General features: G+C 42.8%; 14 protein-coding genes, 2 long non-coding RNA genes and 2 other non-coding genes across 41 annotated transcripts; 6 read left to right on the top strand and 12 right to left on the bottom strand.

Moving 5' to 3' along the window:
* Window positions 1-7,376: 7,376 nt before the first annotated feature.
* LOC115152151 (uncharacterized) lies at window positions 7,377-17,547 on the top strand. 2 transcript variants are annotated; one of them, XM_029696712.1, is made up of 14 exons: window positions 7,382-7,482; window positions 7,878-7,938; window positions 9,321-9,414; window positions 9,503-9,590; window positions 9,947-10,298; window positions 10,495-10,588; window positions 10,878-10,965; window positions 11,886-12,210; window positions 15,100-15,193; window positions 15,296-15,383; window positions 15,562-15,886; window positions 16,015-16,108; window positions 16,202-16,289; window positions 16,474-17,547. In XM_029696712.1, the coding sequence occupies exons 2-14, from the start codon at window positions 7,887-7,889 to the stop codon at window positions 17,080-17,082; spliced, it is 2,391 nt and encodes a 796-aa protein (XP_029552572.1). In that variant the 5' UTR covers window positions 7,382-7,482; window positions 7,878-7,886; the 3' UTR covers window positions 17,083-17,547. The 2 variants fall into 2 exon arrangements, with proteins under 2 accessions (XP_029552573.1, XP_029552572.1); XM_029696713.1 differs by lacking the exon at window positions 9,321-9,414 and having other exon boundaries at window positions 7,377-7,938.
* Window positions 17,548-23,929: 6,382 nt separating this feature from the next.
* Window positions 23,930-27,651, top strand: LOC115152150 (ADP-ribosylation factor-like protein 1). Its single transcript, XM_029696711.1, has 6 exons — window positions 23,930-24,035; window positions 25,581-25,718; window positions 25,920-26,001; window positions 26,153-26,264; window positions 26,458-26,636; window positions 26,912-27,651. Exons 1-6 carry the CDS (start codon window positions 24,032-24,034, stop codon window positions 26,940-26,942), a joined length of 546 nt encoding a protein of 181 aa, XP_029552571.1. The 5' UTR covers window positions 23,930-24,031; the 3' UTR covers window positions 26,943-27,651.
* Window positions 27,652-28,455: 804 nt separating this feature from the next.
* On the top strand, window positions 28,456-40,631 carry si:ch211-59o9.10 (uncharacterized). 3 transcript variants are annotated; one of them, XM_029696708.1, is made up of 11 exons: window positions 28,456-28,607; window positions 33,782-34,011; window positions 34,170-34,224; window positions 34,355-34,898; window positions 35,145-35,266; window positions 35,486-35,575; window positions 35,654-35,747; window positions 35,856-35,965; window positions 36,175-36,296; window positions 38,891-38,990; window positions 39,217-40,631. In XM_029696708.1, exons 2-11 carry the CDS (start codon window positions 33,833-33,835, stop codon window positions 39,271-39,273), a joined length of 1,473 nt encoding a protein of 490 aa, XP_029552568.1. In that variant the 5' UTR covers window positions 28,456-28,607; window positions 33,782-33,832; the 3' UTR covers window positions 39,274-40,631. The 3 variants fall into 3 exon arrangements, with proteins under 3 accessions (XP_029552568.1, XP_029552569.1, XP_029552570.1); XM_029696709.1 differs by having other exon boundaries at window positions 28,456-28,612; XM_029696710.1 differs by lacking the exon at window positions 28,456-28,607 and adding an exon at window positions 32,224-32,248.
* A 9,299-nt stretch (window positions 40,632-49,930) lies between these two features.
* On the bottom strand, window positions 49,931-64,903 carry LOC115152148 (protein NEDD1). 3 transcript variants are annotated; one of them, XM_029696704.1, is made up of 16 exons: window positions 64,738-64,903; window positions 63,695-63,838; window positions 63,372-63,466; window positions 63,144-63,260; window positions 62,805-62,945; window positions 62,366-62,595; window positions 61,892-62,096; window positions 61,090-61,264; window positions 60,802-60,912; window positions 60,644-60,697; window positions 60,195-60,296; window positions 59,662-59,894; window positions 54,669-54,852; window positions 52,574-52,709; window positions 52,397-52,463; window positions 49,931-50,889 (listed from the first exon to the last, which is right to left on the bottom strand). In XM_029696704.1, the coding sequence occupies exons 2-16, from the start codon at window positions 63,828-63,830 to the stop codon at window positions 50,785-50,787; spliced, it is 2,091 nt and encodes a 696-aa protein (XP_029552564.1). In that variant the 5' UTR covers window positions 63,831-63,838; window positions 64,738-64,903; the 3' UTR covers window positions 49,931-50,784. The 3 variants fall into 3 exon arrangements, with proteins under 3 accessions (XP_029552564.1, XP_029552566.1, XP_029552567.1); XM_029696706.1 differs by having other exon boundaries at window positions 54,693-54,852; XM_029696707.1 differs by lacking the exon at window positions 60,802-60,912.
* An 11,153-nt stretch (window positions 64,904-76,056) lies between these two features.
* Window positions 76,057-82,085, top strand: c17h15orf40 (chromosome 17 C15orf40 homolog). The gene is made up of 4 exons (XM_029696703.1): window positions 76,057-76,408; window positions 81,132-81,261; window positions 81,435-81,562; window positions 81,656-82,085. Exons 1-4 carry the CDS (start codon window positions 76,211-76,213, stop codon window positions 81,746-81,748), a joined length of 549 nt encoding a protein of 182 aa, XP_029552563.1. The 5' UTR covers window positions 76,057-76,210; the 3' UTR covers window positions 81,749-82,085.
* An 11,016-nt stretch (window positions 82,086-93,101) lies between these two features.
* On the bottom strand, window positions 93,102-95,482 carry LOC115152146 (uncharacterized). Its single transcript, XR_003867430.1, has 2 exons — window positions 95,262-95,482; window positions 93,102-93,265 (listed from the first exon to the last, which is right to left on the bottom strand). It is a non-coding gene; the product is annotated as an uncharacterized LOC115152146 (long non-coding RNA).
* Window positions 95,483-95,725: 243 nt separating this feature from the next.
* On the bottom strand, window positions 95,726-104,421 carry LOC115152145 (40S ribosomal protein S17). The gene is made up of 5 exons (XM_029696702.1): window positions 104,336-104,421; window positions 103,255-103,406; window positions 100,039-100,144; window positions 96,199-96,264; window positions 95,726-95,850 (listed from the first exon to the last, which is right to left on the bottom strand). The coding sequence occupies exons 1-5, from the start codon at window positions 104,336-104,338 to the stop codon at window positions 95,773-95,775; spliced, it is 405 nt and encodes a 134-aa protein (XP_029552562.1). The 5' UTR covers window positions 104,339-104,421; the 3' UTR covers window positions 95,726-95,772.
* LOC115152534 (small nucleolar RNA SNORA71) lies at window positions 96,439-96,567 on the bottom strand. Its single transcript, XR_003867534.1, has one exon. It is a non-coding gene; the product is annotated as a small nucleolar RNA SNORA71 (small nucleolar RNA).
* Window positions 100,299-100,428, bottom strand: LOC115152533 (small nucleolar RNA SNORA71). The gene has a single exon (XR_003867533.1). It is a non-coding gene; the product is annotated as a small nucleolar RNA SNORA71 (small nucleolar RNA).
* Window positions 104,422-108,401: 3,980 nt separating the features above from the next.
* Window positions 108,402-177,140, bottom strand: LOC115152144 (casein kinase I). Of its 5 annotated transcripts, XM_029696697.1 has the most exons (14): window positions 176,930-177,137; window positions 151,612-151,953; window positions 146,061-146,101; window positions 145,724-145,793; window positions 129,199-129,350; window positions 128,777-129,011; window positions 125,249-125,334; window positions 124,799-124,883; window positions 124,168-124,316; window positions 123,674-123,781; window positions 120,532-120,645; window positions 119,352-119,458; window positions 117,433-117,456; window positions 108,402-116,220 (listed from the first exon to the last, which is right to left on the bottom strand). In XM_029696697.1, the coding sequence occupies exons 2-14, from the start codon at window positions 151,781-151,783 to the stop codon at window positions 116,166-116,168; spliced, it is 1,398 nt and encodes a 465-aa protein (XP_029552557.1). In that variant the 5' UTR covers window positions 151,784-151,953; window positions 176,930-177,137; the 3' UTR covers window positions 108,402-116,165. The 5 variants fall into 5 exon arrangements, with proteins under 5 accessions (XP_029552557.1, XP_029552560.1, XP_029552558.1 ...); XM_029696700.1 differs by lacking the exon at window positions 120,532-120,645 and having other exon boundaries at window positions 176,930-177,140; XM_029696698.1 differs by lacking the exon at window positions 117,433-117,456 and having other exon boundaries at window positions 176,930-177,135.
* Window positions 177,141-178,139: 999 nt separating this feature from the next.
* pclaf (PCNA clamp associated factor) lies at window positions 178,140-180,097 on the bottom strand. The gene is made up of 4 exons (XM_029696695.1): window positions 179,873-180,097; window positions 179,169-179,252; window positions 178,784-178,958; window positions 178,140-178,314 (listed from the first exon to the last, which is right to left on the bottom strand). The coding sequence occupies exons 1-4, from the start codon at window positions 179,916-179,918 to the stop codon at window positions 178,272-178,274; spliced, it is 348 nt and encodes a 115-aa protein (XP_029552555.1). The 5' UTR covers window positions 179,919-180,097; the 3' UTR covers window positions 178,140-178,271.
* Window positions 180,098-181,902: 1,805 nt separating this feature from the next.
* On the bottom strand, window positions 181,903-183,751 carry LOC115152142 (uncharacterized). The gene is made up of 2 exons (XR_003867429.1): window positions 183,074-183,751; window positions 181,903-182,645 (listed from the first exon to the last, which is right to left on the bottom strand). It is a non-coding gene; the product is annotated as an uncharacterized LOC115152142 (long non-coding RNA).
* A 2,363-nt stretch (window positions 183,752-186,114) lies between these two features.
* Window positions 186,115-224,848, bottom strand: agbl2 (AGBL carboxypeptidase 2). 11 transcript variants are annotated; one of them, XR_003867428.1, is made up of 24 exons: window positions 206,651-207,417; window positions 206,427-206,467; window positions 205,176-205,242; window positions 204,647-204,793; window positions 198,942-199,121; window positions 198,643-198,750; window positions 198,370-198,520; window positions 197,564-198,230; window positions 197,277-197,419; window positions 196,961-197,120; window positions 196,679-196,805; window positions 196,492-196,592; window positions 196,268-196,386; window positions 196,125-196,191; window positions 195,923-196,036; window positions 195,592-195,678; window positions 195,364-195,480; window positions 195,072-195,129; window positions 193,991-194,218; window positions 193,696-193,720; window positions 193,159-193,542; window positions 192,880-193,020; window positions 191,997-192,398; window positions 186,115-186,136 (listed from the first exon to the last, which is right to left on the bottom strand). XR_003867428.1 is itself a non-coding variant. In XM_029696684.1 (24 exons), exons 3-24 carry the CDS (start codon window positions 206,454-206,456, stop codon window positions 192,131-192,133), a joined length of 3,489 nt encoding a protein of 1,162 aa, XP_029552544.1. In that variant the 5' UTR covers window positions 206,457-206,467; window positions 220,245-220,389; window positions 224,665-224,848; the 3' UTR covers window positions 188,853-192,130. The 11 variants fall into 11 exon arrangements, 9 of the variants coding, with proteins under 9 accessions (XP_029552544.1, XP_029552545.1, XP_029552546.1 ...); XR_003867427.1 differs by lacking the exon at window positions 186,115-186,136 and adding an exon at window positions 188,852-191,308; XM_029696684.1 differs by lacking the exons at window positions 186,115-186,136; window positions 206,651-207,417 and adding exons at window positions 220,245-220,389; window positions 224,665-224,848 and having other exon boundaries at window positions 188,853-192,398.
* On the bottom strand, window positions 215,139-216,777 carry gdpgp1 (GDP-D-glucose phosphorylase 1). The gene has a single exon (XM_029696693.1). The coding sequence runs from the start codon at window positions 216,354-216,356 to the stop codon at window positions 215,241-215,243; it is 1,116 nt and encodes a 371-aa protein (XP_029552553.1). The 5' UTR covers window positions 216,357-216,777; the 3' UTR covers window positions 215,139-215,240.
* cib1 (calcium and integrin binding 1 (calmyrin)) lies at window positions 216,922-219,457 on the top strand. The gene is made up of 7 exons (XM_029696694.1): window positions 216,922-217,082; window positions 217,459-217,493; window positions 217,810-217,909; window positions 218,396-218,549; window positions 218,657-218,775; window positions 219,019-219,107; window positions 219,194-219,457. Exons 1-7 carry the CDS (start codon window positions 217,032-217,034, stop codon window positions 219,213-219,215), a joined length of 570 nt encoding a protein of 189 aa, XP_029552554.1. The 5' UTR covers window positions 216,922-217,031; the 3' UTR covers window positions 219,216-219,457.
* Window positions 224,849-226,889: 2,041 nt separating the features above from the next.
* Window positions 226,890-236,562, bottom strand: LOC115152137 (protein unc-45 homolog A). Its single transcript, XM_029696682.1, has 17 exons — window positions 236,367-236,562; window positions 233,393-233,585; window positions 233,041-233,216; window positions 232,851-232,940; window positions 232,573-232,740; window positions 232,291-232,459; window positions 232,015-232,185; window positions 231,614-231,785; window positions 231,116-231,416; window positions 230,848-230,942; window positions 230,601-230,742; window positions 230,281-230,421; window positions 229,040-229,167; window positions 228,877-228,943; window positions 228,666-228,779; window positions 228,121-228,510; window positions 226,890-227,998 (listed from the first exon to the last, which is right to left on the bottom strand). The coding sequence occupies exons 1-17, from the start codon at window positions 236,388-236,390 to the stop codon at window positions 227,723-227,725; spliced, it is 2,817 nt and encodes a 938-aa protein (XP_029552542.1). The 5' UTR covers window positions 236,391-236,562; the 3' UTR covers window positions 226,890-227,722.
* Window positions 236,563-239,242: 2,680 nt separating this feature from the next.
* LOC115152136 (protein shisa-like-1a) lies at window positions 239,243-241,668 on the bottom strand. Of its 2 annotated transcripts, XM_029696681.1 has the most exons (3): window positions 241,043-241,668; window positions 240,546-240,782; window positions 239,243-240,047 (listed from the first exon to the last, which is right to left on the bottom strand). In XM_029696681.1, the coding sequence occupies exons 2-3, from the start codon at window positions 240,752-240,754 to the stop codon at window positions 239,780-239,782; spliced, it is 477 nt and encodes a 158-aa protein (XP_029552541.1). In that variant the 5' UTR covers window positions 240,755-240,782; window positions 241,043-241,668; the 3' UTR covers window positions 239,243-239,779. The 2 variants fall into 2 exon arrangements, with proteins under 2 accessions (XP_029552541.1, XP_029552540.1); XM_029696680.1 differs by having other exon boundaries at window positions 240,546-241,668.
* Window positions 241,669-242,967: 1,299 nt separating this feature from the next.
* On the top strand, window positions 242,968-265,221 carry LOC115152135 (alpha-mannosidase 2x). 4 transcript variants are annotated; one of them, XM_029696676.1, is made up of 23 exons: window positions 242,968-243,770; window positions 245,097-245,188; window positions 246,642-246,796; window positions 247,483-247,740; window positions 247,972-248,116; window positions 249,404-249,575; window positions 249,987-250,114; window positions 250,403-250,576; window positions 250,837-251,023; window positions 254,407-254,584; window positions 254,717-254,919; window positions 255,151-255,333; window positions 255,465-255,579; window positions 255,798-255,868; window positions 255,959-256,124; window positions 256,289-256,525; window positions 256,783-256,905; window positions 257,030-257,278; window positions 257,363-257,504; window positions 262,833-262,966; window positions 263,617-263,811; window positions 263,942-264,055; window positions 264,291-265,221. In XM_029696676.1, exons 3-23 carry the CDS (start codon window positions 246,662-246,664, stop codon window positions 264,441-264,443), a joined length of 3,462 nt encoding a protein of 1,153 aa, XP_029552536.1. In that variant the 5' UTR covers window positions 242,968-243,770; window positions 245,097-245,188; window positions 246,642-246,661; the 3' UTR covers window positions 264,444-265,221. The 4 variants fall into 4 exon arrangements, with proteins under 4 accessions (XP_029552536.1, XP_029552538.1, XP_029552537.1 ...); XM_029696678.1 differs by adding an exon at window positions 263,224-263,301 and having other exon boundaries at window positions 245,097-246,796; XM_029696677.1 differs by lacking the exon at window positions 245,097-245,188.
* Window positions 265,222-268,613: the final 3,392 nt, after the last annotated feature.

Raw genomic sequence — 268,613 nt, 5'->3', positions numbered from 1 at the left:
AATTCCAAGTTGGATGACCGTTCAAAGCGTATTTTGCCAGTTGAAGCTCATTTTTTTTGTGAGTTCCCAGTTGTCTTGAACTCACTTTAGTCAGATTTCCCAGTTCTGAGTTAAGTTGTTTTGAGTGTGGCAGAAATCATGCTGGATTGACAGCATGGCCAATGTTGAATGTTTATCATTTTAAGCTTGGAAAAGAGACTTTAAACCGAGAATTGGGACTTCACACCCACAACAAATGATTGTGGGGGCTGTCTTGTTAGACTTCAGTGCAGCTTTTGACATTATTGATCATAGTCTGCTGCTGGAAAAACGTATGTGTTATGGCTTTACACCCTCTGCTATAATGTGGATAAAGAGTTACTTGTCTAACAGAACACAGAGGGTGTTCTTTAATTGAAGCCTATAAAATATAATCCAGTTAGAATCAGGAATTCCCCAGGGTAGCTGTTTAGGGCCCTTGCTTTTTTCAATTTTTACTAACGACATGCCACTGACTTTGAGTAAAGCCAGAGTTTCTATGTATGCGGATGACTCAACACGTCAGCTACTACAGCAACTGAAATGACTGCAACACTCAACAAAGAGCTGCAGTGTCAGAGTGGGTGGCAAGGAATAAGTTAGCCCTAAATATTTCTAAAACTAAAAGCATTGTATTTGGAACAAAACACTCACTAAATCCTAAACCTGAACTAAATCCTGTAATAAATAGTGTGGAAATTGAGCAAGTTGAGATGACTAAACTGCTTGGAGTAACATTAGATTGTAAACTGTCATGGTCAAGACATATTGATGCAGTAGTAGCTAAGATGGGGAGAAGTCTGTCTTTAATAAAGCAAAGCGCTGCCTTCTTAAGAACACTATCAACAAGGCAGGTTCTACAGGTCCTAGTTTTGTCGCACCTGGACTACTCTTCAGTCGTGTGGTCAGGTGTCACAAAAAAGGACTTAGGAAAATTGCAATTGGCTCAGAACAGGGCAGCACGGCTGGTCCTTAGATGTACACAGAGAGCTAATATTAATAACATGCACGTCAATCTCTCCTGGCTGAAAGTGGAGGAGAGATTGACTTCATCACTGCTTGTACAGTCGTGGCCAAAAGTTGATTCAGCTGCGGGATCAGGGCACCATCAGTACAAAGCTTGCTCAGGAATGGCAGCAGGCAGGTGTGAGTGCATCTGCACGTACAGTGAGGCAAAGACTTTTGGAGGATGGCCTGGTGTCAAGAAGGGCAGCAAAGAAGCCACTCCGCTCCAGGAAAAACATCAGGGACAGACTGATATTCTGCAAAAGGTACAGGGATTGGACTGCTGAGGACTGGGGTCAAGTCATTTTCTCTGATGAATCCCCTTTCCGATTGTTTGGGGCATCCGGAAAAAAGCTTTCCGGAGAAGACAAGGTGAGCGCTACCATCAGTCCTGTGTCATGCCAACAGTAAAGCATCCTGAGACCATTCATGTGTGGAGTTGCTTCTCAGCCAAGGGAGTGGGCTCACTCACAATTTTGCCTAAGAACACAGTCATGAATAAAGAATGGTACCAACACATCCTCCGAGAGCAACTTCTCCCAACCATCCAGGAACAGTTTGGTGATGAACAATGCCTTTTCCAGCATGATGGAGCACATTGCCATAAGGCAAAAGTGATAACTAAGTGGCTCGGGGAACAAAACATCGATATTTTGGGTCCATGGCAAGGAAACTCCCCAGACCTTAATCCCATTGAGAACTTGTGGTCAATCCTCAAGAGGCAGGTGGACAAACAAAAACCCACAAATTCTTTCAAACTCCAAGCATTGATTATGCAAGAATGGGCTGGCATCAGTCAGGATGTGGCCCAGAAGTTAATTGACAGCATGCCAGGGCGAATTGCAGAGGTCTTGAAAAAGAAGGGTCAACACTGCAAATATTGACTCTTTGCATCAACTTCATGTAATTGTCAATAAAAGCCTTTGACACTTATGAAATGCTTGTAATTATACTTCAGTATTCCATAGTAACATCTGACTAAAATATTAAAGACACTGAAGCAGCAAACTTTGTCATTCTCATTCTCAAAACTTTTGGCCACGACTGTATTTATGAGAGGTATTGACATGTTTAATGCACCGAGCTGTCTGTTTTAGATACTGGCACACAGCTCGGACACCCATGCATATCCCACAAGACATGCCACAAGAGGTCTCTTCACAGTCCCCAAGTCACACAGAACTACATAGAGCTATGACTACATGGAACTCTATTCCATATCAAGTAACTGACACAAGCAGTAAAATTAGATTTAAAAAACAGATTAAAAACACCTTATGGAACAGTGGGGACTGTGAAGCAACACAAACATTGGCACAGACACTTGCATACACACACACACACATACGATAACATACACATTTAGTACTGTAGATATGGATTTAGTACTGTAGATATGTGGTAGTGGTGGAGTAAGGGCCTGAGGGCACACAGTGTGTTGTGAAATCTGTGAATGTATCGTAATGTTTTAAAATTGTATAAACTGCCTTCATTTTGCTGGACCCCAGGAAGAGTAGCTGCTGCTTTGGCAGCAGCTAATGGGGATCCATAATAAATACAAATACACTGAATAGCAGGCTAGTGATTGCTTTACAATGCTTGCAATATAACCACTGATTCCTTCCAAACCACTCTTTGTTGAATTTGCGATTTCCAACTTGTGTAATGTTTATGTCCAATGGCCGATGAGCACCTCTATAATTTCTCTTCATTATTTCTCTTCATATGACAAGGATTGAAAGGGATTTGCCAGTAAATTGTCAACTTGATTCATAATGATGATTGCTACCTTGCTAGCTAAGATTTTGAAGGTATGATGTTGACATGATCAGTCCAATCAAAGCTGCTGTAGATATAACGTGATTTGACGTCATTTTATCTGTGGCTAATGACCTTGAGCCTTCTTGGATGGGCACGTCTAATGTAACTCTATGGCAGCACCCAAGGGGCTTGAATTTTTTATCTCTACCCTTATATTTGGCGGTGACGTAGTGTCTCCATGAGTGACAGAACAATGAGCCAATCACAACGTAACTAGAGAACATTACCAACCCGTACGCTCTGTATTTTCCACTGGCAGCCCCACCACCACAGAAAGCACTGAGCTAGGCTGAAACACCGGCATTTTGGAGCTACCTTACTCAAGAAAGCAAAAAAGTATGAGGCTTTATTAACAAATTTTTGTTCTTTTTTTTTTTACATTGTTTGCAAACTGATATGTGACATGTATATGTGACAATGCCAAAATAACATGCAAAACATGTATTTATTTTTGCTCGAAAAGTGGGGTCGAAATGACGGGTCGCCACTGCTCTGTGGGTTAACTGAGACCTACCTTGCATGTAAGTCTATCTCTCGTGAGGTATTAGCTACAGTATCTGCTGTACAGAAACTATTCCACAATGGGTGGTACCATATACACATAGTTCTGCAGTAGAGTTATGCTATAAAAACACCTGCTGCCAGTCAACATGCATGAGGACCTATCTGCCTGTCCTCTGATCATGAAGATAGCATCAGTGGATCAATCCTCGATACATTGTCAAGGGGGAAGAATAATCACAATGAAAAAAAAACAGCATGTACAGAAATATAGAGATTACATTTTTTTTTTTTTTAAACATGAGTAAAAACACTGTCCAAGCTCTGTCCCAATCCCAAACTAATATCACCCAGGAATACACTGGGTACGTCACCTCTCCTTCAGCTCTCCACCTTTCCTTTCCTCTTTTCTTCTCTCCACTTTCATCCCAAGTGACCTTCTCTGTTCGCAATGGCATCAGTGGCGGAACTAGAGATTTCTACATGGGGGGGCCAAGGCTACTTCAGGGGGTCCATAGACCACGACAGAAAAGTCGTGTATAACCCTAATCTAAGGAGCATGAATGAATCCTATGATTGCTGATTAGAGGTAGAATTGATAATTCACTTAACCCAGAGTTTTTCAATGTCAGCCACATGAGGTCTAGCATTGTCTTGCATTAGGAGGAACCCAGGGCCAACCGCACCAGCATATGGTCTCACAAGGGGTCTGAGGATCTCATCTCGGTACCTAATGGCAGTCAGGCTACCTCTGGCGAGCACATGGAGGGCTGTGCAGCCCCAGAGCCAGAGGTCTCTGTCATCCCTTGATACATATATTACATTAAAATAACACAAGAACCATTAGTCTATTATCACAAAAATGCCACAGCCATCAAAACAAGAACACACATGAATCAACAACCAACATTTTAAAGTGAGACTTAATCTGACAAAATCATCTATTACAAATTGAAGCTAAACTTAAATTCTGAACTGGGCATGTGACTGACTGCCTGATTGATGCTCTGACCTGGTGGTGGTAGACTGGGTCCTTGTGAAGTCAACACACTGACTCTGACTAGCCTCAGGTTAGGGAGCTGCTCTGGGGTCCGGTGGTGATGCAAGGGCTGGGGTCTGTTTGCACTTGATCTGCCTGTTTGTGCTTCTTTAAAAATAAGTCTGATCTCTTTCTTTTCATGTTTAATTGACCCTATTCAAAAATAAGACAGTCTATGGTTACATCTAAGCATCCAATGACCCACATTTTAGTCCAATCTCAATCTTAATTACAAATCCCCATTGTCATAACTGTACCTTAAAATCAACTACCAGCCTAAATTACTAGTTAGATCATTGCTAGCCCTACTCTGCAGTAAGTCATTTAGCTAGCTATAATTTCTTAGTGTGCAGAGATTGACACAGAGATAGGGAGGTTTTAGTCCAACAACTGTACTAGGACATAAAATAAACATAACAAAGAAAATCACTTAAATTTGGCTCGGTCCTTCTTCTCTACTGTTGCTCGGTGTCAGCCTCTCCCCGTTCCTTTTCGCGGTGTGCCACAGTGCTCCTTTTATTTGGCCTCCACGGCTGGTTGGCACTTTCTCCTAATTACCTCCACTTGGAGCTGTCCGTTTTGGGGTGCCCAGCTCCCGTATTCCCAGCAGAGGGAGCCAACGTCGCCCTCACGTACCTCCCCTCTACTACCATCCCCCGGGGTAGACCTACTGGGATACCACATAATGATCAATTAGCCTTTTAAAATTAGAAACTTGGATTAGCTAATACACGTGCCATTGGAATACAGGAGTGATGGTTGCTGATAATGGGCCTCTGTACGCCTATATAGATATTCCATTACAAATCAGCCGTTTCCAGCTACAATAGTCATTTACAACGTTAACAATGTCTGCACTGTATTTCTGATCAATTTGATGTTATTTTAATGAACCAAAAAAATTGCTTTTCTTTTTAAAACAAGGACATTTCTAAGTGACCCCAAAAGTTTGAACGGTAGTGTATATGGAGATTGTTTCCAAAGTTTGATATCTTGGCATTTTGTTTATTTTCCCCTCTTGTTTTATATAGTAGGCCATGCACTCAAAAGAAGTGAGTCTTCAAACTGATAAGCCTATATGTTGTCATTGCAGGAAGAGAAAAGATTAACCCAATCACAGTGCATTTATATGACACTAACAGAGAGTGCACAGGTTCCTTGATATGTGTGCCAGAACCAGTGGGCCAAAGTGCAGCACAGCTGAAATTATCTACCGAAGATAGATGGGGCTTGCAGGAGAACAACATACCACAGGATAATGGTGTGTCCATTGATAATGCACCTGTTAAAAGGTGCTATGAATTCCATCAGTCAAGGTTAAAGGAAAGTCCAAACATCAATGTCCATCACATCATCCACAACACTGCCAAAAAGGCTGGACGGGGTTTTTCCTGAGGTGTATAGCGTACTAAGTAGATTAGATGTATGTATGCTTTGAATTACTTAAATTCAATCTAATTCCAAGCAAGAACATTTATTATGGTGATATTATCTATATGCATGCATCGGCAAACACATTAAAACCACTGGATGCTATTTACCATTGTGCACTCAGGTTTATCACGGGTGATAGTTACAAAACTCATCACTGTATCCTTTATCAACATGTGGGTTGGGCCTCTCTATCTGTGAGGCGAGAGCAACATGCTCTCTTGTTTATTTATAAAGCGCTTCTTTTAAAACTACCTCCATATATATCATCATTAATTTCCACTAGATATACAAATTTTAAAACCAGATCACAGATGTGGATTACATTAGAGACTCCTGCGGTCTCCACAGAGTTGGGTAGGACTGCCTTTAGTTCCTTTGCGCCTTATTTATGGAACAAACTGCAGATCCAACTTAAGTTAGACACTCTGGTGTCCCTTGCCCATTTTAAAAATGTTATGGAGGATCAATATGATGTTATCTGTGATTGTTTCTGTTGAATTGTGTCTTTAAAAAAAGGTATGTTTGAAATGTTCTTGTCTGTATGCCTAAAACTGTATATGTCAACATGTTTACACAGGGCACAGCCGTAAAAGAGATCCAGGTCTCAGTCTGTTTTCCCTGTTAAAATAAAGATTTTTAAAAAAATAAAAAATAATGGAATGATTGAATGAAATTTGTTTGATTACAAGTTTTTTTGTAGGTGTCCAAATTTGATGTTGAGGACCTAGTCGTAGAAGTTAAAAGTTACCTGACAGATAAACACTTTAACCAAAACCACCTGTTTTTGTAGGTGTTGAAATACCCAACAGAGTACATTTGAATGGTTTGAAATTAGCATGTTATCTTGTCACAGAGCATTAAATCATCTTCCCCCGAGCAGGAAATCTCACTCAAAGCCATCAGCCCTGGGATGTAGTTAGTTGCACACCCTGGGCCGAACGCGGTGAAACACCCTAAACTGTAAGAAATCTGTTTATTTTTTAACGGTAGATATTTTTCCCGTTTGCTCTCCATAAAAGCTAGGTAAGGAGGCAAATTATGCCTTTGCAGCCTGGATGGAGGATGCTTTATGTACGAGCCGGTCCACAAGTGGATTACCTCGAATGCACACCAAGTTCAGACGATACTGAGACTCCTGACCGGCTGCCTAGGCTACACATTGGCTTTTTCACCGACACCCGATAGTAAGGGCGAAATGTTTCGTGTCCCTATTTTAACAGGACGGTCCTTAACGTCGTTCAGATGGCTAGCTACTGTTAGTCGTTAGCTAGATTTTAAGATTGAGTTGAAAGAAGTATTGTAAACCGCATTGACAATTAGTACCGAAAATGTTTCCGTTAACACAAACTGTTGAAAAGATGTTATTATCCTCGGAATATGCTAGATTTGTTGTTTTAAAAGCTAGCTTGTTCTCAAACAACGATGAGGCGATGTGTCGACCTCACGGTTGTGGAAGTGGGAACAAACATTTGGTTCCTGATGCCGTTGTTCTTGTACCCCATGCTACAGGGTTACGCCACAGGAAAAAACCAATCATATTCGTTGAATACATGACACTCCTCCCCCTGATCGTAATAGGGTGCACCCTTCTCGGATCATGCACAACCCTAACTAGATAGATAGGAATACAGAAGAAAAACTGCATAACAACTTTTGTTAAAAATGTGAGTGTTTTTTGTGTAACCCTTTCACTTTGGTACCAACTCGAAATACTTATAACAGACGAATTTACTGGGTGTAGAAAATAGGAAATTGTTTTGACTATTATCCTGCTAGGGGGTTGGGTTGTCGTAACTAGCTACTTGATACCAAACGTTAGCTGCTAGCTAGCTAAACAACTAATCAAGGGCTGGCAAATCCTACATTCTTTGTTGACAAATTGCCCCGTACATTTGAGAAATAACCATTTCCCGAAGAGGAAAAATACCGACTATCAAACTTAAGGAGCTGGCGGATGCTGGATAGCTAACTACCACTGCCTACTAAGCTATTCTTATCCTCCTGGATGGCAAGCTTGTGTGCATGAGCACGCTTCCTTCCTGTACGTTCTATTCTCTAGCTGGTGCAAATGGAGTCAACGATGGACCCAACGCCTAATGTCACAGATAACTTGTATAAAAGTAAGTAGTAAATGTTATTAGCTATTTTCTTTCGTCTCATTTAGTTACCTACCATAAGGTAAATTGTCACATGCATGCAACTGCAGGCTGTTGTGCTAGTGAAGTAATTTATTGAATGGGTTGTTTTTATCCCCTCTGCTTCCGTTGTAGCGATACACAACATGGCCAAAAGTACGTGGACACCTCTTCAAATTAGTGGATTCGGCTATTTCATCCACACCCGTTGCTGACAGGTGTTTAAAATCGAGCACACAGCCATACAATCTCCATAGACAAACACTGGCAGTAGAATGGCCCGTACTGAAGAGCTCAGTGACTTTCAACGTGGCACCGTCATAGGATGCCACCTTTCCAACAAGTCAGTTTGTCAAATTCCTGCCCTGCAAATTTCTGCCCCGGTCAACTGTTACTGCTGTTATTGTGAAGTGGCTCAGCCGCAAAGTGGTAGGTCACACAACGGGGCCGCCGAGTGCTGAAGCACGTAGACACTCACTACCGAGTTCCAAACTGCCTCTGGAAGCAATGTCTGCACAAGAACTAGAGCTGTTCATTGGGAGCTTCATGAAATGGGTTTCCAGGGCCAAGCAGCCGCACACAAGCCTAAGATCGCCATATGCAATGCCAAGAATCGGCTGGAGTGGTGTAAAGCTTTCCGCCATTAGCCTGGAGTAGTGGAAATGCGTTCTCTGGATTGATGAATCACGCTTCACCATCTAGCAGACCAATGGACGAAACTGGGTTTGCGGATGCCAATAGAACCTACCTGCCCGAATGCATAGTGCCAACTGTAAAGTTTGGTGGAGGAGGAATAATGGTCTGGGGCTGTTTTTTATGGTTCCGGCTAAGCCCCATAGTTCCAGTGAAGGGAAATCTTAACGCTACAGCATAAATTACATTCTTGACGATTTTGTGCTTCAAAATTTGTGGCAACAGTTTGGGGAAGGTCCTTTCCTGTTTCAGCATGACAATGCCCCTGTGCACAAAGCAAGGTCCATACAGAAATGGTTTGTCAAAATCGGTGTGGAAAAACTTGACTGGCCTGCAGAGTCCTGACCTCAACCCCATCTTTGGGATGAATTGGAACGCCGACTGTGAGCCAGGCCTAATCGCCCAACATCAGTGCCCAACTTTACTTATGCTCTTGTGGCTGAATGGAAGCAAGTCCCTGTAGCAATGTTCCAACATCTAGTGGAACGCCGTCCCAGAAGAGTGGAGGCTGTTATAGCAGCAAAGGGGGGACCAGCTCCATATTAATGCCCATGATTTTGGAATGAGATGTTCGACTTTCAGGTGTCCACTTACTTTTGGCTGCAACTAGTGTATCTAGTTGCAGCAAGCTATGGACTATTAGGTGATTACAATCCAATGTGTTTTGTTTACAGTGACTGAAGAGGACGTCAAGAGGTTAATAGAACTGCGTTCCTCCAATGAGGCTCTTTTCACAGGAAAAAGAAATGCTGCCAAGGTTGCCTGGAAGTATGTGAGGGTTGTCATATGTATGAAATTGTATACACCAGTATACCACAATCAGGGTTGTAACTGTTTTCTATCTTTAACTGTGCAGTGCAATTCTAAAGGGATTAGGTCTTGAGGGAAAGCTGACAGCTGACCAGATTGCCAAAAAGTGGGAAAATCTGAAGACTAGATACAAGGTAAAGTGTGTGTGTGTGTGTGTGTGTGTGTGTGTGTGTGTGTGTGTGCGCACTTGGAAGAATGAAGTTGGGTGTTTACTGATATTGTAAATATTTACTGATCATGTCATCAAAACAAAAAAGCTTCATCCCAGCAGAGGAGGCTGGTGGGAGGAGCTATAGGAGGAAATGCTGATTGTAATGGCTGGAATGGAATTAATGGAACAGAATCAAATGTGTGGTTTCCATATGTTTGATACCGTTCCATGAATTCCATTCCAGCCATTACAATGAGCCTGTCCTCTTATAGCTCCTCCCACCAGCCTCCTCTGCATCCCAGTCATAGTCCCACTTCTGTATTTGTCTTTTTCAATTAGGATTTAAAATACCCTTTTCTTGGGAAGGACACTGTTTCTACTAGCATAGCCTCCTGGCCATGGTTCCAACTTATGGATGAGGCCATGGAAGGACGCCTCTTCAACAGCGCCCACGTTTTGGCGGTGGAATCTTTGTGTGGTGAGGATCCGGGTGCTCCCTCGCCATTAACCAACGAGAGAGAACAGGGGACCGAGGGTGCTGACATTTTGGAGTTCTTGATAAAAACGGAGATGGAGGACAGTGCAGGGACAGGGAACTTAGAAAACAATGCAACAGTTAACACTGATGCAACTCAGACTGGGGCCCCTACTACTATGGGCTGGCGAAGAATGTCAGAATGCTCATATAAAAGTAAGTGAGCTGCGCATACTCTGTGATTGTGTTGACAGTTAATGATTTATGCAACCTTTATTTGTCCAGGAGGTCTGTCTAGATTCTAGGTCTTTAGTAATTGTAGTTATTGATTGTTAGCAAGCTTGCTGCAAAAATAGTGTTACTTGATACAAGGTAATCATTCATATTACTGATATTGTTTCTTGCTCAACAGTGACAGAGCAGGAGACGGAGAGAATGATAAAGCTGCGTGCCGTGAATGAGGCCCTCTTCACAGGCAGAAAACATACCGCTAAGCCAGCCTGGAGGTGAATATGTCTTGGATGGGCAGATGCAGACCATATTTTTGCCCAGAACACTCTGTTATCGTCTGTCCCTAATCCACCCTAGCTCTTTCACACTTACATATGTCTAAAAGGACTGGATAGGCTAGCTAGGAAGACATTTTTACCTATCAGAAGGTAAAATGGAGATATTACCCTATTGCTTACACCTATTTGATCATTTCAGATTTCACTTAGTGTCCTAAGTGAGAATTGGTTTGCAAATGATTGTCTCAAGTTAACCATTGTTGTTTGTCTCCATGTTTTCCTGCAGAGCTATTTTGAATGTGTTGGGTCTTCAGGGAAAGGTGACTACTGACCAGCTAGCCAAAAAGTGGGATAATCTCAAGAGGCGATATAAGGTAGTGTGAGAGAGTGATGGCAGTACTCAACTAGTGCATTTGTGTACTGTAATTTCCGGACTATTAAGCGCACCTGAATATAAGCTGCACCCACTGAATTAAAAAATAAATAATATTTTGAACATAAATAAGCCGCACATGTCTATAAGCCGCAGGTGCCTACCGGTACATTGAAACAAATTAACTTTACACAGGCTTTAACGAAACACGGCTTGTAACAAAAATAAATAGGCTTTAACGAAACACGGCTTGTAACAAAAAATGTAAAATTAGCAGTAAGCTTTAGTTGTCTTTTTGCACTGAGTCAATTCCTCACGCTGCTGTTTCCAACGTCTTACCATCGACTCATTAAGACCAAGCTCCCGTGCAGCAGCTCTATTCCCTTTTCCAACAGCCAGATCAATCGCCTTCAACTTGAAAAAGCTGCATCATATGCATTTCTCCGTGTCTTTGCCATGATGAGGTTGACAAAATGACTACCGTAATCAGAATGATGGGACGTTTGAGAGCGCTCGATTTAATCTAAACAGTAAACAAAAAAGTTGTTTGACCGTAACCCGTTCGGCAATTTCATTGGTCTAATGAAAGCTTCATGCCGCCAAAAAACTGAGCACGTCACAAAATGTGTTTTTTTAATATATTTTTTTAAATAGAAAGCGGGAAAAATCCATATATTAGCCGCGTCATTGTTTAAGCCGCGAAGTTCAAAAGCCTGGGAAAAAAGTTGCGGCTTATAGTCCGGAATTTACGGTATGTAACTTGTATTAGTGAACTTTTAGTGTAGTCTATAAGAAACATTCTCCTAGTCTCCTGAAGTTATTATTGATTCACAATCTATCTCGCATCACCTCCTGCACAAATCTCCTCTCAATTCCACTCCACACTGCTCTGTCCACTGTGTTGTTCCTCTTTTGGTGCAGGAGTTGAAATGTCCAGCCCGCGGCATGGAGAGCAACCCAAATTCCTGGCCCTGGTTCTACCGCATGAATGATGCTGTCGAGGGGCGTTTCGCCGGCTGCGCCCCCATCCTGACGCCAGTAGTAGAGGAGGGTGATGAGGAGTTTGAGCCCTCTCCACCACCGAGGAAGAGGGCTCGTCGGACACCAGGGAGGGGGGGGATGTCGGAGTTCTTGACAGAGTCAGAAATGGATGAACTGGTAGAAACGGAGGATAGGAACGGTGCAGCCATGTTCCCAGGGGCCGCCATAGGGGAGTATCACAGGACCACGGAATTCTCATATAAGCGTGAGTGATGTTTTTCCTTTTTTAAAGGGACGATTTGCTCAAAATACAAAATGACTACAAAATCAATATGATTTCCCACATAGGCTGGTATTGGTTGACCCAGACAGTTTTTAAAGTGCATGTTTGAGCTATTTAGTTACGTTCACCATCTTGTGACCCTAAGCCTTATGAATTATTGGTAATATGCTAACTAGTAGCAACAATAACTGATTAACAGCTTCTATCTCCAGGCCATCACTGTTAAACAGTTACCACTAGCCGACATCCGCCCAGTACCCTGCCCTGAACCTTGGACACTGCCACTACCCGGCTACCACCCAGTACTCTACCCTGCACTCTAGAGACTGCTGCCCTATGTACATAGTCATTGAACACTGGTCACTTTAATAATGTTTACATACTGTTTTATCCACTTTATATGTATATACTGTTTTCTAGTAATGGCTCATCCTATATAACTACTGCTATATACACCTTTTCTATTCGCAGACAATCCATACCGTCTATACACACCATTCGCATACATATAGTACCTGTCAAAAGTTTGGACACACCTACTCATTCCAGGGTTTTGCTTTATTTCTACTATTTTCTACATTGTAGAATAATGGTGAAGACATCAACTCTATGAAAACATATGGAATCATGTAGTAACCAAAAAAGTGTTAAATCAAAATAATTTTTACATTTGAGATTCTTCAAAGTAGCCTTCCTTTGCCGTGATGACAGCTTTGCATATGCTTGGCATTCTCTCAACCATGAGGTAGTCACCTGGAAAGCATTTCAATTGACAGGTGTGCCTTTAAAAGTTAATTTGTGGAATTTCTTTCCTCAATGTGTTTGAGCCAATCAGTTGTGTTGTGACAAGGTAGGGGTGGTAAACAGAAAATAGCCCTACTTGGTAAAAGACCAAGTCCATATTATGGCAAGACCAGTTCAAATAAGCAAAGAGAAACGACAGTCTGTTACTTTAAGACATGAAGGTCAGTCAATGCGGAAAATGTCAAGAACTTTGAGTGTTTCTTCAAGTGCAGTCGCAAAAACCCCCAAGCCCTATGATGAAACTGGCTCTCATGAGGACCGCCACAGGAAAGGAAGACCCAGAGGTACCTCTGCTGTAGAGGATAAGTTCATTAGAGTTACCAGCCTCAGAAATTGCAGCCCAAATAAATGCTTCAGAGTTCAAGTAACTGACACATCTCAACATCAACTGTTCAGAGAAACCACTACTAAAGCACACCAATAAGAAGAGACTTGCTTGGGCCAAGAACGATGATCAATGGACATTAGACCGGTGGAAATCTGTCCTTTGGTCTGATGAGTCCAAATTTGAAATGTTTGGTTCCAAACACCGTGTCTTTGTGAGACGCAGAGTAGGTGAATGGATGATCTCTGCATGTGGGGTTCCCACCGTTAAGCATGGAGGAGGTGTGGGGGTGCTTTGCTAGTGACACTCAGTGATTTCTTTAGAATTCAAGGCGCGCTTAACCAGCATGGCTACCACCGCATTCTGCAGCGATACGCCTTCCCATCTGTTTTGGGCTTAGTGGGACTATCATTTGTTTTTCAACAGGACAATGACCCAACACACCTCCAGGCTGTGTAAGGGCTATTTGACCAAGAAGGAGAGTGATGGAGTACTGCATCAGTTGACCTGGCCTCCACAATCACCCGACCTCAACCACATTGAAATGATTTGGAATGAGTTGGACCACGGAGTGAAGGACAAGCAGGCAACAAGTGCCCAGATTATTGGTGAACTGCTTCTAGACTGTTGGAAAAGCATTCCAGGTGAAGCTGGTTGAGAGAATGCCAAGACTGCAAAGCTGTCAAGGCAAAGGGTGGCTACTTTGAAGAATCTCAAATATAGCACTTTCTTTGTTTACTACATGATTCCGTATGTGTTATTTCATAGTTTTGATGCCTTCACTATTATTCTACAATGTAGAAAATAGTATATATAAAAAATATTTTAAAAACTGGTACATTATACATTTACACTGAGTATACAAAACATTAAGAACACCTGCTCTTTCCATGACATAGACTGACCAGGTGAATGCTATGATCCCTTATTGATGCCACTTGTTAAATCCACTTAAATCAGTGTAGATGAAAGGAGGAGATGGGTTAATGGAGGATTTTTAAGCCTTGAGACAATTGAGACATGGATTGTATATGTGTGCCATTCAGAGCGTGAATGGGCAAGACAAAATAACTGTGAAGAACTGTAACACTGCTGGGTTTTTCACGCTCCACAGTTTCCTATATGTATCAAGAATGGTCCACCACCCAAAGGACATCCAGCTGACTTGACACAACTGTGGGAAGCATTGGAGTCAACATGGCCCATGGGGGGGAGTGCAACTCAAAATTAGGAAGGTTTTACTAATGTTTGGTATTCTCAGTGTATACTGTGGTCCTGAAGTTAATTTCCTGTAGTACTATCCATTTTGCCATGGGGGTTTTGTTCTGTGTATTTAAATACTGTATTCTCAAAAGCGCATTCTATTGCATTTTAGTTAGTTTAAACGCCGCATATTTATGTATATACTGGATTCTTGACAAGGCTCACTAATATATCTACTGTGTAAATTCATTGTGTGTGTGTGTGTGTATATATGCGTATAGATTGCATTTGGGTTACAGTGCTATTTGGGTGGTTAACTGGATTCATTCGGACATTTTCTTGTTTTTTATATGTATTTGTGTACTTGATTTACATTTTACTACATTGTTAGGAGCTATTATCATAAGCATTTCGCTGCACCCACTATAGCATCTGCTAAACCGTGTACGCGACTGATTTAACTTTGATTTGAACAAGTTACTTCGATAACACGTCTTTGTGAAGAATAACGCTAGTTGTTATATTTGCTTGCATTACAGTGACTGAGGAGGACACCAAGAGATTGATAGAGCTGCGTGCTTCTAATGAGGCTCTTTTCACAGGAAAGAGAAATACTGCCAAGCCTGCTTGGAGGTGAGTTGGCTTGTGTTGGAAGAAAGTATTTGGCTAAATAAAAATCTGCTATTTCCAGTCAATGTACTCGGTTTATTTTGTAAATCCCTTATTTCTCTGCAGGGCAATAGTAAAAGAGATGGGCCTCGCAGGCAAGTTGTCTGCTGATCAGGTCTCTAAAAAGTGGGACAACCTGAAGACAAAATTCAAGGTAACGTAACTAGTGTGTGTCTATGTACAATCTCACCCTATTTGTCAGAGCCTGTGTGTTTACTTGCACATGTATGTAAACATCCATGCTTATTTGTGGGACCGGAGGATGGGTACCAGAGAATGGGTAAGTCTAAGTTTTATCTCCCAATAAGTTTAGATCTTCTTTTGTCCTTTAGGACTTGAAGTACCCGCCACGTGGCATGGAGAACCAGAGCAGCCCTGCCTCCTGGCCTTGGTTCCAACTTATGAATGATGCCTTCGAGGGCCGACTGGCCGGGAGAGCCCCCAAAATAACGCCTGTATGGATGAGCGAGGAAGACTACTTGTTTGTATCCTCGCCGTTGCCTACAGAGAGAGACCCGTGTCCCATGCCAGAGAGTAGTGGGATTTCGGAGCTGGACGAGGCAATGGGACCAGGGGACACAGATGTGGATGGAACGGTTACGTTCATCGATGCCAGTGGAGAGGAGTGCCCCACACCTTTGGAATTCTCCTATAAAAGTCAGTACCATTTCTTCATGTCTCAGAATGTACTTTTTAAGGAGGATAAAATAGACTTTTTAAAATGTATGCATGTTGACAAGATATGAGGTAAACAAATATCCACTTTATTTTTGTTTTGATGACAGTGACAGAGCAGGATACGAGGAGGCTGATCAAGTTACGGGCTGCCAATGAGGTTCTCTTCACTGGGAGGCGAAATGCTGCCAAGACTGCATGGAAGTTAGTAGGATTTAGTATGAAAATAAATGTCAACGACAAAGCAATGAAGTCAGATATGCATTATCAAAACTCATTGATCATGTTTGTGTGCAGGGCCATTTTAAAAGAGTTGGGTCTCCTGGGAAAGGTGTCAACTTACCAGGTGGCCAAGAAGTGGGACAACTTAAAGAGGAGATATAAGGTAAACGATCAAGTGTTTGTTTGCTGCTAATGTGTGCAACATGAAATAAACCAAACTGTAAGTGGATAGAAATCTGTCTCTTTAGCGAAGGACCAATCCTTCCTAATGCACATGCATTGCTCAAACACTGTAGTCTGCTCTGTGTTTGTGTTCTATAATTTATCTCCTGTTGTTCTCTGAACAGGACCTGAAGTACCCTCCTGTGGGCATGGAGAGCATGGCAGACAATGCTGCTTCCTGGCCATGGTTCTACCTCATGAACGAGGCCATGGAGGGGCGCCTCGCTGCCAGCGGACCTGTCCTGACCCCTATAACGGAGGGCGACGACCCAAAGCCTTCCCCTTCGCAGCCCGTTCGAAGTAGAGGACGCCCGTTGCTGGACAGGGGCGACACCACACTGGAGTATGACCAAGAGATGTATGCGGACCCCGCCACAGAGGAGTGCCACCGGGCCACAGCGGAGTGTGAGAGGGCCCTGAGAGAAGAAAGGTTGGGTAGGGGGCCAGCTGGGGCCACTGCTGCTCACAAGGGAGTGACACTGGAGAGAGAGTGGGAGATGGTGGAGAGGGAGAGGGCAGCGATAGAGGGGGATAGAGCGGCAGTGGACAGAGAGCGGCAGTGGCTGGAGAGCGAGAGAGCCAACTTGGCAAGAGAGAGGATGCTGTTGGAACAGGACAGGATGGCCCTGGGGAGAGAGAGAGAGGTCTTTGAGAGCCAGAGGGCAGCAGTGGTGATGAACAGCGCTACAGTGGTTCACACTGGACACATCAACCACTGTGGGATGGGGATGTAGACTGATGTTGTAGACGGATTGGAAGCCAAGGACTGATCAAGAGCTTTCAAGTTACTTGGAGAACAGACTTTTCAGCATGTTTTCACCTTATTGGCTCGAGATTCATCTCTTTTTACACTATCTCTAAACTTAATGGTTTGTTCAACTAAACCAGTGAGAGATTTCAATCTGTGACACTGCTCACTTGTTTTGAATGATATTTGGAAATTTCTCTGTGTTGTATTTCTTTTGACAGAAAAGGCTAATGATATAAGCCTTAAAGTTTTTGTGATTTGACTCAGTTATTTCAATGACCTCATACCGTCTTTTCAGTCTTGGTAGCAATTACAGTATATTGTAATAAAAAAAAAATAAGCACCATAAGTGTGAGAACTGAACGCTTATAAAAGTACTAACTTTTCAAATGTCTCTGAAAGCTGTTTTCACTTTCAAACAATTAAAATGCTGTAAAGTACTGCTAAAAAAGTATGGAAGTGAATTATTGTTTGAAAAATCTAATCACGGTAGGGGACAGGGTTAAGTTGAGAATTTTTTTTTTTACATTTAGCATCACTCAAGGGAAATGTACAGTGCGTTCGGAAAGTATTCAGACCCCTTGACTTTCCACATTTTGTTACGTTACAGCCTTTTCTAAAAGGATGGAAAAACAATTTAATCAAATCTACACACAATACCCCATAATGACAAAGCAAAAACAGGTTTTACCCTTTTTTGCAAATTTATAAAAATTAAACTGATCACATTTACATAAATATTCAGACCCTTTGCGCAGTACTTTGTTGAAGCACCTTTGGCAGCGATTACATCCTCAAGTCTTCTTGGGTATGACGTTACAAGCTTGGCACACCTGTATTTGGGGAGTTTCTCCCATTCTTCTCTGCAGATCCTTTCAAGCTCTGTCAGGTTGGATGGGGAGTGTTGTTGCACAGCTATTTTCAGGTCTCTCCAGAGATGTTCAATCGGGTTCAAGTCTGGGCTCTGGCTGAGCCACTGATAAGGGAATTTATATGTTTAAGGTATTGACTAAAGAATTCCACCCTGAAGCATAATTGTTAGTTATAACATATATATAATGAATAATTAGAATGATAAACTTCAGTCCAATAAGGTTTGGTCGAGACAAGTAGAAATGTGTGTATGTGTGTGGTTTGGTCGAGACAAGTAGAAGTGTGTGTGTGTGTGTGTGTGTTTAAGAAAACACAGAACAATTAAACTATTCATGACCTGACCTGGTTAGAACTCTGGGAAACTTACGACAGGACAGGGAGTCCTGTCAAGGTTCGTCTAATCTCGGGAGGAGGGAACTGCCAGCTTGGAAGTGATAAACGAGTGTTGAGAACTATGAGGAAAGATACATCCCACCTACTGTTTGTGTGTGTGTGTGTGTGTGTGTGTGTAATCCTACTGTTTGTGTGTCGGTATGTGCGTGTATTAGGTAGGGAGGGAGTGAGTTATAAAATGACATGTCTTGTATTCTGGACTTTAGAACGTTCTCTGAATAAACTGTACGGACCTTTTGCATAAGCTGAGTCTTTGACGAATTATTATTAAACCCAGGGTCTTACAAACCTCGGGGATTGGTCAAAGCTTAAATAATTGTTAGTTATCATCATTGGGATTGAAAATTCTCGTGACAGCCACTCAAGGACTTTCAGAGTCTTGTCCCGAAGCCACTCCTGTGTTGTCTTGGCTGTGTGCTTACGGTCGTTGTCCTGTTGAATCTTCGCTCCAGTCGCAGGTCCTGAGCGCTCTGGAGCAGCTTTTCATCAAGGATCTCTCTGTACTTTGCGCCGTTCATCTTTCCCTCGATCCTGACTAGTCTCCCAGTCCCTGCCGCTGAAAAACATCCCCACAGCATGATCCTGCCACATTTTCCATGTACAGTGCCTTAAGAAAGTATTCATACCCCTTGACTTATTCCACATTTTGTGGAATACTAGTTTACATAGGTATTCAGACCCCTGAGTCAATACATGTTAAAATCACCTCTGACAGCGATTACAGCTGTGAGTCTTTCTGAGTACGTCTGTAAGAGCTTTGCACATATGGATTGTACAATATTTGCACATCATTTTTTTAGTTTCTTCAAGCTCTGTCAAGTTGGTTGTTGATCATTGGTAGACAGCCATTTCAAGTCTTGCCATAGATTTCCCAGACAATTTGAGTCAAAACTGTAACTACGCCACTCTGGTACATTCAATGTAGTCTTGGTAAGCAACTCCAGTGTATATTTGGCCTTGTGTTTTAGGTTATTGTCCTTATTCTAAAACTGATTAAATAGTATTTTTTCCCTCATTAATCGACACACAGTACCCCATAATGACAAAGCAAAAACTGTTTTTTAGAAATGTTAGCAAATAAATTAAAAACTGAAATATCACATTTACAAACCGTACCTACAGGGGTCTTAAAATTCTAAATCTAATGTCTAAATGATCCTTGGTATGACCATCTTAAAACAATTCAATATGTTAGCTTAGTAGAAATCCAACCCTGGGCTATAGGGCAGGAATATGACCCATTTGAAAAGATAAATGTTTCTTCCATAGTTCAGAGAGAAATTGACAATTCATTTTACAGCATCAGAACCTCAAAGTAACAGTATTTTAACATCTTCCAAGAATAGCTATTCATATACAATATGCAGCAGAAACAACATGTAATTAATATGACAACATCAGTTCATAATCTGTAAAAGTCCCACAAATCCTCCATTATGAAATGGGCCCCTGCCCATGGGGGAGTAGCAGCATAATGGGCCATGACAGACAGAGAGGGGACAGGGGAGACTTCACCTCATACCAGCGTGGATGAAATGATAACATTACTCAGACAAATCAAATCGAGCTTTATTTATACAGCACATTTAAGACATGGAATGCAACACAATGTGCTTCACAGGAAAAAATAAAAAACAATGAAAATAGAAACTCAAATATTTACTACACAACAAACATAAGAGGATAAAAACTAAAAAATAACAAACTGAACGACTAAAAAGCACCCTAAGGAAAAGAAAAGCTAAAAAGGTGTGTTTTAAGATCTCTTTTAAATTTGTCCACAGTTTCAGCTCCCTCAGGTTCTCTGGCAGGCTATTCCAGAGGCTGGGGGCATAATAACTGAAGGCATGCCTCTTGGTCCTAGGCTTTGAAGACCAGTGACAGTGGACCTGAGGGACCTACTGGGTACATAACTTAAAAGCATGTCTGACATGTATTGTGGTGCACAATTGGGAATTGATTTAAAAACCAATATAAGAATCTTAAAATGAATTCTTAAACTCACAAGCAGCCAGTGCAGAGACCTTAAAACGGGTGTAATGTGTGCTCTCCAACTCGTCTTGGTCAGTGCCTGTGCTGCAGCATTCTGTATGTTTTGCAGTTGACCAGACAGGTGAGCATTACAGTAGTCAACCCTACTTGTAATAGAAGCATGGATGAGTCTTTCTGTACCAGCCTGAGAGAGAAACGGCTGCACCTTGGCAATTTTTATTGCCCATGAATTAAAATGTGGGGCCATATTCTTAGATTCTCTCATTGTGCTTTAGCTCCAACAATAAGTACCTCGGTCTTTAGCTGGAGGAAATTTTGAGCCGTCCAAGTATTTCAATCACTAATACAGTCTAATAATGTTTCAGTGGAGCTAAAATCCTCTGGTGACACAGAAATGTAAAGTTGTGTATCGTCTGCGTAGCAGTGAAAATCAATGCTGTGCTTTCTGATAACTCTGTCAAGGGCTAACATAAAACTGAACAGTACCGGACCCAAAATCTAACTATGTGATATGTATTTTCTTTGAGTTATGTTCACCAAGGGTGACAAACTCTCGAAAGGTTCAATAGGTCCTAAACCAATTTAGGACCAACAGTGTCAAATGCAGCACTTAAATACAAGAGTAGGACAGAGAGCTGTTTGGCTTCTGTGTTGGCTCTAAGATAATTTACCACTTTAAGGCTGTCTCTATGCTGTGGTGGGCCCAAAAACAAGATTGGATTTTTTTTTAAATACAGTTTGCACTTAAATTATTTAGCGGTTTGTAAACCAATTTCTCCAGAATTTTGTTTCAAGCAGCACATAAGAACCATTAGTATAGCAAACATCATTAACAGTCCTCACATCAACCAAACAAACCAAATCCCATTATGCAGTGGCTTGCGAAAGTATTCACCCCCCTTGGCATTTTTCCTATTTTGTTGCCTTACCTGGAATTAAAATAGATTTTTTGGGGGGTTTGTATCATTTGATTTAGACAACATGCCTACCACTTTGAAGATGCAAAATATGTTTTATTGTGAAACAAACAAGAAATAAGACAAAAAAAACTGAACTTGAGCGTGCATAACTATTCACCCCCCCAAAGTCAATACTTTTTAGTGCCACCTTTTGCAACAATTCCAGCTGCAAGTCTCTTGGGGTATGCCTCTATAAGCTTGGCACATCTAGCCACTGGGATTTTTGCCCAATCTTCAAGAAAAAACTGCTCCAGCTCTTTTAAGTTGGATGGGTTTCACTGGTGTACAGCAATCTTTAAGTCATAGCACAGATTCTCAATTGGATTGAGGTTTGGACTTTGACTAGGCCATTCCAATTTAAATGTTTCCCCTTAAACCACTCAAGTGTTGCTTTAGCAGTATGCTTAGGGTCATTGTCTTGCTGGAAGGTGAACCTCTGTCCCAGTCTCAAATCTCTGGAAGACTAAAATAGGTTTCCCTCAAGAATTTCCCTGTATTTAGCTCCATCCATCCTTCCTTCAATTCTGACCAGTTTCCCAGTCCCTGCCGATGAAAAACATCCCCAAAGCATGATGCTGCTACCACCATGCTTCACTGTGGGGATGGTATTCTCGGGGTGATGAGAGGTGTTGGGTTTGTGCCAGACACAGTGTTTTCCTTGATGGCCAAAAAGCTCAATTGTAGTCTCATCTGACCAGAGTACCTTCTTTCATATGTTTGGGGAGTCTCCCACATGCCTTTTGGCGAACACCAAACGTGTTTGCTTATTTTTTTCTTTAGCAATTACTTTTTTTCTGGCTACTCTTCTGTAAAGCCCAACTCTGTGGAGTATATGGCTTAAAGTGGTCCTATGGACAGATACTCCAATCTCTGCTGTGGAGCTTTGCAGCTCCTTCAGGGTTATCTTTGGTCTCTTTGTTGCCTCTCTGATTAATGCCCTCCTTGCCTGGTCCGTGAGTTTTGGTGGGCAGCCCTCTCTTGGCAGGTTTGTTGTGGTGCCATATTCTTTCCAATTTATAATAATGGATTTAATGGTGCTCTGTGGGATGTTCAAAGTTTCGGATATTTTTTTATAACCCAACCCTGATCTGTACTTCTCCACAACTTTGTCCCTGACCTGTTTGGAGAGCTCCTTGGTCTTCATGGTGCCACTTGCTTGGCGGTGCCCCTTGCTTAGTGGTGTTGCAGACTCTGGGGCCTTTCAGAACAGGTGTTTATATACTGAGATCATGTGACAGATCATGATTGCTCACAGGTGGACTATATTTAACTAATTAGGTGACTTCTGAAGGTAATTGGTTGCACCAGATCTTATTTAGGGGCTTCATCGCAAATGGGGTGAATACATATGTACGCACCACTTTTCCATTTTTTTTTTTTTTATTTTTTTTTAAGCAAGTTATTTTTTTCATTTCACTTTGGATTATTTTGTGTATGTCCATGACATGAAATCCAAATTTAAAAAAAACATTTAAATGATAGGTTGTAATACAACAAAATAGGAAAAATGCCAAGGGGGATGAATACTTTTTCAAGGCACTGTAGATACTCTAGTCCAGTGGGCAGTAGTGAAAAAAGTACCCAATTGTCATACTTGAGTAAAAGTAAAGAAACCTAAGTAGAAAATGACAAAGTAAAAGTGAAAGTCACCCAGTATTTGGTGTTAGATATACTTAGTATCAAAAGTAAATGAAATTGTTAAATATATTTAAGTATCAAAAGTAAAAGTATGAATCATTTCACATTCCTTATATTAAGCAAACCAGACAGCACTATTTTCTTTTTTTATTTACGGATAGCCAGGGGCACACTCAGACATAATTTACAAACAAAGCATGTGTTTAGTGAGTCCGCTAGATCAGAGGCAGGGGATGACCAGGGATGTTCTCTTGATAAGTGTAAATTTGACAATTTTACTGTCCTGCTAAGCATTCAAAATGTAACGAGTGTTTTTGGGTGTGAGGGAAAATGTATGGAGTAAAAAGTACATTATTTTCTTTAGGATTGTTGTAAAGTAAAAGTTGTCAAAAATATAAATAGTAAAGTACAGATACCTCAAAAAACGACTTAAGTACTTTACTCCACTGACAGTTAGACACTGGAAATGAAAGCCAGAGATAGGTTTTTAAAGCTTTTGTTTGTATATTGTATGCTGTATTTATTCATTAACATGTTGCTTATTTGTATATTTGTTAGCCAATTTATCTGCTATTGAATATTAATCTGTCTATTTATCTGCTTTTTGAAGTGTAATTGTATTCAATATTCTATGTGACTATAAAACAATTTGCACTAAATAATAAAATGTCATGTTTTTTATTGAAACTATTATGAGTAGCAGTTATTTTTAAAACAGACAGGAGTATTTCACGATGTGTCAATGCAAGCAGCCATAACAAAACTTTGATCCACTCTGCCAGTATGGTCTTCAATTTGTGCTGCCAGTTATTTTCTCCAAACATTAATGTGTACTTTAAAAAATATATATTTACAATGTTGGGACTGTACCGTATAATGTATGATTGTAATGTAAAAGAGTAGACCATCAAATCACCAGTACATCCCTGAAAATAGGTGGCGATAATGTCCTAATAACTGCGCTGTCAATGTAAACAAACCCAAGAGAAAGAAGAAGAGACGCCACTCAATGTACAATAAATATTTTCCTACAAAAAGCTTTGCATACTGATTGATAGCAGGGACTGTTATTAGTCAAAAATGGGTAAGATTCGTTGCTACTTTACAGTTTACTTTTAGAGTTATCGACAAAATTTTACATGAAATCAATGTTTAGCCACTGATTAATGTCTGACCATCATCAGCCAACGTTTTATCTTAATATTTGGATGTATGCCTTAGTGTTAGCATTAGCTAGCTAGGTAGGCTGTTATGGTAAATGTACGATTTCCTATGAATAAATTGTGATTATTTGGTTATTCTTTGAGGTATGCCAGACGAACGTTTGCTGTCCAGTCAATGTCTAAAATACAGATATCGATATGTTGCTCTACTAGCTGGGTCGTTCCACTAGTAGAGTACATTTTGGGTAGTGTAACTTTGTCCAAGGAAACTATTAATTTCACCTAACATTCTGTCATAAAGAGCACATTTTCAACTTCATATTATTTTTTTCCCCATCTCAAGGGGTTAAGATGGGGAAAAATGTTTTCAGAATTTTCAGACTTCTAGGAATATTTGAACCCACTTAACCCCAACCTTTCCTAACATTTTAACCATCATTGCAAAACCCTAGTTATTTTGTTGACATTTTCTGTTGTTTTTTTTGGTGGAAAACTGAGCAGTCGAGCAACACGTTAACCCTCTTGCCCATAGATAGATTGACTAGAAATGTTTTAACAATTTCAATCTGCTGAAGCTTGCATTCAATTGCCCTCCCTGTTACACACAACACGCTGATATTCCCCCTGTCACGAGGGGATTTATGCGTGATTTAAGATGAAAACCTCAACCCTTTTACTTTAAAGGCACTTTATTGGCATTTAGTCTTTTTTGTTTTACTTGTAAAAAAATGTAATGTAAAAAAATACTTTTAACTGCCTTTGAAGTAACAGGGTTGACCATAACAGCGTTGAGCTTTTCATGTAAGCTTGTGTGCAACAGGGAGGGGCAATTGAATGCAAGCTTCACACAAATTGAAACTGTTAAAACATTTTTAGCCAATCTATCTATGGACAACCGGGTTAACGTGATGCTCGACGGGCTCCGTTTTCCACCACAAAAGAAACGACAGAAAATGGCAACAACATAAATAACTAGGGCTTTGCAATGATGGTGAAAGGTTGGGGTTAAGTGATCTTCCTAGAAGTCTGAAAAACATGACGAGGGACGTCAAAATGCAGATTCTTGCCACTTTAGCAAGTCTTTATTCATATAAAAATCTGATTCACAGAATTTTCCATGTGGTCTATATTAAATGGCACGCCAATAATGGTGAACAATTTCTACCTAAAATATCGAAGGGAAACAACCAGCTATCTACCTGAATTACTGGTTTGACCCTCGCTCTGCAGGCATCTCGTATTACATATTCAAGAAAAAAATAACTTGCTGACAAGTGAAAGTGAATGCATACCAGACAGTGCTATTATGTCTTTAGTGGAATTCCTTTCACAATGTGATGCATTTAGCAGACCTGACAGTTGACATTAGTGTTTGTCCTTTGAAGTTATCTGTATAGTTTGACAAATGTTATGAGTAAAGTATTACCACTTGAATCTTCTTTACCCTCCTGCCTTGTTAAATCTAGGTGGGTTCTTCTCCAGTCTTTTTTCTGGCCTGTTTGGCACCAGGGAAATGAGGATACTGATCCTGGGGTTGGATGGAGCTGGGAAAACCACAATCCTTTACAGACTTCAAGTTGGGGAGGTCGTCACCACTATTCCCAGTGAGTGAAAATACTGAACTTCTTCTCAGTGCTGGGGAACACTCACACTGATGGCCTAACTCCTGCATGCCCATACGATGGTATGTCTTGCAACAGATAAATTGGTCACTGAAATGACTCATGCAGTGAATGACATGCAAACAGTTACGATTAACCTACAATACTAGAAATTTGTTGACTTACCATTCTCTTTTTTTTCAGCCATTGGTTTCAACGTGGAAACGGTGACATACAAGAATCTGAAGTTCCAGGTGTGGGATCTTGGAGGGCAGACCAGTATTAGGTATTGACATTCCTGACTTCAACTTATTTATTGTAGCATATGTCTCACACATATCTGAATATTGCAACCATTAGCAGTCAGTTTGTCAAGAGTCAACCAACAAATGTATTGGTTACCCTAATGTTTCTTCTTGCATCTTTCTCTGTTTCAGGCCTTACTGGCGCTGCTACTACTCCAACACTGATGCTGTTATCTATGTAGTGGACAGCAGTGACAGGGACAGGATGGGAATCTCCAAGTCTGAACTGGTGGCTATGCTTGAGGTATAAGTAATGTGGCTTTAGTAGCTTGTATAAAAGCCTTTCATACTTGAATATGTTTACTGGTCCCATGGCTCACACTAGCTCCTTTTATCCATGTACTTGCTATATTTTGATGGAATTGTGAGCTAAACAGCATGTGCAGTCACAGACTATGTGTCCAGATATAGAGGATCTGTCTGTATTCTCTCTGCAGGAGGAGGAGTTGAAGAAGGCTATACTGGTGGTGTTTGCCAACAAGCAAGACATGGAGCAGGCCATGACTCCCACTGAGGTCGCCAATTCCCTCGGCCTGCCAGCACTCAAAGACAGAAAGTGGCAGATCTTCAAGACCTCCGCCACCAAGGGAACAGGGTTGGACGAGGCCATGGAATGGTAATGGAATAGGAACCAAATTAATGAGGCTGTTTAGTTACGAATAAGGCGGTTTTAGTGTGTGTGTGTGTGTGTGTGTGTGTGTGTGTGTGTGTGTGTGTGTGTGTGTGTGTGTGTGTGTGTCTTTCAGCTGTTAAGATGATGACAGTTTTAACTTATCATTAAATTAATAACATGGTTTGCATTAGGAACAAGAATATGAATGACAAGCTGAGGTGTCATTCAATATACAACAACAAAACTAAATAATTGTTCTGTTTCTGCTTACTCCTTAGGCTGGTGGAGTCTCTCAAGAGCGGACAGTAACCTCAGCCTAACACCATGCAAATAAATGTAACTTCCTGACGCATATTTATGCTCCTGGGCCTGTTTCCAAAAGCATCTTAAGGCTAAATTCATCGTTAGAATCTTCGTTGGAGCATTGTTAAATCTCTGAGCTGTTTCCCAAAACCATCGTTACTAAAGTTGCACTTGAAAACACTCAGTATTTACCAACTGCCTCACCACTCGTAGAACAGCTAAGTGCATCGTTATGTTTTTGACCTTCTGTGTCACTTTATTTACAGAAGATCTCTGCTAAATATAGAATCAAGATGTTCATCTCTCTGATTGTGACTGCCGATAACAGAACAAAGTTGACTACAAATACAAAGTTGCTAAAGTCTTTGCAGTTGTTACAAACAAGTGAAGGATAAAAATATGCTTCAAATTAAAACCAAGATGACAGCATTAAAAGATAAATAGGCTACATGGGTCTATATATTTCAACCATATTGAAATCAATGTCATGTTCAATCAATTTAATTCTATTTTGCCAATTATTGTCTGTATCTGTAATTTTTGCCTCAATATATTTTGATGTGTAACAACATGTGCGCAATGATGTGCTCAATATGTGATTTTGTGCATTATTGGGTAAGCATTATAAGTTGCCTCAATATTTGCAGCCAGCCATAGGTGGTAATATCTCTCTAGGAGCTGATCCATCATCAGGATTTTGGAGTAAGATTTGAAAGAAGAAAATTGATTTGAGAGCAGCGCTGCTTTTGTTTCGGTCCTATCTGTATCAACACATGGTCTAACAATGCTTTTAGCGAACGTTCATTCTGCATGTTGTTTTGAGAAACGGACGTTACATCTTAGGCCGTTGTAAGAATGAGGCATCATTAAAACACTCCTAAACCAAGTTCCGTGGCTATCAGGAAACCGGGCCCTTAACTGAATGGTTTGCCTTTTTGCAGGGGACATGCTAAAGATGGTATTTTTTTTATTGCTGTCCCTGAGTCTGATGTTTTACATCGGCTTCAATTTAGTTCCTATCAATTTCCCTTTTCTATTCCTAGTATATCTAGCTAGGTGGACTCGTTGTTGAGTGTATAGTGTGTGTATGTGTGTGTGTATATATATATATATATATATATATATATATATATTCTTTTTTTTTTAAGTTATGATATGTGGTTGTCTCTGGGTTTTTTTTGTGTGTGTGAAGTGACTCATTATTGGTGATGATAAGTTGGGTTAATTGATTTTTAATATTTATTTATGTACATTGATAATGGAGTTAATGATAATGTAAATACAAAATAATTAAATAAATCAACATCGTATTTGCAAGTGATGGCGGTTACTGGTATGTGAATTTACATATTAAGTGCGGGAGAATATAACCACAGTTTTCAAACATGTATGCTCTGATATTACCACAGAGTTGTCATTATCTTTGATATTATGGTCTCTTCAAAAACACTTCTGATAGTTAATTTTTTATGAAGTGATGTCGGAAGTGAACATGGGACATTACACGTCACAAACGGAAATAAAACAGCATGTTGTGGTTTTGGCGCTGGAAGAGAAAGGAAAGTAGTAGCTGGTTAGCTAACTGGCTAGAATGTTTAGTCGTTGTATTTTGTGAGATGGATTAACAAGAGAGTTCTCAAGAACAAGGACCAATTGAATCGTAATCACGAAGTAAGGTGTGATCTATGTGAACGTATTAGTTTTGTTGTATTTATATTAGATCAGTCAACAGTCGTTAGCTAGCATACCACCGGGTAGCCACAGGCACAGTTAGCTAGCCAACGCATACCAACAGAGTGCAGTACATACTTGCCAGTAAATTAGTTAACGTTTACAGGTTCACACCTCAAATAGGGAATAGCTAGCTAGGTACACTCATTGATATGTTTATGTTACGTTAAGACGTTACGTTCCCACAATATTTAAGGATATGACTCATTCGCTTCATGATTTATGCCGTCAAAATAGTCATTTCAGAGTCAAATAAATAGGAATCCTATAGAATTATTCGAATTCCTTGGTCAAATACAGGTAGTTATATTTTAAGCTAGCTGCCTAGTTAGTAGTCTGATTTAATCAGGCTGTAATACACAATTAATTGGTATATACAGTACAGTGACTTTAAAGTATTCCCACCCCTAGAGTTGATCAAAATGTTGTTACAAGGTGGGATTAAAATATATTTAATTGTCTTTTTTTTTTTTTTGTCCAATGATCTACACAAAGTACTCTGCAATGTCAAAGTGGAAGAAAAATTCTAACATTTGTATATAAAAAATAAATAAAAATAAAACACTAATATAGCTTAATTAGATAAGTATTCAACCCCCTGAGTCAATACATGTTAGAATCACCTTGGGCAGCGTTTACACCTGTGAGTTTTTCTGGGTAAGTCTAAGAGCTTTGCACACCTTTTCTAAGCAACTACAGTGTATATTTGGCCTTGTGTTTTTAGGTTATTGTCCTGCTGAAAGGTGAATTTGTCTCCCAGTGTCTGTTGGAACGCAGACTGAACCAGGTTTTCCTCTAGGATTTTGCGTGTGCTTAGTTCTATTCTGTTAATTTTTATCCTAAAAAAACTCCATAGTCCTTGCCGATGACAAGCATACACATAACATGATGAAGTCACCACCATGCTTGAAAATATGAAGGGTGGTACCCATATTTTTTACCCATCTACCAATAGGTGCCCTTTGCATTTCAAAACCATCCCTGGTCTTTGTGGTTGAATCTGTTTGAAATTCACTGCTCGACTGAGGGACCTTACAGATAATTGCATGTGTGGGGTACAGAGATGAGGTAGTCATTAAATTAATGTATGATTATTGAATGACTACCTCATCTCTGTACCCCACACATACAATGATCTGTACACAGTGAGTCTCTGCAACTTATGTCATTTGTTAAGCACATTTTTACTCAGTAACTTATTTAGGCTTGCCCTAACAAAGGGGTTGAATACGTGTTGACTGAAGACATTTCAGCTTTTCATTTTTAATTAATTTGTAAAAATGAAGAGGAAAAACATAATCCACTTTGACATTCTGGAGTATGCTAGTGACAACAAAAAATCTTGATTTAAAACATTTTTAATTCAGGCTGTAACAACAAAATGTGGAAAAAGTCAAGGGGTGTGAATACTTTCTGAAGGAACCGGTATATTTAAATTTTTTATCTAAAAGCATAATTTATCAAAGTTGGCATATTTATTCAATTTTGGCCTTACCCAGGCCTCCTTTAAGACTCCATATTGTTTAATCTGTAGGTGCTACACAGCAAACATTGGTGTCATATGAAGCTTTACAGCTTGCTCTGTAATACGTAGTATTTAGATTTCAGTAACTTTTTTTACATTAATTTAGGAATATTGAAGAATATAAAACATGAATATTGAAAACACACAATTTGATTTGGCAAATGTTTCAATGTATTGTTGAACATAATATATTAAACGGACATATCAAAGTTCCAGAGTGGGCTGTCTGCTACTTTTAGAGTTAAGATCCAATTTGTCCGCATTACCAACAGTGAATGTGGTAACCCATTTGTAGGATGTGCAGTGATACAAGTACAAGGAAGGCTGTGATTGGTTACATTGCCTAGTATTCCATTTTCTCTCTAAAAATTGGGCCATAACTTTAAATCTAGCATAGGTCCACTCTAGAACTTGAATATGCTTGTGGAGTGTATTATGTTCAACAATGTATAAAACAAAAATAGCAAAATCCCCAAAAATTTTTTTTTTTTTCAATATTAATTTATTTAAATTTTTATTGAAATCAAAATACTACTCATATTACAGAGCAAGCGGTAAAGCATCTACAGATGAAACATTATGGAGTCTTAAAGGTGGCTGTGGTAAGGCCAAAATGTCATAAGTACGTCAACTTAGATTAATTATTTCTCAATTATGCTTTTAGATTCAAATGTCAAAAATCCTTCCTCCAAAAATCATGGTCTTTTTTGTCTGGGTTTCATGAGGAATCACTGTTTCCCCATACCTTTTATTTATTTATATTTTATATATATATACACACACACACAGTTGAAGTCGGAAATCTATATACACCTTAGCCAAATACATTTAAACTCAGTTTTTCACAATTCCTGACATTTAATCCTAGTAAAAATTCCCTGTTTTAGGTCAGTTACAATCACCACTTTTATTTTAAGAATGTGAAATGTCAGAATAATTTGAGTGATTTATTTCAGCTTTTATTTCTTTCATCACATTCCCAGTGGGTCAGAAGTTTGCATACACTCAATTAGTATTTGGTATCATTGCCTTTAAATTGTTTAACTTGGGTCAAACATTTCGGGTAGCCTTCCACAAGCTTCCCACAATAAGTTGGATGAATTTTGGCCCATGTCTCCTGACAGAGCTGGTGTAACTGAGTCAGGTTTGTCCTTGCTCGCACATGCTTCTTCAGTTCTGCCCACACATTTTCTATAGGATTGAGGTCAGGGCTTTGTGATAGCCACTCCAATACCTTGATTTTGTTGTCCTTAAGCCATTTTGCCACAACTTTGGAAGTATGCTTGGTGTCATTGTCCATTTGGAAGACCCATTTGCGACCAAGTTTAAACTTCCTGACTGATGTCTTGAGATGTTGCTTCAATATATCCATATACTTTTCCTTCCTCATGATGTCATCTATTTTGTGAAGTGCACCAGTTCCTCCTGCAGCAAAGCACCCCCACAACATGCCGCTGCCACCCCCGTGCTTCACGGTGGGGATGGTGTTCTTCGGCTTGCAAGCCTCCCCGTTATTCCTCCAAACATAGCAATGGTCATTATGACCAACAGTTCTCTTTTTGTTTTATCAGACCAGAGGATATTTCTCCAAAAAGTACGATCGTTGTCCCCATGTGCAGTTGCAAACCGTAGTCTGGCTTTTTTATGGCGGTTTTGGAGCAGTGGCTTCTTCCTTGCTGAGCGGCCTTTCAGGTTATGTCGATATTGGACTCGTTTTACTGTGGATATAGATATTTTTGTACCTGTTTCCTCCAGCATCTTCACAAGGTCCTTTGCTGTTGTTCTGGGATTGATTTGCACTTTTTGCACCAAAGTACGTTCATCTCTAGGAGACAGAACGCGTCTCCTTCCTGAGTGGTATGACAGCTGCGTGGTCCCATGGTGTTTATACTTGCGTACTATTGTTTGTACAGATGAACGTGGTACCTTCAGGCATTTGGAAATTGCTCCCAGGGATGAACCAGACTTGTGGAGGTCTACAATCTTTTTCCTGAGGTCTTGGCTGATTTATTTTGATTTTCCATTGATGTCAAGCAAAGAGGCACTGAGTTTGAAGGTAGGCCTTGAAGTACATCCACAGGTACACCTCCAATTGACTCAAATTATGTCAATTAGCCAATCAGAAGCTTCTAAAGCCATGACAATTCGCAAGTTCTACAGCACAATGGCAGTCGTCTGAAGTGTAAAACTTCTATTGACTCAATAATTCATGCCTTCTGGGAATGTAAAAAAAAAAAGGTTATTACAATATGTTTTTTTTAAATTAGTCTGTCTGTATATTTGAAGGCATGACATGAGGTTGCGGTGTGTTACCCGAAGGGTTGAACAATACTCTTCTCATCAATTATAAAAAAAATACAAAAAAAAGTATTCTCAAACACTGGAAATCAGCCAATCCTCCGTCGTTCACGCAATGGAAAGATCAAAAGCTTTATTATCTGGGCGATGGAGACAAACAACTGTGCAGTTTGAGGCCATGTGGCAGAAAGTGATATGGCGATAGGGATGGGGGCTAGTGGGTCTGGGCAGGTGTGATGTAGTGATGTTTTCTAGGATGTAGTCGTGTGTATGTTTTGTATTGTTTATAAAATCTCATAAAAATAAAACATCTAAAAAAATGTGGAAAAAGTCAAGGGGTGTAAATACTTTCTAAAGGCAATGTAGCTTGAAACTAATGGCTGCAAAATTGTGTAAATGTTCCTTACAAGCCAGAATGTTGACTCAAATTACATTTAAATGTACTATACCTGTTGTCTATGCGGTTTGTCCTTCAGCCGCTTAAAATTTGAGACAAGATATCCACAGGAAAGTATTGCTTACCCAACTTTTTAGAGAACCATACTTATTTTTTCTCTCTTCGACAGCTGTTGAACCAAGCATGCAAAATGGTCATGAAAATGGTATATTCTAAACCAGGGGGGATGGAGAACAATCAACACCTTTTTTTGTGTGAATTTAATTTAATTTGGAGGGGATTTCTAAACCAGGGGGGATGGAGAACAATCAACACCTTTTTTTGTGTGAATTTAATTTAATTTGGGGGGGATTTCAGTCTTCCCAAAACAATTCCAACAAAAAGGTGTGGATTGTTCTCCTCCCTCCCCTAATTCAGAATATTCAATTGTCATGGCATACTTGGTTCAATAGCTATTGACGAGGGAACCAAATATCCAGTATACATTTTTATTTTATTTTATTTTTTACCTTTGTGCAGAACCAAACCATATACCTAACAATACTTTCCTGTGAATATTTTGTCTCATCTGAGCAGCTGAAGTACAAACTGCACAGACTATTGGTAGAGTAAGTTTAAATGCACATTTTTTTTCTCTCAACATTCTGGCTTGTAAAGAACAATTACATGATTTTGCGGCCATTAGTTTCAGGCTGTATATACCAATTAAGTGATTAACTGGACTACCTACCCAGCTAGTAACTTCTCCAGAGGCACCTTCTTATGTAATTTAGGATTAATGATATACAGTAGCAAACCTTGTTAAGACTGCATGATTATGAAAAAGTAGACTGCTCTAACTTTGTCATTAATCACATAAAATGGTGTGAATGTGTGTTGGTTTGCACATTGCAGCTTTGACAGTGTGTGGACCATACACAAGCTAGTAGCTCGATCTTCGTAGACATGGACAGTACACCGGAGAACTTGGAGCCCAGCAGTCCACTTCAGGACTTGGAGGAACTAGACACCATGGGACCCCTGAATCGGGCATGCCTACTGGATGAGCGAGACCTGCTCTTTGGTGATCTCAGCGATGTTGGCACCCTAAACGAGCCCCCTGTCGTCATCCTTGAGACGCCCAGGTACACTGCTGCTGAGCATATTATGGTCCTGTATTTACTAGGAACACTTACTACCATCAGTGCAATAAAGATACAGCTCCCATTTCTGTCCGTATACCTTACAAAGCAAGACTGTGTAGAGCTATATTCCTCAAAATGTTCTCATTTTGCTTGTGCAGCCCTCAGTGCCTCAGAAGGAGACGGCGGTACAATACGTTTGAAAACTTTGGATCGGTAAGTTGAATACATTCTGAAGGCAACAATTTACTATAAAATCCAAGTGTGACGTCTCAAGTCTTGCAACAGAAATGTAAAGTTGAGTCGCTGAATGTCGCCACAGCCTGACCTTGACCTTTTTTTGAAGGTTTCTCTCAGCCCACCTCCCAGTCGAGAGGACAAACCTCTCATGACCCCCACCTCTCATCAGATGTCAAAACGTAAAAAGCTGTCCGTGCCAGCCACCAGCATGAGAGGTGAAGCCAAACCGGGCACCTCGTGGGCAACCAGTGGTTTTGTTGCTGCTTCATCTCTCATGACAACAGACTCTTCTCTGGTTACCTGGCTGGAACCTCCTCTCCCTTTCTCTATGCCATGTTCTTATTCATCGTCACCACCCTCATCCTCCCTTGGTGCGCCCCCTGCCTCGCAGGAAGTGACAGCCGGGGAAGGATTTTGCAGAAACACATCGTCTCAGGCTCCTGTGGCAGTATCCACAGTGGAACCTGGGCTCCCTAGTTACAACAGAGTCAGGAAGAGGACCTGTAAAAGAGCAGCCTCTACCAAGTCCACCTCCAAGGCCTCCACATTTGCCCAAGCCCCAACAAACCCCACCACAGACTCTGTGTCATTCCTGCCAGGCACAGAGAAAGAGAGTCCTGTTGCTGGCTGGGAGGTTCCTTTCTCTACAGGTAAGAAGATGACACACATACTAAGGCGAAAAGAAGTTTAGCTCTTTGATAGGATGCTACTTCGAAATGTTGCGGGCCCAATATAGACCTACCTAAAAGTTAACTGCAGATTAGATTCTAGGTCACTTTTAAGTGACTCACTACACATTGACCAACCGGACTCAAACAGAATTCACAGACAACAGCAGAACCATAAGCTTACCCTTGGTGTGTCTCTGGACCCTCTGACTACTCTTCTCTCAACAGCCGAAGCAATGCCGCCCAAATATGATGAGGTGGTCATCAGTGATGATGATGATGTCATTGTAGAGGCTGTGGTTCGCGCAGTGCAGTTGAAGGAAGATGAGGCATTTGCGCGCAGTCTTCAGGTAGGGATACCTCAAAGGGTACCACTTATCTCTTTAAAACAAGCTTGCTTTAAGTCAACACTGGTCGACAACACACTGTTGGGTTCTCTACTTCAGGCTAATTCAATCATAATCAGTACATTCGGGATTGGAACTGAATTAATGACTTTCACATAAAACCATAAAAGCTTCAGTCTCCTGATTTGTCTGTGAGATGATGGATTATTTTTTTCTCTGTAGGAACAGTTTGACCGAGAGGAGCAACTGCAGCAGGAACAAAGGAGGCAGCAGGAAGCCATGCCGCCCAACAGACCCCACCACAACTACCCGGTGAGTATTATGTCCAAAAGCACGTACACACTCAATGTGACACTGAATGGGTCTGATTATTGTGCTGTCCCCCTCCAGTATGCTCCTCATTTAGGGATGAACTGGATGTCGCCCTGGCCCTCAGCAGTGAACTACGCAGCGTTTTCGCCTCTCGTTGCGGGATTAGAGGAAGGTATGTTACTGAACAACAACCACAGTAGTGTGAAATTTACTGGTATGCTTGATGTACTACTTGTTGCTGTGGTGTGTATGTGTGTTAAGTGTGTGTTGAATCATTCAGAGTTGATGGGAAGGCGCAGAGGAAGAGGCCGATCTCGCACTCCTCGTCGCAGAAACCCCCGTCATGCGGTCTCTTCCCTCTTTGATGACAGTCAGGGAGACAACTATGAGGTACAATCTGCCTGGGTCCATTTGTGAAACAAACAAAGCTTTTGTCCTCCCCATGTAGGCATCACACCTTCTGTTTTGCAGTCACTCTTACATAGGTTTTCCAGCATTGTTCTTGCATTGATTTATGTCTTGCATCCCTAGTAACCCCATTATTGTCTTAATAATGTGGGTTTTGGTTCATGTGTGTATGCTCTGTTTTGATCTCTCAGGCTCTACTGGCCTTTGAGGAGGGCCAGGGTGCTGTTGTGGCCAAGAAAACCCTGAGTGAGAGAGAGATCGAGAGGCTGCCTACGAAAACCTACGACCCAGCACATAGTGCAGGAAAGACACAGTAAGTCACAAACGAGTACCTTTTCCATAATGTAAGATGGGGCTGTCTGAGCACAGGATATTGTTCCAGCCAAAGCACATTGATTAAACTCATCATAGTTTCCAATAAAGATGAAGCAGTGCAGTTCACCAGTTCTAATTGAAATACATCAATTTACTTGCTCAGAATATCAGCACACTTCAGATTAGTGCAGCACTATATACTTCGGTACTTTTTCATTACTACATGAACAACGAGCGCAAAGTTCATGGCTTTTGCCTGCTCTACTTATTGCTAGAGCACTGGAAGTCTGGGCTGTAACATGTTAGCTCCCCACTCATGCTGCACAGAAGTTAAAGATTCACCCATTTTGAATGTTATATTGCTTTTGTGCATCTGAGCTCTATCGATTCCCAGGGTCATTTCATGTTTATCTGAGTTATTGCCGTTCAAGCAGGCAGTAAGTTGGCCGGTATGACTTAGCATTGCGATAAAGCCGCTCTCACTAAACTGGAAGTTAATAGGAATACAAATTACATTTTATTGGTCGCGTGGCGCTAGAAACAAGCATTTCTCTGCACCTGCAATAGCACATGCAAAATGTGTGTACACAGTGCATTTGGAAAGTATTCAGACCCCTTTACTTTTCCCACATTGTTACATTACAGCCTAATTCTAAAATTGATTAAATAAATCCTTTCTCATCATTCTACACACAATACCCCATAATGACGAAGAAAAAACTTTCTTTTTTTTTTTTTAGAAATGTTTGCAAATGTATTAAAATGAACAGATACCTTATTTACATAAGTATTAAGACCCTTTGCTATGAGACTCGAAATTAAGCTCAGGTGCATCTGGTTTCCATTGATCATCCTTGAGATGTTTCTACAACTTGATTGGAGTCCACCTGTGCGAAAAACAATTGTTTGGACATAATTTGGAAAGACACACACCTGTCTATATAAGGTCCCACAGTTGACAGGGCATGTCGGAGCAAAAACCAAAACATGAGGTCGAAGGAAGTGTCCGTAGAGCTCCGAGGCAGGATCGAGGCACAGATCTGGGGAAGGATACCAAAACATTTCTGCAGCATTGAAGGTCTCCAAGAACACAGTGGCCTCCATCATTCTTAAATGGAAGAAGTCTGGAACCACCAAGACTCTTCCCAGAGCTGGCCGCCTGGCCAATCGAGGGAGAAGGGCCTTGGTCAAGGAGGTGACCAAGAACCCGATGGTCACTCTGACAAAGCTCCAGAGTTCCTCTGTGGAGATGGGAGAACCTTTCAAAAGGACAACCATCTCAGCAGCACTCCACCAATCAGGCCTTTATGGTAGTGGCCAGACTGAAGCCACTCCTCAGTAAAAGGCACATGACAGCCTGCTTGGAGCGTCAACCCGCTTGGAGCGCCTGAATGCCAAGCATCACATCTGGAGGAAACCTGGCACCATCACTACGGTGAAGCATGGTGGTGGCAGCATCGTGCTGTGGGGATGTTTTTCAGCAGCAGAGACTAGTCAGGATTGAGGGAAAGATGAACGGAGCAAAGTACAGAGATCCTTGATGAAAACCTGCTCCGGAGCGCTCAGGACCTCAGACTGAGGTGAAGGTTCAACTTCCAACAGGACAACGACCCCAAGCACACAGCCAAGACAACGCAGGAGTGGTTTCGGGACAAATCTCAATGTCCTTGAGTGGCCCAGCCAGAGCTGGACTTGAACCTGACTGAACATCTCTGGAGAGACCTGAAAATAACTGTGCCGATATATTAGGATGATGTTGGTGTGGCATTGACTAAAATACAGTAGAATAAAATACAGTATACATAAGATGAGTAAAGCAGTGTGTAAACATTATTAAAGTGACTAGTGTTCCATTTTTAAAGTGGCCTGTGATTCAATGTTATGTATATAGGGCAGCAGCCTGTAAGGTGCAGGTTTGAGTAACCAGGTGGTAGCCGGCTAGTGGTGGCCATTTAACAGTCTGATGGCCTTGAGATAGAAGCTGCTTCAGTCTCTGAGTCCCAGCTTTGATGCACCTGCACTGACCTTGCCTTCTGTATTATAGCTGGGTGAACAGGATGTGGCTCGGGTGGTTGATGTCCTTGATGATCTTTTTGGCCTTCCTGTGGCCTTGTGTGTAGATTGATGTGGAAATAAAACAATTTCATACATTTTAGAATAAGGCTGTAATGTAAAAAAATATGGAAAAAGTTAAGGGGTCTGAATATTTTCCGAAGGCACTATATATTACATACAGTATATTTCACAGCGGTTTAGATGGTACACTGTCTACACTATGCTTGCTTTGTCATATAAACTGTAATTAGGTGAATGATTTGAATTTTAGCAACCAGGAAATGGCAGAACGATATCTGCATAGTGCACCTTTAATCGTATCTCCATCACGTCTATAGATACTGTCCCCCTTCGTCTGTCACATCTCTTCCTCACCTAACTCAACTGACTGTGAGCTTGTGCTGTCATAAATGTCATTAATGGGTTTAAAGATACAGTATCGAAGTCAAAATTCTGGTTTAGTGACAATACTACTACTACTACTACTACTGTATTCTCTTAGTGTTCTCCAGTGATAATGTTTTCCTCTGTGTACAGGTGTCAGATCTGTTTCTCAGACTATACAGAGGGGGAACTGCTGAGGATGCTCCCATGCCTCCATAACTACCATATGCAATGCATCGACCGCTGGTTAAAGGTACACACTTTTTCTGTGGTGCAATATAAGCAGGCCCCAACACACAAACAACAACATATTTAGACAGCACTGTGTTACAATGCAGTTACACAACAGTTGGTGTTCTCACCATTTAAAATGTCATTAAATTAACTATTGAACCTTGAGTTTGTACAAGGTAAATGGAAAACTATATGAACATCTATTAGAATTAGAAAAAATACACCTGGTTGTTTGCTATTGGCAGGAAAACTCCACGTGCCCTATCTGCCGAATTGACATATCCGAGTGCAGTGGTGACTGAGCCCGAGTGACCACGAAACATGACCTGGACCTCACCGGACGTGCAACGCGACAACCTCTCATGTGTTAAGGTGTTTACGAGACTTTAAGAATTAAGTTTAATTTTATACTCTGAAGATCGACATCCTACAATAACATTCATCACCAGATAAGAGTTGAAATGTTTTTGTTTTTTTATTAAAACCTCAGAATTATCCACCCACGTGAAGTTATTCTACTTGAATGAAGCAACTCAGGGTCGCTGCTATGTTTTAGTATTCTCATTCCACATTGAATGTTTTTTCAGAGCCCCAAAATATTTTTCCAGCATAGTTTCAAATAAATATTCTCAGGTGGTTTTATAGTGGTTTAGGCAAAGTTGGTCTGTTAAAAAAATATTGTATAAAAAGTAAAATGCAAGACTACAAAAGCCAATATACTGTTTCAAGTATGCATGGAACAAGGAAAGCATATTAAACAGCATATACTGTTGTACGTTGAATGCACTGTTATAGCTTCTATTGAACCTTAATATGGCCTTCAATCATTCTGGCGTTTGGACTAGTCAGGTGGCTTAGACCCTTCTTAATAAAACCTCTTCATAGAGGGCACCATAACTTTGATGTTATTGTCACATTTCAAGGCAGTGGTGTCAAGTGTGGCCAGTCATTCCTCAGGTTCGTAGTACTGCTTTTTCATGGCTCTGTACTTCCTCAGGTAGTAAAGTGCTTCCAACTCCATGATGACAAACTCCCCTCAGGCTATCATTTGTTTGATCATCTCTGGGTCTTTCACATCTTTGTTATTCAAAAATACAGACTTCAGTCTATCCCTAAAGTAGCCATTGCCTTTGGGATACTCCCGTCCAAGGTAGAGGAGCGGAACAGTGACAATTACCCATTGACCAAAAGTTAGATGCACTTACGAATGGCCAGAGAAGGGGGTAGAAACATGTATATTAAAAAAATAATTTAAATAAAAGTGCATTAGGGCAAGTAGCCTAGCGGTGAGAGAGGTGAGCCAGCAACCGGAAGGTTGCCAGTTCGAATCCCAGGTTCGACTGAAAATCTGTCAGGAAGTGAGCTGGCAACCGAAGGGTTGCTGGTATCAAATGCCTGACGATGTGCCCTTGAGCAAGGCACTTGCCCCCACCTCCCACAACACAGCTCCCCTGGAGCCCAGTCTGTATGTGTGCGTGTCTTTTGGAGGGGTTCAGTTAAAAGGTGATGTATTTCGGAAGGGTTCAGTTAAAAGGTGATGTCTTTCAGGGGGGGTTCAGTTAAAAGGTGATGTCTTTCAGGGGGGTTCAGTTAAAAGGTGAAGTTAAATTATGATTGGACCTTGTGTGCAATTTCCCAATAAAGTTATCTTAATCTTAAAGTAGTGGTCATTTGATTTCTGGACGTCCTGTTATACTTTAGACAAAAGGTCACGCGAACAAGAAATTGAAAGGGACAAAGTTATGCTTACATTTTTTATCCAGCCTGACCACTTCACTCCTTAATGGATAAGCCACGGTCCCAAAGGCTAGGGACAATTGGACAGCACACAGGTGACTTTCAGTGCTGAAACGCATAACTACGTTAACATAGTTGCCTAGAAGGTGAACTCAAAACAAAGTGTAAACAGAAGGTGCTTTATCACTGCATTAATTAGCCTAGTCGCACGGTTGCCATCATATACTGCGGTTGTCCTTACGTGCACATACTTATAAAACGCTAGCTAGTTGGCTAACTTGGCTATTAGTTTACTTTTTGGCTAGACACTGCTGCTGGTGTTGTGGCTAACAGCCAATGCTTTACTCTCTACTCTAATATACTGCTCAAAAAAATAAAGGCAACACTAAAATAACACATCCTAGATCTGAATGAATGAAATAATCTTATTAAATACTTTTCTTTACGTAGTTGAATGTGCTGACAACAAAATCACACAAAAATAATCAATGGAAATCCAATTTATCAACCCATGGAGGTCTGGATTTGGAGTCACACTCAAAATTAAAGTGGAAAACCACACTACAGGCTGATCCAACTTTGATGTAATGTCCTTAAAACAAGTCAAAATGAGGCTCAGTAGTGTGTGTGTGTGGCCTCCACGTGCCTGTATGACCTCCCTACAACGCCTGGGCATGCTCCTGATGAGGCTCCTGATGGTCTCCTGAGGGATCTCCTCCCAGACCTGGACTAAAGCATCCGCCAACTCCTGGACAGTCTGTGGTGCAACGTGTTGGTGGATGGAGCGAGACATGATGTGCTCAATTGGATTCAGGTCTGGGGAACGGGCGGGCCAGTCCATAGCATCAATGCCTTCCTCTTGCAGGAACTGCTGACACACTCCAGCCACATGAGGTCTAGCATTGTCTTGCATTAGGAGGAACCCAGGGCCAACCGCACCAGCATATGGTCTCACAAGGGGTCTGAGGATCTCATCTCGGTACCTAATGGCAGTCAGGCTACCTCTGGCGAGCACATGGAGGGCTGTGCGGCCCACCAAAGAAATGCCACCCTACACCATGACTGACCCACCGCCAAACCGGTCATGCTGGAGGATGTTACAGGCAGCAGAACGTTCTCCACGGCGTCTCCAAACTCTGTCACGTCAGTCACATGTGCTAAGTGTGAACCTGCTTTCATCTGTGAAGAGCACAGGGCGCCAGTGGTGAATTTGCCAATCTTGGTGTTCTCTGGCAAATGTCAAACGTCCTGCACGGTGTTGGGCTGTAAGCACAACCCCCACCTGTGGACGTCGGGCCCTCATACCACCCTCATGGAGTCTGTTCCTGACCGTTTGAGCAGACACATGCACATTTGTGGCCTGCTGGAGGTCATTTTGCAGGGCTCTGGCAGTGCTCCTCCTGCTCCTCCTTGCACAAAGGCGGAGGTAGCGGTCCTGCTGCTGGGTTGTTGGCCTCCTCCACGTCTCCTGATGTACTGGCCTGTCTCCTGGTAGCGCCTCCATGCTCTGGACACTACGCTGACAGACACAGCAAACCTTCTTGCCACAGCTCGCATTGATGTGCCATCCTGGATGAGCTGCACTACCTGAGCCACTTGTGTGGGTTGTAGACTCCGTCTCATGCTACCACTAGAGTGAAAGCACCGCCAGCATTCAAAAGTGACCAAAACATCAGCCAGGAAGCATAAGAACTGAGAAGTGGTCTGTGGTCACCACCTGCCGAACCACTCCTTTATTGGGGGTGTCTTGCTAATTGCCTATAATTTCAACCTGTTGTCTATTCCATTTGCACAACAGCATGTGGAATTTGTCAATCAGTGTTGCTTCCTAAGTGGACAGTTTGATTTCAGAAGTGTGATTGACTTGGAGTTACATTGTGTTGTTTAAGTGTTCCCTTTATTTTTTTGAGCAGTGTATATTATGTAGATCACAGCTGACAGCTAAACAATAACCTACAGTACAGTTCAAACAAACTGCAATACATAAACTAATTTTAACATACATTAGCAGGGTATAGGTGCTGTCTTGCACGCTTTGTACAAAATAATAAAATGCAGTATGACAGGATATTTCTAGCTCTTTATTAGCTAGCTACAACTGGCATGATCAACCGAAGATGACCTCAACACTGGGGTGGTCTTACCCAATCATAGCGCAGTATGATATGGCGGTAAAATGCATCCAATTACAATTCAGTATGTTTACACATATGAATATTACAGTTACCTTACAAACGGTGTCATTGGATCATCGTTGCATCGCCTGACTGTTGTAAACGTACACGCAATGCCGCAAAACAAAGTTTACCCAGCCTACTTTAATTTGTACCCGGATCAGGGTTTTCCGCTAGTTACCACCGCCTATATAGTAAAAATGAATGGAAACAAATATTTGGTGTTAGGTCTTAATTTAAGTTTAGGCGTGCTGTTTAAAATCTGATTTTAAACCTAACCTCAACCACACTGCTAACCTTATGCCTAATCTTAAAGATGCACTATGCAGAAATCACTGACATTTCCTGGTTGCAAAAATTCTAATAGTTTGCCTAATTTCAGTTTGTGATTAAACAAATAAGTATAGTGTAGAGAATTATTGTACCATCTAAACCGCTGTGAAATACCTTTTACATAACCAAAAATATTGTATTTTCAGCTGGTGTACAAAACGAAAAGTAAAAGATGAAAACAAAACTTAACGGGAAGCAGAAATAATGCACATGGACAGTATGTAACTTTCTGGGATACCTGACCAAATTCACATAAATGTGAGTTGTTGCTTTCAATGAGAATGACAGATCAATAACTCACATTTATATGTGAATTTGGTCAGGTAGCCCAAAAAGTTACATATTGCAGCTTTAAATTAAGACCAAAAAGCACATTTTTGTTCCTATTCATTTTTACGATGTAGCACATTTTGACTTTGTGGCTATCTAGTGGAAACCTGACCAGTGTCCTGTTGCTCCTCATCACTCAACGTCCGATTTTCTCAACCTTGCCAATGAGCAGCAGAGCGATATAGGACTCATCTTTATATCTGTGCCATTTAGTCTGCCACATTGGATGCTTCCTAATACCCATAAAATCTAGCGGTCAAACACGGAAATGGTTCCATTAGTCTTTCCACCATAAATTTTTCACATACTTAATTTGAAGTGCTCGTAAAATTCACAATGTGTACATTAGTAGGCTTACCTTGGTGTGAGGTTTTGATAACTGTGTAATTATCAATATATTAGCCTTAATTTCCCCCAAAAAATTAAATGCTAATTAGCAAGAGAGAAGACCTCAGCAAGACTACAAATTCTTGCAGGAAGCTCCTGCATGTCATCTCTAGCGACACTTCGCTACCGTTCACCAGCACGATCAGAGACCTGTGCCCAGTCCATGATGAATCCATGTGCTGTATTGAAATGACTTGAATAAAGTGTTGAACTTTTTCTGTCTTAGATGGCCACTGACTACACTTTAGCTAGCTGGTCAGCAAAGCAGTAGATCATTTTAAAAAACATTTTACTTATCCCAGGTAATTGTTTGTACAGTATGTCTATTTCAGACCTTATGGTATTTTTCAAGGATGAGCATGTCATGATGGAGACATCTCCCCTTTTCTGATCAGACGTCCTGGGCTTGCTCCTGTTGCGCGTGGCTCGGTAGCACATCAGTGCCATGTGTTGGTCTGGTTGTTTAAGAATTTGCTTAGCTGTCTGTACAGCTCTCCGCAGCTCCCGTTGCCTGCGGGTAATGGGGACTGGAGGTGGTATGAGCAAAACTATACTTCCTTCTGAACTCCTTGAACTCAGTGCAGACAAACTGAGTAGAGCTGTCGCTAACGATCTCGGTAGGTATCCCCCATCTTACAAACATACCTTTGAGGCGGGTGATGACCTGCTGGCTATTTTTCACTATATATTCTACCTCTTGGTGATGTCATTTGGAAACACAATGTCAACTTTCACTGCTATGCGGACGACACAGCTGTACACCATGTTTCATCGAAATGAAGCCCTAAAATTGCCTACCCTGGAAGCCTGTTTCCGACAGTGGATGGCAGCAAATGTTTTACTTTTAAACTCGGACAAAACAGAGATGCTAGTTCTAGGTCCGAAGAAACAGATCTGCTGTTGGATCTGACAATCTGGATGGTTGTACAGTCATCTCCATTCATCTTTCCCTCTTTCCCTCAAACCTGACTAGTCTCCCAGTCCCTGCTGCTGAAAAACACCCCCACAGCATGATGGTATTGGCATACTACGGCGCCAAGCAAACCAACTGTGGACTGTGCGGACGTGAGCAGCTGTGGCCTTAGAGCTACACTCAAGGATTAGGGCCTCTTGTGGGGTATGCATGGGTGTCCGAGCTGTGCACCAGTATTTAAAACAGACAGCTCGGTGCATTCAACATGTCAATACCTCTCATAAATACAAGCTGTGATGAAGTCACTCTCCACAGAGATTGACATGCATATCATTAATATTAGCGCTCTGTGTACATCCAAGGGCAAGCTGTGCTGCATTGTTTTGAACCAATTGCAATTTTCCTGAGTCCTTTTTTGTGGCACCTGACCACACGACTGAAGAGTAGTCCAGGTGCTACAAAACTAGGACCTGCCTTGTTGAAAGTGCTGTCAAGAAGGTAGAGCAGCACCTTATCATGGACATACTTCTCCCCATCTTAGCTACTGTTGTATCAATATGTTTTGACCATGACAGTTTACAATCCAGGGTAACTCCAAGCAGTTTAGTCACCTCAACCTGCTCAATTTCCACATTATTTATTGCAAGATTTAGTTGAAGTTTAGGGTTTAGTGAAGGATTTGTTCCAAATACAATACTTATAGTTTAAGAAATATTTAGGACTAATTTATTCCTTACCACCCACTCAAAGTAACTGCAAGTCATTTCAGTCGCTGTAGTAGCTGACATGTAGTGTTGAGTCATCCGCATACATAGACACACTGGCTTTACTCAAAGCCAGTGGCAATTCATTAGTAAAGATTGAAAAAAGTAATGGGCCTAGACAGCTGCCTTGGGGAATTCCTGATTCTACCTGGATTTTGTTGGAGAGGCTTCTGTTTAGATAGGTAACACTTTATCCACAATATAGCAGGGGGTGTAAAGCCATAACACACACGTTTTGCCAGCACCAGACTATGATCGATAATGTAAAAAGCCGCACTGAAGTCTAATAAAACAGACCCCCATTTTTTTATCATCAATTTCTCTCAGCCAATCATCAGTCATTTGTGTAAGTGCTGTGCTTGTTGAATGTCCTTCTCTATAAGCATGCTGAAAGTGTTGTCAAACACAATTTTTTCCAAAAGTTTACTAAGGTTTGGTAATGGGCTAATTGGTCGGCTATTTGAGCCAGTAAAGGGGGCTTTACTATTCTTAGGTAGCGGAATGACTTTTGCTTCCCTCCAAGCCTGAGGGCACACACTTTCTAGTAGGCTTAAATTGAAGATGTGGCAATATCATCCACTATTATCCTCAGTAATTTTCTATCCAAGTTGTCAGACCCCGGTGGCTTGTCATTGTTGATAGACAATTTTTTCACCTCTTCCAATCGCATTTTACGGAGTTTTAAATTGTTTGTCTTTCATAATTTGCTCAGATATACTTGGATGTGTAGTGTCAGCATTTGTTACTGGCATGTTCGGCAAGATTAGCAAATTTAGGCCTATGAAAAAATCATTAAATATCCGTTTGTTTTGTGATGAATGAGCCATCTGTTTCAATGAATGATGGAGCCGAGTTTGCCTTTCTTCCCAGAATTCCATTTAAGGTGCTCCAAAGCTTTTCACTATCCTTTATTTCATTTATTTGTTTCATAGTGTAGTTCTTTTTATTCAGTTTAGTCACATGATTTCTCAATTTGCAATAAATTTGCTAATCGGTTGTGCAGCCAGACTTATTTGCCATTCCTTTTGCCTCATCCCTCTCAACCATACAATTTTTCAATTCCTCATCAATCCATGGGGATTTAACAGTTTTTAGTCATTTTCTTAATGGGTGCATGCTTATTAGTAACTGGGATAAGCAATTTCATAAATGTGTCAAGTGCAGTGTCTGTTTGCTCCTCATTACGCAGCAACATATATTATTTACATTAACATAGGAATCACTATAAAACTTATTGTATGACCTTTATACACTATATTAGGCCCAGCCTTTGGAACTTTGGTTTTCCTAGATTTGGCTACTATATTGTGATTGCTACAACCAATGGATCTGGATAAAATGTAAAAATGTTATCAATAGATGATGATTTCATTCCTGTGCTGTTTAACTACCCTGGTAGGTTGACTGATAACCTGAACCAGGTTGCAGGCACTGGTTACAGTTTGAAGCTTTTTCTTGAGTGGGCAGCTTGATGAAAGCCAGTCAATATTTAAAATCACCCAGAAAATATACTTCTCTGTTAATATCACATACAGTATCAAGCATTTCACACGTTATCCAGATACTGACTGTTAGCACTTGGTTTATAGCAGCTTCCCACCAGAATGGGCTTTAGGTGAGGCAGATGAACCTGTAGCCATATTACTTCAACACTATTTGACATGAGATCCTCCACCATAGGCATTTATCTTTTCTATAACATTTTATAAACTTGTATTGCTACCACTGTATCTTCACTGACCTGATTGAGTCTGTAATACCAACATGTTTCAAGCAGACCACCATATTCCCTGTGCCCAAGAACATGAGGGCAACCTGCCTAAATGACTACAGACCCGTAGCACTCACGTCCGTAGCCATGAAGTGCTTTGAAAGGCTGGTAATGGCTCACATCAACACCATTATTCCAGAATCCCTAGACCCACTCCAACCGCCCCAACAGATGATGCAATCTCTATTGCACTCCACACTGCCCTTTCCCACCTGGACAAAAAGAACACCTATGTGAGAATGCTATTCATTGACTACAGCTTAGCGTTCAACACCATAGTACCCTCAAAGCTAATCCCTAAGCTAAGGATCCTAGGACTAAACACCTCCCTCTGAAATTGGATCCTGGACTTCCTGATGGGCTGTCCCCAGGTGTTGAGGGTAGGTAGCAACACATCTGCCACGCTGATCCTCAACACTGGAGCCCACCAGGCATGCGTGCTCCCTGTTCACCCACGACTTCATGGCCAGGCACAACTCCAACACCATCATTAAGTTTTCAGACGACACAACAGTGGTAGGCCTGATCACCGACAACAACGAGACAGCCTATAGGGAGGTCAGAGACCTGGCCGGGTGGTGCCAGAATAACAACCTATCCCTCAACGTAACCAAGACTAAGGAGATGATTGTGGACTACAGGAAAAGGAGAACCGAGCACGCCCCCATTCTCATCGACGGGGCTGTAGTGGAGCAGGTTGAGAGCTTCAAGTTCCTTGGTGTCCACATCACCAACAAACTAGAATGGTCCAAACACACCAAGACAGTCGTGAAGAGGGCACGACAAAGCCTATTCCCCCTCAGGAAACCTAAAAGATTTGGCATGGGTCCTGAGATCCTCAAAAGGTTCTACAGCTGCAACATCGAGAGCATCCTGACAGGTTGCATCACTGCCTGGTACGGCAATTGCTCGGCCTCCGACCGCAAGGCACTACAGAGGGTAGTGCATACGGCCCAGTACATCACTGGGGCTAAGCTGCCTGCCATCCAAGACCTCTACACCAGGCGGTGTCAGAGGAAGGCCCTAAACATGGTCAAAGACCCCAACCACCCCAGTCATAGACTGTTCTCTCTACTACCGCATGGCAAGCGGTACCAGAGTGCCAAGTCTAGGACAAAAAGGCTTCTCAACAGTTTTTCCCCCAAGCCATAAGACTCCTGAACAGGTAATCAAATGGCTACCCGGACTATTTGCACTGTGTGCCCCCCAACCCCTCTTTTACGCTGCTGCTACTGTTTATCATATATGCATAGTCACTTTAACTATACATTCTTGTACATACTACCTCAATTGGCCCGACCAACCAGTGTTCCCGCACATTGGCTAACCGGGCTATCTGCATTGTGTCCCACCCACCAACCCCTCTTTACGCTATTGCTACTCTTTGTTCATCAGATATGCAGTCACTTTAACCATATCTACATACTACCTCAATCAGCCCGACTAACCGGTGTCTGTACGCTACTGTTATCTTTCACTGTCTTTTTACTGTTGTTTTTATTTCTTTACTTACCTATTGTTCACCAAATACCTTTCTTGCACTATTGGTTAGAGCCTGTAACTAAGCATTTCACTAAGGTCTACACCCGTTGTATTCGGCACACGTGACAAATACACTTTGATTTGACAAGGACTTTGTTGCAGGTGGAGATGATTATAAGATCTACAAATATGACTACAGCACTGAGGAACTCTGTAAAACCAACCCCAAAGACCTACAAGGTTTCCTAAGATTGCTTCATTGTATTTTCCCATGTTCTTTAGTGTGTACATATTTATATATATCCCCATATTGGTGTCTAGCTGAAATGATCATATTAACCAATGATGTGTAAAAACCTCAATGGAATCTTCCATCTTTCTTTTTTGTAGAGTCATACAAGTGCCACTTTGGGCCGGTCCATCGTTCAAATCAGTATTTTTGAACTGTTCGTTTTTATTAGAGAAAAAAAAACGAGTCTCAACTTAGCTACTTCAAATTTCTAGAATAACATCCATTTGAAATGGACCACAGGGACAGGTATTAGTTGTCTGCCAGTCCTCACCTGGCAGCATGCCCTTCCACAGGCCGTATGTTTTACACACTGCTGTCTGCCACAGGCGGAGTGTTCCTTCCTCTGAGCTGCTGGCATAGAGCTCTTCTATGAGTGTTCATCCTATGGTCTGTACTAGATCTTTGGGACGTCCCTACCCTATGGAAGTTTACATTTTAAATGGGTAATGGTTAAGGTTAGGGACGTCCCAAGGACCCCAGATAGCACTGATCCTATGGTTGCTTTTACTCCATTTTGATGATGTGGCCATGCAGTCTGATCTAGTTTCTCATTTCCTCCATTAGGAAGTATTTGGGCTCTAAGCATCAGATTTGTTTTTATCAATACTACTACAGATGTTTAAGTATTATTTTGTAAGTGTTGCACCTGTATTTCATTGTTAAATTAAAGAATTAACATGCTGTCTCTTTATGGAACCATTCATGGTGCATTGTAACTGAAAACTTTCAACGGTGTCCTGCGTCACTCTGAAACCAGAATGAATTACGTTAAGAGATTGTATGCATATTGAGTATTTATTTTCCTCTTAGAAAAAAACATAACAAAAGAAACTCAACTATGAGGAACAGAAACTTGGCGATGCAAGCACCCTTCATGGAGGGAAGCTTGGCACCACTTTGCTTACAATAAGAGAAATTGATGACCGATATGGCCTTTTCTTATTTAGTCCACAACAAACACTATCATGATTGTGTCTTCCAACAAAGGCATGCCCTAATTTATCTTTGGTGTTCCAGTAAAAGCCAAAAGATACTATCAACTTCAACCATACTGAAGATAAGTATTTAAGCGCAATCCCAAGCTAATGCATCTTCCAATCCCTGGGTCCTTGTTGATCTCTCCTTCACAGAACTAAAAGGAATGAATAGGTATCAACAATATTGTAACGGTGTTTGCATCATTACTTACACTTGTCCATTATATTAGATCCACTGGTGGAGTCAACAAGGACCTGCGAGAGTAGACCGGTTTTGAATTGGGGCAAAATAGTGCCATGCCATCACGGGCCAGTCCAGCATGATAACCACTGTGACATACCTTGTGACTGATGACATACTGGTCAGCCCTTGGGTTACAACTAGTAAGGCACTTCTTAATTAATTAATTCCAAGGCCCTTGGCAAGTTTGACATGTACAAAATAAACAGATGAGAATACAAAAGGGTCCCTGCATGGAAAGAGATGGAGGGCATTAAACCAGGATACAAAAAAAGGCACCTTTGGCCTTCAGAGTTCTGTCTCTGGCACGATTATTCCACATAGACCTTATGCTCTGCGGAAGACTTTCTGTCCGAGTTGAGAAGGGACAACAACTGTATCCAGGGGTGATTAACTCCATCAAGTCAACCTCTCAGTAATTGTCTCGGAGTCGCTTGTTCTCCTCCCTCAGCTTCTCGATCTCTTCCACCAGCGAGTCGTTGACAGAGTACTTCTCGATCAGACCATGGATCTCGTTCTGAAAGGCAGTAAGGAACCAAGAGCAGGGTTTATACACATTTTGACAGAAGGAATAAAACTAAATATCGTTTAAATGATGATTTGTTAAAATTTAATTAACTTTGTATGGCCTTATTCACGAGTGTCATGATCATTCTTTTGGGGACATGACGAAAACATTAATACATGCTAATAATAGCTAAACAGGTAACTATAGGGTACAATATACAGTTGAAGTCAGAGGTTTACATACACCTTAGCCAAATACATTTAAACTCAGTTTCACAATTCCTGACATTTAATCCTATAAAAACTCCCTGTCTTAGATCAGTTAGGATCACCACTTTATTTTAAGAATGTGAAATTTCAGAATAATAGTAGAGAGAATGATTTATTTCAGTTTTTATTTCTTTCATCACATTCCCAGTGGGTCAGAAGTTTACATACACTCAATTAGTATTTGGTAGCATTTCCTTTAAATTGTTTAACTTGGGTCAAACTTTTCAGGTAGCCTTCCACAAGCTTACCACAATAAGTTGGGTGAATTTCGGCCCATTCCTCCTGACAGAGCTGGTGTAACTGAGTCAGGTTTGTAGGCCTCCTTGCTCACACACACTTTTTCAGTTCTGCCCACACATTTTCTATAGGATTGAGGTCAGGACTTTGTGATGGCCACTCCAATACCTTGACTTGGTTGTCCTTAAGCCATTTTGCCACAACTTTGGAAGTATGCTTGGGGTCATTGTCCATTTGGAAGCTTCTAAAGCCATGACATCATTTTCTGGAATTTTCAAAGCTGTTTAAAAGCACAGTCAACTTAGTGTATGTAAACTTCTGACCCACTGGAATTGTGATACAGTGAATTATCAGTGAAATAATCTGTCTCTAAACAATTGTTGGAAAAATGACTTGTGTCATGCACAAACTAGATGTCCTAACCGACTTGCCAAAACTATAGTTTGTTAACAAGAAATTTGTGGAGTTGTTGAAAAACTAGTTTTAATGACTCCAACCTAAGTGTATGTAAACTTCCAACTTCAACTGAATGCTGGTTGTTAGCTTACATAACTGATGTGTATAATTGTAAGGGATACTTTTATGGATAATATTAACATTTACAGAGTGGGTGAGCTCCATTCAAGTGTATGTAAACTTCCGACTTCAACTGTATGTTTTGAATTGGCTGCCTCGCACATATGCAGGTGATTCACGCAAACACAGATGCCCTAAAGTGTCATTTGGATCCTGGTTGATATGTTGATTTTTATTTGATTGATAAACTTAAAAATTACATTAACAGAAATTATGCAATTATTCTCTATGACTTTTCCAGGCCTGGAAAACCCCATTAACTTTTCCAGGATTTTCATCACAGTACGAACCCTGCAAGAGGTCGGTTAGGGAAATGGAACCACAATGCAGTCTGGTTTAGCGTGTGCTTTGTCAGGGACTCAAGTGTGGTGTGTAGTGGCCAATGTGTCACAGTGGACAAGTGTGGAGTTAGACCAGAGGGACATATCACATACCAGCTGAATGTAGAACTGTTTGACCATCTCCACCTGGAGGTTCACTATGTCTCGGTGGCAGGTGTCCCTGTGGAGGAAATGGGGTTAGCCAAAAATCAACAAAACTATTGAACAGAAAAACAGTGCACAAGACGGTTCGGCAACTGTAAGTGATATGCTGTGAGAAGGTGCACCCACCTGAAGTCTTCCAAGGTCTCATGGATCATGTTGCGGATGAACTGGATCTGCAGAGATGTGAGGGGAGCGCCTCCACCCTCTGCTCCAACAGCCTCCACTATTCTCTCTGATAGCGAGGATGCCACTGCCAAAGACACTGACAGGGTATTTTCCATTAGTTTTGTCAACTCACTACCTACCACACACTGTAATTGTAATGTTGTGCATACATAATTTCATATTTTACAATACTGAACAAAAATATGAACGCAACATACACCAATTTCAAATATTTACTGAGTTATAGTTCATAAGTAAATTCGTCAATTGAAATTAATTAATTAAGCCTTAATCTATGGATTTTACATGACTGGGAATACAGATATGCATCTGTTGGTCACAGAAACCTTTTAAAAAAAGGTAGAGGTGTGGATCAGAAAACCAGTCAGTATCTGGTGTGACCACCATTTGCGTCGGATAGAGTTGATCAGGCTGTTGATTGTGGTCTGTGGAATACAGTATATAGCCTCGCTACTGTTATTTTACTGTTGTTTTTTTATTTCTTTACGTATCTATTGTTCCCCTAATACCTGTTTTTTTGTAAAAAATTGTACTGTTGGTTAGGACCTGTAAGTAAGCATTTCACTGTAAGGTCTCCACCTGTTGTATTCAGTGCATGTGACAAATAAACTTCGATTTGATGTCCCACTCCGCTTCAATGGCTGTGCGAAGTTGCTAAAATTGGCAAGCACTGGAACACATTGCAGTACATATCAATACAGAGCATCCTAAACATGCTCAATGGGTAACATGTCTGGTGAGTATGCAGGAACATTTTCAGATTCCAGTTATTTTGTATAGATCCTTGCGACATAGGGCCGTGCATTATCATGCTGAAACATGAGGTGATGGCAGCAGATGAATGGCACGACAATGGACCTCAGGACCTCACCATTATCTCTGTGCATTAAAATTGCCATCAGTAAAATGCAATTGTGTTCGTTATCCGTAGTCTATGCCTGCCCATATCATATAACCCCACCGTCACCATGGGGCACTCTGTTCACAATGGTGACATCAGCAAACCGCTCGCCCACACAACATTATACACGTGGACTGCAGTTGTGAGGCCGGTTGGACATACTGCCAAATTCTGAAAAATGACAGAAGCAGCTTATGGTAGAGAAATTAACAATTAATTATCTGGAAACAGCTCTGGTGGATATTCCTGAATTGCTCTTTTTTTCTCTTCGTGGTATCCAATTGGTAGTTACAGTCTTGTCTCATCGCTGCAACTCCTGTACGGACTCGGGAGAGGCGAAGGTCGAGAGCCATGCGTCCCCCGAAACACGACCCAACCAAGCCGCACTGCTTCTTGACACAATGCCCACTTAACCCAGAAGCCAGCCGCACCAATGTGTCGTAGGAAACACCGTACACCTGGTGACAGTGTCAGCGTGCATGCACCCAGGCCCGCCACAGGAGTCACTAGAGCGCGATGGGACAAAGACATCCCTGCCGGCCAAACCCTCCCCTAAGCCGGACAGCGCAGGGCCAATTATGCGCCGCCCCATGGGTCTCCCGGTCGCGGCCGGCTGCGACAGAGCCTGGACTCGAACAAGGAACTCTAGTGGCACAGCTTGCACTGCGATGTAGTGCCTTAGACCACTGTGCCACTCGGGAGGCCTGGTGGACATTACTGCAGTCAGCATGCCAATTGCACACCCCCTCAAAAAGGAGACATCGGTGGCATAGTGTTGTGTGACAAAACTGCACTTTTTTTAGAGTGGTCTTTTATTTTCCTCAGCACAAGATGCACCTGTGTAATGATCATGCTGTTTAATCAGCTTCTTGATAATCCATCCACCTGACAGGTGTGGCATACCTTGGCAAAGGAGAAATGCTCACTAACAGGGATATAAAAACATTTTTGTACATATGGAAAAATAATGTTTTTTTTTATCTCATAAAACATGGGACCAACACTTAACATGTTACATTTATATTTTTGTTCGGTGTAGTTATGTATGCTATAATACATGTTCTGCTAAATTCATTGATATAGCATATTATCTACAGCTCTCACCCACACAGACAAATAACAACACAAACTCACCTGGTACAATAATGGGCAGCGTACCATTTAGGGGCGTGTTGTAGCTCAGCTGGGCCTGCACATCATTGGTCCTCAGGCCGGGTTCAGGGGTGAAGAACGGCGGTGCTGGTTGGCTGTGTGAGGTCTGGGCTGATGACGTGGTTGGGGCTTCACCCTCCAGACTGGAACCACTGCCCTTCTCATACTGTCAGTCGAACAGACAACAGGTGAAGAGCAGCTTGAACATTGTCTCCAGTTTCAGTACTGCCTAGACTACAACTTGCTTAGAAGCCATTAAATCCTGCATCCATAGTCCTATTTTGAGAAGCCTTACAGTAGAAGCCAGGCATAAAATAATGCCTATTTCAGAGGGGGTTTGCTTATGGGTGGGAAACAACTTTCATCTGTATAAGAGGTTGACTATTGTGTACAGTGCCTTCAGAAAGTATTCACACCCCTGGACTTTTTCCACATTTTGTTGTGCTACAGCCTGAATTTAAAAAGAGATTTTGTGACACTGGCCTACACACAATACCCCATAATGGCAAAGTGGAATTATGTTCTTAGATTATTTTAAACAAATTAATTCAAAATGAAAAGCTGAAATGTCTTCAATCAATAAGTATTCAACCCCTTTGTTATGGCAAGACTAAATCATTTCAGGAGTAAACATTTGCAGACATTGAATATCCCTTTGAGCATAGTGAAGTTATTAATTACACTTTGGATACATCCAGTCAATACAAAGATACAGGTGTTCTTCCTAACTCAGTTGCCAGAGAGGAGGGAAACCTCTCAGGGATTTCACCATGAGGCCAACAGTGACTTTAAACCGGTTACAGAGTTTAAAGCCTGTGATAGGAGAAAACTGAGGATGGATCAACATTGTAATTACTCCACAATACTAAGCTAATTAACAGAGTGAAAATGAAGCCTGTACAGAATAAAAAAGATTCCAAAACATGCATCATGTTTGCAACAAGGCACTAAATCTAATTTTAGGCACTAAAAGGCACTAAATCTAAAATAACAGCGAGACCATATACAGGGGGGTACCGATAGAGGTAGTATGTACATGTAGGCAAAGTTATTAAAGTGACTATGCATAGATGACAACAGAGAGTAGCAGTGGTGTAAAGGAGGGGGGGGGCAATGCAAATAGTCTGGGTAGCCATTTGACTAGATGTTCAGGAGTCTTATGGCTTGGGGGGTAAAAGCTGTTTAGAAGCCTCTTGGACCTAGACTTGGCGCTCCGGTACCGCTTGCAGAGAGAACAGTCTATGACTAGGGTGGCTGGAGTCTAACAATTTTTAGGGCATTCCTTTGACACCGACTGGTATAGAGGTCCTGGATGGAAGCTTGGCCCCAGTGATGTACTGGGCTGGTCGCACTACCCTCCTTAGTGCCTTGTGGTCGGAGGCCTAGCAGTTGCCATACCAGGCAGTGATGCAACCAGTCAGGATGCTCTCGATGGTGCAGCTGTAGAACCTGTTGAGGATCTGAGGACCCATGCCAAATCTTTTTAATCTCCTGAGGGGGAATAGGTTTTGTTGTGCCCTCTTGACAACTGTCTTGGTGTGCTTGGACCATGTTAGTTTGTTGGTGATGTGGACACCAAGAAACTTGAAGCTCTCAACCTGCTCCACTCCACTGAGAATGGGGGCGTGCTCGGTCCTCTTTTTCCTGTAGTCCATAATACTCTCCTTTGTCTAGGTCACGTTGAGAGAGAGGTTGTTGTCCTGGCACCACACAGCCTCCTTATAGGCTGTCTCGTTGTTGTCGGTGATCAGGCCTACCACTGTTGTGTCATCGGAAAATGTAATGATGGTGTTGGAGTCGTGCCTGGCTGTGCAGTCATGAGTGAACCAGGAGTACAGGAGGGGACTGAGCAGACACCCCTGAGGGGCCCCTGTGTTGAGGATCAGCGTGGCGGATGTGTTGTTACCTATCCTCAACACCTGGGGGCGGCCGTCAGGAAGTCCAGGATCCAGTTGCAGAGGGAGGTGTTTAGTCCCAGGGTCCTTAGCTTATTGATGAGCTTTGAGGGCACTATGGTGTTGAACGCTGAGCTGTAATCAATGAAAAGCATTCTCACATAGGTGTTCCTTTTTTACAGGTGGGAAAGGGTAGTGTGGAGTGCAATAGAGATTGCATCATCTGTAGATCTGTTGGGGCGGTATGCAAATTTGAGTGGGTCTAGGGTTTCTGGGATGATGGTGTTGATGTGAGCCATGACTCGCCTTTCAAAGCACTTCATGGCTACAGATGTGAGTGCTACGGGTCAATAGTCATTTAGTCAGGTTACTTTAGTGTTCTTGGGCACAGGCACTACGGTGGTCTGCTTAAAACATGTTGGTATTACGGACAAGGAGAGGTTGAAAATGTCAGTGAAGACACTTGCCAGTTGGTCAGCGCATGCTCGCAGTACACATCCTGGTAATCTGTCTGGTCATGTGGCCTTGTGAATGTTGACCTGTTTAAAGGTCTTACTCACATCGGCTGCGGAGAGTGTGATCACAGTCTTAACGGAACAGCTGGTGGTGTCATTCATGTTTCAGTGTTATTTGCCTCGAAGTGAGCATAGAAGTAGTTTAGTTCGTCTGGTAGATGAGCTAAAAAGCTCTCGGCTGTGCTTCCCTTTGTAGTCTAATGGTTTGCAAGCCCTGCCACATCTGACGAGCATCGGATCCGGTGTAGGACGATTCGATCTTAGTCCTATATTGATGCTTTGCCTGTTTGATGGTTCGTCGGAGGGCATAGCGGGATTTCTTAGAAGCTTCCGGGTTAGAGTCCCGCTCCTTGAAAGCGGCAGCTCTAGCCTGTAATCCATGGCTTCTAGTTGGGGTCACTGTGGGGACGACGTTATCAATGCACTTATTGATGAAGCCAGTAACTGATGCGGTGTACTCCCCAATGCCATCGGAGGAATCCCAGAACATATTTCAGTCTGTGCTAACAAAACAGTCCTGTAGCTTAGCAGCTGCTTCATCTGACCACTTTTTTAAATCGCTCTAGTCACTGTTGGTTCCTGCTTTAACTTTTGCTTGTACGCAGAAATCAGGAGGATAGAATTATGGTCAGATTTGCCAAATGGAGGGCGAGCTTTGTACGCGTCTCTGTGTGTGGAGTAAAGGTGGCCCAGAGTTCTTTTCCCTCTGGTTGCACGTGACATGCTGGTAGAAATTAGGTCAAACGGATTTAAGTTTCCCTGCATTAAAGTCCCCGGCCCCTAGGAGCGCCGCCTCTGGGTGAGCGTTTTCTTGTTTGCTTATGGCGGAATACAGCTCATTCAATGCTATCTAACAGCTACGAAGAATACAGATGAAAACTCTCTCGGTAGGTAGTGTGGTCAACAGCTTATCCTGAGATACTCTACCTCAGGCGAGTAATAGCTCGAGACTTCCTTAGATATCGTGCACCAGCTGTTATTTACAAAAATACATAGTCCGCTGCCCCTTGTCTTACCAGACGCTGCTGTTCTATCCTGCAGGTACATCGTATAACCAGCCAGCTATATGTTGATATTGTAGTCATTCAGCCACGACTCCGTGAAGCATAAGATGTTACAGTTTTTAATGTCCGTTGGTAGTTTAATCTTCCGCATAACTCATCGATTTTATTCTCCAAGGATTGCACGTTGCTTGCAGAATGGAGGGAAGTGGGGGTTTATTCGATCACCTACGAATTCTCAGAAGGCAGCCGCCCTTCGGCCCCTCTTTCTCCGCCTCCTCTTCACGCAGGTCACGTGGATTGGGGCCTGTTCCCGAGGAAGCAGTATATGCTTTGCGTCGGGCTCGTCAAAGTCGTGAAAGGAAAAAAAGGATTCTGCCAGTCCGTGTTGAGTAATCTCAGTCCTGATGTCTAGAAGTTATTTTAGGTCATAAGAGACAGAAGTAGCAACATTATGTACAAAATAAGTAACAAACAATGCAAATAAACACAATCGGCTGGGGGAACGTAAAACGTCTGCCGGCGTCATCTAACACTGCAAAAAAAAAAAAAAGAAAAAGAAATGGCACAGCAATTCACTTTTTGTTCTGAAAACAAAATGTTATGGTTGGGGCAAATCCAATACATTACTCAGTACCACTCTCTGTATTTGCAAGCACAGTGGTGGCTGCATCATGTTATGGGTTAACTTGTAATCATTAAGGACTGGGGAGTTTTTCCAGGACAAAAAAAGATACGGAATAGAGCTAAGTACAGGTAAAATCCTAGAAGAAAACCTGGTTCAGTCAGCTTTCCACCAGACACAGGGAGATGAATTCACCTTTCAGCCGGACAATAACCTAAAACACAAGGCCAAATCTACACTGGAGTTGCTTACCATGACAGAATGTTCCTGAGTGGCCGAGTAACAGTTGACTTAAATCTACGGCAAGACCTGAAAATGGTTGTCTAGCAATGATCAACAGCAAATGACAGAGCTTGAAGATTTCTCAAAATAATAAAATGGGCAAATGTTGCACAATCCAGGTGTGGAAAGCTCTTAGAGACTTGCACCATTGGCATTGATTACAGCTGTTTCTACAATGTATTGACTCGGATGTGAATACTTAGGTAAATTAGATATTTCTGTATTTCTGTATTGATTTCCAATAAATGTACAAACATTTCTACAAACATGTTGTTTTCACTGTCATTATTGAGTGTTGTGTGTATAAAATATAACCTTAATCCATTTTGAATTGAGGCTATAACACCAAAATGTGGAATAAGTCAAGGGGTATGAATACTTTCTGAAGGCACTGCACATTTTGACAGGAAAAACAGAGACTAAATCAGAGGTTTCATTTCTGGTTCTGGGGCCTTCCTGATCAACACATTTTTGTTCCAGCCCAACACAATCACATTTGATTCAAGTAATGAACGTCCTTAAGTATTTGTATCAGGTCTGATAGTGTTGGGCTGGGAAGACCCCAGGACAAGAATTGAATACTCCTGGTTCAAATGGTCCGTGTCAGCATTCCAAGTTGGTCAAGGTACAACAGCTGATTGAATAAGGTAGACTGACCCTTTTTGAGTCCTGTGTGTCTGTCTGCGCTGGAGCAGGAGGCATGGCTAGCTCCTCTTTGATTGGTGAAGGGGTCCGGAAGACAGGCAGGGGGCTGTAACAGCGCCCTCCTCCAAGGGTGCCCAGGGGATTCTTGTGGTGTGGGGGCCCACCAGAGTAGGTAGGGAGGAAGTCCAGATTGTTTCCTTTCTTCCCATTTGATGCATCTGCAGTCATTCCATGGGTTTTGTAATCTGCAAAGATAAAGTGAATCAATGGCGTTACCGTACCTACAGACTTCCAGTCATTACGCTAATGCTAGTTAAGTGTTGGCTCACGAAACTACCGATAACTTCCTCCATACTGCAGGCAGAGACATAAAAATTGTATCCTCAAGTTCATCTGACTCTGGGTAAATAGAACAAGGTAAACGCAATAATCTCTCAGTATCCCTCTATTAAAGTGGAAAGGGTTTGGAAACATTTGCAGGTTTGTGAAGCTGTGCAGAACAATGTGAACTTTGAATGTCAAGAGAAACACAAATGGAATCTCACCCTCTCGAACAGGAAAGAAAATGTCCAGACTGTTGCGTCCCACTTTGCTGAACTTCTCCATGCTTTGCTGCCCTTCTCTGGAGAACATATCCAAACTGATCGCTATGGTACATACAAACAACAGCCACAAATGTGGTCTCAATCATGTACACCAGTATATATGAGATGTACAGTGGACAGTGAACTTTATTGAATGTTTATAGCAGTGTTTCTCAATCCATTCCTGGATGAACCCCACATGGTGCACATTTTGTTCTAGCCCAGCACTAACACACCTGATTCAACTACTCGCCAAGCCCTTGATTAGTTGCATCAGGTTTATTACAGAGGGATAATTGAAAAAAGACACACGTCTTCAACTCATGGTTAGCGGTGCAGGGTCCTCATGACCATTCATTCAACGAGAGAACTACTTGAACTGTAAAAGACGACATGGCAAATACACCTACCATTCCCTTTGGTTCCACCAGGAGCATCACCACTCATCCCATGGGCTTTGTAATCTAAAGATAAAGAAAACAAGCTGTCAGTTTGAAAAGAAAACAGAGAGGAGAGAGAGAGAGACTGACAACTAAATTGAAGAGTCAAAGACAAGTGTGGAGCTCACCGTCTCTTACGGGGGAGAAGATGTCTAGGCTGTTTCTACCCACGCTGCTGAACTTGTCCAGACTAGGCAGGCAGTCAACACCCAGCTGGCCCTCTGCCTCTCTGTGTGTGCCTACACACACACACACACACACACACACACACACACACACACACACACAATCTGCTCTCTGGACCTCTAAGCTCAGGTTTGACTACCACTGGTCTAGACCATGAATTGGAAATCGGCTGGTGTTTCAGGTCAGGATGTTGGCCAGGAGTATATTTGAGGTACTAGAGCGAGTCTGACCTGTGCCCTGGGCTTGTCCATCCCCTCTTTCTACTGCATGGGGTGCATGTAGGCTAGAGGGGGGATTGGAGGTGGAGCTGGGGGTAGTTACTGGTAGGTAGGTACTACCCAGCCTGGTTGAGATCCTCTTGCTTGTCTGGGCGCTGGAAGACTTGCTGGACGCTATTTTACTGGACTAACAGGGGAATAACCAAGGGACATGGTTAGCTTGAAAGGGTCAAGTTTAATTGATCTCAGGTAACACATGCCAGTTAAATACCTACAAGCTACAATACTGTCTCTGTTGAGATCTGTATTTACGTTTTAGAAGCATTTTGGTCCTTAATTAGTCAGGAGCCCATAGCCATACAATGCAGGGCTTACAGTGCATGCTGTCAAGAGATACATACTGAACTGACAAAGTGCATTACTCTGGGCAAATGCTTTCTGTAAAAGCAAAAGGGCACAGCATTTCCCATCAAGTGAAATAGAACACTCAATTCAAAAGCATTTGTGTCACAATAAGTGTCAAACTATTTACATAAATTAAGGAATTAAAAAGACTTGGTTCCGTACAACATGCACAACAGACCAAAGAAAACCCACATGGTCTTGGCGTGTCCCCTTGCGCAAACAAATGTCATCCCAAAATCTCAAAACCAGTGTCTTAGTCACAGTACAGCTGCAGTCCCAAACAAAAATCTAATTTGAACTCAGTTTAGGAAATTCCAATTCAGGGATTGTAAAGATTGCTGTTTATTTTAAACTTTTCAAATCTTGAACCTGGAAATAATTGAAAAGTGCACTGTGGTGTGTAGCCTACCTTAAGGTGTCTGCTCTGGGAGCTCTGGAAGCGCAGGCTGGTGATGGAGGTCTTGTGTGCAGTGGCAGTCTTAGTAGGGGCGCTGAGGTTGCGCAGGTCGTACAGGTACAGTCTGCCCTGGGTGGAGCCCACTACCAGCCCTGCCCCATCTGGAGTGAAGTCAATGGCCGTCAACGGGGACTCCACACACATGTTGCGGAGAATACTGCGAGAGAGGGAGCGGAAACAAAGAAACGTCAACACTGTACTTGAAAGCACAAGAGCCAGTTTTAAAGTCCCCTTTGCGCTGTTGAAGAACTAATCACTAGTAAAGGACAGCTTCATTGACAAAATACAAAATAATGTGAACGTGTTTTGACCCCCCCAAAATTCGCAACAACAAAGCTTGTAAAAAAATACCAAGGTAACAGGCTTTCTCTCAGTCAAACAGTATCTCTAAACTTGTTTGGTCAATACTAAACCCCATGCTCTTACATCTTGCTGGAGGTGTCATAGCAGATGATCTTCTTGTCCAGGCCCACGGTGACAAAGAGTAGGTCGTTGGCAGGAGAGAAGGCCAGGCCCGAGGCGGGGGCCTTGTGGGCTCCATCAAACACGTGCAGCTCCTTCTGAGTGTTGGCGTCCCACAGGACCACAGAGCCGCTATCTGACACACTGCCCAGCAGGGAGCGCTTAACCACAGAGTACTTCAGGTCGTGGATGGGCTAAGGTGGGAGGAGCGTAATTTTAGACCTGAGGCATCTTAATTGTCCCCAATTTTGTCATTGTCTTCTATCCTTCAGCCTCATATTGATTTGATGACCAGTAACAACCCCTAGCCCCTACCACACAGGCACTGGGATAGAATTGGCTAAGTATAAGCAAAGGGTCATGGTTACAGTGTTAAGTGTGTCAGGTCCAACAGAACACTCACATGGTTGGTGCCATGTCCAAAGGCATTACTGGACAGGTTGGTGGTGATGCTGTGCAGGATGATGTCACCACTGGTGGAGCCCGAGGCGATGTAGCTGTCACTGCCGTTGAAGGACACGCACGTCACCTCCTCTTTATGGTCCTGGTGAGAGAGGGGAGGGACAGGTGAGGATGTAGATTGCACCTTGAGTCTGTGCTAGTAATACAGGTAACTCTAAAATACCTCAATATCTACACCGAAAGCTTGGACCAGGTGTTCAGGTGAGATGTGTTCAAAATATAAGTACTAGAACATAGTTCCCATGGGTAGGGTCACAGGTCCTGGTAAGACTGAGGGTACCTTGAGGGTGCGATGAAGCCTCTTGGCCTTCAGGTCCCAGATGTTAACAGAGTTATCAAGCCCCCCACTCACTAGGTATTGGGACGTTGAGTTCAGACTCACACGTGTCTGCTTTTTCTGAGGACAAAAAAATATTATAATAATGTGACAACATGCGGGAGGGTAATGAATTAGAATGGAACTGAAAGAGTATTTACTGGCCCTGGCTGTCATGCCGCATACACTCACCCCCTCTGCAAGCTCCACCACTGGGATAGGAGAGGACTTGAGACTGGATACCACCAGCTTGTCTCCTATACTGCTGGCACTTACAAGATACTGATCTGAGGAATCAAGTCAAGGCAACTGACTGCATATAGTCATTTATGTCACAGAACAGAACTGGGTGGATGAGAAAAATGACCTAAAAAATAAATAGTTCACATGAAGGTGTGGGGGCTGCTCACCACTATGGTTCAACTAGAATGTGACTAGAGCAAAGGGAAAATAAAAACAGAATCCATTATAACATAGGTACCTGGACATGCCCAGAGGGTTAGTAAGAAGGATACTGTTGCTGCTCCAGCACACTTGGGCCACAGGGTGTGTAGCGCTATGCGGGTTGAACTGTTCCAACACTGTCATGGAGGCTGAGTCCCAGATCTTAACACAGTCGCCCGACGACACAAGATGCGTCACCTCCTCCATAGCAACGGCTGCAGAGACACAAGGACCGCTGTGAGTGATGGCGCACACACTCCCCGTTGTCAGATGGATGCAAAATGAGATGCGTTTACTGAGAAATAACGCCGCTGCCAAGAAGCAAAGATGTTTTGAGCTTGCAGTGGGTGTCTTTTCTCTGCAGTGAGACTGATATGACAAAGACCCTGAGTGATCAATGATAGAGAACTACCTCCCATCTACAGAGTTTCTCTCTGCCCATGTTAAGAGAATTATTTCACAACAAATTTTCAGAGAAGCGAAAACAAATAACGTTAATGACGTAGCTAATAAATGAGCAAGCTATACAGAAGAAATGCATAATAAAACAAGTTCAAATGACATTTCAATTGGTAACAGGCTATTTAGGTTCGCTAGCCCAAATGGAGATTTGGGCAAAGCTGAGAAAAGTTCTTATCAAACATTGCTACATGCACTATCGGATAACTACTCCGCTTCTAGTTACGTTAGCTATGTTTATCAAGTCACAAGAACATTAGCTAGCTAACGTTAGCCAACTAAGCTAAAATGTAAACAGCTAGCTAAGTTACAGTAGATAAGTTAGTTAGCCTGAATTGGCAAGAGAGTTGGTGGTTCTTTTGACTATTCAAAATGATCAAAATGTGCAACAAAGCTGCTGTAAACACCTACGTTAAATGGATAACTAGTGAACCTACTAAAGTTAATTAACTAGTTAACCACAGGTAGCTAACGTTAGCTAGTTATTTGAGACTACTGCGAAGAAAACGTAGCTAGCATGTAAACGTTAGCCAGCGGCTAAATTTGAAAAAGTTGCTAGCTAGCAAACGTTAGATTAGCTAAATAAAGTTTAAAGTATAGGGGTTGGTTATACTATCTAGCTAACGTCATTAGTCAATTCATGGCACTCACTTACTTGTTACTGATTTCCTTGTGAAATTTTCCTATGAATTGTCACAAACAATTTCAATAGTGTGCAATTGCAACCCGCAATTGGCGGCGATCCTGCAAGTGGGCATTCCTGCATTTGCAGCCAGGACAGCGGCCCCCGAAGTCCCCAGTTCCAGGTGGGAAGCAAGCCATCTCATGTATACAGAGGACACTGGCGGTACTACAGTTTAACTGAGCCCAGAAAGACAACTCATAGACGCCCCCATAGAGAACTCTATTCCACATCAGGTAACTGATGGAAGCAGTAAAATTGTATTTAACAAACCCAGATAAAATACACCTTATGGAACAGCGGGGGACTGTGAAGCAACACAAACATAGGCAAAGACAGATGCATTACACACAGGTACACATGGATTTTGGAAGTGGTAGTGGTGGAGTAGGGGCCTGAGGGCACACAGTGTGTTGTGAAATCTGTAAATGTATTGTAATAAACTGCCTTAATTTCGCTGGACCCCAGGAAGAGTAGCTGCTGCCTTGGCAGCAGGTAATGGGGATCCATAATAAGTTAAGACGTATTTAGACTGTGTTGTTTGTAACTACCCTGGTAGGTTGACTGACAACCTGAATCAGGTTGCAGGCACTGGTTACAGTTTAAATGTTTTTCTTGAGTGGGCAGCTTGATGAAAGCCAGTCAATATTTAAATCACCCAGAAAATATACTTCTCTGTTGATATCACATACATTATCAAGCATTTCACACATATTATCCAGATACTGACTGTTAGCATTTGGTGGTCTGTAGCAGCTTCCCACCAGAATGGGCTATAGGTGAGGCAGATTAACCTATAGCCATATTACTTCAACAGTATTTAACATGAGATCCTCTCTAAGCTTAACAGGAATGTGGTTCTGAATATAGACTGCATCACAACCCTGTTGGCATTTCTGTCTTTTTGGTAGATGTTAAAACCATGTATTGCTACCACTGTATCATCAAAGGTATTATCTAAGTGAGTTTCAGAGATCAGAGTCAGAATATGAATGCCATCCGTTACAAGCAAGTTGTTGACTTCATTAACCTTATTTCTTACTAAGCTACATATGGGCTATTTTTTAGCACTTTTCTGGGTTACTTGATTGTTTTTAATGCTTTATTGGGAAGGTTATCAGAAGTAGACTTGCTCATGTTATTTATATTGGAGCTGATCGTGCACGGTGAGCTGCACACAGTGGACTTCCTACTAGGGGACACCACCTCAGTGCTAACAGTGTAACTCTGGTTCATTGGCACATGATTACTGCATACGATAGCTGTAGGATCAACAGAGTTATTCAGGGCAGTTAGGGGGACATAAATTAAATTACTTACATTGTGTCTGCCAACGCCCCTGGGATAATGTACATTTGATGCAGCATTATGACAACTCAGTGACACAATGGTAGGGATTAACTGAACTGGTCTTGAGTCCATTTTCTGAAGTTCTGAGCTAGCCCTCCTGATATTGTTTGACCCCACATGGACTACGACAGTGTCAGCTCCCGGCATCTGTCATAGAACAGTCGGAAGCAGCCTTGTAATGTCCTGTACTCGTGCTCCTGGGTAGCACAGGATTTTTGCACTGGGAACCAAGATGTTTCTCACCATCGAGCTGTCGATGATGACAGCTGGTGAAACAGCCAAGGAGGTCCGGCCGTTCTTTCGCCTCGAGTGATTTAGAAGACCCCTCAAGGACCGAAGGGCGGTGGGGCCCGATGGACCTGAGCCGGCTGTAGTATCCATTGTGGATGATGAATGGGCCGGGTCTCTTGGCAGCCTCACGGTCTGATGAGGGTGGGAGCTCTGAGGATCTGAACCCGAGGTAGAAGCCACCGGAGAAGGAGACAGAACAGAGGACCAAGGCTCAGGTACCTCCGGATCCGATCTCGAATCGGAAGCCCCTAAGGAAAAAGGCGCTCGAACCTCTGGATCCAGGGTGGCAAAGCCAGCTCTGGTCTGTGTCCAGTCCGAGCTTAACATCTCCAAGGAGGCACCCGATGCCAGAGGAAGCATTCTTCGACTTCCATGGCACGTGACATATATCCATGGCTGGTTGGTTGGGTCGAGAACAGAAACATCCCCTAAGTCCATTCTCCAGGGAAGGGGGAGACTCCTTCGGGGAGGGATCCCTGCAGAGTCCCGTCCATTCGGCTGTGGAGAGCCAACACAGCAGCAACACTTCCACCAGACCAGAGCGGCGTCCGGCTACTGGGGTGGAAGGAACGCCATAATATCCTATGTCATGTCTAAATAGAGTGTTGTGAACATTGGCTAATGCTGACCAAAAGCTCAGTTTTAATGGATGATGTCTGGTGAGAGTAGATATTCCTCAGTTCCACCATCCCACTCAGCTCCTTATTATAACACACTAAGGCAACACCCACAATAAAAAGCCCCATTGGCCAAAAATGCAGTCTACCACTCATGCCCTCCTCCTTGTTTGGCTCAAGTAATTTGTTTCCATCCAAACCTCCATACCTCTTCCTCCATTTGCGTCATAGAGAATGGGTTCTCTGGAAACTGGAAAAACAAAAGATTTTCAGTATATTACTTGGTATATTTTTGTCAATAAATATGATTGTTTATCTTGGTAACCAAATTACATTGTCTCTCAATAGATCGGGCAACAAAGTGTCACAACCAAATGAAACAAGCAAATTATTTCCTGTTTATAATTAATGGATCAAGTGAAGGAGAATGACAACACTTGAATAGCACAGTTCAAAAGTAGTAATGGCGCAGAAGGAGATGGCTGCCATCTTATGATCCAGTACCCAATTGTGCTAATGTGTATGTTTTTTCGCGTTATTTGTAACTTATTTTGTACATAATGTTTCTGACACCATATCTTATGACCGAAAAGAGCTTCTTGATATCAGGGCAGCGATTACTCACCCCGTACTGGAGGAATTCTTCTTCTTCAACGAGTCGGACAGGAAGGTTTTACTCCAGACACCTGACAAGGCCCTCATCCCCGTCATTCGCAGGAGGAAAAGATGGAGATATCGTGGACGAAGGTCCGGGTACCTTGTAAGGATCCATCGCCGAGAGGGTAATCTACCTTTACCATCAGTCCTATTAGCCAACGTACAATCAATCGATAATAAAATGGACTAACTACGAGCACATATATCCTACTAACGGGACATTAAAAACTCTAATATCTTATGTTTCACTGAGTCGTGGCTGAACGACGACATGATTAACATACAGCTGGCGGGTTGTAAGCTTTTCGGCAGGATAGAACAGCGGCCTCTGGTAAGACAAGGGGCGGCGGCCTATGCATATTTGTAAACAACAGCTGGTGCATGAAATCTAAGGAAGTCTCAAGGTTTTGCTCACCTGAGGTAGAGTATCTCATGATAAGCTGTAGACCACACTATTTACCAAGAAGGTTTACATCTATATTTTTCGTAGCTGTCTATATATCACAGCAGACCGATGCTGGCACTAAGACCGCACTCAATGAGCTCTATACGGCCAAAGGCAAACAGGAAAATGCTCATCCAGAGGCGGCACTCCTAGTGGCCGGGGACTTTAATGCAGGGAAACTCAAATCTGTTTTACCTAATTTCTATCAGCATGTTAAATGTGCAACCAGAGGGAAAACAACTCTAGACCACCTTTACTCGACACACAGAGATGCGTACAAATCTCTCCCTCGCCCTCCATTTGGCAAATCTGACTATAATTCTATCCTCCTGAAACTAAAGCAGGAAGCACCAGTGACTCGGTCAAGAAGAAAGTGGTCAGATGAAGCAGATGCTAAGCTACAGGACTGTTTGGCTAGCACAGACTGGAATATGTTCCAGGATTCTTCCGATGGCATTGAGGAGTACATCACATCAGTCACTGGCTTCATCAATAAGTGCATCGATGAAGCCGTCCCCACAGTGACCGTACGTGCATACCCCAACCAGAAGCCATGGATTACAGACAACATCCGCACTGAGCTAAAGGGTAGAGCTGCCGCTTTCAAGGAGTGGGACTCTAACCCAGAAGCTTATAAGAAATCCCGCTATACCCTCCGACAAACCATCAAACAGGCAAAGCATCAATACAGGATTAAGATTGAATCGTACTACAACGCTTGTTGGATGTGGCAGGGCTTTCAAACTATTACAGACTACAAAGGGAAGCACAGCCACGAGCTGCCCAGTGACACGAACCTACCAGATGAGCTAAATTATTTCTATGCTACCTTCGAGGCAAGAAACACTGAAACATGCATGAGAGCACCAGCTGTTCCAGACGACTGTGGGATCACGCTCTCCGTAGCCGATGTGAGTTAGAAATTTAAACAGGTCAACATTCACAATGCCGCAGGGCCATATGGATTACCAGGATGTGTACTCTGAGCATGCGATAACCAACTGGCAAGTGTCTTCACTGACATTTTCAACCTGTCCCTGACTGAGTCTGTAAAACCAACATGTCTCAAACAGACCACTTTAGTTCCTGTGCCCAAGAACACTAAGGTAACCTGCCTAAATAACTACCGACCTGAAGCACTCGACTGTAGCCATGAAGTGCTTTGAAAGGTTGGTAATGGCTCACATCAACACCATTATGCCAGGAGCCCTAGACCCAGTCCAATTTGAATACCACCCCAACAGATCCACAGATGATGCAATCTCGATTGCACTCAACACTGCCCTTTCTCACCTAGACAAAATGAACACCTATGTGAGAATGCTATTCATTGACTACAGCTCAGTGTTCAACACCATAGTGCCCTCAAAGCTCATCACTAAGCTAAGGACCCTGGGACTAAACACTTCTCTCTGCAACTGGATCCTCGACTTCCTGACGGGCCGCCCCCAGGTGGTTAGTGTAGGGAACAACACATCCGCCACGCTGATCCTCAACACGGGGGTCCCTCAGGGGTGCGTGCTCAGTCCCCTCCTGTACTCCCTGGTCACTCATGACTGCATGGCCAAGCACGACTCCAACACCTTCATCAAGTTTGCCGATGTCACAACAGTGTTAGGCCTGTTCACCGACAACGAGGAGACAGCCTATAGGGAGGAGGTCAGAAACCTGGTCATGTGGTGCCAGGACAACAACCTCTCCCTCAATGTGATCAAGACAAAGGAGATGATTGTGGACTACAGGAAAAGGAGGACCGAGCACGCCCCCATTCTCATCGTCGGGGCTGTAGGGGAACAGGTTGAGAGCTTCAAGTTCCTTGGCCAACAAACTATCATGGTCCAAACACACTAAGACAGTTGTGAAGAGGGCATGACAAAGCCTATTCCCCCTCAGGAGACTGAAAAGATTTGGCATGGGTCCTCAGATCCTCAAAAGGTTCTACAGCTGCACCATCGACAGCATCCTGACTGGTTGCATCACTTCCTGGTATGGCAACTGCTTGGCCTCCGACCGCAAGGCACTACAGAGGGTAGTGCATATGGCCCAGTACATCACTGGGGCCAAGCTTCCTGCCATCCAGGACCTCTATATCATGCGGTGTCAGAGGAAGGCCCTAAAAATTGTCAAATACTCCAGCCACCCTAGTCATAGACTGTTCTCTCTGCTACCGCATGGCAAGCGATACGGGAGCGTCAAGTCGAGGTCCAAAAGACTTCTTAACAGCTTCCACCCCCAAACCATAAGACTCCTGAACAGCTAATCAAAGGGCTACCCAGACCTCTCTTTTACAGTGCTGCTACTCTCTGTTTATAATCTATGAATAGTTACTTTAACTCTACCTACATGTACATATTACCTCAATTACCTCGACTAACCGGTGCCCCCCCCCCATTGACTCTGTACCGGTACCCCCTGTATATAGCCTCGCTTGTTATTTTACTGCTGCTTTTTAATTATTTGTAACTTTTATTTTCTATTTAAAAAAATGTAAATCTAGTTTTTACTTTTTTCTTAACTTCTTAAAGCATTGTTGGTTAAGGGTTTGTCAGTAAGCTTTTCACTGTAAGGTGTACACCTGTTGTATTCGGCGCATGTGACAAATACAATTTGCTTTGATTTTAATGGACACCAGCAAGAGTTGATGTTGTGATGGTAACAACTAATGGGGCTCCAAATAAACATTAAACCATTTACTTGGTTTTAAACAACGTTGTGCATAACTAACCATGTTCCAAATGCATTATGACCACTGAACTCCACTAAGACAAGTCTAGTCATGATGTGGGTGATAAGTAGTGTCCATCTCTAGGTGAGTTATGACATGTCAATCTATCATCAGCGTCTCCATATGAAGCAGCACCTGGGCTGCATGTTTCCTTTGGTATGGGCTGCATGTTTCCTTTGGTATGGGCTGCATGTTTCCTTTGGTATGGGCTGCATGTTTCCTTTGGTATGGGCTGCATGTTTCCTTTGGTATGGGCTGCATGTTTCCTTTGGTATGGGCTGCATGTTTCCTTTGGTATGGGCTGCATGTTTCCTTTGGTATGGGCTGCATGTTTCCTTTGGTATGGGCTGCATGTTTCCTTTGGCATGGGCTGCATGTTTCCTTTGGCATGGGCTGCATGTTTCCTTTGGTATGGGCTGCATGTTTCCTTTGGTAAGGGCTGCCTTGCCTTCAGTTAACGTCCATGCAATGTCACATTGCATTTACCTTTTTTTCTATGACTGGAAAATATGTAAGCTATTGCTTTTCCTAACATCTGACTATTATGATAAATATTAGTTATTCTTACCATAGATAAGGATTTCCCTCTGTGTCTTGGCTTGGACTGTTTTCCATTGAGGGATGAGTCGGTCACTGGATACTTGGTCCACGTGTGAGTGTGTGTGCTGTGTGTTTTGCTGCTTGCTCTGAAGATTCCGAAGAATGGGATGAACTTAAAGGGGACCCAGTGAGAAAGTGGGTGGGACATTATTTCAGAAGGAATGCTGAACTACTCAACTGCAAGGAAAGGCAGTCATAGGTGTTTTTCAGGGGTGTGGTAACGTTATAGAATGTGAACATTTAAAAATTATAGATTTTTATTTATTTCACCTTTATTTAACCAGGTAGGCTAGTTGAGAACAAGTTCTCATTTGCAACTGCGACCTGGCCAAGATAAAGCGTAGCAATTCGACACATACAACAACACAGAGTTACACATGGAATAAACAAAACATACAGTCGAAAATACAGTAGAACAAAAGAAAACAAAAAGTCTATATACAGTGAGTGCAAATGAGGTAAGTTAGGGCAATAAATAGGCCATGGTGGCAAAGGAATTACAATGTAGCAATTAAACACTGCAAATTTCTGTAAAAGCTGCAATATGTCACTTTTGGGGTGACCCGACCAAATTTACATTGAAATGTTAGTTATCGATCTGTCATTCTTATTGAAAGCAAGTCTAACAAGCGGTAGATCTGTTTTATGTGTGCAATTTCTATGCTTCCCGTTCTTAGGCTTCGTTTTTGCGTCTTTTACTTTTGGTTTTGTAAAATATAATATTTTAGTTTATGGAAAATATTTTTCACAGTGGTTTAGATGGTACAATGATTCTCTACACTATATTGCTTGTTTTGTCACATAAACTGAAATTAGGCAAACTATTTGAATTTTAGCAACCAGGAAATGGCGGAGCCATTTCTGCAAGTTATGTCACAGTATATCACTATACTGCAGTTGTTAACACTGTAGTTATTCAATTTCATACATATTTATGTTGTTTGTAACCTACTGCTGTGTGTTATATGGCTAATGAATGAAGTTCTTATGTAGCTGCCCCTCAACTAAAGTAATACAGAACATGTTGAAGTATACTAGACATAAAAAGTGAGCGAATTGTTATGTCGGCAAATTGTTATGAATTTAATTTTCTGAATGCCTTTACAAAAAAAACGTTTAGAAAACATGCGCAGATAACGCGCAGAGTTGACACCGATGGAGACACGCTGTTGCAACTTGCCATGCGCAGGCAGACCTGTGTGAAATTAGCCACAATAAGGATTAGCCACAAAACTGCCATTTGCAGTTCGTCTTCAAAATAAAGGTCCCCAATTGAAAATGATTAAAACGAATACAAATAGTGGAATCATGCCATATTTTGACAAGATAATGCTAAACAAGTTCGGAATGTTGTTATATAAATTCCACAAATGACAAAAATTTGTTAATTTTATCTGTTAATAAAAATATGTTGAAATCACACTGTGGATGTATTAGACTTTATAATTGCATTGGGGGCATACTTACAGTGCCTTCAGAAAGTATTCACACCCCTTGAGCCTTTACATATTTTGTTGTGTTACAGCTGGAATTGCTAAATGGATTACACTGAGATTTGTGTCACTGGCATACACACAATACCCCATAATCTCAAAATGGAATAATGTTTTTAGAATTCTTTACGAATTAATGAAATTGTGTCAATAAGTATTATTCCCCTTTGTTACAGCATGCCTAAATACATTCAGTTAAATAAAGGAAATATCCACTGCTCAAAAAAATAAAGGGAACACTTAAACAACACAATGTAACTCCAAGTCAATCACACTTCTGTGAAATCAAACTGTCCACTTAGGAAGCAACACTGATTGACAATAAATTTCACATGCTGTTGTGCAAATGGAATAGACAACAGGTGGACATTATAGGCAATAAGCAAGACACCCCCAATAAAGGAGTGGTTCTGCAGGTGGAGACCACAGACCACTTCTCAGTTCCTATGCTTCCTGGCTGATGTTTTGGTCACTTTTGAATGCTGGCGGTGCTTTCACTCTAGTGGTAGCATGAGACGGAGTCTACAACCCACACAAGTGGCTCAGGTAGTGCAGCTCATCCAGGATGGCACATCAATGCGAGCTGTGGCAAGAAGGTTTGCTGTGTCTGTCAGCGTAGTGTCCAGAGCATGGAGGCGCTACCAGGAGACAGGCCAGTACATCAGGAGATGTGGAGGAGGCCGTAGGAGGGCAACAACCCAGCAGCAGGACCGCTACCTCCATCTTTGTACAAGGAGGAGCAGGAGGAGCACCGACAGAGCCCTGCAAAATGACATCCAGCAGGCCACAAATGTGCATGTGTCTGCTCAAACGGTCAGAAACAGACTCCATGAGGGTGGTATGAGGGCCCGACGTCCACAGGTGGGGGTTGTGCTTACAGCCCAACACCATGCAGGACGTTTGGCATTTGCCAGAGAACACCAAGATTGGCAAATTCACCACTGTGCTCTTCACAGATGAAAGCAGGTTCACACTGAGCACGTGACAGACGTGACAGAGTCTGGAGACGCCGTGGAGAACGTTCTGCTGCCTGCAGCATCCTCCAGCATGACTGGTTTGGCGGTGGGTCAGTCATGGTGTGGGGTGGCATTTCTTTGGGGGGCCGCACAGCCCTCCATGTGCTCGCAAGAGGTAGCCTGACTGCCATTAGGTACCGAGATGAGATCCTCAGACCCCTTGTGAGACCATATGCTGGTGCGGTTGGCCCTGGGTTCCTCCTAATGCAAGACAATGCTAGACCTCATGTGGCTGGAGTGTGTCAGCAGTTCCTGCAAGAGGAAGGCATTGATGCTATGGACTGGCCCGCCCATTCCCCAGACCTGAATCCAATTGAGCACATCTGGGACATCATGTCTCGCTCCATCCACCAACACCACGTTGCACCACAGACTGTCCAGGAGTTGGCGGATGCTTTAGTCCAGGTCTGGGAGGAGATCCCTCAGGAGACCATCCGCCACCTCATCAGGAGCATGCCCAGGCGTTGTAGGGAGTTCATACAGGCACTGGAGGCCACACACACTACTGAGCCTCATTTTGACTTGTTTTAAGGACATTACATCAAAGTTGGATCAGCCTGTAGTGTGGTTTTCCACTTTAATTTTGAGTGTGACTCCAAATCCAGACCTCCATGGGTTAATAAATCGGATTTCCATTGATTATTTTTGTGTGAATTTGTTGTCAGCACATTCAACTATGTAAAGAAAAAAGTATTTAATAAGATTATTTCTTTCATTCAGATCTAGGATGTGTTGTTTAAGTGTTCCCTTTATTTTTTTAAGCAGTGTATATAACTGCCTTAATTTTGCTAGGCCCCAGGAAGAGTAGCTACTGCCTTGGAATAATAAATACAAATACAACTCAGTTGCCAGAGAGGAAAGAAACCGCTCAGGGACTTCACCATGAGGCCAATGGTGATTTTAAAACAGTTACAGTGTTTAATGGCTGTGCTATGAGAAAATTGATGATGGATCAACAACATTGTAGTTACTCAACAATACTAACTTAAATGACAGAGTGAAAAGAAGGAAGCCTTTACAGAACAAAAATATTCTAAAACATGCATCTTGTTTACAATAAGGCACTAAAGTAAAACTGCAAAAAAGGTGGCAAATAAATGTAATTTATGTCATGAATTTAAAGCATTATGTTTGGGGTAAATCCAACACAACACATCACTGAGTACAGCTCTTCATATGTTCAAGCATGGTGGTGGCTGCTTCATGTTATGGGTATGCTCGTCATCGGCTAGGAATAGAGAGTTTTGTAGGATAAAAAGAAACGGAATAGAGCTAAACACAAGTCCTAATAGAAAACCTAGTTCAGTCTGCTTTCCAACAGACAATGGGAAACAAATTCACCTTTCAGACAGGACAATAACCTAAACACAAGGCCAAATATACACTGGAGGTGTTTACCAAGAGGACATTGAATGTTTCTGAGTGGCCTAGTTACAGTTGACTTAAATCGTCTTGAGGATCTAATGCAAGACTTGAAAATAGCTGTCTAGCAATGATCAACAACCAACTTTTCAGAGCTTGAATAATTTTTTTAAAGAATATTGTGCAAATATTATACAATCCAGGTGTGCAAAGCTCTTGCTGTAATCGCTACCAAAGGGATGTGAATACTTATTGTAAATTAGGCATTTTATTTTCAATAAACTATCTAACATTTCTAAAAACATGTTTTCACTATCCTCATGTAACACAAAAATGTGGAATACGTTGAGGGTTTTGAATACTTTATGAAGGTACTGTACAGCCTAACCTATGGATTGTGCACCCATGAAATGCTAATATTTGTGTAAACTCTACACAGTTGTGTTCTGCGAGTGTCAGTGAGAAGGCTGATACCCCATTTCATGAGTGCACAACCAATAGGTTAGTCTGCACAGTGCATATAAGTATGCCCCCAATGCATTTCTAAAGTATAATACATCCACAGTGAGATTAACAGATTTTTACTTTTTTGTGTCAAATTAACTAATTATTGTATTTTATTGAATTTATATAACAACATTCCGACTTTGTTAAGTATTATCTAGTCCAAACATGGCATGATTCCACTAGTTCAATGGGGACTTTTATTTAGAAAGCAACCCGGAAATTACACTATTGTTGCTCATCTTTATTCTGGCTAGCTTCACATAGGTCCCAGGCAGCACTGTGTGCAGTAGCTTTGTTAACATTTTCTGACCGCTGTGCTTTGACGTTACTGGAGATTAATAAAACAAATGCACTGTAGTTTGAATAGTCACTGAGATTCCTTGATGTTCACCCAAACCCGTTCTTTTCGTTTAACCCGGACAACATTACTTCAGGTGTTACATTTGAGCAACTTTATCCAAAAGCATCTGTCTCTCTACTTCTGTCGGAGACTGTCCTCATCATCACACCGGCTTGAGGGACCTTTGGCAGCAAGAAGAAATTACTCTGGAAACCATAACATGCCCAAAAAGGACAAAACGGTAGGGCTGTGCTAAAACAATGTCCGTGTAGTACAACCTCCGCCCAGTACAGTACCCTGCCCAGAATTTAGTCACTGCTACTATCCGGCTACAACCTGCGGTACTCAACCCGGCACCTTAGAGACTGCTACACTATGTGCATAGTCATTGAACACTGGACACTTTAATAATGTCTACATACTGTTTTACCCACTTCACATGTATATACTGTATTGTAAAAGCCAATTTATGCTTGATCCGAAAATGTGGTCAGAGGCTTCCTATGGAGGTTGTGACGCAATTACGGAGCCTCTGGGGCATGCAGAGGCCAAATCAAACTCTGTTCCGTTCTAAAATGTTGTAATAATGCGGAGGGCTCTGTATAGCTCCGCATTGACATGCTTGGTCGACGATAGGTGGGGTGGTACGTGCTGTATAAACACAAATTAACTTCCTTATCAACTTCCTTCACAATAGCTCTGCTCCACTGAGCTATTGTAACAGTGTAGGTTCCGTCCCTCTCTTCGCCCCAACCAGGGACCCTTGCACACATCAACAACTGTTACCCATCGCGCCACAAAAGCCACGGATCTTGCAACGCAAGGGGAAACCCTACTTCTAGTCTCAGAGCGAGTGACGTCACTGATTGAAATGCTATTAGCGCGCACCACCGCTAACTAACTAGCCATTTCACATCGGTTACACTATGAAAGCCTTGAAGTCTGCGGAGGCTGCATTGCATATGCATATGTAAAAACATGCATATGTTTTTATTGATTGCTACACTAAGGGATGGTACATTTCATGGTACATTTCACATGTCTTATCAAACAGTATATACACTCTAAATAGGTCAGGAGCCAGACAGGGAGACTAATATGGAAAATTAATTACTTGGGCCATATTATTTCAATCATTTCAAGGCTATAGCCTACAAAGAAATACATTGTGAAGCATTTGTATTTCAAGGCTATAGCCTACAAACATTGTGAAGCATTTGTGAGTGTGACACACTAGGCTGACAGAGACATTAAGCACTCAACATTTAGTTGTATTAAATCATTATAGTCTATAAATTGTGCATATAGACGGTGACTTACTTAGAATGAAATACAAATTAAATGAAAAATGCCTTATTAGGATCAGTGTCTTTGAATTCATTTTTGGAAACACGAGTTTGGCCAAAATCTGTGGCTTCAGGCTCATGCGATGGTGCCTGGACAGCAGGCCAGCAGTGGAGAATATCCTCTCTGCGCTTGCAGAGCCACTGGGGATGCTAAACACCCTTCGGGCCACTCTTGCCAGGCTGGGCAGGGATGCGGAGTTGTAGGTAGGCTTAAAGGTTTTTCGGCTAAATAACCCTGTCAAAACGGAAAACTCGAAAGAAGTAATATGCCAGGCATATTGGGCCAAAATTAATTTTGGTCTATGTATAGATAATAGAACGAAAATGAACTAAACATTTAAGAGATCAGATTTTTTTTTTTTTTAATACTTTGACACACTTACCTAGCTACCCACTTTCTTCCTTTCTGTAAAAATGTGCACATAGTAAGTACACCATCATGCTTTCAGGATACATGTATTTTCAGATTCCACAATGATTATTTAGTTGTGGACACGACACCACTGCATCCCGTCTTGCTCTTGGTCCTCCTCATCTTTGTAAGTCACCTTGATTTTGCACCTGTGTGCTTTATCAGTTTCTTTATGAAAATATTTAGCGAACTCCATGACAGTAGCTAAAGCATGAGGCTATAGCAGCATACAGGTAGACGACAAATGCATGCTGGGCGGGGCATGCCCTGAGCTTGTGAAGTGAGCACTACTTGGAGTGCTACTGGAGCGGGCGAGAAGCCCAACACTCCAGCCTTTGGGAAACTCGCTCAAGTTAAATTGGACACGCTCTGCTCCTCGCTCCAGCTTTGCTCACATACTCTGCTTGGGGAATCTAAGCCCTGAATGATGCCTGACAGGCAGTCCTGTCTCCCAGACTGTGTGCCACCCCCAAGACTACAGCCAATCACATGCAAGCAACAACGCAGCTGACTTGGCTAGTCTTATGAGTGAGCGAGCAAGCTAGCTAGATAGTCTTGTTAGCTATCTAGCTATCTAGCTTGTTATCTATGCTGGTTGTTAGCTTACATAACCGATGTGTATAATTGTAAGGGATACGTTTATGGAAAATATTAACATTTACAGAGTGGGTGAGCTCCATTCCTGACAGGCTGATCAGATTCAATAGCAGCCTGAGAGGTTGATACAGTGCATTCGGAAAGTATTCAGACCCCATCCCTTTTCTACATTTTGTTACATTACAGTCTTATTCTAAAATGTATTAAATATTTTTTCCCCTCATCAATCTACACACAATACCCCATAATAATAAAGTGAAAACAGGTATTGATAAATGTTTGCAAATGTATTAAAAATAAGAAACAGAAATACCTAATTTACATACATATTCAGACCCTTTGCTATGTTTGAACAACTTGATTGGAGTCCACCTGTGGTAAATTCAATTGATTGGACATGATTTGGAAAGGCACACACCTGTCTATATAAGGTCTCACAGTTGACGGTACATGTCAGAGCAAAAACCAAGCCTTCAGGTCGAAGGAATTATCCATAGAGCTCTGAGACAGGATTGTGTTGAGGCACAGATCTGGGGAAGGGTACCAAAACATTTCTGTAGCATTGAAGGTCCCCAAGACCACAGTGGCCTCCATCATTCTTAAATGGAAGAAGTTTGGAACTACCAAGACTCTTCCTAGAGCTGAGCAATCGGGGAGAAGGGCCTTGGTCAGGGAGGTGACCAAGAACCTGATTGTCACTCAGACAGAGCTCCAGAGTTCCTCTTTGGAGATGGGAGAACCTTTCAGAAGGACAATCATGTCTGCAGCACTCCACCAATCAGGCATTTATAGTAGAGTGGCCAGACAGAAGCCACTCCTCAGTAAAATGCACATGACAGCCCACTTGGAGTTTGCCAAAAGGCACCTAAAGGACTCAGAACATGAGGAACAAGATTCTCTGGTCTGATGAAACCAAGACTGAACTCGTTGGCCTGAATGTCAAACGTCACATCTGGAGGAAACCTGGCACCATCCCTACGGTGAAGCATGGTGGTTGCAGAATCATGCTGTGTGGATGTTTTTCAGTGGCAGGGACTGGGAGACTAGTCAGGATCAAGGGAAAGATGAACGGAGGAAATTACAGAGAGATCCTTAATAAAAACCTGCTCCAGAGTGCTCAGGACCTCAGACTGGGGCAAAGGTTCACCTTCCAACAGGACAACGATCCTAAGCTGACAGCCAAGACAACACAGGAGTGGCTTCTGGAAAAGTCTCTGAATGTCCTTGAGTGGCTCAGTCAGAGTCCGGACTTGAACCCGATCAAACATCTCTGGAGAGACATGAAAATAGCTGTGCAGCGACACTCCCCTTCCAGCCTGACAGAGCGTGAGAGGATCTGCAGAGAAGAATGGGAGAAACTCCCCAAATACAGGTGTGCCAAGCTTGTTGCGTCATAACCAAGAAGAGTTGAGGCTGTAATCGCTGCCAAAGGTGCTTCAACAAAGTACTGAGTAAAGGGTCTGAATATTTACATAAATGTAATATCATTTTTTTTTGTATACATTTGCAAAAATGTCTAAAAACCTGTTTTTACTTGGTCATTATGGGGTATTGTGTGTAGATTGATGAGGGGGAAAAAATATTTAATCCATTTTAAAATAAGGCTGTAACGTAAAAATGTGGAAAAAGTCAATGGGTCTGAATACTTTCTGAATGCACTGTAAATCAGGATTCTACCTTGTTGGCTGTTTCATAGGTTAAGTTCCTTGCAGAAAGATTAGCAAACAGTGCATTATGTAAATGATCAAGAGTTAATTCCTGGCATGCTGATTAGATTCAACAGCAGCCTCAGAGGCTGGCAAGTCAGGATGCTGCCTTGTAGGCTGTCTGCATGGAGCCTTACAAATGAAACAGCCTACAAGGCAGCATCCTGATTGAATCTGATCAGCCTGCCAGGAATAGAGCTCACCCACTCTGGTTTATATGCATCAGCCTATAATTCGCTGACTGTTACTCTGCCTGCAAGGAGCTTTAGCTATAAAACAGCCTAAAGCATCTAGACATCAGCCTCTGAGGCTGAAATGTAATCTGATCAGCCTGTCAGGAATGAAGCTCACCCACTGTGAGTGTAAATATTATACACAAAACATGAAGTGTCACTTATAATTACACACATATCAGTTATGTAAGCTAACAACCATCATAGATAACAAGCTAGCTTGCTAGCTAGCTAACAAGACTACCTAGCTAGCTCACAAGACTGGCCAAGTTAGCTGCGTTGTTCCTTGCATGCAATTGGCTGTAGTCTTGGGGGCAGCAAGCAGACTGGGAAACAGGGTTGTCTGTCAGGCATCGTTCAGGGCTTAAATACCCTGCGTTGTAATCAACCTGTGGCTGCTTGATGAAGTGGTTATCATGCATCTGAAGAAATTAATAGATGATTCGTGGTACTTTTATTGTTTTGTGATCTCAACAAAACAACTTTTGTTATGTAGTGATCATGAGATAAATAAGTTGTGATCTTGACATAATGAGAACTATTTTTTATTTTATTCATATGTCCTCTCTGGAGAGGTTTGGTTAAGCTAATTGAGTCAAATGAACTTTCATGCAGACCAATGGCTACTTACTACTGTACTGTACAAATGTTGTACCTCTCTCTTCCTCAGAATAAAACTGTAGGCCTACAGAAGGCGTCGGAGGAACCTTCACCTTCTGGGCCAGTAGCTCGAAACAAGAACGGAGTGGTGACAATTTCAGTGCACGCGAAGCCTGGATCTAAACAGAACGCAATTACAGGTGCACTCTTTTTGTATGCCGAAACATTATGGCAATAGAAACTCAACTATGAGACTAATTGAGGGCTAGCCCCATATTTGTGTGCTCACATTATTTGTGTATTTTTTGTGTGTAATACATTTAACGTAGCAAGGCTATGTATTTTTTTTTAAAACAAAAATGATCTTTCCCAGATGTGTCTATAGAGGCAGTAGGTGTCGCTATTGCCGCACCGCCAACAGATGGGGAGGCCAATGCGGAGCTTGTGCGGTATCTCTCCAAGGTGCTGGAGTTGAAGAGAAGTGAAGTCGTTTTGGACAAGGTTTGTTTATATAGCCTACTGTGTTGCCCATAACAGAACAGTTTTTTACATTTAAACTAAAATGCTGCATCATGTCCTTATGTCTCTCTGCAGGGCTCCAGATCCAGAGAGAAGATTATCAAAGTGACTGGGTCACTTACCCCGGAGCAGGTGTTGGACAGGTTAAAGCAAGAGGCTTCTGGATGACATCATGGAGGACATTGTATTCCTGGTCCTATGCACCTTTACAGTATTGGTTGATTTTCAGACATCTATGGAAAACAGCTCAGATGAAACAAGATAGTAGCTATGTGTTTGCATCAGCTGATACATACACCAATAAATACACAATATGTGACATGCCCTATATGGAAGCATTCTACAATTATTTGAAATGTATAGGGGTCTGAAATGATTCCCAAAATGTTGAAAGAACCCTCGTTTACGGAGGCCATCCTCTCTCTTTTCTCAGAAATAATTAGCTGTCTTATCATCTTTTGCACTATGATAGTTAAAATAAAATAAAATATATGAATCACAATGAGTCTTGCCTCAGGTGTGGTTACTTATTTGATTGCTATTGATGTGTCATGTTCATACTGACAAAGTTATCTTAAGTTCCCACCTTTTCAGCCCATCTACCTTCAGCGCAAGAGATAGCTCACGGTATGTAGAAATGGCGCTGGAATGTATAGCGTCCGTTTTACAGGCTCCTGTCCAATTCTGCTATTTTGTGTGTTTTTTGCCGCTGATCTTAACTTTCTTTGTACATAATGTTTCTGCCATCGTTTCCTATGACCTAAAATATCTTCTGGACATCAGAACAGCGATCACTAACCTCGATTTGGATGAAGATTTCTACTTCAATCAGTCGGCGGCGCAGGACATACTACCCACCCCGGACCAGGCCCTAATCCTGACACTCGGAAGAGAAAGAGATATAGAGGCTGATGTGCAGGTACCCTGATGAAATTATGGCGGCGAGTTAATAATCCACCTCTACCCTCTGTTCTATTGGCGAATGTACAATCACTGGAGAACAAACTGGATGAGCTCCGTTCGAGAATATCCTATCAACAGGACATGAAGAACTGTAATATCCTATGTTTCTTGTAAACTTGGCTGAACAAGGACGTGGATAATATTCTAGCTTGTTTTTCTCTGCATCGGCAGACATACCTCATGATAAGCTGTATACCATATTATTTACCAAGAGATTTCATCTATATTTTTCGTAGCCGTCTATTTACCACCACAAACCGATGCTGGCACTAAGACCGCACTCAATGAGCTGTATAGGACCATAAGCAAACAGGAAAATGCTCATCCAGAGGCGGCGTAAGACTGCTAAATAGTTAACCAAATAGCTACCCGGACTATCTGCATTGACCCTTTTTGCACTAACTTTTTTTGACTCATCACATACTCTGCTGCTACTGTTTACTATCTGTCACTTTGTCTACCTCATTTACCTCTTACCCCTGCACATCCACTCTGTACTGGTACCCTTGTATATAACCAACTTGTCGTTTCTCATATGTATCTATTATTACTTTTATTTTTACTTTTCTGTTATTTCTTGTTATTTTCTTTCTCAGCGTTGTTGGGAAAGGCCCGTCAGTAAACATTTCACTGTTAGTTCACACTGTTCATGAAGCATGTGGCGAATAAAATTGGATAACATTTGATTTGATTAGTTATATCTTTTAGAAAATAGCTTAGATCCTTTTGCCAGTAAAATGTTTTCCCTGCATTCTATTTGTTGCACCTAAAACTTACATGAATATACCAAACATTAGGAACACCTTACTAATATTGAAGTGCGCCAAGTTGGCTGGATGTCCATTGGGTAGTGGTGGACCATTCTTGATACACACAGGAAACTGCTGCGCGTGAAAAACACAGCAGTGTTGCAGTTCTAAACCAAACCGGTGCACCTATTACCATACCCTGTTCAAAGGCACTTAAATATTTTGTCTTGCCCATTCACCCTCTGAATGGCACACATACAAAATCCTTGTCTCAATTGTCTCAAGACTTACAAATCCTTCTTTAAGCTGTCTCTTCCCCTTCATCTACACTGATGGAAGTGGATGTAGCAAGTGACATCAATATGGGATCATAGCTTTTACCTGGATTCACCTGGTCAGTCTGTGTCATGGAAAGAGCAGGTGTTCTTAATGCTTTGTTTACTCAGTGTATGTCTTGTTTATTTTCTTTGACCTCATGTAGGTTCCAGTATTTATTTCTGTATCTTTTTTTCTCTCATTATTTTCCCCCGTTTTCTCCCCAATTTTGTGGTATCCAATTAGTAGTTACAGTTTTATCTCATCGCTGCAGCTCCCATAGGGACTCGGGAGAGGCAAAGGTCGAGAGCCGTGCGTCCTCCAAAACATAACCCAACCAAGCCGCACTGCTTCTTGACACAATGCCCACTTAACCCAGAAGCCAGCCGCACCAATGTGTCGGAGGAAACACCGTCTACCTGGCAACCGTGTCAGAGTGCACTGCGCCCGGCCCGCCACAGGAGTCGCTAGGGGTCAAGGACGTCCCTGCCGACCAAACCCTCCCCTAACCCGGATGACGCTAGGCCAATTGTGTGCTGCCCCATGGGTCTCCGGGTCGAGGCCGGCTGCGACAGAGCCTGGCCCTAATCTCTAGTGGCACAGCTGCAGTGCCTTAGACCACTGCGCCACTCGGGAGGCCCTTTATTTCTGTATCTTATTGCTGTAGTTGTGGTAAATGAAATGGAAATGGCAGTGAATTCTCAGTGACTCCATCTCCCCTGTGGTGTGACAGCGGGACAAGGCAGTCAGCCTGAAAACTGTACTTTTAATCAGGCTGTGGGTTAATATTTGATTTACAGAAGGAATTAACCTTTATTTTGAATGTCCTTTTATTTACTTTCATGCAGCTGCTTACAAAAAAACGTGACAGGATGACTGCTATATTGTTGTTTTCCCCCTTACATTTTTAAATCTGATTACATAGTCCAGATAACATGTACAGTAATCCGTTACTATGCAACCTGCTCAGCTCCAGAGGACCCAAGTAAGGGCCTCCAGCCCTGTCGGAAACCGAGCAGCTTGCCACATGCAGGCGCTCCATTCCCTGGGTCTCCCTTATCATGCTGGGCTCCACTGTGTACAACAATTCCCCATCGATCTGGGCAGTACTGGCCCAGGTTGATCAGTCGCTGGCAGGAGTACACGTGTGCCACACTCATGTCCGGTAGAGAGAGAAATGAATTAGAGAGCACTCTACATTTACGTTATTTAGCAGACGCTCTTATCCAGAGCGACTTACAAATTGGTGCATTCACCTTAAGATATCCAGTGGAACAACCACTTTACAATAGTACATCTGTATATTTTTTTTGGGGGGGGGGGTTAGACGGATTACTATATCCTATCCCAGGTATTCCTTCTAATTAAGGAGCAGAAGAGTGGGTGCCATGAGCCGCCAGAGGAGGACTGGGAACTGGAGTTCTCCAATTAAGTTTGTGTCTAGTGATTTGTAAATATTGCTGCTTTTCTCTGTAAAGTAGGAGGCTCGATTGTCTCCAAATAAAGGTGTTGGTAGAGGTTGATTTCATCATCCTGCTTCTGAAGGCTCATGTCGATTGGCTTCACTCCATGTATCCATGACCAATGTTCCCTCAACATTTGTGCAGCACTGAGAAAATGTCAGGTCTGCTGAGCGCAAACTTGAACGTTGTGAAAATTCTGTGCAACTTCCAGTTCTTGTTTACTGTGAACATGGAGGGTGTACCTGCTTTAAGTTATAGTTTTAACAGCGGCCATGTAGGTTAATGTGGCTATTTGATCATAATGTAGGCTTACCAGACTGTCCTACCATCAAAAACAATGGAGAAAATGCATCCCATAACATTTTAACATGAAAATAGCTGTTCTATCATTCAGCCGACAGTAGCATCCGGTGTGTGGTGTTCAATGCAGGTCTACATTCCATGAGACTTTTGAAGAAAAAAACATGCAGGGCTCGACATTAACCTATTTATCCACTTGTCCTTCAGGCAACGTGACTGAAAATGTTGTGTTGTTTGATGCAAGAAACCACTTTAGAAAATATAATGCATTATTATTCCCATACCATTACTGCAGAGAATCACACAAATGATGCTACCCTCTGCCTATTGGCTACTTAGCATATTCAAGCCTGTCTCAAAATACAACACTGCCACTTTAAGGGAAAAAAAGCTCTTTACCTGACTCGCTTTTCAACAATGTCTGGAAATGTATATGTTTTGTGCTCTTGTAGGAAGCAATCCCCTATTGCTGACTCCTTTTTTAAGGATGGAGGCCAGGTACGTATTGCGGAGTGCAGGTGGGTATTGCACAAGAGACAGAGGCTATAAGTTAGAAGCTTACGCATAACCCATCGTTCTTTAGCTAAATATAGGCTAATACTGCATTTAATTTATTACCTAAAAGACGTAGGCTAGGACAGTTTCAAGAAAAAGTATGTGAACCCTTTGGAAATACCTGGATTTCATAAAATTTGATCCGATCTTCATCTAGGTCCATCTAGACCTTTAAACAGGTCAACATTCACAAGGCCGCTGGGCCAGACGGATTACCAGGACGTGTGCTCCGGGCATGTGCTGACCAACTGGCAGGTGTCTTCACTGACATTTTCAACATGTCCCTGATTGAGTCTGTAATACCAACATGCTTCAAGCAGACCACCATAGTCTCTGTGCCTAAGAGCACTAAGGTAACCTGCCTAAATGACTACAGACCCGTAGCACTCACATCCGTAGCCATGCAGTGCTTTGAAAGGCTGGTCATGGCTCACATCAACACCATTATCCCAGAAATCCTAGACCCACCCCAATTTGCATATCGCTCAAACAGATCCACAGATGACGCAATCTCTATTGCACTCCACACTACCCTTTCCCATCTGGACAAAAGGAAGACCTCCATGAGAATGCTGTTCATTGACTACAGCTCAGTGTTCAACACCATTGTGCCCACAAAGCTCAACACTAAGCTAAGAACCCTGGGACTAAACACCTCCCTCTGCAACTGGATCCTGGACTTCCTGACGGGCCGCCCCAAGGTGGTGAGGGTAGGTTGCAACACATCTGCCACGCTGATCCTCAACACTGGAGCCCCTCAGGGGTGCGTGCTCAGTCCATTCCTGTACTCCCTGTTCACCCACGACTGCATGGCCAGGCACGACTCCAACACCATCAACACGTTTTCAGACGACACAACAGTGGTAGGCCTGATCACCGACAACGACGAGACAGCCTATAGGGAGAAGGTCAAAGACCTGGCCGGGTGGTGCCAGAATAACAACCTATCCCTCAACGTGATCAAGACAAAGGAGATGATTGTGGACTACAGGAAAAGGAGGACCGGGCACACCCCCATTCTCAACGACAGGGCTGTAGTGGAGTAGGTTGAGAGCTTCAAGTTCCTTGGTGTCCACATCACCAACAAACTAGAATGGTCTAAACACACCAAGACAGTCATGAAGAGGGCACGACAAAGCCTATTCCCCCTCAGAAAACCCTATATTTGAGATTCTTGATGACAGCTTTGCACACTCTTGGCATTCTCTCATCCAGATTCACCTGGAATGCTTTTCCAAGAGTCTTGAAGGAGCTCCCACATATGTTGAGCACTTGTTGGCTGCTTTTCCTTCACTCCGCGGTCAAACTCATCCCAAACCATCTCAATTGGTTTGAGGTCAGTGTATGAAAGTAAGTGTGTGGGTGTAGAGGGCGTGGTGGAGGGGTCTGCATAATGAAAGGGGACTTGGAACATCTAACATGAAAACATATCTGAAAGAGCAAGCAGCAGCTAATGAATCAGTGAGAAAATAATGAGGCAAGAGTACCACTGTGTGGGTGTGTGGACCATGTTAATTCCTCAGTGATGTGGACACTGAGGACCTTGAAGCTCTCAACCCGCTCCACGTGTTCACCCCTCCATTTCCTGTAGTCCACAATCAGCTCCTTTGTCTTGCTGACGTTGAGAGATAGGTTGTTGTCCTGGCACTACACTGTCAGGTCTCTGTCCTCCGCCCTATAGGATGCCTCATCTTCATCGGTGATCAGTCCTAACACTGTCGTGTCGTCAGCAAACTTGATGGTGGTGTTGGAGTCGTGTGCGGCCATGCAGTCGTGGGTTGACAAGCCCCCCGCCATGTTCTAGCTGGTCAGTACGTCCCCTGGTATTCCGTCTAGCCCTACGGCCTTGCTAATGTTAACCTGTTTAAAGGTCTTACTCACATCGAGAGATAGATCACACAGTCGTCCGGAACAGCTGGTGTTCTCATGCATGGTTCAGTGTTGCTTGCCTCGACATGAGCATAGAAGGCATTTAGCTCATCGTCTGGGTTTCCCTTTGTAATCCTTGATAGTTTGCAAGCATGTCAACAGTTTCATTAAGATGAGGTGAGGTCAACTTTGTAGCAAACTCTATAGCAAACTAAATGTAACATTAAAGCACAGAAAAAAAGTAATTAGGAGACTTAACTGATAAGAGACCTTGTTTTGATCAATGGAGGAAGTCAATGGGATTGATTTAGGTTGTATGGAGGTGAATTGCTATTTCTGTTCCTGGGGATGCATTGAGATTGATTGGGTCAGTTGGTGTTATTTAAGTCCTCTATTCTGGCAGTGACATTAGTCCTCCTCAATCACTACTGCTTGATTCAGAATAGGTATGGCAAGAATTTTCTGTGAGATTTTCCTGGTAATCTGGCTCATTTTCTAAAAAGAATTCAACACAGAGGAGATTAAGGATGGAAGCTGTTGGAGGATGGTGTGTGTTGGGGAAATGAGGGTGGAGGGATGGGGTGTGAGCACAGTGAGTTTTGAAGACGGGCTACATAGGCAGCGCTAAACAGACCTCAAAAGGAGACAAGCGGGAACCAAATTGTGGCCAATAGCCAGGCGGAAATTGGCAGAGGAACAAGGGGAGGATTTTTAACCCTTTTACTTGCCCCTCTTTTGATGGATATTTATAGCAGGAGGTTTCACAGCACTGAATAGTGCAAAACCCATTTTTATTGTGCCCTGGGCACACAGAACTGGAAAATAAGATTTGGCTTTCATCCTTGATGCGCTTGGTTGAGACGAGATTACATGATGCCGAATCCTAACTTTAAATAACTCTGATTTTTTTTAATATCAATGCATGATTTTGTCAATATCAATGCATGATTTTACCAGTTTAAGTTATGTACTTATGACTCAAGTTGATAATCTGCCCTATGCAAGGATGAAAAATACATCAAACACTATATATCCTAATCATAGTACATTGTACTACTTTTTTTACCCCGTTTTCTCCCCAATTTCATGGTATCCAATTGGTAGTTACAGTCTTGTCTCATCACTGCAACTCCCGTAGAGACTCGGGAGAGGCGAAGGTCGAGAGCCGTGTGTCCTCTGAAACACAACCCAACCTTGACACAATGCCCACTTAGCCTGGAAGCCAGTCGCACCAATGTGTCGGAGGAAACCCCATGCACCTGGCGACCTGTGTCAGCGTGCACTGTACCCGGCCCGCCACAGGAGTCGCTCGAGCGATGGGACAAGGACATCCCTGCCGGCCAAACCCTCCCCTAAGCCGGTCAAGCCGGTCAACGCTGGGCCAATTGTGCGCCAGCCAGCTGCGACAGCGATCATAGTACATTGTTGAACAGTCCAATATCTATATCACTGCAGTTCTACCTGCTACCAGTGGTGCTTGTGTTATTGAATACCTAAAAATAAAGTATAAAATAGGTTACTTTAACTGTGTAATAACCATTTTACCATGTCATATCATATTCTTAGTGATTACCTGGTATTCGCCATACAATATAGTTCCACCAAAGTTTCAATAGAGTGCAGAAGGGTTTTGTGGTTTGTGTCTGCTATCATTTCAGATATGGTCTGATAACCCCCCCCCCCCCTATCTCAATCTCTACTGATTGGCCTGGTGCACCCCTTTCAAATCCACATCACTTAACCAGACCCATAACCTGCCAGGGGACACCAGGGTACGCTATTCATCACAGACCATGAAAAAATTTTAGCATGAAATGGGGCCTTTTATCTGTGAGCTTGAAGACTGTCATATAGACGCGTCTGGAAAAAATAAAAACCACAAAGAGACCAGAGGAAAGAGTCACCCATACTGGCCTTCTAACACCACTTCTATCTGATCTCTCATCCATGGATTGACCAAGTCCAAATCTGTTAAGCTTCAGAGGTAAGTCAGCAGTGGGATAGAAGGTGGTATAGCTACTAGTCTGTTGTCTTCCATCTTCTCAAGTAGTAGTAGACACATTTTTCTGAGTGATTGTCTCTAGATGGTTGACTGAAGTGTGCAGATGCCACCCTAGCTTCCCATCATGCTATGTTTGCTGAGTGTAATATGTTTACCTAGCCTTATTTTCAGGGGTCATTGAATTCTAGAGGGTTTACAATAGGTCTTCTTACTGAATCATTTCAGGGACCAAATCATTTTGTGGCCTGACCGATGCCACAACTCCTGAACTATCTTGTCTTCATGGCAGATATCACATTTTCATTGTGTAACCGATGTGAAATGGCTAGCTAGTTAGCGGTGTGCGCACTAATAGCGTTTCAATCGGTGACGTCACTCGCTCTGAGACCTTGAAGTAGTTGTTCCCCTTGCTCTGCAAGGGCCGTGGATTTTGTGGAGCGATGGGTAACGATGCTTCGAGGGTGACTGTTGTCTGTGTGCAGAGGGTCCCTGGTTCGAGCCCAGGTAGGGGCTCGAACCAATCGGAGCATTTTAAAGTCAATGAAAGGCTGTCCTTTTTGGTCAATGAGCTGGAGTGAGCTGGCTGGAGCCCATGTGGAGAGCTGACTTAACTTCTGCTAGCGAAAGCGCCTGCAACAATTATACCTCTATCTGTGTGGCGTGTGCTCCTGCCAAGCAGATTTGAATGAACTCCTTGTGTGCTACTTAAAGTGTGCTTCCCATTTGGCTCAGCTTAATAGCTTTTTCCGGGTTGGAAATTGAAAACCAAACTAACCCAGGCTGATGTGTATTTGTATGGATATTTTGTGATTGGCCTAGCACACTGCTCTCGCTGCCAAGAGGACACACTCTCTTGACCTCCATTTTGGTAAGGTTAAGAAGTGACAATCACATCCACATTTTACAATTTCAATGCAGAACATAATTTGCGTCAACATAATAATATGAACATATGTTGCAGACCTTATTCACTTCAACATACTGTATTATGTTAAACATGACTAAACATAATCCAACACCCATAATCCAACACTTTTCTGACAAGGACTATGGATTTACAGGACCAAGAAGAATAGCTCATGTAAAGAACAGTATTTATTCAATGACTGATTTGGGGGGCTTTAGCAAAAGCGGTGTCACTCTGCACAATTAACATAGCAACAGGAGTTTGCTCCTATTATGTACCTGCTGAGTCTGACGCACACAAACACGGTTTGTTTACAAGGCCCAGTTAACTTGACAGATTTTGAAATACAATACATGGCAGCAGTGACTTTCTGACACCCAAAATGATTAATAGATGAACCTCTTTTATACATTATATATTATGAAATATTATTCACATTAGTCATGTAATAAACTAAACAAACTTTAATTTGATGCAGAAAAATATATGTAGGTGTACAATAGTATATAGGCTATTCCACTAGAAAAAGGCATATGGTTTATCTAAACTGAAAACATGACGCCTTATCTTTGCATTGTTCCTCTGTGGATAGAAGTGCATTACAAAGAAATATCTATTAGCAAGCTAATCTCAGAGCTTCAGGGAGAGGGGATCATCATCTCATAAAGAGATGCATACACAAAGAAGCCAGTGAGAGCATGTTTTAAACTCTAAGGGGTGGTTTCCCACACACAGATTAAGCCTAGTCTTGGACTAAGAAACACTTTCAATGGAGAACATCAATTGAACAAGTGTCTAAGTGTAGGACTATGCTTAATCTGTGTCCGGGAAACCGGCCTTAAATGCCAAAGTTCCAAATTACTTACAAAATGTAGTCCAATGAATACACAAACTGTTCATGGTAGGCTATTCACTGAAGAAACTCTGAGAATACATTATATATACAAAATGGACACCCCTTCAAATTAGTGACTCGGCTATTTCAGCCACACCCGTTGCTGATAGGTGTATAAAATAGAGCACACAGCCATGCAATCTCCATAGACAAACATTGACAGTAGAATAGCATTACTGAAGTGCTCAGTGACTTTCAACGTGGCACCGTCATAGGATGCCACCTTTCCAACAAGTCAGTTTGTCAAATTTCTGCCCCGGTCAGCTGTTAGTGCTGTTATTGTGAAGTGGAAACGTCTAGGAGCAACAACGGCTCAGCCACGAAATGGCAGGCCACACAAGCTCACAGAATGGGACCGGCGAGTGCTGAAGCGCGTAGCACGTAAAAATCATCTGTCCTCAGTTGCAACACTAGTGAGTTCCAAACTGCCTCTGGAAGCAATGTCAGCACAAGAACTGTTCGTCGGGAGCTTCATGAAATGGGTTTCCATGGCCGAGCAGCCACACACAAGCCTAAGATTACCATGCACAATGCCAAGCGTCGGCTGGAGTGGTGTAAAGCTCATCGCCATTGGACTCTGGAGCAGTGGAAACACGTTCTCTGGAGTGAGGAATCACACTTCACCTGGTAGTCTGACGGACCAATCTGGGTTTGGAGGATACCAGGAGAACGCTACCTGCCCCAATGCATAGTGCCAACTGTAAAGTTTAGTGGAGGAGGAATAATGGTCTGGGGCTGTTTTTCATGGTTCGGGCTAGGCCCCTTAGTTTCAGTGAAGGAAAATCTTAATGCTACAGAAATACAATGACATCCTAGACGATTCTGTGCTTCCAACCTTGCGGTAACAGTTTGGGGAAGCCCTTTTCCTGTTTCAGCATGACAATGGCCCCATGCACAAAGTGAAGTCCATACAGAAATGCTTTGTCGAGATTGGTGTGGAAAAACTTGACTGGCCTGCACAGAACCCTGACCTCAACCCCATCAAACACCTTTGGGATGAATTGGAACGCCGACTGTGAACCAGGCCTAATCTCCCAACATCAGTGCCCGACCTCACTAATGCTCTTTTGGCTGAATGGAAGCAAGTCACCACAGCAATGTTCCAACATTTAGTGGAAAGCCTTCCTAGAAGAGTGGAGGCTGTTAAAGCAGCAAACGGGGGACTCCATATTAATGCCCATGATTTTGGAATGAGATGTTAGAGAGTAGGTGTCCACATACTTTTGATCATGTAGTGTATAACCAACTTTCCAGAACATTTTAACAAATTAATTCAGTTTTGTTTATTCCAATAAAAATGATCAGATAATATATTCAAATATTAAACTGCCCATGTCTGTATTCTATGCACTAGCAAAGACCAATAGAGCAAATATGATTCTGTAGGGCACTTGCTGGACATGGGCTTCCTACGTAGGTTAATTAGATCAAGGCAGAGCAATTCAATATCAAAAGTGAATAAAATCACCGAAGAGCAAACAAAAGGATGGAAAACTGCAAGGATTGGTCATTTGAATTTAATATCCCAAAGAGGAAATATAATTTAGGGCGCTTGGTTTGTGAAGCACTTTTCCCGATCAGGACCATGGTGAGCTTCATGCAGTTGACGAGAGCGGTAGCTTGCGCTTTGCTGATGTCTATAATGTGTGCTGCTGAAACGAGCGACTCTGAAATGGAAGTGGATTTGGAAACAATTAACAATCACGACTTCTATACACAAAAACCGAATCTACCGAACGAAAAACGTCTTGTAAATCTAGCTATATTGTTTCTCTAAATGATGCATTTGCTGATGTCGCCGGGCAGCTTTTGGCATTTACATTCTTCAGGACTACCTCGATAAATAGTGGCCTAAATTATTCTACATACAAAATGAAAAGCACACTGTTCCAGAGACCATAATTGGTGTAATTTACCTTTCCTCAAAATGTGAAATATATCGTTTAACGGACTATTACGTAAACTACACAATGAAAGACCAGTCAGAGCTTGAATTCTTGTAGTAGCTTGTGCATTTTATACTGTTTCGACAGCTTGGAGCTCTACATGAAGTTCTAGAAAAACTGCAGACCAAAATAATTAATCCATGGGAAAATACTTTTGGCCAAGGTACCACGGTAGGATTCAGTCTTTCTCTTCAGTTTAAATGCAATGTACTATTTTTGGTAAATGACCAACAATTACAAAATGCAGAATGACAACATGAATGCTTTATTATGGTAAAGTGTTCTGTAAGTAGTATTAACTAGGCTATTGTAAAGTCTACTCAAATATGTCGTTGGATTATTTCATAAATGCGAACTGCTTTACATGATAATATTGGAACCTACATTATCTTCATTGTTTTAATGTGGCGCTGTCTGCTGATGGTCAGTTGTTTTTTTGGGGGGGGGGGGGGGGCAGGTCGCCTTGTGGTTAGAGCCGTTGGGCCAGTAACCGGAAAGTTGCCAGAACTAATAAGGTATAAATCTGTCTTTCTGCCCCTGAACAATTTCAGTTAACCTACTGTTCTTTGGCCGTTACAGTAAATAAGAATGTATTCTTAACTGACTTGCCTGGTTAAATAAAATAAATGTAACGTTATCTTTTTCAGCACGACATGGGGGAGCATTGCGCGGTGAGTAAAGGAGCGCGTATCTGAAAAATTTGTGACTGTCCACGGGGAGCTTTCTGCAATTTATTTCTGTTGAAGTGCTTGTGAATGTAGATTACTGGATCTTTCACTGCCATTTAATGGACAGACAAATGTAACAAGCCATTATTTTATTTTTCATATACAGTTGGGACTATATTCAGTGTTATGGTGGGAAGGGACCACCAATGAGATAGCGACGCGCTTAGACGTAGTTGAGTTTAGAGAAACATTTTAGTGTCATCTAAACGTAGCCGAACTCTAAATATTGCGCATCAAAGTGTCATAACTTCTTTCGTCTCTTCTTGGTCTCTGAATTCTCAGTTTCTAGTGTTCCATTTCTCATTAAAACTTTATAGATTTTTACAAAATGTTATATGTATTTATAAATGCATCATGAAGCCTATGTTTTAAAGGCAAAGTAATATAGAAATAGGATGTCTTTACATTGTGCTGTTCTTGTGATAAGATCTTTTGGAGCATTTCAACAACCATACCTCAAACCACTGGGCCTTTAATTTATTGTCATGATATATAAAAAGTATATGTTAAAAATAAGGCTGATTAAAGCAAAGTCCTCAGCCTGGGTGCAAGCTGAATAACTATGTGAAAATGTGTCAGGTTCACAAACTTCATTGATCTAAAACTCTACTTATAGTCATGTTTTTCTATTAAAAATTATTGTAAATAATGGAATTTAATCATGTCTTACAACGTTCACACAAGTGGAAGTGCAAAATATAAAGATGCCATTTGATCATAGAGGGAACTGAGTTTTAAACTTCATGGGTCAAATGGAATGTTTGTTCTAATCCACTCAATCCAAAACCCTACAATGGTTTTAACAGTACTGTGCACAGTCCTAACTCAAGAGCTTGCGAATGTAAAGTTAAACTAATCTCACTTCACAATGCTGCTGTAGTAGTGAGTAATACAAGACGTATGTATAGGAACCCAACCTTATTGCACAAAGCCTGCAATGACAGGTCAGCCAATTGAAACAAGCACATGAACGAGGAATAAGCACTTACCAAATTCTCATTTTCCCACATAGCATGATTATTGCTTTCCCCATTCTGAAAATGGTTCAAATCCCAATTATCCTGCAGTGTGCACTCATGCGTTTCTACTTGTGCTTAACCAGGAATGGGCAACTCCAGTCCTCTGGGGCCAGAGTGGTGTGTCACTTTCTCATTTACATTTTAGTCATTTAGCAGACGCGCTTATCTTTTGTACTGGCCCCCCGTGGGAATCGAACCCACAACCCTGGCGTTGCACACACCATGCTGGCGTTGCAAACACCATGCTCTACCAACTGAGCCACAGGGAAGGCTCGTTTAACACAGCTGATTAAACAAATTGCATTCTAAACTGAAGATCATGATTAGTGGATTATTGGAGTCAGGTGCGTTAACTGGGGCAAAATTGTCACACCAATCCAGCCCTTCAGTTGCCCATCCATGTTCTAGACAGCAACACCACTAGGAAACACTGCTTTTTGTGTACTTTTTTTATTTCATTATTAAGCGATATTACAAATGCCTAGACTCCTCTTGGTGTCTTGAAATTCATTCCGACAGTTGGCTGGGTGACTTGCAGGTTCGACAAACTGCCAAAGTCCTGGAGGAAGGAGGAAGATAAAATCAAATTTCACCATCAAGTTACCACCAGAATACACCACAGGTTAATGCTAACAATGTTAATGGCAGAAGACTGGTCTTGTAACGCCGAGTAGTTTCACCCTGAAGTTAAGACTGGGGAGGACGTGGAAGATATTTGAAAGATGCAGGGTTTGACAGGTCCTGGTATTCCAACAAACACGGGAAAATCTCAGTCATGGTTCCTGTACTATCAATGACTATGGCAACAATCATGCCATTGTCACATTTTATACAGGGTTAAAACCAAGGTGTCATCTTCACGCTGAACATATATTCATCATTAAGACACCAAAGGTGAGGGACTTACCAGTAGCTTGAGCATCTCCTTGGTGTCTGGGTCGACCTCGATTATCTCCTGGTCGAGAGCAGACACCTGGAAACAAAAACAAAGATTTAGTTACTGCGCTAATGGCATGTCAGCGCTGTCCACCAAACAATGTATTAACAGTGTGCATATTAAACAGGCAACACTGCCACGTGACACCAATTCAACAGCGCATACAGCAGTTTACTTGTTGCCTGGGGCAAGATTTGCGGTCTTAACACATTTTAAAAAGATATAGGGTTTGACAGGAACAGGTATTCCAACAAACATGGGAAAAGCTTTCAAGATCACTATTCCTGAACTATTAATGACTATGGCAACAGTCATGCTATAGTCACTTTCGATACAGGGCAAATCAAAGAGAATTTCACATTGATTCCAAAGGTATAGACTGAAGATTCCCAATGGCAGCAACGCAAGGCGATTGTTGATGAAAAAAAGCAGTTTATGAGAATACATCTTATGCATCTAGGCAAAGTAGAAGCATGCATAGGTATTAGGGCTTGACATTAACGCAGCGCTCAAAATTGGTTAGGATTCTCCTCTATTCAATACTAGCCATGTAATTCTGACAAAGTTAAAAAAATATATTCTTAGAATAGCGTAATTGACAAGTAATTCCAATGCTGTCAAGAAGTGAATACAATATTTTAACCTTACAAATAGATTAACATCTTAGTTAGCTACCTCGCCCTCCTTAGCCATTTGATCCCTGGTTCATTGAATGAGGGAATTATTTTATGAAAACATAAAACGTATTTGGTTATAATTGTAATGTTTCAGGGTGGCCAACCCTCCTCCAGGAGATTCCAGAACTAAACAGAGCAGGCTGTTTTAAAATGGCCCTGCTCGAACACACATTGTTCAGCAGGAGATACTGTACAGGAGATACTGTACAATATATTGGATCAGAGACCAGCAGCCTTCCATTGTCAATACCAGTGATAATGAATGAATGTTACGCTGAACACAAATATAAACGCAACATGTAACGTGTTGGTCCCATGTTTCATAACCCAGAAATGTTTCATACGCACAAAAGCTTATTTCTCTCAAATTTTGTGCACAAATTGGTTACATCCCAGTTTGAGAGCATTTCCTTTGCCAAGACAATCCATCCACCTGACAGGTGTAGCATATCAAGAAGCTGATTAAACAGCATGATCATTACACAGGTGCACCTTCCCTGTGGCTCAGTTGGTAGAGCATGGTGTTTGCAACGCCAGGGTTGTGGGTTCGATTCCCACGGGGGGCAGTTAATTTTTTATTTTTTTTTAAATGCATGAAATGAAATGTATGCATTCACTACTGTAAGTCGCTCTGGATAAGAGCGTCTGCTAAATGACTAAAATGTAAATCGAAAAAATGGGATAATAAAAGGCCACTAAAATATGCAGTTTTGTCACAGCACAATGCCACAGATGTCTCAAGTTGAAGGAACGTGCAATTGGCATGCTGACTGCAGGAATGTCTACCAGAGCTGTTGCCAGAGAATTGAATGTTGACTTCTCTACCATAAGCCGCCTCCAACGTTGTTATAGAGTATTTGGTAGTATGTCCAACCTGCCTCAGAACCGCAGACCACATGCATGGCGTTGTGTGTGCGAGAGGTTTGCTGATAATGTTGTGAACAGAGTGCCCCATGGTGGCGTTGAGGTTATGGGCAGGCATAAGCTACGGACAACGAACACAATTGCATTTTAATTGATGGCAATTTGAATGCACAGAGGTACCGTGATAAGATCCTGAGGCCCATTGTTGTACCATTCATCCGCCGCCATTACCTCATGTTTCAGCATGATAATGCACAACACCATGTCGTAAGGATCGGTATACAATTCCTGGAAGCTGAAAATGTCCCAGTTCTTCCATGGCCTGCATACTCATCAGACATGTCACCCATTGCGCATGTTTGGGATGCTCTGGACCGACGTGTACGACAGTATGTTTCAGTTCCCGCCAATATCCAGCAACTTCACACAGCCATTAAAGAGGAGTGGGACAACATTCCACAGGCCACAATCAACAGCCTGATCGACTCTATGCGAAGGAGATGTCGCACTGCACAAGACAAATAGTGGTCACACCAGATACTGACTGGTTTTCTGATCCATGCACCTACCTTTTTTTTAAGGTATATGTGACCAACTGTATTACCAGTCATATGAAATCCATAGATTAGGGCCCAATTAATTTATTTCAATTGACTTACTTCCTTATATGAACTAACTCAGTAAAATCGTTGAAATTGTTGCATGTTTTGTTTATATTTTGGTTCAGTATATTGTGTAAAGTGGTTCCTTGCGTCGTACAGCACCTTTTTGGGCCATGGTGTTAGACCTTTTTTGGCCCATGGTGTTAGACCTTTTTTGGCCCATGGTGTTAGACCTTTTTTGGGGCGGGGAGACAAGCGACCAGAGCTTACAAAAATAATAATAACCCTACTTGGCAAAAAAAATAAAAAATATTTCGAGGCCTGGCTATAATAAAACTGCTCACAAGTACAGAAAGTAATACAACTCCCTACTGGACAGCAAATCAAACTCAGTACAAACATGCACACATCAGCAAGGCATGACTATAGAGTCTTTTCATTTGAGAGGGACACTTCCTAGCTATACGTCACAAGCACCAAAACAGATTTGGCTTGTCCATTGTCATTAAGACTCCCCTAGCCTGTTCCTACTAGGAGCGAGTAACTTAACATATGCCACTGAATACAATTAAGCAAACAAATTTATAGTACAGTTAGTGCATGCATTTTTTATATCTGTACTGTATGTGATGTGAATTTAACCTACAACCTGGGCATTGTCTAATGCTCAGAGGTGTGGGTGCAGGGCCTACAATTAATAACTGCCAAATACAGGTACATTTTGGTATCGGTGGGCAAGAATGTCGAATTCACCAGCCACATCAAACTCAGGGATCTACAGTGCGAGCATTAAATAAAAATTGTCAAAAGACAAGTTTGGAAACGGGAAAGTTGTGATATATAGCAAAATAAATGCGTCAGTAGCTATTTTCAAAGTATTTCAGCAGTTTTGCGTCTTACTCGCACTTCTGAGCCATCTTTGTTGCAGGTGCATGGTAACAATTGAATAAGATGAGAAAAAAGAACAAACCCGCTCTTGCTAGTATCACTGCTCTTTATTAAGCTTTACGTATCGGCCTCAAGGCCTTCGCCAGAGCTTGAAGGCCGATACGTAAAGCTTAATAAAGAGTAGTGATACAAGCAAGAGCAGTGTGCTGGCTTCTTATCTGGTAATGCACAAAGAAATATGAATCCTAACGTTATAGCTATTCCACCTCGCATAGCACCACTGCCTATCTGGGGGGCTGTGCGCACTGAGTGAATTGCTGAAAGATTTGTTTTCGACGCAATGGTCTAGTATACTCGAATGTCTAGTGAGACTGTCCTTGTGTTTCTTGGCTATTTACATTGTTTTGTTCACAAGCTAGGTTGCTTGTCAATGTTTGAGTTTGCTTCTACAGCTAGCAAAGAGACATTGTCGGCCTCTACTTGTGAGATTCTCACAGGCACACGACTGATGGCCCCATTACCATGGTAATCTTAAAGGGGCAGTTGAAAATATGTCTGATATTTTGGTTAAAAGGTCACAGAATATTAAATTCAGCAATATACCACATTACGTCTTACTAGTAATACATTTCTTGTTTTAGAAACATTGCTAAGCAATTTCATGTTTTTTGGGGGGGTGGTGGTGTAATATTGGCACAAAAATATATTTTGGTAGATTTTTGTAAATCTAAAGTTGAAAGTAATTTTTAGGCCCTGTGTGGGTGGGGCGGCACACTTACCTCTGGGACGTAGTTGTCCCTCCTCTCCCTCTCCTCCTCCTGGAGCTTGATGGAGATGCCTCTGACGGGGCCCCTCTGGATGCGCTTCATGAGATGGGTCACATACCTGAGTGCACAATCAAGAATCCAGTTCATTCACATTCAACTTCACAATTGTCACAGCATAGGTTCAAGCTTTAAAAAATTGCAAGATCACTAAAAACTAGCCTAACATGAGAATGAGGTTTCACACAAGTTTAGATTGTTGCGGACGTGGCAGATGTTTGAAAGATACAGGGTTTGACAGGAACAGGTATGCCAACAAACACGGGAAAAGCTTTCAAAAATCACTGTTCCTGTACTATCAATGACGATGGCAACAGTCATGCCATAATCACTTTCGATACAGGGTTTTAAGTGGCGAACTAGCAATAATTAGCTAGGTCAGGGATATGATAGAATGAATGAGTCTGTCCCTCCAAGCCAGTGCAGCAGACTGGCTGTGATTCACCCATGCTATTACAAGTAGTGTTGAACTCCAACCTGACTGAACTGCAGCATAGTCAATGTTAATTAAATGAACAAATGTAATGAATGAGCTACTTCAGGGTTGACCAATATGTTTTATGTTGACATAAACTCAAATTCAATCCATAGGCAACACCAGCCACAAAACACAGCATAGACTAGCTTCTTTTAGAATCCGAGAGTGAAATACTTACTCGTCTCCATCATGTAGGCTCAGCATTACCGAACAGTCCTATTACAAGTCCTATGAACAAACTTCATTTCAACTTCACCCGTCGTCTGCTGATTTTGTCCCCATGTCGGGGGTAATCAGACAAAATATCCACAGGGAATCATCATCAACCCAACCTTCAGTACACTGGTCTGTTTATCGGTTCTTCACATGCGACAAACACTTGCACAATATGGCCGAGACGAACCGAACGTTGTCCCACACAATCAGCTGGCAAATTTCACACAGTTCCAACAGATGGAGAGGAAACGTGCTTAGGTCAATTACGTTAAGCTTACTTTCGGCTATCATTTACATATTGTGCATCAAGTGCAATGCGTCAGGAGATTGAAAAAACAAGCCACAAAACCTACAGGCGTCGCAAAAAGTCAGATAAACACTTCTGTGGATACCCCATCTCCACCTCCTACCGTCAAAGACCAACAGCACAGACAACCGGTAAAGTAAGTGTAAAGATAATTGTATTCAACATGCTGGCTTGTAGAGACTCCTGCGTCTTTTTCAGGCAGACTTCTTCCAGACTGAATATCAATGGGGTAACCGTGGAAATGGTCTGACTTTCAAGCAATGTCTAAACATGAGTCATTCAGCGCAACAAATTGAAAGGGGAAGAGCAGTGTAAAATAATTTGATGACATGTTACGCAACTCAGTGGTGTTGGTGTCATGATGACAGTATGGGGTATATCTTGTCCAATGTGATAGTGCATAGTGCCTCATCCCATAGCATCCATAAAGATCTCAGTACAAAGGGGAAACCCCTAAACAATCCATCGCATACACAACCACCTTAACCTGTTAGGGATAGGGGGCAGTATTTTCACGCCCGGATAAAAAAACGTACCCGATTAATCTGGTTACTACTCCTGCCCAGAAACTAGAATATGCATATAATTAGTAGATTTGGATAGAAAACACTCTAAAGTTTCTAAAACTGTTTGAATGGTGTCTGTGAGTATAACAGAACTCATTTGGCAGGCCAAAACCTGAGAAGATTCTATATAGGAAGTGCCCTGTCTGACAATTTGTTCTCCTACTAGGGCATCTCTATCAAAAATACAGCATCTCTGCTGTAACGTGACATTTTCCTTCCATTGGCTCTAGGAAGGCGCCAGAAAGTGGAATCAGAGGTCTGCAGTCTCTGGGCGAAAAACAGCAGGGGTTTTTGTGAGTGGTCCTTCTGAGGACAATGACACTGGCGCGCGCGTCCACGAGACAACTCCATTTTTTTCTTTCAGTGTTTGAACGAATACAACGTCTCCCGGTTGGAATATTATCGCCATTTTACGAGAAAAATCGCATAAAAATTTATTTTAAACAGCGTTTGACATGCTTCGAAGTATGGTAATGGAATATTTTGATTTTTTTTGTCACGAAACGCGTCGGCGCGTCATCCTTCGGATAGTTACCTGAACGCATGAACAAAACGGAGCTATTTGAATATAACTACGGATTATTTCGAACCAAAACAACATTTGTTGTTGAAGTAGAAGTCCTGGGAGTGCATTCTGACGAAGAACAGCAAAGGTAATCCAATTTTTCTTATAGTAAATCTGAGTTTGGTGAGGGCCAAACTTGGTGGGTGTCAAATTAGCTAGCCGTGATGGCCGGGCTATGTACTCAGAATATTGCATAATGTGCTTTCGCCGAAAAGCTATTTTAAAATCTGACATAGCGATTGCATAAAGGAGTTCTGTATCTATAATTCTTAAAATAATTGTTATGTATTTTGTGAACGTTTATCGTGAGTAATGTAGTAAATTCACTGGAAGTTTGCGGTGGGTATGCTAGTTCTGAACATCACATGCTAATGTAAAAAGCTGGTTTTTGATATAAATATGAACTTGATTGAACAAAACATGCATGTATTGTATAACATAATGTCCTAGGAGTGTCATCTGATGAAGATCATCAAAGGTTAGTGCTGCATTTAGCTGTGGTTTTAGTTTTTGTGACATATGCTAGCTTTGAAAATGGCTGTGTGATTATTTTTGGGAGGGTACTCTCCTGACAATGTAATGTTTTGCTTTCGCTGTGAAGCCTTTTTGAAATTGGACAGTGTGGTTAGATCAACGAGAGTCTTATCTTTAAAATGGTGTAAAATAGTCATATGTTTGAGAAATTGAAGTTCTAGCATTTTTTAGGTGTTTGTATTTCGCGCCACGCTATACTATTGGATATTGGTGAGGCGTTCCGCTAACAGGTTAATCATCTTTATGTACATGCCACCCTATCTCATTCACATATACAAAATGCCCACTTACCCACAAACACTACCATGGTGTGATCAAATTACAAGTTATGGTCCTCCTTTTAAAAGACTGCATACAGCCAAATCTGAGTTCTTCAAAGTCACTGCTCTAAAGACTGAATCTGTTCAAAGGCCAGTGGTGCCACCAAGATAAATGGTTGAGAAACTGCTCACTTGGTCCCCTCCTATGCTCTACTCAGAGACCATATGTCTAAAGAAAGACTCACCCAGCTATCTTGTTGCGCAGCTTCTTGCTGGGGATGATTGCGATCTCCTCGCACACCCTCTTGTTGGTGTGGAAGTCATTTCCCAGCCTGGTGTAGTACTTCTCAATGATGACCCGGGCGGCCTTTTTCACCGTCTTAGTCCTGACTCGTCCCTGTTGTAAAGTTGTGCAAATTACTTTCAGTTTCCCGAATGATCAGAATGGCCCAAATTATCCACATTTAAAATGTCTGAGAACCAATGTTCAGTTGGGATTGAGGACCCATCAAACACAGGAAAGGCTCTCATTTCGTTTCCTGCACTATCAATGACCTGGCCACTTCCTATACAGGGTTTAATGTAAGAAATTAAAGTACAGAAGCTTTTGAAATTGTAGGTTTCAGTATTCCCACGGCTGACATGCAACCTACATTAGGCTCTACTAACCAGAATTGCACAAACGTAACTAGCTAGCCCAATACCGTTACTACTTGTGACGTTACTAGTTATCTGGGTTGCAACTTTGTGTAGACTGGCTAACTAGCGAGGTACCTGGCTAGTAAATGGAAGTCATGACTACTTACACCAGCGATTAATCATAACTAGCAAGCCAGTACTATACATGGGTAAATAACTACCGGCAGCTAGACCCCTAGTTAAGGTTAACTAGGATGATTTAGCAATAAGGTACCGTTAGTTAGCCAACTAGCCAGTTATGCTTATCAGTATCTCGAATGAAATTCAATTCCCTACACACAGTTTAAACAGAGGTGCAACACCACCAAACACACAGCGGGTGATTGTGCAACATTGAAGGCACTGCCAGTTCTCTCTACTGATTCTAATCAAATCAAGACATGGAGAACGAGGTTGTTCATGGACAGCCAAATGCCAGCGTACTGCTTCTTCTGTTAGACTCTCGGGGAACACTCTACATAAAATTGTTCATAAAAACTGCCAGGAACGGCATTCCAACTCAATATGTCAATGTGATTGAGTAATACATCCACCATTTTACTATTACAGACCTAAATATCATTACGGTTGGTTAAAAAGCACCGATTACGATAGATTTAGCGGGGTTGTAAATGTTTGAGTACCCACCATATTGAATCGGGTTAGTTGAAGAGGCCAAACAAATTCTTGAGCAGAAGTTTAATAAGAGGGCATGCGGAACTTGCAAACCAAGGCAAAAATGTTTTGCTGGCCCCTACTGGTGGAGGAATTCGTGAAACAATTATCAAATTTAGGAAGGATTACTGTTCCCAAACTTTTTACATATATAGGATTATGAATTCAAATGAAAAAAGTGAGCTGTGTCCAGCAGTGTACATAAAGGTATTGTCCAAAATAATAAAGTGAAGAGCTACAAAACACACTTAAGGCTACTTTATAATAATGCTTGAAAACAGATACATTTGGTTTCCCCTGTTGAGTGTCAGTCAGCCCGGTCCGTCTTCAAATAGTGCAAAAATATTGCACATCTCACATTGTACAGTCTGAGTATTAACATGACAACCAAATTCAAGTTTCATTGTTCCTTATGCTGATTCTGTCTGATATTGATTTTTATGGAATCATTCTGCTATGTTTGGTTCTCATTCAGGTGATGTCACACCATCATAAGTTCAGTGAAAAGCAAGAGCTGCACACGCCAACAAGTTAGTAGAGGTGCTGACTAACAGTGAGTAAACTGTAGGCTTTATGAATAAAGACAATCACACACTTTGTATATACATACACGTTTCAATGTCACATGCACAAGTTCAGTGAAAAGCCTTTCTGGCAAACTCCAAACACATGTAAGCTTCCAGTAATTTATTGGGTAAACCAATGTTTCGGCATCACACTGCTGGAGATGACGTGAAGATGGCACTGTGGTGATTTAGCCAATAAATTGCTGGGAGCTTATAGTGTGCAACTATTTCTTTTTTATATCCTACACATCATAAGTTAACACTATTCTATTGTATAGTGTATAGAAGTAAAATGTTCCCATGTTCATATTCAGTCACCTTTTTATACCTCCAGTTCATTAACATGTTTTGGAGATATGGTTACAAAGGGCTGCACATTTCACCAACCCTGGTCCTGGAGCACTATTTTTTTATTTTTATTTCCCCTTTATTTAACCAGGTAGGCAAGTTGAGAACAAGTTCTCATTTACAATTGTGACTTGGCCAAGATAAAGCAAAGCAGTTTGACACATACAACAACACAGAGTTATACATGGAGTAAAACAAACATACAGTCAATAATATAGTAGAAAAATAAGTCTATATACAAAGTGAGCAAATGAGGTGAGATAAGGGAGGTAAAGGCAAAAAAGGCCATGGTGGCGAAGTAAATACAATATAGCAAGTAAAACACCGGAATGGTAGATTTGCAGTGGAAGAAAGTGCAAAGTAGAAATAGAAATAATGGGGTGCAAAGGAGCAAAATAATAAATAAATACAGTAGGGGAAGAGGTAGTTGTTTGGGCTAAATTATAGATGGGCTATGTACAGGTGCAGTGATCTGTGAGCTGCTCTGACTGCTGGTGCTTAAAGCTAGTGATGGAGATAAGTGTTTCCAGTTTTAGAGATTTTTGTAGTTCGTTCCAGTCATTGGCAGCAGAGAACTGGAAGGAGAGGCGGCCAGAGGAGGAATTGGCTTTGGGGGTGACCAGAGAGATATACCTGCTGGAGCGCGTGCTACAGGTGGGTGCTGCTATGGTGACCAGCGAGCTGAGATAAGGGGGAACTTTACCTAGCAGGGTCTTGTAGATGACCTGGAGCCAGTGGTTTTGGCAACGAGTATGAAGCGAGGGCCAGCCAACGAGAGCGTACAGGTCGCAGTGGTGGGTAGTATATGGGGCTTTGGTGACAAAACAGATGGCACTGTGATAGACTGCATCCAATTTATTGAGTAGGGTATTGGAGGCTATTTTGTAAATGACGTCGCCGAAGTCGAGGATTGGTAGGATGGTCTGTTTTACGAGGGTATGTTTGGCAGCATGAGTGAAAGATGCTTTGTTGCGATATAGGAAGCCAATTCTAGATTTAACTTTGGATTGGAGATGTTTGATGCGAGTCTGGAAGGAGAGTTTACAGTCTAACCAGACACCTAGGTATTTGTAGTTGTCCACATATTCTAAGTCAGAACCTTCCAGAGTAGTGATGCTGGATGGGCGGGCAGGTGCAGGCAGCGATCGGTTGAATAGCATGCATTTAGTTTTACTTGTATTTAAGAGCAGTTGGAGGTCACGGAAGGAGAGTTGTACAGCATTGAAGCTCATCTGGAGGGTAGTTAACACAGTGTCCAAAGAAGGGCCAGAAGTATACAGAATGGTGTCGTCTGCGTAGAGGTGGATCAGAGACTCACCAGCAGCAAGAGCGACATCATTGATGTATAAAGAGAAGAGAGTTGGTCCAAGAATTGAACCCTGTGGCAGCCCCATAGAGACTGCCAGAGGCCAGAACAACAGGCCCTCCGATTTGACACACTGAACTCTATCAGAGAAGTAGTTGGTGAACCAGGCGGGGCAATCATTTGAGAAACCAAGGCTATTGAGTCTGTCGATGAGGGTGTGGTGATTGACAGAGTCGAAAGCCTTGGCCAGGTCAATGAATACGGCTGCACAGTATTGTTTCTTATCGATGGTGGTTAAGGTATCGTTTAGGACCTTGAGCGTGGCTGAGGTGCACCCATGACCAGCTCTGAAACCAGATTGCATAGCGGAGAAGGTGCGGTGGGATTCAAATGGTCGGTAATCTGTTTGTTGACTTGGCTTTCGAAGACTTTAGAAAGGCAGGGTAGGATAGATATAGGTCTGTAGCAGTTTGGGTCAAGAGTGTCCCCCCCTTTGAAGAGGGGGATGACCGCAGCTGCTTTCCAATCTTTGGGAATTTCAGACAACACGAAAGAGAGGTTGAACAGGCTAGTAATAGGGGTTGCAATAATTTTGGCAGATAATTTTAGAAAGGGTCCAGATTGTCTTGCCCGGCTGATTTGTAGGGGTCCAGATTTTGCAGCTCTTTCAGAACATCGGCTGACTGGATTTGGGAGAAGGAGAAATGGGGCAGGCTTGGGCGAGTTGCTGTGGGGGGTGCAGTGCTGTTGACCGGGTTAGGGGTAGCCAGGTGGAAAGCATGGCCAGCCGTAGAAAAATGCTTACTGAAATACTCAATTATAGTGGATTTAATCGGTGGTGACAGAGTTTCCTATCCTCAGTGCAGTGGACAGCTGGGAGGAGGTGCTCCTATTCTCCAAGGACTTTACAGTGTCCCAGAACTTTTTTGAGTTTGTGTTGCAGGAAGTACATTTCTGCTTGAAAAAGCTAGCCTTTGCTTTTCTAACTGCCGGTGTATATTAGTTTCTAACTTCCCTGAAAAGTTGCATATCACGGGGGCTGTTTGATGCTAATGCAGAACGCCACAGGATGTTTTTGTGTTGGTTAAGGGCAGTCAGGTCTGGAGAGAACCAAGGGCTATATCTGTTCCTGGTTCTACATTTTTTGAATGGGGCATGCTTATTTAAGATGGTGAGGAAGGCATTTAAAAAAAATAACCAGGCATCCTCTACTGAAGGGATGAGGTCAATATCCTTCCAGGATACCAGGGCGATTAGAAAGGCCTGCTCGCTGAAGTGTTTCAGGGAGCGTTTGACAGTGATGAGTGGAGGTTGTTTGACCCCTGACTATTACGGATGCAGGCAATGAGGCAGTGATCCCTGAGATCTTGGTTGAAAGCAGCAGAGGTGTATTTAGAGGGCAAGTTGGTTAGGATGATATCTATGAGGGTGCCCGTGTTTACGGCTTTGGGGTGGTACCTGGTAGGTTCATTGATAATTTGTGTGAGATTGAGGGCGTCAAGCTTAGATTGTAGGGCGGCTGGGGTGTTAAGCATGTCCCAGTTTAGGTCACCTAGCAGCACGAGCTCTGAAGATAGATGGGGGGCAATCAGAAAAATAAAAGATAAAAAAACTATAGGGTGCAGGCTTTAGCTCTAACCTACTGAAACAATTGATTCAACTAATGAACTGCTCATCAAATGAAACTTGAACAAAGTGCATTTGAGCATCCCAATAGAAAATGAAAAAGTGCATTAAAATGAATCAGACTACCCAATCTTGTGTATTTCTAGGACAGCATGAAGTCCACAGCACAAGGACAGAAACACAGGGCCAAGAGTAAAGGTTAAGAGAGATTTTTATTTTACATAAAAAATGGGTGCAAACTTGAGTTATTTTGAAGTAGTGTAGTGAAATTTGGAAAGGTCCCATGACACGTTTCACTTGAGGCCTCTGGGAAGTAGGCATAATAAGACAATCCAAACCCTTTTTTCTTTCTCCCCCCCAAAAAGGAATTCAAAAACCTGAAGAAAAAAAAAAACAAGAGGGGTTTTTTCAGGATAGGAGCCCTTAAATAGGTTGGTTAAAGCATTCAAATACATTTTGAAGTAACATTCATGTTTCAACACAATAATATTCACAATACAATTTTAAGACTTGATTCTTATATTCATAGCTTTGAAACCATTACCAGAGAACACGAGACATAAGCTCTCATAGCACTGTACAAGTTTGCGTTCCACAGCTTTGAAGAGGGTGAAAAGAAAACCAGGCTGAGAAAATAGACTCCAATTTGAACATAAAAACAAAATCAACTTCACATAATTTACTATTAAAAATAATCAGTACAATATTGCAGTCTTGTCTCTAACCACTGGAGGTCTACAGTATATAAGCAACTCTGAAAGTAATGTCAGGAAGTCTTCACTTGAGCAGTATTTGCAGCTTGCGCCCTACACAGTTCTGTAGACAAATGCAAGCAACCGTTGATAAATGGTCCCTCAAACACTGAGAAAGTGCAGAGATCATCTGGAATGACAGTAAAAATAATAAAAAAAAGGTCATTAAGGCCCTGGTGGGCCTTGCTCATTTAAGCAGGACAGTATTATTTAAAAGTACACAAAGTATACCAATACAATAACTTTGTGCTTAAAACCAACGAGAAGACCTCAGGTTGAATTAAATCTACCCCTTTATGCAGTATGCAGAAGGCATGAGGAGGATACAATCGGCCAAAGCCATCTGACTCAGTCTCATCTTGTGGTTGCTGATGGAGGGTAAAAAGCCATGCCCCCTCTGCATCATCTAGATAATTTAGAGGACTTTTCATATGTACATGTTACACAAAAAATGGCAAAACATATTGATAGTGGTTTCCTTAATAAAAAACAATAACAAGAAAACAGGGCTGATAAAACAATAACTTTGGTGGTTGGGATCAAGCAAAACAAGCAGGTCTAGAATACTTAATGAAAGAAGCAAATCATCTTTAATCATAAGCAATATTACTATAGTAGAAGCCTCATGTCACCTAAATGCGCCAAAGCAAAATAATAATATTTCACTATACAAATTCTGAGATGGTATGGTTGTCACACAAACATAACATGGCAAATTATTATTTTGAACGGTTTTTCAAAATCACTTGCAATGATCCAGCTAACCCACCGAATAGGTCTAAAATGACACCATCTTAAGAGCAGACAATAGGGCTCATGTCTACAACACGCTAACATTTCAGCGCCCTTGGCACCAGAGGAAGGCTAGAGGTCAACAAGCTGGCACTGGGGAGCAAAGACTGAGTGAGAGAGCAAAAAGGAGAAAGGGAATGAGAATGTGCATGTGTGTGGTGAGAGACAGAAATGGCTTTTCTCTGAGGTATAAATCTAATTCATAGATTATCCTGAAACAGTGAGTGACATCTCAAACAAACCCTGCCATTGGAGGGGGTTATGTTAACATGTCATGGAGCAATGGGAATGTAAGGCTTCAAAATGACCCACAGTGGGATCAGACGGCTGAATGGGCAAATACACAAATATATACTGCCACCAGGGGCGTGTGGAAGTCAGTGGAAGTCCTCTGTCCTTTCAAGAAACCCTAGAGTCAGCATCTCCATGCTGCACCAGCCTCATAGCAAGTCAACAGTCCTGGTACAAACACTGTCCTTTCTCCCTGTCCTTTAAGTTATCACTAATTACATATGACTGGACAGGTGAAAGCCATGAGGGAAAAGCCATCGCTTTCACCTGTCAAATCATTACTGATCTAGCCATAGGAGGCTGGTGGGAGGAGCTATAGGACAAGCTCATTGTAATGGCTGGAATGGAATACATGGAACGGAGTGAAACATGCTGTCTCCATATGTTTGATGCTGTTCCATATATTCCAGCCCTTAACAATGAGCCCATCCTCCTATAGGACCTCCCACAAGCCTCCTCTGGTTAGATCAGTAATTACTTCAAGGAAGGGAGGAAGTCCCAACAAAGAGTTGAATGAGGGAGAAAGGGCGAGAGATGCATGACAACAGCCTAAGCCTGGACTTTTACCCACTTTACAATTAGCCTGCTGTGGTCAGCATTGATGTCTAAAAGCCTAAATGACATGTGGGTGAATCAATCAATCAATTGACCAATCCATGTATAAAACATTGCTCATACGCACATAATTTAGTATGACAATGACATGAGTAAATCCTGACATTCCACTATTTGACTAAGACTCGTCCCATATCTTTCCATTCAAGTACTTTTGTAATAACTTAAATCCACACACAGCACACAAACTCTGCTTTGTTACTCAAAAATATACGGAGCATTTGTTTGTCCATCCCTAAAAAAGGCAGCTTGGGAGTGGACATGCCAAAGATAAATGCGTCATCATAGCAAAGACAAAAGTCCTCCTGCACACCAGGGGGCATCACTCAGTGTTAACTTGGGAGCCTGCCAAAAGACAATATAGTAAAAATAATTAACACTGTGCTTGGGTTTCACGCCTGTGTGTCTGTGTACAAGGGAGTTATTCAATAGAAGCATATAAGGAAATTGACAATTCCTCCAGCCTTGCCTCAAGGCCACGAGTTCTTTCCACCATTTCCATAACACACAAATAAAACAGTGGATAGTACCTAGATCACGTGTCAAACCCATTCCTCGGAGGGCCGAGCGTCTGCTGGTTTTTGCTCCTCCCTGTACTTGATTGATGAAATAAGGTTACTAATTAATAAGGAACTCCCCTCATCTGGTTGCCTAGGGCTTAATTGAAAGGAACAACTAAAAACCAGCAGACACTAGTCCCTCCATGGAATGAGTTTGACACCCCTGATCTAGATGGTAGAGAACGAGACCGGCATCCTAACTACATTCAACAGTAGGTGCAGAAGAAGTAGTGCACTCAATCACTGTTTAAATACCTTCCCCCACCAAAAAGCAAGGTCATTACATTTTGTAAAATTACAGTACATCATACATTTTTTGTTCACATTAACAAAACAATCAATCGAAACAGACAAGATAACCCTTCAGGAGTCAACACTGGCGTTTAACAAGTGGGTTGAATATCATTCTCAAGTTTAGCATTTCACAACCTCAAATGTTTTGACTGCAGAGGCCATTCACTTCCTTTCACTCCGATGACATTACATAGGACAAAAAGGAGGTTCCTATATTTTAAATATTGAAAATCTGCTTTCTCAATCATGTCTGCGATAATATTGATTTAAAGTGAGAGACACCACAGTATCATCTCCCAAAATGCGACCATTTCCACAGGCTAAATAGTGACCACGTTTACATGCGCACAGTATTCCGGACAGTAGATCATATCCTGCTTAAGGTCTTATTGGGGATAAGCTGTTGACATGCACCTTCAAAATCCTGTTCATGGGTATAAACAGAATATTAGTCATTTCAGTTAATATGGGTTAAATGGAAAAGTAACTGAAATATGGACACTGACTGTAGGCCTATAACCTCTCACATGTAGCATAATATAATATTAACTCCTGCAGAATTATGGATTTCTTGCAGTACAAATGATACAACAAATTATAATTGTCTCTCGGGAACAGGAGTGGAGAAATATGATTTCTTTCTATCAGCATCTCTTGAGAAAATGCTTCGGCAATTGTAATGTGTTTTCTTTGACACCATTATGCAAGCAGACAGTATTTCAACCACATAAAATATGCACCCAAGAAGAACTGAAGTCTTACCAGAAATGTTTCATAGTTCTGTTTTTCATTTCCTTAAAACCGGTCAAAATGATGACATTGGACATTTTGCTCAGGACCAATCTTTCCACAGTTTTGGAGTTATTGCGTTTTCTCCCGGTCCCTAAACGAAACAGACAACTTTACTGGTGTTAACTAGATTATGAATGCAGCAGTCAAAGCTGCTGAGGGGAGGACGGCTCATAATAATGGCTGAAACGGAGCGAATGGAATGGCATCAAACCATGTGTTTGACACCATTCCACTTATACCGCTCCAGTCATGACCACGAGCCCATCCTCCCCAATTAAGGTGCCACCAACCTACTGTGTAATGCATTCATTCTATCGATGTAAGACATTCTGGTGAGCACTACTTTAGTCTTCTGGGACAACAAGTTATGACAGAAGAAAATATGCATGTATTTAACTATAGTTGACAAAGAAATGGCCTACCAAATGTCCGAAATGATACGACCTACCAAATGTCAGAAATAAGCAGAAGTGTCTAAATTAGGGGTGAAAGTAGCCAGTATGCTATACAGTCCAGTACGGAGTATCAGCAAAATAATTTATTATGGAATTATGGTGGATCGAACAGCGCAGATAGCCTTCTCTTTGGAGTGATTTGTTTGACAGATGAAAACATCACAGCACCATAGACTGTACAACACCAATGATATGCGCAACTGAGCCTGTGCAGACTGCGAAAAACAACAGTAAACAGTGATGAGATGTTTACATGCCACAGTATCCCGTCTAAGATCAGCATATCTCAGGCATCTTATCCTGGTTTCACATAACCGGGACGCAAGACTTTTCGGGTTATTGTAAACGGAATCATGGCTGTGTATGTAAATATCTTCAAACGTATTTCCTAACGCCCACATGGCCAGACAGTATTTCAAGGGCCAAAGGAGGCTCAGGGAAATAAATGATCAAAAATATATTTTGTTAATTTCATGAAATAAACAGTGATTTATTAGACACAGTGATGATTTAAAAATGAAATTGTAAAGACTGCATGGGGGGCTTTAAGTCCAGGTCTTGAAGGTCCACACCGCAGCACTGCAGATTTTTTTGTTCTAGCCCCGCACTAACAGACATGATTCAAATACTTAAAGGCCCAGCACAGTCAAAAACATGATTCTCCTGTGTTTTTATATACATTTCCACACTATGAGGTTGGAATAATACTGTGAAACTATGAAAATGATAACGCCTGTTTTGGTGGGATGGAGTTCCAAACCACTCTGCCAATAACAGCTCGTTTACAGTTATCCCCTCCCCACTCAGATCACTCCCCGATAGTCCTAGCAAAAAAAAAAATTGCTTGAAAAATTGCTATTTGTTAAGAAAGTATTTCGTTTTGACCATTTAAATTTAAAACAATCACAGTAAGGTACTTAATTGTTACCCAGAACTAATTTGATATGGAGATAAAAAAAATAAAAATGCTGCATTGAAGCTTTAACTAATCACAAAAGCCTGTGATTGGTTGACTCGGGTGTGTTAGGGCAGGGCTAGAACATAAATGTGCAACACCAGATGGTACCCCAGGATTGGAGTTGAGAAAGAACGCTCTATAGGAATCAGACTAGTCAACATGCATGTCTTCTTATTGGCTGGTATGTTGTTGCAGTGACCAGACACCTATCCTGATAGGCTCTAATGAGAGGTGGTCTGATTAAGGCATTCCATGTTAAGGCCAGAAGAGGGAGCAGTAGCATCTAAATCAATGGGAGAGCTAAGTCTGTTCTCCTTATCCAAGATTCTGTATAGACAGACTGGCGGTAGAAGCTGCCCCGAAGTACACATCTGGGATCAGTTCATTCTATCCCAATCCTAGTCTTAAATATTAGGAGGTAAAAAAGCTAAACTGACCTTAGATCAGCATTTGGAAGCAACTTTTCCTTCATCCACACAGACAAATCTAAGTGTTTGTGGATAACAGGGACCCATTTATGGGTACGTGCAATGTTAACTAAAGCAATGCAAAATGCAACTCGTAACTGATCTATTGTCGATATATTGTCTCCCCCGAAAATGAACAATAGACCAAGACCTAAAGTTGAAAAGGAGCGAGTGGGTTACAAGCAATGATGTGCATTTGCTATAATGAACAGTGCATCAAACACAGGGATCTAGAATTCAAATCATTTTCAGAAATAAATCCCAACCTGGTAACATACTTGGTCCTCGTTCCACACACATCCCTTTGGTCACTCACCAACTGCTGTCTTACATTTTTCTTGCTTATCGTTCTAATTAGCACTTCTAGCAGTTTTTAATACAAATATGGAGGCACCAGGCAAATGTAGTAACTGACTTGTGAGGTGAATAGTACAAGCAGGTTTTTTTCCCCTGGCAGCGATGCATTAGGAACGTGCTTGTCTTTTGCTGTTCCCTCCTTCTCTTTCTGCTTTGACTACTTATGGCCAATCCCAAATAAACCCTTAGATGTAAAAGAACTGGATGTGTATTGAGCAATGTGGTGGACACTTCACCTAGCCAAACAGAAGCAAAAGTGGAACTATTAACATATTGCTTACACCTGTCACATCTTTGCAGATCTATGAGGGGACATGAAGCAGTGTCTAAGCTTGGAGCAAGAGGTTACTTTAGGACTTTGTAGTATTTTTTATAAATGGGCGATTCTATGCCAGGAAAATATTTTGGGTAACTCGGATTGTTATGGAAATTCTCATATAGAAACTTCATTGCTTTTTTCATTTTAGATAATCATGATGTAAGTAGCAATTTTAGGCCCTTTTTAGACCTATACATGTACGTGAACCGTACATGACACAGACAACATCTTGGTGTCATTATACTCCTTATAGTGTGCTCTAACATAATGGAGTATGTCTAGATTCTGAAATACAATTTTCGATTTTGCTCATTTTAGGACATTGTATGAATCTTGCAGGACATTGTATGAAACAATATACTCTACAAGTAAATCACATTTCCAGAGTAGGCTCTCCGCAAATGTTTAAGTTATGATACATTTTATACGCACCACCAACAGTGAATGGGAAAATGGATTCAAAAGGGAACTCCCTCTGCTGGTGATTTGCTAAATGTGCAATTCTAAAGGAGGGATGTGATTGGTTAATGACCTATGTCAACTTCTATATATAAAATGAGTCATACTGTATCTTCCAAAGTACCAGAAAACCACTTTCATTATGATAAAAAAAAAAAGTGATACAAATGTAAAAAGCATGTCAAACATTCTTCCTTCCAATGAACTTTCTATGTGAGAATTGCAAGAACAATTTGATACTCCCAAAATATTTTCAGGCTGTCCTGATGTGGAATTGCCCTAATATCTCCTACACTTCCAAGACAGTCAAACAGGGCTAAGTGGGAGGGGCTGGGTGGCATATGAATCAATGAACCATTAGGACACATTCATACATCCACACCCATGTACAGACATAAATATGCATGAACAAAAAGCAAACAATTTGGGACAGCTTAAGACCTGCTTTTACTGGGGATGTGAGAGGGTTTGGTGAATGGGGAGAGAGAAAGCACGAGAGAGAGACATGAGACAGAAAAAATATGGGGTCTATAGACGGCAAGACTGGTCTCCTCACTCCCTCAAAGAGAGGGGGGATATTTGACTTTGATCTCCACTTGAGCAAAAGAAAATAAAAAAAAACTGAGGAAGATTAAGAGATGTTCTCCGGTATCCAGAGGGAGGGTCAGTGGTCAAATTATCAAAGAAAGGTCTCTGTGGCGAAGGTCATTCAGTAGGTCCGGGTCATTAAGAATCGCATATCTCTCGTAATAAAAAGTCTCTCTCCCAACTACAACTGGAAATGTCCCTTAATTAGTTTCCTTAAAACCAAACCCGCTCAGTGACATCGGACAGAGTAGCAGGAGCTCATTTCTGCCGTGGAGTGTTCTTCTTCCGTTTTCGCTTGAAGAAGCAACAGCACCTGAGGAGAAAGGAATGAGAAGAGGGAGAAAAGGACAGACAGTTACTTGGCAATCTATACTGAGTATACCAAACAGTAGGAACACCTAAGGAATTGAGGCTGTGCCCTCAGAACATCCTCAATTCGTCAGGGCACAGACTACAGGTGTCGAAAGCGTTCCACAGTGATGCTGGCCCATGTTGACACTGTTTCCCACAGTTGTCAAGTTGGCTGGATGTCCTTTGGGTGGTGGACCATTCGTGATACACACGGGAAACTGTTGAGCATGAAAAACCCAGCAGCGTTGCAGTTCTTGACAAAAACCAGTGCGCTTGGCACCTTCTACCATACCCCGTTCAAAGGCACTTACTGTAAATATTTTGTCTTGCCCATTCACCCTCTGAATGGCACACATACACAATCCATGTCTCAAGGCTTAAAAATAATTATTTAACATGTCTCCTCCCAATCATCTACACTGATTGAAGTGGATTTAACAAGTGACTACCATCGCTTTCACCTGGATTCACCTGGTCAGTCAGTCATGGAAAGAACAGGTGTTCTTAATGTTCGGTATACTCCATGTGTATCTCTCACTATTATCCCTTAAGACTCATGTTGCACTCAACTCAAAATATTCAAAATGTCAGCTTGTAAACAAACCCAACAGTGACACGTACGGGTTAAAGGGGTAATAAAGAACAAACGTTGAACATTTAACAGGTATAAGAATGAGTGTGAGAGTGTGACGGTGAAGAAGAAAGCAAACATTCAATGGGGAGGGAATACACCCAGACTCTGTATGCTACCCAGCTGGCCCAAAAACATTTGTCATTTTCTGCAATTAGATTGTACAAGGACGCAGGTTAATAACTGTAGAACCAACGTTCTAGTTCTTTGCGTGCCCTGTACGAACGCCACTCGCAAATCCGTTCTTGACAGAAAACAAAATCTTTGTGTGGCCCAGGCGTTAGTCTTTCCAGTTCACTCAACAAACTCTCAAAAGCTTCACATTTGAGCTACATAACCATCCTTCAGCTCCTCTCAGTAGTGTGAAAAGGATATTAAATCACATCATGTGAGAGGTCTAAAACCCAATATGAAAGTAACATAGTTATTTGTTTAATGGAAGGGGTGAAGCCAAGAAAGCAACACAGTGCTGGATATGTTGTCTGGTGCTAGTCTGGTCCACTCCCTGTTGAATGGCTGATGTGCATGGGAGCGGAGACTCACCACAGGTTGAGCAATTTCACGCAGCTACAGAGAGTGTGAGGAGAAAAGACATATTAATACTGTACAGAGAGAGAAAGAGAGGGACAACAACTCAAGATAGTCCTTCTGAAATGTAGAACTGCATGCACATACATACACACACACAGGCAAGAGACAAAACTGTGTCTGGGCAATGGAGGAAAGGACAATCATAGGGAATAATCAGAATAGGGATATCATCTGTAAATCTACTAGATGACATTGAATGTGAAGTTAGGTATACGATACTTATTAACTATTTTGAAATGATGATTGAACAGGTAGAACAGATTCTTACTAAACAAAAGGATTTTTATTTTGATATTTTTTGTTTTAGCTAGTTGGTATATTTTCAGAACATTTTAAGAAAATAATTCAGATAATCTTAACTTTTCCCCTCATATTGTAATTGAAACTGTAACGGAAACAAATGTGGATTTGTTGCAGATGATCAGTTTATCAGGAGATCCCCCATCCGGTCCCAACAGGTTCCAGCCACAAGAGACAACTTGTTAGGACTTTATCCTGGCTCAAGCAGTTTGACTTCTTGGATCCAATCCTCTTTGACTGAGCTTCAAACTGGTTGGGATTGGACAGTCAGTCAATCTCATGGATTGAGCAAAAGTCATAGTAAAGAAATGACCCCAATGACCACTTGCTGTTGTAAATTGTCTTCCAACACAAATAATAATAAAAGTGCTACTGAAAGAGACAGAGAGAGCGAGCCAGCTACGACAGAGCGACAGAGAGAGCGAGCCAGCTACGACAGAGCGACAGAGAGAGCCAGCCAGCTACGACAGAGCGACAGAGAGAGCCAGCCAGCTACGACAGAGCGACAGAGAGAGCCAGCCAGCTACGACAGAGCGACAGAGAGAGCCAGCCAGCTACGACAGAGCGACAGAGAGAGCGAGCCAGCTACGACAGAGCGACAGAGAGAGCCAGCCAGCTACGACAGAGCGACAGAGAGAGCCAGCCAGCTACGACAGAGCGACAGAGAGAGCCAGCCAGCTACGACAGAGCGACAGAGAGAGCCAGCCAGCTACGACAGAGCGACAGAGAGAGCCAGCCAGCTACGACAGAGCGACAGAGAGAGCCAGCCAGCTACGACAGAGCGAGAGAGCCAGCCAGCTACGACAGAGCGAGAGAGCCAGCCAGCTACGACAGAGCGAGAGAGCCAGCCAGCTACGACAGAGCGAGAGAGCCAGCCAGCTACGACAGAGCGAGAGAGCCAGCCAGCTACGACAGAGCGAGAGAGCCAGCCAGCTACGACAGAGCGAGAGAGCCAGCTACGACAGAGCGACAGAGAGAGAGAGCCAGCTGCGACAGAGCGACAGAGAGAGAGAGCCAGCTGCGACAGAGCGACAGAGAGAGAGAGCCAGCTGCGACAGAGCGACAGAGAGAGAGCCAGCTGCGACAGAGCGACAGAGAGAGAGCCAGCTGCGACAGAGCGACAGAGAGAGAGAGCCAGCTGCGACAGAGCGACAGAGAGAGAGAGCCAGCTGCGACAGAGCGACAGAGAGAGAGAGCCAGCTGCGACAGAGCGACAGAGAGAGAGAGCCAGCTACGACAGAGCGACAGAGAGAGAGAGCCAGCTACGACAGAGCGACAGAGAGAGAGAGCCAGCTACGACAGAGCGACAGAGAGAGAGAGCCAGCTACGACAGAGCGACAGAGAGAGAGAGCCAGCTACGACAGAGCGACAGAGAGAGAGAGCCAGCTACGACAGAGCGACAGAGAGAGAGAGCCAGCTACGACAGAGCGACAGAGAGAGAGAGCCAGCTACGACAGAGCGACAGAGAGAGAGAGCCAGCTACGACAGAGCGACAGAGAGAGAGAGCCAGCTACGACAGAGCGACAGAGAGAGAGCCAGCTACGACAGAAGACGAAGCACCAGATACATACTTGGCCTCTTCCACCACCTCCACCTCGGCCTGCGCTGTGATAGGTGCGTTGGAATGGGCCGTCATTGGGTCGTCTGCATTCAGGTCCCCATTGGTGGAGGTTACCACCTGAGGCACATGGGGGGGAGAAAAAGGTCATATCAGTTAAACCAAAATAAGGATTATTCTGCTAGGAGGAATAAAAACAGAAAAATACAACATTGACATGTCCATCATAAGGTCAACCAAACACTGACATGATCATAATATAGCCCAAAGTGTCATGATTACATTAAGTGCCTTGCTCAAGGGCACATAGACAAATGTTTCACTTAGTCGGCTAGGGGATTCGAACCAGCGACCTTTGGATTACTGGCCAAACGCTCTTAACCGTTAGGCTACTTGCCGCATTTTGTGACAACTTAACACTGTCACAACATAAAACTGTTTCTCACATATGTACACTAGCTTGCAGTAGGCCTAGCCAACTATCTCAACAACAACGTGTCAAGTTAGCGTAAAGCGGGTTGTCATAAGCTGTTACGATGACATCAGCTGTAATAAATGCTTATGGTATCTCTCCCGCTCGGTCACGCCCATGACAGTAGTATGTAGGCCCTCACCACAGAAACATCAACTAAAGTGAAGTTACCAATCTCCCTCCATACAGTTTAGCCATTGCCAGACATCCATGTGTGGCGCCATTTACCCATCTTATTAGCCTTTACCTCTACCCCTTTACTACCGGTCTCCCTTAATGGGAAAGGTTCTTGTTCGAGTGTGACTGAACGTGTTTGTCTGATGGGCCTTGTGAACCTGTCTCTCCCTGTCTGCCTCCTCCTCAGACAGAGTGTCTGCTTGCTGCTGTGTATGAGGCCGTCTCTCCTCTCTTGCTGCTAAACAGAAACACAACACGGACAGCCTCCTCTGTTGATCATCATAACAGCGTCACATACACATATACAGTACAACATTTTATCTTAAGCGTAAAGAGTAGGAGGTGCAAGCAATGCGGCGAGGGCCCCACCTAGCGATTCAATAAGAAGTTTCTGCCATACTGCTTTCATCTACTATGTCCCTTCTGATGTGTGGGTTAGAGGGTTATCAAGGACATAGGGAATGAAGCAGGTTGTTTGGTTTGACAGGCTGCCAGTGTACAGGTAGTTAACATTCGGGTCTCTCCGTTGTTGGTTGGTGTATACCTGCACAGAGCCCCCATGCCTGTCTGCAGCCAGGTGGGAGCTGCTCAGGTAGGAGGAATTTGTCTGCCGGTGGGGCTGTGCATCCCATGCTCCTCTGCGGTCTGATGCTGCCATCTGGTTGGTTGATTAGGGAGGCGGATGTGGACGTGGGTGGGCCGAGAGTGAGTGAGAGAGGAAGGCGCCGACAGGCCATGCAGCACAGAAAAAAAGCAAAAAAAAGCAAAGGTGAGACGTATTCATGGCTTTGCCACGCGTGTAAGTCATTGAGAACAACCAGGTCAAAACAAAAAGCTAAGCGTGAAAAGGCAAAAACAATAGCTTTAAAATGAGATACATTTGAGTATTTAAAGAAAAACGTTTTTAGCCAGTTAAGAGAATGCATGTTAGACAGTCATCTTTTTTTATTTCCTTATTTTATAACCCTGGTGTCTTCTCTAAGAGACTTGCGTTGTTTTTTTGACCTGAATCCTGGCTATATTGATTGAGAAGTCTGGACCAGGCAGGCTCTGCTTTGTCCCCCTGTAATTCTTTCATCACCGTTCCCTTGGACAGGACAGGTTGTACGTGACAGAACATTGAGGGATTAGCTGCTAATGGAGTTGTTGCAGGAGTTTTGGCAGGTGACTTACGCAGTCTGGGAGCTTTCAACTGGAAAACACTGTGTTCATTTCAGACTGGCATCTCCTGTCTCACAGGGCTGAAGCCCTGGCTCAGTAAAATGACTCACCTGATGGGGTGATCTAGGTCGACCTCCTCAAAACCAAGGACGTTCCCTTTCTCTCCCTCTCTCATTCAAGTCCACTCTGCCTTCTTCACCTTCCATCTCTTTCCGCTTTCTCCCTCCACCTAAATCCCCCCTCCATATCAATTCCTTCTCACCCTCCCTCTGTCTCTCCATCTCACAATCTCTGTCTGGCACATACTGTAGCACGAATGGTGGCACAGGTGGAGCACTGATTAGAGATTAGTCTGGGCCTCCTGGGCGCAACGCAGTCATAGGACAATCAAGTAGCACCACTCAAGCTGCAGCCAATCAGATTTGAGACAAGCTTCCCTGCCTGTCGGGAGCAAAGTTGGAGGACTTCCAGCGGAGAAATTCATTTTGCGGCTCTCCATGCCTCTCCGGTCGAACAGTCAGGCAGAGGCGGATATGGACAAGGTATTTTGGTGCCAACATTTGAAATATCATATGCTAGGATCCCAATATGCTAGGATCCCAATATGTTAGGATCCCTATTTTGACCTGAAAGCTGCTTTGCTTCTGTATTTTTCCAAAAGCGAATATGCAGAAAAATATAATTTTCACTAAAACAAGCCAAATAGGACAAACCCAAAACAAAAGATGATTGAAAGCAAGGCATGAACTCCGTGGAGCAGAGGCATCAAGTTGGAACAAACTATATGGTCTACTACTTGCACTAATTTAAATGATGTTGGATGTATTGTAGTGTAAACTATAAAAGCTTGTTGAGATCAAATTTAGACAATCCCAAAACCATAATCATAAGTCATTCAACTCAATAGCATTGACATGAACCTTCAACAGCTTTGCAGCTCACTCTAGGTCAATTATACAATTACACTCCCCTCTTAAACTCCCCTTTACTTGGACAGTATTGCTTGCTTGAACACCATATGCACTCCCTTCCATATTATTTGGACAGTGAAGCCAAAACTTTCAATTTGGCTCTACACGCCAGCATTACGGATTTGAGATCAAATGTTTTTTGAGGCGACAGTACAGAATGTAACCTTTTAAAAAGTTAAAACAGATGTATGAAAATACCGTAAAATAAAAAGGTGACATTCTGTGCTTGCTGCCTCATATGAAACATTTGATCTAAAATCCAAAATGCTTCAGCATAAAGTTCAAATTTAAAGTTTAGGCTTCACTCTACAAATAATAGGGAGGGAGTGTATATGGTGTTCAAACAAGCAATGCTTATCGATTGTCCGTGTGTGGCTGGCAGGGTTGTGCTAAATACGGCCGCTACAATCTAGAACCAAAACATTTGATCATATTACTCCAGTGCTAGTGGCTTCCTGATAAGTCTAGGGCTGATTTTGAGATTATACTGCTAAACAACAAAGCATTACATGGACTTGCTCCTACCCATCTTGTCGATTTCATCCTGCCGTACATACCTACACATACACTACGGTCACAAGACACAGGCGTCATTATTGTCCCTAGAATTTCTAAGCAAACAGCTGGAGGCAGGGCTTTCTCACATACAGCTACATTTTTTATGGAATGGTCTGCTGATCCATGTGAGAGATGCAGACTCGGTTTCAACCTTTAAGTCTTTAGTGAAGACTCATCTCTTCAGTAGGTCCTATGATTGCGTGTAGTCTGGCCAAGGGTTGTGAAGGTGAACGGAAAGGCACTGGAGTTACGAACCACCCTTGCGGTCTCTGCCTGGCCGGCTCCCCTCTCTCCACTGGGATTCTCTGCCTCTGACCCTATTATGGAGGCTAAGTCACTGGCTTGCTCCCATCGTGTGGTGGGGGAGAACTTCGTGGGCTATACTCGGCCTTGTCTCAGTGTAGTAAGTTAATGGTCTTTGATATCCCTTCAGATGTGCTTTGGCAATGTAGGTGAGGTTATATCCTGTCTGGTTGGCCCTGTTCAGGGGGTAAACTTTGGACGGGGCCACATTGTTGTTCCCCCCGTCTCAGTCTCCAGTATCTATGCTGCAATAGTCTATGTGCCAGGGGGCTAGGGTCAACCTGTCCCATCTGGTGTAATTCCCCTGTCTTAACTGGTGTCTTCTAGGGAGTTTTTCCGAGCCACTGCGCTTCTACATCTGCATTGCTTGCTCTCTGGGGTTTTAGGCTCGGTTTCTGTATAAGCACTTTGTGACAACTGTCCATTTCAAATCTCTGTCAATTTTGGAATTGGATTCCATGTCCAATTCAACTGACAGGAGTGGAAATGGAATTGAGTAGAACCATTGGGGTTGATGACATAGGAAACAAACTGAAATTGCATTCATGAAGTGGCTCCAAAACAAATCTCATTATGTTCTATGAGGATTTGTTGATTTATGAAATGGATTTTAGTATATTTTCGTGAAATTATTGGCATTTTCAGATACAGGCAGAGCTGAAGTGAACTGCTAAGTGAGACTACTGTGTTTACCTGGTTCCGGAGGGGTTGTTGCTGAGAGGGCCTGTCTCTGTTAGCATGGCTCTCTCTCGTGATGGCAGACGCACCCGAGTCCACGTTGACAGACCCCACTGGAGTAGGCTGAGAGAGCGAGAGAGCCCATTGGAGCAGAAACAACAAAGTAAATATAACGCAGAGAGCGAGACAGCAAGAGACCGAGACAGAGAGACAAAAAGACTCAAGTGGAGAACTGCCCAAAGAAAGTATGTCGTCTTCTTTGAAAAACTAGTTTTACAGTATTGTATGGCTTTCACTTGTTTTAAATGTCTATTGTACTTTTGATTTCACAGCTTTCCAGGTATGAACACAAATAACGTTTTTACTAGACCAAAACATACAGGACTGAACAGTTAACAAGCTGCTGCTAAATCAGCACATTTTCTCTAGTCTCTTTCAATAGCCTCAGTATGACTATTGTACGTGAGACTACACTTATGCTATTTAGCACGTGAATGCTAGCTACTCACAATCGGTCTGCCATCCCAGTCGTAGGTGTAGTCAAAAGTGTATCCTTTGCGCTCAAGCAGCTCGGTGAACAGAGTCCTCAAATACTCGTAGTCGGGCTTCTCGAAGAAGTCCAACCGCCGCACGTAGCGCAGGTACGTGGCCATCTCTTCTACAAGGGGTTGATACAGTCAGTCAACATGATTCAGGCAAAACAAGAGCTCCATCTAGTCACACAGTACCGGACAATAGACTGCATGGAGTTGCAGCACCTTATGTAACGAAGTAGAATAATTTTTTTGGTGGAACATAATTGATCCATTCCAACAGATGTACTTGAGAGACAAGGCCAATATCTTCTGAGAGAAGATAGAGGAGAAAAATGTGGTCAATGAGCATTCAAAGGTCAAGGAAACATTTGCAAACAGTGTCTTGCAAGTGCATATTCTTCTAATCCCTCCCCAATGCGCCTTTCCTTCAAGAATCATCTTCTGCTCACTTAAGCCCATTTCTCAGTCCAGCTCGCTCTTATACATTCTATTGCGATTATTAACTGCCACTTTACTACGTATGCCGTGCGGAGCGTGTTTTAGGAAATGTAACCACTTCACAAAGGCATCAAGTGTCAAGGTCAGAGTGGAAGATTGGCAATACCTGGAAAGCTTTCACAGAGGACCTCGATGGGAGTGTTGCGCTTGGTGTCGCCAATCTTCTGGTATCGCTCCTTCAGGGTGTCAGCCTGTAGGTAGAAGGCACACTGAGTTCAACACACTTTTGCCATCTCATCTCCTTCCCTTCACACTAATGTTAAACTTCCTCAGCAGTCTTTCAATTGCCCTCTTTTTTGCTCTTCTGCTTCGTTTAGGCTAGCATTCCCTCTACCCCTCTCTGAATCACTAGTAGTAGTAGTAGTAGTAGTGCATCACACTCTCCTAATATCTGGGTTGTGATTATTATTGGAGTACATTGTAGTAAAATGCCATGCAACAGAAAACAAAAATGAGCGTTTCCAAATTGGACAAATTCAGATAGTGCGATCCGTTTTTCTATCCATTTTGTGCCTACTGAAAACAACCCAGCTGACATCATGCCTAGCTCTCCTACCTTGAGTCCTTGCCACGGCAGACTCCCTCGTAGGAAATACATAAACATGTGGCCCAGGGCTTCCAGGTCATCCCGTCGACTTTGCTCTGAAACAAAAAGGGAGGGTTATCCGCTTTATGCTGCAACCGACGTCCAACCTACCTAACATATCCATGGGTTGGGGCTTATGTAGGACTTTCAATGCACTGAGCTCCAAATTAGGAACAAAATAGAACCTTTCTGATTTTGAATTACCTGTGGCTTACAGGCATGAAAGGCTATGTATGTACACATACACTACCGGTCAAAAGTTTTAGAACACCTACTCATTCAAGGGTTTCTCGTTATTTTTACTATTTTCAACATTGTAGAATAATAGTGAAGACATCAAAACTATGAAATAACACATATGGAATCATGTAGTAAGCAAAAAAAGTGTTAAACAAATCATAATATATTTTATATTTGAGATTCTTCAAAGTAGACACCCTTTGCCTTGATGACAGCTTTGCACACTTGGCCTTCTCTCAATCAGCTTCATGAGGTAGTCACCTGGAATGCATTTCAATTAACAGGTATGCCTTGTTTAAAGTAAATTTGTGGAATTTCTTTCCTTCTTAATGTGTTTGAGCCAATCAGTTGTGTTGTGACAAGGTAGGGGTGGTAAACAGAAGATAGTCCTATTTGGTAAAAGACCAAGTCCATATTATGGCAAGAACAGTTCAAATAAGCAAAGAGAAACGACAGTCCGTTACTTTAAGACATGAAGGTCAGTCAATGCGGAAAATGTCAACAACTTTGAAAGTGCAGTTGCAAAACCATCAAGCGCTATGATGAAACTGGCTCTCATGAGGACCGCCACAGGAAAGGAAGACCCAGAGTTACCTCTGCTGTAGAGGATAAGTTCATTAGAGTTACCAGCCTCAGATTGCAGCCCAAATAAATGTTTCAGAGTTCGAGTAACAGACACATCTCAACATCAACTGTTCAGAGGAGACTGTGAATCAGGCCTTCATGGTCGAATTGCTGCAAAGAAACCACTACTAAAGGACACCAATAAGAAGAAGAGACTTGCTTGGGCCAAGAAACACAAGCAATGGACATTAGACCATTGGAAAGTTGTCCTTTGGTCTGATGAGTCCAAATTGGACATTTTTGGTTCCTACCGCCATGTCTTTGTGAGATGCAGTGTGGGTGAACGGATGATCTCCGCATGTGTATTTCCCACAGTAAAGCATGGAGGTGGTGTGATGGTGTGGGGGAGCTTTGCTGGTGACACTGTCAGGGATTTATTTAGAATTCAAGGCACACTTAACCAGCATGGCTACCACAGCATTCTGCAGCGATAGTCCCACTAAGCCCAAACCAGATGGGATGTCGTACCATTTGTTTTTCAACAGGATAATGACGCAACACACCTCCAGGATGTGTAAGGGCTATTTGACCAAGAAGGAGAGTGATGGAGTGCTGCATCAGATGACCTGGCCTCCACAAATTGAGTAGGTTTGGGATGAGTCGGACTGCAGAGTGAAGGAAAAGCAGCCAACAAGTGCTCAGTTGGAAAAAGAGTTTGCAAAGCTGTCATCAAGGCAATGGGTGGCTATTTGAAGAATCTCAAATATAAAATATGTTTTGATTTGTTTAACACTTTTTTGGTTACTACATGATTCCATGCGTGTTATTTCATAGTTTTGATGTCTTCACTAATTATTCTACAATGTAGAAAATAGTAAAAATAAAGAAAAACCCTTGAATGAGTAGGTGTTCTAAAACTTTTGACCGGTAGCGTATAGCCGCGGGAAGTAAAAAAATCTACAAAAGTAGTAGTTCACTGGGCCTTTACTAGTCCTGTGTTAGCAGACCAATACAGCCTTCTGTAGTGCAGCCCCCCAAAAATTACAGCGCCGCAATATACAGTATATCAGTTTATTGCATAAATCGTGCATGCATTGGATTACAATGCTGGTGTGGTAAAATAATCCAGTACAGTTTAATGAATTACAATGTAGGCTAATCCAAGTGTAGGCTATGACACAATGTCAATGGAGAAGGCTAAAACATGGTCAGCGGCAGATCAAAGTAGCGGCACCAAGTCTCTGGGTGGGACGAGTTGTCCATGGTGCTGTCATTCAAGGTCCTTTATTTACCCTGTTCGCAAGAGCACAGGAAGGTTGCATTTTGGCTTCTGCTCAGCTGGATGAAGCCAGCGGGGACACATGTAGTTTACAGACACCATCGGCTACAGACCTACCACAGATCTGACTTGCAGTGGTGAAAATGACGTCATCATTTCCTCAATCAAGATTTGTACCGACAGATAACAGCCTATATTACAGGGCTCTCCAACCCTGCTCTCTTGGAGCGCTACCGTCCTGTAGGGTTTCACTCCAACCCTGCTCTTGGAGCGCTACCGTCCTGTAGGGTTTCACTCCAACCCTGCTCTTGGAGCGCTACCGTCCTGTAGGGTTTCACTCCAACCCTGCTCTTGGAGCGCTACCGTCCTGTAGGGTTTCACTCCAACCCTGCTCTTGGAGCGCTACCGTCCTGTAGGGTTTCACTCCAACCCTGCTCTTGGAGCGCTACCGTCCTGTAGGGTTTCACTCCAACCCTGCTCTTGGAGCGCTACCGTCCTGTAGGGTTTCACTCCAACCCTGCTCTTGGAGCGCTACCGTCCTGTAGGGTTTCACTCCAACCCTGCTCTTGGAGCGCTACCGTCCTGTAGGGTTTCACTCCAACCCTGCTCTTGGAGCGCTACCGTCCTGTAGGGTTTCACTCCAACCCTGCTCTTGGAGCGCTACCGTCCTGTAGGGTTTCACTCCAACCCCAGTTGAAACTAACCTGATTCATCTTATAAACCAGCTACTTATTAGAATCAGGTGCGCTAGATTAGGGTTGGAATGAAAACCTACAGGATGGTAGCTCTCCAGGAACAGGGTTGGAGATCCCTGTTATAAAATATGCATAAAATGCATCCTCCAATAGCAATGTCTGCTTATGTCCACACATATTGTCTCAAGAAAATGTTATATTTTTAATACCCTCAAACACCAAGTTAGACATACCTATAGGCCATCATCACTGTCAATCATGAATGATAATTATTCATGTTTTACCAGTGAAACTGCATCAGTGCACACATGTAGCCTACGGTTCTTCATTATTCTTCATTATTCGCCAGAGAGAAGACGGGGAAGAAACCACAATTAACCTAGACTGCTGTAGCTTACATATTTATTTGGTTTGTAATTGTATTGTTTTTCATGGAATTTTTGTGGTGATTAAATATATTTATTTAGAATAGATCAGAATAAAAGTGAGGTCCCTCGGGCTCCCCCAGCATTACTCATTTGCAGCACCCCCACACTACTTCCCGTGGCCATGTGTAAACAGGACAGACTAGAAAAAAATTGCAAAGGCAATGCGCTTCAAATTGCAGAGTTCAGCCAATCAAATATGAGAGTAGCCTATACTGTATCCATGTAAGTACCACACAGGGAAGTTGAGACAAGTTATGTTGTCTGGTAGAGGGGAGAAGTACTGTAGCCCTACCTTTTCCCAAGTGGGTGTTGATAGACATGTAGCGGGCGGTCCCTGTGAGACTCTTGTGCTCCCTGTACGGAATGTGTTTTTTGGTCTCGGGATCGATGTACTCTTTAGCCAGGCCAAAGTCGATGATGTGGATGATGTGCTCCTGCTTGTGCCCCTGCCGCCCGATGAGGAAGTTCTCGGGCTTCACGTCTCGGTAGATGAGGTTCTTGGAGTGGACGTACTCCATCCGTGAAAGCTGGGGAGCGTAGTGTGTGTGACGGTCAACCGCATGCACTCAACAAAAAGGTGTACACACACACACACAACTCCATGCACACCGAAAAACTGAATGGACATCCACACTGGGACATACAATCAGAACAGACACATGGGCATAATTCACCAAAACAAGCTTTTGTCATTTGGATGTAAACTTTACTTACCAGCTGAATAGCCATCATTAAGACTGTCTTGAGAGAGAAGGTCCTGTCACAGAGGTCAAAGAGGTCTTCTAGACTGGGGCCCAGCAGCTCTAACACCATGGCATTGTATTTCCCACACGGCCCAAAGTAGAAGACCTGAGGAAGACCCTCCGCTGAGATAGAGAGGGCGAGAGAGAGGGATGGATAGTGGGAGAGGAAAATAAAAAAAATATAGAAAGAAGTCCATTTAAACTGAAATTTGAAAAGACCATCAGTAGAACAAATCATATGACAAACAATTTAGAGTTTGGATTATGCAGTGTTCAATTAATTTCTTTCGAATATGCATGAGGGTGTGGCAGCGCAGTTTACATGCCCATTTAACGGCTCTACCTGTGAGACCACATACCTGGGTATTGTTTCATCATTAGCCTTTTTGGAACTAGTTTGTACTCCAGTCACATGCAGGACTTGAGACGAGCAGTAGTTATGCTGTACATAACACTTCACAAGTGGCATCTAAAGATGGCCCAAGTGGTTTGGTTGGGGTTTGTTATGAGTGTTGTTCTGAATTGTCTGTTGCAGCTGTTAGAAGCCATCTTCTAATACCCATCTCAGGAGGGAACAGAGAGGAATGGTGCCCAGAGGAACCTGGGCAAGCTAATAACGACGGTCATGAAACCCACAACTAGAACCGCCCCCATTTTCTAAAGCCAAGTAGCCATTAGCGCAAAACTACAACAGTGATGGGACTGCAAAAATATCCTGAATTATCTCTGCTGTGTTACAACTCGAGGAGAATTGCTGCTAAAAAAACGATTAATAACAGAGGGAAGGATACATTTTGGGAATTTTAGAGTGGCTCAATCCATTGGGATTGCAACCTGCTCCGTACTCCGCTCCAATAACATCCCCGGTGTGATGTTTCTTGTATGAGCTGAGCTCAGCGAGAAAGTGAGCTTTTTCCCCCCTCTCAAAGAGTGCTCTGGACGAGTACGGCGGATGAGTTTGTGCATTTATCAACAATACAGGAGTGAGTGGATTTCAGATATTTTTTCCTGACTGAGCATATTTTAGTCACAAATTGTTGTGTATAGGCATCATTTTACTTAAATGTAACTTAAGAGTGCTTCAGAGAATATCATTGAAATTCAAAAACGCCATGAAAATGACGTGGACGACAGAGGCTAACTACAGAGGTTGAGAGCTCCAAAACGATCCAATAGCAAACTCCCATCTGTACAGCAAAACAACGTTATTCTGGAGTAGTGCAGAAGTATCCTAGACATTATTTGAGGCTCCGGGAATGACAGTTGCCCGGTGCATCAATGCCCAAGTTACCTTTTACAATGATCTGAACAATGGGGATTTCATTCCCAGCACCATAAACAAGACGAGAGAGAGCATGGTGGAGTCGAAGAAGAGTTAATAATATTCCCCTTGGACAAAAGAAAGTGAGAAAGAAGATGAGCCAAGGAAAAAAATATAGTTGTGGAAAGTGTGTGTCTCTATGACAAGAGGGGCCCAGACAAGCAGCAGCGGAGTAGGTCAACAATTAGCCAACGTGTACAAGCTTGGAGGCTCACAAACAGAGTAATGTGACAGAGGTAAGTGAGCAAGCAGAATGTGGGAGTGGGCAGGTGTTTCCAAGCTTGACGGAGGGAGGGAGCGAGGGAGGGCGCCAGAGAAATACGAGCTCCTAAGAAAAGCCCAGTGGTCCTGAAGGCCCGCTCTGTGTGTAATGTGAGAAAGGACAACGTCGACGACAGCAAACGGCCACGTTCTCATGTCTTCTATATGCTGCCTAACTGTCGAGGCATTACAGGAGTTCCACTCTACAAGCTATTAACACAAATGTGATTTTACCTTACCCCTTCGCCTCCCTAAACCAATTCGTATTTGCACCATGTTTTTACCAAGTTTCGGAATGATGAAAATGGCAACTGGTCTCAGATCCCATTAAATTTAAGCAGAGGCGGGATAAAAGCCTGTTAATGCCATGAGAGTGCATCTTTTGAAATGCTTTGGGGGAAAAAATGAATTCAGTCACACAGGAGCAAATGTCGGCTTATCCTGAGACACGCAACCAATCAAACCATTAATCCACCCCCACACTCAAAGAACAGTCAGGCCTGAGTCACCTAGCTAGTCATCAATAATGGCAGCTCTGTCTGTATGCATCTCATGTAATTTATACCTGAATAAAAAAAAACTCAATTTAGCTCTCCAGCAAAGGTAGGCACATCAAACATACTCCACACCCACACTGTTCCAAAACGACAACAAACTATGGATCAATGCATGTCAGAGATGTGGAATCTCTCCTGGCTTGACAGCATGTTCATGAGTTTGGGATTATTTCAACACCGTCATTTACGAGTTTGGTCCATTTTTCTTTTTCATTGTCTTTTGTTTGGAGTGCTCCGTGTGAGCAATGAGTGTGTGACTGGTTTCTCTGCCCTGATAACGTGTGTGACTGGTTTCTCTGTCCTGATAACGTTGAAGGACCGTGCCTGAGCACGCACAGAAGTAGGCCTACCTGGCCTGCTGTGCGCCAACGTAGGGAAGTCCGATTTCTGATCGTCTTAACTCACTACATCCACCACTAATAAGCTGGTGCTCTCGCATTCGTAGAATTTTAGTAGAATTTTTACTTTATCATTTAAATTCTGATCTTTATGATTTTTATTTATTTAACCAGGTAGGCAAGTTGAGAACAAGTTCTCATTTACAATTGCGACCTGGCCAAGATAAAGCAAAGCAGTTCGACAACATACAAAAACAGAGTAACACATGGAGTAAAACAACATATAATCAATGATACAGTAGAGAAAATAAGACTATATACAATGTGAGCAAATGATGTGAGATAAGGGAGGTAATGGCAAAAAAGGCCATGGTGGCAAAGTAAATACAGTATAGCAAGTAAAACACTGGAATGGTAGATTTGTAGTTTGAAGAAAGTTGAAAGTTAAAATATAAATAATATGGTGCAAAGGAGCAAAAATAAATAAAATAAATAAATAAATAAATACAGTAGGGGAAGAGGTAGTAGTTTGGGCTAAATTATAGATGGGCTGTGTACAGGTGCAGTGATCTGTGAGCTGCTCTGACAGCTGGTGCTTAAAGCTAGTGAGGGAGATAACCATGTGTTAACCATGTGACAATGATTGAGGAACAAAAACATTATTGAATTGAAACTCTTCCACAAAAATGCACATAGAAAATATTAATAAATGACACGCAGGTAGGTAGAAATGGAAGGTTAAAATTGTAAGCTTCCCCAAACTTGAAACTCATGAGGCACCTATGGTCTTTACTATAACACCCAATTATATAATGCGGAAGTTGTTGCACACATAGGAGGTCCTGTGAAAAAACACACCCACTGACAGAAATCATTCACTAGGCCTAATTTAGCTCTCCCTACCACTAGTGTCTCCGTTTTCAACTTCTTCTACCCCACTGACGGGGAAGGCTAAGGGGGGGGGGGGGGGGGGGTATAAGGATTGAGGCTAGACAGAGAGGAAGAGGCTAAACAAGAGGGATAACTGGGTCAAAAATCGGTTTTCTCCAGCAGGTGGCAAAAATAAAAATTATAACGGCGTGACTGTCAAATTTGGTTAACAAAATGTAATGGATTATTTGCTACGTGTGGCTTATTTGATCTAATAGAAGTTTCGTAATGATTAGGTTGAGTGTACTGACATAAGTAGGACACGTGACATCCGGGAAACTTGGAGAAAAAAAAACACTTGGTATATCGGAGTTGTGCCTGGTCATCTGCTAAACTCTGTGTCAAACAACTAGTTAAGTCCTCTCAGCCATGATCATACCCAGATGGCATGGTGGTTGGCACACCATGGACCCATTCCACTGACTACTCATTCATCTCATAAAGAAAGGCCTTTGAGCTGAGCCAATGAACTGTGCAGGGCATCTGGTGTCACACACGCACCATTGTGGACTGTCTGTAGTGACGGGTACATTTTCAGAAATGTTTTTGTTACATGGACCACATCAAAACATCAAAACACGAGACAAGTCATTAAAAGTGCCTTGGGTCGTGCATGTGATGCTGTACTACCTCACAGGCTGACATTTATGCAACTCCGCCCATTCTTTCCCCTCAGCCAATCAAATTCAAATTGCAGATGGAGGAACAGCAAGAATAATTTTGAAATATTTCATAACTGATGCAGCTTTAAAAAAAAGCACATTGCATCCAAAAACACAAATAAAAGACTATTTGCAAAGACTACTTCAAATGTATACAGGCTGATATACACTGAGTGTACAAAACATTAGGAACAACTTCCTAATATTGAGCTGCATCCCCCCCCCCTTCCCTCAGAACAGCCTCAATTGATCGGCGCATGGACTCCACAATGTGTTGAAAGCGTTTCACAGGGATACTGGCACAAGTTTCACACAGTTGTTTCAAGTTGGCTAGATGTTCTTTGTGTGGTGGACCATTCTTGGTACACACAGGAAACTTCATCCTAAAAAAACAGCAGCGTTGCAGTTCTTGACACACTAAAACCAGTGCACCTGGCACCGACTCCGCTTAAAGGCATTTAAATATTTTGCCTTGCCATTCACCCTCAATGACAAGCCATGTCTCAATTGTCTCAAGGCTTAAAAGTCCTTCTTTAAAACCTGTCTTCCCCCCTTCATCTACACTGATTGAAGTGGATTTAACAGAACGCATCAAATAAGGTATAATAGCTTTAACCTGGATTCACCTGGTCAGTCTATGTCATGTAATGTTTTCTACACTCACTGTAGATTAGCTAGCTGCTTTGCTGGTTAGTTATATATCTTTTCAAATGAGCCAACTTAGCTTGCTAGCTAGCTGCATATGGCTGCTATTTGGATGTTTTTTCATCTAACTAGATGATGCAGCAAGAACAGCTACAACTGTTATAAACTTCTTGCCTACCTATTTTCTCTGAAGCAATATTCTAAATCGCAAGCTGAAATTTACCAGGCTGGTTACATAGTAGGGTTGGGCGGTATCCAGATTTTCACACAGTCCTTCTCTCACTCCAGGATTTGCAGTATTACCGGCTTAGTACACAAGAGGGTGCCAAAAACGCAAAAAGAAAGCCCATTGGGCTTCCATTACCAGAATGTTAACTAAATTAGCACAAGTAATAGCGAACTTCCATGGAACCTGCTAGCTAAATATGCTAACGAGTGCAAAGACAGGCAATCCAGCACATAAAGGTATACATATATATGTAGGAGCTATCGAATGTCATTTTTGGTGATTTTGGACAAGAGACATTGTGCAAATGAACAGTACTGGCTCTGGAGGAGCATGTGTACAAGCTGTCTCTGTGTGGAGTCTAGAGTCGATAGAGCAACGGGCCTGTCTGCTCTGCTCGGAGAAGATGGGGAAGGAGCAGAGAGCAGATGGGCCGAGAACGGAGAGGAGAAAAAAACGCAAGGAAATCAAAAGATAGCAGTGGCATCTGTACAGATAACTCATCCAAAGGGCTTTGGAAAACTGCTTCTTATTGTAATTTCTACTCGGCATCACACTAATTTTGTGCTTCAACTGCATTTCTCCACTCAGATGAGAATTCACGGACGGGTATTTTATCAGTAGACAGCGCTCTAATTAATGTGTAGCTACTTTTCTCTGGTAAAATGCAAGATTAACTTGAAGAAACACATTAGGATATGTAGCTGGCTACATTCTTTCTATGATGAACAGAAATATGATGGCCATGCATAGGTTTAGCAAATAAATACCTTGATTTTTCATTATAAGCTCATTTAGCCTACTCGTGTGGCTTTCAGTGAAATAGCATTGCACTTCTGTTGTCATTTGATGAAAATTAAGCTACTTTCTGCCGAATGTGTTGCACTAATGTACTTTGTGAAGGAAAACTATAGTTGCACGTCCCTGATCCCTCTATTGAAGCAAAAAAAAAACAAACACTTGACTGTCAATACCCAGCTGGACTAACTTGTTCCCTCAAGTTGTGCTATTTACAGAAACACGTGGTTGGCTCAACTTTCCTGGGGAACTACTGTAAGCTTCATAATGTAAAATAATGTGACAGGTGAAATGAAGAACGTGATCTGCTTAATCTAACATATTGAACAAGTCGACTGCAGGTATTTACTTAAGTAGCTACAAATATTAATATCAAATAAATAGTTTCAATGGTATTCACGGTATTGAAAAACCAATCCGTGGCTATTTCTAAATACCACGGTATACAGTATATACCCCAAGCCTATTTGATAGATATAATTGCATTTAATTAAAAATGCAGGCTCCTCCCAGGCTGGTCAGTCTACTTAGAGACCTTACCAAGGCTGGTGGGCCTCAAAGCTAGCAGTTTCACCTGAAACTCTGAGGCTGGTCTATGTGCAAGGCTCCTCGGAAGCTGATCTGAGTAAATCGGCATAATAAAAAGGTTCCTTGCAGGCTGGTCAGTGTAAATAGCAGCCTCGGCGGCTAGTCTATATTAAGCTTCCTCCAGGGCTGGTCAGTGCAAATAGGGGCTTCGTGGGTGGTCTATAATAAAGCGTTCTCGCAAGCTCGTCAGTGTTAATAGGAGCTTTTCTGGCTATGAATAACGATGGCTCGTATTTTTTAAAAGCAATGATTGTTCTATAAATGAACAAAAAAGTAAATGCAACAATTTCAAAGATTTTACTGAATTACAGTTCATAAGGAAATCAGTCGATTTGAATTTAAATAAATTAATTAGGCTCTAATGGATTTCAGATCACTGGGCAGGTGGGTGAGCCTGGAAGGGAATAGGCCCACCTCACTGGGGAGCCATGCCCAGCCAATCAATGCGTCCCCCCCCAGAACGATCCCGCAGAGGCCAGATGTGGAGGTCCTGGGCTGGCATGGTTACACTTGGTCAGTGGTTGTGAGGCCGATTGGATGTACTGCCAAATTCTCTAAAGCAAAATTGGAGGCGGCTTATGGTAAAGAAATGTACATTCAAGTCTCTGGCAACAGCTCTGTTAGACATTCCTGCAGTCAGCATGCCAGTTACATGCTCCCTCACTTGAGACATCTGTGGCATTGTGTTGTGTGACAAAACTGCACATTTGAGTGTGGCCTTCATTGTCCCCAGCACAAAGTGCACCTGTGTAACGACCATGAGGAAACCTGGCACCATCCCTACAGTGAAGCAGGGTGGTTGCAGCTTCATGCTATGTGGATGTTTTTCAGCGGTAGGGACTGGGAGACTAGTCAGGATCGAGGGAAAGATGAACAGAGCAAAGTGCAGAGACTCTTGATGAAAACCTGCTTCAGCGTGTTCAGGACCACAGACTGGGGCAAAGGTTAACCTTCCAACAGGACAACGACCCTAAGTACATGGCCAAGACAACGCAGCTGTGGCTTCGGGAAAAGTCTCTGAATGTCCTTGAGTGGCCCAGCCAGAGCACGGACTTGATCCTGATCATACATCTCTGGAGAGACCTGAAAATAGCTGTGCGGCGACGCTCCCCTTCTAACCTGACGCCGCGTGAAAGGAGCTGCAGAGAAGAATTGGAGAAACTCCCCAAATACAGGTGTGCCAAGCTTGTAGCGTCATACCCAAGAAGTCTCAAGGCTGTAATCGCTGCCAAAGGTGCTTCAACAAAGTACTGAGTAAAGGGTCTGAATACTTATGTAAATGTAATAATTCCGTTTTTTTCCTCAAAACTTCTTCCATTTAAAATTGGAGGCCACTGTGTTCTTGGGGACCTTCCATGCTGCAGTATTTTTTTTTTGGTACCCTTCTCCAGATCTGTGCTTTGACAAAATCCTGTCGTCTCGGAGCTCCACAGTTAATTCCTTCAACCTCATGGCATGGTTTTTGCTCTGAATACGTACAACTTTCAGAAGCTGTTTATACCTGCCGTTAACATGCATCCTTCGTCCTGATCTTGACCTGATTTGCAAAATTTAAAAAAAAAAAAAAAGTTTTTTCTTTGTCATTATGGGGTATTATGTGTAGATTGATGAGGGGGGAAAAAACAATGTAATCCATGTTAGAATAAGGGGTCTGAATACTTCTTGAATGCTAGTCAGCAATGAGTCAAGTATCATTGGTATACGCGCATCAGGGTTAGGGTCACAAATTCAATTCTCTCTCCCTGTAAATTCAACATATTCAATTCCTCTGAATTCCAACGTTAGGTCAATTCCAAGAATTCAATTCCCAATTCAATATTATCCCCAACAAAACCACTATTTCCAATTTGAATTCAATCTCAGGCGGATCATGTCACTGTTTAGACAGAAAGTCTAGTTCAGGCCTGATGAGTTTAAAAAAACGTAGACAATGAATGTAGGGTGTTCCAGAAAGAGTGGACATAGAAATATTTCTTTATTGAGGTATCAGGGAAAGCTGTGTGCAAAGAGAGCATCGCTATCTTGAAAGACTACAACTTGGCCCCGACACTTCCAGACAAGGCATGCAGAGAAATATAGGAATGTCTACTGAGCAGAGTGCAAGTGCATCGAACAAGTTGCTTTCTCAGTTGCAAAAGCAGCAAGGACTTTTCACAAAACTGCATTCAGCAAATCGACGGAATTGCGAGAGCTAGCTAAGTACTGTCCCACAAAATTGCCAAACATAATCAAGCCCTTCGCTGAGGGAGAATTTATTAAAGAATTTTTAAATCAACTCTGCAGCAATACTTTGCCCCGACAAGAAAGAGCTGTTTGAAAATGTTTCCCTGTCAAGACGAACAGTGACACGGCGTATTGAGGACATCGCAGAGAATATGGAACAACAGTTGAAAGACAAGGTAAAGGATTTCACATATTTCTCCCTGGCCCTGGATGAGAGCAGTGATGCACGTGACACAGCACAGTTGTTGATATTCTTACGAGGCATAACCCCAGACTTTTAAATTACAGAGGAGCTTGCTTCAGTGGAGTCAATGTAGAGCACAACCACAAGGAAAGATTTATAGGAGGATGTTAATAAGTGTGTGGCAAAGCTGGGACTGAGTTTTATAAAGTTATCCAGTGTGACCACTGATGGGTGCCCAAACTTGACTGGAAAAAAACATTGGCCTTTTGAAAAGGACACAAGATCTGAGCTGAAACCAGATCAGAAAATGTTTTTCCTGCATTGCATTATTCATCAGGAGGTGCTCTGTAAATGGGCCTTGAAAATGAGCCATGTTGTGGACACAGTCACTAAAGTCGTAAATTTCATAAGAGCAAAAGCTTTAAAACCACAGGCAGTTTGTCTCACTGTTGGAAGAGAGAGTCAGGTCATGCAAATCTCCCCTACCACACAAACGTGAGATGGCTTTGAGGAAGGTGCTTAAAAGGGTCTGGGACCTGATGTTGGAGATTGCTGAGTTTTTGCAAATGAAAGGAAAATGTGGATTTCCCTCAAATGCAAGATAAAGAGTGGTTGGCTGATTTTTCCTTCACCGTGGACGTCATGGCCCTCATGAATGAACTGAATTTCAAACTACAAGGGAAGGGCCTTTTTGCACATCAGATGTACAGCCTTGTCAAAGCCTTCAAGGGAAAATGAATCCTCCTGACCCGCTAAGTAGAAGCCAACAATCACCCACCTTTCAACACCACTAGTCTGTTCTCTATCAGATGACCAGCGGGAGAAGTATACGTCGCTGCTGCGTGCTTTGAACGGTGAGTTCTCATCGTTTTGAGGATTTTAAAGTGTTGGAAAATGACATGCTGTTGGTTTCCTCTCCTTTCACCTTCAATGTGGATAACGCTCCCACTGACCTGCAACTTGATCTTATCGATCTTCAGTCTGATGCAGTGATTGGAGAACTATTCAAAACAATGTCACTGATGAGGTTCTATGCATCTCTCGATGAACAAGACTTTCCGAAGATTAGGAGTCATGCTCAGAAGATGTTTGTACTGTTTGGGTCAACCTACATATGTGAACAGACATTTTTCAGTGATGAAATATAACAAGTCAAGGCACAGATCATCTCTTACTGACTCTCACCTTTCAGCAATCCTGTGCATAGCGACGTCAGAAACTATCCCTGACTTCACTGCTCTAGTCAATACCCATCAGAGACTTCACTCCTCACACTGATTGAGTAGTTTAAATGTAATGTACAGCTCTCTCTTTGTGTTTTTGTGCATACCCATTAACAAGAGTTTTGTCCTTCGTGCAGAACGCACAGTGTACTTGTCCCTCAGTGTAGTTCATGGCATTTAATAATGAAAATACCTACCAAAAGGAGAACACGGATGTGGTTTATTTCTGTGCATGTTAAAACAGTTAAATAAGTAGCATATCTGGACGGATTTACAGTAGGTATACAGTTGAAGTCGGAAGTTTACATTACACCTTAGCCAAAGACATTTTCACTTAGTTATTCACAATTTCTGACATTTAATCCTCGTAAAGATTCCCTGTCTAAGGATCACCACTTTACTTTAAGAATGAGAAATGTCAGAATAATAGTAGAGAGAATGATTTATTTCAGCTTTTATTTCTTTCATCACATTCCCAGGTCAGAAGATTACATACACTCAATTAGTATTTGGTAGCATTGCCTTTCAAATGTTAAACTTGGGTCAAACATTTCAGGTAGCCTTCCACAAGCTTCCCACAATAAGTTGGGTGAATTTTGGCCCATTTCTCCTGACAGAGCTGGTGTAACTGAGTCAGGTTTGTAGGCCTCCTTGCTCGCACACGCTTTTTCAGTTCTGCCAACAAATTGTCTATAGGATTGAGGTCAGGGCTTTGTGGTGGCCACTCCAATAACTTGACTTTGTTGTCCTTAAGCCATTTTGCCACAACTTTGGAAGTATGCTTGTGGTCATTGTCCATTTGGAAGACCCATTTGCAACCAAGCTTTAATTAACTTCCTGACTGATGTCTTGAGATGTTGCTTCAATATATCCACAGTTTTCCTACCTCATGATGCCATCTATTTTGTTAAGTGCACCAGCCCCTCCTGCAGCATAGCACCCCCACAACATGCTGCTGGCACCCCTGTGCTTCACATTTGGGATGGTGTTCTTCGCCTTGCAAGCATCCCCCTTTTTCCTCCAAACATAACAATGGTGATCATACCCAAACAGTAATATTTTGTTTCATTAGACCAGAGGGCATTTCTCCAAAAAGTACAATCTTTGTCCCCATGTGCAGTTGCAAACCGTAGTCTGGCTTTTTTATGGCGGTTTTGGAGCAGTGGCTTCTTCCTTGCTGAGTGGCCTTTCAGGTTATGTCGATATAGGACTCATTTTACTGTGGATATAGATACTTTGTACCCGTTTCCTCCAGCATCTTCACAAGGTCCTTTGCTGTTGTTCTGGGATTGATTTGCACTTTTTGCACCTAAGTACATTCATCTCTAGGAGACAGAACACGTCTCCTTCCTGAGCTTTATGACGGCTACGTGGTCCCATGGTGTTTATACTTGCGTACTATTGTTTGTACAGGTGAACGTGGTACCTTTAGGCGTTTGGAAATTGCTCCCAAGGATGAACCAGACTTGTGGAGGTCTACAATCTTTTTCCTGAGGTCTTGGCTGATTTCTTTTGATTTTCCCATGATGTCAAGCAAAGAGGCACTGAGTTTGAAGGTAGGCCTTGAAATACATCCACAGGTACACCTCCAATTGACTCAAATGATGTCAGAAGCTTCTAAAGCCATGACATCATTTTCTGGAATTTTCCAAGCTGTTTAAAGGCACAGTCAACTTAGTGTATGTAAACTTCTGACCCACTGGAATTGTGATACAGTGAATTATAAGTGAAATAATCTGTAAACAATTGTTGGAAAAATTACTTGTGTCATGCACAAAGTAGATGTCCTAACCGACTTGCCAAAACTATAGTTTGTTAGCAAGAAATTTGTGGAGTGGTTGAAAAACGAGTTAATGACTCCAACCTAAGTGTATGTAAACTTCCGACATCAACTGTATCTGTCAACACAGTCATACACATGATGTATAATCCTGTAATATGATTCTGGCCCGCAATGGCAAAAATATATTCTAATGTTGCCCTCCATGGAAAAGAATTGCCCAGTCCTGGTCTAGCTTTACAAATAAATATAGGAATACAGTTTGGAATAATTAAAAACAAACCCTAGAGTCAATTTGATACTATGTGGATTAATTCCTTTAACTGGGAAATATAACAAATATTTTATTCCAATTAAAATAAAATTCCAAAGGTTAAAACATTTAATAATTCCAATCCAAAAAGTCTAAACAGTCTAATTCAAAATTAATTCCAATTCCATAACTTGATAATTTGAAATCAAATTTAATTCAACTTAAATTCTCCACTTCATGAGTGAATTCAAAAATGGACATTTCTAATTAAATTGGAAATGGCACAAACTATAAATATAATAAAATAAAAACATTGAGCAAATACAATTGGAGTCTAACGGTTGATAAATGCATATCCATTTTTATTTCACAAATACATTTTGAAAATGGACTACAATTTCAGAACATATTGCAATACACTGTACATAAAAATATGACTACTTTTGTTGGGAACCCCCCTGAACATATGAAGAGTTTGACCACTTATGTCCTCTTCTACATATTCTATCACAGTGGTTCTTAACCTTGTTGGAGGTACTGACCCCCACCAGTTTCATATGCGCATTCACCGAACCCTTCTTAATTGGAAAAACAAAATTCAAAACATAGGTATATATTTTACTGGTGCACAAAATGAACCGTGCATCAACATCAGTGTTCAAAGAACAAAACCATTAAAACATGATTTTCACACAAAAACAAAAACATAATAATGAATATTTACTGCAAATCAGTGTGACTTCTGCTGTTGCCTTTCAGAGACCAGTTCAGAAATGCGCGGCTTCACCTTGGCAAGTGCCACTCTCATGTCATTTTCGCAACAAAGTCTGTTCCTTTTCTTCGTTTTTATGTCCAGCATCCTCGAAAAGGATTGCTCGCAAAGATATGTTGTAACAAACGGTATGAAAATCTCCAGAGCTTTCTTAGCAATAACAGGGTACATTACCATTTGTTGACACCAAAACGTTGAGAGCGTTGTTGTTCTGAAGAGTTGCTGTTGAACCTGGCTCTGCTGAATTTCAATGATTTCATCGAGGTATTCATCATTGACATCTGTTGTCTCAACACTAAACGTGAACGGCTGTCTCACCCATGCTGGATATGACTCTCTTGTAGGGAAGTATCCGTCGAGAGACTTTGCAAGCTCATCTAAGTGCGTGGCAATTGCTTGCTTCAGTTCCGCGGGTACAGAAATGTCTCCGATTCCAGATACATCTTCGATCTTACTTACACAGTCGTCCAGCAGGGGAAAGTTTGCGAAGTTATCGTTCTCTGTTCGTCGTTTCCATAACGGTAGCTTTTTTTGAAAAGCCTTCAGGTTTTCTTCCGCTTCGATGATGTTGACTCCACCGCCCTGCATCTGTTGATTGAGATGATTGAGAGCAGATATCAGCCATGTACGCTAAAATGAGAATGAACTCAGAATTTTTTAAGCAATCTGCATGACGATGTTGGTGCTATTGGAAAAACAGGGCTAATTCCACACGCACGGCAAAAACACGATTCAGCACCTGTCCCCGGGATAACCACCGAACGTTAGAATGGTACAGAAGTACCTCGAATTCAGAGCCCATTTCTTTACACAGCTCACTGAAGATGCGGTGCCTCAGAGCACTATTTCGCACATAGTTCACGCATTCCACTACAATTTTTAATACTTCTGCCAGTTTTGGAGGCAAGGTTTTTGTTGCCAACGCATGCCTGTGCAGAATACAATGCATAACAATGATGTGTGGTGCATCGGCTTTCACTAGCGCACCAAAACCAGACTTTCTTCCCAGCATGACTGGAGCTCCGTCCGAACAAATTGCAGAAACCATATCCCACGAAAGATTGTTGTCTTTGAAGAAGTCATCCACAAGTTTCTTCACATCGGCTGCCTTAGTTGTTGTCGTAAGAGGCTTACAAAATAAAAAAATCTTCCTTTATCACGTCGTCTTTCACATAGCACACAAATACAGCAAGCTGGCTTAGATTGGAAACGTCTGTGGTCTCGTCGAGTTGAAGGCTGAATTTTGCCGGGCTTGAAATCAGATCTGCAACTACTTGAGCCAAGATGTCTTTGCTCATGTCCTCTATTCTGTCGCTAATGGTGTCATTTGAAAGAGGAATTTGGGATAACTTAACTTCAGCCGCTTTTCCCAGCATGATATTCGCCATCTTCAACACAGCTGGTTTTATGAGTGCTTCACCAATGGTGTGTGGTTTGCCCTGCTTTGCGATCAGGTAAGCAACTTCGTACGATGCTGTGAGGATCGGTTTGTTGATGGGTACAAAGCCGAGAACAGGCAGAGTAGCCTTTTCATCGAATCTGGCTCTCTTCACCTTGAATTCAGCGAGCGTTGTGTTCTTGTATTGTCCATCTCCATGCAGCTTAAGGAAGTGTTCTCTTAGTTTTGCCGGTGCTAGACTAGAATTGCTCAACTTGGCATTGCAAATCATGCAGTTAGGACGCTGACTCTCATCACGTTCCGTTATACATGTGAATCCATATTGTACATATTCGTCCGACCACTTTCTTTTTTTGCTCGACATAGTATGAAGGGATTAAAATATTAAGAAAGAAATCACACGACGTACCATCACGACAGTCACAATTCGACTACTGAGCGCGCCAAATTCCCTGCAGCACAGATAGGCCAAGCGATGTTGCGTGATCACCTGCAGCCAATGATGGCCAAGCGGGGCGTGTCATCACGAATCATATGAGTCGGGTGTGTGTCTTGACCTCCGCCGAACCCCTGAGACTGACTCACCGAACCCCTGGGGTTCGATCGAACCCAGGTTAAGAACCACTGTTCTATCACTTGATGGTTTCATTCCAGAGACAAAAACAAAATTGTCTTTAAGATGCTATATATTCGCCTCACTCACAGAGAAATAAGTAGTACTGCTCGGTTTTACAGTCAAATGCAACAAATAACTCAATTTTTAATAAACTGTACAAATTATACATTTGTGACATCTATATGATAATTGTTTTAATAAATACATTCAATACAGTAATACGAGATATGTACGCAAAACATTAACATTTGACATTTCAGTCATTTATCAGTTGTGCTTATCCAGAGCGACATACAGTGATTGCATTTATCTTAAGATAGCTAGGTGAGTCAACCACATATCACCGTCAAATATACAGCATACGGATATTATCCGCTCGTGTCTTTTTACTTTCGGTTTTGTACACTAACTTCAAAACTACTGGGGGGGGAAAAAACTATATTTCCGGTTATTGCAAAGCCACTTCACAGCTGTTTAGATCATACAATGATTCTCGTTTGGTCACAAACTGAAATTAGGTGAACATGATCGAATTTTAGCAACCAGGTAATGACAGAGGGATTTCTACATATTGCGCCTTTTCTATTCTCCATCTGCTTAGCTAACTTTTGTTTCAACCCTGACTTTGTATTAAAAATGTGACTGATACAACTCTGATGTACCCATTGATGGATTTATTAGTTCATTGATTAATGACACTTGCTTAGCCAACACCGCCCAAGAGGAAATGCAAGACCTTATATTTGAGATTTACATCTGCCTTCCCCCAACACTGACATTAATTATCTCTACACACTGGTCCTGTCAATGACCCACATGCAAAGGTAACACAGGAAGCTGTGTCACAACAGCTGTGCAAGTGTGAACAGACTGCACTTCCTGTGATTCTCTTCAGTGAATGGGGGGTTTCAACAGAAAGCAGTCATCCCATATAGAACTGGACTACTGTTCAGAAAAATAGTAAAGGTGATTACCATCACATCAGACTTATCAAAAGATAATATAAAAAAGACAACTACAGCCAAATTTGTCAAACTTATAAAAAAAACAAAAAAACAAATTGGGTGTGATTGGTAAAATAGCTTAACTGTTAAAGGGAAGCGACAGCACACTCTCAGCAGCCTATTCAGGGAGACACCATGGCAACGTGTTGCCTCCCACAGAGGTTCTGCAGGTGTCTCATCAACACCACAGGACTAGTGCTACTTTCTGTACCTGAGCAAGGAGACTGACAAGTGTGTAGGAAGTTCACTGACTGAAGTGTGACTGGTTGTGTATGTGAGGGAGAGGTAATGTAAGAGAAAGATATCTCAAGCTCTTCCCCAGGCAACCGTTCCAATCATTAAACCACAACACGGAGAACCACAAAAAGACCGTACACCTGCACAACATTACCATGTCCTTGCAAGCCTAAATATTCTGGAGCAAAGTAATGCCTGAGATTCAGGTATTCTGCGTGAGCAACCGACAAGAGGAACCACACACACCCACATGCAGTCATTTATTAATATTGAGGGCCTTCACCCTATCAGACATGGAGGCACAGTGAAATTGATATAACAGGAGAGCTTGATAATTCTTCTTTTGTGTGACAGTTAAGAACGGGCACAGTCTTTCTTCATACAAAACATCACCAATCTGAGGTGACCTCAAGTCAGTAGGAGTGATTAGTGAGCCGAGGATGGAGCTAAATATGTGGCAAACAGAGTGAAGGTCTTACCTGTGCTGCCTAATGTTTTGTAAAACCGGTACTCCAAATGCAGCTGTGGTGCCCTTGACTTTATTGGTTCCTGGAGGGAGAATACAGAAGGAAACACTTCAGTTGAAGGGGGGGGCTTTTCATTCACTACACGTCAAGAATAACAAGTACACCTAAATAGGTACATTATTCAAATGAATTATCCTTCAACAAACTACTTTCAAATTCAGGTTTACAAATACCTATATATTGTTTAAATAAAAAAATATGTAAATAGGCTGTTCACTCGAGGTATGATTTTAAGAGCTGCTCATTGGGTCACTCCACAAATAATACAGAAATAAGAATACATACTTACCAATTTTATTGCAACATACTCATTGGTGTAGAGGTTTTTACCTAGGAATTAAAAAAACGGTTATTAGAAGGTTGGGTAAACTATTTATTTCCAAACAGATGCGAGGTCGCACCATAGAAATAGAATGAATAGAACGGGCTTGCGTGCTCTAACCCTGCGAATTTGACTGGCAAACTCATGGGTACAGTCACATTGGCTTCCTGGTATTGAAATGCAATCATTTCTATCAACTGATACGCCGAGTCGATATTCACGTCATAAGGAGCAACACCCCTCTACCACGCCCACAAATTGGGGAAAATAACCATTCTTTCCCATTGCACCCCATTGTAAGAGTGAACTTTGTCGTCGTTTTTTGTTATACAGAAATCGCAAAACATGTCAAAAAGCTGCTGATTGAAAAAATGACACGTTTTTGCTGTGAGTCAAATGGGGTAACCTAGGTAACCACAGATCGTTTTCCCCACAGGCGGGCAAGGCGAGACGTTCTAATACTATGCTGGATTGCCATGGTAATGTAGATGCTAACCAATGTGGCTCATGCAATGGACTGTACTTTTTGTAATGTCAGTTGAGTTGACAACAAATCACAGCACAGATTGAAGGGTACACTTCCTGCTTTTACTTCTAGGCATGGGTACACTCAAAATGTCTGCCAGTACACCCATTATGCCATCATTGACTTGAATGGGGACGCCCGTTATATTCATTATACTTCTATGGTGGTACATCCAGTGCAGCCACCAAGGAATCATCTTAACTCCCACAGCTCTAAGACACATCCTTCACAAATAACAGTGATGACTGAACAAACAGTGACTGGAAAGTCAGAGGTGTGTAAATTTGATAAATGCGGAGGTTCCCATTGGACAGTTGAGGTGAGGAGGACAACCAGGAGCTTCTAATGCACCATTAGGCATCTGAATATGCCCATTGTGCAATACTATTAGGTGCACGTCTTGCACGAAACTAACAACTTCAGATGAATTAATAAAACCAGTAACTTTGGGCCTCCATTTTACTCCAATTACCTGTCTCTTTGTTGGTAATTGGAGAGACTGTATGCCTTGCTCACGAAGTCATATCGCATTACAAAAGGTGTCATCTTGGAGAGAGAAGTGAAATGCGTTTGCGGAGCAAGCTGAGAATGAAAGAGCTAATGCCAACAGTGCGACACCAGCTGGGAAAGTGAGAACACGGCTTGTGTTTTGATGTAATGATCCTGCGCATAGCAGTGCAATGATACTTTATATAAATGTGGGGGAATACATAGGGCAGTGGGAGAATATGTTTTATTGTAGAATTCAAACACTTAGCGTAGCACATCATTTCAGTTTATGCGTTTTGAAAATAGACCAAACATGTTTTGAGATGCCAGACTTAAAGGAAAGATTCACCCATGTTGAATGTTATATCATACTTTGCCATCTCTGAACAATGTTCTATTGATTCCTGGAGTCATCTCATGTTTATCTGAGCTCTTGCTGTTCACGAAGGCAGAAATACACCAGCTGCATTTCTGCCTGCTTGAAAGTGCTATATATATATATATATTGAAAGCTTGACTGCTGACCAGCCAACATTTTTGGGACTGTATTTATAGTAGACTAATGAAAAAAATAACAAAAGATACTCAGAGGATTATTCCTTTAAATTTCAAAGGGTACAAGGTTTAGTGTACACATGGAGGCTTCTTTCCTGGTTAACACCGGCTCCCAAGACACCTTGTGACATTTGCTATTTTTTACAATCCTCCACGTTCAATGTTGAAATGCCAACGATTTGTGGTGAGGTCTCCTGATTAACAAAGTCAAATTTGATGAATTGTAGTCAGAAGAGAAGAATACAGGTCTCAATAACAAGTCCCTCCCAAGACAGTTAGTATTCACATCTGCTTTTTAAGATGTCTTGCACCTGTAGGCTTATCTCTTCTCAACTTCGATCTAGCAATAGCAGTCCAGCGTTCTAAATGTCAGGGCAATTTAGGCCATTCTTAAATTCCTCATAAGTGAGTAGATGAGCCTATGGAACCCAGCCACACTCAGGCTGAGTGACAACGCCACAGGCAAACTATAGGCCTCAGAGAACCTCTGACTGCTCAGCAGCACAGTTCATGCGTGGAGCATACCAGAGAACAGGCCACTCTCTCGCCCACCCCCTCCTGGACTATTATCCACGTGGGAGGCAGCAGAGTAGAATCTCAGTCTCTCAACCAGTTTCAGAACAAACAGTAAAGCTTTTCTGGCTATAGCTCTTCATTTCATGGCGTCATGCTCCTCACTGTTCTGCTTAGAGAACATGTTCATTAGACAATCCAGAGATCTTAGTCAGTCGCAGGCTACAGGTGATGTGAAATAGGCCCAATGAGTTTAACGTATAAGCAAAAACCGGTTAAAATAAATAAAAATAGGTCTGCTGTACTGTACCCAAATGAACAACATTGTCTCTTCTCTACAAAAGAACTGTTTACCATGCAGGTACTGTATGTCCCTTTGCTGACTGGATTAAAAAGGAAATCTTATTATGAATTCTATTAGATTCTTTCAGCATACATGAAACAAGGCAACATTAACGGCATATTCATGGGGAAAGAAGCAGAGGGGTCTTCTTATGAGCAGGCACACCCATGCATAAACTCAGGTAGGGTCGCACAGTTTGGGGAATATTCAGAAGTGGAAACTTTCCATGGGAATTAACTGGAATATATGCAAAGTAATATTAATACCATTTTAAAAAAATGCTGATATTTTTTTGCATTGGATATATTTACCATATCATAAGGAGACAGAAACATAAACCTTTTATCTTATCATAAGTTGACATAATTGCAAATGATTAAATCCTTCCAATAGAAAAAAAAAGTAAGTTGTGAATTGAACTTGAATTAAATGAGTTCACATGGGATGATTTCACTGAACAACCAAAAGGGAATATTGTAGGATCCCTAATGACCCATCGCATCTCCTAAAAACATTTTCAACATACATCTGTAAAATGATAGTCTAGTAACTAAAGCTTTGGTTGTCTTCCTCTCAGGCTTCCATGTCTTCTCCCTGGACCTCCTCAATGTCCACCATTGCATCTCCATCCCAAAGCCCTTGCTTGGAAGTGTACTTCGCCAGACTGCCAAGAACCTTGCCCACGTCCAGGCCAAGGTGGCAAGACATAGTGATGACACCATAGGCCTTGTTGATCTCTGCACCAGACAGAATGCTCTTGCCAGCATACTTGGGGTCCAACATGTACGCTGTGGCGTGTATTTTCACGCTTTTTGATGTATTTCAGTAATGCAGTTTCCTCTGCTTGGAGCAACAGTGAAGTGGACAGGGCAGCAGAGTCTGAACATCAGACAGGACGGCATTGTCTCCCTCAATCCGTGCAACGGCTACTGCTATAGGTTTCAGGAGTTTCAGGCTGCTTACCACTCTCTCAAAATACATCATCCAGGATGATCCTCTTGATGGGGCTGTCCATATCGGCAGACTGTGATATGGCCATTTCATGGAGAGACTCCTTCCCTTCCAGGAGACTGTCAAACATGATGACAACACCACCCCAACGGGTGTTGCTGGGCAGCTTCAATGTGGTGCTCTTGTTCTTCTCACTTTGCTTGGTCAGGTAGATTGCTGCTATAACTTGATGACCCTTCACATACCTAACCATTTCCTTGGCTCTTTTGTAGAGTGTATCCATTTTTTTTCAGTGCCATGATGTCCTTGAGGAGCAGATTCAATGTATGAGCAGCACAGCCAATGAGCGTGACGTGAGGGTAGGACTCCTCCACTTTAGACCAAGCAGCCTCCATGTTCGCAGCAGTGTCTGTCACCAGTGCAAATACCTTCTGTGGTCCAAGGTCATTGATGACTGCCTTCAGCTCATCTGCAATGTAGAGACCGGTGTGTATGTTGTCCCTTGTGTCTGCGCTCTTGAAGAATACTGGTTGAGGGGTGGAGATGTAGTTAATTATTCCTTGCCCACAAACATTCGACCACGCATCAGAGATTGCAATACAGTCTGCTTTCTCTATGATTTGCTTGACCTTCACTTGCACTCTGTTGAACTCTGCATCCAGCAAATGAGAAGATAAAGCATGTCTGGTTAGACGGGTGTATGCTGGGCAAAGAACATTCAGAAATCTCTTCCAACACACATTGCCTGTGAGCATCAGAGGTGAAACAGTTGCATATACAGCTCGAGCAAGACAGTCATCAGCATCTCTGACTATGTTCCTCCATTGAATCAAAAAAAATTGATTCCAGGAGGCCCATGAGCTGTTGCTATCGATAAGGTGTCTGATTCATCATTTTCCCCTCAAATAGAAGTAGAGGGACTTTTGTCAGAGGTTGCTTGTTGTGAGCGCTGAGGGAACTTTATGCACTTGGCCAGATGATTCTGCATCTTTTCTGCATTCTTCACATATGATTTGGCACAGTATTTGCAAATGTACACAGCTTTTCCTTCTACATTAGCTGCAGTGAAATGTCTCCAGACATCAGATAGTGCCCGTGGCATTTTCCTGTAAAGATTAGAAAAAACGTTAAAAAATATATGTACAATTCCAGGTACAGATAAATAGTTAAGCAGTTAGATTAAACAACTCCTTTGTAAGATAAATGTATTAAAATGAAACATGTATGGAAACAGGTGAATTAACACTCAGTTAGCAGGCTCAAGCAAGCTAGAACAAACATGGTAGCAAAAACTAACTAGCAGAAATTGTTAACAACACACTTTGCTGTAGGCTACTATTTACTAGTTTAGAAAAATCACGTATGTCATGTAAAATATATTCAGCCCCACCCAGTATTGTAATCAAAACTTACCAGAAAGCATGTAGTCCTTGGCTCAGACAGTGTAGTAGTGTGGGCTCAATAGCATCTCATTAATGTTCAAGATCTGGAGAATCAGCTGTACATGTGATGGAAGAATGCACTGTGCATGCAGAGGGTTGCAATTACGTTGAATTGGGGATAGTTTAACCAAAATATGCCACAAGACCAAGAATTGCCTTATGTGTATCCCATAAAAAGGTTCACTGTTGTAAGCTAACTTTTTTGATGAATTTAAGCAAAATTCCCAAGATTCCCATGATCAACTTCAGACGGAAAATTTACCGGGAAGTTTCCGGCCCATTTTTAAGCCTTTAAGGTCACCTCAGGCTGCGAGGTGTCAGATGTGATAATGAGTTGTAGTGGAGGTGCAGGGGGATAGACATTCAGCTCTCAAAGTTAAGTAATTATCCATAACGAAAATGATATGCATCTTACTTGTCGCCAATGTAATCTGTCTCAATTCCAGTGTCTATAGCCTTTGCAGAGTAGCCGGGACCTCATCATGATGCAGTGATTGCATCCAACTTTAATCACCGTGTTGAGATATTATGATAGCGAGGGTGAGAAGAGGGCACTGACTGCCATTAGGAATTCATCAATGAACAAGATTTTACATTTCCAAGAGGAATGTAACAGAGGCCCAAAATTGTAAAACCAATCTTCATACATACACCAAAAAAAGTTACAAACTTATTCTTGAAAGGGTGGCGAGTTCTTACCTAGCTTCAGCTCTCCAAAGTTACCACAGCCAATCTTCTTGCCCACACGGAAGTTGGGCCCAACCATGAGTACTCCGGAAGATCCAGAGGGGCGCGAGTGCCCGCTGCGCCCCTGACCTGTCTTGCTGCTGCGCGCCGGTCGCTCACCCTCTTTTTCCCGTGGGTGCTCCATGGCTCAAAATGCCTCCTAGAGGACACGAGGCACAAGGAGATGGTGCGCTCCCTGTCAGGGGCTGCTCCTCAGCTGGGCAAAGGGGCCGGGGCACCGGGCTCTGCCTCTGCCCAGCCCCGTCACTGCGACCTCGACATTGGGGTGGGGGAGCGAGAGCTTTCACAGGTATCCTGGAAAAAAGGGAAAAGGAAATGTCAGAAATTGACCAATTTAAGTGTCCTGCTGAGATAAGCTATGGAGTGACTAGGTACTGAGAAACCATGACAACCCCACCACACAAGGACCTGGAGGATAAAAGAACTCTACAACAACAAAAAAAAAAGTGTAAGAAAATCAGACCACTTTTACTAGAGTAGCCTACATATACCGTGGAGTCCTAAATTGATATTGTCAGGATGCTTTTTTCCCCCAGAACCCAATGCTTATCTCCAATTTGACAAGCTTGCTGGACAGTTCAGATGTGTATGCCATCCTGCACTATTCACATATAGGTTACAGTACTTTACAAAGGCTAATACTTAGCCCCAACCTAGTGCTACATGTTCAAATATTATTACCTCTCAAACTATGTTGTGCACATCTGTATGTGTACACAAAAAATCAAATACCTTATTTTGAAAATCTATGCTAAGACATTTTTTATTTCCTTTTTCCATTGGTGGCGCTATAAATCTTTCACGAGTCCCAGTCTCATTTCTCCTCCTCTCTTTACAACAGGCTTGACAGCTATCTCAAGATGAACGGTGTAATTCGCAAGACAAATATCACCAAATTCAAATCAGGCCACCAATGCAACAAAAAAAAGTCTCAGGAGAAAAACTGAAATATATGACATCCCATAAATCTCAGATTACATACAGTGGGGGAAAAAAGTATTTGATCCCCTGCTGATTTTCTACGTTTGCCCACTGACAAAGAAAGGATCAGTCTATAATTTTAATGGTAGGTTTATTTGAACAGTGAGAGACAGAATAACAACAGAAATATCCAGAAAAACCCATGTCAGAAATGTTATAAATCGATTTGCATTTTAATGAAGGAAATAAGTATTTGACCCCCTCTCAATCAGAAAGATTTCTAGCTCCCAGGTGTCTTTTATACAGGTAACGAGCTGAGATTAGGAGCACACTCTTAAAGGGAGTGCTCCTAATCTCAGTTTGTTATCTGTAAAAAAAAGACACCTGTCCACAGAAGCAATAAATCAATCAGATTACAAACTCTCCACCATGGCCAAGACCAAAGAGCTCTCCAAGGATGTCAGGGACAAGATTGTAGACCTACACAAGGTTGGAATGGGCTACAAGACCATTGCCAGGCAGCTTGGTGAGAAGGTGACAACATTTGGTGCGATTATTCGCAAATGGAAGAAACACAAAATAACTATATCCCTCGGCCTGGGGCTCCATGCAAGATCTCACCTCGTGGAGTTGCAATGATCATGAGAACGGTGAGGAATCAGCCCAGAACTACACGGGAGGATCTTGTCAATGAGCTCAAGGCAGCTGGGACTATAATCACCAAGAAAACAATTGGTAACACACTACGCCGTGAAGGACTGAAATCCTGCAGCGCCCGCAAGGTCCCCCTGCTCAAGAATACATATACATGCCCGTCTGAAGTTTGCCAATGAACATCTGAATGACTCAGAGGACAACTGGTGAAAGTGTTGTGGTCAGATGAGACCAAAATGGAGCTCTTTGACATCAACTCAACTCGCCGTGTTTGGAGGAGGAGGAATGCTGCCTATGACCCCAAGAACACCATCTCCACCGTCAAACATGGAGGTGGAAACATTATGCTTTGGGGGTGTTTTTCTGCTAAGGGGACAAGACAACTTCACCGCATCAAAGGGACGATGGACGGGGCCATGTACCGTCAAATCTTGGGTGAGAACCTCCTTCCCTCAGCCAGGGCATTGAAAATAGGTCGTGGATGGGTATTCCAGCATGACAATGACCCAAAACACATGGCCAAGGCAACAAAGGAGTGGCTCAAGAAGAAGCACATTAAGGTCCTGGAGTGGCCTAGCCAGTCTCCAGACCTTAATCCCATAGAAAATCTGTGGAGGGAGCTGAAGGTTGGAGTTGCCAAACGTCAGCCTCGAAACCTTAATGACTTGGAGACGATCTGCAAAGAGGAGTGGGACAAAATCCCTCCTGAGATGTGTGCAAACCTGGTGGCCAACTACAAGAAACTTCTGACCTCTGTGATTGCCAACAAGGGTTTTGCCACCAAGTACTAAGTCATGTTCTGCAGAGGGGTGAAATACTTATTTCCCTCATTAAAATGCAAATCATTTTATAACATTTTTGAAATGCTTATTTCTGGATTTTTTTGTTGTTATTCTGTCTCTCACTGTTCAAATACACCTACCATTAAAATTATAGACTGATCCTTTCTTGTGGGCAAACGTACAAAATCAGCAGGGGATCAAATACTTCCCCCCACCCCCACTTTTTTTAAATCAGCCATCCCTCCCAGGAGATTGGGGTTGGAGGCAATTACTGGAACAACCTCCAAGCCAGCATTTGCGTAATTGATCTTATTCCACCTCAGAGGTACAGACTACAGAGGCAGTGCAGATAGGCAAGATAATCTTCAGGGTCTACCTGCCAAGGCCGTGAAGAGGAATGAGAGAGATGAGGAAGCATTAGTTGTCAGTATCCTTAACCTCCCTATTCAATGGTGGTTGGTTGGTGGTATGGTGGTTTAAGACCGTCTGTGCATGGCAACATGGGGAACCATAAACACAGCAGAGCAGGCCTTAAGAATAGCTACATGTCCCTGGGGATTCTCCTTTTGAAATTTTATGATTAGACCTAAACTGATTTGGCGGCAGTGAAATTGGCATGTCAGTAAAACACTGGAGTGAAGTGACAGGGAGAAATGTATGAAATGTATGAAAATGTATGCATTCACTACTGTAAGTCACTCTGGATAAGAGTGTCTACTAAAATGTAAATGCTTTTCCAACAGTCTTGAAGGAGTTTCCACATGTGCTGAGCACTTGTTGCCTTCTTTTCCTTCACTCTGTGGTCCAACTCATTCCAAACCATCTCAATTGGGTTGAGGTCAGGTGATTGTGGAGGCCAGATCATCTAATGCAGCACCCCAATCTCCTTCTTGATCAAACAGAACTTATATAGCCTGGAGGTGTGCTGGGTCATTATCCTGTTGAAAAACAAATGATAGGGGGACTAAGTGCAAACCAGATGGGATGGCGTATCGCTGCAGAATGCTGTGGTAGCCATGTTGGTTAAGTGTGCCTTGAATTGTAAATAAATCCCTGACAGTGTCACCAGTCACCATCTCCTCCATGCTTCACGGTGGGAACCACACATGCGGAGATCATCCGTTCACCTACTCTGCGACTCAGACCAAAAGGACAGATTTCCATCGATCTGATGCCCATTGCTTGTGTTTCTTGGCCCCAGCAAGTCTTTTCTTATTGGTGACCTTTAGTAGTGGTTTCTTCGCAGCAATTCAATCATGAAGGCCTGATTCATGCAGTCTCCTCCGAACAGTTGATGTGTCCATTACTTTGAACTTACCCTCTGCAGAAGAGGTAACTCTGGGTCTTCCATTCCTGTGGCGGTCCTCATGAGAGCCAATTTTATCATAGCGGTTGATGGTTTTTGTGACTGCACTTGAAGAAACGTTCAAAGTTGACATTTTCCGGATAAAATTTTCCAGATTAACTGACCTTCTTGAAGTAATGGACTGTCGTTTCCCTTTGCTTATTTGAGCTGTTCTTGCCATAATATGGACGGTCTTTTACCAAATAGGGCTATCTTCTGTATACCCCCCTACCTTGTCACAACACAACTGATTGGCTCAAACGCATTAAGAAGGAAAGAAATTCCACAAATTTACTTTTAACAAGGCACACCTGTTAATTGAAATGCATTCCAGGTGACTACCTCATGAAGCTGGTTGAGAGAATGCCAAGAGTGTGAAAAGCTGTCAAGGCAAAGGGTGGCTATTTGAAGAATCTCAAATATAATCTGGATTTAACACTTTTTTGGTTACCACATGATTTCATATGTGTTATTTTTATGTTTTCACTATTATTCTACAATGCAGAAAATAGTCCAAACTTTTGACTGGTACTGTAGATATATTTTTATACACACTTGAAGAACAAAAAGCAAATGAAAAATGTTTGTGGTGAAATCATAAGGAAGGCTTACTATTAACAATAAGGACCAAAATGGGCCATACACCTGAGATTTCCAACGGTGTGACAGGAAGATGGTGTCACAGCAGAGGAAATAGCGGTCACTCCAGGGGACATAACCTATTAATAAACTTGTAAACAAGTCTAAACATTTCATTATAATCAAATAACACTTATTTGCATTAGACCTATTTGTATCCTGTTGCAATTTTGATGCTTTTAAGTGATTCTGAGTGCAATATTTATGAATTCATTTTCCCACGCCTGGTTTCTCACTCTCTGCAACCTCTGCATCTGTCTCCGCCCTCTGGGGAGGGTCAAGTTTCTTTACCTGACCCTAGTGATCATACAGGCAGATATATTGGGGAATGGCTGTGGTGCTCCCATTCCTGGTTCTCACTCCCTGCATTAGAACATCCATCCCCTTGGTCCCTTTATGTCTGTCCTACCAGTTTCCCCTCTTCCTGACCGATTGGCATACGTGATCCACCCTGGGATTCCCCATCAGCCGTGCCTCTATTGGAGACTGTCCCCCCCTGCTCTACCTGGTTGATCCTGCCATATTCTTGTCCCAAAGATTAAGCCAAGTCTTAGTACACACGGCCAGTACAGTGAAACTTTGCATGGCTCATTAAATCAGTTAAGATTCTATTAAATCACTCCAATGTTACTTGAATAACTGTGGCAATTGTAGCACTAAGATATGCCAACAAGTGCTGGCCCAAAACCGATACGGGGGACCCTTCGTGGCACTGGCATCTCATTCAAATATCTGCCCTATCAACTTTCAATGGTACTTTGTGCCTACCATGGTGACGACTGGTAACGACTGGTAACGGAAAATCAGGGTTCGACTACGTAGAGGGAGCCTGAGAAACGGCTAGCACATCCAAGGAAGGAAGCAGGCAAGGAAATGAGCCACTCCCGATTCGGGGAAGTACTGACAAAAAATAACACAGGACTCTTTGGAGTCCCTGTAATTGGAATGAGTACACTTCAAATCTTATAATGAGGATTCATTACTGATGTTTAGGATTGATGTTTAGAAGCATTTTTACAGTGGTCAGAAACGAACTGTCTGTTGTGTATTGTCCAGCGGTGTGACAAAGTCCTATGGGGTGACGCCAATAAATGAAAATAAAAAAAGGTGTAATCTTGGACAAAATCTAAAAGACATTGTCAAGCATGAGGCAGGTAACATTATAATAATACACAAGTAAGATAATTGCTTTTATCTAAGTTCAGTGAAATTACTGTGAAATCTTACCTAACATTTTTGTAAAGCTTTACACTCTTATCATCATTATACAAGGAAATTGTGTGTTTTTCCATTCGAAATGCCGGAATATGATTACTGATTTAAAGACAGAAGTAACTAATCAGTAAAATAATGATTGTTATTTTGGAAACAACCCATTATATTAAAATTAATTGTAATGTCACACCAGAGGACAAATTCAAGGCACTAATACAGGTTCATTAAACTGGATATAAACTCAAAATTGAAAGAGGCTATATAACATTGAGTTGTAACTCTTTTTTTTAAACTCTTTTTTTGGCCATGTGGCAACTACCCGTGTACAGTTTCAAACTGTACTTTGGCTCACATTGATACATTCATTATGCTGTAAACATTAGCCTTAGCATTCAACTGTAGCTTATGCTCCTTGACATCAAGCTACAACTAGAAACCAGGAACTGTGTTAAAATGTATCCACTAGTGACCTTGTCAAAGTGACACAGAGCCTGTGTTTGTCTGTAGAGGCAAAGTTACAGGACCTTTGCTCTAACGTGGAGGGTATAACTACCATGAAGATTGTCACTAATATTATTCAAATGTAATATATATTTTAAAATATAGTGTAGGCCTATTTGTAACTTTTATGTAGGCTACCTACCCAGTGAGGGTTAAGGCTATTAACTACAGCCATTACACTGAGTATACAAAACATTAAGGACATCTGCTCTTTCCATGACAGACTGACAAGGTGAAGCTACGATCCTTTACTGATGTCGACTGTTAAATCCACCTCAAATCAATGTAGATGAAGGGGAGGAGACTGGTTAAACAAGGATTTTTAAGCCTTGAGACATGGATTGTGTATGTGTGCCATTCAGAGGGTGAATGGGCAAGACAAAAGATTTAAGTGCCTTTGAACGGGGTATGGTAGAAGGTGCCAGGCACACCGGTTTGTGTCAGGAACTGCAACGCTGCTGGGTTCTTCACGCTGAACAGTTTCAAGAATGGTTCAAAACACAAAAGGCATCCATCCAACTTGACAACTGTGGGAAACATTGAAGTCAACATGGGCCAGCATCCCTGTGGAATGCTTTCGACACCCTGTAGAGTCCATGCCCCAACGAATTGAGCCTGTTCTCAGGGCAAAAAAGGGTGCAACTCAATATTAGTAAGGTGTTTTTAATGTTTGGTATACTCAGTAATATGTCTACATACATTTCCCCCCCATACATTAATGAATTAGCCTACACCCACATAGATTTTTGGGAATAGACCAAGCCTCAGTAAATCATGATGGTTTATGTTACAGTTGCCACTACTAGACCTAAATGAAACATTGCAGGACAAGTCTCGCCAACCTGCAGAGAACAGTAGGCATTTGGTTAATAATTCATGGAAGAAAGTCAACGTCTTCTGATCCCCCTTTCATTTCCCACAATTGTCTGTTCCATTTCCCTCTGACAATGACAGGAGAGGGCCTTGGTGCTGGAGTATGGCGATCTGTCACTGTTCTCCACAATGTGGGTTTGTTATCGCTCTCAGTGACTTGGATCGCACAAATTAGGCCGGCTTCCTATGAGATACTTCCTGCGCCTGGATCAAAGAGTTTCTATCCACAGAGGAAAAGTGATAGATGGAAAAAAAGCACAGTCGCTGTGAGATGGCCATCAGAAGACAAAAGATAGCTTTCTGTGCTTCCTGCACCCTAGATGCAAGACCTTCAAAACTTTGTTTCACTGAGGCCACAACAGTTGGTTACAAAGCTTGGAAGGCCTCATCTAAAAGTAAAACGATACTCGTGCTTGGTTCGCATCCGACAGTGACTGCCCGGCAAGGCCTTTTTCCTCCATTGTCTATGAAAAGCATTGATGGAAAGGAGTTAGACAGCCACGTCAATCAAACTAGTGCAAATAACCCTTGATGTGCAATATCCAATCAGACCTGGGGTCACAGAGCTTGAACATAATAAACACAAAAGGTACTCAGCATAGAGGGGCTTCTTGAATAATTTAAACCAGTAAAAGGTTGAGTTGGGATTCACCAGTCAAGCGGGGGGAGGGGAGGTGGATACAAACCGTTAAACACATGAGTTGAACAAGTGGCCATTATATCAGCTCCCCTTCCAGTTTACTACACTTGAGACCATTCACACTTCAACAAATAGCTTACTGGTAATTTGGAGGAAAGCTTTGGTAAAAAAGCAGTTCCCGCAACACAGTCTAATACTGGAGGAGATTATAGAGTTTGACTAACCTATTTCTTTAAGGGTTGTTTTCAGAGCGGTCATGTTCCATGTGCACTAATTCAAGACATTCTAGAATTTCATTACTGTTTTTCAGGTTCTTACTATTTCAATTTTTTCAGCTCTTTGGAGTAACAGAGCTGTGAATTGGAGATGGAGGGGATTTTACACCTCAATCCAGTTAGAGCCCAGTGAAAAGAGGTAGGTGTTTTCTTAAGGTAGGACAAACAAAAGTACAGGGGAAGGTGTTTTAAATGGCATTGTGAGAATAAAGGCTGTTTTTTTCAATATAGAGCGTGTGTGTCTCGCCTGCGGTAGCAAAGTCACTGATTCACACCATCCTCTCTCTACCGCCTATTATGCAAATTCCAGCTCTGTGCACGTCGCACACTTCATGGCTAAGCCTACAAGTGTGTGTGGAAAGTCAGGGATTAAATCGCTCAGTGTGACACAGTGTGTGTGTTTTTCAAATGCATTCTCTCTCTGCCTGAATAAATGTGTATTATCTTTCATCTAGCTGTGCTAAATCAAATGAAACGTCACAGTCATGGAGTGAAGTCGTTATGCAAACATGTTACAATGGACAACTCAAACTAAGAAAAATGAATAAATAAAAGATACAATACAATTCATTCATAACTTTAACAGAATGAGTTTCTGTTACATTTGGGCCTTCCCGGGCCTCCTTGTAGATGGTAGAGAGCAAGTCTTGGTGTAATTTTAAACCTTACTTGGTGCTCTGGAATAGATGTTAGGCATATTGGTTTATAAAGAGCAGTTTCAACAAAATTCCTGCTATGATAGTGCTTCCCCTATATTCATTTATTAGCAGCCACAACTGCTAATATCATATATATGTATATTGAAGAAAAAAAATCTGGATGTAAAACGTTCAGTGTAAACTTAAATTGATAAAGTATGTAGAAAAGATAATGGACAGTTATGGAATAAAATAAAATAGCATGGGGGCCTCACTGAGTTTGTTAAAATGTTTAAGTCAATCAGACCGCATTAGAAAACCACAAGACATGGCAAAAATTGTAGAATTGCAGGAAAGTAGCTTTAAAATGTATTTTTTATCTCAGCACCATGACGAAATGTTTGCTAACTAGCTTTAAATATATAGAAATGCAGGTAACTAGCTTTGAAACTGGATGAAAAAGAAAAAAGAAAAGAAAAAAAGAAATTGAAGGAAATTAACTTAAAAAAAAAGTAACATTTTGTCTCTGCGGCCAAGAGGACGGTTCTCCAGTGTTCTGTAAAAGAACAATTTTTAGTTTTTTGTACTTTTACCACTTTTACCTCCCAAATTTCATGATATCCAAATTGGTAGTTACAGTCTTGGCATGTCGCTGCAACTCCCCTACGGACAAGGGAGAGGCCAAAGTTGAGAGCCATGTGTCCTCCGAAACACGACCCTGCCAAGCCGCACTGTTCGCTTAACCCGGTGGCCAGCCGCACCAAATGTGTCAGAGGAAACACCGTCCAGCTGGCGACCAAAGTCAGCTTACAGGCGCCCAGCCCATAACACGGACGACGCAGGGCCAATTGTGCGCCGCCTCATGGGTCTCCCGGTCACGGCTAGCTGTGACACAGCCTGGGATCAAACCCAGGTCTGTAGTGACGCCTTATTAAGCACTGCAAAGCAGTGCCTTAAACCGCTGTGTCACTCGGGAGGCTTCAGAACCATTATTTTAAAAGCATGGGAACCGGTTAATGTTATTTTACGTCGCATGCATTTTAATCAGTCCAACAAAAAAGCAAAATCAAAGTGCCTATACAAAGCACTCACTGTCACTCAAAAACGTCTCCTTACTCTGTCTGCCTGCCAGCTAGTTAAGGATACTATAGTGATTACATTTCACAGTGGATTTATTAACAACAAAAAAGGTAGGACTTGTTTTGAATTCTGGTGCGCACCCAAGTTTGTTAGTTAGATCTGGTCCAGGGTGTTGAGCTAGCCCCGGCATTGGGCCAACTCTCAGACGTTCAAAGTTCCTCCATATTAGGCGCTCCTCCGTAGCTAGGTACAATGAGTTATGAAAGTATTGGGACAGTGACACATGTTGTTTTGGCTCTGTACTCCAGCACTTTGGATTTGAAATTATACAATGACTAGGAGGTTAGTGCAGACTGTCAGCTTTTATTTGAGGGTATTTTCATCTATATCAGGTTAACAGTTTAGAAATGTCACGACTTTTTGTACATAGTCCCATCACCCACATTTTAGGGGTCCAAAAGTGTTGGGACGAATTCACTTATACAGTGCATTCGGAAAGCATTCAGACCCCTTCACTTTTTCCAGAAATCTTGGTTTCATCAGATCAGAGGATCTTGTTTCTCATGGTCTAAGAGTCCTTTAGGTGCCTTTTGGCAAACTCCAAGTGGGCTGTCATGTGCCTTTTACTGAGGAGTGGCTTTCGCCTTGCCGCTCTACCATAAAGGCCTGATTTGTTGAGTGCTGCGGAGATGAGAGAACCTTCCAGAAGGACAACCATCTCTACAAAGGAACTCTGTCAGAGTGACCATCGGATTCTTGGTCACCTCCCTGACAAAAGGAAGTGCGGAAAAAGTGGAAGTGGTCTGAACACTTTCCGAATGCACCGTATCAACGAAAAAGAAGTGAATGTATGTTTTACTCTGAGCGGATTTCCACATCCCTAACATGGCCATGAGAGGTTTGTATTTATTAAGGATCCCCATTAGCTGCAGCCAAGGCAGCTAATGAGGATCCTTAAAATATGACATGATGTGCCCTCATGCCACTGCTCTACCACATATCTACAATTAGGGCCAAAATATAATACCCTGATAGCGATACATATCACAATATAGCACATTTTCTGTAAATTCAATGAATAAATAGTTTATATAAAATGACCACATGTAAAGGCCTATCTTATTACATTTTGAATTAAAGTCAACAAATAAAAAGGTACTTACTCATATTTTATTATTTCTCCTTTTATTTAGAACCTTTGTGCAAATTTTTAATTAAGCAAGTAACAAGATATAAATGTATAAAATCTAAAAAGGTAAATATTAAAACAAACTATAGTTGCAAACAAAATAAATATTAGGCCTAAAAATTTGGGGGCTTACATGTTATTTTGGCATTACTACGTGACATATTGGTTGTGCTACCAGGGCAGTTAAAACCCTGGATCATTGTTATTCTAACTTCCGCGACGCATTTAAGGCCCTCCCCCGCCCTCCCTTTGGAAAAGCTGACCACGACTCCATTTTGTTGCTCCCAGCCTATAGACAGAAGCTAAAACAGGAAGCTCCCGCCATCAGGTCTGTTCAACACTGGTCCGACCAATCGGATTCCACGCTTCAAGATTGCTTCGATCACGTGGACTGGGATATGTTCCGCATTGCTGCGAACAACATTGACGAATACGCTGACTCGGTGTGCGAGTTCATTAATAAGTGCATCGGTGATGTCGTACCAACAGCGTCTATTAAAACATTCCCCAACCAGAAACCGTGGATTGAAGGCAGCATTCACGCAAAACTGAACGTGCGAACCACTGCTTTTAATCAGGGCAAAGTGACCGGAAACATGACCGAATATAAACAGTGTAGCTATTCACTCCGCAAGGCAAATCAAACAAGCTAAGCGTCAGTACAGAGAAAGTGATAGTCGCAATTCACCGTTCAGACACGAGAGGTATGCGGCAGGGTCTACAGGCAATCACGGACTACAAAAGAAAAATCAGTCCCGTCGCGGATCACGATGCCTTGCTCCCAGACAGACTAAACAAGTTTTTTGCTCGCTTTGAGGACAATACAGTGCCACTAACACGGTCCGCTACCAAAACCTGCGGGCTCTCCTTCACTGCAGCCAACGTGAGTAAAACATTTAAACGTGTTAACCCTTGCAAGGCTGCAGGCCCAGACGGCATCCCCGGCCGCGTCCTCAGAGCATGCGCAGACCAGCTGGCTGGTGTGTTTACAGACATATTCAATCAATCCTTATCCCAGTCTGCTGTCCCCACATGCTTCAAGAGGGCCACCATTGTTCCTGTTCCCAAGAAAGCTCAGGTAACTGAGCTAAATGACTTCCGCCCTGTAGCACTCACTTCCGTCATCATGAAGTGCTTTGAGAGACAAGTTAAGGACCATATCACCTCCACGCTACCTGACACCCTAGACCCACTCCAATTTGCTTACCGACCCAATAGGTCCACAGACGACGCAATCGCCATCACACTGCACACTGCCCTAACCCATCTGGACAAGAGGAATACCTATGTAAGAATGCTGTTCTTCAATTACAGCTCAGCATTTAACACCATAGTACCCTCCAAACTCGTCATTAAGCTCGAGACCCTGGGTCTCTACCCCGCCCTGTGCAACTGGGTCCTGGACTTCCTGACGGGCCACCCCCAGGTGGTGAGGGAAGGTAACAACATCTCCACCCCGCTGATCCTCAACACTGGGTCCCCACAAGGGTGCGTTCTCAGCCCTCTTCTATACTCCCTGTTCACCCATGACTGTGTGGCCATGCACGCCTCCAACTCAATCATCAAGTTTGCAGACGACACTACAGTGGTAGGCTTGATTACCAACAACAACAACGAGACGGCCTACAGGGAGGAGGTGAGGGCCCTCGGAGTGTGGTGTCAGGAAAATAACCTCGCACTCAATGTGAGCAAAACAAAAGAGATGATCGTGGACTTCAGGAAACAGCAGAGGGAGCAGCCCCCTATCTACATTGATGGGACAGTAGTGGAGAGTTTTAAGTTCCTCGGCGTACACATCACTGACAAACTGAAATGGTCCACCCACACAGACAGCGTGGTGAAGAAGGCGCAGCAGTGCCTCTTCAACCTCAGGAGGCTGAAGAAATTCGGCTTGTCACCAAAAACACTGAAACTTTTACAGATGCACAATCGAGAGCATCCTGTCGGGCTGTATCACCGCCTGGTACGGCAGCTGCTCCGCCCATAACCGGAAGGCTCTCCAGAGGGTAGTGAGGTCTGCACAACGCATCACCAGGTGCAAACTACCTGCCCTCCAGGACACCTACACCACCCGATGTCACAGGAAGGCCAAAAAGATCATCAAGGACAGCAACCACCCGAGCCACTGCTTGTTCACCCCGCTAACATCCAGAAGGCGAGGTCAGTACAGGTGCATCAAAGTTGGAACCGAGATACTGAAAAACAGCTTCCATCTCAAGGCCATCAGACTGTTAAACACCCATCACTAACATTGAGTGGCTGCTGCCAACATACTGACTCAACTCAAGCCACTTTAATAATGGGAAAATTGACATAATCAATTTATCACTTACCACTTTATATTAGATAATGTTTACATAACCTACATTATTCATCTCATATGTATATACTGTACGCCATACCATCTACTGCATCTTGCCATCTTGATGTACAGTGGGGGGAAAAAGTATTTGATCCCCTGCTGATTTTGTACGTTTGCCCACTTACAAAGAAATGATCAGTCTATAATTTTAATAGTAGGTTTATTTGAACAGTGAGAGACAGAATAACAAAAAAATTCAGAAAAACCCATGTCAAAAATGTTATAAAATGATTTGCATTTTAATAAGGGAAATAAGTATTTGACCCCTCCGCAAAACATGGCTTAGTACTTGGTGGCAAAACCCTTGTTGGCAATCACAGAGGTGAGACGTTTCTTGTAGTTGGCCACCAGGTTTGCACACATCTCAGGAGGGATTTTGGCCCACTCCTCTTTGCAGATCTTCTCCAAGTCATTAAGGTTTCGAGGCTGACGTTTGGCAACTCGAACATTCAACTCCCTCCACAGATTTTCTATGGGATTAAAGTCTGGAGACTGGCTAGGCCACTCCAGGACCTTAATGTGCTTTTTCTTGAGTCACTCCTTTGTTGCCTTGGCCGTGTGTTTTGGGTCATAGTCATACTGGAATACCCATCCACGACCTATTTTCAATGCCCTGGCTGAGGGAAGGAGGTTCTCACCCAAGATTTGACGGTACATGGCCCCGTCCATCGTCCCTTTGATGCGGTGAAGTTGTCCTGTCCCCTTAGCAGAAAAACACCCCCAAAGCATAATATTTCCACCTCCATGTTTGACGGTGGAGATGGTGTTCTTGGGGTCATAGGCAGCATTCCTCCTCCTCCAAACACGGCGAGTTGAGTTGATGTCAAAAAGCTCCATTTTGGTCTCATCTGACCACAACACTTTCACCAGTTGTCCTCTGAGTCATTCAGATGTTCATTGACAAACTTCAGACGGGCATGTATATGTATTCTTGAGCAGGGGGACCTTGCGGGCGCTGCAGGATTTCAGTCCTTCACGGCGTAGTGTTACCAATTATTTTCTTGGTGATTATAGTCCCAGCTGCCTTGAGATCATTGACAAGATCCTCCCGTGTAGTTCTGGGCTGATTCCTCACCGTTCTCATGATCATTGCAACTCCACGAGGTGAGATCTTGCATGGAGCCCCAGGCCGAGGGATATTGACAGTTCTTTTGTGTTTCTTCCATTTGCGAATAGTCGCACCAAATGTTGTCACCTCACCAAGCTGCTTGGCGATGTTCTTGTAGCCCATTCCAGCCTTGTGTAGGTCTACAATCCTGTCCCTGACATCCTTGGAGAGCTCTTTGGTCTTGGCCATGGTGGAGAGTTTGGAATCTGATTGATTGATTGCTTCTGTGGACAGGTATCTTTTTTAACAGGTAACAAACTGAGATTAGGAGCACTCCCTTTAAGAGTGTGCTCCTAATCTCAGCTCGTTACCTGTATAAAAGACACCTGGGAGCCAGAAATCATTCTGATTGAGAGGGGGTCAAATACTTATTTCCCTCATTAAAATGCTAATCAATTTATAACATTTTTGACATGGGTTTTTCTGGATATTTTTGTTGTTATTCTGTCTCTCACTGTTCAAATAAACCTACCATTAAAATTATAGACTGATCCTTTGTCAGTGGGCAAACATACAAAATCAGCAGGGGATCAAATACTTTTTTCCCACCCTGTAATTAGATGTATCACTAGCCACTTTAAACAATGCCACTTTATATAAATGTTTTCATAACCTACAATACTCATCTCATATGTATATACTGTACTCCATACCATCTACTACATCTTGCCTATGCCGTTCGGCCATCACTCATTTATATATTTTTATGTACATATTCGTATTCATTCCTTTACACTTGTGTGTACAAGGTAGTTGTTGTGGAATTGGTAGATTACTTGTTAGATATTACTGCATGGTCGGAACTAGAAGCACAAGCATTTCGCTACACTTGCATGAACACCTGCTAACCATGTGTATGTGACAAATAAATTTGATATATCAATTTGCATTTGGTACCTTGGGTCGAGCGTTAGCACCAACTCACAAAACCCCCGTTTCTCGACCGTGTAAATTGGGGCCATGTCTTTGCAGATGTAAGTTGTAACGGCAGCTGTTATCTCCTTCCATCTTTGTGATTCTTTGCCATATGGTGTGACGCGGGCAAAAGCCTCTTGCAACGTCTGAGTTGGGGGTGTTTGTTTTCAGCACTCAACTGTACTTTTTTGGGTCTCATCAGTAGACTCTCTCTGTACTGTTTCACATGATTCTTGCGTAGGTGGTAAAAGAGGTTAGGGGTGTTTGAGCTTGTTGTCGGGACAGGCCTGCGGCATATTTTACATGTGTAGATTTTCTGGTCCGTGTCAGAATTTTCATACCCAAACCTCGTCCATGCAACCGAAGTACCCCTCTTCTAGATACGAGCGCCATGTCTCCATGCCACGCTCACTCTGTTTGTTTCTGTTGCAAATTTCCTTCCACATGAACGCAAAGCGTCGTCCAATTAACTAAAAATATTGCCGTAAAGTGTGTGATTTTCGACAACTAAATAAACGAAAGAGCATAATATGAAATGATAAAACCTTTATCATCACATGATATATCGTCATATCGCCCAGCCCTATCTACAATACAAAATCCATGTGTACGTGTGTGTTAGCATGTGTATGAGTGTGTTTGTGCCTGCGTGTGTGTGTGTGTGTGTGTGTCTCTCACAGTTCCCGCTGTTCCATAAGGTGATTCTACAGCTTGCGTCAGTTACCCGAGTTCCATGTAGCCATAGGTCTATGTAGTACTGTGTGCCTCCCATAGCCTGTTCTGGACTTGGGGATTGTGAAGAGACCTCTGGTGGCAAGTCTGCATGGGTGTCCGAGCTGTGTGCTAGTAGTTTAAAAACAGAAAGCTAGGTGCATTCAGCATGTCAATACTTCTTACAAAAACAAGTAATGATGAAGTCATTCTCTCCTCTACTTTGAGCCATGACAGATTAATATACATTTCAATGTTAGCTCTCCACGTACATTTAACGGCCAGCCGTGCTGCCCTGTTCTGAGTCCATTGTAATTTCGCTAAATCCTTTGTGGCACTTGACCACACAACTGGACAGTAGTCTAAGTGTAACAAAACTAGAGCCTGTAGGACCTACCTTGTTGATCATGTTGTTAAGGCAGAGCAGTGCTTTATTATAGTCAGACATCTCCCCATCTTAGCTACTGTTGCATCAACATGTTTTGACCATGACAGTTTACAACCCAGGGTTACTCAAAGCAGTTTAGTCACCTCAACTTGCTCAATTTCCACATTATTCAATACAATATTTAGTTCAGCTTTAGTGAGTGTTTTGTTCCAAATACAATGCCTTTAGTTTTTGAAATATTTAAAGACCAACTTATTTCTTACCACCCATTCTGAAACTGACAACAGCTCTTTGTTAAGTGTTGCGGTAATTTCACTTGCTTTAGTAGCTGATGTGTAGTGTTGAGTCGTCTGCATTCATAGACAAACTGGCTTTACTAGTTAATAACGATTATAAAAAGTACGAGGCCTAGACAGCTGCCCTGGGGAATTCCTGATTCCACCTGGATTATGTCAGAGAGGCTTCCATTAAAGAACACCCTCTGTATTCTGTTAGAGAAGTAACTCTTTATCCACAACACAGCAGGTGTAAAGCCATAACACGTGTTCTTCCAGCAGCAGACAATGATCGATAATGTCGAAAGCTGCACTGAAGTCAAACAAAACAGCTCCCAAACTTGTTATCATTAATTTCTCTAAACCAATCATCAGTCATTTGTTTAAGTGCTGTGCATGTTGAATGTCCTTCCCTATAAGCGTGCTGAAAGTCTTAATTTGTTTACAATAAAATAGCATTGTATTCCGTGGCAACCCGTCATTCAAGGCAGGTGGGGCAGAGTGTTGGAGTGACAGTGGACTCAACCGATCACATTTAGACTTGTAATGGGCGGGTCCGTTTTTACAACAAAAAAACGTATGGAAACTTGTGCCTTCTCAAAGGCCAACAGGTCACTGCGCAAAAGCGATTAGTAGTTTTTTCCACGGTCTAGCTAGCCATCTTTTGTTGTAGGCTAGTTTGCAGCAGCTGCAGCAGGTGTTATCATAGAGGATGTTGTTGCTCATTTGTTAGCTTCTACACTACCGTTCAAAAGTTTGGGGTCACTTAGAAATGTCCTTGTTTTGAAAGAAAATCACATTTTTGTCCATTAGAATAACATCAAATTTATCAGAAATACAGTGTAGACATCGTTAATGTTGTAAATGACTATTGTAGCTGGAAACGGCAGATTTTTTATGGAATATCTACATAGGGGTACAGAGGCCCATCATCAGCAACAATCACTCCTGGGTTCCAATGGCACGTTGTGTTAGCTAATCCAAGTTTATCATTTTAAAAGGCTAATTGATCATTAGAAAACACTTTCGCAATAATCTTAGCACAGCTGAAAACTGTTGTCTGATTAAAGAAGCAATAAAACTGGCCTTCTTTACACTAGTTGATTATCTGGATCAGCAGCATTTGTGGATTCGATTACAGGCTCAAAATGGCCAGAAACAAAGAACTTTCTTCTGAAACTCGTCAGTCTATTCTTGTTCTGAGAAATGAAGGCTATTACATGCGAGAAATTGCGAAGAAACTGAAGATCTCGTACAACACTGTGTACTACTCCCTTCACAGAACAGTGCAAACTGGCTCTAACCAGAATAGAAAGCTGGTGGCCCTGGTGTACAACTGAACAAGAGGACAAGTACATTAGAGTGTCTAGTTTGAGAAACAGACACCTCAAGTCCTCAACTGCCAATAAAAAGAAAAGCTTAAGATTGTGTTATTGTGCCAATCTTTTCTTTTTATTGGCCAGTCTGAGATATGGCCTTTTCTTTGCAACTCTGCCTAGAGAGCCAGCATCCCGGAGTCACCTCTTCACTGTTGACGTTGAGACTGGTGTTTTGCGGGTACTATTTAATGAAGCTGCCAGTTGAGGACTTGTGAGACGCATCTACAGTATTCTCCTCCATCCTGTCAACAAAAAGATAGGCCCGTGGCTGAACCTAGGTGATGATCCCTGCACTAGAGGGGTAAATGGGTAACACCCAATTGCTGTGATTCCTATGTTGTTGACACATTTATGAAGTTGCTTATTTAAGTTAACAATGTGGTAGTACTCGAGACCAGTCTTGAGACCACGTTTTAAGTGTCGTGTCGAATACATTTGTACTCGGTCTTGACTCGGTCTCGGACAGTGAAGACTTGTAATTTCTTCCCGAGACCAGCAGAGTAATACATTACTTTTTTTAAACGTATCAGCTTCCATTAAATAAGCGCATAAAACCGATTCGCCAGGCCAAATGTGTGTGTACACACACACACACACACACACACACACACACACACACACGTTCCTTTCTTAAAACATTAATATCCATTATAGACATGTTTACTCAGTGGCGAACCTATTGGACCTGCCGTTTCCAGCTACAATAGTCATTTACAACAGTCCTTTACAACATTAACAATGTCTACACTGTATTTCTGAGGATGGAGCTGATTTCCTAGTGTTTTTACATTCTTATGTCCCAAAATAATTGCTCAAAGAACATGGGGGCCTAAATTAAAAATTGCAATTGTAGGCTTAGATTGAAGACATGGCAAATAGGAGTGGCAATATCGTTCGCTATTATCCTCAGTAATTTTCCATCCAAGTTGTCAGACCACGGTGGCTTGTCATGGTTGACAATTGTTTCACCTCTTCCACACTCACTTTACGGAAGCCAAAATTACAATGCTTGTCTTTTATAAATTTGATCAGTTATACTTAGATGTGTAGTCTCAGCATAAGTTGCTGGCATGTCATTCCTAAATTTGCTAATTTTGCCAATTAAAAACAGAGGGGCGCTGTTTCGCTCGCATGGATGCCTTCTTTGGTGAGAAATTTGCATGAGGCGGAATGTAACAAAAACGATGAAAGAGACGAAAACAATGTTCTTTTTTTTTATTGCTAAATTTGAGGACGCCTGGCTTCCCTTGGAATCAATGAATACATACCACTGAAAAACATGTTTTATTATCAACTGAAACAAGATGTTTCTCCTGTCTTGAATGAAACATTTCGCTCTCCATCTTGTGTTATGAAACCCTATCCTAACAAGATTGCATGAAGTTCGCATTAGACGCAATGAAATACATCACGATATAAAACAGGGCATAAGTTGATTGTCACTAGTTACCACAGTCAAAGTCATAAACCCTTTTTTCATCAAATTCTGTTTTTAAAATGTGATTAACCCTAAACACTGCTAACATTATGCATAAACTTAAAGTAAGAACACAAAAGCCATTGACTTTTTGGCTGTGGTAACTAGTGGAAACCACAAATTCCATCGGTAAATCGGGAAACCGGCCGTGGTTGGTTGGCTACCATAGGTAAAACTAGCTACACTAGCTACTTTAGAAAGGGCAGGATTAGCTAGCAGTTGGAAAGACAAATCTAGCTGGCTGAAAAACTCAACTCAGTAGGGTGTCCACCCAGTGGGTGAAAAAAAAAAAATACTTCTCCAAAGCGCGTTATGTAACGAAAAGAAATCCATTTTACCAATACAAATATGATTACTCATGTTCTGAATCATTCAGTGGGGTCTTTAACCTAATATCCAAAGTGTAGCACTTATTTACATAATACATCTTTTGGGTTGATTGTTTAGCAACAAAAACGACACGTGCAACCATGGGTAAAACAGCTGACGTTGGCGTAGGTTGTTGACAACATGTATATATTGTCCCCAATGTTGATTGAAAATGTAAATAAATGTGCACAATTACCATTCATCTCAACTACATCGTTACAGTTGTTGGTTAGCCAGCTAGCAAATTTTTGACATATTAGCCTTGACATGAAATCAGTCAAAACAACAAGACATGGTATCAATACCATGATGAAACAAGCTGATTGAGCCATATATAAATTCCCCACATGGCAGTTTCTTGTCATCCTTGCTAGCAAGCTGCCATCAAAAAAATTCATAGACTGACTTCTGCCCCATGGCAGCGCAGGTATCGTTTTCGTGACATTGTCAGCCAGGCTTTCAAAATAAAAAGCTTGTTATACGCTCAGTATTCCATTGATATTCACAGAGATATGCTTGTTTGTGAGGAATCTTTAAAAAAAACATGAATTTCTAATTAATACAAAAAGGTATACTTAAGCAATAAGGCCAGAGGAGGTGTGGTCTAATGCCAATATACCATAGCTAACGGCTGTTCTTAGCACAACAACGCAGAGTGCCTGGACACAGCCCTTAGCCGTGGTATATATTGGCCATATATCACAAACCCCCAAGGTGCCTTATTGCTATTAGAAACTGGTTACCAACGTAATTAGAGCAGTAAAAAAAAAAGTTGTCATACCCATGGTATACGGTCTGATATACCACGGCTGTCAGCCAATCAGCATTGAGGGCTCGGCCCACCCAGTTTATTATAACACACACACATAAACTCAGCAAAAAAAGAAACGTCCTCACTGTTAACAGAATTTATTTTCAAACTTAACATGTGTAAATATTTGTATGAACATAACAAGATTCAACAACTGAGACATAAACTGAACAAGTTCCACAGACATGCGACTAATAGAAATGGAATAATGTGTCCCTGAACAAAGGGAGGGTCAAAATCACACACACACACACACACACACACACACACACACACGACTCAAATGATATCCATCTTACCTGGGTCAATATTGTTTTACGTCCTGCAGATTTGATAAGATTACGAGTTCAACTGGAAAGTGAGCATGTCGGGTAACCAGTAGCCTTAATTCTGGCACAGAATTGAGCATAGTTGACACGATGAGAGAAATTAGGTTTGGACGACTACTCGACAATGTGCAATCATTGGACAATACACGATATGATCACGAATATACTACCAACGGGACACCAAAAACTGTAATATCTTATGTTTCATGGAAGTGTGGCTGAATGACGACATGGATATTCAGCTAGCGGGATATACGCTGCACCGGCAAGATAGAACAGCACACTCCAGTAAGACGAAGGGGGGCGGTCTGTGCATATTTGTAAACAACAGCTGGTGCACGAAATCTAAGGAAGTCTCTAGATTTTGCTCGCCTGAAGTAGAGTATATTGTGATAAATTGCAGGCCACACTACTTGCCTAGAGAGTTCAGCTATTCTTTTCGTGGCTGTTTATTTACCACCACAGACAGATGCTGGCACTAAGACTGCACTCAGTCAGCTGTATAAGGAAATAAGAAAACAGGAAACCACTCACCCAGAGGCGGCGCTCACAGTGGCCGGAGACTTTAATGCAGGGAAACTTAAATCAGTTCTACCAAATTTCCATAAACATGTTAAATGTGCAACCAGAGGGAAAATAATTCTAGATCACAAACAGAGACGCGTAGAAAGCTCTCCCTCGCCCTCCATTTGATAAATCCGACCACTACTCTATCCTCCTGATTCCTGCTAACAAGCAAAAATTAAAGCAGGAAGCACCAGTGACTCGGTCTATAGAAAAAGTGGTCAGATGAAGCAAATGCTTAACTACAGGACTGTTTGCTATCACAGACTGGAACATGTTCCGGGATTCTTCCGATGGCATTGAGGAGTACACCACACCAGTCACTGGCTTCATCAATAAGTGCATTGAGGACGTCGTCCCCACAGTGACTGTATGTACATACCCCAACCAGAAGCCATGGATCACAGACAACATCCACACTGAGCTAAAGGGTAGAGCTGCCACTTTCAAGGAGTGGGACTCTAACCCGGAAGCTTACAAGAAATCCCTAGACCCACTCCAATTTGCATACCGCCCAAACAGATCCACAGATGAAGCAATCTCTATTGCACTCCACACTGCCCTTTCCCACCTGGACAAAAGGAACACTTATGTAAGAATGCTATTCATTGACTACAGCTCAGCGTTCAACACCATAGTACCCTCAAAGCTCATCACTAAGCTAAGGATCCTGGGACTAAACACCTCCCTCTGCAACTGGATCCTGGACTTCCTGACGGGCCGCCCCAGGTGGTGAGGGTAGGTAGCAACACATCTGCCACGCTGATCCTCAACACTGGAGCCCCCCAGGGGTGCGTGCTCAGTCCCCTCCTGTACTTCCTGTTCACCCACGACTGCATGGCCAGGCACGCCTCCAACACCATCATTAAGTTTGCAGACAACACAACAGTGGTAGGCCTGATCACCGACAACGACGAGACAGCCTATAGGGAGGAGGTCAGAGACCTGGCCGGGTGGTGCCAGAATAACAACCTATCCCTCAACGTAACCAAGACTAAGGAGATTATTGTGGAATACAGGAAAAGGAGGACCGAGCACGCCCCCATTCTCATCGACAGGGCTGTAGTGGAGCAGGTTGAGAGCTTCAAGTTCCTTGGTGTCCACATTAACAACAAACTAGAATGGTCCAAACACAAAAGACAGTCGTGAAGAGGGCACGACAAAGCCTATTCCCCCTCAGGAAACTAAAAAGATTTGGCATGGGTCCTGAGATCCTCAAAAGGTTCTACAGCTGCAACATCGAGAGCATCCTGACTGGTTGCATCACTGCCTGGTACGGCAATTGCTCGGCCTCTGACCACAAGGCACTAAAGAGGGTAGTGCGAACGGCCCAGTACATCACTGGGGCTAAGCTGCCTGCCATCCAAGACCTCTACACCAGGTTGTGTCAGAGGAAGGCCCTAAAAATTGTCAAAGACCCCAGCCACCCCAGTCATAGACTGTTCTCTCTACTACCGCATGGCAAGCAGTACCAAGTCTAGGACAAAAAGGCTTCTCAACAGTTTTTCCCCAAGCCATAAGACTCCTGAAAAGGTAATCAAATGGCTACCCGGACTATTTGCATTGTGTGCCCCCCAACCCCTCTTTTTTACACTGCTGCTATTCTCTGTTTATCATATATGCATAGTCACTTTAACTATACATTCATGTACATACTACCTCAATTGGGCCGATCAACCAGTGTTCCCGCACATTGGCTAACCGGGCTATCTGCATTGTGTCCCACCCACCAACCCCTCTTTTGCACTACTGCTACTCTCTGTTCATCATATATGCATAGTCACTTTAACCATATCTACATGTACATACTACCTCAATCAGCCTGACTAACCGGTGTCTTTATATAGCCTCGCAACTTCTATAGCCTCGCTACTGTATTTAGCCTGTCTTTTTACTGTTGTTTTATTTCTTTTCCTACCTATTGTTCACCTAATACATTTTTTTCACTATTGGTTAGAGCCTGTAAGTAAGCATTTCACTGTAAGGTCTACACCTGTTGTATTCGGCGCACGTGACAAATAACCAATGATCAAATCTAAGTTTTTCTTAGAGCAGGTATTCCCAAACTGGGGTACGCGTACCCGCAATGCCTCTGGGGGTACGCAAAATAAAAATGTGATTCACATTTAAAAAAATAAAATAGATTTAAAAAATCTTCACATTTTCAAACAGTACATTTATATTTTCCAACGGGGCCAAACATTTGGGTGAGGCTATGATTAAGAAGTTAGACCTCTTCTCTGTCTGCATTAACAAGGACAAAACACAGGTCTTTCTATCATTGTATGATTTTTGGTGTGCAATTAACTCACGCTTACGGACAATGTCAAATGTGATATAGCGAAGCACCTGAGTGAGCTGGGTGCGCAATTACGCAGGTACTTTCCTGAAATGGATGACATAAACAACTGGATTCGTTATCCCTTTCATGCCCTGCCCCCAGTCCACTACCAATATCTGAACAAGAGAGCCTCAATGAAATTGCAACAAGCGGTTTTGTGAAAATGTAATTTAAATCAGAAGCCACTGACAGATTTATGGATTGGGCTGCGCTCATAGTATCCTGCCTTGGAAAATCACACTGTTAATACACTGATGCCCTTTGCAGCCATGAACCTATGTGAGAGTGGCTTCTTGGCCCTCACTAGCATGAAAACTAAATACAGGCACAGACTGTGTGCGGAAAATGATTTAAGACAGACTCTCTCCAATACAACCCAACATTGCAGAGTTACGTGCATCCTTTCAAGTACACCCTTCTCATTAACCTGTGGGGAGTTATTCACAATTTTCGATTAACAAATAAAGTTTGATATGAAAGATGGCTAAATAAAGAGCAAAATAATTGATTGTTATTATTATTTGTGCCCTGGTCCTATAAGTGATTTTTGTCACTTCCCACGAGCCGGGTTGTGACAAAAACACTCATTCTTATGTTTAATAAATGTATTATATAGTGTGTGTGGCAGGCTTACAATGATGGCAAAAAACAACATTTGAGAGTGTGCTGACCTTGGCGCTAGAGGGGGTACGCAGCTGGAGGTTGAATGAAGGGATACGGGACTATAAAAAGTTTGGGAACCACTGTTTTAGAGGATTACCTACACAATTAACAATTGATTGTTGACCCATTGGTCAACAGATGCATTTTTGATTGACACCTCAATTAAACTAGTAGAGTAGGGGCCTGACGTCACACGCTTAATGTTTCGTGAAATCTGTAGTGAATGTATTGTAATGTTTTTATAATTGTATAACTGCCTTAATTTTGCTGTATCCCAGGAAGAGTAGCCATAATAAATACAAAACAAACTCAGACACTTGGCTGGCTTGGTTCTGACATGGGTTAGTGTAATGTGCCAGATTACTGGACATAGATAACCACTTGTGAAAAACGAGCGTCCCAGTGTCCTTAATTAGATAACCTAGCAATTTTAACCATTATCCTCCTAGCTATATCACCAGTTAACGTTAGCTAACTACAGTAGTTAACTAATGACGGAAACTCGCATTTGACAGACAAACACTAACAGTCAACCACTCACAATCCCATTACATACCATGTATAGTACTGTCTACACCACACACAAACAAAAAACAGTGAATGCATTTCCTTGTGGTCCAATGCGCTCTAGCCTTGGTAGGTGGTTCGTTAGCTAACTACAGTAGCTGGCTAAAGGTAATTGTCCAGGCAACGTCTTCAATTCAGGCCAGCAAGTTGCTAGCTAGCTAGCTGCTACTAGCTAAACCTAGCCTAGGCGGCGTTCAGAAAACGCAGATAAGCTAGTGTTAGTTGTTAGCCAATGTTAGCTTGTGGAAATGTTACTTACTTTCAATGTGGTCTTGGATGCATTTAGTCATTTATTTTCCGTGTAGCGATTACACCAGAAACGAGGGAGCGACGTCAATTGGTGTTTTCAGTTAGCATCCCAGAGCCCTCTTCTGTTCGCCTCCACTGATATAAAAATCAAAGATGGTGCATAAACGAAGATAGCTCACTCCGGCTGTTTACCATTGAAAAAAGCGGTGAGTTCCGGTCTAACAGGGTGTCTCCCATAGACACCAATGCAATAGCAGTTGGGTCTTGTATACTTACGTTCATTAAAAAGGGGGGGAAAATGGAGTGTCTCGCTTCCTCTTCAGTCTCTGTAAAAATGGTCCCGAAGTGTTGATCCAACATCCTGCGAGAAAATCAGTTCCAAGTGTATCCTGATAGCACATTGTCATCATGGATATTACAGGTCAATGTGCTTTATGGGTGGCTGGTAGCCTTGCGGTTAGAGCATGGGCCAGCATTTGAATACACGAGCTGACAAGGTGTAAAAAAGTTTTTTTTAAATAAAAAACTGTCAATGTGCCCTTGAGCAAGGCACTTACCACTAATTTGCTCCAGGGGCACTGTACTACCAGTGACCTTGGCATATGACATTTGTCTGTCACACTTGGCACTTCTCAATGATTAATTGGTTCCACCAACCTTTCCTGCTGATACTGGTTGAAATGCTCATGGTATTGACCAAACATGTAGCACTGGAGGTTCTCCTTACTTTACAAAAGGTCAAGCATTTAAACATAAATTGTAGGGACAAGTTAATCTAAGGAAAATTTTAGCACTAACAACATCAAGCATTGCTCAGAGGCAGTCATCCTCATTACATTTAACAAAAGAAAGTGACTGAATCTTTTAAGGTGGGTGACAATGTGTCCCATTTCATTGATGTACAAGTATGCATTAATCCTGTCCCCAACATTTTGATATCATTCTTAATGATCTAGCGCCATCTACTGGTATGTAGAGGTTACCCATATGACCAGAAAAATATTGGCTAATAAATTAGTACGGGCATGATTTCCATAGCTGTTGGACATGCATGGAATCCACTGATACATTTGCTAATTCTACCATCAAGGAATTTCAATAACAAAAAAAAACTTTGTTAGCACAGAAAACCTAAGAAGTGCAATTTAGATTGAGAAAATAGACCAGGTATTGTAAACAGGAAGAGCTTAACAAAACAAACAGTTATGGAATCAGGCATACAAAAAAAAAAAAAGGTTTATTAAACTTCTGTACAAAAACCATGGATTCATCAATTATATACACATAAAATCTGCCAGCCCATTCAAGTACTAGAAGCAATGGCTTTTTAATTGGGACATGACTGGCAAAGCTCATTCATCCGCATCCTCATCTTCAGCAGGCAGTGGTCTGGATCTGAAAGGTGAGTGGTTGACATTAGATGGGACAGCAATGTTTGGCCCATAATCACATTTGAACAGGCTCTGCAGCAGTTAAAGTTATGATGTGCCAGGTTTCACATTTTCAGGGTACATCACCCAACATACATACACACTTACAAAGAATCATAAACAGCCAGATGAGCCTTCAAACTTAAATTACATTTTTACAGAAACAAAAATAGCACGAATGCACACATTTCCCATTGATTCTGTTGCAAAAACATTGCCAAGTTATCTATGGAGAACAGACCAATGCAATATATTAAAGTATCAGAATGAGTTCTTAATATTAGTAACTTGGCAAGGTTTTTGGAACAGATTCTAATGAAAATGTTTGAGAATATACTCCACTTCCTCCAGATCTGCAAGCGCTAAAAAGGTAGGCATTTTAGGGCTGCTTTTGGACTGGCTCTAAAACTAAGCATAATAGAATTCAAATGTACTTCTTGGATGCCTTGGACACTCCACTTCCTCCAGCCTCTTCATCATCTGACTGGGGGAGCTGGTTCTCTTTCTCAGGCTCCCTGCAGGGCCCACCAAAGAAATCCCCAATGCCTTTTTGCCAAGTTGGGGTGGGCCGAGGACACACAGGATTCCCGCCAGCAAATTTACTCTTCGCTGCAAAACAATGCCAGCATTACAATTCACAATTTAGAGAATATCTGCCATGACTACTCACCACTTGGACACATTGAGAAAGAAATGCATCTGGAGGCAATAGTTGTTAGCCATCTACCAAAAATTGTTATGTAGGTATCTAGCTTACATGGAAATATGGGCTATTAACTAGACAATTTAACTTTAAGCCTGAATGAAATCATGACTCACCAGGCGTGCCTGCTTGAGAGCCGCTTGATGCATTTGCAGAGCTCGAGGCACCCAATGACTTCCTGGGTGCAGATGCCGCCACAGCTGAAAATGGATAAGTGTGTTAGTTAGCAAGCCATTTTATTAAGCAAAAGCCGTGTATTGAAATGCAGAGTTACAGTGTATAGTAGCAAAGTAATCTTCACCGACACGTGTGTGACTGGATTGTTTAGTTTGGGCGGTGAAATTGGCGCCAGATTGAGGATAATGAATAACAAGTAGTTAGTTAGCTAACGAAAATACTCCAATAAGACATTTTATTTCCATTTTTTTTAAATCCAGTCTTTCGTTGTAAACAACACGTTTAATAACGTTAAGGTAACAATCAAATCCGGCACAAAAACCATGATGCGAGTACGAACGCGCCTGGGTTAGCATGAGCGCCATCTGTGTTCACAATTCTATTGAAATGGCGGGAGACAAATCTTACTTATCATCTAGTTAGCTAGCTAATCAGCTAGTTAAAATCCAATATTAGCAGTTACAGTTGTTCCAAAATAATGGAATGCAGGGGTTGCAATTATCTTAGCAAAACTCACTGGCTACAGTAGCTAGCGATTCCAGTTTCGTACAATGAATAACCACTTAACTAACGTTAGCTAGCTAGCATGTTATGAATCAAAATAAGTGTAACATAACTTGAAGTTTCGATTGTAGAACATTACCTTTCCTGTAAGTTCCGGGGACACTGTCTGCCTTCGTCCTCACCATGTTAAAACTTTTTTTTTTACCCCACAACCTGAAACAACTGGACGTACACTTTCAATGTAAACTTCTACTTTCCCGCCTGGGTTTAAATGACGAATCTCCTGGCTCACCTGACGTCATTGGTTACGTGACAATTCCCCTCCCTTCACGAAAGCCTCGCCCGTTTCTTCTGTGCTTGCCTCTGGGCAGCTCAAAGCCCGCACCCTCTAATGCAAGCACAATCGTGTTATGTACTTCGATAGGTTATTACATTGAAAACGGCTTATGGTCTGAATAGAGACAAAGCCTCAGATATACGTGCAAGTTAGGCCAAAATCGACCTCCCCCGTGGCGCTGTGCCATTAGAGAGTCTAGGTTCGAGTCCAGGCTCTGTCGCATCCGGCTGCGACCGGGAGACCCATGGGGCGGCGCACAATTGGCCCAGCGTCGTCCAGGTTAGGGGAGGGTTTGGCCGGCAGGGATGTCCTTGTCGCAAGGTGTAGGGTGTTTCGTCTGACATTGGTGCGGCTGGCTTCCGGGTTAAGTGGGCATTGTGTCAAGAAGCAGTGCGACTTGGTTGGATTGTGTTTCGGAGCATGCACGGCACTCGACCTTCGCCTCTCCCGAGTCCGTACGGGAGTTGCAGCAATGATACAAGATTAACTACCAATTGGATACCACGAAATTGGGGAGATATTTTTTTTTTTTTTATAAAATTCAAAAAGTTAGGCCAAAATCTACCTCAATAGAATAGTTTCCAACCCGATCAAATGTATTTATATAGCCCTTCTTACATCAGCTGATATCTCAAAGTGCTGTACAGAAACCCAGCCTAAAATCCCAAACAGCAAGCAATGTAGGTGTAGAAGCACGGTGGCTAGGAAAAACTCCCTAGAAAGGCCAAAACCTAGAGAGGAACCAGGCTATGAGGGGTGGCCAGTCCTCTTCTGGCTGTGCTGGGTGGAGATTATAACAGAACATGGCCAAGATGTTCAAATGTTCATAAATGACCAGCATGGTCAAATAATAATAATCACAGTAGTTGTCGAGGGTGCAATAAGTCAGCACCTCAAGAGTAAATGTCAGTTGGCTTTTCATAGCCGATCATTGAGAGTATCTCTTCCGCTCCTGCTGTCTCTAGAGAGTTGAAAACAGCAGGTCTGGGACCGGTAGCACATTGTGCCAGCTCTACGCTCCAGACCTCCAGTGCACCTCCACGGCCCAGTACGTCCTGTGCCGGTTCTACGCACCGTGTCTCCAGTGCGCCTCCACAGCCCAGTGCGTCCTGTGCCAGCCCCCCGCACTTGCCGTGCGAAGGTTGTGACCTGTTGTGACCAACGGACACTATGAAAGCTAAAACCAAGTTAATTCTTCCCGGAGGATCAATACAGCTGCATTAGACGACAACATATTCACACAAGCACTGATATTTAACCCTTCCTCCTATGCTGAGTCTCCTCCTACACATCTGAACAGCGAATGCATCTCTGCTGCTAGACAAAACCTTAGTGATATCTGTTCTTCCTCACTTCATCTGACCTGACCTCTACCCCAAGGTGCTCACTCCTCCCCAACTCACGGCTGTCATGGTGATTGGTACCAGACTGTCTCTCTTCTCCTCGGATCCCTGATGGCTAACAATAACATATCCTGACATAATGTAAACATTATACATTACCCTCTTTCCCTCAGTGACATGAATAAGTATATTTCATATTCTCAGAACCCAATAGCACACAGACAGAAGGGATGTGATCGGGACAACATAGAACAACAGGAAAAGACCATATTGCTTTGGGTTTGGGTCATTTTCAATGGAATAGCAGGAATTGAATGACAAGAGCAGTGGACAGACCTTCCCCACGATATCTGTCAGGGTAGTCTACTTAAACCTTTCCAGAAGGCCTTTCAGTTTGAGACCAGTAAAAGTGCTGGCCATTTTCCAAAACCTAGAAGAATGGATGATAAGAGATCAACTCACATGGTGTACGACTCTGTACACATAATAAGCCATTTATGTATTTATTGTCCATATTTCATGATGAAATCTGTTCTCTCTTTGGGGGGTTTGGCATTCTATAAAGTACTTTTTGACAAATGTATAAAAGTGCTAGTACACAAAAATATTTTGATTGATTGATTGCTACTGACTTAATGTGTCCTGATCCGGAGGTGGTGAGTTGCCCGGCGTTGTCAGGTGAGAAGGTGACCCTTAGACGTCCTGTGAGAACGAAGGCCTTGCAACGCAGCATCACCTGTTCATGCCTCCACTCCCACAGTGTTAGCATGTAGTCCGGAGCACTGCCCACACTGGCCAGCAGGGTGCCCTCACGGTTAAAGTCCACAGACCAAATGTCTTGATCCTTGATCATATGCTTTATAATTGTAAATCTTTTAAAAATATTTAATAGTTTGTGTGTGTGTTGTAGTTCCCATACCTCTGAGAATGCGGTAGGGTTGTAGTGAGGGATAATCATAGATGACGATGTTGGGCTGGTCTCCCTTCTCTGCCACAGCAAAGTATCTCTTACTGGGCCTGCAGAGAAACACAGTGACAGATGGGTTTAAAATGAGGGTGTATCAAGGTTATCCAGGGCCAGTGTGTTCGTGTGTCACTACCATGGTGGTGTGGTACCTCCCCCATTGCAGGACCTGAGGTAGCATTGCTCCTTGGTCCGGATGTCCAGGAAGATAAGTAGGTTTTCCACCAACGATGGTCAGCGTTCGCTCATCTAACAACTGCAGGTTTGCCTTGGAAAGCATCACAACCCACAAAACATATTAGCTTGAAGTAGTGGTCGGATACGTAGACTACTACACGAACCTCTGGCAAATGGGATCCACAATGTTAAAGGATACACAGCTTTACTACTCCCACAAGGCTCAGTGGTTCTGGTGTGTCAGGTCTAGCTACTGTCTGATAACCGTGGCATGATTTACATTGTCTCTCAGCTGCCTTTTCCATGCCAGGCCACCAAACCTTGGTTCTGAGATGCTACTTTGTGCCCACTATTCCTAAGTGTCCTTCATGAGCTAGTGCAAGTGCCTGCACATGTAATGCCTATGGCAGCACGATGCCTGTTCTGCGAAGAACTAGGTATCCAACTACACATATCACTCGCTATTGAGGCAGAAGCTTTACAGTTCTAAGAATGTCCACTTGCAATAGCATTACTTACCTCTCTCAGCTCTGGGTCTTTGGCTGAGGCTTCCTCTACCTCTCTGGTAGTCAGTGCTTTGGGTGTAGCACTCACTGCTGCAATCCTCACATACTCATCTGATCCATGTGAGTGTTTTTCCTGCTGTGCTCTCACTCCCAAGCAGGCAGCTTCTCACTTCTGAGGTTCTCTCTGGGTCTCTGGAGTGCATCACTGCACTCCCTCTGCTGTCAGTCCGATGCCTTTGGACTCATTTACTGTTGGGATATTATAGCCCGGTTTGCTTGTCTCATGTCTAAGCACATTCTTATCTCATCATTTGCCTTTGGTACAATGAACACTGGGTTTACCCATGGGGTGAGGTCATTAACAGGTTCTACAATGTCCATGTCCAAAGGTTTCTCTACATTTTGGCCTACCTTCTTCCTGAGGTCTGTTTTGTTTTCAGTTTTCCAACTCCTTGGAACAGTTGTAGGTACTGCTGTTTTAGTGAGGGCTTGGTGTCTGTCACTGTTGCGACATCAGCACCTATTCTCAGAACCTCCAGTTTCATGACTGTATCTTTGCCCAGGACTGGTTCTCCATTTAATTTGATTACAATGAACTCTGCTTGCTCAGTTATATTGCTGGTTGTGATATGGAGCTCCCCAGTGGTGCGTGCTCAGTCCCCTCCTGTACTCCCTGTTCACCCACAACTGCATGGCCAGGCACGACTCCAACACCATCAATAAGTTTGCAGACAAACAACAGTTGTAGGCCTGATCATCGACAATGACGAGACAGCCTATAGGGAGGAGGTCAGAGACCTGGCCGGGTGGTGCCAGAATAACAGCCTATCCCTCAACGTAACCAAGACTAAGGAGATGATTGTGGACTACAGGAAAAGGAGGGCCGAGCACGCCCCCATTCTCATCGACGGGGCTGTAGTGGAGCAGGTTGAGAGCTTCAAGTTCCTTGGTGTCCACATCAACAACAAACTAGAATTGTCCAAACACACCAAGACAGTCGTGAAGAGGGCACGACAAAGCCTATTCCCCCTCAGGAAACTAAAAAGATTTGGCATGGGTCCTGAGATCCTCAAAAGGTTCTACAGCTGCAACATCGAGAACATCCTGACTGGTTGCATCACTGCCTGGTACGGCAATTGATCGGCCTCTGACCGCAAGGCACTACAGAGGGTAGTGCGAACGGCCCAGTACATCACTGGGGCTAAGCTGCCTGCCATCCAGGACCTCTACACCAGACGTTGTCAGAGGAAGGCCCTAAAAATTGTCAAAGACCCCAGCCACCCCAGTCATAGACTGTTCTCTCTGTTCTCTCTTGTCTAGGACAAAAATGCTTCTCAACAGTTTTTACCCCCAAGCCATAAGACTCCTGAACAGGTAATCAAATGGCTACCCGGACTATTTGCATTGTGTGCCCCCCCAAACCCCTCTTTTACGCTGATGCGACTCTCTGTTTATCATATATGCATAGTCACTTTAACTATACATTCATGTACATACTACCCCAATTGGCCCGACCAACCAGTGCTCCCGCACATTGACTAACCGGGCTATCTGCATTGTGTCCCGCCACCCACCACCCACCACCCGCCAACCCCTCTTTTACGCTACTGCTACTCTCTGTTCATCATATATGCAGTCACTTTAACCATATCTACATGTGCATACTACCTCAATCAGCCTGACTGTATATAACCTCGCTACTGTTATTTTCAACTGTCTTTTTACTGTTGTTTTTATTTCTTTACTTACCTATTGTTCACCTAATACCTTTTTTGCACTATTGGTTAGAGCCTGTAACTAAGCATTTCACTGTAAGGTCTGCACCTGTTATATTCGGGGCACATGGCAAATAAACTTTGATTTGATTTGCTTTCACGTTTGAATGCACCCTTGACTGATAGTGGTTCACTAGAACAATAAGATTAAAAAAATATCTGTCTCAGGGACATATGAGCAGTGGCGATTTTAGCATGTACATCTTGGTGAGGCAAAAAAGAAAAGTGGGATACATGCCAGCAAAGCCACTACACAACACTAAACAATACATTAATTGCACTATAACGGTGACCACAAACTGTTAGGGCCTACATAAAGCTGCCCCAACAGCAGAGTCCCAACACCTTACCACTGCTACACCTGGCTATCAGCGGAGCCGATTCTGGCAGCGAAACAGTTCATTCAGCCTCATTTACTCCCTTTAAAAAAATATAGCTGATATGGCTGACTTGCTTAGCAAATGTGGTTTCTAATTGAGATGTGCAAACTATGGCATAATGGGACGACAAGCGGATAAAACGCAATACGTAATTTCAATTAAGACATTAATGAGCAAGCGACGATGGACGTAGTCAATATAGCTATTTGTTCAGCACTTTTGAAATGTACAGCAGCAGAATTCAGAACATGGGCCATTCTTACAGTATTCTCCCTGTGCACCAAGTCAGAACCGTAGGATAAATAAAGGGGGCATATAAACAGACAATGAAAGCTCTTACAATATTGGATTATTACATTTCTCTAAAACAGGATATAGGCTATATGTGCACCACCAAATTAGAACATTAGGCTAAATTAAGAGGTGAAAATAGACCAAATTATTAGAGTGAGGCACACTGAACGCCGGGTCTTTGCATGTCAAAAACAATACACGTCATATAACACTATTTGACACGTTAATTAAGCTTTTAATTTGACACGTCAAATAACCCAATTCTATTATAGAATGATGTGTGTGCTGAATTTGCACGTGGTAGCCAACCGCCACCACTACTATCAGTAGCACTGTCAAAGCTGTACAAAACAAGTAGAGAAACAAGCACGAATGATGTGTTTACAATACCGCATTGGTGAAAATAGACCAAATGATTAGAGTGAGGCACATGGGTTACTAACAGTTTACTACACAACATACACTTAGTATTACTTTCTTAGCTACAGTATACATATCTCCCTGGCCTATTACATCATTTATGCAGCAGCATACAATACATATTTGGACTCACCTTGTGGGCAGCGGTCCTTTGTGGGCAAATTTTGTCATCGAAGTCTAGCATTCTCTGGATTTATGGTGGGAACTCTGGAAAAAAAACCACACAGCCACTCAATTGAATAGCAGGCTAACGTTAGTGGTTTCTTTGCAACGCTTGCAGTTAGCCACTGATTCCCTCGAAACGAATCATTGTTGAATTTGCGATTTCCAACTTGTTGTGTAATCTTTATGTCGAATGGCTGATGAGCACCGATACATTTTATCGATAATTTCTCTTCATTATTTATCTTCATATGACAAGGATTAAAAATGAATATTTTTTTATTTAAATGTTTTAATTTATTTCACCTTTATTTAACCAGGTAGGCTAGTTGAGAACAAGTTCTCATTTGCAACTGCGACCTGGCAAAGATAAAGCATAGCAATTCGACACATACAAGAACACAGAGTTACACATGGAATAAACAATAAACAAAACTTTGTCAATAATACAGTACAACAAAAGAAAACAAAAAGTCTATATACAGTGAGTGCAAATGAGGTAAGTTAAGGCAATAAATAGGCCATGGTGGCAAAGTAATTACAATATAGCAATTAAACACTGGAATGGTAGATGTGCAGAAGATGAATGTGCAAATAGAGATACTGGGGTGCAAAGGAGCAGGATAAATAAATAAATACAGTATGGGGATGAGGTAGGTAGATAGCCCATCTGTAAACAGCCCATCTATGTACAGGTGCAGTGATCTGTGAGCTGCTCTGACAGCTGGTGCTTAAAGCTAGTGAGGGAGATATGTCTCCAGCTTCAGAGATTTTTGCAGTTCGTTCCAGTCATTGGCAGCAGAGAACTGGAAGGAAAGACAACCAAAGGAGGAATTGGCTTTGGGGGTGACCAGTGAGATATACCTGCTGGAGCGCATGATACAAGTGGGTGCTGCTATGGTGACCAGTGAGCTGAGATAAGGCGGGGCTTTACCTAACAAAGACTTGTAGATAACCTGTAGCCAGTGGGTTTGGCGACGAGTATGAAGCGAGGGACAACCAACGAGAGCGTACAGGTCGCAATAGTGGGTAGTATATGGGGCTTTGGTGACAAAACGGATGGCACTGTGATAGACTGCATCCAATTTGCTGAGTAGAGTGTTGGAGGCTGTTTTGTAAACGACATCGCCAAAGTCAAGGATCGGTAGGATAGTCAGTTTTACGAGGGTACGTTTGGCAGCATGAGTGACGGATGCTTTGTTGCAAAATAGGAAGCCGATTCTAGATTTAATTTTGGATTGGAGATGCTTAATGTGAGTCTGGAAGGAGAGTTTATAGTCTAACCTGACACCTAGGTATTTGTAGTAGTGATGCTGGACGGGCGGGCAGGTGCGGGCATCGATCGGTTGAAGAGCATGCATTTAGTTTTACTTGCATTTAAGAGCAGTTGGAGGCCATGGAAGGAGAGTTGTATGGCATTGAAGCTCGTATGGAGGTTAGTTAACACAGTGTCCAAAGAAGGGCCAGAAGTATACAGAATGGTGTAGTCTGCGTTGAGGTGGATCAGAGAATCACCCGCAGCAAGAGCGACATCATTGATGTATACAGAGAAGAGAGTCGGCCCAAGAATTGAACCCTGTGGCACCCCCATAGAGACTGCCAGAGGTCCGGACAACAGGCCCTCCGATTTGACACACTTAACTCTGTCTGAGAAGTAGTTGGTGAACCAGGCGAGGCAGTCATTTGAGAAACCAAGGCTGTTGAGTCTGCCGATAAGAATGTGGTGATTGACAGAGTCAAAAGCCTTGGCCAGGTCGATGAATACAGCTGCACAGTATTGTCTCTTATCAATGGCAGTTATGATATCGTTTAGGACCTTGAGCGTGGCTGAGGTGCACCCATGATCAGCTCGGAAACCAGATTGCATAGCAGCCTTGTACCTGGACTTGTACTTCAAATACCATTATACCCTCAAACCCTTCCAGGACATTACAATCTCACAACGCAGGATATTCGATGGTCCCTAGACTCCTTTCTAACTGTCCTCAAGCTTCAATAGGATGGTCAAAGACTGTGTCACTGTTGAAATTCAATGTTAATGTTATAATTTTTTGCAAGTCTAATGGTCGGGCACAAAATGTTGTCTCCAGTTTCTTGCTTTCTCAGGTCCTGCTGCTTGGACGGTATTGATGCATTTTCAGTCTAGCTCCAGTCAGGTGTCCTTATGTTATAAGCACCACGGTACGCCCCTCCCGTTTCATAACACCATCTCATCTTCTACCATTTGTCTACACTCCAAGAACCATGAGAGCCCTCAAGCTGTAGATGCCCCAAGATCCATGATGACTGAGATTCCCATATCCATAGCTTTCCTCCCAGACACACCCTCATGTCTATTAACCTGACAGGAAAGACGGGTAAAGACTCACATACACATTGAATATTGGGGCCAGTTTGTCTGAGACCCCTGCAGAGATATGTACTGTACTGTAACACTACCTGCAGGATCGCTTTGTTCTGTATGCAAAAGTGCTGACATGCCCTGTTTCGTTGATGGCTGACTATAAATATTGCCAAGTTTTCTTACCCGATCAGATACTTCGGTAGAGGGTATATGCTCTGCCAATTTGTCTGTCCATTTAGGAATGTTGTGTGTATTTGTGCAACAAAATCCAGAACTCATCTTGAAGCTTTTCTCTGAAATACCTTTCTTTCCTCTCCATCAACCATAGGACCTTATGTTTGGTTCAACAGGTCTCATATTCTTCGCCAGTGGTATATTTATTTCAAATGTGTGCTCATGTAAGCAGGCCACTTGTACTTCAAAGACCATTAGTTAATTTAATGGAGGACAATCTGCAGATTTCTTACATCCAATTTCTTGAATAAACCTGTAAACTTCCACATCTTTTGTCATAAATAATTATTCTATATTACAAAATGTTTATACAAAGTTAGAACTACACAACTAACAATTACATAGCAGGCCCATCTTCACCTGTAACTACAATCAACTTTTACAAGGTAATAATAAGAAATACACTAATAAATGCTTTTCAAATGCTTACATTTGTATGACTATCTTAGAGGGAATCCTTTCATCTTTGAAGAAAACGAGAATTCCTGAGGTGTTTTATGAGTAATTTAGAATGTCTGTATGATTCTGCTTTTTCCCTTGGGAAAGCTGTCGTGGTTAAGGACAAACGTGGTCTTTGATAAGATGACAAAGACGCACATTTGCCCAGGCCAGTAAGCAAATGGTTAGCTGGAGACAGCAAGTCTGTTTGCCGCCAGAGAGATAACATTTGCTATTGCTGAATGATACAGGCACCGTCATGTAAACAATCTGGCAATGTTTATAGTCAACGAACAAAGCAACACAGGTTCTGCTATTATGAATATTCTTTAACAATATGTTTGAACCAGATGCTTATTCTCTGTCGGACTGGAGACCGTGCTTTTCCATGTTGACGTAAACTACCTGTCAAATGGCCCACAGAAACAATGTAGTCTGAAGCTTCAATGTAGCTTGTAGGTCTAAAAGCTTTTTTGTCCTTACTATGTTGAAATATCAAAGACTAAGCTTTTTGTGTGACTGGTAAGTCATTTCAAGTCAAAGCCTTGTTTTCCCTGGTACATAAACGTATACTACCAACTAGTTCTGTTAATTTTGACTTTGCAACATAAAAATCTTACTGGCCGTGCAGTTAACTCTCCATCCCCGCTTTGGACAATTAATAATATGACTCTCGTAATTTACCCTTTATGGTTGATATTAACGATGGAGGGAGATATTCTCTTTATCTCTCCTATTGTGTAACGGTGTTAAATACTGTGGCAAAATAAATACTTAAGGAAAAGAAAAATAAGTACTCAGAACTACCAATTATTATAGATAAACATTAAAGAAAAGGGTAACCACAACACTGGACTGAACCCCCTAATTGTCAAACTAATATTCATCTACAACAATATAGAAGATACATAACTAAAGGTTATGCAATATGGGTATATATCCACTGCACACTTCTTAGGTGAACCTTTTGAAGTTTGTTTGAGGTCAGTAGGTCACATGACCGAGGAGCTATTGAAATTCTAAAGATTGAAAAATGCATGTTAAAACGTGTGAGATGAAAATGGACAAACTAAAGGGTGTGCAATGTGTAGGCCCACTGAGTGTACATTCTGAACCTTGTTTGAGGTCAGTAGGTCACATGACCAAGAAGCAATTGTCATCCTAAAGTTTGAAAAATTCATGTAAAATCACCTGATATGAAGAGGCAAACAAATGGGTGTGTAATATAGAAGGGCAGTCAGTGGACATTCTGAACCTTGCTTGAGTCCAGTAGGTCACATGACCAAGGAGCTATTGAAATTCAAATGTAAAGCAAGTTTGTACTTTGTTTAAGCTCCCTAACTAATATGGAACGCTGCTCACATTTCCACGTTTATTAGCTTTGAAAAGTGAATTCATGTCCAAATCATGAAAATAAGACCTGTGCCATGTTGTGCGCAATGTTTCCAACATCATGACACTTATTTGGAGTCTGTGGCTCAAGTGGTTTGAAAGCTATTGAGGTTTGAAAGTGCAAATATCTGGCGAATATCCAACCTGAAACTGTCTTAACCTCGGTACTCAGTGAATATTCTGAAAGGGTTGTAGGTCATATGACGATAAGGAGCTATTGAAATTTGAAACTTCAAAAAATTCTCATAAAATCTCATGAGATGCAAAAGGGTGTGCAATGTGTAGGCCCACTGAGTGTACATTATGAACCTTAGAGGTTTGTGTACAATCTTTTTAATAAATAATTTAAAATAGTGCGAGATGTAAATCAACAAAAAAACGTGTGTGCAATATGTGTCTCTGACATTGGGTTTGCGAGAATCAGTTTTGAACGTTTTAGGAGTAATGGTTAAAGAACTATTGAAATGTGAAAAATGTTATATGTCACTACGTTGACGGTCCCTAACTGCTGTTGGTGGACATAAGGAAAACTACAGGCGAATATCCAACCTCAATCAACTTGAGTCTTAACCTCGGTCGGCGATTTTCCAATTTCAAAACGATTTGGAGCACAACACGAATTACAAAAATAAATGCAGTACTTTTCAATGTGTGAGATGTAAGAGGTGTGCATGGTTGCGTGAGATGAGGGTCAAATCCATGTGTCTCACGGTCAATGCGTGAGTTGGCACCTCTGATTTGATGGGATTCAGGAGCTGAGGGCCGCCTGACTGCTCGGCTGAACGGACACACAGAAACCGAGATGAACACTGGGAAACAGAGGAAAGAGAGTCGTGTAAATCTCCTACTAATGTTGATTATGATTAAGGAGAAACTTACATGCTACTTACATGTATCTCAAGTTAGGATTAAGCCCTCAGTTTTGTATCAGTGGACCATGTTCAGATGTATTTTCATACCATGTGCACCTGGAGTGATTTTTTTGTAGATGTGAAGAGATTAAATGTTTGTCTTTTTAGTCACATATACTGTATATATTTTTTGTCACGTGATATGTGGATGTCTCACCCAGCTATCTTAAGATGAATGCACTAATTTTAAGTCGCTCTGGACAAGTGTCTGCTAAATATCTGTTTCACAAGGTTTATGCTACAGTAACATCGAGTCTGAATGATGAAGACATGCTTACACAGTTTGATAATACTACATGGGCTGCCCAGTAATACTGAGACAGTATTTTCTGGACCGATGTTATATGATACTTTATGAACAATGATGAGTTGTCTCTTGATTAACAGAAATAATTTCTGCATTGGGAGTGACTCAATCTGATTATGCCCCATTTGAGAAATGAAAATAAATAATTGACATTATGAAAAATGGATACAAAATATAAAAAGTATGCAAAACAGTTCATTTAGATTTAAAGTGACATGTAGACTCATCAAATAAGAAAGGCACACAATCAAGGCAAAAATACATAATTTCGATATCCACCTGAAAGGCAATGTGCTGTACATCTTCTTGTGGTGAAAATACAGCAGACACTCCCTATAGCCTCTGCCCATCTTCAGGGGTTCATATCAGCAGTCTGTCTGGTACATTTGTCAATGTGTGTCCCTGCCTGGTTCTCAGCTCAAAGGTGCTGTACTGCGAGGAGGGGCAGACCCTGACGGTCTGGCAACCATCCTCTTCTCCAGATCCATCCCTGTCCCTGCTTCCTCCCCTTTCCCACTGGAGTGGAACCTGGAGGTCTTGGCCAGGCTGAGTTTCTGGAGCCTACGTAGACTGTCTAGCTGTGGGGGCGGATGATCGATCTTGGTGAGGGTGGTCGAGGACATCTGGGGTAAAATGCCCATTTCCTGTTTATCCTCCTCTTGCAATGTCTGTTGGGCCAACCTGAGAAGAATAGTACCATTCAGAGATTGCAAAATGAGCACTGAATGCAAGTTAAGCATTCCACTGAGCGCAAGCAAGTTCAGCGTTTCACTGTACTTGTGCATGTGACACTTGAACGTAGTTTTTAGACGTACTAGCTGGTAAGATAAAGAACATTATAAACTGGGTGAATCGAGCCCTGAATGCTGATTGGCTGACAGCCGTGAAATATCAGACCATATACCACTGTATGACAAAACATTTATTTTTACTGCTCTAATTACATTGGTAACCAGTTTATAATAGCAATAAGGTACCACGAGGGTTTGTGATATATGGCTAATATATCATGGCTAAGGGCTGTATCCAGGCACTCCGCATTGTGTCGTGCATAAGAAAAGCCCTTAGCCGTGGTATATTGGCCATATACAACTCCACCTCAGGCCTTATTGCTTAAATATGAAACTGGTATAAGCCAAGGGGTAGCATACCCTCTCAGTACCTGTGGTTGCTTTTCACCCGCCTTGCTGCTGCATCTCCTCCACACACACGCCTGCCTTCTCCCCCCATAAGCGGCTCTCTCTTTGAGGGGCCCTGCCTCTGTACTCCAGCCCCTGCCTGGTCCCCCCATAGACGGCCATGGCTACAGAGGAAAGAGGGGTTATAACTGGGGCAGGGCCTCAGAGGGAGAGTTATTCTCACATGTAGAATGAAAGAAACATCTGTTGTATATGCACTGTATTATACTGTGTATACCAATATATGTGGAGAGGACAGTAACCTTTTCCCTATGAAGTCTATGTGCCTCAGGTCTGGCAGGAAGGAGTTACCGTCTGTCCCAGGTTTACTCGGTGGCTTCTCAAAGGCTGCTTGAGGTCCACTCTGGTCCTGCTCACCCACAGGCATAGCGTCTGATACACCTGCTGTGCAGTCTCTTTCTGGGCTCCTCCGTAGGGGCTCCAGGGCGTCTGTGTTAGAGGTCGGAGCCTCTGGCATGTAATAGCGTATGGAGACCCGGGCTGCATGGCCTTGTTTCTCTGGGCGTGGCCACTGGTGGTGGGACTTGGCTGGGTAGACGTTGGAAGAGCGGCAGGGCTCCAGGCCTTGTGGCGGGATGAACTCAGGGACCACCCTGCACTGCATGCCCGGAACTACTGGGGAAGACCTGACACATTTCCAACACAAAACACATTTGTGTGACGTACTGTCCAATCTAACATATTTATGCAGACGATGTACGGTCCCAGTCCTGTATGTAATAAATGCAGTCAACTTTCAATAAACAGCATATTTTACCACTATGTTTCGCTGTACTTGCCTGGTGTGTAAAGCAGGCATCCTCTCTGAAAGACAAGAGTGATAACAGCATTCATACTGATCGAACATCTCTGCAATAGCAATATTTGGAATGTTTGATTAGCATCTGTTAAACTGTGGAGTGGAAAAGAATGCCACTGACTTCACTCCTGATTGCAGTTCTTTGTCATACTACTTTAATTCTAGTTCATACTACTTTTCTGTTAGTGAACACCTAACTTCATATTGGGTGTGTGTTCTTCATGTCAATATCGTACCATCCATTCTACCCACTCTATTTCTGTGCTCCAACCCACCTTTCATCCCAGCGTGGCTTCTGTGATCGGGGCTGAAGGGTATGGGTTGCTGCTGAATGGGGGTGGTGTGAACCCTGATCTTCGAGGTGGGCACAGGCACAGAGAAGCCGCGTTGCTGTATGGCTGTAAAAGATAAGTGGCGACGCTGAGGTCCCGGCCGCGGGGCCTGGGAGGAGCCAAACTGCAGCTGGGGACTCCAATACTGCAGCCGCTCCTCCTCCGGCTCCTCTGAGGAAGGGACGTTTATTGTAATGAATATTGCCCTGGAGGCAGAACTGAGCAATTTCCGCTATATGAGCCAGTTGCAAAGTACAAATGAATGAATTAATTTAAGGTTAGGGTAAGGCATTAGGGTTAGCATTGTGGTTAGGGTTAAGATAATATTGTATTACTTTGTGGCTGTACCAGCTAGTGACCACTCTGCAGAGGGTGTAACGTCTGATTCCAACTCACAAATACGTAGATACCCTGAACGTAGCTCACTTTCCAGCTCACACTCTCAAACACATAGATCCCCTGAATGCAGCTCACTCTCCAGATCCCAATCACCTGAATTCTGATCACCTGTTCACACACCTGTATGTCATTATCACACACTATTTAGTTCAGTTCTTTGCACCCCATCATTGTGAGGTATTGTTTGTTTTGTGACACACTTCTATTCGAAGCGCTGGGTTTCCTGTAATTAATCCTTCTGTGTATGATAGTTTTTGCCTGCCTCCCTAACGACGCCTATTCCCTGTCTGTACTTTAGCCTATTGGATTTCCTGTTATCAACCTATTGCTTGATCTCCCGGTCGATGTTACTAGCCTGTTCCCTGCCTGTACTGTTGCCTTTTTGGACCCCTTGTGTATGACCTGCCTGCCCCTGGACTCAGCTACCTGCCTCCTCCTGTGGCCTTTAGCGCCCTGCGCTTGAAACCAGCTCTGTCTCCCATCGTGGTCATTACACAGGGCAAGATTCATGACAATAAATGTCAACCTAAACATTCAGCATGTAAACTGGGAAAGAAAAAAAAAGTTTTTCTGAAGTCACATGGCCAGAAAAATAAATCCATTCCTAAAGAGTCTATCCATGTACCTGTGACAGGTGGCTGAGTACGCAGGTATGCAGCCCTTACAGCGTCCAGGTATTCATTCTGGAACACAGTTAATGCTGAGCATCAGACTAGGACAAAACATTGCTCGTTCATGCCTTTTGTCAAGTTTGATGGGGTGGGGATGCTCAGAGTGCATTGACCTACTGAGAAGAGGTTGGGGGGGGGGATTGTTGTGAAATACCTTTAGAAAATTTTACCTGTAACAGTACTTTAATGACAATGTAAAACTATCAACATGCAGTAGGGCTTGACGGGTGGAATGGCAGCCATTACCTTCTCTGACTCCTCCTCCTGCCAGAGGGTCACATGGCCTATGACCCCGATGCGAGTGGTGGGATGGGGGATCCAGGAGCGTCCTGTCTGACGGCTCACTGTCACCACAAACGGCACCTACCGTTACATCAGAAGTGATGAGATGAAATGAGATACTGGGGAAATGCAAAAGCCACAATCTGTCTAAGCAAATGAGGAAGAGCGTGAGCTTCTCTCTCTAATCCATACCTCTCTCTTCTTCTTCTCTCTGACCACAGCCACCGTCTTTTCCTGGATCCTCAACTTCACCATGTCCTCAGTGGGTAGCACAGGGTCCTGCAGAGAACAGACAAGAGGAAGAATGTCATTTGTTTTGTTCCTAAAGTGAAATCTCCACCCTTCCGAAGCAAAAGGAAATGCAAAACGAACTCGCCCAATCACGCTTGATCCATAATGGGGAACTTTCGCTGGCTATATCATCTGTATGTCTCTCCCAGACTTTTAAGTATTAGGGACCACTGTATGTTTCATTGTATCTGGTGGATGAGCTGCACTAATGTGTTGTGTGTGTTCTTCTCACTATGTTCTTGATGTTCCTGTGGATGACCTTTGGGTCGACGTTCCTCATTCTCTCCTGTCTCAGTCTGTTCCTCTCCTTACCACTCCTCAGGTGCTTCTTCTTCGCTTGGCTCTGCTAGAAAAGAAGTTGGCATTAGACTCAGTTAAAGCTATTGTAGACAAACATAACTGAGGTCATATGAAGTTTAAGATTCGAACGGCACCTCATCAATTCGGTTCAGTAGATGGACAGGCAGGCCATCAGACTCTGTGCTGTTTGAGCCGCTGGTACTGTGGAGGAGACACAAAAACGACATTTAGGTTTGTGTGTGTGTGTGTGTGTGTGATGCTCTAAAACCTTCTTTACCTGGACTCAATGTCAGAAATGGAGACGCTGAGAGATCCATCAGAGTCAACCTCCCGGCCCAGCCTCTCTCTGACCTCCTGCCTTAACATCGCCCGCAACTCGGCTAGGCAGTGACTGGTCTAACACACACACACACACACACACACATATATTATGGCTCATCAACATGACAAGCTGAGACGTAACCTTGGTCACTGTGGTAGTGAGAGGTTGACTCCACTCACCTTGGTTGGGTCAGGATCACAGTAGTCCAGCAGTGTGTCACATAAGTAGTACCCCAGAGACTTCAGGTCCCTGGTGGTGAAATGGGTCCCCTTCCTGTTCCCTATAATACAGAATGGCTATGTGAAATGAAGCTCTATAGCATGCATATACACACACACACACACACAACACCCTGTGCATGCTTACCCAGAGTGGAGCCTCCGAAGGTGGACTCCATGGTGTAGCTGTTCCTGATGCCTAGCCTCCACATGACGACACGTCCTGTTCCCTCTTTACTCTGATGAACCCTGAACTTACAGCTCCTGAACGAGAACTTCAGGAAGAGGGCACAAACATCGTGTTTGACTCCCTAGCTGTGATTTATAACATAAATGTATGATTGTACTGTGGTTTTATACTGGAGATGCCTTCTTGGCCAGGTCTCCAGTAAAAAAAAAATGATTTTCTTTATTTCAATGGGATTGGAACCTTGTCATTGGCGTTCTTGCTCATCATGAGCGGGAAGACTCTCTCATGGAGCCGTTGTGTGGCGTCGTCGCTGTTGGTACAGCCGTACATGAAGACGTTGTTCTTACGACTGTGACCGTGGAAATCACAATACAACACCACGTCCCTCTCAGCCATCAGTCTTCGGTGCCATGGCAACAACAAGGACAGAGGGGAAACCATGGCAACAGGGTCAGAGGTCAGAAAAGGCAGAGTGAACTGACAAACCTCTCCATAGGTTAGAAAGGTATGACTGTGTCACATCTGTTTGAGTATCCTCCTGCTTCCCGCCTCTCACCTCTTGACCATGTTCCTGGTGTGCCAGACACAGGGGAAGGAGTCCCTCAGCAGGGTATTGTAGTTCCTGTTCAGGTCCCTGCCGGCCAGAGAGCAGCGGTAGTTTCCCACAACCACCCCGTCTGGGTTCAGCATGGGCACCACCTGCAAATCCGCAAGGGAGAAACACAACAATCAACATGGGTGTCTTTATTGGGTGTTTCTAATTCTGAAGGGAAAACGTAATTTATCCCACATGGAACACATGGATATTTACAAAGATAAAAAGGCCCAAAGTGCGTCAGCGACCTTAAACACAAAAGTCTCCCTCAGCAGCCTGGCGTCGTCTGACTCTCCCAGCAGGAAGTCCAGGAAGCCCTGCATCATCCAGGAGCTGTTGGTCTCCCCGGGGTGCACCCTGGCTGTCACCACCACCGCCCGCTTGGCACTCCTATCCATCCACCCCCCTCCTGGTGACGTCACTGTCAGCACGTGCACAGCGTTGCCGGCCAGGCTGCGGCACAGCACCCGCAGCTTGCAGTAGGCGCCGGTGGCTGAGTTGGAGGTGAGGCGGCTGAGGTAGCGCTGCAGGTGGGAGTAGGTGTAAGGGTAACAGTGGGCCAAATAGCAGGTGTCTGAGTCGTAGGGGAACTGGCCGGTCCAGGTAAGGGAGTGGAGGGACTTTGTGTTGGTGGTAGTGTTGTTGTCCTGCTCAGCCTGGTGGTGCTGGTTGCGGTAGTATCTAATGTTGGAGCCAGTTCGGCGCCAGCCCTCTCCCTTCTCCCAGGCGGCTCTTTCAGAGTAGAGCAGAGGCCTCATGCCCAGGCAGTACAGACTGCTAGCCTTCATCAAGTTGACTATGGTGAAGCGATAGGTGACCCCCGCCTTCATGTTTCTGACCCGGAAGTAGAACCACTGTGTGTGCTTGGTGGTGTACATGTCGGTGCGGAGGGTGAGCTCATAGTCATGGACACCGCTGTGTAAGGGGGAGAGGGGGATAGAAAGAGAGTGAGAAGGAAAGATTCTTCCCTACACACAGTTACCCTCCCTGTAACTTAGCAACAATTTGTAAATTGTAAATAGGTTAAACAGTTATACAGGCTCTGTAGACTCACACTTGAACTGCCTTCTGCAGGTTGCCGCTCTCGAAGCGTGATTCAAAGGCCAGGGTGGACTTGTCCTGATGCATGGCACAAGAGGTGGAGCTCTTGATGGGCCCCCGGCTTCCTCCCACACGAGAGTAGGTGAAGTAGGAGGTCTTTGTGCCTAAACAGGGGAAAGAATAAGAACAGGAGCTAGAAGGACAGGTGAGAGAGGTAACACTGTCAGAAAATGAAAGCCTACTAAGGGCACCACTATATACCTTAATGACATACAGTTAGGGTTACCTGGGTCAACGCAGTAAACCACGTTCCCCTTTTCCTCCCCGACAGGCATGGGGGTCCTCTCATGGCCCGTGGGCTGGTAGAACGGCTCTGGGTCTGGAGGGTCCCACTCTAGAACACAGCAATATATTTCAATAACATTACAATTTAGATTAACACTATACTGTATAATAGTTAAAATGGGGAGCCCACTGAGAAACAGAACTCTGTAATGGATAGCTCTGGACTGTTCTATACACTGTAGAGGTCAAAACAACAACACTTAGTGTTTGTTACAGCATATACAGTTCAGTGGTATGTACCTATGTGGTGTATGGCTTCCTTGAAGACCTCATACTCAATGGGCCAGCGGACCCCCTGGAAAGGGGTGGAGGGGATGGCAAACAGGTCCAGGGGCTCCCTAAGCCGGGGGATGGGACGCTCCCCGTCAAAATCTATCACCAGCTGCCTGGTCCTGAGGGCCTGTCCCAGGTGCAAGGTGACTGGGGGATAGATCGAAAACATCACTGCATCACAAAAAAAGGTGATAGAATTTAATGACAAAACTATACCTATGTACAGGAAAAACATATATGCAACAGTAGTGTAAGTCAACCCAGCAGCGTTGCAGTTCTTGACACACTCAAACCAGTGCACCTGGCACGTACTACCACCATGTGAATATATACAGTACCAGTCAAAAGTTTGGATACACCTACTCATTCAAGGGCGTTTTCTTTATTTATACTATTGTCTACATTGTAGAATAATAGTGAAGACATCAAAAATATGAAATAACACATATGGAATCATGTAGTAACCAAAAAAGTGAAACAAATCAAAATACACTGCTCAAAATAATAAAGGGAACACTAAAATAACACATCCTAGATCTGAATGAATGAAATAATCTTATTAAATACTTTTTTTCTTTACATAGTTGAATGTGCTGACAACAAAAATCACACAAAAATAAATCAATGGAAGTCCAATTTATCAACCCATGGAGGTCTGGATTTGGAGTTACACTCAAAATTAAAGTGGAAAACCACACTACAGGCTGATCTAACTTTGATGTAATGTCCTTAAAACAAGTCAAAATGAGGCTCAGTAATGTGTGTGGCCTCCACGTGCCTGTATGACCTTCCTACAACGCCTGGACATGCTCCTGATGAGGTGGCGGATGGTCTCCTGAGGGATCTCCTCCCAGACCTGGACTAAAGCATCCGCCAACTCCTGGACAGTCTGTGGTGCAACGTGGCGTTGGTGGATGGAGCGAGACATGATGTCCCAGATGTGCTCAATTGGATTCAGGTCTGGGGAACGGGCGGGCCAGTCCATAGCATCAATGCCTTCCTCTTGCAGGAACTGCTGACACACTCCAACCACATCAGGTCTAGCATTGTCTTGCATTAGGAGGAACCCAGGGCCAACCGCACCAGCATATGGTCTCACAAGGGGTCTGAGGATCTCATCTCGGTACCTAATGGCAGTCAGGCTACCTCTGGCGAGCACATGGAGGGCTGTGCGGCCCCCCAAAGAAATGCCACCCCGCACCATGACTGACCCACCGCCAAACCGGTCATGCTGGAGGATGTTGCAGGCAGCAGAACGTTCTCCACAGCGTCTCCAGACTCTGTCACGTCTGTCACATGTGCTCAGTGTGAACCTGCTTTCATCTGTGAAGAGCACAGGGCGCCAGTGGCGAATTTGCCAATCTTGGTGTTCTCTGGCAAATGCCAAACGTCCTGCACGGTGTTGGGCTGTAAGCACAACCCCCACCTGTGGACGTCGGGCCCTCATACCACCCTCATGGAGTCTGTTTCTGACCGTTTGAGCAGACACATGCACATTTGTGGCCTGCTGGAGGTCATTTTGCAGGGGTCTGGCAGTGCTCCTCCTGCTCCTCCTTGCACAAAGGCGGAGGTAGCGGTCCTGCTGCTGGGTTGTTGCCCTCCTACGGCCTCCTCCACGTCTCCTGATGTACTGGCCTGTCTCCTGGTAGCGCCTCCATGCTCTGGACACTACGCTGACAGACACAGCAAACCTTCTTGCCACAGCTAGCATTGATGTGCCATCCTGGATGAGCTGCACTACCTGAGCCACTTGTGTGGGTTGTAGACTCCGTCTCATGCTACCACTAGAGTGAAAGCACCGCCAGCATTCAAAAGTGACCAAAACATCAGCCAGGAAGCATAGGAACTGAGAAGTGGTCTTTGGTCACCACCTGCAGAACCACTCCTTTATTGGGGGTGTCTTGCTAATTGCCTATAATTTCCACCTGTTGTCTATTCCATTTGCACAACAGCATGTGAAATTTATTGTCAATCAGTGTTGCTTCCTAAGTGGACAGTTTGATTTCCAGAAGTGTGATTGACTTGGAGTTACATTGTGTTGTTTAGGTGTTCCCTTTATTTTTTTGAGCAGTGTATATTTATATTTTTGATTCTTCAAAGTAGCCACCCTTTGCCTTTATGACAGCTTTCCACACTCTTGGCATTCTCTCAACCAGCTTCATGAGGTAGTCATCGGGAATGCCTTTCAATTAACAGGTGTGCCTTGTTAAAAGTAAACGTGGAATTTATTGCCTTTTAAATGTGTTTGAGCCAAGGTAGGGGGGTATACAGAAGATATCCATATTTGGTAAAAAGCCAAGTCCATATTATGTCTCAAATAATGAAAGAGAAACGACAGTCCATCATTACTTTAAGACATGAAGATCAGTCAATTCAGAACATTAAAAGAACTTTGAAAGTTTCTTCAAGTGCAGTTGCAAAACCATCAAGCGATATGATGAAACTGGCTCTCATGAGGACCGCCACAGGAAAGGAAGACCAAGAGTTACACCTTCTGCAAAGGATACATTCATTAAAGTTACCAGCCTCAGAAATTGCAGCCCAAATAAATGCTTCACACAGTCCAAGTAACTGACACATCTCAACATCAACTGTTCAGAGGAGACTGCGTGAATCAGGCCTTCATGGTTGAATTGCTGCCAGGAAACCACTACTAAAGGACACCAATAAGAAGAAACTTGTTTTGGCCAAGAAACACGAGCAATGGACATTAGACCTGTGGAAATCTGTCTGATGAGTCCAAATGTGAGATTGTTGGTTCCACCCACCGTGTCTTTGTGAGACGCAGAGTATGTGAATGGATTATCTCTGCATGTGTGGTTCCCACCGTGAAGCATGGAGGAGGTGGTGTGATGGTGCTTTGCTGGTGACACTGTCAGTGACTTATTTAGAATTCAAAGCACACTTTACCAACATGGCTACTACAGCATTCTGCAACAATACACCATCCCATCTGGTTTGCACTTAGTGGGACTATAATTTGTTTGAGAAACAGAAACCTCATAAGTCCTCAACTGGCAGCTTCATTAAATAGTACCCGCAAAACACCAGTCTCAACGTCAACAGTGAAGAGGCGACTCCGGAATGCTGGCCTTCTAGGCAGAGTTCCTCTGTCCAACGTCTGTGTTTTTTGCCCATCTTTCTTTTTATTGGCTAGTCTGAGATATGGCTTTTTCTTTGCAACTCTGCCTAGAAGGCCAGCATCCTGGAGTCGCCTCTTCACTGTTGACGTTGGGACTGGTGTTTTGCAGGTACTATTTAATGAAGCTGCCAGTTGAGGACTTGTGAGGCGTCTGTTTCTCAAACTAGACACTCTAATGTACTTGTCCTTTTGCTCAGTTGTGCACCGGGGCCTCCCACTTCTCTTTCTATTCTGATTAGAGACAGTTTGCGCTGTTCTGTGAAGGGAGTAGTACACAGCGTTGTAGCAGATCTTCAGATTCTTGGCAATTTCTCGCATGGAATAGCCTTCATTTATCAGAACAAGAATAGACTGACGAGTTTCAGAAGAAAGTTCTTTGTTTCTGGCCATTTTGAGCCTGTAATCGAATCCACAAATGCTGATGCTCCAGATACTCAACTAGTCTAAAGAAGGACAGTTTTATTGCTTCTTTAAATCAGGACAACAGTTTTCAGCTGTGCTAACATAATTGCAAAAGGGTTTTCTAATGATCAATTAGCCTTTTAAAATGCTTAACTTGGATTAGCTAACACAACATGGCATTGAAACACAGGAGTGATGGTTGCTGATAATGGGCCTCTGTACGCCTATATAGATATTCCATAAAAAAATCTGCCGTTTCCAGCTACAACAGTCATTTACAACATTAACAATGTCTACACTGTATAAAGTATTCAGACCGCTTGACTTTTTCCAAATTTTGTTATGTTACAGCCTTATTCTAAAATGGATAAAATATATTTTTTCTCTGTATCAATCTACACACAATATGCCATAATGACAAAGCAAAAACTTTTTTTTCTTCACATTTTTGCAAATGTATTAAAAATAAACCGAAATATTACATTTACATAATATCACATTTACCCTTTACTCAGTACTTTGTTGACGCACCTTTTGCAGCGATTACAGCCTCGAGTCTTCTTGGGTATGACGTTACAAGCTTGGCACACCTGTATTTGGGGAGTTTCTCCCATTCTTCACTGCAGATCCTCTCAAGCTCTGTCAGGTTGGATGGGGAGCGTTGCTGCACAGCTATTTTCAGGTCTCTCTAGAGATGTTAGATCGGGTTCAATTCTGGGGTCTGGCTGGGCCACTTTAGGACATTCAGAGACTTGTCCCGAAGCCACACCTGTGTTCTCTTGGCTGTGTGCTTAGGGTCGTTGTCCTGTTGGAATGTGAACCTTATCCCCAGTCTGAGGTCCTGAGCGCTCTGGAGCAGGTTTTCATCAAGGGTCTCTCTGTACTTTGTGCCGTTCATCTTTCCCTCGATTCTGACTAGTCTCCCAGTCCCTGCCGCTGAAAAACATTCCCACAGCATGATGCTGCCACCACCATTCTTCACCGTAGGGATGGTGTCAGGATTCCTTCAGACGTGACGCTTGGCATTCAGGCCAAAGAGTTAAATCTTGGTGTCATCAGACCAGAGAATCTTTTAGGTTCTCTCTGGCAACTCCAAGTGGGCTGCCATGTGCCATAAAGGCCTGATTGGTGGAGTGCTGCAGAGATGGTTGTCCTTCTGGAAGGTTCTCCCATCTCCACAGAGGAACTCTGGAGCTCTGTCAGAGTGACCATTGGGTTCTTTGTCACCTCCCTGACCAAGGCTGTTCTCCCCAGGAGGCCAGCTCTAGGAAGAGTCTTGGTGGTTCCAAACTTTTTCCATTTAAAAATGACGGAGGCCACTGTGTTTTTGGGGACCCTTAAATGCTGCAGATTTATTTTGGTACCCTTCCCCAGATCTGTGCCTCGACACAATCCTGTCTCAGAGCTCTACGGACAATTCCTTTGACCTCATGGCTTGGTTTTTGCTCTGACATGCACTGTCAACTTGGGGACCTTATATAGACAGGTGTTTGCCTTTCCAAATCATGTCCAATCAATTGAATTTACCACAGGTGGACTCCAATCAAGTTGTAGAAACATGTCAAGGATGATCAATGGAAACAGGATGCACCTGAGCTCAATTTCGATTCTTATAGCAAAGGGTCTGAAAACTTCTCTAAATAAGGTATCTGTTTTTAATACATTTGCAAAAATCTCTAAAAACCTGTTTTCACTTTGTCATTATGGGGTATTGTGAGTAGATTGAAGAGGAAAAACAATTTCATCAATTTAAAAATAAGGCTCTGACGTAACAAAATGTGGAAAAAGTCAAGGGGTCTGAATTCTTTCCGAATGCACTATATGTATAATATTTGATCTATACTGCTGAGAAAAACAAAGCCGGTTGATGGTAGTAGACGCTAATAATAAGATGCTTAACCGTAACTAGCAGAGGCATTCAACAGAGATCTAATCTGGTCTTTTGGGATGACAGGGCTTTAAACGATGACTAAACTGACACCACCCTCTGTGTCCTCTAATCAAGGTATTACCCCTACTACTATCCAGATGAAAAGTATATTGTTATAGTTCAAGTGTAAAATAGCTTTATTCGCTATTTAGACCCATTTGTCCTTTTTGCATGTCCATATTGTGGCTCTTATCTTACATGCCCTCCTGCCAGGCTCCTGCTCCTCATCCTCCATGTTGGAATTATTGCTGTCAGAGGAGTGGGTGCCTGGGTGGATGGAGCCGGGGTGGTGGGAATCCCTCCATCTTTGTCTTAAGAGGTTGCCTTGGAAAGAATTCTCTGTGCCTGAGGGGAGAGAATTGACATTTCTGAGGGAAGCACTCTGTAATGGTTTTTTTTCTTGGTTTAATGGCAAAGAATGCATAAACATGTTATTTGTGTATGTAAACATGTTACATAACTGGCTAATATGGCAAGAGTAGCAGTAGCACAATCTCATGTACTATGCTCAACTACTGTATAAAAGGTCACAATGGCATCTTGTTTGTTGGGGTAAGATTGATGCCCTTGAATTGATTGATTTGCAGGATTAAATTGCATGGTAATTTGACAGAGAGTGGAATGATGTAGGTCAGGTCTCACCAAGTAACATTTATGTAAACAAATGATGCAAGGAAAGCCTCTTGAGTTTCCAGTAATTGTGTCAGGTTGCCAAGTGCCAACCTACTTGTAAAGAGTCCATAGTGCTGTAGGTGGTGCAGGATGAGTCTCTCATTGACATCCTCTGATGGCCTCTTGGAATAAATCAGATGAAGCTTGCATTTAGTAGGCTAGGTGATAGACTACTGCAATTATTGTAAGCATTTTGTAAAAATACTGTAAATATGTGAATAACCGTAAAACACCTGGGGCCGGTTTCCCAAAAGTATCTTAAGGCTAAATTAATCGTTAGAGCCTTTGTTGAAGCATCGTTAAATCTCTGAGCCATTCCCAAATCCATCGTTATTAACGTCTCACTTGAAACGCTCCTAATCTAACGCCTGCCTCAGACCACTCGTAGAATAGCTAAACATGAAATCACATGATTTATCCATCTCTCTGTGACCGCTGATAACTTCCGACCAAAGTTGACTAGAAAAACAAAGTTGCCAGTGTCTTTGCAATTATACAAAACAAGCAACCGAGGTGACTGCATTAACATATAATACAGTTGGCTATAGGCTTATTTTAATTATATTGAAATACATTTCATGTTCAATCAATTTAGTTATATTTGGAGGCTAAGGTCTGTAATTGGTCTTAATATATGACGTGTAGCCTAACGTGTGCAATGATGTGCCAAATCGGTTATTCAGTGCATTTTTTTGGGGGGGGGGGGGGTAAGCGTTAGAATAAGCTACCTCAATATGTACAGCCGTAGGTAGTAATATCTCTCTAGGAGCTGATCCCTCGTCAGTTTTGTGAAATAATGATAATGTTAAGGAAAGATTTGAATGGAGAAAGCTGATCCGAGAGCAGCGCTCCCTTCCTATCATATAAAGACGCACTGCAAACCTCTCTACGTGGTGTTTTGTGAAACGCATGTTACATCTTCTGCCTTCGTAGGAAATATGCATAATTAAACACGAATTCCATCGCTATCGGGAAACCGGGTCCTGACTAGTAACGCTACATGTACAATCTTACCTGATCACAACAACAATCACGTTTGTGTTTTGTTGGCATAGGATACTTTGTAAAAAAAAAATGTCGCCTATGGCTTCAAAAATTGTACAACACCTCATGTACGTTGCTCTCATATAAATAATTCCTAGAGATCATTGAAGATCTAGCTAGCTAGCCTAGCAATCAAATAAATCTGATTTGCATGTGACCATGTTTATTATGGGATGCTTTTGCTCTACTCATGTTTAGGTTTTTGTTAGTAGTCCACTCAACATGTTAAAATGTTTCTCATCTAACTAACTAGCTACAATACCTCTGTGTCTGTCTTCAATGCTGGGCACATCCTGGGTAGAACTGCAAAAGAGAATTCCCACAGAAGTTAGTATTCACGTGTTGCTTGCTAAGTTAGCTAACATTACTTAGCTAGGAACAGAACTTTAGACCAACAACAACGAGTGGTTACAGTTTCTCAGATATTATCACATATTATTGAACATTCCAAACAGCAAATAACGTTAGACAAAACCCCAAACGTACCTTTGAATGAAAAACACGTCTTGACTTGCAAGAAAAGTGTGGGTGAACTTCATAGCTAGCTAGGTCACTTGACCAGTAGCAGCGAGCAAAAAAGAACTTTCACTACAATGTTGCTTAGGAACTAATCTTCCATGCACCGTTGCCATGGGATCAGGGGTGCGTTCAGTATGACAGAATGGTATTGAAAGTTTAATTCAACGGAAACGATACTGTACTGAACGACCAGTTTAATACCGATGTGATTATGTGGGCCAGAGAGAGATTGTATGGTGGGCTGTGTGCTGCACGAGTTTTGCGATTTCAAGTGATCACACCCACCAAACGGGAGCAAACGCACCTCAAACCGTCACGCAACGTAGCACACGTTGAATCGAACTGAACTCACCCCAGTTCTCTTGTTTGTAGCTTTGCTTTGATCGTGGTGGCGACAATACCTAGCTAACTACTGCAAGATCAAGATAGCTTGCAGTGCTCACCTTTTGTTTACACCACCGGCATGGGAAGAGCACACGAAGGTAGCTTTCTAGCTGCAACTTGCGTTATCTAAAAAAGTATTCAATACAGTTGTTACGGGTTTTTCTCAACAAGCGATTAACAGTTGCTGTTGAGGAGATATTCCGGGCAGTTGAATAAAACGCAAACTGAGTACCAGGAAGAACTTTCCCCTTCAAAGGAGGAAAACGACTGTCCGCAAAGGCTGCTTCAAATCGCTGTTATTAAACCTGAGATCAGGCTACACATAGCAGGTCCGTTAGTCTGTCTAGTCCGACTACTCTACATTGTATGTAACAAAATGTACAGTATTTATTGGACGACTCATATCAGCTTTTGCGTTTTCAATGTCAATGCGTGTATTGTGTATGGTGATTGCAGTCTACCCTAGGCGACTCATGACAACGTTTACATTGTCATTTCATCTAGACCTCCAGCAGCTCACTCTCCATGCTGATCAGGAGGTTCCCCCTGATCAGCAGCATTGTGTGCAGGAGTGGAGCCCACACATATTACAGAGGAACATGGGGAGCTCAGGACCAGTCAGTGGGAAGAGCAGCTTCCAAAGCTGGAAGATGATACCAAACACTCCATATTCACTCCTGCCTGTGTGAAAAGTGACTGTGATGAGAACCTAATTCTGCACTCATATATTTATCATGGTCAACATGAAGTTAATTATGAAAGGGTCTCTCTCCCCAGCACCTCAACTAAACAGATCAATACAGAACCTTATGAAGAGGACTACATAGTATCAGAACTAACCAGTGAGTCATTCTCTCACTACAGTAATCCAGACTGTTCTGCAGTTCAGTGTGAAAACAGAGTGTCAATGGGGTGGAAAGTTAAAACCTGACTGAGGGACTTAAGCCCAGCAAATCAAATATAACATGGACAGTAAAAAGACAAAGCTCCTGTGTCATTAATAAGGGTAGGAATTCTACAGTCATCCAATCTGAAATCACCCAGTCAACGCCATAATGCTTCTTGTCATTGTAAGGTGTGTGGCATGTCTTTTTGTTACACGTGTTCTTTAGTGAATCGTGTGAAAATTCATACAATGGATAAAGAACATCCTTGTGGTGTGTGTGAAAAATGCATTGAGTCTTCAGAAAGTATGAAAGATCACCTGCAAATGCAACTTACAGCGAAGTTTCCTTGTAACATTTGTAGTAAATGTTTTGTAAGAAATTGTAAGCTGACAGTGCACACAAAGACTCATTCAGCACTGGTTCCCATCTTAGAGTGCACGAGACCTCATCAAGGGAGAAATCATATGTCTGCCCTGATTGTGGCACAGGCTTGTTTCAGAGTGAACATCAAAGCACACAAGGATCCACAGGTGAAAAACCATACCATTGCTGTTTTTGTGACAAATGTTTGAGGACTGGCACTAATCTGACGGGTCACATGAGGACTCACGGGGGAGTAACCATATACAGTGCATTCTGAAAGTATTCAGACCCCTTGACTTTTTAAAATTTTTGTTACGTTACAGCCTTATTCTAAAATGGATTAAATCGCCCCCCCCCCCCATCAATCTACACACAATACCCCATAATGACAAAGCAAAAACAGATTTTTAGAAATGTTGGCAAATTTATAAACAATAAACTGATATTAAATTTACATAAGTATTCAGATCCTTTACTCAGTATTTTGTTGAAGCACCTTTGGCAGCGATTACAGCATCGAGTCTTCTTGGGTATGACGCTACAAGCTTGGCACACGTGTATTTGGGGAGTTTCTCCCATTCTTCTCTGCAGATCCTCTCAAGCTCTGTCAAGTTAGAAGGGGAGCGTCGCTTGATGCTGCCATTTCTACAGCATGATGCTGCCACTACCATGCTTTGCCGTAGGGATGGTGGCAGGTTTCCTCCAGACGTGACACTTGGCATTCAGGCCAAAGAGTTCAATGTTAGTTTCATCAGACCTGAGAATCTTGTTTCTCATGGTCTTAGTCTTTTAGCTGCCTTTTGGCAAACTCCAAGCGGGCTGTCATGTGCGTTTTACTGAAGAGTGACTTCCGTCTGGCCACTCTACCATTAAGGCCTGACTGGTGGAGTGCTGCACAGATTGTTGTCCTTCTGGAAGGTTCTCCCATCTCCGCAGAGGAACTCTGGAGCTCTGTCAGAGTGACCATCGGGTTCTTTGTCACCTCCCAGACCAAGGCCGTTCTCCCCCGATTGCTCAGTTTGGCCAGGCGGCCAGCTCTAGGACGAGTCTTGGTGGTTCCAAACTTCTTCCACTTAAGAATGATGGAGGCCACTGTGTTATTGGTGACCTTCAATGCTGTAGAATTGTTTTGGTACCCTTCCCCAGATCTGTGCCTCGACACAATCCTGTCTCAGAGCTCTACAGACAATTCCTTCGACCTCACGGCTTGGTTTTTGCTCTGACATGCACTGTCAACTGTGGTACCTTATATAGACAGGTTTTTGCCTTTCCAAATCATGTCCAATCAATTGAATTTACCACAGGTGGACTCCAATCAAGTTGTAGAAACATCTTAAGGATGATCAATGGAAACAGGATGCACCTGAGCTCAATTTCGAGTCTCATAGCAAAAGGTCTGAATACTTACGTAAATAAGTTATGTTTTTTATTTAATACATTTGCAAAAATGTATAAAACCTGTTGTCGTTATGGAGCATTGTGTGTAGATTGCTGAGGATTCTTTTTTTATTAATCCATGTAAAAAAAAAAAAGTATATATATATAAATAAAACAAAAACTATTCCTGATCTTTCTTATATCTCTCAGATATAGGAGAGACACTTCAGAACCAACTTCCTTTTGATATTTTTTGGGGACTGTTTCATGTAGTGAATATTTTATTAAATTTGTTTGTATGGGCTAATAGCAGTAAGGCCAAAAAATATATATATTTTAAATATCTTTTTGTTGTTACTGCAAGTGGTCATAAAATTGCAAATCAAAAAGCTAAATTATCCTTTGTATGACCTTAAAACAATTCCATATAGCTTAGTAGAACCCCCCCCAAGCAGGTTTGTGATTACGTTAGTCTATTTAACCTCTATTGTATGGAGTTGATAGAAAAATAACACAGCTTTTACACGTACATAGCTGTGTCATTTGTCTGCTTCACTAGTAATAGGGAGCTGACTGTGCACATGAGAAGCCACACTGGGCAGGAAGTGTATCAATGTTCTGAAAGAAAGTCACAATGGGGAAAATGTGTAAGAGTGCAATGATTGGAGTAAATATTTCAATGACAGTGGCTGCATGAACTTCCAAAAGGCCCACGCACGCCACTGTCAACTATTTTGCTCACAGTGGTGGTCAGGGCCGTTTACGATGAGGGAGGATGATACATTTTTTTAGGAGCATGGCCTTGTTTATATTACAGCATATTGGACGACTGTCAATCATATTCCATTCACCCAGCACCCAATGTAACATCGATAGGTTTAGGCTACTACATGATACTCAAATGTTCCCTGTACCCATCATTTCATTGCTAAAACAAAGCTTATGACTTAAAGTTAAATTCAAGACAATTTTAAGCAATCAAGGTAAGACACAGTGACACATTCAATACCGCCTTGCACACTCTTGCCTGCATCTAGCTGATCTAGGGTGTAATCATTAGTCCCAACAGTTGGAAACATAAGTTTCTATTAGATAAATTCAGGTATGTTTATCCCCGTTTTGTTTGCTTCCATTTAAGAAACGTTTAACAGAATCGAAGGAATGAATACACCCCTGATCACACACAAACACAGTTCACTTTCATAGCAGCCACATAAAAACAGCATGATCACATTGCTTGTTGTATACATATATACACTGCTCAAAAAAATAAAGGGAACACTTAAACAACACAATGTAACTCCAAGTCAATCACACTTCTGTGAAATCAAACTGTCCACTTAGGAAGCAACACTGATTGACAATAAATTTCACATGCTGTTGTGCAAATGGAATAGACAACAGGTGGAAATTAGCAAGACACCCCCAATAAAGGAGTGGTTCTGCAGGTGGTGACAACAGACCACTTCTCAGTTCCTATGCTTCCTGGCTGATGTTTTGGTCACTTTTGAATGCTGGCGGTGCTTTCACTATAGTGGTAGCATGAGACGGAGTCTACAACCCACACAAGTGGCTCAGGTAGTGCAGCTCATCCAGAATTGCACATCAATGCGAGCTGTGGCAAGAAGGTTTGCTGTGTCTGTCAGCGTAGTGTCCAGAGCATGGAGGCGCTACCAGGAGACAAGCCAGTACATCAGGAGATGTGGAGGAGGCCGTAGGAGGGCAACAACCCAGCAGCAGGACCGCTACCTCCATCTTTGTACAAGGAGGAGCAGGAGGAGCACCGACAGAGCCCTGCAAAATGACCTCCAGCAGGCCACAAATGTGCATGTGTCTGCTCAAACGGTCAGAAACAGACTCCATGAGGGTGGTATGAGGGCCCGACGTCCACAGGTGGGGGTTGTGCTTACAGCCCAACACCGTGCAGGACGTTTGGCATTTGCCAGAGAACACCAAGAGTGGCAAATTCGCCACTGGCGCCCTGTGCTCTTCACAGATGAAAGCAGGTTCACACTGAGCACGTGACAGATGTGACAGAGTCTGGAGACGCCGTGGAGAACGTTCTGCTGCCTGCAACATCCTCCAGCATGACCGGTTTGGCGGTGGGTCAGTCATGGTGTGGGGTGGCATTTCTTTGGGGGGCCGCACAGCCCTCCATGTGCTCGCCAGAGGTAGCCTGACTGCCATTAGGTACCGAGATGAGATCCTCAGACCCCTTGTGAGACCATATGCTGGTGCGGTTGGCCCTGGGTTCCTCCTAATGCAAGACAATGCTAGACCTCATGTGGCTGGAGTGTGTCAGCAGTTCCCGCAAGAGGAAGGCATTGATGCTATGGACTGGCCCGCCCGTTCCCCAGACCTGAATCCAATTGAGCACATCTGGCACATCATGTCGCGCTCCATCCACCAACGCCATGTTGTACCACAGACTGTCCAGGAGTTGGCGGATGCTTTAGTCCAGGTCTGGGAGGAGATCCCTCAGGAGACCATCCGCCACCTCATCAGGAGCATGCCCAGGCGTTGTAGGGAGGTCATACAGGCACATGGAGGCCACACACACACTGCTGAGTCTCATTTTGACTTGTTTTAAGGACATTACATCAAAGTTGGATCAGCCTGTAGTGTGGTTTTCCACTTTAATTTTGAGTGTGACTCCAAATCCAGACCTCCATGGGTTGATAAATTGGATTTCCATTGATTATTTTTGTGTGATTTTGTTGTCAGCACATTCAACTATGTAAAGAAAAGTATTTAATAAGATTATTTCATTCTTTCAGATCTAGGATGTGTTATTTTAGTGTTCCCTTTATTTTTTTGAGCAGTATATATATATATATATATAAAATTCTCACAACTATCTACGTGCTCTCCTCTCACCTTTTCCCTTCACTTGTGGGCTTCAGTGCACTACACATAAGCTGTCTGTGACCAGGCAAAAAAACCTTTCCAAGCCAAACCTTCATATCAAGACCGCTAACCACTACACACAGCCTACATGGTTGTCACATCATAGTCAACATATCAGGACTAACGCATTAGTAAACGATCATGCAGTAAAGTCAGAAATCAGTTTAGCAGTTACACCGGCATGCCCCGGTGGCAATAAATTAATAAAACCAAAAGCTTTCCTTGACTTACCTTGAAGTTCCAGTGTTGGATAGCCATAGCAAGCTAGCTAATATTGCATCCCTCTCTGTTTGAGTAGGCTAAACTTGCTAGCTGCATTCACTAGCTAAGTAAAAAATATATTGTTGGGTTTTATTTCACTTATTAGATGTGATGCATGACCATTTACAGTAGATGTAGGCCTAAGTATGAACGGACTGTAATGCACTAAGAGGTTTATATTGTATTAACATAGATTGAGCAACATATAATAGACATGACTAACTGGAGGGTTGCTGGCTAGTAGGAGTGTAGGCTGAGTAGACTCGTGACACACACACACACACACACACACACACACACACACACTGCCTGGTTGTGGGGCCGCTCAAGGACAGGTGTACGGGAGGGGCTGGTAGAATGGAAGATAGCTGTAGCATAAAAACAGGCACTGTCCTTGAGTGTCTGACTCTCGGTTACACACACGAAGATAAGCTAGAAGACAACTATGCTTGGCAACAAAGCTGCGTCTAGAGGCTGGGACCAGCCTGCACGCCAACGATAGGCTGGAGTAAGTCTAAACCACACCCAAGCCTCTACTATGACAGGCCCTCAGGGAGAGGGAACTACGTCTGTCAAGAAGTATTTAAGGAAGAACTTATGTCATTTTCAGATCTCTGTTTTGCCCTGCGAGGTGTTACAGGGAGCCCGTATATACGAACCACCTATTTACCCTTCAAGGGTTTGCATTAATTAAAGTACAAAGAAGTCAGAAGTTACTATGTGCTGACTATTTTGTTCCGATACCAGATCGAATTGACGCAACTTTAACAATATACAACCTAAAATAGCTAGCTCTCTCGCTTCTCAATTTTGGAAGAAATTAATTTGTTCAAAACTGTTCAACTTATTATCTTTCTTTCTCTTTGAGTCAACTACTCACCACATTTTATGCACTACAGCGCTCGCTATCTGTACCTTATGCTTTCAGTACTAGATTCATTCTTTGATCCATTGATTGGGTGGACAACATGTCAGTTCATGCTGCAAGAGCTCTGATAGGTTGGAGGATGTCCTCCGGAAATTGTCACAATTGCTGTGAAATCTATGGAAGTGGGTGAGAACCATGAGCCTCCTAGGTTTTGTATTGAAATACCCAGGAGGATAGAAGCTAGCTGTCCTCCAGCTACACCATGGTGCTGCCCTACAGTGCTGCTGAGGCTACTGTCGACCTTCCTTGATAAACAATGTTTTCATCAATTATTTGGTGACCTGTGAATATATTTAGTTTTATCTAAAAAGGATCACTTTTAATGTTTCACCATTTTTATGAAACTCACTGAGGATGGTCCTCCCCTGGTTTCTCACCTAGATCTGTGTAGTCCTAATGCTGGATGAGAGGAGTAACTTGCAACCTGTGAGGCCTAAATTAGTTTGTGAAGTAATTCTAATATGGTGGGGAGGAAAGGAAGTAAGCTACTTATGCTCACTGACATACCTGTGCGCCTGTCATTGATGTAAAAAGAAATGTAGGTATTAAATCATTGACAGTAACCCTCAAAAGCCATTAATACATAAACCTTTTTAATTTCCATATGTACTTGGAAACTAACAGGCTGACTACACCACTCGCGTCGCAAAATACATTTAGAAATCTATATTATTAAATTAATCACCTGCGTTGCCAAGGGCTAAAATAGAAGTCAGTTCTATTTGTGACGCAGATCACGCTAGAACTCCTGCCTCCCCCATTGGTTTATAGAAGCGGGTACCCATGTGCCATCTCCTCATTGGTTATACCCAAGTGGGTGACAAAGACGAACGAGGTCGGTGGCGGTAACGAACCTAATTTATGAAAGTTGCCAGTCGCAATATAAAGTCAAGAGAAGTAAAAGCCTGGAAGGAGGAGAGATGACTAGAAACAATTCGGGTTGACCATTTTATGTGTGGATTAATTGGCGGAGAAGAGGACCTTGTAATGTTTATATCCCAGGACAAATTAGCTAGCAACAGCAAGCTAGCTAAATAGGACAAATTAGCTAGCAAGTGCAAGCTAGCTAGCTAAATTGCCATGAAGGTTTAATGCTTTTCGACCTGTCCCCAAATTAATGGAATTGGTTCAGTTTGTTTTGATATTTTAACCTGTGTGTCGTGATCGCGTTTGGTGTGGGGAGACAAAATAACTGTATGCACAATGGCGCCGGTTTGGGTTCGGAGGACCGTTCCTGTCATGCAGGTTCAGGTATCCTATACAGGACAGTTGTATATTCTAAAAACAGAGAAACTGCATTACGCCAGTGTTTGTGGTAATACATCTGAAAAAGCAAAAAAAAAGTTACTGCGATTTCAAGTATGTTTTATTCAGTTGAGATTTGTTGAGTTATTCTTTAATGCCCATGAAATATAATAAGCCCAATTGTTCACTTCCAGGTAAATCAGGCTTAAATGTCTTTCTGTAAATGTGCAGTAAGTTGCTGTTCCAACTGAAGAAACTGTTGGTCAGGCAGCAGATACCTCTGAATGATGGCCATCACATCTTTTTCAGTGCTGTGTTCAAAGTCATGTCTGTTCTTGAATGGTAAATGTCCAGCCAGCTCACACAGAGCCACATTGAAGGCAGATTCATCTTTGGCACCAAAGCAGGACCTCCTAGGCCATACAACAATGCGCACACCACGCCTGGCACGCACATCAGACTTCCCAGGTGGGCAGCCTCGAGTGAAAAACAGGTTGTGTGCCTTGTTCCCCTCCACCAATGAGTCTGTGACCTGACTAATGGCACAGACAACTTTCTCAAGGTCATCCACTTCAGAGTAGAACATAAAGCCGACGGGGAAATCTCTCAGACGGTAAAATCCCTTTTCCGGCACTAAGGGTTGGGTTGAAGCAGTTTCTAAGTTTAGCTCCTGGTTCATGTAGTATCCATGAAGGTGGAGATGATTGACAGATGCAAACGCACCAAGACTATTGAATCCCACACGGAAGCCTGGGTCAGAACTCAGGAGCACAGATTCAATTCCGATTTGGATGGCAGCGGGGGTCAGGACCTGTGGCGAACACTGGGTGGGTTCTGGAACTAATAAACAGTGACCAAATTCCAATGGGCTAATATTGACCATCACCATAATTCTACAGAGTTCATCACATGGGTGTCCATTTTCTTTATAGGGCCCCCCACCTTTGGGGTGCGACGTAGGCTCAATTTGCTTACTCATCTCAAAAATGACTTCCTCTGGATTTATTTTGTTGAAGTTGAACTGCTTGGTGTCAAAGTTTTGTTTGATGCTTAATATTTCCTGAGGCTGTCTTCTCTCTATCCCTCTTTGAATATTCAGTTGGGCCACATACCGAGCCGGCCCAGGTAAAATTCTTGTCTCCAAGTCACCCAGGTGATAACGGAACAGCCCTCTGTCCATCCTGTCAGTCCAGCCGGCTTGAATTGTCGTGTCAAATTTTGACATCGGGGCAGTTCGGTCACCACATCCAGACCAGCAAACATGGTCAGCAAAATCTCGGTTACAGTAGACGAAGCGTGTTGGCGATTTGCCGTCCTCCATTGGTCTGCAATAAATATTAGCACCGGTAGCTACCCAGACGTTACGTGGCACGATGTGTCTCGTTTCAACAATGAGATGAATGGCATGGAGTGAGAACGCCGAGTCTTATCTCAAGTTAAATAGCATGTAGCTAACGCACCGTTATCTGAACCAGCAGCGTAGAAAATAAATTACATATCTGTCGAGTTTATGTAAAAATCGATATCTAACCGCTAATCTATAAGTAGTTTAACCGCGTTATTTACCACAACTATCAGGAAGCAACTAAAAACATGGCACACTTTATCAGCGTCTCCGCATCAACACTAAAAAGTACTTCCGGATTTCGGACATTTTCTAAATAAAAATGTTACACGTAATAGTAGAAAAGAGTCAATAACCTGTATTTATTAATGATTTATTCAAATAATTGAAGGAAAAATACGTAAACTGGAAGTCAATGTGGTTAGGATCCATCTTTGTTCCGATTTTCTTCCTGTGTCAGCGATTTGTATTGAGGCACGTGATCGCCATCTGGTGGTGTGTTGGCGTGCTCTATGCAAATCTTGTTACTATGGTATATTTCGTCGATTCTGGAAAGGGAAGTGGCTAGCTGCTTTGGAAAGTTATCGAAGCAGAAAGTTCTCTTTCTCTGAAGTTGGCTAGCTAATAACAAACAGAAGAAAAAACAACAACATGGGAACAACAGCAAGTCAATTAAGGAAGGATCTGCTCTCAGAATATCAGGTGAAATAAGACAGCTATCTAGCCAATGTAACGTTACACAACAAGTTGTTGGTCATTGTACTTTCTGATAACGTGGTTAACAAATAGCTTCTTAGCAAGCTAGTTAACGCGGTATCTAAAAACTAGCCAAGTTGTTTTTAGCCAGCTAGTTAGTTATATCGTTTATGCCCTCAAAGAGTCGCTGTTCGGCTTGAATAATTGCCTTATATTAATTCTCAAGTGTATTGTCAGCTTTTGATGACGTTGTTGGTAGGACAACTTCTTGAGCGCATTACAAGTAACACGACACTGATAAAAGCAAGAAGTTGAGGCATAATTATATCAATTTGGAATGTGTGGTGTATTTGAAAATAATGCACCAACTCTTCCCCTCCAGGAGCTGACGTTTCTTACAAAGCAAGAAATTATTCTGTAAGTAACTAGCGTTATTCCCCATTATTTCAATTCACTGATGCTATTGTTGTCAATATCCTTTTTGATCATATAGTAAATATATAGGCTCCATCTTGCCAGAGCCAAACTTCCTTGTCAACTGAACTTTAATCCTTACTTACACAAAGTACTAAAGTCTAATATACAAGGAAGTTTGACAGGCAAGATGCATTTACTGTAACTGTTTGAACTAGGGTGGAAAGGTTTGGCATTGTACATCTATTGCGAAAGAGACTTGTTGAGCAATCAACATCCATACAGGCAGAGTGGAGGTTGTGATGCATGCTTTCTTTAGGGCACACAAGAGATTCAGTGAACTCCTCTCCAAAGAGGACAGAAACATCCCCACCCCTCGAGTGCCCATGGAGAAAGTCCTTTCACTGCCAGAACTCAAGGTGACAAGATTGCAATTAAAATTATACTAAATTACTAATACAACGAGCAAATTATTTTTAGTTAAAAAACATTAACATGTTTGATTTACTTTTGACTGCACTGGCCCTTTAAGGAACAATGTGGTTTTATTGTGTGTTATATATATTTCCATACTGAGGTTGGAATAATATTGTGATAATGATAATGCCTTTTTAGTGTAAGCTGTTTGAAAAGACTGCCTGAAATGTCAGCCTGTTTTGGTGGGATGGAGCGTTGGCCTTTCCATGGTGATCTCACCAAGTAGTAAATTAGTTAGTTTTACCCTCCCCACTCAGACCACCCCAACAGTCCTAGCAAAATTCTTGCTTGTGAAATTTCTCTTTGCTAATAAAATGTTAAATTTATTTGAATTTAAAACAATAAGGTAATTGTTACCCAGAAGTGACATTGACAGAGAAAAATGGCTGCATTGGACTTAATGTTTATGTTCTGTCCCCACCCGGTAGTCCAACCCTTTCAGAAAAAGGATCTGTCACGTATTCTCAACATCTGATATGAAAGATGGAAGTCTCACCTTTGAGGACTTCCTTGATCTCTTGAGTGCCTTCAGTGATTCAGCTACACTGGAAATCAAGTCCCACTACGCATTCCGCATTTTTGGTAATACAATTGAGACTTTCTTAGGCCTGTATATGTATGTAGTATATTCATTGTTGTTTGGGGGGGGCTGGTGAAAATGTTGAATTGGTATTGTTTTGTCTGTTCAGACTTTGATGATGATGGCACTCTGGATGGTGGGGACCTGGAGAAGCTGGTGAACTGTCTGACTGGTGAGACGGATGACACAAGGCTTACCACTGAAGAGATGAGGCAGCTCATCAGCAATGTGAGTTAACAGATTAAGGCCACTATTGCCTGGTTCTTTCCAATGTGGCCCTGCCTCAGGGGAGACCATAAACTGGGAAGAGCATCAGCCTAGCCTATAGTAGCAGCTGTGGCAGATTTGAAAACTGTCTCAACACAGAAAATTACATTGCTGAGTATGATCTATGGTCCTATCGAGTCTACCTTTCAGGTCTCCGTTTGCAATCTCCAAGGATAAAACAAATACTTATTTACAATATTGCAGATTCTTGAAGAGTCTGATATAGACAAAGATGGTACTGTGAATCTGTCAGAGTTCCAACACGTCATCTCAAGGTCACCAGATTTCGTCAGGTCAGTACAAATCTGATTAGAATACTCTTCATAATCTCTACATTGCACCTATGAGCCTCCCTCTAATGCTCTGCGTTGTTCTCTAGTTCTTTTAAGATTGTTCTGTGAAGTCGACAAATAAGATACCAGGATATGGATGCCTTGGATTCTCTGTCCCATTAATACTCAGAAGACCCATTTTTTTCTTCTTCATTGTAATAATATATTTTTAGATTTTGCCTTATTCTTTGTCTGTAGATTAATATTCTATTATGTTTGATAATGTATTTTTACATAATGTATATGCAATAAGAGCCCTCTAACTGTATTTTTTAAATCTAAATATCTAGAATAAAAGTAATCAAGTCCTAGTCACTGACTGTCATTTCTTTATTTGTCTGAACAAATAACCATGAATATCTAGTCCAGGGCTTTCCAACCCTGTTCCTGGAGAGCTACCCTCTTGTATGTTCACTCCAACCCTAGTTATACTGTAACTAACTTGATTCAGTTTATCAACCAGCTAATTATTAGAATCCGGTACGATTGATTAGGGTTGGACTGAAAATCTGCAGGACGGTCGCTCCAGGAACAGGGTTGTAAAAGCCCTGATCTAGTCAATCAAAATGTGCACTGTCCTTAGTGCTCAACTCCTACAGCCAGTTTTTCCATTCCATGTAGTCCTTAGTTACAAAGGAAGGATAAAGGATATGTGTCAGGATGGAGAGGGGTCCTCTTTGATAGCAGAAACAAAAGTGTTCCATGGCCCAAACACTACATCCACCACACGCAACCCCTGGTCCTTGAAGAACTCTACTCATCTTGGCTCGTCTGAGCTGCTCACAGTCCCCTGTCCCAGCTGGCTATATTCACCTGAAACAGTGATACAAGCAGAGCTTGTAGCCGTGGTTATGAGGAAAGGCCAGGTCTTTCCATTCCTGGATATGTATTGCACTTTGGAGTTCATAATGACTTTATGCAATACATAGGCCTACTCGAAGCCACCTACAACAGGTGACATTTTCTAATCATGAATAAGTTTTTAAGCTTACCCCAGCCGCAAGTGTAGAGATCACCCGTACCAGAAAAAGAAATGGAAAAAAACTTGATACATTTCTAAATTAGCAGTTTGAGGACGCTTATGTGAAGGGCTCTTACTTGTGACTGCCGCAGTATGGCGGGACCCACAGCTGATCTTGCTGACCTCACATGAATGAGTGACATCCACCAGGGCTGGGCAGGCCCTGGTGGATGAACACCTCGTCGCTGCTCTCCTCTTGATCTTCACATGTGCTGGCACCACCTAAACGGCATACAGCAGTCCAGATAGACAACATCAATAATATATGTTCTACACTGAACAAAAATATAAACACAACATGTAAAATGTTGGTCCCATGATTCATGAGCTGAAATAAGACCCTAGAAATGTTCCATATGCGCAAAAAGTTAATTTCTCTCAAATTGTGGGCACAAATTTGTTTATATCCCTGTAAGTGAGCATTTTTCCGTTGTCAAGATAATTCTTCCACCTGGCAGGTGTGGCATATCAAGAAGCTGATTTAAACAGAATGATTATTACACAGGTGCACCTTGTACTGGGTACAATAAAAGGCCACTCGTGCAGTTGTCAGAAGTTGAGGGATCATACATTTGGCATACTGACTGCAGGAATGTCCACTAGAGCTGTTGCTAGATATTTTAATGTTCATTTCTCTTCCGTAATCCGCCTCCAACGTCATTTTAGATAATTTGGCAGTAAGTCCAACCTGCCTCACAACTGCAGACCACGTGTGACCACGGCAGCGCAGGACCTCCACATCCGACTACTTCACCTGTGGGATTGTCTGAGACCAGCCACCTGGAAAACTGATAACTGTGGGTTTGCACAACCGAAGAATTCTGTGCAAACTGTCAGAAACCGTCTCAGGGAAGCTCATCTGTGTGCTCATCTTCCTCACCAGGGTCTTGACCTGACTGCAGTTCGGTGTCAAACGACTTCAGTGGGCAAATGCTCACCTTTCATGGCCACTGGCACTTTGGAGAAGTGTGCTCTTCATGGATGAATCCCGGTTTCAACTGTACCGGGCAGATGTGTGAGCAAGCGGTTTGCTGATCGCAACGTTGTGGACAGAGTGCCCCATAGTGGGGTTATGGTATGGGCAGGCATAAGCTACATACAACGAACAGAATTGCATTTTATCGATGGCAATTTAAATACACAGAGATACCGTGATGCCATTCATCTGCCGCCATCATGTTTCAGCATGATAATGCACAGCCCCATGTCGCAAGGATCTGTACACAATTCCTGGTGTAACCGATGTGAAATGGCTAGTTAGTTAGTGGTGGTGCACGCTAATAGCATTTCAATCAGTGACGTCACTCGCTCTGAGACTTGAAGTAGGGTTTCCCCTTGCGTTGCAAGGTCCGCGGCTTTTGTGGCGCGATGGGTAACGATGCTTCGTGGGGTGTCAGTTGTTGATGTGTGCAAGGGTCCCTGGTTCGAGCCCGGGTTGGGGCGAAGAGAGGGGCGGAACCTACACAGTTACACTGGAAGCTGAAAATGTCCCAGTTCTTTCATGGCCTGCATGCTCACCAGACATGTCAAACATTGAGCATGTTTGGGATGCTCTGGATGGGTGTGTTACAGTTCCCACCAATATCCAGCAACTTCGCACAGCCATAGAGGAGTAGGACAACATTCCACAGGCCAAAATCAACAGCCTGATCAACTCTATGTGAAGGAGATGTTGTGTAATGCTGAATTAGGGAAATGGTGGTCACACCAGATACTGACTGGTTTTCTGATCCACGCCCCTACCTTGAAAACAAGCTATCTGTGGTCTCATAACCAGTTGTGCTATTTGTAACTTATTTTGTACATAATGTTTCTGCCACCGTCTCTTATGACCAAAAATAGTTTCTAGATATCAGGACAGGGATTACTCACCTCGTACTGGAATAAGATTTTTTCTTTAATGAGTCGGACGCAAAGGATTTACTTAACACACCTGACAAGGCCCTCATCCCCGTCATTCGCAGGAGAAAGACCGAGATATCAGGGACATAGGTCGGGGTGCCTTGTAAGGATCCGACAGCGAGTGGGTAATCTGCCAGCGAGTGGGTAATCTGCCAGCGAGTGGGTAATCTGCCTTTACCATCAGTCCTTTTAGCCAATGCCAGTGTTTTCCCCGCACATTGACTCTGTACCGGTAACCTCTGTATATAGCATCACTACTGTTATTTTACACTTAAGACTTATTTTTCTTAACTGCATTGTTGGTTAAGGGTTTGTAAGTAAGCATTTCACTGTAAGGTCTACATCTTTTGTATTCGGCGCATGTGACAAATCAAATTTGATATCTGTATTCCCAGTCATGTGAAATCCATAGATTAGGGCCTAATGAATTTATTTTAACTGACTGATGCCCTTTATATAAACTGTAACTCAGTAAAATAATTCAAATTGTTGCATCTTGCCTTTTTCATCAGATAAAGCATCCGAGCGAGCGAAACAGCGGCCCTCTATATGTAGTCCGTGTATCTGATGCTTTCTGGCCATAAATAGTATGACATTCCACAAGATATAGTCCCGACACAAATCTAGGGTTGCCAGAGGCTCGACCCAGTCATTCAGTATCTATGGATGCGACCCAGTTGTTAGTTCTAAATGTTCCATTGCCATACTGGCTGGCAACGTGCTTATCCCTTGCTTGTTAGCTAGCCAACTACGGCGAATTTGCAGTCACGTCAAACAGTGCAGACAGAATAACAGTGGCCGCTTTTGTTTAAACTGTTTTCTAGTGACATTTATTTGGATACATCCATAACAATGAGCTAATGAGGTATGATTTCGCAATGTGCTCTCGGTAGGACACTGTTGTTCAGAGGAGCTAGTCAACACAACTTCAAACTGAAGATGGAAAGACTGCAAACAATTTTTATTTAAAAAGGCAAGTCAGTTAAGAACAAATTCATATTTACATTGACGGCCTAGGAACAGTGTTCAGGGGCAGAACGGCAGATATTTACCTTGTCAGCTCCGGGATTCGACCTTGCAAACTTTCAGTTACTGGTCCAACCAATGAGGAGATGGGAGAGGCAGGAATTGCAGCGCGATCTGCGTCACAAATAGAACTGACAGGCCGAGTGCACCGCTCACGTCGTAAAATAAATTTAGAAATCTATATTATTCAATTATTGCACCCACACTGCTCGCGAGTGTCTGCCTTTGCCAAGCGCTAAAATAGACGTCATTTCTATTTGTGACGCAGATCACGCTACAAGTCCTGCCTCTCCCATCTCCTCATTGGTTTATAGAAGCAGGTACCCACGTCCCATCTCCTCATTGGTTATACCCATGTGGGCGACTGAAAGATGAACGAGGTCCGTGGCGTTAACGCACCTAATTTATGAAAGTTGCCTATCGCAATATAAAGTCCAGAGAAGAAAAAGCCTAGAAGGAGGAGAGATGACTAGAAACGATTCGGTTGACCGTTTTATGTGTGGATTAATTGTCGGAGTAGAGGACCTTGTGCATTTCTGGTAAAATAACAACTCAATGTTTATGTCCCAGGACAAATTAGCTAGCAACAGCAAGCTAGCTAAATAGGACAAATTAGCTAGCAAGTGCAAGCTAACTAGCTAAATTGCCATAAAGGTTTAATGCTTTTCGACATGTCCCCAAATTAATATAATTGGTTCAGTTTGTTTTGCTATTTTAACCTGTGTGTCGTGATTGCGTTTGGTGTGGGGGACAAAATACATGTATATGCACAATGGCGCAGCGGTTTTTGCGTGTTTCACTTTGGAATAAATTGGGCATGGTTATTTTGTTTGTTATTTTTGTGTGGTGTCTGTGGATTGAGCAGTTGTCTCGGGGGCATATCCGTGGTTTGGGGGGAAATCTGCCAGCGTGCTGGGGTTTTTCATTGCCAGCGGCCTACAGTGCGTAATTACCCACCGCGAAGACTAGGGTTTAGTTATTGTAGGATTTGGGGAAGCTGCATATATATTTCATCTCTCCCCTGTGGTGCCCAGTGTGATTGGCGTTTCTCTTGTGGTTTGGTGTGCTCAGCAGAGGGGAAGAGCGAGTTAATTTTTTAAAATGTATTTACTTGACTATGGCGTCTAATGTAGACGAGTTCATTCGCTTTCCATCAGAGGAACTGTTCGAATTATGTACTAAAGAACAGCTGTTGAAGATCGCTGAACACTACAAGGTTGAAATTAGTTAAGGTCTAAAATTCTGTTGGGTTGACTATTGAAAGCCAATCTGATGAAGTGGTATTCTTTAAGTTACCACTGGGGCAGCCTCTGCCGACAACTCGCCACCTCCCCTGCGTCTCCCTTTTTCGTTTCAATGGCCGCTCCATCTGTTAGCCCTAGTAGTCTTTCTTTTGAACACCAGAAATAACTGCTTTGTTACAGCTAGAGCATTATTATGAAAAGGAATTGGCATTTAAACAAGATTTGTAGCGTGCTACAATCAAGTTGCAATAACAGCGGCTAGAGTTGGTTAGGGAAGGAAAGCTCTCAGGGGAGAGTTTGCGCTGGGAAGGTGACTCAGATTTACCTGGTGGTCGCTCCTCTCTCGGTCGTTCCCCGGACTCAGTTGATATTGTTGCAAAATTACTGTTAACAAAATTGAACGAGAAGGACCCTGAGACGTTCTTCTTGTTGGAATTTGTGGCTGACGCACTCTCGTGCGCCCTGTTCCTGAATGTCTACGTGACTGACCATTGTTTATTTTGTTTGGTATCGTTCTGTCGCTTCTGTCTACCCCCCCCCCCCCAAAAAAATATTTAGATGCACTATTGTAAAGTGGTTGTTCCACTGGATATCTTAAGGTGAATGCACCAATTTGTAAGTCGCTCTGGATAAGAGCGTCTGCTAAATGACTTAAATGTAAATGTCTCGTTTTTTTTCTTTCCTCTTAAACGTTTCTTTCTGTGCGCAAAGGTTGCTGAGGTTTGGGGAGGGCAAGTGGAAGTGTGAACACGTACCCCCGATATTATATATGGAATAATCGGGACATGCTGTATAAAAATACTTTTTATAATACTTGTTCCGAAATAATATCCTATTGGTGAACCAACTTGTAAATGCAGATGGTCTTTTACTTAATTATAAGGAATTCTGATCACCTTACAAGATCCCTGTAAAACCTAAATATTTGGCAATTGTTTTAGATGCCATTCCCTCAGGTGTTGCTTTATTATTCAGGAACCTGACCTTACCTTCAGAACATACCTACAATTAACCCCGTTGACCCAACAATAGGAACGTTTTGTTTTTCTTTTAGTCCATTCAACAACAGAGCTATAGGAGCCTTGTTTCAACAGGATGTTGTACCTATGCCTTATGTCATGCCTTATTGGAATGGTTTTATTTATGTCTGTTGGAATTTTGGGGGGGATGTTGCCACACACACCTACTTATTAACAAAATGAAGGCAGTTTCTTTCAAAATTATTCATAAATATTATCATGCCTACCACTATACAAAGAAGTTTTTAAAAATCTAATATTTTTTATAATGACCACCCAGAAAGTGTTGCATCTTTGTCATTGTATTCATGTAAGGGCTCAAATGTCCTTTGTATATTCTTTATATATACTTGTTTCCCAAGTAGTTTTTGTGTTGATTTGTTAAAAAGTAACACATTTTTGACACATACTATACTATTTGCCTCGTACCATGAATATGCATAGCCATCTCGAGAACTCTAAACGTTTTCTCAAAGTTTCCGGGATGTCACATGGCCTACTTATATCAGTACACTCATAACTTAAGCATTACGAAATTTATATTCGATCAACTAAACCTCACGTACCAAATAATCATTTTTGGTTGACGAAATTCGATACTCATTGACCTCCATCCGAAACAATGGAAAAACGCCACCTGCTGGAGGGAGACATTTTCCGCTGTTGGGCCTCTTTCTCTGGTCTAGACTAAGGGGCCAGGGTTCAGGTCTAGAAGCACGATTTCGACTGCTCCTATACTTTTGCTTCAGTACATCAGTTTAACTGACGTCCGGCCCAGAAATACAATTTTCATAGAGAAGTCAGATTTGAAAACTAAGACACTTTAGTCATCACCTTTGTGCACAATGCATCCATTGAATTATTCCCCCATAAAATTGCTGAGACATTTTATTCCATCACTTGCAGCCAAAGATATTATTTTATATTAATCCAATATCTGCCATGTTTTTGGATAACATCATGACGTCTGTGCGCATGTGATGTTGGTCCAATTCATGCCAATGACTGGAACAAATTGCAAAAATGAAGCTGGAGACTTACATCTCCCTCACTAAATTTAAGCATCAGCTGTCAGAGCAGTTTACCGATCACTGCACCTGTACAGAGCCCATCTGTAAATAGCCCACCTACCTCATTCCCCAAATTGTTTATTTTTGCACCCCAGTATCTCTACTTGCACATCATCATCTGGACATCTATCACTCCAGGTTTAATGCTAAATTGTAATTATTTTGCCACTATGGCCTATTTATTGCCTTACCTCCCTAATCTTACTACAGTTGCACACACTGTACATAATTGTCTATTGTTATTAACTGTACATTTGTTTATCCCATGTGTAACTCTTTTGTCGCACTGCTTTGCTTTATCTTGGCCAGGTCGCAGTTGTAAATGAGAACTTGTTTTCAACTGGCCTACCTGGTTAAATAAATAAAACAGGATGAAACCTGGATATAGAAGGTCCGTGAATCGGCATATGTGAACATGAGTAGATTACCTTAAACAACGGGCAAACATGTCTCATACCTCAGTGGTGTAGATGCAGTCTTTAGTGATGAAAACATTTGATACAATGGATTAGTTAATGAATAATCATTGACTTTACATAGCAACAGTTTTTGTCAGCCAGCCTTCCAACTGGGTCGTGCTGGTTGTTTAAAAACAACCAAGACATTGGAAATGTAGTGGAAAAAGAAGAGGCAAATAAAAGTAATGATCCATATAAGGTGCAAGTAAATCATAACATAAATATTGTGTTGCAAACATTAAAAAGGAAATACATATTGGAATACAAAAGTCAATAGAAAACTACAGCAAGATAAAGGAATGACTTGTGATGAATGCATGAAGTACTATATTTGGTTGTTTAAGTTGTGTTACTCTTGTTGGCTATGCATTGTGCCTCTAGCATCAAACAGAATAATCCATGAGTGTAAAGTGGCACAACAGTTGAAGCATGTATAATGTGTCCTCTTTCTCCCAGACCTAGGAGATCTGTTATGATTGAAAGAAATTGGTTTGCTCAAATGTTTGTAGAGACAAAAGGTCATTGGGTGGCAGTTTCAAAAGGCATATACTTAAAGGAAAAGGCTGCCAATTCTTTTGATTAAAACAAATCATATTTAAGTGAGTGCGTGTTTTTCCTTTCTTCAAGATCTATTATGAACATTCACCAACTCCAGCTCTCAGGTTGTTGCAAAGCATATCAGCCCTCAAACTGAAACCAGCACAGCCTACTGACCTCAAACACCAAAACTGCTTGCCTCCTATTCTACAAAACACACCTCACACAGAACAGCAGTGGAACAATCATCTTATAAGTCTCTTCTCCTGTAGCATCACACAGACACTTCCATACTTTCCTCATGGCTCATTTCCTTCTCCCCCTTCCTCTGGCTTCTTGATGATGCCGTACTCAATGGCTTTATCCAGGCAGTGCTGTGCTGCTCTGGAGATGGGGCTCTGCTCTGTGGATTTAGCCAGGACGGAGAGGATCTCCAGCGCCTCGCTCTCCATCAGCGTCTCGGCCAGGCTCTTCTCCGCCTGCATCAGATTCAGTATGACCACCACTCCACGGTGACGCAGCTCCAAGCTGTCACTAAGCAACAGGGCCTGAAGGATCTCTAGCCAGTGACTGGTCTGGAATCAGAGCAAGGGAAGTAAAGTCAAACTCTGGACAGAAATAGTAAAGGAAAGTTGTCTGGTACAGTATATTCAATTTAACCTGTATATATATATATATATGAGGGAGGATGCTTCACCGTTCCAGGGATGCGGGCACAAAGCTCAGGTTGCTCTGCGGTCAGCATGGCCAGGGTTCCAGCTGCAGCTTTCCTCAGCCTCTCATCTTCCTCTCCACTGTAGAGCACCAGCAGCTTCAGACGGTCATTCCCCGTGGCCACGTAGAGCTGCTGCACCTCAGTGCTCAGGACCAGGTTACACATGCACTCTGTGGCTGCAGCACGGACCAGCTCATGCTCCTCAAACATGTAACCCTCTACCTTGGGTACAGCTTTCTCCTTGATGATCTTCTGTCTGAGCCGCTCGCTGATACCAGCCAGGTTGGTGAGGGCCATGAGAGACTCAAAGTTCTGCAGCAGGGAGCAGTCCAGGGTGAGCAGACTGACCAGGGGACGCACCACCTCATAGATCTACACACACACGAAAGGAATCAGGGAGTTTACATGAGACCACCACCATGGATTGAAATGGTCAAATCTGAACAGGCTCAGCAATATCTTATTACTAGATCTCCACACAAACATATTTATTTCTCATCAGTGGAGCAGGATAGGGCAGTTCTCACTCTCTCCCCAGGGAAGGCTATCTCTGGGTTGGATGTGATGGTGATCTTGGCCAGGGCCTGTGCTGCCTTGGTCTTCCCAACATCAGTACTCTCAGACACCAGAGGGAGCAGGGCCTGGCAAGACAGCATCATTAAATGCATTTTACTGGTCAATTAAATCAAGTAAGAAAGGTGGTGTGTTTAGACATAACTGACGTGAGGATGGTCTCACCTTTCCTCCACCCTGTGCCACCACTGTACCCCTGTCCTCCTGCCTCTCCACCAGAGCCAAGAACACCCTGCAGAGAGAGATACACACAGGGGGAAAAGACTGTTGTAAACGGGGAGGACAGAGTATTGTTAGGCTAGAGCCAGGGAAGATAAGACAAACAAACCTGGCGATGCACTCCCTGCAGGTCTCAGTAAGGGCGGGACTCTCCTGTTTCCCCATGCACACCAGAGCAGACACCACACCTGCCTCCAGCAGCTTCATCAACCTCTTCTCCACAAACGAGTGAGCGTCCTGAAACAAAAACACAGTCAGTGGGGCAATCTCATCGCCATCTTGGTCAGAGTTACTCTATTGGCCAGGTCTCTCTTAATAATGGATGTCTTTGACCTCAATGGGACTTACTGGTTTAAACAGTTTAAGTAATAAAATAAATCTGGGACAAGAGCTGATAAAAATAACCTAATTAGAGGAATATTCCCTGTGTCGAGACTTGGGGTGTAACGGTTCACCAAACCCACGGTTCAGTACGCATCACTGGTCCATTCGGTTTCAGTACAGGAGGAAAATAAAATGCCATTCATAATGTTCCTGGCATGGTCTGTTGTGACAGGATTGTTATGTTGGGCCTCTAAAGTTTACACTGATGCTGCATTTGTCACCATGTGGGAGGTGGGAATTTACCAGTTGTGAAGTCGTAAATACCAGTTGGATTCATTCATGTGATTTGAACTCTAATGCTGCGTCAACCATGAACTAAAAAGTACAGCTATCATGCTTATAAACAAAATTTGAATTCAAAAACCGCATTAATAGATTGCTTTTTATAAATAATATTTTGTTGTAACATTTAACTGCCGAAAATGGTGTTATAGAGGCCATTTCCTTAGTTAGTGACATCAGAGGTCACCATATGGAAGTGGGTGCTCAGGATGATAAACGAGTTTCCCACGAGAAAGTACCAGTTGGAGGACCGTTCACATTTTATCCACAACTCTCTGTCCATCGTCATTGTAATCTACTGGGAAGCCAAAATCTTAACAAACTGGAGATTTAAACAATGATGGAGGATCCTCCAAATCTGGTTTATCGACCCCACCGGAGAAAAAGCTCCCGGCTGCACCTCACAAAAGGATAGTTTGAAATGCGGCAATTAAGATTTCATTTTTTCCAAATGTTTTTCAGCTCAGATTTACTCAAGAGGCATATCCTATAGGCCTAGTGTTTTTATTTGTTGTGATGTATTCATTCGGGTTCACAGTGCGAACTGAATCGAGGTCCCCGTACCGACCAGTTCGGTACTAATACGTGTACCATTACACCTCTAGTCGAGACCCAGTGATTAGTGAGGTTTGGATGTCTAGAAATACCTTGGGTAACACGGCCCTGACACACACAGTGCACTACCTTGGGGTGTTCCTCTGGTACGTGCTGTTTTGCATACTTGGCCAGCTCCACCATCTGAGGGTCAGGCTTGTCCACATCATAGCTGTTAGTACAGTTCACCAGAGTAGAGCCCACTGCAAACAGTACTGTCTTATCCTCTGACTGTAGGGACACAATACACCGCCATCAGATCATTAAATGAAATTACTAGTTATCATTACATCTCTACACCAGTACAAAGGGAGGCTGAGAGGAACATGTAGCCTCATGATATAAAAATATTGTCCAATTTTACTTTGATATTAGGGGGGGGGGGGGGGGGGGGGGGGGTTTAAGCTTACCTTAGCTAGCTGAAACATTGCCTGCAGGGCATTCCTGTCCTCAACTAGGTCCTCCTTTACGTCAGCGTCGAAGGTGAGGTATGCCAGGCCCTCAATGGCCCACCGCCGAGACGTTGGGGGGAGAGACTCGTTACACAGCCACCTGGGACAGGAAGAGGTACATCATCTGACTGTTTCTATAATAACAAGCTATATTTTAAGTTACACACTTTGAGAAAAAAAAACAAAAAAAAAACAGGTCACACACTTCCTGCACTGTTTGGCCAGTTTCAGTGTGGATCCCTCAGCAAACTGCTTCATGCTGAAATCTGTCCCCCCAGCTGAGCCCAGCTTACACAAACCCTGTAAAACACACACTTTTTCAGTCAAAAACAGATTCAGTTGTCACTACTTATTTCAATGTTTTTTTGGTTATTCCAATGGGACAATTGGCCCAGTGTGTTGGAGTTTAGCTGAACCATAGACAATATAACAATTGTATAGTATTGTTCTATAGCTATTGGCTGAACCCTCACCACTAGCGCTCGGACACGTATCTGGTCATTCTCACTCTTCTTGTATAGGTCCTTGAGCAGTGCCACGCCATTGGCTGTGATGAACGAGGCCCTCTTGGCCTTGCCTGCAGCGTGGATCAGAGCCTCCACCGCCACCTGCTGGTGACACACGACCTCCGAGGCACACAGAGAGATGACCGCATCCATCATACCCGACATCTCCAGGGTCCTGTTGCCCACGTCGCTGGGTCCTTGCAGAAGCACAGACACCGTCTGAATGGCACGCAGCTTACTCTCCAGGCCGGGGCGGCCAAAGTGACGCCTGCACAGAACAATAGCAGTAAAGGTATCAGAGTAGTTCTCACACGCACACAAGCAGATAGTTTGGATTTGTACCGACAATGAAAATAAAAAGATGTTCACAATTCAATAACCTACAAGACAAGACTATGCAACTTGGTGGGAGGCACAACCACAATCAACACAGACTAGAAAATCAAGACAGGACAAAACACTCACTGGACATATTCCTCGCAGAGTTTATTGAAGTTCTCCCTCTCAGCATCACTCTTCAGGTCATCGTAGAGTTTGCTGAGGAGCACAGAGCAGCTCATGTGGGAGTTGTCTGTGAGGGGAGGTCCCTCAGACATCTCAGGGACCGTTCCTGCTACCTCTAGGATCTTCTTTAGCCCTGCACAGGAGACAACAGAGATATGGTTGATCTAACACCTTGATAGTTCATATTTACATGTACATCAGATTCAAAATACTATACAATACTGTGTGAGCCTCATCTGCATGACAGAATGGCTGCATCCACCAAAGAGGAAAATACAACATGCTCTGTCTCTACCATACCCTGGTCTCTACCATACCATGGTCTCTACCATACAGTGTGAGGGAGTTAGTCCGGCTCTTACCCTGGTCTATGACCCACAGTGTGAGGGAGTTGTCTGGGTTCCTCTGGGACTTGCGGGGCACCTGTTTGACCAGGAGGTTGATGGCGCTGTCTCGGCCCGGCCCAGACACACTGCTCGCTGGCATCATCTCCACCAGGTGGCGCAGCATGGAGCGCAGCTCACGAGACGGCTCTGTATGGCACACACACACAAATATATTTAAGTCAGTCACCTTTCTTTTCTTTCTCCGTCTTATGGAGAAGCCGCAACCTGTAACCGGAAGACATGTCATCTCACCAGGCAGTATGGCCTCGTCCTTCCCTCTGATCTCCCTCTTCATGCCCTCTGTCAGGGCCTCGAACATCACCTGCAGCAGGTGACAGGCAGCCAGGGACACAGCAGACGCCCCAGAGCCCATCACCCCACACAGCTGCTCCATGCCCAGCTCGTTCACTATGGCCATGGTCTGGAGAAGAAGATGGTGAAGGTGGTCATGGTTGAATGCAATGTCGCTAGAATCTTTATTTAAATAATGTCTAGTGTTTCATATGGAGAAACACAGATATGACCAAGACTTACTCTGGACTGATGGCCAGTACACAGGCCAACCAGGGTCCTGAGAGCAGACAGGACCACCTCCTCCTGCTTGGAGCCCAGCAGACTTTGGATCAGCTTCACCCCGTCGTTACGGAAGATCTGCTCGGCTCCCGCCTCCTCACGAGACAGCACCACCAGGTTCTGAGCAGCCTGCCATTGACAAATAGATCACAAGGTGTAAGGTTCATCAAAGCTGAAAACATGCCAGTGTGTGCTTTTGTGTAGTCAGTGTTTATGTGTGTATGGTGTGGCTGTTTTACCTTCTGTCTGTCCGAGGGCTGTGCTAAGGGGTCCAGGAGGAGAGAGAACATCTGCTGAACGCGAGCGTCTGTGGAGGACATCTGAACTGACTACAAGGGAGAGAAAAATAAATCCTTATTATGGCCTTGGACCTCCTGGGTACATTGTAGAGACTTCATCAGAACTACATAGTCTCTGCTGGTACGTCACCTTTTTCTGGCTCTGTGCTCCCAGCAGTCTGAGCATCTCCTTGAAGGTGTTGTTTGTGGGCTCCATCTGTGCACACCTCTGAGCGTCCAGAAACGCTTCGTTCAGACGACCCAGCTTCTGCAGGGCCTGTGCCCGCCGGAACCTGGCTTTCACGTCACCAGGGTCAACATCAAGAGCTGGAGAGAGAGAGAGAGAGAGAGAGAGAGAGAGAGACTCTACTTAGTCAAATGTAGTATATATATATATATATATATATATATATATATATATATATATATATATATATATATATATTATTATTTTTTCCATTGGTGAATGACAACATCGACAGGGTTGTTCTGCACTCTCCCACCTTTGGAGGCATCAGCCTCAGCCTTGGTGTAGTCCTCTAGCTTGAGGTAGCAGGCGGAGCGGTTGCGGTGCAGGACAGCACTCTCCGCCTGGCTGTCGCTAAATTTGAGAGCCTTGGTGTAAAAGCACAGAGCCCCCTGCATGTCCCCTGCATTGAACAGGGTATTCCCCTCTTCCTTCAGGGCACTAGGGTCCTGGATCAAAGATTTACAGATAGTGGACACAATACTGTCACGATCTGACAACGAATCATCCAACTTCTCTACACAATATCATGGTCATATGGGATATGCGGTACCAGTCGTAGCCCTGACAAGCTATCCACCTTCTTCCCATCTAAAAGGCACTTTGCCTCAATAAAGAGAACCTCCCTTCAAGTGGTCCTTTACTTATTTCATGTTAACAATTTCTGAAACTCCTGTAGTAACTCCCTTCACCCACTGCTGTCCAGCATGCTACTCTCAACTACACGTTTACATACAGTAACAGTCAAAAGGTTGGACACCTACTAATTCCAGGGTTTTTCTTTATTTGTACCATTTTCTACATTGTAGAATAATAGTGAAGAAATCAAAAATATGAAATAACACACATGGAATCATGTAGTAACCAAAAAAAAGTGTTAAATCAAAATATATTTTATATTTGAGATTATTCAAAGTACCCACAGCTTGGCATTCTCTAAACCAGCTTCATGAGGTAGTCACCTGGAATGCATTTCAATTAACAGGTGAGCCTTGTTAAAAGTTGATGTGTTATTTATTTCCTTCTTAATGCGTTTGAGCCAATCAGTTGTGTTGTGGCAAGATAGGGATATCGTCTGTATACCCCCCCTATTTGGTAAAATGCCAGGTCCATATTATGTCTCGAATAAGCAAAGTGAAATGACAGTCCATCATTACTTTAAGACATGAAGGTCAGTCAATTCAGAAATCCATCATTAAGAACTTTGACAGTTTCTTCAAGTGCAGTTACAAAAACCATCAAGCAATATGATGAAACTGGCTCTCATGAGGACCACCACAGGAAAGGAAGACCCAGAGTTACCTCTTCTGCAGATAAGTTCATAAGAGTTACCAGCCTCAGAAATTGCAGCCCAAATAAATGCTTCACACAGTCCAAGTAACATACATCTCAACATCAACTGTTCAGAGGAGACTGCGAATCAGACTGCGAATCAGGCCTTCATGGTTGAATTGCTGCCAGGAAACCACTACTAAAGGACATCAATAAGAAGAAACTTGTTTTGGCCAAGAAACACGAGCAATGGACATTAGACCTGTGGAAATCTGTCTGATGAGTCCAAATGTGAGATTTTTGGTTCCACCCACCGTGTCATTGTGAGACGCAGAGTATGTGAACGGATTATCTCTGCATGTGTGGTTCCCACCGTGAAGCAAGGAGGAGGTGGTGTGATGGTGCTTTGCTGGTGATACTGTCAGTGACTTATTTAGAATTCAAGGCACACTTAACCACCATGGCTACCACAGCATTCTGCAACAATAGACCATCCCATCTGGTTTGCGCTTAGTGGGACTATAATTTGTTTGGGAGTGATGGGAGTGCTGCGTCAGATGACCTGGCTTCCACAATCCCCCGACCTCAATCCAACTGAGATGGTTTGGGATGAGTTGCACTGCTAAGTGCTCAGCATTTGTCAGAACTCCAAGACTGTTGGAAAAGCATTTCAGGTGAAGCTGTTTGAGAGAATGTCAAGAGTGTACAAAGCTGTCATCAAGGCAAAGGGTGGCTACTTTGAAGAATCTCAAATATATTTTGATTTGTTTAATCAAAATATTTTTTGATTATTACATGATTCCATGTGTTATTTCATAGTTTTGATGCCTTCACTATTATTTTACAATGTAAAAAATAAAGAAAAAACCTTGAATGAGTAGGTGGTTCCAAACTTTTGACTGGTACTGTACATGGTTAGATGCAAATGTAGAGAAGCTGTACTAGCTAGTGGTGCATGCCCCAGCTCTTGTTCATAATGGTAAGTAAAAATACTGATAAAACATAAAATTGCCAGAATAAGACCAAATGCATACATGTATCATCGTAGTAGCATGTGGTTAAATGTTCAATCTGTGGATGAACCTAAATAGCTAACAGTCAGATTCATCAGGCTGTAATACAATGAATTGGTACATACAGGCTGAAACTAATGACTGCAACATCGTGTACATTTTCCTTACAAACAAGAATGTTGAATAAAATTACATTTCAACTTACTCTACAGGTTGTCCATGGTGTTTGTCCTTCAGATGGTCGAGACAAAATATCCATAGGAAAGTATTATTTACCCTACTTTTTATTGCGCCGGTAGTGAAGTTGACATTTCAGGGTTAACCATACTTTCCTGTGGATATTTCCTCTCAAATGTCGAGCAGCTGAAGGACAAGCCGCACAGCCAACAGGTAGAGTAAGTTGAAATCTCATTTTATTCAACATTCTGACTTGTAAGGAATATTTACACGATATTGTGTAGTTTCAATCTGTATTACAAATCAATTGTGTATTACAGTCTTATGAATCAGACTAAACAGTAAGCTAACGTTGCCCCATTGTATGTGCTTTAGGTATCGACAATGAGCATTTTTTCGGTTGCTTGTTAATGTTTATTTAGACCTTTTTTTAGAAGTACATACCGGCCGTAATGGGAGTAAATTAAGATAGTTGCTCAGCGAAACTCCATATTTTCTGAGTAACGAACGTATTTTGACAACGCTTTCATCTCTCTAGATATGCTGCATTCAAATCAATCGGAATTAGGAAACTCAGACATTTCCGACTAACAAATGTGTTTGTGTTTAACTGCAACCATCAGGAAGTCGGACATTTCCGAGTTTCCTAATTCACACCAGTACGTGAACGCGGCATCGGACAACAGCTACTGGGGAAGCTAACGTTAGCTAGCTAAGAAACCCACCGAGCAATAGACTCAAAACTCTCCGCTACTGGCGATCTCTTACCTTTTCCTTCCCGTTTACACTCATGACTTCCTTCTCTGGCCGATAAGCTCTGACTGTAAATGAGACTCTTCTCACTGCAGATTTGTTTCTTTATTTCATTGATTTCTCTGCTTTTACAGGCACTAGTTTGTGACAGTACTTTCTGAAGTTCTTCCTGTGGGTGCACGATGATGACGATTGTGGAGCGGCTCCTCCCTCTACACATGCTCCATGACCAAATAAGGCAGAGAATCTCTATACGCTTTCACACTTAACCGTTTATCTCTTAAGCGCTTTATTTGGTTACATTTTCATTGCAGGTATGTTATGTATTGGACCAATAGGCCTACTGTCAATGCTTTTTACATAGGGACTGATAAAGTGAGTGCAAAGCATCTGAACAAGGCCTAACGTCAAGATGTGACATTTCATAAAATATTATTACATTACTATTTATTCCATTTAAAAAAAAAAAGCTATAATATAGGGATATGTAGTTGTCTTTTTCAAATGAAATACATATCAAAGCCCGGTGCCTTACTAAATCCATTAAGTGATAAAAATAACGGAATCCTGCAGGAAAACTACTGAACAAAAATATAAACACAACAATTTCAACGATTTTACTGAGTTATAGTTCATGTAAGGAAACCAGTCAATTGAAATAAATTCATTAGGCCATAATCTATGGATTTCACATGACTGGGCAGGGGCACAGCCATGGGTGGGCCTGGGAGGGCATAGGTCCACCCAGTTCAGAGCAAGGCCCACCCACTGGGGAGCCAGGCCCAGCCACTCAGAATTCGTGTTTCCCCACAAAAGGGTTTTTACTACAGACAGAAGTCTGTAATAAAAACCCTTTTGTGGGGAAAAACGAATTCTGAGTGGCTGGGCCTGGCCGCAAAACCTGACTCTATAGGGGAGGGTCCAGGTGGGCATCTAGCCTCGGTGGCGGATCCGGTTCGGGATGTAGACCCCGCTCCGCTCGCTGATCCCTCCGCTGGGCTGTGAAGGCGCACTGGCGACACAGTGCGAAGAGCCGGCGCAGGATATACTGGACCGTGGAGGCACACTGGAGGTCTGGAGCTTAGAGCTGGCACAACGCGTCCTGGACAGATGACCACCTTCGCATGGCAAGTGCGGGGGGCTGGCACAGGACGCACTGGGCTGTGGAGGCCTACTGGAGACACGGTGTATAGAACCGGCTCACATTGTACCGGAACGGTGACACACACCTCAGGGCGAGTGCGTGGAGGAGACACAGGACGTACCGGACTGGGGAGGCACATTGGAGGCCAGATGCGTGAAACTGGTGCATATGACGCTCCTCAGCACGCCCGCTCTGCAGCGCTCTCAACGCCAACACCTCTCTCCGGAATCTTTCGTCGAGTTCCTCACTTGACTCCCCGACTGGCTCTGGTTCACCCCTCGGCTCCGCCGACCACTCCGTGTGCCCCCCCATTTTTTTTCCGGGCTGTCTTTTGGGCTTGCGTCCTGGCCGCGAACCCTGGCATCGTCGTTCCTCCTTCGCTGCTTCCGCCTGTTTCCATGGCAGGCTTTTGTCTCCTGTCATTATTTCCTCCCAGGTCCAGGATGTCCTCCACTCCTGGCTTTCCTCCCAGGCCCAGGATCCCTGCTCCTCCTGGGCATGCTGCTTGGTCCGTTGGTGGTGGGATCTTCTGTTACGTTCATCGATGGAAGGATCGGACCAAGGTGCAGCATGGTAGGCGTACATCATAAATGTATTAAATGAACACCAAAAAACAAGAAAGATAAACGACACGTAAAGTTTTGTAGCGCTAACACAGCAACTAAACAAAATCAAGATCCCACAAACTAAAGGTGGAAAAAAGGCTGCCTAAGTATGATCCCCAATCGATAGACAGCTGCCTCTGATTGGGAACCATACCCGGCCAACAAAGAAATAGAAAAACTAGATTGCCCACCCAAATCACACCCTGACCTAACCAAATAGAGAAATAAAAAGGCTCTCTAAGGTCAGGGCGTGACACCTATAGCCTAATTTTGTCTGTCAAACAGGTAAACCTACCTTTTTACTTCTTAAATGTGAATAAATAGGCTCCAACACAAAGGCTTCTTTTTTTTTAGTAAAGTCTAATTAAAATGAACACTGTTTTGAATTATGCCTATTTCCAGCACCATGAGCTGTCCATTCCCGATCTATTGTGCTGCGACTGCTGCTTCAAGGGTCAGAACCCCAATGTAAATTACTTGAATCTGGATTATTGTGAGGTCAATAACTCTGATAAATAGGTTACATCATGGGAAACAAGCATATTGTTTTTAATACAATAAATTATAATATAGAAAGCTATCAAAGTTTACCGGTAGTCCTCATTTTCGCACAATCCTTCTCAAACTGTATGCTTAGGATGTGCATTTTTTGGACTAAGCCTAATAGATCATTTTTGGAAGAAGCCTTTGACTGTCCTGCTCTGCTCTTGCTAAAAAACGTTTTGGTGTGCTGCCTAACCATTGGCTGTGCTGTGTAGGCCTACTGTGGCAGTTCAGGAGGGCTCAGGATTGAAATATACATTGCAGTGTGTACTGCAGCCTAGTTGTATTTACACTATCCCAGCAGCTATATTAGAAATATAACTTTGGTCTGTGCTTCTCCAAGCATGCACTTCGTAGCCTATAGATCATTTTATTGAGACCACACTAAATAGCCTATAGGCACACTTGATATTGCATGCCCATCAGAGAATCAGAGATGAGGGGCGGCATCTGGCACACATCAATATATAGCCTAATAAGCAAATTATTCTAAAACACTGAAAAATATTGACATTTCATCAATTACAAATTATATGACCCTCCCGTTCACTGAAATTGAAAAAGCATGACCCTCCCCCGTTTTATTCCAGTAATCATTCTGAAAATGTAGATTCATCCCTAAATAAAAAGATTCACCAAGTATTGATTTTATTAGGGCTGCAATGTTACCTTTTATTTAGTATGAAGCATTGTATTTCATACAGTATCATCCAATGTTCCATACATTTACCTGAAGTAGACACCCAATGCAGGGCATTAGGTATGAGCCCTCTTGCTCAGTATAGAGACAAAATAGTTTACTGATTCACTGTATATCCTAATACATCTGGTGCTGGTGGGAATAAATGTACCTATTAAAACTATACACATTGGAAATATACAAGCAAAACCATAAGATACCTTATGATCACTCATTATCCCTATATACTCTGGTGTGATCCATATGCATGAAAACACCCTGTTATGCCATAGTGTGGCAGTATGTTATCCAGTTTTCTGTTGTTTTAAATTGATGGCCATCAAGGGATTCAAAAGCTCAAATGTAGAACTTGGCATGGACATTTCTCCCCTAGGACACTCTCAGTCTTTAATGGGTCAGCCAAATTGCCTGACTGTTGTCGGTGTCCTCTGTTACCTTAGAGACAGGAGTCTTGAGGGATCTTGTGCTCACCTAGGACTTGTGAGTCCCTCCCATTGCCATGGTAGCGGTAGAGCTGCTGCTGTGTCTTGTTGCTGTACGGGAAGAGGAGGCTAGAGATCCAGCGGGGACACGTGACATGCCTCGTAAGAGCTGACGTTACTGAGAGACCCCGCGCACGACAGAACCATAGGAAGTCCACAAGCATCAGGACTAGTACCAAGGACCCATAGAGCAGAACCACAGTCTGGAACAGGGACCTGTAGCTGTATTGGAATCAAAACAGAAATCTCTCATAAAGAACTAGAGCCAAGCTTTACAGTGGTCAATGACTATGATGCTTCCATGAAAGTCATTTTTGTAGACAGTGCCCAAAGTTTAAGGATAATAATTTGATTTGATCAGTTTCCCACAAAAAATAAATAAATAAATAAACATCCATAACAATGCAAAAATAACAACACAGGAAATATCAATATGATCAAAGCTCCAAAGTGTTCCAAGGCTGAAATGAGTCACAAACAACACCATCTGTCTCTAATATATTCCTAACAGCTTGTTTAATGAATTATTGAAGTGTCAGCTTTGCTTATATTTCCACAAAAGCAACAAGTATAGGGCGTGAAGTATGTTGTATCAACTAAAAAGCCTACCATACGCTCACTCAATCTAAGGAAAAACACAACATAAATGCTGGATAGAAAGTTCTGCTCTCCTAGGGTAGCCATACTAGCCTACAGGTTTAGGTGAGTATGGTTACTAACCTGTAATTAGGTTCTTTGGAGTTCGCTCTGGTCTCTGTCTGACTGCTGTTCATGCTATTGTGGTACTGGGAATGTGGGCAGCACTGTTTGAGCCCCAGCCCCTCTCCCAGCCAGCAACAGAAGGACAGGTCAGGGGGGTCAGAGAGGCGGGGACAGTGGAACCCTGTGTGGTGACCACCCCAGTGGTCAGAGTAGGCCTCACACAGCATAGCTCCACACCCTACTTTATTAGGATTTCTGCCAATGAAAAGCAGATGGTCAATTGCATATAAGATATGTTAGTTACACGTAAGACAATTGTTAGTTACAATTGTTTGTAATAGGTGACTTAATCAATATTACAAATTAAATCACATTTTATTTGTCACATGCTTCGTATACAACAGGTGTAAACTATCAGTGAAATTCTTACTTACAGGTCCTTTTCCAACAAGGCAGAGTTAAAGATAAAGAGGATACAATTAAGATAGAAACAAGGATAACGTGGAGAGTCTTACCTGGTTTAAGTCCACAGTATCCCCTGCCTTTGGTTTGTGCTTTGTGTGGATCATGTTTGATGTAGAGCAGGAAACCTATCTGGCATTCCACAGGGAATGCTCACCTAGGGATCTGCTTGTCACATGGCAAAACCTTGCATGTCCTGTTTACTCCCTATCTGGTCCCTTATCATCCCTACATTTTTTATCCAAACCTTCCTCCCAATCCAGTCATCATCCATCACTGGTAGATAATTAGCTGAATAATCAGGCACTCTGCTATATTTTTATATCATAATACTCTGCAATATAATAAAAATGAAGGATATTTTTTATTGAACAAAAGAACACATTCTCAGATGGACCAAATGTTATCAAAACATATTTCACAAAGTTCATCATAATGTAACAACTTTTCTGAGTGCACATAAAAATCGATTTAAGATAGATGGTTATTTAATCATTGGCTTTTGAGTACATCCCACAAAGCTTTGCAGGTCTCAATCAATCGTGCTAGGCTAAAACAAAGATGATGAATACATTAAAATAAATGGTCAGTTCCTGTCTGCTTACAGGATCTGACCCTTTTTTTCAATTTTCACCTAAAATGACATACCCAAATCTAACTGCCTGTAGCTCAGAGCCTGAAGCAGGGATATGCATATTCTTGATACCATTTGAAAGGAAACACTTTGAAGGTTGTGGAAAAGTGAAATTAACGTAGGAGAATAACACATACTATCTGGTAAAAGATAATACAAAAAATATATATATTTGAAATGCAAGAGAAAGGCCATAATGTATTATTCCAGTCCAGGCACAATTTAGATTTTGGCCACTAGATGGCAGCAGTGTATATGCAAAGTTTTAGACTGATCCAATGAACTAATGCATATCTGTTCAAAATGTTGTATTGACTGCCAAAATGTGCCTAATTGGTTTAGTAATACATTTTCATTTCATAATTGTGCACTCTCCTCAAACAATAGCATGGCATTCTTTCACTGTAAGAGGTTAAGGGTGATCTCAGACGGGAAGCACTATTTTCATGCCACTTCAATACCATATTGACTTTTTAGTAGCAGGTTAGGATAATTAACATAGCAGGTTAGGAGTCTGAGGTTAAGGTTAGAGAAAGGGTGAGTTTGCAAAAATCACTTTGTATTAAAGTGGCGTGAAAAGTGTGTCCCCTGTTACGAACCGGCTCAGAGTTCGCAACAAAAGGGAGACAACGTGGAGACAAGGAGTAACAAAATATATATTTATTAAATAAAGTAACTAAGTAATTAACAATGGTGTGTGTGTAAGTGAGTGTTTTGCATAGCTGAATGTAATAATGCAGAGTGTTGAAGTGTGCCAACGCAAACAACCAAAAACAACAAGGTGTCTGCATGGAGAGAGTCTCCCCAATGACTGTGGAAGAGGTCTATTTATCCTGGGACACACCCGGTCCCAGATGTCTCCCATGTAGCTGACGACCCTCCCAGCTCCGCCCACAGGCATCCTAATAAGGAAACAAGAACAAAAAGAGAGAATACGGCAGACAGAGTGGGAGGGTCGTCACACCCCTCATAGAGTAGCGAGGAGGAGATTGTTGACCCCTCCTGTCCGGAAGTAATTTAGCCATTGCGATCTGTAGAATTGCTATTTTCTCATTTCAATTAACTTGTGACATTCTGGGATTACGCATTATATTAATAAAGTCCGATTTAAATCAACAAATAAGATTAAGGGTAAAAAAAAAAGGTTAAGGTTACGAGACTGTACATATCAGTGGTGGCTGCTGAGGGGAGGACGGCTCATAATAACGTCCGGAACGGAGCAAATGGAATGCCATCAAACCATGTGTTTGATGTATTTGATACGGTTGCATTGATTCCGCTCCAGCCATAATCACGAGCCCGTCGTCCCCAATTAACATGCCACCAACCTCCTGTGGTACATATCTGTCTGTGTTGGCAGAATCACTTCATAGCCCATATAGCCAAGCGGGGATATGCTGCCCGTCGTCACAGTTCCAAGACCAGTCAGAAACGTCCTGCTAACCCTACGTCAATGCCGGTGGATCTCAAAACTGAACTTGGATCCGCGTTAAGTAGTAACGATATCCTTCGCCACTGTTTTCTTACAATAAATATTTTCAAGATTCTTTCCAGCGAATTTCTTGGATATATTATTTTATAACTAGCAAATTAGTTTTGAAGTTGAGGGTACAATATTTATGAAGTTTGGCAACGAGGACGACAACTAGCATAGTTCCGCTAGCCAGCTAGTTTAGCCAGGGAAAACTCGGGAAAGGATATAGCTGGGCGCACTAGGCTAATTTTTATGCCCTGATATCAGGAGCCGGCGGCGAAAAGTTTGATTAAAAGTTTGAGACTGAAACGAATACATCAGATAACAAATATTTAAGAAGAGAATCGATATACAATCCCGAAATCGGCAGTAACTGTCACTAGCTAAACAAAGCTTAAAACGTTTGAATGACCCTGAATCCAGAAAATGAATGGTGACTGAAGTCGCTTATGGACACGTCGGTAGACTCCTCCTCCTCACCTCATTGAAAGGAAAAAAATGAGGGAGTGGGATGTTTCGGTTCCTCTTTCGTCTCTGACACGCATATCCAATCTGTGGCTGACGGCGAAACAGAGAACCATTCGGTAGCTGTGGATAACCGTCCACCAGCATCATAACGTAAATGTTTTATGTGTCCCGAAAACAGATATTCAGGATGATTCGACTCTGACTGGTAGGTTGATTCCTTTGACACTGAGCTAGCTAGCTAGTTACTGGTAGCTAGGCTAATGCTAGCTAACTGGTTGTGTAGTCAGATAACTAACGTTACGTTTGCTAGCAAACGTTACAGTGTTTGAGCCGTGGGATTGTGCTCAGCAGCTGTCAGTCAGTCAGAGATGAGTGCAAACTCCAGTGGCAAAAGGATTGATGAAGCAAGCTTGCTAATGCAGTAATGTAACAGCACCTGCTAGCTAGCTAGCTGTCTGTCTAAGACGTTCTTAACCTAACGTAACAGGCGTAAATGAAACAGACAGGCTAACTAGCTAGCTAAGTTGTTATGGTAACAGAGAAATGCCAACCCATAGAAATAGAATGAATAGAACGGACTTGAATGGACGCTCTAACCCTGACAAGTTGGTAAACTCATGGGTACACTCGCAGTGACTGCCTGGTATTGCGATGCAATAATTTCCATGGTAATTTGAAATGTTCTATCAATTGATGCTGGATTGCCATGGTGATGTAGATTGTTCATTCAAATGATGCTTGCTGATGTGGCTCTTGCAATGGAATGTATTTTTTTTGTAATGTCAGTTGAGTTGACTCACAGCACAGATTGAAGCGTATGTACACTTCGGATACACTCATTGTTGCAAACCCACCGATTATGCCATCAATGACTTGAGTGGGGATGCCCGGTCTATTCATTCTATTTGTGTGTCAACCTGTCATTATAGATTCTAGCTAATTTAGCTAGCTGTCTGTCAGGCATGACTGCATGAATCATATTTTATGCCTGTGTATGAATGGTATCCTATTTGGAACTATCTAGCTCATTAAAAAAAATAATGACACTGACTATCCAATGAAAGCTTTAGCTAGCTAGCTAGCTAGCTAGGGCCATTAATTCATGTGCCGAATACAACAGGTAGACCTTACTGTGAAATGCTTACTTACACGCCCTTAACCAACAATGCAGTTTTAAGCAAATATAGTTTTAAAGTTAAAGCTACGCAATAACGGGGATACCTGTACCGAGTCAATGTGCAGGGGTACATGTTATTGTGTTAATTTGTAGATATAGGTAGGGGTAAAGTGACTATGCATAGATTCTCTCAGTAAAGTTAGCAAGCTAGCATCGAAAATGTATTTGTCACTGGGTATCAATAGATCTTGATAGCTAGCTAGCTATATTGATACTTGTTTGCTTGAAAGATGAATAATTATTGAGTTGTCATGTTATTGTTGCTTCACACCTCATCCCACACATGGGGAAATCACCATGAACTATTCCGGAGCTTTATTTGACTTCACTGATTGCTGCTGTTTTCATTTACAGGTTCGACAAACAAGGATACATTTCCACAATCAGGGATATTTCTTTACCACGTCGGTTTCCATCATCTCTGTATTGATGAAGGGGAATCAGCAGTCAGTGGCCCCATCTTTTTCTTACAAGCTCATGCATGGGAAATAATCAAATGTAGTCTTTGGAGTCTGATATCCTCATGTAGTGATTTATGCATTGCAAAAGATGTGGAGCTTGCAACAGTGACTTTTCCTAGCAAAGATTGCAAGCTCATTTATATTAAAGGCATAATACTTTACTTAGCTAATATCACTGGAGCCTGTCATTTCCATGTTAGGAGAGGTTTAGTCATCATGCACAGATGGCCCAACAAATCATTTTTGAATTGGGAACCATTTAGTTGTTTTTCAGCCAGTGTAAGTGTTGGGTTTTATCATCACAAATCCCCATGCCAAGGCTGTCACTGACAGCCTGTTTGTTGATAGGATTATGATCATACAGGATTTGCAGTTGGAAGGAGGAACACCTGTCTGTCTTTAGCTAGCAAGCGTCCTGAAATCCAGGCCACTGGGCTCAGCATGGTTGTTTTGCTTCTTGGTATACATTCTTTATCAAGATCTGTCTGTGACTCTCCTCTCCTACACACTTGCATACAGCCTTTTACTGAGTACAAAAAGCGGGATTACATAGTTGTTTTGGCCATGCTTCCTTAAACTGAGATTATTACCCTCCGGCTTCAGAAAAGGACCCTAGGACATAATTTAAACATGATGCAAACGTGACCAAGGAAACGTATCTTCTTTTTTTGCCATTGTTGATATGCTTAGGCTTTGTCAAAGAGGGCATCGTAGTGACATTTGTCTCATCCTGGAGTGCTTTGAGCCAAGCGAGAAAGACTATCTAAAGAGCTGGTGGTACCTGTAGCCAAGTCCTTCATTCACCCCTGTTTCTCCACACCACTGAAGCCATGTGCTTACTGTTATGGCTATGCCCTGGCAGCCCCAACCAGAGCAAAAGGGGACTCTGCCAGTGCTAAAGAATTAGACACAGCCCTGAGAGTTGGACTGGACCAAAGGATTGCACACACACATATATATATATACACACACACACACACCATGCTGCGGAGACAGTAGGCTCCCTGTTTGAGCCCTCGCTGTTTAGTGCTTGTTTTTGTGTGTGTTTTTTTCCTCCTCCGCAAATCTCAAAGGTTTGGATGGTTGGGAGCACAAGGGCCACTTTGAAGGAGCCTGGCTGTGGTTTGGCCGGAGCTGACAGACTGCTTGCCAGCTACTGCTGATTTAAGTACCCTGTGTCCCTCACCACACCTACACCCCTACATCCACCTTCTCTGCCAACTGTTCCACCTCTGACTGTTCTGGTTAATGGAGGTCTAAGGGAGTGTAGGCAAGGGTGCGGAATTGTTGCTGACACTGGTCCTGCCGGTCACTTTCAGGCACTTTTTGCACTCCAAGGACTGCACTCCACTCTGTCCTAACTAAGGACCATTCCCGCTTATCTTGGAAGTAAAGAACTACAAGTCAAGGTCGTTTTTTTTCTTCCCCCCCTCAAAAGGCTTTTCTACAGGCTAAAGGATGAAGCTGAAGAAGCAGGTGACTGTGTGTGGAGGAGCCATATTCTGTGTGGCCGTATTCTCCTTATACCTGATGTTGGACAGAGTCCAACACGACCCTGCAAGGCGACAGAACGGCGGCGGGAACTTCCCAAGGGTAAGACATCTATAGACATGGCACCACTAGTTAGCTTGTTAGTCTCAACCCTTGTCTGCAATCAAACACCATGTTGTTGTGATACATCTGTGTGCTGCTACAAGCCAGAGGCAGTACCTTTTTCAAGTTTAATGAACACTTTTCCTTTGATATTGAGTTGCATCAAAGCTTAATTATCAAACATAGAATACTCTAGGGCCTAAATGGTGAGATGCACACATGTTTAAATAATTCATATCTCTCATTTATCCATTTATTTAGTACTGTATTCTGAGAGGCATCGAGTTATTCTCATAAACACACCATGTGTAGAGATGCCCAGCCACCACAGCTGTACTGCTTGGCAGCAGCACATATTTGTGACCTGCAGATCCGCTCCAGCAACAGTGTAAATAACGAAGCCTGGATTTGATTGTTTCTGACATGATTTTAGGCATGTTGGCCTAAACTTGTTTTGTAGCATTTGGCTTAAATAGGACCCATAAATTGTTTGCTTTTATTTATTAATTTACGTATTTGCTACAGCTTGAGTGAATAAGGACCTGGATTTTCACAATAGTGTTTCCTTTGGGGAGGGGACAGTGAAGTAGTGTATCCATCTAAATAGACTTGCTTGCCATGTTTAGCTCCTCCTGTGACGTTCATCCCCATTTTCCCCCCGGGGCCTTTTTCCTCCTGCATTCTAGAGCCAGATCTCTGTTCTGCAGAACCGCATAGAACAGCTGGAGCAACTGCTGGAGGAGAACCACCAGATCATCAGCCACATCAAGGACTCTGTCCTGGAGCTGACCGACACCGGCGCTGTGTCCCCCAGCGGACAGCTGCCTTTCCGCAGTGCCAACGGCTCCTGGGTCCTGCCCTTCGACGGACGCCCCACTTTCCTCTCTGTCAAGCCCCAGGACTGCCAGTTTGCCCAGGGCCGCCGTGGACAGACCGACCTGCAGGTGAGCTGCTCTCCAGGGACTTTTTGGGTGTTGTTCTGTTGGCCATCAGTAGGCCATATGTGTATGTAATTGTTAACACACAGTCTCTTGTCTACGTGACACGTTTAAGGTGAGAGATTACCGATTTCATGTGATTTGCCTCTTCTCTCCACCCCCACCACCCAAACATTGGCTTGTATTCCAAACCCAAAGCAGAGATAAGTTTGCCAACTTAGGTCTGTTGTCTTCCAGATGCTGGACGTGTACTCCCTGCTGAAGTTTGACAATGTAGACGGGGGTGTGTGGAAGCAGGGCTTTGAGATCACCTATGAGCCTGGGGAGTGGGACAATGACCCTCTGCAGGTGTTTGTGGTCCCTCACTCCCACAATGACCCAGGTGAGGCATGCCTCAAAAGCAAGTTTCTTCGGCGCACACCTTAGCAAAACGTTATGAAACGGATAATGAAAATGAGGATTTCTTATTGGACGAGGTCAGGTAGTAGATCTACCTTGCTGTTTCAAAACTGCAAAGTGTGAGGAAGGGAGGCCTAGCGACAGGGAATACCTTTATTTTTTGGGCTTTACCACAATTCAATCAATTTTTCATGTTTTGCTATTACCTGCTGATGACAGGATTGACAAATGGAGTGACACAATTACATTAGAATGCCAACGTCTAGGCTATTTTTAGGTTAGAATGGCTGTTACTTGGCACAAGATTTGATTTTAGCCAGAGATTGACAGTTCCATTAGATTTATTTACAGCCAGTGTGAGGCCCGCTAGCTAACTTGACAGTTATTGACTTGTTGACCGTGGTAGATCCTGCAGGTTGTCACTCAAGAACAGGAATAGCCATTCATTATGCTTCCATTTGAATTAGTATAGACTTTACTCATTACTAAGGTGTCACTGAGTAAATGTTCACAGCTATGAGAGACCCCTGGGACTGTTGTCAGTGAATCACGCTAAAGCAGTTTTCTTTTGTTCTGGGATGTCCTCCAAAAGCCAGGCCAGAGCTTTTAAGGTTTAACAAGACTGCAGGTAAAGTGAAGTAGGTCAAACGGCAGGACTGGCGATTTGAAATTGTTATTACATTATTTATTTTTTTATTGTTAAAACCACTTTATATTGTAATAATCAATGCATAAAATAATAATTATTTCATACGCAAAAACTTTAAGTTATGCGTTCAGCATTTACTACATTATTGGCAATTTATTACATTATCAGCATTTATTACATTTTAAATGCCAAAGTTGTTAAATTATTAGCAGTTTTACATTATCAGTTGCTACATGCATCTCATCCTTTGACAATGCATTCAAGGTGGCTCATTGTAAGGCACAGTTTCTGTTCTGTTTAAATAATAAAACGGGTGTTATTTTTAATACCGCACAGCTGTTTTGTATGGTACTGTACCGCTGACCTGCTCCTACCCCTCGTCTTGTCATGGCGCAATCCAGAATACACTATAGGAAATGGTACAGTGCAATACAGGGTCATATTTTGTAGACTCATAAATGCTTTGAAACAGGGAGGTAGCCAAAACCACAGGAACTTTTCCAATAAGGAACTCTCATTTTCAGTTTAAGCGTTTTGCTTCAGGACTGCCAGTCCTTCCTCCTGATCTGTATTGTTGTGCTCATCACCTCTGTGCTGCTGTCTCCCATCCCATCCCGGCAGGCTGGATAAAGACATTTGATAAGTACTATACAGACCAGACGCAGCACATCTTCAACAACATGCTGGTGAAGTTGACTGAGGACCCACGCAGGAAGTTCATCTGGTCCGAGATCTCCTTCTTCGCCAAGTGGTGGGAGAGTGCTGACATGCACAAGCAGGAAGCCATGCGCAAGTAAGTGTCTCACAGTCACAGTACTAGCTCTCAGGCATCTTACTACTGCCCAAATGGATTCTTCCTTAAAGTATTTGAGCCGTCTTTTGAGGATAGCCCACATGGGGGAAGAGTCAATAGTGCCGGTCTTGGTAGATTTGATTTCAGTTGTTTTCTGTAATTAGGAACTCGTCCAGCTGTGAATGTCTACCGAACTAGCAAAACAGTATATTTTCAGTATCACTTATCACAGGCTGTAAACAACCTGCCAGGCCATATTAGCAGGGTGATCTACAGTAATTAGCTAATGTGCCACACATCTCCCTTGTCAGAGAAACTTGATACTCCTGACATAGTCTGCTTTCTGGTTAATGCAGTGGCTCGGAGTAAGAGTTTGCTTTTTCTCACCTCCCTATTGTGTGGATGTCTCAGGCTAATCCTAGGAGGTCAGCTGGAGATGGTGACTGGAGGCTGGGTGATGAGTGATGAGGCCAACGTTCACTACTTCGCCATGATCGACCAGCTCATAGAAGGCCATCAGTGGCTGGAGAAGAACGTGGGTAAGTGACACGTCTGCCCTCTCCAAGACACTTTTTCTTATTCATGCAAGAGGCTTTGCACCCTAAGGTTTGGAGCAGAAGCATTTGAAAGTTAAACTGATTCAAACTCTGAGCGGATAACTTTGCAATGACACCTTTTGTGCATATTGTGTGAAATCCTGTATGACTTCGGACATAGTTCTGTCTTCTGTTCCTGTATGAGTTCCATTAAGATGACATAGAAACTGTGCAACATGCTCTGTTATATTCTCCATGATGTTAACCCTCCTGTGCTGTGCCCTACTGTAGGTGTGACCCCCCGGTCAGGCTGGGCTGTGGACCCCTTTGGCCACAGTGCCACCATGCCCTACCTGCTGAAGAGGGCCAACCTGACCAGCATGCTCATCCAGAGGGTCCACTACTCCATAAAGAAGCACTTCGCCTCCAGCCGCAGTCTGGAGTTCATGTGGAGGCAGGCCTGGGGTCAGTGGCTGGCTGGTCTGCTGCCAGGAAAACCATCTCATCTATTTACACCACAATGTGCTTTTCTCTCTGGAATGCGCTGCCACTCTGGACTGTCTTTCAAAGTCAAATTGAGTTTGTGGGAAATGTGGCAATGGCCAATTTATAGTTTGAACTAAGAACAGTAACTGTGTTCCTTGCTTGTATTTGCATTGAACTTTCTATATTCACACAAACTCCAAATAAGTCAACTATTTTCTTCCTTTTGTTTGTATTGCCAGACCAAAAGTCGAGCACAGACATCTTCTGCCATATGATGCCCTTCTACAGTTATGACGTGCCACACACCTGCGGGCCGGACCCCAAGATCTGCTGCCAGTTTGACTTTAAGAGGCTGCCAGGCGGCCGGGTCAACTGTCCTTGGAAGGTTCCTCCGCGGGCTGTGGTGGAGGCCAACGTAGCAGAGAGGTGAGCCAAGCAGAGAGAGCCTCCCCGGGGCCTTGTACACCGCACTGCTGGGGGTGAATATGGGTCAAGGAGCATTTCCAGGGGCTGTGTGGGGGATTGGGGGTGAGGAGATGTCAGAGCTCTGCAGTAGAACAGGGAGTGTGGTTGCAGAAAAACAGGAAAGATGCAACTGGCTTTGGAGACCGTCACTGCAACTTGCTTGTCAATCACTAGTTTTGTGTAGAAAAAACAAACGCTTCATAGAACTCCACAAAGCACACATTCCGGAGAGAGGCTAATAGAAAATAGCTCTCTAACTGAAAGCTATTGATTGCCTTTTTCCATTAAAGGTTCTTTTTTTTTATCTTCCATTTTCTAAGGTCATGTACAGTCATCTATTGTCCTGTAACACTGGCATTACACTGGGATGCACTCACACATCTAAGAGATGTGATTGAATATGTAATGCATTTCAAAAGAAGACATTTCTGCACACTGCTTGCAAGCTTTCTTCTTTTCATTAAAATGTATGCTTTGACGAAGGTCACTAGACAGAAATGTTGCTAATGCCAATAATGTCAATATTCTAATGCTGATATTCCCAAACCAGGGTACGTGCAATGCCGTCGGGGGTACGCCAAATAAAAATGTGATTTAAAAAAATAAATACAAATAACTTCTTTTTTTTCTCACATTTTCAAACAGTCCATTTATATTTTCCAACGGGGCTATACATTTGGGTGAGGTTTTTTTTGTCGCCTGAGTAGCCTCGTTTCACTGCCAAAAATAACATTAAACCATCTTGTGTTCAGCGAAATAACAGCACAATGTCAAATACAGGTAGCCTAGTCAAGTAGTTAACATTCAATCACATTAACCGTTACTCTCTCGCGGGAATTCCACTAACGATCTGTATGTAGCCAAACGTAGCTGCTGCTCATTCCATTTGCTCGCAAATTGATAAATGGTTAAAAAAAACGAAGGCCCGCGTCCATAGAGACATACCAGATCTACTGGTAGTACTGCTACTACCAGCAGTACTACACCTGCACCTGTCGACAACACAAGTTGTTCTGCTTCCACAAGCATATCCAATGCTAGCATCAGTAATTCTACATTTATTGTTAGTCCAGCTAGCATGGACACTGACCGTTCTGAATCTGATGCAGCTAAAGAGCCCCTTCACCCGGGAAAGCACCGAACAACAGACAGGGACATTGGACCATCGAAGAGGTGCAAATATGATGAGAACTACATTGATTTGGGGTTCACTTATATTGGGAGTAGTGCCTTTCCTCAGCCACTGAGTACTTTTGCACATATAACAATCTCACAACTCAATGAAACCTTCACTCTTGTGCAGACATTTAGAAATCAAAACGTGCCAATTTGAAAAATAAGCCACGAGTTTTTTGAGCGAGAATTAAGACTACTTTCGAGTAGTAAGACATGTATAAAAGCAACAGATGCCATTAATAAGAAGGGGCTAGAAGCGTCTTATATGGTGAGCTACCAAGTGGCTAGGACAGGCTAGCCCCATACTATTGTGGAGGACTTCATTCTTCCTGCTGCCGCGGATATGGCTGGCACAATGCTGGGGGAAAAGGCCATTTAAAAACGGTACAGACAATGTCATCATCAAACAACACTTTCACGACACATCAGTGACATGGCAGGGGATGTTTGAAACAATTACTGCTTCGCACACAAGCCAGTGAATTCTGTGTTACAGTTGGATGAGCCAACAGACGTGGCAGCCTGGCACATGTCCGCTATGTTTATGGGGGGGTCAATTAAGGAAGAGATCCTTTTCTGCAAACCACTGGAAACCAGGACAACAGGAGAGCATATTTTTAAAGTACTGGACAGCTTTGTGACATCAAATGGACTTTGGTGGTCAAGATGTGTTGGTATCTGTACTGATGGCGCAAAAGCCATGACAGGGAGACATAAGGGAGTGGTAATGCGCATGCAAGCATTTGCTCTCGACGCCACTTGGGTTCACTGCAGCATCCAATGAGAGACTCTTCCTGCCAAAGGAATGCCTGACAGCTTGAAAGATGTTTTACAATGAAAAGGGTTAACTTTGTTAAAGCAAGGTCCCTGAACTCGTGTATTTTCTGTGTTATGCAGCGACCATGTAACGCTTTTACAACATACAGAAGAGCGCTGGTTATCAAGGGGCAAAGTATTGACACGTTTTTCTGAATTGAGAGACGAGCTTAGTGTGTTATTTACTGACCGTAATTTTCACTTGTCTGACCGCTTGCATGATGATGAGTTTCTCACACGACTGGCCTATCTGGGTGATGTTTTTTCTCAAATTAATAATTTGAATCTAAGATTACAGGGACTCAACGCAACTATATTCAATGTGCGGGAAAAAAATTGAGGCTATGATTAAGAAGTTAGAGCTCTTCTCTGTCTGCATTAACAAGTACAACACACAGGTCTTTCCATCATTGTATGATTTTTTTTGTGTGCAAATGAACTCAAGCTTACAGACAATGTCAAATGTGATATAGTGAAGCACCTGAGTGAGCTGGGTGCGCAATTACGCAGGTACTTTCCTGAAATGGATGACATAAACAACTGGATTCGTTATCCCTTTCATGTCATGCCTCCAGTCCACTTACCGATATCTGAACAAGAGAGCCTCATCGAAATTGCAACAAGCGGTTCTGTGAAAATGTAATTTAATCAGAAACCCCTGCCAGATTTCTGGATTGGGCTGCGCTCAGAGTCACCTGCCTTGGCAAATCGCGCTGTTAAGACACTGATGCCCTTTGCAACCACTTACCTATGTGAGAGTGGATTCTCGGCCCTCACTAGCATGAAAACTAAATACAGGCACAGACTGTGTGCGGAAAATGATTTAAGACAGACTCTCTCCAATACAACCCAACATTGCAGAGTTACGTGCATCCTTTCAAGTACACCCTTCTCATTAACCTGTGGGGAGTTATTCACAATTTTCGATTAACAAATAAAGTTTGATATGAAAGATGGCTAAATAAAGAGCAAAATAATTGATTAGTATTATATAATTATTTGTGCCCTGGTCCTATAAGAGGTCTTTGTCACTTCCCACGAGCCGGGTTGTGACAAAAACTCACACTCATTCTTATGTTTAATAAATGTATCGTATATTGTGTGTGTGTGTGTGTGGCAGGCTTACAATGATGGCAAAAAAACATTTGAGAGTGCGCTGACCCTGGTGCTAGAGGGGGTACACAGCTAGAGGTTGAATGTTTTAAGGGGTATGGGACTATAACAAGTTTGGGAACCACTGTTCTAAAGCAAGCACTGTTGAGGAATTTATTATTTTCAATCCTGTAATACTGGCACCCACAAGACACAATTGTGATATTAATCAGTGTGTAACCTCTCTCTCTCCACCCTAGGGCCCACCTGCTATTGGACCAGTACCGAAAGAAGTCTAAGCTTTTCCGCAGTAAGGTGGTTCTGGTTCCACTGGGAGATGACTTTCGTTACGACAAGGCCCTGGAGTGGGACCAGCAGTATCTCAACTACCAGAGACTCTTTGACTACATGAACTCTCACCCCGAGATGCACGTGCAGGTCAGAGACTTAGCCCACAATTCTCTGGCTCTTCTGGGCAGAGGTCTGTTAGTTATTGAACATTTGTTTTTGATTGATGTTTAGAGTGAATCTAAAATGTCCTATCTCACCTGTGTTCCTGTATGTCTCCAGGCCCAGTTTGGGACCCTGACCGACTACTTCACTGCAGTTTACAAGGCCAACAATGTGCCCCAGGGTGCCAGACCCCCAGACTACCCGGTGCTGAGTGGGGACTTCTTTGCGTACGCAGACCGTGAGGACCACTACTGGAGTGGCTACTACACCTCCCGGCCCTTCTACAAGAGCATGGACCGCGTGCTGGAGTCCCATCTCCGGTAAGGCCAGATGGAATCAGACAGACATGGCTTCAATACACCTGTGAAACAGCAGGTTGGCATCTGAGCCTTACTCTCAGTTGTTAATTCAACAATGTTAACCAGGTGTGTAGGTTTCAAGAGCTAAATAATTGGAAGATGGAAACCTGTCATGCACACTGTCAAAGTTTGGGGGAAAATCCCAAAGGTTCACTTGTCTTTGTTAAAGTATTCCTGTGTGGTGTTCCCAAGGGGGGCAGAGATCCTGTTCAGTCTCGCCGTGGCCCACGCTCGCCACACAGGCATGGAGGGCCGCTACCCCACTTCAGACTACACCCTGCTGACAGATGCAAGGCGTGCCGTTGCCCTCTTCCAGCATCACGATGCCATCACAGGCACCGCCAAGGAGAACGTGGTCATTGACTACGGCAACAGGTCAGTGGCTAAGAGAGACACAGAATAGAGATGTGCCTGGTTTGGTGACACTGGTTTGATTAAAGACACTCATGTCTCCAGCTTCAAGAATATTAGGATAATGTGTCCTTGGTCCTTTGTCTCTCCTGTAGGTTACTGCACTCCCTGCAGGGCCTGAAGAGAGTGATCATTAACGCAGCTCACTTCCTAGTGATGAAGAACAAGGATGTGTATCGCTTCTACCAGACAGAACCCTTCCTAGAGACGGTGAGGGAGAAGGACTGGGAGCGTCAACCTGTTCATGACATGGAGCTCTCTAACAATGCATTAGTGTTACAATAGCTTATATAAGTCTATCTTCTCTTTTCTGTCACTTTCCAATGGGATTCTGTGGTTGACAGGAGTTGTGATCTACTACTCAGTGCTTCTCTAGTGTAAGCAATCAGTGCAACTGACGATCACATACTCATATCCTTATCCTATAGGATGACAGACGTGCCACCCAAGACTCCCTGCCCCAGCGCACTCTTATCGAACTGGACCAGTCAGGACCCAGGTAACCCCCCCTCCCCTCCTCCACTCTGCCCCAGTACAGTCTCTCATCGGTGGGGTGTTTGTGACTGATATCCCCCTGTCTTTCCGTCAGGTACCTGGTGCTTTTCAACCCGGTGGAGCAGGATAGGCTGTGTGTGGTTACAGTGTTGGTGAACTCTGCCAGGGTCAGGGTGCTCACAGAGGACGGACAGACCCTCCCTGTGCAGCTCAGTGCCCAGTGGAGCTCTGCTAGCCAGATGAGCGCAGAGGTCTTCCAGGTGTGTGTGTGGTTGCTGGTTTAATTTGTGGTGCTCTCAGTGACTACTTAATGGGCATTGCTTGGTACTTAATTTGACAGATGCATTGATTATATTAGGTGTAGCATGAGTGCCTCGGTCTGTCTGCCGTGTGTGTGTTTAACTGTGTTCTCTCCTGTCTACAGGCCTCCTTCATGGTGCGTCTGCCTGCCCTGGGCCTGGCTGTGTTCCACCTGTATGACTCTGCCGACACCCCCATGACGCTGCGCTCTGAGACCCTGCTGAGGCTGTCTGGTCGGGGGCAGACTGCCCACGCCGTGGATCCCCTCCCCCTCCGCTCCCAGACGGCAGACCCACAACCCTTCTACATCGCCACCCAGTCCCTCACATTGGGCTTCTCAGGAACCACCGGCCTGCTGGAGGTACGTGGAGAGGTAGAGGGCTGGCTGCAGCCCAGATGGTAGCCTATGTAATGCAGTACTTTTGGCCAAAGGCCTGGACTGTCATTTGGGGATGCAGCCACTGACTGTGCTTTGTCTCTAACAGATTTGGAATTCAGCCTAAAAGTTGACTAAAATGATCAAATTCGTCCAAGGCCCTTTCTAATTTGATGAATTCCAAATAGGCAGCACAGACTAATTTGGTTGAAGTGTAATGTATAATATGGTCTCTCGAGCAGAGTATCCGTCGTAAAGACGACCCTCAGGAATTGAAGGTTCAGATCCAGTTTGTGACATATGGTACTCGGTCCTCCAAGGATAAGAGCGGGGCTTACCTCTTCCTGCCTGACGGAAAGGCTAAGGTGAGCTAGCTTTAAAACCCTCCTACCTCTACTAGAGATACAGTAAGTTACATGGAGACCATTTTAGGATCAGTAACCTGCCTCATTCCTAACCTTAACCTAACCTTAACCATTAACCTTTCAGCCCTACAGTCAGAAGGAGCCTCCGGTGGTGCGTGTGGTGGAGGGACCTCTTTTCTCTGAGGTAGTGTCTCTCTACCAACACTTCCAACAGACCATCTGCATACACAATGTGCCAGGTGTGGACGGTCTGTCTCTGGATGTCACCACCATGGTGGACATCAGAGAACAGTCTAACAAGGAGCTGGCCATGCGGCTGGTCACTGACATCCAGAGTGACGACACCTTCTACACAGACCTCAACGGATTCCAGGTCAGACCACAACACACACTTTACACTATAGAATATTTGATCTTCGGCTTCAACATGTACCTCAATACTGTAATGTTTCCACAGATGCAGCCCCGGCGCCGCCTCCTGAAGCTCCCCCTGCAGGCCAACTTCTACCCAATGCCCAGCCAGGCCTACATCCAGGACAGCCAGCACCGCCTCACCCTGCACTCTGCCCAGGCCCTGGGAGCCACCAGCCTAGAGAGCGGTAGGGAAGGACCGCTCATATGTTGTTTTTTCCTAAAGGGGAAATCTGCAGTTGCTACATACATTTTGGGATTTATGAAGTAATGATATGTACCCACAGATTATTTTTTTTTACATTTATTTTTATTTCACCTTTATTTAACCAGGTAAGCTAGTTGAGAACAAGTTCTCATTTACAACTGCGACCTGGCCAAGATAAAGCAAAGCAGTGCGATACAAACAACAACACAGAGTTACACATGGAATAAACAAGCGTACAGTCAATAACACAATAGAAAAAAAATAAAGTCTATATACAGTGTGTGCAAATGGCGTGAGGAGGTAAGGCAATAAATAGGCCATAGTAGCAAAGTAATTACAATTTAGCAAATTAACACTGGAGTGATAGATGAGCAGATGGTGATGTGCAAGTAGAAATACTGGTGTGCAAAAGAGCAGAAAGTAAATAAAAGCAATATGGGGATGAGGTAGGTAGATTGGGTGGGCTATTTACAGATGAGCTATGTACAGCTGCAGCAATCGGTTAACTGCTCAGATAGCTGATGTTTAAAGTTAGTGAGGGAAATATAAGTCTCCAGCTTCAGTGATTTTTGCAATTCGTTTCAGTCATTGGCAGCAGAGAACTGGAAGGAAAGGCGGCCAAAGGAGGTGTTGGCTTTGGGGATGACCAGTGAGATATACCTGCTGGAGCGCGTGCTACGGGTGGGTGTTGTTATCGTGACCAGTGAGCTGAGATAAGGTGGAGCTTTACCTAGCATAGACTTATAGATGACCTGGAGCCAGTGGGTCTGGCGACGAATATGTATCGAGGGTCAGCTGACGAGAGCATACAGGTCGCAGTGGTGGGTAGTATATGGGGCTTTGGTGACAAAACGGATGGCACTGTGATAGACTGCATCCAGTTTGCTGAGTAGAGTATTGGAAACTATTTTGTAAATGACTTCAACAAAGTCGAGGATCAGTAGGATAGTCAGTTTTACGAGGGTATGTTTGGCGGCGTGTGTGAAGGAGGCTTTGTTGCAAAAGCCGATTCTAGATTTCATTTTGGATTGGAGATGTTTAATATGAGTCTGGAAGGAGAGTTTACAGTCTAGCCAGACACCTAGGTATTTGTAGTTTCCACATATTCTAAGTCAGAACCGTCCAGAGTAGTGATGCTAGGCGGGCGGGCGGGTGCGGGCAGCAATCGGTTGAAAAGAATGCATTGGGTTTTACTAGCGGTGGGATTCGAAATGGTCAGTGATCTGTTTATTAACTTGGCTTTTGAAGACTTTAGAAAGACAGGGCAGGATGGATATAGGTCTAAAACAGTTTGGGTCTAGAGTGTCACCCCCTTTGAAGAGGGGGATGACCGCGGCAGCTTTCCAATCTTTAGGGATCTCGGACGATATGAGAGGTTGAGCAGACTGGTAATAGGGGTTGCAACAATGGCGGCGGATAGTTTTAGAAAGAGAGGGTCCAGATTGTCTAGCCCAGCTGATTTGTACGGGTCCAGGTTTTCAGCTCTTTCAGAACATCTGCTATCTGGATTTGGGTGAAGGAGAAGCTGGGGAGGCTTGGGCAAGTAGCTGTGGGGGGTGCAGAGCTGTTGGCCAGGGTTGGGGTAGCCAGGAGGAAAGCATGGCCAGCCGTAGAGAAATGCTTATTGAAATTCTCGATTGTCGTAAATTTAACGGTGGTGACAGTGTTACCTGGCCTCAGTGCAGTGGGCAGCCGGGAGGAGGTGCTCTTATTCTCCATGGACTTTAGTGTCTCAAAATCTTTTGGAGTTAGAGCTACAGGATGCAAATTTCTGTTTGAAAAAGCTAGCCTTTGCTTTCCTGACTGACTGCCTGTATTGGTTCCTGACTTCCCTGAAAAGTTGCATATCGCGGGGACTATTCGATGCTAGTGCAGTGCCATAGGATGTTTTTGTGCTGGTCGAGGGCAGTCAGGTCTGGAGTGAACCAAGTGCTATATCTGTTCTTAGTTCTAATTTTTTTTTAAAGGGGCATGCTTATTTAAGGTGGTGAGGAAATTACTTTTAAAGAATGACCAGGCATCCTCGACTGACAGGACAAGGTCAATATCCTTCCAGGAAACCCGGGCCAGGTCGGTTAGAAAGGCCTGCTCGCAGAAGTGTTTTAGGGAGCGTTTGACAGTGATGAGGGGTGGTCGTTTGACCGCGGACCCATAGCGGATGCAGGCAATGAGGCAGTGATCACTGAGATCCTGATTGAAAACAGCAGAGGTGTATTTGGAGGGCAATTTGGCCAGGATAATATCTATGAGGGTGCCCATGTTTACGGATTTAGGGTTGTACCTGGTGGGTTCCTTGATAATTTGTGTGAGATTGAGGGCATCTATCTTAGATTGTAGGACTGCCGGGGTGTTAAGCATATCCCAGTTTAGGTCACCTAACAGAACGAACTCTGAAGATAGATGGGGGGGCAATCAATTCACATACAGTGCCTTGCGAAAGTATTCGGCCCCCTTGAACTTTTCGACCTTTTGCCACATTTCAGGCTTCAAACATAAAGATATAAAACTGTAATTTTTTGTGAAGAATCAACAACAAGTGGGACACAATTATGAAGTGGAACGAAATTTATTAGATATTCCAAACTTTTTTAACAAATAAAAAACTGAAAAATTGGCCGTGCAAAATTATTCAGCCCCTTTACTTTCAGTGCAGCAAACTCTCTCCGGAAGTTCAGTGAGGATCTCTGAATGATCCAATGTTGACCTAAATGACTAATGATGATAAATAGAATCCACCTGTGCGTAATCAAGTCTCCGTATAAATGCACCTGCTCTGTGATAGTCTCAGAGGTCCGTTTAAAGCGCAGAGAGCATCATGAAGAACAAGGAACACACCAGGCAGGTCCGAGATACTGTTGTGGAGAAGTTTAAAGCCGGATTTGGATACAAAAATATTTCCCAAGCTTTAAACATCCCAAGGAGCACTGTGCAAGCGATAATATTGAAATGGAAGGAGTATCAGACCACTGCAAATCTACGAAGACCCGGCCGTCCCTCTAAACTTTCAGCTCATACAAGGAGAAGACTGATCAGAGATGCAGCCAAGAGGCCCATGATCACTCTGGATGAACTGCAGAGATCTACAGCTGAGGTGGGAGACTGTGTCCATAGGACAACAATCAGTCGTATACTGCACAAATCTGGCCTTTATGGAAGAGTGGCAAGAAGAAAGCCATTTCTTAAAGATATCCATAAAAAGTGTCGTTTAAAGTTTGCCACTAGCCACCTGGGAGAGACACCAAACATGTGGAAGAAGGTGCTCTGGTCAGATGAAACCAAAATCGAACTTTTTGGCAACAATGCAAAACGTTATGTTTGGCGTAAAAGCAACACAGCCCATCACCCTGAACACACCATCCCCACTGTCAAACATGGTGGTGGCAGCATCATGGTTTGGGCCTGCTTTTCTTCAGCAGGGGCAGGGAAGATGGTTAAAATTGATGGGAAGATGGATGGAGCCAAATACAGGACCATTCTGGAAGAAAACCTGATGGAGTCTGCAAAAGACCTGAGACTGGGACGGAGATTTGTCTTCCAACAAGGCAATGATCCAAAACATAAAGCAAAATCTACAATGGAATGGTTCACAAATAAACATATCCAGGTGTTAGAATGGCCAAGTCAAAGTCCAGACCTGAATCCAATCGAGAATCTGTGGAAAGAACTGAAAACTGCTGTTCACAAACACTCTCCATCCAACCTCACTGAGCTCGAGCTGTTTTGCAAGGAGGAATGGGCAAAAATGTCAGTCTCTCAATGTGCAAAACTGATAGAGACATACCCCAAGCGACTTACAGCTGTAATCGCAGCAAAAGGTGGCGCTACAAAGTATTAACTTAAGGAGGCTGAATAATTTTGCATGCCCAATTTTTCAGTTTTTTATTTGTTAAAAAAGTTTGAAATATCCAATAAATTTCGTTCCACTTCATGATTGTGTCCCACTTGTTGTGATTCTTCACAAAAAATTACAGTTTTATATCTTTATGTTTGAAGCCTGAAATGTGGCAAAAGGTCAAAGTTCAAGGGGGCCGAATACTTTCGCAAGGCACTGTATGGTGTCCAGGGCACAGCTGGGAGCTGAGGGGGGTCTATAACTGGCGGCAACAGTGAGAGACTTATTTCTGGAGAGATTCATTTTTAAGATTAGAAGCTTGAACTGTTTGGGCACAGACCTGGATAGTATGACAGAACTTTGCAGGCTATCTCTGGAGTAGATTGCAACTCCTCCCCCTTTGGCAGTTCTATCTTGATGGAAAATGTTGTAGTTGGGTATGGAAATCGTAGAATTTTTGGTGACCTTCCTAAGCCAGGATTCAGACACGGCAAGGACATCAGGGTTGGCGGAATGTGCTAAAGAAGTGAGTATAACAAACTTAGGGAGGAGGCTTCTGATGTTAACATGCATGAAACCAAGGCTTTTTCGGTTACCGAAGTCAACAAATGAGAGTGCCTGTGGACACGCAGGGCCTGGGTTAACCTCCACATCTCCAGAGGAGGAGTAGGATGAGGGTACGGCTAAAGGCTATCAAAACTGGTCGTCTAGTGCGTTGGGGACAGAGAATAAAAGGAGCAGATTTCTGGGTGTGGTAGAATAGATTCAGGGCATAATGTACAGACGGGTATGGTGGGGTGCGGGTACAGTGGTGGTAAGCTCAGGCACCGAGTGATGATAAGAGAGGTTGCATCTCTGGACGGGATAGTTATGCTGGGTGAGGTCACCGCATGTGTGGGAGGTGGGACAAAGGAAGTTTCTGAGGCATGTTGAATGGGACTAGGGGTTCCGCAGTAAACTAAAACAATGATAACTCTCCTAAACAACCATGTACAAGGCATATGGACATTTGAGAGAGACATAAAGCGAGGCATAAAGCAATCACAAAATATAACTTAGAAATGCCTCATGAGCTTAGTTCAACTGTCGAACCCAAAATATAAGCTTGTCTTAAGCCAAAGTTTGTAAACAAACAGAATATAGCCTCAAAACATGATTAAACTATAATTTTGATATCATGGTTTGGCCAGTCCTTGTATCTTTAGCTCTGTCTATGAATTTGTTTGTTTTTTACTTCAGCCCCATACTTCAGCTTTTTCCAAAACAGAGGCAGGGAAAATGCCATTGACCATCCGTAGGCAACCCAATTTGAAGACGACAATGCTCTGATCATTGTCTGAATGCTCCCAACCCATAGGAATCCCCACCCAGTTAGAATGGTGGAAGTCCTCAATGGGAATGTCAATCATAAATCACAGTCTATCCAGATTCTATGATAGAGCTCTATGTGCATGTCTCTGCTTTTCCCTACCTCAGGCCAGTTGGAGGTGATTCTGGACCGGCGGCTGATGCAAGATGATAACCGCGGCCTGGGCCAGGGACTGAAGGACAACAAAAAGACGGCCAACCGCTTCCGCCTCCTACTGGAGAGTAGGTCCACTGGCAACAAGGTCAGTCAATCTAGAGCCCTCAGATGGAAGTTACTGGAACTTCCTGGATCTTGTTTATAGGTGTCATATCAAAGCAAATGAAGCCACTCTAGTTTGAGTGGAAACAGTGGCTAAGCCAGGAATTCTGTTTATCAGCAGTTGTTGAAAATGTCTCATCTCTCATGCTGTGATTGTTAACCCCTGTCCCTCTATTCTTTTGTCAACCCTTCCATTTATTTTTGTTATCTTTGTCTGTCTGCTCTTTCATTGCACACCAGCATGCTGGCTTCTTTGCCAAACTCTCCTCCATGTTTCACTCGCTCATCACAATCGCTCTGAGAGGCGGTGCTCAAGAGGTAAAGTTGCCATGGCAACAGTGAGGTTGCTAGCTACCCAGCCGTAGCTGGCTGGCTGTCTGTCTGTGTAATCTGTGCTATAGATGTAGTTCTTAACTTAAGTTTAACCTGTGTTTTCGCTGCCCTCTACCCTGTAGCTCAAAGGTCTGCTATAGCAGCATCCTGGAATTGGATATGCGCTTAAAATTAAAATAATTGTTTTCAGCTCTGCAGCTTCCCTGCTGTGTTGAGGGCTGAAGATAAGCAGGGTGGGACGGGGTTAGTTGTCAGATATGACCCGTGTTGTCTGTTGTGACATGTTTCTCTGCCTCCCAGGTGGTGGACAGTGGACCAACCAGCTTCCCCTCCCTGCTCAGTCACTTGACCTCAGCCACCCTCAACCACGAGGTGCTGGCGCTGCCCGTGCTGCCCAAGAAGCGTGGCATCCCTCCCCTGCACACCTTCGCCCCCCTCACAGGGGCCCTGCCCTGCGACTTCCACGTGATCAACCTGCGCAGCATCCAGCACCAGGTAACTAGAAATGAAGTCCTTCTCTTGTTTGTGGAACATCAATATACTGGAAGATATAATACATGTAGGGTTCTGTGTGTTTACCATGGATGCTGAGATGTTTCTGCTTTGCTGTTTGTGTGACGTGTAGCAGGACACCCACTCCCCGTCTCCCTACACGGCCCTCATCCTGCATAGGAAGGGTCTGGACTGTGGTCTGGAGACCCCCAACCCCGGCTTCAACTGTACCACTACTGAGGGACAGGTCAGTGGTCCTCAACCACACACACACACACACACACACACACACGGCTCACCACAAACACACATGGATAGTACTGTAGGTTACACACGCATGCAATTGGAGTCATTATGGTAGTCTGGAAAGATTATTCTAGCAAACACACTCTCTACCCCTCTTTCACAAACTGTATTTGTCTCTCTCTCTACATCTCTCTCTCTCTCTCTCTACATCTCTCTCCTTGTGGCTATCCCTCCAGCTGGGTTTGTCGTCTCTGTTTCGTAACCTGGACCTCCAGCTGCTACAGCCCGTGTCGCTGTCCCTGATGTACTCCAGCCCCCCTATGGCCAACGACTCCTCCGTCAGCCTGGAGCCCATGGAGATCTCAGCCTTCAGGCTCAAACTGCGCTAGCCGGGCCCAGATACACACCTCCACACCAGTCCAGGCCCAGACCAGACCCACCCAGACCAGTTTTGGTCCCACCTGGTCCTGCTCTGTTCAGTTTTATTCTATAGGAAAACTGCCTCCAAGTGCACAGAAGGGTGGCCACGCTGGTGCTTCCTTGTCTAACCTGTGTATACACTACGCACTACACACACACACACACACACACACACACACACACACACACACACACTACACACTACACACCACATGCACTACACACTACACACCACACGCACTACACACTCTCTGAACTGTAAATTCAGCCCGTAAGAGCAGGTAGCCTTCATGACTAGACTCTATCTGCAGGGGGCAGAAGATGGCTGTCGCAGACACAGACAGACAATCTCAGAACCTTTTGGGGGTTTTGTGCTTGTGATAATACAGGTGCTGTCTTTATCACAGAACAGATATTGGCGGTCTTCTGCCTTTGCATTGCAGTAGTGATGTCAAGTAACAGAAACATACTTTGTTTTCAGTTTTTAAGAGAACTTTATTTGATTATTTTTTGTATCCCATCCTGGACTAACTACTGAATGTAAATATCACAGGGATAAGGACCTGGGAATAACGTGGCGACGAGTGCAATTTCTAAAGCTTTATTTGGTGTGGACAGTTAAAAAAAAATATATATATATATAATTCTGATGGAGCCTACCTGCGGCGGACTAGAGAACTGTTCATTCCATTAGGTGCTCATCACTGCTCATTGTTTTCTATTGACTGCATTAACCGACTGAATGCAGCTGTGTACTAGCAGTGTGAATGTGTGCTCTCACTCTCTCTATGGCTCTCTCTCTATGGCTCTCTCTCTATGGCTCTGTAAGATACTGTATGTCAGGTAGTTAGTCACTACCAGACTGGTGACTAGATCACACACACTACGGAAATCCCAATCCTCACGCTACTTTTTTTTTTCAGTCATCATTACCGACACCCCCCCCCCCCCCCCCCCGGTCTGAAGACAAAGCTATCATATCCTGATGAGTTGGCTGGCTGTGGAGGACCTGGAATGGAATTTAAATTCTACTAAAGCCGTTCTTGTTGTGTACTATACTGTATGCAGTGGAAGATACAACTATGATGACGATACCTCGTATTTAACATATGACACATGGTTATGTATAGTATATTGCTGTGGAAAACTTCTGTGAAGATGCAGTATGCTGGAGGAGCAGTGAGTGTGTAGTGAGACCCAGAGTGCAGTATCGGGGACAAGGTTTCGGTTCATACTACTGGACTGCTAATCATCATATTAGTGAGTCTGTGTAGTGGTGTTGGAGCATCGGCGTACTTCCTTATCTCCTTGTTTCAAAGCCAGGCATTGAAGGCCCCTGTCTTTGCAGGGAGGATTGTGGTTCAACCTTCACTACCTAATTATGTGGAGACATTAACAGGGGTCCTCCAGGGCTGACTTAGACAACCAGTGTACTTTCGCATATGTGGTCTTTTTAAAAAGAAATCAGCTTTCATCGTTTAACATCTCTATAGCCTTGACCCTGGTGGGGTGAAGGTACTCTGATCCATATCTATCTGTCTTTGGTAGTGGTGGTGAAGGTAAATCATCAGTAATGGAAGATGCACTATGTTGATATCGGGCCACTCTTTCTGCCATTTCTCACTATATGTTTCTCCTCTACCTTCTTCCCTGCCTCTTCTACCATCCTAGTATCAGTGGAGGCTGGTGGGAGGATCTCTTTGGTATGGCTGAAATGGAATGAATGGAACGGAGTCAAACATGTCATTTCCATATGTTTGATACGTCCCTTTTTTAAATTCCATTCCAGCCATTACAATGAGCCCGTCCTCCTATAGCTCCTCCCACCAGCCTCCACTGCCTAGTGTCCAATGCTACATTTCCTCTGGGCTTTTTATATTTCTCCACCTTGCTGGCCTCTGTTTCACCTCCCTCACTACATCCCAGATGTTTTACACTCCTTCCTCACAACACACTTCCCTATGGTCCAACATTTCACTCAACAATGCTCAGGCACTAGCCTGGTCCTATACAGTGTAAGTGCTGTAGCCAATTCCTCTATTGGTATGACAACAAAAGAACAGAGTGGTGGTTGAAGTACCAACACACTGGACCACCAATGTACCTGCATCACTTTTCAGGTGGCATTTTCCCTCTGATTATATGTTCTACCATGACATGACACTACCACTGTACCTAGTACAGTACTCTCCCCTGTTGTCCCTTCTCCTCTATTTCCTACTGTCTATGTGTCCGAGTCACTCTGTAGATTTGTCTTTTGTATGTGATTTGTTGTAGCACTTTTTTTTTAGTTTAAGATGGAATTTATGAAGGAATAATTTGATGTTTTCCTCAGTTTTTGTTTTTTTCCTGGATGTGTGTTTCAAAGAAGATGCATAGAAATCAATTGCAGACAAGGTGGAGACACAATAAAGATCAAATATGACACTTGGTATGCGTTTTGCCACTGCTTATTTTCCTCTTGTAATCAATTCTTTATGTTAACACCTTTTTATTAACCTCTATGGGCTAGGTGGGACGTGACCTAGGTGCAATATGGGGCTGCGGTTCACACACTGCAAACGTTGGTCTGATGTTACTTAGAACCTTTTAGTTGTTCTGCAGTGACACCATAGTCTGAATATTGATATTGGTCATTCCTATGTTGAAGTCTTTACATGTGTCCTATCACCTTTTTGTGACCGTCCCACCTTATTCAACAGCCAGTGGAACAGCGTGGCGCAAAATACAAAAACCTCAAATGCAATAATTTACATTTTTCAAACATACGACTATTTTACACCATTTTAAAGATTTAGACTCTCGTTAATCTAACCACATTGTCCGATTTCAAAAAGGCTTTACATTGAAAGCAAAACAGTAGATTATGTTAGGAGAGTACATAGACCAAAATAATCACATTTTCCAAGCAAGCATATGTCACAAAAACCCAAAACACAGCTAAATGAAGCACTAACCTTTGATGATCTTCATCAGATGACACTCCTAGGACATTATGTTATACAATACATGCATGTTTTGTTCAATCAAGTTCATATTTATATCCAAAAACAGCTTTTTACATTGGCATGTGATGTTCAGAACATGCATTCCCACCAAAAACTTCCGGGGAATTTACTAAATTACTCATCATAAACGTTGACAAAATACATAGTTATTTTAAGAATTATAGATACAGAACTCCTTTATGCAATCGCTATGTCAGATTTTAAAATAGCTTTTTGGCGAAAGCACATTTTTCAATATTCTGAGTACATAGCTCAGCCATCACGGCTAGCTGTTTTGACACCCGCCAAGTTCGGGGCAACCTAAACTCTGAATTAGTATTAGAAATATTGTATTACCTTTGCTGATTTTTGTCAGAATGCACTCCCAGGACTGCTACTTCCACAAATGTTTTTGTTCCAAATAATCCATAGTTATGTCCAAATACCTCCGTTTTGTTCGTGCGTTCAGGTCACTATCCAAAGGGTAACGCGCGAGCGCATTTTGAGACAAAAAAATTCTAAATGTTCCATTACCGTACTTAAGCATGTCAAACACTGTTTAAAATCAATTTTTATGGTATTTTTCTCGTAAAATAGCGGTAATATTCCAACCGGACAACAGTGTATTCATTCAAAGAGGAAAAGAAAAAACAGGGTGCTCGCGTGAATGCGCATATCCAATCTCTTTGTCACCAGGCAGACCACTGAGAGACTGAGCTACTATACACTGCCCAGAGACAGACGCCTCAATCTGCTTTCTGAAGGCTTTAGAGAGCCAATGGAAGCCTTAGAAAGTGCAACGTAACCCCACAGATACTGTAGTTTCGATAGAGAATCAAAAGAAGAACTACATATTCTCAGACAGGCCACTTCCTGCTTGGAATTTTCTCAGGTTTTTGCCTGCCATATGAGTTCTGTTATACTCCCAGACACCATTCAAACAGTTTTAGAAACTTCAGAGTGTTTTCTATCCAAATCTACTAATAATATGCATATTCTCGTTTCTGGGCAAGAGTAGTAACCAGTTTATTATCCGGCCGTGAAAATACTGCCCCCTAGCCCAGACAGGTTAAAGGCCCAATGCAGCCATTTTTATATCAATATCGAATCATTTCTGGGTAACAATTTAAGTACCTTACTGTAATAGATTTC

The sequence above is a fragment of the Salmo trutta genome, chromosome 17 (genome assembly GCF_901001165.1).
Source record: "Salmo trutta chromosome 17, fSalTru1.1, whole genome shotgun sequence".
NCBI classification, from domain to species: Eukaryota; Metazoa; Chordata; class Actinopteri; order Salmoniformes; family Salmonidae; genus Salmo; species Salmo trutta.
The sequence above is the reverse complement of the archived record's forward strand: the minus strand, read 5'-3'. Positions and strand labels throughout refer to the sequence as shown.

Bases quoted from the DNA above. Each gene is read 5' to 3' on its own strand.
- cib1 (XM_029696694.1), top strand. From the start codon at position 217,032: ATGGGAACAACAGCAAGTCAATTAAGGAAGGATCTGCTCTCAGAATAT. The intron at 218,550-218,656 runs GTAATACAATTG...TTGTCTGTTCAG, and splicing joins CTACGCATTCCGCATTTTTG to ACTTTGATGATGATGGCACT. The intron at 219,108-219,193 runs GTCAGTACAAAT...GTTGTTCTCTAG, and splicing joins AGGTCACCAGATTTCGTCAG to TTCTTTTAAGATTGTTCTGT.
- LOC115152145 (XM_029696702.1), bottom strand. The intron at 100,145-103,254 runs GTGAGTCTTTCT...TTGTGCACTCAG, and splicing joins CTGCGCAACAAGATAGCTGG to GTATGTGACCCATCTCATGA. The intron at 96,265-100,038 runs GTAAGTGTGCCG...TTTTGTTTCCAG, and splicing joins GGGACAACTACGTCCCAGAG to GTGTCTGCTCTCGACCAGGA.
- LOC115152136 (XM_029696680.1), bottom strand. From the start codon at position 240,754: ATGCTGTGTGAGGCCTACTCTGACCACTGGGGTGGTCACCACACAGGG. The intron at 240,048-240,545 runs GTTAGTAACCAT...ATTCCAATACAG, and splicing joins TCCAAAGAACCTAATTACAG to CTACAGGTCCCTGTTCCAGA.
- LOC115152144 (XM_029696697.1), bottom strand. From the start codon at position 151,783: ATGGAGCACCCACGGGAAAAAGAGGGTGAGCGACCGGCGCGCAGCAGC. The intron at 124,317-124,798 runs GTATTGCCAATC...AACCCCTTGTAG, and splicing joins CCTCTGTGAAAGCTTTCCAG to AAGAGATGGCCACGTACCTG. The intron at 117,457-119,351 runs GTATGTATCTGG...CACTCTCTGTAG, and splicing joins GAGGTGGTGGAAGAGGCCAA to CTGCGTGAAATTGCTCAACC.
- c17h15orf40 (XM_029696703.1), top strand. From the start codon at position 76,211: ATGTTCACCCAAACCCGTTCTTTTCGTTTAACCCGGACAACATTACTT. The intron at 76,409-81,131 runs GTAGGGCTGTGC...TCTCTTCCTCAG, and splicing joins TGCCCAAAAAGGACAAAACG to AATAAAACTGTAGGCCTACA. The intron at 81,563-81,655 runs GTTTGTTTATAT...GTCTCTCTGCAG, and splicing joins GTGAAGTCGTTTTGGACAAG to GGCTCCAGATCCAGAGAGAA.
- pclaf (XM_029696695.1), bottom strand. From the start codon at position 179,918: ATGGTGAGGACGAAGGCAGACAGTGTCCCCGGAACTTACAGGAAAG. The intron at 178,959-179,168 runs GTGAGTCATGAT...ATTGTTTTGCAG, and splicing joins CTCTCAAGCAGGCACGCCTG to CGAAGAGTAAATTTGCTGGC. The intron at 178,315-178,783 runs GTACATTTGAAT...CTCACCTTTCAG, and splicing joins GTGTCCAAGGCATCCAAGAA to ATCCAGACCACTGCCTGCTG.
- LOC115152150 (XM_029696711.1), top strand. The intron at 26,002-26,152 runs GTATTGACATTC...TCTCTGTTTCAG, and splicing joins GGAGGGCAGACCAGTATTAG to GCCTTACTGGCGCTGCTACT. The intron at 26,637-26,911 runs GTAATGGAATAG...CTTACTCCTTAG, and splicing joins TTGGACGAGGCCATGGAATG to GCTGGTGGAGTCTCTCAAGA.
- LOC115152137 (XM_029696682.1), bottom strand. From the start codon at position 236,390: ATGAGTGTAAACGGGAAGGAAAAG. The intron at 230,422-230,600 runs GTAAGCTTAAAC...GTGTCCCTACAG, and splicing joins CAATGTTTCAGCTAGCTAAG to TCAGAGGATAAGACAGTACT. The intron at 229,168-230,280 runs GTAGTGCACTGT...TTTTTGTTTCAG, and splicing joins TACCAGAGGAACACCCCAAG to GACGCTCACTCGTTTGTGGA.
- LOC115152151 (XM_029696712.1), top strand. From the start codon at position 7,887: ATGGAGTCAACGATGGACCCAACGCCTAATGTCACAGATAACTTGTAT. The intron at 10,589-10,877 runs GTGAATATGTCT...GTTTTCCTGCAG, and splicing joins ACCGCTAAGCCAGCCTGGAG to AGCTATTTTGAATGTGTTGG. The intron at 16,290-16,473 runs GTAAACGATCAA...TTCTCTGAACAG, and splicing joins ACTTAAAGAGGAGATATAAG to GACCTGAAGTACCCTCCTGT.
- LOC115152135 (XM_029696678.1), top strand. From the start codon at position 246,662: ATGAAGCTGAAGAAGCAGGTGACTGTGTGTGGAGGAGCCATATTCTGT. The intron at 254,920-255,150 runs GTAAGGCCAGAT...GGTGTTCCCAAG, and splicing joins GTGCTGGAGTCCCATCTCCG to GGGGGCAGAGATCCTGTTCA. The intron at 262,967-263,223 runs GTCAGTCAATCT...ATTGCACACCAG, and splicing joins GTAGGTCCACTGGCAACAAG to CATGCTGGCTTCTTTGCCAA.
- agbl2 (XM_029696684.1), bottom strand. From the start codon at position 206,456: ATGTGCCCAGCATTGAAGACAGACACAGAG. The intron at 198,751-198,941 runs GTACATACCACT...GCTGTGTTCTAG, and splicing joins GGAAGCCATACACCACATAG to AGTGGGACCCTCCAGACCCA. The intron at 196,387-196,491 runs GTGAGTGGAGTC...TGTGTGTGTTAG, and splicing joins GTGATCCTGACCCAACCAAG to ACCAGTCACTGCCTAGCCGA.
- LOC115152148 (XM_029696704.1), bottom strand. From the start codon at position 63,830: ATGGAGGAGGTGACGCATCTTGTGTCGTCGGGCGACTGTGTTAAGATC. The intron at 63,467-63,694 runs GTATCCTTCTTA...TTGATTCCTCAG, and splicing joins AGTGTGCTGGAGCAGCAACA to ATCAGTATCTTGTAAGTGCC. The intron at 62,097-62,365 runs GTAAGAGCATGG...CCTCTCTCGCAG, and splicing joins TATGACACCTCCAGCAAGAT to TATTCTCCGCAACATGTGTG.
- gdpgp1 (XM_029696693.1), bottom strand. From the start codon at position 216,356: ATGGAGGACGGCAAATCGCCAACACGCTTCGTCTACTGTAACCGAGAT.
- si:ch211-59o9.10 (XM_029696708.1), top strand. From the start codon at position 33,833: ATGGACAGTACACCGGAGAACTTGGAGCCCAGCAGTCCACTTCAGGAC. The intron at 35,576-35,653 runs GTGAGTATTATG...GTCCCCCTCCAG, and splicing joins GACCCCACCACAACTACCCG to TATGCTCCTCATTTAGGGAT. The intron at 36,297-38,890 runs GTAAGTCACAAA...CTCTGTGTACAG, and splicing joins CATAGTGCAGGAAAGACACA to GTGTCAGATCTGTTTCTCAG.